Below are 243,793 nucleotides of genomic sequence, written 5' to 3'. Positions count from 1 at the left end.
AGAAAAACATAAAGATTTACAGTAAAGTCAGACTTGGATGAACAAAACCTCTAAAGGTTTACAGTGTGTTTAAAAATATACGTAAGATTGAGAGAGAAAATAAAGAAGCCGGCTGTGGTGGCGCACGCACGCCGGTAGGAATTGCTCCAGAGGCAGAGGCAGGCAGATTTCCAAAGAGAAACCCTGTCTCAGAGAAAAATAAATTAAAATAAATAAAGTAATAATATATAAATAAGTAAGCCACGTAAAGATGGAAAATACACAGAGAGTCTGGATACTGTACGCTATTATGTTTTTCAGTTTTTTCATTGCTCAGGAAGGAACTGCTGCTAAAGTACACTTGATTATAAATGCTGCTAAATTAATCCAACTTCTATCTTTTAAAAATGCCTTGACTTCAAAATTTAAGTATAAGAATATGTTACTCGGAAAAGGAGATTTAATTTATGTTTCCACAGAACATAAAAAGCTGAGGATTTCTTCCAGGCTTCTGTGGTTTGACGAACCAAGACCCCCGGAAGCAGTGGACCAGGTGTTCCAACTATTGAGACAGCTAAGATGATGCAGCTTTACAGACCCCAAAAATACGGACTTATACAGGTTTCTGAGTTTTGTCATGATTCCCATGGTATGAACAGCGCCCCCTTCCAGCAGGAAGCAGTTTGGAATGAGCAACGTCCTAATTCCCATCTTGTTTATAAATCTTTGTTTTCATTTAAATGGGATTGTTTATAATTGGCTAATGATCACAGCCAATCTTTTTTAATGGTAAAAAGGGGAATTATGGTATGGGTATTGTTTTTCATTTATTGAGACAAATTCAAGGTCAATTTTGTGATGCTTATATTTCTCCTCTTGATTAAGTATTGTGCTTATACTGTTCTTTTAAAACATAATACATAATTGAATACAGACTATAGATAGTTACTTATAATAGAATTTATAGTTAGGTAAGTTAGGTTTTCTAGATATATAGAGATGTATTTGAGATAGTCTTCAAACCTTTCAAAGACCTTCAGAAAATGGCATTTAAAATGGTTTAGGGTTTTTCTTGACAATGAGAAAACGTCTGCTCCTGGCAGCACCAATTATGTCTGAGAGGAAAATGGGCATCGAAGAAACTTGTTATGGAGTTTGTTTTCAACATGGCAAGATTAGCCATTTGGCAAGAAACTGCTCTTGCCTGTACTGCTTGACTGTTGTTGTATAATCTGGACATGCAGGACCCACAGAAAAGTGACTGCTGAACTCAGTCTTATAGGGTTTCTGCTTCATGAAAGAGTCTAAGAGACTTTCTACAGGACAAAGAAAAATGACTGACAGACTGCCAGCGCAGATGGACAGTTTAAAATTTCCTGCTTTGCTGAGAAGTGTTCCAGACACATTGTGGCCGATGGGCTGAAGATGGATGCCCCAACGTTACAGAGGAACTTCGGGTGACTGTCCAGGCAGTAAGATACCTCTGTCAATCCTAGTGTTTATATATTATCCTTCTGTGGTCTTTGATGGAGTTGAAGATAGATAGTTATAATTATAGTTTTCCTTAGTTATGATAAAAGATACATATAGAACTTTGGACTCACAAGGCTGGGATGGATGATATTTTCTTTAAATCTTGCTAAAATATTGTAACTATGTTCTTATTTGATAACTGTTCTGTTATACACAATTTGACTGTGTTAAAGTTAAGACCTTTCTTTTTGTTTAAACAGAAAAGAGGAGATGTTGGGGGAAGTCCTGTGCATTTGTCAATAAAGTATTGTTGAGCCTATAGGGAACCAAGATAGGAGGGACTAGGAGTCCAGGAGAACTCTGGGAAAGAGAAACACAGGAGAGTCGAGATGTAACGCCATTGGGGTAGGAAGCCTGGAAACCTCTCCGGTAAGAGACATACTTAGATTAACAATTATGGGGTAATTACTTAAGTCAGAGCTAGCCAGTAAGAAACAAGCAAGGCCAACAGCTTCATAATTAATACAGTGTCTTGTGTGTTTATTTGGGACTGATACAGCTCTAGAACCAGGCTGGCGGGAAAGCGGCTCTGGAACCAGGCGGGCAGGAAGGCTCCTCTCAAGAAAAAGCTTCTCTTAACACTGTCTTAGGGTTTCTATTGCTGTAAAGAGACACCATGACTATAGCAACTCTTATAAAGGTAAACATTTAATTGGGGTAGCTTACAGTTCAGAGGTTTATCATCTATTATCATCATGGTGGGTGGGACACGGCAGCATTCAGGCAGACATGGTGCTGGAGAAGTTGCTGACAATCCTACATCTTGCTCTGAAGGCAACAGGAAGTGAACTGAGACACTGGGTGTCACTTGAGCATATATGAGACCTCAAAGCCCACCTCTACAATGACACACTTTCTCTATCAAGGCCACACTTATTCTGAAAAGCTACACCTCCTAACATTGCTACTCCCAATGAGTTTATGAGGGCCAATTACATTCAAATTACCACAACTACTCTTTTTTGTTTGTTTTTGAGACAGGATTTCTCTGTGTAGCTTTAGATACTGTCCTGGAACTCGCTCTGCATACCTGACTGGCATCAGACTCACAGAGGATCCACCTGCCTCTGCCTTTCCAGTGCTGGGATTAAAGGTGTGTGCCGCCACCACCCAGCTACATTCAAACTACCACAATTACCTATTTTCATTAGTAAGGCCTTACATAAATGTGTTTCATTTTATGTGTTAAAATCAATTGCTATTATCTGTCCTGTTGCATTAATTGCCCTAGATCTGGTTAAGCTTCTCTTCTAATCCCTGGCTATGCCAAGATCCAAAACCAGGCTGTTCAGTCCCAAGGTGAGAAGTATTCATGGAACACCCCCTTAAGAATACTTCCCAGCTACATCTCAACATCCATAGTTCTTATTGAGAAATAGTTCCCAATTATCACCCACTTTGTCTTCACGGTATGCTTGTTTATCAACACTATAATAAACCCATCAACTAGCTCAAGGATGTGCACATGATAAGGGGTAGTGCCAGTTTGCTAAGTTAATTCCAATCCTGGCTTCTTCTCAAGAGCAGGGTTATTAGAATTCACAATGACTTATAATAAATTTGAAAAGAACCAAAAGAGAGAAACTTAAAAGTATTCAAGCATAAAGAAGCAAGGAACTGAAAATACTGTCTGTCCTGATTTGATCAGTATACTGGTGACAAGTACTGAAATGCCACACTTAGGTATACAATTATTATGTTAATTTAAAATAAAGCTGAACATTAGGAAGGGGGATGACAAACACCCCATTTTGAGAAACAGGATATATATATATATATATATATTATATATGTTGGAAAGGCATCAATATGATATGACGCTAGACTTGCTTGTGTCCTGGTTTGCTTTCCATTGCTGAGATAAACATTATGGCCCAACTTGGGGGCAGAACAGAATTTATTTAACTTACACATCCGCATCACAGTCTGTGGTTGAAGCAAGTCAGGGCAGGGACTCAAGCGAAGACCACAGGAGCAGGGCACTCACTGACTTGCTCATCCTGCTTTCTTACACAAGCCAGGGCCAGCAGCTGCCTAGGGATGGCGTCATCCTCAGTGGGATGGGCTTTCCCACATCTATCATTAATCAAGAAAATGTTCAACAGACTTGCCTACAGTCCAATCAGATGGAGACAGTTCCTCAATTGACATTCTTGCTCCTTGAATGACTCTAGCTTACATCTAATGGACAACAACAAACTAATTAGTTCCAACTTGCCAATCCAACTTTCTGGGATCTTATATTTTATTTTATTTTACTGGTGTACTGAATGATTGTATCACGGCACCAAGGCACCTTCAACTGAGAAAGTCCATGAATAGCTGAAATGAGATACCAGGGCTTGAGCTGGAATGCTACAAATGCTGAACCAAGTGCATTGACGCCTCACAATAGGCCCATGAAGGAATGTTTATGTCCCAACTTTACAGTTGACAAGTCCAGAGAAGGAACAGATTTGACTGGCCACTGAGCATGCCAGCATTAAGTATGTTCCTTTGGCTTAAGAATCACTTGCAGTTGAGGGCAACTAAGATCAGCAAGATATGGGAAGAATTACTTACCTTTCCCCTTTCCTCCTGAAATCAAAGCATAAACATTCTTTTATGAAGGTGGCACTCTTCCCAGTATATTTCCTGAAACATGGAGAGACACAGATGTATGCCAAGCCTAAATTCATGGGTTTCAGTGTCATGGGCAGATCTCAGGGTTCCTAAAATCAGAAGATGGCTGTAAGAAAGCTTAAGACTACTGGGGAAATTATCCCAAAATCCAGACAGTACTTACAGTAATTATCCCCAGCTCTTTATTTAAATATATAAAATAACAATGGCTCTAGGCAAAGAAGTATAATCAAGTCCATAAATTGCCTGGACATTTTGCAGATTAAAAGAAGTATGTAGAGTCTTGTGAGTTGCAGAAGCGGGTGGTAAATGTTGTTGACCTCTCACATAGTGAGTCACAGTAGACTATAGTACTGGCCTGGGAATGCTACAGTGTTTCCTGCCACACTTGGTGGAGCATCAGGCCTCCCCCAGACACTGGCCCCTCTGTCTGACAGAGTATCGGGCACCCTGCACAGGCTTCCTTCCTAACAGATCCCTAGAGTCTACAAGCAAGTGGAGACTGAACATCGGTGGGATCTCTGTTCAACAAGCCAGAGGCTCTTTGCTTCGGGAGCTTTTGCAATGGAAAAAACTGTTTCTATTGCTTACCCTGAGAATTTCCTGGCGTCCTTCCAATCAGATTTGAAGTATTTGGTAGTGACAATTGAGTCAAGGGCCTTATACATGCTAAACATATCATCACTACTCCACTAAATCCCAGCCCTGTGGCTGCAGGTGAAGAGAATGTTTTTTGCCCCATCTGGGCCCCAACTTCCACAGTGCTTTCAGGTTGTGTGTGATATGCATATATGTGCACCTGTGTGTAACAGGTGAACAAGTATCTATATGATATGTATGTGTATGTATGTATGTTCACCTGCACGGGTGTAGAAGTTAGAGGTCAACCTCAGATGTCCTCTATTGTGCTCCCTCTTAGTTTTTGAAGAGGAAGGTCTTTTATTTCTGCATTCTGGGGTCTACTACAATGCCTGGTAGATGGTGGGTGTTCGGTGAATGTTGCTGAATGAATGACTTGATGTTACCCAGAAGCAATGACCTTACCCCACAGTCTTTTACTCTCACATAACAGAAACCAGGAATTTAAAGTTCCCCATGAAGAACACATGGAAAACTGAATTAGTTCCAGATAGGGCCAATGGTTTGCCCATGCTCACCGCAAACTTAGGGCATGGATCAGACTCATGGTGCGCAGACTCTTAAGCGTGTGTTCTTCTCACTTCATGAAACACACACCCACTTCTAACAGGGGAGCACAGTGACTCCCATGATGCCACAGGATGCCCCTGAGATATCACATTGCCTTGTCAGCCCTCTGGTTCACCTATAGAAAACACAGAAACAGCAGCGACTCATCCCGGAAAGCATCTCATGCTGTTTCAAATGTTCCTCAAACCTTGCAGAGGGCTGACTGCAACCTCAGACTGTGTGTTGGATTTCTCATCAGAAGACAAGCCTCACTATACCTGATCCCACTCTTCACTCACTAGAGGGAGAATGACACTCTACAGTTCTGCAATGTTTTCCCTGGAAACAGCTTCAGCAGAAGAGAAAGGGGATGGGAACTGCCGTGCGCTGTAGGCCTCAAGTGGGCCCAGATGCTTCACCAAGCCTCACTGCAATGCTAGGAGATAAACAGGGTACTCTTTTGAGAGGTGACACCACAAGTTAAGTTGACTGGCTTTAAGTCTTTTAAAATCTTAAAGGTTTGCATTGGCAGCTGTATTTCTCTGCTTCAAAGAAAATGTTCTTTGTAGAGTGGCCTGTTATTCAGAACCTAGACAAATAGATTTTTCTGTTGGCATTCTAAGACTCAGCTTTCACGTGTTGTTGGTTAACAGGAAGCTTAGGGGAGAGTTATGTGTAAATTAATAATATAGCTTTTTTAGCATGTGCTTTCTTCATTAAAAATAAGGGGGGAGAGATTAATTTTATGTTTATATGAGTACACTCAGTTTAATAAGCCATCTGACCTGGGTACTGAGACTTGAACTCATGTCCTCTGGAAGAGCAATACATTTTAACTACTTTAATTACTGAGCATTTAACCTCTGAGCTACCTCTCTAGGACCTTTGATGTGAGTTTTCTGGTATACTTCCTTTCTCTCTTTTGTCTGTATACTATGGTGATTTGAATGAGGTGGCCTCCATAAGTCTCAGGCATTTGACTACTTGGTTCCCAGTTGGCAGCTGTTTGGGGAGGATTAGGAGATGTAGCCATACTTGAGGAAGTATGTCACTGAGGGGTCAGTTTTGAGATTTCAACAGACTTGTGTCCTCTCTACTTCCTGTTTGTGGTTTAACATGGAACTACTACTCTAGCTGCTCTCCACCTCCTACCTCTGCCCCATCATGGACTCTAACCCTCTGGAACCATAAATCCCAAATGAACTCTTTCCTATATAAGTTGCCTTGGCTATGGTGCTTTATTACATCAATAGTAAATAACAGTAGAGAAGTTTGTACCAGAAAATGGTACAATGGTACAATGTTGGGAAGAACCTGACCATGTTTGTTTTTGGAGCAATGTGGAAGGCTTTGGAATATCGGTCAAGAAAAATGGTTGGATCCTATAAGCAGAGCTCAAAGGCGATCCTAGTGAAAACTTAGAAGACAGTAGTGCTGAGGGCAGCATGGGCTGTGTAGTCCCAGCTCAAAGAAGTTTCAGAGGGAACAATATTAATAATTAGGATAGAGACCATTCTTGTGGTATTTTGGCAAAAAAAATGTTGCTGCTTTCTTCCCTTGGTCTAAGAATGTGCCTAAGGCTAACTAAAAAGGCAACAGACACATCCCTTTGATGGAGGAGATTTCAAGACAGCCTAATATTGGCTGTTGTGTGTGGTTATTAATAATCACACCTATGTGGGTCTATGGTGGAAGAGAGCAACTGGAGCAGAAAGAAATACAACGTAGTTTGGAGAGGAAGAGGACACTGGAAAGCGTCCTGTTACAGTCAAGGCTTGTGCTGGAAGATGGGCTAGATTGTTAAGGAGCTTAGTGTCATTATGGAGGCATCCTCAGGGCAAGAAGTAACCTAAGCTTCCAACTTGTGGGAAAAAAAAAGAATAGCAAATAAAAACTGCTGCAAATATAATTCAAAGGGTCCAGGGTTTCCCCCAAGTTAGTAGTGTGTTAACATGGTACTAGATTTAGAGTTAGGAAGGATACAGAAGGGGTCACGTGACCTTCCTCTGTGGTTATGGAGAGTCTCTGAAGCCAGGTGTGTGGTTGTGAAGTCCCTGCATGGAGGCCCCAAGAGGCCATTGTGGCAAGCTGTGAAAGTGAAGCCTGACTTGCTATGGAGACTTCAAGATGTTAGAGGTTCCAGAACAAGGAGACATCTGCCAAGAACTACCTCACACAGGTATTAGAACCAACCCATGAAAGAGAGGCTTGTGTCATGCAGGCAATGAAGCAGAGCTATGTAAACCATTTGATATCAGACGTGGAGCTACAGGATTTGGAGTTTGTCATGCTGGGTTTTGGCCTTACTTTGGTCCAGTATTGTCTCATTTTGTTCCAATTCCTCTTGTTTGGAATGGTATTGTATATTATATGCCATTGTGTGTTGAAAGTATGTGGTCAAGCTGGCATTGAGTTTGGGATCCTTCTGAGTGACTAGAATGACAAACGTTTCTGAACCTACTTTATTATTTTAATGCCAGGAAACTCAAAAAGTAACTGCTGCTTACCTTTCATCTGTCCTTTCAGCCCTTAAAGTCCTCCGAATCTCAGTCAGTTCCTCTGGGGCTTCACGGCCCATTGGGGTCTATACAATTTAGTTAATTACCTCCAAATTATTATCTCAACTAAAGAAGAATCTTAATAGACAATCCTTAATGTCTTTATCCTTGTCTGGGAGAACTTCATCTCTTGGCAAGAAAAAAATCCCCTTTAAGCAAGATTGTATAATACCTTTTCCATGGTGATTAAAGACAATGGCTCATTTAGAAATAGGTGTGTGTGTGTGTGTGTGTGTGTGTGTGTGTGTGTGTGTGTGTAGTCTGTCTGTTCTGCAAGCTTCTGAAAATAAAGGCAGCAGGGGAGGGCACCCAAAGCATCCACACTTCAGAGGTTTGCTTCGGGCCCACTCAGCATAAAGGGTGGTGTGTGGAAGTATGAGGATTCTTAGCTCAGAGCATAGAGGAGGCCTCTCTAAGGAATGGGCTGCATCGGCATCACTCCACTAGTGGGAAGACTACACTATTCCCAGTGTCCCTCACAAGCATCTCTCTTTACAGGGGACTTGATGCTTACCCAAGCACCAGCCTGTTTGGTCTTTGAATCAAGTACTAATTCAAAGGCCCAGGCTGCAGTGTCCACTACATTTACCCAGGATTCCATTTCTCATTTATTAGTATTTTTTGAGCTTCTTGAGGATGAAGGACACTAGCCCTGTACTTTAATAGGAATGCAAAACTAAGGGCAGCCCTTGCCATCAATTTGCACATATCATCTCGCAATAGAAAAAGAAAAGAGGAGGAAAGCCAATTCTGATGCTCTCACTATTCCACCTCTGACACTGGTGGTTGGAATAGGAATGGATCTCTCCCCCACCCCCAGACTCATAGATTCGAATGTTTGATCACCAGGGAGTAGAAATATTAAGAGGTGTATTCTTGTTGAAGTAGGTGTGACCTTGTTGAAGGAAGTGGATCACTAAGGGTGGGCTTTGAAGTTTCAAATACTCAAGCCATACCTATGTCTTTCTTCTTGCTGCCTGCTGAGATGTAGAACTCTTAGCTACCTCTTCAGTACCATGTCTGCCTATGTGCTGCCATGCTTCCTGCCATGATAGTAATGAACTAAACCTCTGAACTTGTAAGCCAGCCCCCAATTAAAACTTTCCTTTATAAGAGCTGTTGCAGTCATTGTGTCTCTTCATAGCTTGCTCACAGTTTATTGATGTTCTGACACTGTCTACCTGGTACAAGATCCTATCGCCTGAGGATACAGTCTCACTAAGATGTGTCCCATATCAGATGTCTATCAAAGCTGAGGCGTCCTGGGATGATTTGCTTCTACGATTTCTTCCTCTAGTTTGTCACTGTGCTGGAATGGACTGCAGAATTCAGGGGGGCCTTTTGTTTGTGCTCTCCTGTTTATTGTAGAGGCTGTAACTCAGAAATGCCAAGTGGACAGGATGAACAGGTTAAAGTATGGGTAGGAAATTACAGGAGCTGTCTTGGTACATTCCACCCCTGCATCTCTACATAGTCACCACTTTGAATGTTGTCCAAACCCCTCAAGTCAGAATTTTCCAGGTGTCATTTCATGGGGCTAACTGGCGAAGTCACCGTCCACAGCTAATTAAAATCAGTCTCAGCCATTCTCCCCTCCCTGGACCTTAGGGGAGAGACTAAAAGTCTGGATCCCCTGGAATCATGTGTTTGATTCATTTGGCAACTTACGCCATCTTGAAGAACTTTCTAACAATTATTTACCCAGGTGTACTAGACAAGGAGTTCTCAGGATTACTATATATGTTCTTTTTACCTTTACCACTCTGGAGCTATTTCAAGAACTTAGACACATGCCCTTGGTGCTACCACCAAACAATATAGATGAACAACTATTTATCTTTACATTACAGTAGATATTAGAAGTCAGAGATGGCTTCAAGCCTACATGTCTAGATTATATGCAAACATGATACCAGCTTATATTAGGGGAATGAGCATCTGCAGATTTAGATGAGCTTGGAGTCCTGAAACCAATTCCCTGTGGGTACCAATAGCAGCAAGAAACCCCATGTCTTCACATGTGGCTTCAGAATGAGCATTTCCAATATCTTCACAGCCATCTGTGCAGTTCATGCTGCCTTCTAAAGTTAGTTTTGTACTAATGATCCCATTGTTTTGATATACATATGCTTCCAAACAACTTATCTTATTTCCCAATTCTTGGATATTTTATAAGATAAATTCTTGGGTCTTTTATATACACTCCCTGAGACATACTTCTCCCTCCTTCGTGATGTTTTTAGGGGACTCCATACTAATGAAGCTGTAACTCATGAAACTATAACTAGATTGTAATCTGACTTTAACAATGTGGTATCTGCCAGCTGAGCCATCTTGCCAGTCCTAGTTTAATTCTGAAGATCTAACTAAGCAAGGCCTAGAGTCTATCGTGTATAAGACCCAGGGCCTCATGTCCAGCACCATAAGAAAAACCAATAAAAGAAAACTAATTACAATGGTTTTATTTACAATTGCCTTCACAGTTTAATTACAGTAGAGCATTTGATTTTTTGGAACATGTCTTACTTTCCTGCAGAAATTAATAAAATCAGTTGTGATAAGCAAAGGAGATGTCTTTAAAGACTTTCACCAGCATAAAAATACTTTATAGTTTTAATGATATTTGTTCTAGTGTGCTGAGTTTGTATACATTTTTTCCTCTTAAAAACTTAGTTTAGCTTGTTGGCATAATTATTCTGTTCCACTAAAATACCCATTTTATATGCATCACACAGTAAAGTTAAGGACAGGAAACTATGTTTTAAAATTCCAATCTAATAACTGAAAATATAATTTCTTTTAAAGATAGTCTCATGTTGCGTAGCCTGAACTAGAATTCACTATATAGGCAGGGTGACCCTGAACTCTTGACTTCCTGCCTTCACTTTGAGGGCTGGGATCACAGGTGTGAGCTATCATGAACAGTTGAGGTAGAATAAATTGATTCAAGGTTATAAAGTTCTCAGTATGAAGAAATGACAGACTTCTTGCAGCCTCTTTTCAAAACACCCCATGGATGTTTAATGGGATAAGCAGACGGTGTCTTAACTGTCAAAACAGCCTCTTCAAGGGAACCTTGAAATAATAGAAAGATGCAATCTTGTTAGGGGTTACCTAATAAACCTAGAATGTGTTCACTTCCAGAGGTCAGAAAGTCTTCCCATGTGCAAGTCAGAAATTCAAAGGGACTCAATCTCAATACAATCGATAGAAATCGCAGGGAATGGCACAGAGGACAGAAAACAGCATAAACAAAAATAGTTTGGTATTGTTTGTTTATTTGAAGTGCTGGGGATGGAACCTGGAGACTTGTGCAAAATATGCAAGTGTCTTACAACTAAGCCCTATCCCTAGCCCAATAATATATTTTAATATATATTTTCATCTCTGGTATAAATTTGCTTTAAGAGAAGGAACTGTCCCACATGGTATCTTCTCCCCAAGGGGTAGTCACTCCTTTCAGTACATGAAAGATTCAAAGACTTCCATGAAGTGAGCCGAGAAGTGACCTTCAGCACTTACCTGAAGACTTCTAAAATCTATTTCTACATAAAAAAGTGAAACAAATCTACAATAGGTACAAATTATATACATTTATTAATAGTTTTAAATAACACTCTTGTATAAATTCTTTCATATATTCAAATCATAAACAAATTTAGAAATGCATCATGAAACCTAATACAGTACATACATGAGACATGTTTTTAAATTTTGGGTTAGGATTTTAGTGACATAAATACAAGTTTAATGTTTTAGAAACATTCCCTAATTGGTTAGGCTGAAATTTAGGAGTACAGAGTGCTTGTGCCTAGCATTAAAAGTTGACTAGAAGTCACTTAACTTTGGGTTAGCTTGAATCTGAAGCTCTGGGCTCACTCCAGGGCTGCTGCGGTTTCTGCATATGCATAAGTAATAAGCAACATCCCCAATGCCTTTGAAAAATTATTATTAAAACCACTGACATTTTAATGATCCATAACTTTAGCCATTTGATATTATTTGACTTCTTCAGACTGATAATCATTTTTCTTGCTTCTCCCCATGGCACAGTCTTTGGCTCAGAGTGAAAGAGAACACTGAATTAGCCTTCTATCAACTCCCCCAACCCTGAACATAGACACCAAACCATTTCAGCTCCTAAACCACTTGCTGTGAAAAACAGCAACAGACTAAAGGGTTTTGTTCTTGTTTTGTTTTGTGGTGTGTGTGTGTGTGTGTGTGTGTGTGTGTGTGTGTGTGTGTGTGTGTGTATCTACATGTATGGATGAGACTTCTGTTGCCCTAAAGATTGCACTGGTTTTTTTTTTTAACATTCTGAATATTTTTTTCAGAGAAATTTCCTTGAGAACTACAGAAACTCAACTCCTATCCACATACTACTTCAAAATATAAGAAGCCAAGGACAGTCATTTAGAATCAATCTTTATGTATACAAGCATAACAAATTAAAACGCATAGGACCAGGATGAATGGTCAGTAATCAAGCTCTGTCTCTCATCTTTCAAAACACAACATCTTGATGATCAGATAAGCCTAATTAACTAGCAAGTCAGTATTGCTTTGATGATTAATGGTTCTGGAAATATTAGAACTAGAGAATAGCAATATGATTTGGGGACTTGGATAACCTTGTTAAGAAAAACAAAACAAAAACCTTATCCTCCTAGTCCATGTCTGCCCTGTTGCCCTCTCTTAAAATCCAAGCATCCCTGGGAAAAATAATGCACTGAGTCCACAGAATGTTCAATTGAACAAGAGATTTTACTATCCTTTTGCCTTTTCTATAATTGGAAAGACTGTAAATAAGGAAAGTGCTGGAAAGTAGTGTGAAGGGTGGTAGTGATAGGGAGGTCAAAGACATGCTTGACACTGACTACAACATCCACCTATCAGAAGTGCGTAGGGCTTACTGGGGTGAGCTAATGAAGATGCAAGAAGCATCAATTCATTCATAGCAGTGATGGTTATTTCTCAGTCAAGTTCACATAGGTATTATACTTTAAAAAGAACATGTTGAGCCGGGCGGTGGTGGCGCACGCCTTTAATCCCAGCACTCTGTGAGTTCGAGGCCAGGCTGGACCGACAGCCTCCAAAGCAGAGAAACCCTGTCTCGTAAAACCAAAAAATAAAAAAATAAAAAAATAAAAAGAACATGTCGTTAATACTTAGACAAACACTGTTCAAACACTAGACTTCCTAGAGGATGCCTGGTGCTGGATGGTGATGTCTTCAGAAAATGAAAACCCTGCATTGTATTTTACAATGGTTTTCTGCTCTAATTACAAGAGACAATTGCCGCATGGTTGATCTTTAGAGCAAAACTATTTGTAGAAGCAGAATCATGGGGTCACTAAATAATGTTATTTAAGGCTACACTTTTTCATAACTGTGAAAAATTAACATGACCTAGGATCCATACTTGATAAACAATTTTTTTGTGGTTTAATTTCTGTGTTTTCTTTTAAAATCTGTTTCAAGAACGCTATTTAACTGGAATCTTGACTATTAGGCTCTTAGTCTGCTACAAACATTCCTTCTTTATTTATTGGGTAAACATGTTTGGATTTTATCTCTTTACCTTTATTTTTGGCAACAGATGGAGTATCAAGGACACAATTGCTGTGCACAATGCTTTGGAATTGTGTGATGCAGTTGATACACACCTGTCTGATAACTGCTAGGGAAAGCAACCCCCACCCCCATTACAGGAATTAATTCATTTTAATGAACTCAAATTGGCAGTTTTGCCTTTTTATCCTTAATTCTGACTTTAGATAGAAATCCTCCTGTGTTCTTTCCACAAAGTCATCTGTAGCTATGTGGACCTGAATAGTACCTGCAAATCACATAAATCACACACACACACACACACACACACACACACACACACACACACACACAATCTCACTCCAGCCTTCTAGGGCCCATGGCTAGTAGATTTTTATGTTATCTCATAGCCAAATGACTGTACTAGAGAGGTGAGAATTAATTCCAAGCATAAAAATGATGTGTGTGTGTGTGTGTGTGTGTGTTGTATAGCCCTGAATGATCTAGCCTCTCTGTGCCTCAGTTTCTTCATGTATAAAATGGGTACAAGACTACTTCCTTAGGATGCTATGGTGAGAATCAAAGAACACACATGGAAAAGTGTTTTGTAAATGACAAAGAACAAAAAATACACTGATCTATTCTGTAATTCTTGGATTAAACCCATAGACTCCTGCTAGGTGAACAATCAGCCACGTAGAAGTTGTTTCAGTACAATGAGATGCAATGTTTACTTTAATAAAGACAGCCACATATGCAGAGCACCCTCAGGTTATCTACGGATCCTCTAGTCTACAGTCATTTCCAAACCCTGAGAAAAAGGTGGGGTCTCCTACAGAGGATGAACAAACTTCTCTGAGGAAGTTAAGTCTGAATTTCCTAGGTCTAGTCTTTGTTTTGCTTTTCCCTAACCAAGTCATAGTCTGGGCCACCTTTCTTGACTTGCTTAATCCACAACCTGTTGATGCATAACAGATGAAAACAGCATTACTGGGCCTCAGAGGAAAATGGCATAAAATGCAAGGCCTAAATGCACACTCAATCAGAGTAACCCTCTGCCCAGACAAGAAGATGGATAAATTCTAGCACTGAAGAAGCCAAACATGCCTCATGATTCGTGGGTGACAGGTTATGCTCAAATGCCAGAGGCTTTTATTTTGGAGGTTATGGGAGGCACATAAATATTTCATGGGCATAAAAATGAGGGGCCCCAAGTAATGCAATGGCTTTTCTTTTTTTTTTTTTAATTTAAAATTTCTATCATTTGGAAGACTGTCTTTTACATTCAGGAAAGAAGTCTTTTTCTGAGGATGTTTACACTGAGCAATGTAAAACACACAGAGTGGGCTAATTAGGTGAATGTCTTAAGAATGCAGCCTGTGTCCCAGTTTAATAATTACAGACTTCAAATCTATTGCTTGAATCTATGATAAGTCAAAAAGCATATGACTCTAAGTTTAGAGAGGAAAGGTTAGAAACATTTGACCTCTTATAAATTTCAACAGTGTCCAAATAGGGACTAAAAATGAATGATGCTCACCAGAGTCCCAGCTCTAGCAATATTGCCACCTATTTTACAGTATTTTAACCAATTTCCATTATCTTCTTTTTACAACACCATTAGCTGCTATACAAATAAAGTCTAGATGATAAAATAGGACATGATCTTTTTACAAATAGATACAAGTACAACGTTGAACAGATATGCTACATTAACTATGTACACCTTGTTTCTTTAGAGACAGGAGTCCCCCTAAGGAGGACCATCATCTTTCTGTTCTCTGGAGCTGCACCTGACCTCTCACCACAGAGGCTTATCTTGTGCTTTAATCCCATCCTTGAAGGAGACTTGTGGGAGGAAAGCCAAGCCCTTCTACAGATCCTCTTGGGACTTTTCTGCCCTTAGTCTACACAGAGCCAAGACTGTTTAGTGTGGTATATCCTAGAAACCAGCTTGTCCTCAGTTATATATAGCTTTCAGTACAGTAAAATGAACATGAACATAATCCCTGCCTCTCTCTTAAAAATATGTTTCCAAAATGGAGATGAAGTCTTCTATCATTCTTGCCTCTCCACATCAACATTCTGTCGAGGCTGGTGAGATGAACACTTTCCCAGCAGTCCTTTGAGAAGCTGGGTAGACTTGGGCTACTGTGTGGGATTCAGTCTTTCCATACACACATGTGGTTTGCTACAAAAATATACTTTACTTCATGTCCTCAATGATGATGAATGCTTCAGATCTTCATGGGGAATTAAGAGCAATAGATAGGCTAAGCGCACTACAGTATGTACCTGAACAGCTCACTTGCATGATGCCTTTCTCAGTAAACTCTACCCAGGTCATGTGTGGCTGGGGGGCAGATGCATTTTAGTGAGCACTGCGTTCTGACAATCCAAGAGGACAGTTCATCTCCTTAAGCTTTGTAATTATGAATGGGTGTCGTCAGGGTCAGCTGTCCATTGGGGGCCACTTCATTGCCATCATCCTCCAACAATCCTGACACATCTGCATTGGGGATGCTGTCATGGTAGCTGCTGAAACTGATATTGTCTTCTTTCAGCTCGATGGTCCAAAAGGGAGCATTGAGTTTCCGGTTTTGGTACTCTCTGTACATATACACAGCTCCTACGAATCCCATTAGCAGCACTACCACAATGATGATGACTGTCAAAATGATGATGTTAAACTGGGTCCATGATACGTCAGCAAGAGCTGAGGTGCTGTTTTCAGAAGAGCTTACTGAAAAGATAGTCTGCAGGGTTGTGGGGGCAAATGTACTATTTATAACAGGGGTGGGCACTGATGTGGTCAAAGAGGCATTGGAAACCAAAATGGTAGAACCTTCAGGAGTTGGAACAATAACTTCTGAAAATAAAAAAAAAAAACAATGAAATGTAAACGACAAAATTATCTAGTTTTGAGAAACAATAAAAGAAATACACATGAGAGTGGAAGTTAAGTAGGATGTTGACATGGTAGTCTGCTTACAGTAATGCAAGTTAAAAATAATTTTTAAATAAATGTAATGATAAGATATGGGGCCTGGAAAGCGCACTTATTACATATAGGTTTATTCTCCAATATGTATAACATCCATATTGAAACTTGAGGAAGATTCTAGCACAGGAGTTTTCCCTTTTTCCTTATTCATTGATAATTACAGACATTTCTGTAAAGGCAGTAAATGTGTTCTAAATCACATGGTAAAATGACTATTATTTGCCCTAAAATATATCCAATAAATCTGATGGCATTTCATGAAGGTAAAATTCTCCTCAAAGGAAGTATAAAAATCTAAAAAAAGGAATTTAAATGCTCAGGGTTCATTCAGCCAAAAGAGAAAAGAGCTTTCCTTTAATTCCACATGTAGAGTTCTCACTTTGTGTGTATTTGAAGTATTTTATAAGCACGGAACTACATTCTATACTTCTACTCAACAGCATAGCTCAATGAAAGGATGAAAGGTTTGGACTGCGTTAGGACTGTATTGCTACAGGTAATTCAATCTCTTAGAATTTTATATCTTTCAGTTAAACATGAGCAATAATGTCTGCTTCACAGAGTTCTTGGGAAGACGTCAATGAACATTATAGGTACTCAATAAAATTATTATAAAAATAACTTATTATCCATCACCACAGTCCACTACATCAATTAGCAGGCAACGTTTGTATTCCTGGCTAACAAGAACCATCAGTCTGTCTTCTTGGTACTTACTGGTCTGGACAAGGTATGCCTCCCACATGGTGGAATGCAGAGTGACAGAATTTCTAGCTCGTGATGTGGTTCAATATGATCACTACAATGTGAACATCAAGAATATGGCAGAAAGATGTTACAGGCCACAGACCAACTGTACCTCAGCTCAGTGTGCATTAGAATATCAGAAGGGGGAGTGTATACAAGAGCAGGGTCTAACCTGTCTGTATTCTAATAATCCCTAAATATCCCTAGCTTCTCCTGAATTCTTTTTTTTTAAAGATTTATTTATTTATTTATTATACATACAGTGTTCTGCCAGAAGAGGGCACCAGATTGAATTGTAGATGGTTGTGAGCCACCATGTGGTTGCTGGGAATTGAACTCAGGACCTCTGGAAGAGCGGTCAGTGCTCTCAACCTCTGAGCCATCTCTCCAGCCCTCTTCTCCTGAATTCTTAACCTTTCTAAATCCTCACTGAATCCCTCTACAAGAAACATTCTATCATATGAATGGCATTTCCTTTTAAAAATCAAAGGGAATATTAATAAGATTTCATATACCAGAGAGAGAGAGACAAGTCAGCTTAAAGTGTGAAGGGCTAGAATGAACTCTAGTTTCCCAGATGGGACTTCTAAGCAGACCACAGGTCCTTCCCTGAAAAGGCCTTTGATGATCATGGAAATGATGCATCAAGAAGCAAAGGAAAAGAGATGACAGGACCTTTCAGTTACAACAGACAGCTAGAAGAAGGGAAACACGAGCACACTCAGTCTCACTGTTGTGTCGCCGACTTTGTCTTAGTCTTCATATTTCTGGAGTTGATGCTGTAGTGTCAGGAGACAATCAGGATGGGAAAGCAACCTCTTTAGGCAAATACCTACCAAAACTTATTCTTAGAAACTCCTCTGGTGGGACTGGAAGGTTCACAAAGCTAACGGTAGCTCTCTAGAAACATCAATGCTGGCATTAGATACTAAATGTGTAATCTTAGGGAGAGTTTTACCTTGCTTGATGCAGTTTCTCTGGAGGTCTCGAATATAACCTTCTAGGCAGTTCTCGCACCAGAATCCAGTGGTGTTATGGAGGCAATTGATGCACTCACCACTCTCGGGCTTGCAAATCTTTGGAGTTGTAGTTGGGTCCACATGGCCATGGCATTCGCACCGTGTGCAGATACTGTCAGAATTGTAGTAGCCATTTTCACATTTATTACAGTTCTGTCCTGTGTAACCATCTTTACACTGGGCACAGGTAGGCTCCAATTCACCAGATTCTAAAATAGAAAGAACATCAAAATAATTTAGTAAAGTTTCAAGCTCCATTAAAAAATAGTAAATTATTTGCCCTCCAATAGTTTTTACAAATCCTCTGTGGTATTATCTCTCACTCAAAGTTAAGAGATACTCAGAAGCAATATTCTAGATAGATTATTAACTTTTCAGCATATTGAAGGAATGATGGGCCTGTCCAAAAAGCACACTGAAGTAGAGGGTAAAAGAAATATGCTTCTACCAGATGTCTCAACTGTTATATGTTGCCATTTAAGTAGTTTCTGTGTGTGTGTGTGTGTGTATACACACGTAACTATGCACTTGGGCAACAATATACATATGTATGCCAGAAGACACCTTCCTTGCTGGAGTCCTTTACATTCACTATGTGGGTCTAGAGATCAACTCAGGTTGTCAGTTTTGCTGGTCTGTATCTTTACCCACTGAATCACCTGTCATGCTACCTCCTTACCTCCCCATCCCCACCCTAACAGGCTTTGCCAAGTGCAGACATGCCCAATGCACATAGCAACTGATGAGCTCACAGGTCTCTAAGGCTACAGTGTGTGGTGGCTGCTTATCTGACCACCTAAATATCCTGGACTGGACTTCTATGTGACCTTACAAGATTCCTTCCCCTGGCCCCTGTTGCCCCTGAGTATGCAAATGACTAACACTTGATGTTCTTACCCCAACCAATAATAAATAACTGCATGGACCCAACAGACCATTCCTCTTAGGTAACTGGCCCTTGCCCTCTCCCAATAATCGAGCTGTCCACTAATATTCTCCCAGGTGTTCTTACCAATCAAATTGAAAGTGGCTCAGAAACAGCCTTTGTCCCCGCCCATACTCACTGCTGTCCTGTCTGTTTCCCCTGGCTGGGTTGGTTGACGGTGTGTGTGTGTGTGTGTGTGTGTGTGTGTGTGTGTGTGGTGACTCAGTCATAACTTCTAATTAGTAATAATTGGATTAGTTGTCTATCTCGCCCATCACACTATAAGCTACTTGTGTTCCATCTTTACCTTTAATCTTTTCCTAGTGTCTGACACAGTATTTGTTCAATAAATGTTTGCTACTTGCATAATTTCATCTTACATAGTGAATTCACTCCAGAAAGAGTAATTACAAGGATCATGAAAGCTGCAGCAAGGTACCTCATCTCTGATTCTGATTGAAAAGTGACTTTCATTTGAGAAACAATCCATAATTTGTCGTACACACTGTGTAAGTCAAGGGTTTTGAGCATAAGCCACAGAGTTGCATGAGTGATAAACAAATTTAACAGCATCTATAGTCCCAGTTGGCTGTGTGGTATCAAAAAAGTCAATAAACTCAGAACCTTGGTTTTCCATATTTTAAGTAAGCAATTTTAAATCAGAAATTCTTAAATTACTTTGCACAAAACAGTGACAATTGAATGAATGCATAACTCTTGCAACAGATGATATGTAGGAAAAATACTCAACAAAAGGTTTATACTTCTTGTTTTCATGAAGCTTATAACTCACAATGGTACCATATTTTACATTTTTATGGTTAACAACTATAGCACACAAACTCATTTGGAAAATTCTAGATAAAATCGATTGAGGGGTTGAGATGAAGGCTTGTAAGGGTATTTCCTCTCTAATTTCAGACCCTGTGGACCTCATGACATGAGACTCACACCTGCCTCCTGTTTTATTCCTCTCTAATTTCAGACCCTGTGGACCTCATGACATGAGACTCACACCTGCCTCCTGTTTTATTCCTCCTTGCTTGCACTTTGCTTCTGCCACATCTAAGTGCTCTCATCAGTGATTTTTAACATTCCTGCTGTGCCTTTGTTCATGTGTTTGTTTTTAAGAGAGTGCCTCACTGTGTAGACCAGGCTGGCCTTGAACTTGTGATCCTTCTGCCTCTTCTTCCCTACTGCTAGCTGGGATAATAATGTCTTTACTTGAGACATCCTTCCTACCATAGTCTTTCTGAGGTTATCACTAAAATTCCCTCACTAGCTTAGAATGTTTCCCTCTGTGCTGGCTAGTTTTATGTCAACTTGCCATAGAGCAGTTATTTGAAAAAATGGCACTTCAGTTGAGAAAATGCCCCTACTAGATTGGCCGATGGGCAAGACTGGGGCATTTTATTGATTGGTGATTGATGTGGGAGGGCCTAGCTGACTGAGGGGGTGCTACCCCTGACTGGAGGTCTTAGGTGCTATGAAAAAGAAGTTTGAGCAAGATAGGGTGAGCAAGCCAGTGAGCAGCACTCCACTATTGCTTCTGCTTCATTTCTGGCCTCCAGATTCATGCCCTGCTTGAGTTCTTCCCCTGACTTTGCCCAGAGATGGACTGTTACCTGGAATTTTAAGATGAAATAAACCCTTCCTTTCCAAGTTGCTTTTGGTAATGGTGTTTATCACAGTAATAGAATTCCTACCTAAGACAACCTGTTAGTGCATCCACTATGTATAGAGTGAATCACTACTCTCTATTTGTAAGTTGTTTGTGCACTAGACATAGTGATCTCTTGTTATGGAATATTATTTTAAGGTGTGTTGCATTCATTTATGCTGTGGAATATTTGTGTAATGATGCAAAGATGTGTTGCATTCTTTCATGTGAAGCTGTGTTACTTTGTCTGCCTAAAACACCTGATTGGTCTAAAAGAGAGCTGAACAGCCAATATCTAGGCAGGAAAGAGATAGAGGGAGGGCTGGCAGGCAGAGAGAATAAAGAGAAGGAGAAAAGGAGAAGACTGAGGAGCAAGATGAAAGAAGAAGGAGAGGAGGACTCAAGGGGCCAGACATCCAGCTACCCAGCAAGCCACCCAGCTACACAGCAAGCCACCCAGCTACACAGCAAGCCATGAAGTAAGAAGTAAAGAAAGGTATATAGAAAGGTAAACCGCAGAGGCAAAAGGTAGATGGGATAATTTCACTTAAGAAAAACTGGCTAGAAACATGCCAAGCTAAGGCTGGGAATTCATAAGGAAGAATAAGTCTCCCTGTGATTGTTTGGGAGGTGGGTATAAGGCACGGAGTCAAGAGTAATAAAAACCAACTATAATTTCTGAAAGTATCAAACCAAATTGACTTAGAACCTTCTACCCCTACAGATACATGCATACCTAATTGGATTACTTTCATCACAATTCAGTCTCTGGCTGCGATCTACTATCTTTACATGGATAAATTTCTAAGTGTCCTAATCCTTATTTTTCAAGTCCCTGTTCAAACATAACCTGTTCCATAAAGATATTTCTGTACTTCCCAGTAGACAATATAAGTCTCGCCAAAGCTCTCCTAACTCCAGTTTTACATACATAACCATACTTTACCCTGAATTATGGCTATATCTCTTTCTAATTATTCAAAATTCATTACTGGCATTAACAGTACACCAGGTATTAAATGATTAAATATATAGACATCATCTCTACCCTTGTGGAGCATATAGTATTTAGAAAAGATATAAGAACAAAAGATTTCAAGCACATTACTTTTCACAGTGATTTTCTTTTCTTTCTTTTTTTAATTATAAAGCTGTTGGCCTTGCTTGTCTCTTACAGGCTAGCTCTGCTTTAAGTAATTACCCCATAATTGTTAATCTAAGTATGTCTCTTACCGGAGAGGTTTCCGGGCTTCCTACCCCAATGGCGGTTACATCTCGAACTCTCTTGTGTTTCTCCTTCCCAGAATCCTCCTGGACTCCTAGCCCCACCTATCTAGATTCCTATAGGCTCAACAGTACTTTATTGACAAATAACAGGCAAATAACAGGACTTCCCCAGCATCTCCTCTTTTCTGTTTAAACAAAAAGAAGGTCTTAACTTTAACACAGTCAAATTGTGTATAACAGAACAGTTATCAAATAAGAACATAGTTACAATCTTTTAGCAAGATTTAAAGAAAATATCATCCATCTCATCCTTGTGAGTCCAAAGTTCTATATGTAGTTTATCTCTTATCATAACTAAGGAAAACTATAACTATCTGTCTTCAACTCCATCAAAGACCACAGAAGGATAATATATAAACACTAGGATTGACAGAGATATCTTACTGCCTGGGCAGTCACCTGAAGTTCCTCTGTAACGTTGGGGCATCCATCTTCAGCCCATAGGCCACAATGTGTCTGGAACACTTCTCAGCAAAGCAGGAAATTTCAAACTGTCCATCTGCATTGGCAGTCTGTCAGTCATTTTTCTTTGTCCTGCAGAAAGTCTCATAGACTCTTCCATGAAGCAGGAACCCTGTAAGACTGAGTTCAGCATTCACTTTCCTGTGGGTCCTGCATGTCCAGTTTATACAGCAACAGTCAAACAGTCTAGGCAAGAGCAGTTTCTTGCCCAAATGGCTAATCTTGCCATGTTGAAAGCAAACTCCATAATGAGTCTCTTTGATGCCCATCTTCCTCTCAGACATAATTGGTGCTGCCAGGAGCAGACATTTCTCATTGTCAAGAAAAACCCTAAACCATTTTAAATGCCATTTTCTGAAGGTCTTTGAAAGGTTTGAAGACTGTTTATCTGTCTGAAATACATCTCTATCTATCTAGAAAACCTAACTTACCTAACTATAAGTTCTGACTATTATAAGTAACTATCTATAATCTGTATTCAATTATGCATTACATTTTAAAAGATCAGTATAAGCACAATACTTAATCAAGAGGAGAAATATAAACATCACAAAATTGACCTTGAATTTGTGTCAATAAATGAAAAACAATACCCATACCATAATTCCCCTTTTTACCATTAAAAGAGATTGGCTGTGATCACTAGCCAATTATAAACAATCCCATTTAAATGAAAACAAAGATTTATAAACAAGATGGGAATTGGGACGTCGTTCATTCCAAACTGCTTCCTGCTGGAAGGGGGCGCTGTTCATACCATGGGGATCATGACAAAACTCAGAAACCTGTATAAGTCCGTTTTTTCGGGGTCTGTAAAGCTGCATCATCTTAGCTGTCTCAATAGTTGGAACACCTGGTCCACTGCTTCCGGGGGTCTTGGTTCGTCAAACCACAGAAGTCTGGAAGGAATCCTCAGCTTTTCATTTTCGGAGAGGTTTCCGGGCTTCCTACCCCAATGGCGGTTACATCTCGAACTCTCATGATTTTCTTTTTACAGAGAAATCCTGCATTTTAAATTCTTCATATGAAAGTGAATTCAGTCAGTTACTCAAACAAGTGAAAAGCAACACCTGAAGTAAAGCACTATGTTAAAAAATGTTACTCATGGGGTTGGAGAGATGGCTCAGTGGTTAAGAGCTCTAGAGGATCAGAGTTCAATTCCCAGCACCCACATGGCAGGTTGCAACTATCTGTAATCCCAAGATCTGAAACCTTTACATAAACATGCATCCTGGCAAAACACCAATGCACATTAAGTAGGAGTAAATACATTTTTGTAAAGCATCCCTCCCACTGCTTTTGACATTTAAAAAAAGAAAAAGCAAAGGGAAAAAAGTTATTCATGATGAACCAATAACTTATTCAAAGTTCTTTACAAATCCTATAAAAGTCTTAAATCTTAAATTGTCACCAGCAGCATGTCAATATGTATGCTCTGGAATTCTGATATTGCTGATGCATATTCCAATATTAATACACATTTTTCATATTCCTGACTCAAAATGATAGTCTTAACATCCTAAATGTTTAATATACATACACATATAGTGAAAAACAACAAAGTATGCTATATAAAAGTATCATCTCATTTAGGAAAAATTAGGGGAAACTAATCCAGTCCCAGGGATAATAGCAGAGCCCTTCTCTATCACAATGACAAACATGTACTAGGTGCTTAATTACTATTTGTGAAATAAATGAAAGAATTATCAGAGCTTCCTATGAAAAGAGGAATGTACCAGTTCCTATCATTAGGTATAGCAACTGACTTTCCAGAGTCTTTCAAATGTCCCCTACTCCTGGTAATCACAAGTTCATAGCTGATAGGATAGGTATGAGTAAGTAATGGGGCATCGGAAACATTTCTATGGCTTTAGAAACTAAATGATAGAATACACTGTGGCTTCCATCTTGCCCTCTTTTAGATCATTCACTTGTGGTGGAAGCCAGCTGCCATGTTGCAAGGACAATAAGTAGCTTAATGAAGAAATTTGCACGGTGACTAACAGAATCTTTTTGCTCCTAGCAAGTCATATGAGGTAAGCCATATTGAAAGCAGATTCTACAGTTCCAACTAAGCCTTCAGACTACTGACTACAGCCTTGACTAACATCTTGACTACTGTCTCATGAGAAATTCTAAACCAGCATAAATAACAAAAGAAAATTAAACTGAGTGCCTCTGAAATGATACGAATAAACAACACTTTGTGCTAAAAGGACATCAAGATGTGTCAGACTTTGTTGACTCCCCATGGGAAGCCTTACCCTCTGAGGAGTGGATGGGGGTGGGGTTGGAGGAAGGTAGGGGAAGCAGGAAGAGGGGAGGGAGTCAGAATTAGGATTAGTATGTAAAATGAGAAAAGATTACTTAAAAAAGGACATCAAGGAAGTAAAATATTGATTCATGGACTAACTGAAAATATTTACAAATTATTGTTTTTTTAACCTTTTTATTCAACTATTTTATAATGCTAGAGAGCAAACCTAGGACCTCCTACTTGTAAGCGTTTCAGGCAGATCGGGATGGGTCAGGTATTCTGGCACTGGGGAGTCACAGAATACTGAGTGTTACACAGAAAGGTATCCTGGAGATGGGGAGCCAAGGACTAACACAGGCCACAGTAAGCTTAGTAGCTTACAGACTTGCCTCAGGGAAAGGCTTCCCCAGTGTATCCGCTCTGCAGGACAGGGTCTTCCAGTTGGGGATGTTCTCCCAGTGTAGCAGTTTTGTTCGGCAGGAGGTTTCTGGGGGGAGGGGGAGGGGAGTTGCTACAGTTCAGCTCTGCTCCCCAAGAGAGGAGAGCAGAGAACAGAGAGCAGAGTGTAACAACTCCCCTCTGCAAAGGGAAGATTTCTCTGGCAAAAGTGTTACAGCCCTGCTTGCTCTACTCTGCCCAGGGTCACTTCTGCTCCTTTGCCGCAGCCCCTGCAAAAGAAGATCTTCACCCAAAGCTTATCAAAGGGGTTTATTGGAAGGAAGCAGCTGGACCAGCCAAGCTGAACATACACAGGGTTTATATAGGGATTCTTGGGGGGACGGGGAAGTTTTTCCAGGGTAGGGATTGGTCCGATTTTAGTGCTGAGCTCAGATTGGCTAGAGCTCTGCTCCAGGATTGGTTAGTTTTATGCACAGGATTAGGATCAGATTTGGCTCTGGTTTCAGGGCCAAAGTGTGTTTTTTTTCTCTGGTCCTTTTTAGCCATTTGGCTCCAATCACTGGCTCTGATTCCAGGGACAAAGTGTGTTCTTTTGGCACTGGTTTCCAGGTCAGGATACATTTCTTTGGTTCTTTGGTTCTGGTTGCAGGGCCAAAGTGTGTTTCTTTGGCTCTGCTCAGGGTGTGTCTCTTTGACTGGCCCATTTTCCCTACACTACTTGCTAAATAAGAGTTCTCCCATGTAGCTATACCCTCATATCTTACAACCAAGCATCTGATAAGTGATTTGTATCTATAACTCTATCAACATAAAGACTAACAAATACCATAGTTTTAAGATGAACAAAAGATCCAAATGTAGCATGACTAATAAAAACCCAGAGACAGATATTGGGGTTAAAGCTGAAGATAAGAGAAACAAAGCAGTCAGCTACTTCAGAGTTCTCACCTTTACTAATGCTCAGACCGAAGGGGTGATCCACCAAACCTCAAACTGCTCTGAACTGTATTGCTCCTCATAGTGCAGTGCATTCTGTTTCCTCCTGCCTCATATTCCCCTTTAGTGCTAGGATTAAAGGTATGTCATCCCAAGTGCTGGGGTCAAAGGTGTGAATTTTTAGACTGATTCACTCTCATGTAGTCCAGGGTAGCCTTGAGCTAACAGAGATCCATCTACCTATGTCTCCCGAGTGCTGGGATTAAATAAAGGTGAGGTCACCACTGCCTGTCCTTTATGGTTAACTAGAGGCTTAGGTGTGTGGCTAACTAGTGGCTTAGCTCTGCACTTTGATCTTCAGATAAGCTTTATTTGTTACATTACAAAGAAAATAGGTATTTGCTCAAAAGAAATAAAAAAAAGTGGTCAATAAACATATAGTTAGCTATCAGAGACAGGCAAATTAAAACCACAATGCAATACCATTTAACATCTTTTAGGATGGCCACAGGTATAAAAAAGATCTTAAGTGTTGTTGAGGCTGTGGACAATTCAGAATCATCATATATTCTTGTTAATAATGATGACGTAGGGGTTAGAGAAAGCTTTATCAGTAAATTGCTGATGTGCAAGCGTGTGAACCTGAGTTCAGGGCCCTAGAAACCACCTGGAAAACACTACAACAGTGTTTCAACCATCTCTGTTGGGAAGATAGAGAACCGTAGATCCCTGGAGCTTGCTAGCTAGCTAACCCAAAATCAGTGAGTTTCATGTTTACTGAGAAATCTTGCCCCCACGAAGAGGGGTGCTAGAGAACAAGCTCAGTGATTAGTAGCAAGCACTGCTCTTAGAGACTGCAGTTCCCAGCACCCATGCAGGGCAGCTCACAATGACCTGTAACTCCACCTCTGGGGACCCCAGGGAACTGGATGACCTCTTCTGACCTCTGCAGGCAATACACTCACATGCACATAATTCTCCACAGACACACATATATACACATAATTTTTAAAAATCTTAAAAAATAGGGTGGAGGGAGACTGGAGACAAGCGATGTGTATCTCTGCCTTCCACACAACATAAAATTCATACACATTACACATGTATCACCCCACCTCAAATAATAACATAAAATGGGGTGTTTAATTTTGGAAAACAATCTGATGCTTTCTCACAGAGTTAAAAAGAGCTGAAATACGGGCTGCAGAACTAAATAGAGAGTTTTCAATAGAGGAGTCTAAAATGGCTGAGAGGCACTTGAGAAAGTGCTCAACATCCTTAGCCATCCAGGAAATGCAAATCAAAACAACTCTCAGATACCATCTCACCCCTGTCAGAATGGCTAAAATCAAAAACACTAATGACAATTTATGCTGGAGAGGATGTGGTGAAAGGGGGACACTCCTCCATTGCTGGTGGGAGTGCCAACTGGTTCAGCCACTTTGGAAATCAGTGTGGAGATTCCTCAGAAAAATGGGAATAAACCTACCACAAGACCCAGCAACTCCACTCTTAGGCATATATCCAAAAGATGCCCATTCATACAACAAAGAGGTCTGTTCCACTGTGTTCATAGCAGCTTTATTTGTAATTGCCAGAACGTGGAAGCAACCTAGATGTCCCTCACCTGAAGAGTGGATAGAGAAAATGTGGTACATCTACACAATGGAGTACTATTCAGCAGAAAAAAATAATGGAATCATGAGATTCGCAGGCAAATGGATGACACTAGAAGAAACCATCCTGAGTGAGGTAACCCAGTCACAAAAAGAGAAACATGGCATGTACTCTCTCATATATGGATTTTAGACATAGATCTGGGGAGTGCCAGCCTACAATCCTATGGCCAGAGAGTCTGGGAAACAGAAACTTTATTTAGTGGCTGATCGAAGAAGTGGCAGACTCCTTGGTTAAGTACTGAGCTGAACTCAAGAAAGCCAGTAACAGAGAGGGAGGACTGATGATCAAAGGGTTTAAGACTGGGCTGGTTTAACCCCCAGAAACAGCTGACCAGACAAAGGTTAACTCTTGAATCCCAGGCATTAGCCTGGGAAGCCAGCATGGGACTGATCAAGACCCCCTGAATCTGGGTGTCAGTGAGGAGGCCTAGGGAATCTATTGAGCCTTGGGCAGCAGATCAGTACCCATCCCAAGTATACACACGGACTTTGGACTCCAATAGAACAATGTGAGGTGCACTCTCACCCAGAACTCTTGGGAAAGGGTCTAGGCCCTGCCCTATATGAAATGACACACTATGGACACCCCCATGGAGGGCCTCACCCTCCCTGGAGAAAGGAGAGGATAACTGGGGGGTGAGGGGAGGGCACGGGAGGAAGGGAGGGAAAGGGAGAGGGACCTGGAACTGACTTGTGAAGCAACCTTGATTCTTATCTAAATTTAAACTGGAAAATAAAATTAAAAAAAAAAAAGAGCTGAAATACAACATACCAATTTCACTCCTACTTATATATCCCAGAGAAATCAAAACACTTTTCCACACATCCACTGCGTGATGCAGCTCACAGGCAGAGTGCTTACCTAGTTAACACAAATGAATTCCCAGGCTCAATCTCCAGTATTAGGAAAAACATCCAGCAACCACTGACTTGGGGGTGTACTGGCTGTATTATATTCACAAAACCATGAACAGAAATGTTCATAGAAACATTACTTATACTAGATAACTGTTGAATGTTCATCTATTCAGGGAAGAATAAATACAGTGTAGCATCTATACAATTCAACAAGAAAAGGTATGCATTATTGATATATATTAAAATATAGGTGAACTTTGAAAATATGCTATATGAAAGAAGTCAGATACATGCACAGTGATGGCTATTAGGACATTTGAGGTTAACATTTCATATATGTATTAGTATTTGATTGCAAATTTGTAGAAAGGAAAATTGCTGTGATTTTTATACTCCACTTTCACTTACATCCTACAGAACTCAATTCATCACTGCAGTGTACTTCGCTGAAGGAAGTGAAGACCTAGAAGAAAAGCCCTTACCTATTGTGCAATTGCCTGTAGAAGTCACTGCTGAACAAGGGCAGCGGCGGCATTCTTTAGTAGCATCAGGACTCTGATAAAATCCATCTCTGCATTCTTCACAGTGATCCCCTTTGCTATTTTCCTGGCAGTTTAAACAAGCACCTAAAAGAATCAAATTACTGTTTCAGTGTTAAGGAACTTTCAGAAACCCTGCCTGCAACAAGAAGACCATAAAACTATACAGAAAAAATAACAGGAGTAGTGTTTGGTTTCTATTTTGTTATTTTAAAAAAGTAAAGAAAAAATATTTATGGAGGGAAACCACCCTCTTCTGACCTCCCTGAGCTCCAGGCACAACACACACACACACACACAAACACACACACATACATGCAGGGGAAACACTCAAATGATAAAACAATAAAATAAATACATCTAATTAAAAATAGTTGTCTGTGTATATGCATGAGTTGCCTAACTATGTTTCTACCCACCATGTATGTGCAAGTGCCTCAGAGTGCACAAGAGGGATCTGGTGCTCTTTGAACTGGAGTTACAGGTGGTTGTGAGCTGCCCAGTGCAGGTGCTGGGAACCCAACCTGGTACCTGGCAAGAAACAAGTGCTTTTAACTGCTGAGCCATCTTCCAACCCTTCCTGATTAATTACTGAACTAGCCTTGTCTATGAATTTAATGTCTCTAATGAGAAAAAAGTTGGGTGCATGATTATAGTCACAATCTGCATTATTGGTTAATTGGCTACACACTAAAAACAGACTTTGTACAAAGAAAAGTTATGTTAATAGAAGAGTAAATAAATTGTGGCACTTTCATAGTTTGGATTTGATGGTCAAATAATGAACTACCTATGTACACAAACAAGCATCTTAAAGACAGCACTGGTTGAAAAGAAAACTAAAGAATGGCACATTGATCTTTGAGCATGGAGATCAAGGGAGATGCAAATCTGACAACAGCACATACATTGATTGCATGTAAGGTAAATCTGGGTGAGATCACTCAGAGGGAAGGTACACGTGCAGAGGACAAATGTGATAAGCTCCAAGCTCCAAGGCACTAGTATAGAACTCATTAAGGGAGATGGAGCACAGCTGACGGAGAAGGAAAAGTAGCCGCACAGGAAGAAAGCCAGGAGAATGTGGTATCCTGAAGCAAAGCAGCTAGCTCCTGAGCAGTCAAGGGGGCAGTGAGTCAGGCTGCTGCAGTCTCTCTTGCGCAGGACACTACCAAGAAAAAAAAGGGCCTTGAGTTCTTAAAAGTAAGTCTACCATCTGAAGGAAAAGTTTGCAGTTAAAAAACAATTGACTCTCTTATGTTTTCATTTAAGGAAAATGTACTAAATAACAAAAATCTGGAAACAAGTGAAAGAAGAAGAAAAGTGCCCCTCATTTCTAGAGACTTGGGCTTTGTCATCGAAGCAGTCTAATTACATGGTACTTGTCATTTTACAGGCAGATTATTCACATTGTCATGTAGTTATTTGTCATTCATAAAAGCGCTGCAATGAAGCCGGGTGTTGGTGGCGCATGCCTTTAATCCCAGCACTCGGGAGGCAGAGGCAGGAGGATCTCTGTGAGTTTGAGACCAGCCTGGTCTCCCGAGCGAGTTCTAGGACAAGCTCCAAACAATACAGAGAAACCCTGCCTCGAAAATCAAAACAAAACAAAAAAAAAAAGCGCCGCAATGAAAGCATTCTAATAGGTGCTAATTCTTGGCTGTTTATTATGATCAAGGCACTGCAGATATACAATTGTATTCAGTTTTACAATAATTTACTAGGTGGTTCTGATTTTCTAGGTTCCTAATCATATATTATCCAAGTAGCAGGCTTTTTATTATCATAACTACCAGTCTGATGAGCATTTTCTTTTTTAACAAAAAACTTTTTTATTAATTTAGAATTATTTTCTCAGAAGGCTCCTGAAAATAGAATTTCTGGGTCAAATATTTTCAAGACACTTTTTACACCTATTGTCAAAAATTTCCAGGTGATATTTTCACCAAAATATTCTTCTGCAAAAACAAGAACTTTGAAAACCTAAATCAATGTAAAACAGAGATTCCAAAACTAGTGGGAAGAACAACTGTGCAAACATACAATGTGGCCACCAGAGGGCAGCCATGTCACAGCACTGTTGAAAACGCATTTGTGACTAAAGTAGATGGCTGCTCTAAGTCAGGTGCTCACTCCTTTGCAATGGATTCTACCTTATTTTATTTTTCATATGGTAAACCATTTGTTTCTTTTGTAAACCAGAATCATTCAAAGAATTTATTTTACTTTATCTCAGGTCAGTGTGGGAGCCGCCTCACTGTTAGAAAGAAAAAGAATCGTGTACATTGCTTTCTGGTACTGTAAAGGACCCAGGAACTAATGATTCAGCACAATGAGGCATTGTTACCTAATGTTGAGCCTCACTCTTCTTTTTCATGTTTTCTCCTAGTCTGTTCATTTATCCAACAAAGATTCAGTGAGTGCTCAGCATGTGCCGATACCTGTGCTAGACACTGTAAACATGGGCATGGGGCTGACGCTGTTCCTGCCCTGACAGAACGTACCATGTACTGAGTAAGCACATGAAAGTAAACATGTAAACATCAATTGTGACAACACTCTGAAAAACTGCATGTGCATGAGATAGTGTGTAGCAGAGGATGTTACATTTCCTGAGGAGCATCAGGAAATGCTAACCAATGGGTAAAGCCTGCTCTTAAGCTTATGCCATAATTTCCTAACTTAAATCATCATTAATTTGCAGTTTTAGATGGCTTCTTTTTAGTGCATGTGTATGTGTGAGCAGGTTCATTTGCATGCAAGTACACTTGTATGTGTGCACAGTGTATGCCAGAAGACAATCTCAAGTGTCACCCTCAGAATTGCTGTCCACTTCCTTTGAGATGAGAGTCTCTCCGTGGCCTGGAGCTCACCAATTACAGTAGACTGAATGGCCAGCAAGTCCCGGGAACTCTCGTGTCTCTTTCCCTGGCACTGGGATTACAAATTCATGGCACTGGGGCTGGAGAGATGGATGGTTCAGAGGACCCACATTCAATTCTGAGTACCCACATGGCAATGGTTCACAACTGTGTACGACTCCTGTTACAGGGGGTCAGATGCCCTCTTCTGACCTCCATAGGCACTGCACACATGTGGTGTACAGACATACATGCAGACAAAGCACCCGCACACATAAAACCATGCACAACATTTTTGCATAGGTGCTGAGGTTAGAACTCAGGTCCTTATACTTGCATAATTACTAACTGAGCTATCACCCTAGTCCTCATGATCTTCGCCCCACCCTGTGTGCTCGCGAGTGAGTATAGTGCAGTGCTATTTTCTAGTAAAATTTTGTCTCTTTTTACCCATTTTGTCTGATTTTTCTCTCTAATTCCTTACTATACCAATTTTAGTTATTTTAAAGTTTCAAAGTTAACATTAGCAACAGTATTACCCATAGTGCTGACTCCATTGCTTATAGTTTTATTACTTGTCAAATCTCACCATGTTTGTATTCTCTGTTATTTACTGTATGTCACACCTGATATATAAAAGAATCAAAGAGGGTCTTCTTTTCCTGTATTAGGCGAATAAGAGAAAGTGATGGTCTCAATTCAGTCAGGCGTGGGAGTGAGCTGCACACAGACTGCAGGTTTCATATCTGCCAGCTCACCTCTAGGTTTTCACTATTTCCTTGCACCACCTTTTGGATTAAGAATCTGGCAAATCACATTCATACAACAAGGACGTCTGTTTCACTATGTTCATAACAGCATTATTTGTAATAGCCAGAACTTGGAAGCAACCTAGATGCCCCTCAACTGAAGAGTGGATAGAGAAAATGTGGTACATTTACACAATGGAGTACTACTCAGCAGAAAAAAACAATGGAATCTTGAAATTTGCAGGCAAATGGATGACACTAGAAAAAACCATCCTGCGTGAGATAACCCAGTCACAAAAAGAGAAACATGGCATGTACTCATTCATATATGATTTTAGACATGGATCAGGGGAGTGTCGGCATACAATTCCACTGCCAGAGAGTCTGGGAAAGAGGTAGGACCCTAAGACAGATATGCATGGTACCCCAGAGAAGGGGAATGAGGCAAGATCTACTGATTAGATTAGGAGCATGGGAGGAGGGGAAAAGGAACTGGGAAAAAGAGAGGGGGAGAAGAGGAGGGGAGAGGAGGACATGGGGGAGTAGGAAGGTTGAGTTGGGGGAAGAATAGAGGAGAACAGGGTGAGAGATACCATAATAGAGGGTATTATAGAGTCATTATAGGTTTGAGGAGAGATCTGGCACTAGTGAGATTTCCTGAATTCTGCAAGGATGACATCAACTGGCAAACTAAGCAATAGTGCAGAGACTACCTTAAATGCCCCTCCCTGATAATAAGTTCAACTACTTCCTTATATGCCATCCTAGAACCTTCAACCAATGACTGATGGAAGCAGAGGCAGACACCCACAGCTAAACACTGAACTGAACTCCTGGAACCCAGTGACAGAGAGGGAGGAGTAATGAGCAAAGGGGTCAAGACTGGCTGATGAAACCTACAGAAACACCTGACCTGAACAAGGGGGAGCTCTTGGACCCCAGACTGATGGCTGAGAGGCCAGCATGGGACTGATCCAGAGCCCCTGAATGTGGGTGTCAGTGAGGAGGTCTGGCAATTTATGTGGTCTTTATCCCTGGCATAAAAATGGACTTTGGGTGCCCATCCCACAATGAGGGATGCTCTCTCAGTCTGGGCACATGGAGGAGGGCCTAGGCCCTGCCCTGAATGAAATGACAGACTCTGGATATCCCCCATGGAGGGCCTCACCCTCCCTGGGGAATGGAGTGGGGATTGGGAGGGGAGCTGGCAGGGTTAGTGGGGGGAAGTAGGAGGAGGGTAGGGAGAGGGAGCTGGGATCGACTTATGAAGCAACCTTGTTTCTAATTTAAATAATAATAAAAAAGGATCTAGCAGATCTTTGTCTCCTCACCTCTGAAAGACTTGAGAGATTCAGCACTGGCCACTGGGGCTTCAAACATTCAGATTCATTCCATGCATCATTAGAGTTTGACAATGGATTTTTAAAAATGTTGGCTGTATGTTTTAACAAGTCCTCTTCTCTCTAAAAGAATTTTGTTTCTTCAGCATAAAAAACTTCTGGCCTGGCTGTCCATTTCCTTTACAGTCAGCTTTGGGAAAACTGGTCTTGTTTTTAGGGCTCCTCTAGTTTCCAACTAGCCTGCAGGCTCCAAATGGCTGTCAAAAGCTCTTCTTCAAGTACAAATCCTTACCTTGAGCCAACCCTTACTCCCTAGCCTGTGCTCAGAACTGGCAAATCTCCCTTAGAAAGAAAGCATGTGGTGTACAGATACAGTCTGACTTAATTGTAGATATCATGAGCCATAACTTTCATGACTATGCCTAAGTAACTCTGTGCCCTTTTCTTATATAGTTTTCTTACACACTGCAGATTAAAAAAATAGAGTGGTACAGTAAATGGAACTTTAATACTAGACCTGTCTGATATCATCAGGAATGTGCTTGGCATCTTTGATACTAGCTTGAGATAAACTACCTACATTCCAGGTTTAATGAAAGTCACCTTTGTCCTTAACAGCACATAATTCACAACTTGCTGATCCACATTGTGAGGATGGGTTAATCTTGCTACCATCCTAGACAACAGTTGTGTAAATAAGACCTCAGTAAATTGCACTCTGAAATCCTGGATCCACCTGACTCTTCCTCAGGTCTCCTAGAGCCTCAGTTCTTTCACACAGGATTTCTCAAGTGAGCATGGTTCAGTTGGAGGGATTCTGACACATTTTTCCCAGTCTTCACTTCATTTTGTGTTGTTCTCCATACTTCTATAGCTCTTCAATCAACATACTTTTTGAAATTCATAAAATATCAAGTGGTTATAAAAGTATGCCTTATTATATCTACTGAAAAGAACAAGGACTTATAAACAATTTGAAAAGGATCAATATGTAAAGACTTCAAGATTGGAGGAATAAGTAATTTCATACTAAGGAAACTACATACCTGTGAGAGCATCACAACTGTTAGCCCGATCGTTGCACTGGCAGGGCAAGCAGCCTGTATTGTTAAAGCCATAATATCCGTCTTGGCAGCGGTCACACATGGAGCCAGTGACCCCCACTCTGCACTGGCACTTCCCAGAACTGCAAATAAAATACAGTAAAATGGACAAAACTTAAGCGATTTTCAAAACTGTATTGTCAAATGCTCCAAAAATCATCCCAACAAAGCCAAGAGTTTCTACTAGATTCTACTTTCCAGAGGCATAAAATGTTTTTGATGGCTTGTGTTTGATTAGTTTTGTTTCCTGGAACCTGGTCTCACTTTGTAGCCCAGTCTGGGCTGGACTTCACTATGTAGCTCAGGTTTGCCTGAAGTCATAATCCACTTGCCTCAGTCTCCAAAACTGGATAACTTCATGGATATAATTCAGCTAATAGAAGTGAAAATAACACTTCATGGCAGTTCCATCCTTTATGCTTGGATACTTTAAAGCACACGGCAAAGGACCCATGGAGATAGGGAGTTCCCAGTGTAAAACCTTTCTTTAATGAGCACTGGGGCTTATCGTACCATGGCTGTAAGTCATTTCAATATTATCCCACTGCTCTACATGCATCTGTTCCAATTTGGAGAAAATACGTCAGTCTACCTGGCTTCTGGCTCATAAATGTGAAGGTTAAGAGCTTGATAAATCAGCTCATGCCTTTTTTTTCACAGTACTTGTGAGGCTGAGGCAGGAGGATCTCTGAACAGTCTGGTTTACAAAGCTAGTTCCAGGACAGTCAGGGCTGTAACAAAGAGAAACCCTTTCTCAAAAAACAGCTACAGCAACAACTACCAAAAACAAACAAAACAGATGTTGACAAATGAACTAGTTCACACTCATTTCTAGACTAGTAACTTTATATAATTCTCTATTCCAAATCTACAATATATTTAAATCATAGTTCTGGTAAGATGGAGTTCACAATTAAGTAATTATAACTGGAATGGGGGATGCCTGCTGCATTTTATACTAATTGTTAAGATTTTTATTTTTACTTATATGTTTGTGTGTCTGGGCATATGTATATGTACATGTTTGTGGGTACCCATAGAAGCCAGAAGACACTGGATATCCTGGAGCTCAGTTACAGGTTATTGTCATGACATAGGTAATAGAAACTGAACTCTAGACCTCTGTAAGAGCAGCAAGTACTCTTAATCCCAAAGCCATATCTCCAGCTTCTGCATTAAATCCCATAAAAATTCTAGGCTAATCAACCAACCCCTCAAAGTAAATAGAAAGGACTTAAAATGTTTACTTAGTAGACCACAATTTCTATTTCTTTTCTTTTCTTAGATGACCATTATAAGAATAATAACAGTTCTTCCCAATCAATAAAACATAAAACTTTTACATTTTTAATTTTTTTGAGACAGGGACTCTCCGTGTAGTCCTGCATATCCTGGAACTCACTATATATACCAGGCTGGTCACAGAGATCCTCCTACTTCTACCTCCTAAGTACTGAGATTAAAGGCATATGCTATCACACACAGATTATTATTTTTTTCAAATCAGGGGCTTCTGTTGAATGAATCAAAACAGAAGCTAGGGACATTCATTGCTGTGATCCACATAAACCAGCCTCCCACCATACACAGGAGGAGCAGCCTCTGTTTTAGGAATTTTATAATCTAATGAGAAAAAAGCTTAGTATGTTGAAAGAATATAGAACAAATTACACTTGGGATCAAAATGTAAATATGGAGAACCACAAGATCTCTGTGGACCAACTAGAGAAAACTTTCATCAAGACTTATCACAATTACAGGGACAGTGCTCTGTAACAGACTATTTTAATGTACATCATGATAAGTGTGTGTTTCAATTCAAGGATTACATATGTAACCAACTTGGTAATCTCAGAAATGTAAAAACACCAAATTCCTGGTTTGTTGTATATGTTCAATAAATACTTGATGAATGCTCAATAAATATACAGATTAAAAATTGGAATTAGGCACTGGGAAGAGGAAAAAATTAAAAACACTAATTACCAGGGTTCTTGGGAGAAAAGTTAAAGTATTTTCTCTTTGCCCCATCTTTTCTTCAATTGTAGTGTGAATCCAACAGAGTCTGGTAAATCATTGGCTAACCAGATTGAAATACCCCAACATTCAACAGGGATACTAGTTTTCTTTGATTGTCTTGTTTTATTTGAAGACAGGCATTCAGTAGGTCATCCAGTCCAGGCTGCCCTCTAACTTTTTTTCAGCCTTCTGAATGCTGTGACTACAAGTGTGCATCACTACACTTGGAGGAAAATGTCTTTCTTTATATGTTCATTCTAGATCTCAAAAATTTAGACTTTGTCTGAGCAGATCTTGGCAGCAGTCACACTGGATAGGAGACAGTTTAACTGGAAGCTACATTTAAAACTAATTTTTTTTTAGAGATTTAGCTGTTAATAGTGATTCCCTAAGGAGCTGTTGGTTCAGTTCAGCAGGTCAAGCTAAAACTATTAATACTTACACAGCTCTTAATGCATGTCAGCTAATGCAATTCCCTGCTACCTATCCACTGCAATAAAAATAGAAGTTCTACATTTGAAGATTATTAGGACTCTGGACTGAATTTTGCAGAAGCAATATAACTTTTAACCATGGATACTCTACTTGTAGTTTACAAATCTACAGGATTTATTTATTTATTTATTTAAGATATGCTTCTCAGTTTCCTATGCCCCTAGTCCAACCAGGAAGTTTTACCTTCTACCCCTAAGAAAATATTTTAAACAGAGTTGAACTTTGTTTCTTTGGTTAGCATTGATTGCCAACTTCAGAGGCTCCGGGATCATCTAGAAGGCAAGACTTGAGGCACACCTATGAGGGATTATCTCCACTATGTTATCGGAGGTGGGAAGACCCATCCTCAAAGTGGATTGGGTTCTGACATGCAGAAAAATGAGAAAGGTTGCTAAGTAGGAGCATTCAGCATCCTCTGCTTCCTGACTGCAGATGCAATATGACCAGCAGCCATAAGCTTTGGGTATCAGAACTTTCCCACCATTATGGACTGCAGCCTGGAGCTGAGGGCTGAAATAAGTCCTTTCTGCCAGAAGTTGCTTTTGCCTGAGCATTTTATCACAACAACAGGAAGAGTATCTAAGACAGCTTTTCTCTTCTGCTTGTCATGGTTATCTGAAGAATTGACAAAAAAGGAGTAGTAAAGTACAAAACAAAAGTTAGTATGGTTTTACTCAAATAAATCTAATCTAGAAAAGAAAGGTCAGTCTTGTGTTAATATTACATACTTACCACCTCTCAAATATTGTATCTTAAAAAATCATGTATTGAACTGCATTTCTATTTAAAGCTACCTAGTATATTCAGACATACAATTTCCTAGCAAATATGTGATTTTACAGAAAAAAACTAAAATGGAGGCATTCTAAAAGCAGGAATAATATAACAACAACAACAACAATAATACTATAAAACCAATGAGCCTCTGTGTCAAAGACCTATGTTAATAAATACTTTCCTCATTCTCCAGGTAACTAACTATTCCAGGTGGAAGTCATAATCTTTAATTTGCTATTGACAAGGCAGAGTTATTGTTTACAGTGAGTTGGGTTAATTGGTCACTATCATTCTGTGGATCAGATGCATCATAGCTCACTGCCTCTACAGTTCTGACCAGTGATTCTTGTCTATCTAGTATAGAGTAAATATTATATCTTCCTTACTATAGTAAAAGTCAAATGTTTCCCAATAGAAGATGAACAATCTCCTGTTTGAAAACCTGTGGTAGGTTGGTAATACCCAAGGTTCGCAGAGAATACAACAGCAAATATTTAGATATTCAAGTTAGATGACAGTTTTAACCTTTTTATTATCCATATAGATGGTGAGCACTGCACTTTTATAAAATCCAATAGATATTTACTAAACACACCTCTTAAGTAACTTTGAAAAACATAAAAGATGCCCCCAATACATATCTAGTCTTACTCAAAGATACCCCAAAGCTACTAAATTGTCTTGCAAAGAAAATATGCATTCATCACACTTGAAACAGGAAGATCTTGTGATTCAGCAAGAAGTGATCACTTAAGCACTTCTATATGTGATGAAACAACAAAGAAATATCCCTTGTACTAAAGATGGCTAACTGCATTTTATTAGCCAAGTTTCAAGCATTCTGAAGTATTTATGAAACAGGTTTGCTCTTCATTCCTCTAAGACATTGCTTAGTATATAAATGGATCAGGAGTTACTTCTGAGGATCAACCATGACACAATGAATCATAAACATCCCATAGCTATGATATAGCCATGTTTCCCGAGTTGTTGCTGCCTCTTTAACAGCAATTCTCAACTTGTCGGTCATGACCCCTTTTGGGGTCACATATCAGATATCCTGTGTATCAGATATTCACATTATGATTCATAACAGTAGCAAAATTACAGTTATGATGTTACAATGAAATAATTTTATGTTTGGGGGTTACCACATGAGGAACTGTATTACTATAGAGCTGCAGCATTAGGAAGGTTGAGGACCAATGGTCTTTAAGGTGTTTTCCCATTAAAATTCTGTTCTGGGCACTCCAAACACCAATGTCAGCTGGAATCTTTCTGCCTGGAGAATTTACCCGTTAGTTACTTATTTTAAAACCAACCAGAGTTAACTCCAGGAATCCTGATGAGGCCACTGATTGAATCTATATATCACACCTCACTTTTCCTGGGTAGATTTTTAAAAAAAATAACAGGAAAGGAGGTGCTTTCTTTTCACTTAAAAAAAAACAACAAAAAACAAGGGACTCAAGAGGGAAGTGTGCTTGTGAGATCTGCACTATAAGTGCCTTTCTATCATGTTACTCATAGCTCACAGCCAGTTTTGGAATGTATATGAATTCAACCACTCAACTAACATAAAGCTTTGTCTGTGTGACTTCTTTTACAGAATAGAGCCACACATCACCCCCCTTTCATGGGCTCCCTGTTACAGACTGCTGAATGCTTTCTGAAGCAAAGGTCAATGATATAAATGCAGGGGAGGAGCTGTAAAAAGACTGGTTGTTCTATCCATAGAAAGAAATGAGAGAATTGAAGACTAACAGCTTCATCTCTCTAGATACAGGAAGGGCACATTACTCCATTTTGAACAGAAATCAGAAACCTTACTATAAGATATGCTAACAAGACATTTAAGGTAGAATTTGTTCCTCTTGTGTTATTTCCTAGGGACTTGAATTTCTAGCAAACTGTGAACAATGTACAGAGAATAAGCTTACTCTACATAGGGAAACTGAAAATATACTCCACATATCTTTAACTATCCAAATAGGATTTTAGATTTTATTGTGGTGTCAATGTTTAGTTATAGAATTTGTACAATCATTGGTATAAATAAATATTGTAAGGCTTTAATACTTAAAAATATATTTCTTCAGGAAGGTTTAGTGCCAAAAACTCAGTAAAAGTTTTAGAAAGTTATTTCATAGGGCTGGTGGAATAGCTCAATTTGGAGAGCACACAAACATGTATAAGGCTGTCTGTTTAATCTTTACCCCAAAATGTGTATTTTTTAAAAAGTATATAAACAAATTGGTTGTCTTCCAACATGAATAGTTACTTATTTTGCAAAAAGAAATAAAAAAGTCTGTCATCTCAAGATGACACACATCTTTGCAAAAAAGTACTTACTAATCAGTGTCAGGGACCTCCGGCCATCAACCAGGTACGGCTGCCTCACATACTCATAAGAAAAGATCCTCATAGAAAGTATGTGACTCGGGACCACCCTGTTACCTGCCAAATTCCAGAAACAGACCTGCGGCTTATCTAGGACATAGGCTTAATAGAAGGTGGAATGTGAAAGATAAAGTTAGAGTCTGCAATTAGGTTACCAGAGGACACAGGATGACCTACCCATCCCACTGACCTTCTCTCCACCAGGTTCATCGCAGCTACAGCACACCCCCCATTCCTTCCCCTCCTCCCTTTCCCTATATAAATCCCTTTGGGATGAATAAAGTTGTCGCCTTGATCAGACTCTTGTCTTGGCGTCCATTCTTGTATCCCCTGTCCTCCATCTTTTTCCTAGGTGTCCACCAGACCCACGATTGTTGCACCTGCTGTGTGGCCTGCATCCAAGAATGTAGCGAGGTGGTCGGGATAGATGACACAGAGACCGGTCGGTTGCTTTAAGAAAACTTTATGCTTCCCAAGTCAGCTTAGGAGGAGACCCCAAGTCCGCTTAGGAGAAGGAAGCTCTCAGGAGAAGTCCCTCCAAGAAAAAAATGCTTCCCTTTTTAAGGACTTCTGCCATCCATCTACATACAATTCTTTCCAGACTTCTCACCCTCCTGGCTGGTGGTTTAATCTCCGGCCCCAGAATCGGGGAGACAGCGCAGGGAAACAGGAAGAGACATCTAGCCGTAGGGGGTGTGAAAGTCACGGTGTTTCAGTGAGCAAGCCCTTATCTGAGCCCTATCAAGAGCTTTATAGCACTGAATTGTTTACAGTAAACATTACACAGCTGCCTGCTCCCAGGCCGAAGGGGAGAAGTGGGTTTCTGCTCAAGGTCTGGTGTCCCCACACACGATGAGTATCCTGCGGGTCGGGACATTAAATCAGCTTTTAAAAAGGTTCTGTTTTGCTTAAGATGTGTGGATAGAGACTATTCAGAATTTCCATTATTTTATAGTTATATTCATTAAGTGGGAGGAGTGGAAGGCAGGAAAGAAGGTATCAGAGTTTATGGAAAAACAGTCTAACGAGATAGAGTTTGGTTCTCATCCAGGTTTCCTGGTGAGTAGTTGGCATAAAGTACATACTCTTCCTTACCCTAGCTATGCTCCTTTGTGAAGAGAGGATAACCACAACAACCTTTATGGGGTGGACTATTGTGAGAATTAAAAACCATACACCCGATGTTAGTACAAACTTCATCTCAAACATGAAAGCAAATGTAAAGATGGTGACAATATGCCTACTAGATCATATTTTCCCTCAAGCCATATTAGAATAGGTTGGAATTCACTGTATCTAAATACAGGAAAGACTCCAAGTTATTTGCTTTTTAGATCTACTTTTAAATTCCCCCCTTTAAAAAGTAAAAAAAAAAAACCAAAAAACAATTTTTTCACTAGTTTGTAGCAACAAATAGTTAGGGAAAGAGCATATTGTGATACATGCTACACTTTCTGGAGAGAAACTTTTACAGTTGTGAAGGGAAAACTCTGGAGAGTCCTATATTATGCAGAATCAAAGTCAGGTAGACCATTTGTATCAGTAAGCTAATGATTTAATTTATTTTTTTTTTAAATATCAAATATCTTAGCATGTTTTTGTATTAAAATATCTCTCTATATGATTCTTAAAACTTATGCACTTAGATATAATGTAATTAACTTTAACTAAAATATATTAATTGATGTATTTATGATCAATAGGATCTGCAGGGATGGTTCAGTGATTAACATCACTTTATGTTCTCAGTGAGGGGATTCAATGTATTCTTCTTGTCTTCATGGGCACACACACACACACTGAAAGTAATAAATACTTTTTCTGATCACTAAAGAGCCTTACTCTTATTTCTTTCTTCATGAGGTAGTTTACATGATGGTACTCTGAAAGGGAGAACACGAAACAGAAAAAATTAATTAAGCTTATCAAATTTTTCTTTCTTTCCTTTTTGAAGAAGAAAAGCAATTTAGTTTGGCAAGAGACTGAGACTGATAATTAAACCAGAGTAAAAAAACCCAACCCTGTTGATTATAACTTCTCTCAAGCTATTAAAATAAAGTTTGAGAGGTAGTAAGAAAATTTAGCTACTAGAAAAGTTTTTACATAGGAAAATAAATGAAAAATTACTGACAAGTTTTCATTTCATTTTTAAGCCATAGTTTTGTAAAAAGAGATAAAAAATAGTTTCCTTCCTTCTTAGCAAAAATACTCAACAGTTGGACATTTTGGCTGAAAACTGTCTGTTCCCCTATCTGTCTAGTCATGGAAAATATCATTATACAATGAGCAAAGCTCCTTTTCTGGAGGAAAAGAATGATAGCTTTATTGCTGAAAACACTGGGCTATTATGCCAAACATTCCTTGTATTTTTTGAGGGCAAACAGTACACAATATGTTAGAGAAAAGTCAAATTCAGACAGAAATTCCTAATAATTAAAGTGTATTGCCAAAAATATTTTCTGATAATTAATTTTAATATCATCAAGTTTAAAAACTTATTTGAAAAGTCAGAGGCAAAACACATCAAAAATATAATATTCCCAGAGCCATAACTCGGAATCTTGGTTCAATTCAAATAGGAAAGTTTTTCTCATCCCCTTTACTTTTTTTAACAGAAGAAATAGAGCTCTAAGAATCCTCAGTCTATTCAATTCCTCCATTACTTGGACAGTGACTTTTCCTTCCTTCATTCCTTCCTTCCTTCCTTCCTTCCTTCCTTCCTTCCTTCCTTCCTTCCTTCCTTCCTTCCTCCCGCCCTCCTTCTCTTCCCCCCCCCCTCCTTCATTTATTTGAGACAGGGTCTCATTTTGTATCCCTGGCTGACTTTGAACTTGCTATGCACACCAGGTTGGTCCTGAATTCATAGATTTCCCCCTGCCTCTACCTGTCAAGGGCCAGAATCAAAGGTGTGTGTCACCATGCCTGATTTGTTTTCAAGTTTTTAACTGTTGTGAACCTCTTTATATATATCCCTTATGCTCCTGAGTACAATTTTCCCTAAGGAATGTACCAAGGAATTAATTACTAGGCAACCGATTTCCCCAGGCAGTGCGTGTTTTGCAATGAAGTAAAGCGCTCTGTGCTTCACCACACTTGGCATTCTTATGATGACTGAAGTGATGAGGTGTGTCTTCATAATTGCAGGTCATGTGAGTCTGCTCTTCTGTGAAGGGTCTCCCAAGTACTTTTCAAATGTATTTCTAGAAACTCTAGAAATGTTTCTGGGAAAGCAGTCCTGTCACTTTCAAGTGCTGTAATTGTTCTTTTTCAGTATCTGGTTTGTCTTTTTATCTTCTTTATCTTTTCATAAACAGAAGTCTCTACTTTTACTACAGTTATATTGATCAGAATATCCCTCTTTGTATTTTGAAAAATAGTTTAGCAAAATTAAGACCATACACACTAAATAATTATGTTTCATACATTTAAAAAGATAACTAAAGGGGCTGCTGAGAGGCTCAGCAGTTACAAGCACTGTCTGATCTTCTAGGAACCCAAATTCTATTTCCAGCACCCACATGGCGGCTTACAACCGTAACTCTAGTCCCAGGGGACCCTTTGTCCCCATGTCTGGCCTCTGAGAGTACTGCATGCAAGAGATGCTCAGATACACTTGTAAGCAAACACACATTCAAATAAAAATTAATTAACTAAAGAACTGAAAGAATTTTGAAAGTTTTCATCATAAAGGCACAGAAAATTAGTTGAGGAAACAAACATATTTAACCAAACTTAAACAAAAAGCAAAGTGTACAAGCAGTGAAGTACTGCATGTCTGACACTGAAGTGCAACTTTTTATATTTTATGTATCAGTGAAAAATAAACATAAAAACACAAACTCTGGAATTAGAATGCCTGAATTCAAATCTTCATGCTCTCACTAGTCATATGACTCTATGTAAATCATACTTTTAAGATTTTTTATGAAACTGGAGAGATGGCTCAGCAGTTAGGAATACTTGGTGCTTTTGCAGAGGACCTGGGTTCAATTCACAGAACCCGCATGGTGGCTCACAACATAACTTCAGTTCCAAGAGATCTAATACCTATTTTGAATTCCATGCATACCAGGCACACAAGCATTGCACATGCATATATGCTGGCAAAATATTCATATACATAATAAATGAACCTAAAACACTGTTAAAGAATTTTATGCTTAATTTGTGTGTACACATGCACATGTACATGGGTGCCCAAAGAGGTCGGAGGTGGTGCAGGATCCCCTGAGCTGGGATTACATGTATCTGCATCATGGATATTGAGACCTAAATGCAGTTTACTCTGAAGAAGAGTGTGGTGGTTTGAATGAGAATGACCACTATTGGCTCAGATTTGACTACTTGATCACCAGGGAGTAGCACTATTTGAAAGGAGGAGCAAGTGTGTCACTGGAGGGTGCGTTCTGAGCTTTCAAAAGTCCAAACCAGGCCCAGCAGCTCTCTCTCTTCCTGTTGCCTGGGGATCTTGATATAGAACTCTCAGCTACCATGTCTGCCTGTGTATGCCCATACTTCCAGCCATAATGACAATGAACTAAACTTCATAAACTGTAAATAAGCCTCAATTAAATGCTTTCCTTTATAAGAGTTGCTATTGTCCAGGTATCTTTTTACAGCATTAGATGACTAAGATAGCCCTGACTATGCTAATATTTGACCCAGGTTTTTTTGTTAATAAGACCAATTAGAACTTGTGTAATAAGATTTTTCACAATGTTTATAGTCTTACTCCTTTCTAGTAAATTTTCCATCTCTAGGTTTAGTATTACACTATTAACTTGATAGGAATCCCAATCTAAGAGGAAGATACTTCAGGCAAATGATGGCAGGGGTGTGTCATTAAGTCCCAATCCCTCTTACCTTACTTTCCAGCATTCTCAATAATTGAATTACAATTTCTGTTCCTAGCTTCTCAATGTTTGTCTATTGGTTCTAGTTGCCCTGCCTACTTTCTTCCCACTCCATGACACTTGTGTTCAGATTTCCAAAAGTAAAATGCCTGTCATTAAAACCCCAAGACATGTTCTGACTCTTCAAATCAGTTTGATATGTCCTACTTCTTGTCTTTTCCTTTCAAATGATTCACAACATATACTCTCACTACTTCATGCTTCCTTCTACAAAATACTTATTGTTATTGTGGTCCAAAGTGATTTCTAAATTTATCTCTTCAATGACCAATCCCTACACCAATGAATCATGCTCACACATACCCAACCTAGCACTTACATGAGATACACACACTCCCATATATAATCTTGCCCTGTTCTATTTCAATGCATACTTGGAAGAGCCTTTGGGATAAATAGGTCTGAGCTCAACTATTTTTTTTAACTCTAAGATTCCATTTACAAAGTTCAAAAGCAGTTGTCTAACATGTGTAAGTTCTTAGGTTTATTTTCCCTCAGCTCAAATAGAAACTGTGTTATTTACTAATTATTTCATGTAGCTAAGTAACTTAGCTTCTGAGAGAGTGATGACTGAGTTGTCAGAAGTTGGGGAGTCTATTCATGCAAAGCATCAAACACAGAATTCTAACCATATTCATTAACATTAATCTCCTTATTCCTGCTGATACCTTTCCTGGATTATGCTGCTTCTTTGAACAAATAGATCAGTCAAGAAAAATAATACATTTCTCTGTTAATTTTTTTCTATAACATGGTTGTGTTGTACATCTTATTCATTTTCAGAACTCCTTAAAAGATTGTTTCAAGATTTAAAAAGTAAAAATTGCAGGGTGTTGGTGGTGCACACCTTTAATCCCAGCACTTGGGAGGCAGAGGCAGGTGAATCTCTGTGAGTTTGAGACCAGCCTTGTCTACAGAGCGAGTTCCAGGACAGGCTCCAAAACAATACAGAGAAACCCTGTCTCGAAAAACTAAAACAAACAAAACAAAAAAAAACCCAAACAAAAAAAATTTAATTAAATGGTTATGGTATGAAAATTAGATGCAGAAGAGGAAGAGGTTTGTCATTGACACTATAAGCTGTCATTTCATTATAGTTTTTGACAACATGGAAATTACGTTTATGCCCTTCTGGTATAGTAATTATAACAAAATTTAACCCTGTTCTTGTTATTTGTTTGTTGTTGTTCCTTGAGACTGAGGCTTACTTGTGACCTCTTCCTGCTTTGTGTTCTATATGCCACCATAACTAGAAGGTCATGGGAGTTTAAAAGTAATAAAAGAATATGCAATGTTAGAAGTTATCAAATTGACTCTTCTCATTCTTGTATTTAATAGACACCAAAACTCAGACTTATATAACCTTTTGATTATTATATCTTATCTGTAATTTGCTAGATAATCATACTTATTTATTTCTCAGAGCTTCAAGCGAATCAAACTAGAAGAATACTATGAATTGTAAATTGTTCTTCAGATATTATCAAGTAAATATTCTCACAAAACATACTGAATTTACTAATACAAGTAGAAGCTTGAAAAACTCAGTGGAAAAGGGAAGCACTGTATCATTGGTGGCAATGTATCCTCATACAGCTATTATGGAAAAAGAGTACAGAAGTTTATTAAAACAATTAAAACAGAGTAACTATATGACACAGCAATCCACTACTGGGTATATAACCAAAGGAAATTTCATCAGTACACTGAAGGGAAATCTGTACTCTAATGTTTATTGGAACTGTTCATCAGCTGAAGAATGGACAAAGAAGTATGCACAATAGAATCCCATTAAGACATAGAGAATAACGAAACTCTTTCATTTGTGGCAATATAGGAGATCATTACATTAAATGAAATAAGCTAAGCACAGAAAGATAATACCACATGACCTCATTCATATGTAGAATAGAAAGTTGATCTCACTGAAGTTGAAAATAGAATGGTAGTTACCAGAGTGCTGAAGAGTAGAAGGACTAGGAGATGAGAATGAAAGATGTATGGGTGGGGGCACTAAGAGTAGGAAGTTCTGGTATGCCACTGCACTCTAACATGACTACAGATAATAAGTATGTGCTGTGCATTTCTAAAGGACGTAAGAAAGATTTTTGGGTTTTTTTTTACTGTCACAAATGGATCAAAAAAATTAACCATAAAAAGATAAATGTTTTAAGAGATACATACATGTTGAATGTGAACAGAATAATACACACATGTACTTTATAACTTTTGTTTCTATATGAGTAAAAATGAAATTATGTAAATAATTGTCAAAGTGCATTGTATTATATCAGAGAACTAATGAATAATATAATTTTTAAACCATGTTGAAGGCCACAATAATATTGCTGATGGACTTAAGCCTTTCTTTTAGGAAATCTGGAGAAATGTCATATCCAAATTCTTCTCCTGGATTGGGAAATTTAGTCATTACATTCTGGTAGGAGAAAAAAAACCTCTACAACCCATTATTTCTGCTAGAACACATTTTTTTTTTTGTATGTGGGATGGAAAAAAATCAGAGATGTAAAAAGTCATGCTGATTTAAGACACAGGGGAAGACAAAGCCTTCTCTGTAGGAACAAGAGTCCTTCTATTTCAAACTAAGTCTACTAGCATTGTCCTTTTTAAAATTTAAATTAGAAACAAGCCTGCTTCATATGTCAATCCCAGCTCCCTCTCCCTCTCCTCTTCCCCGCCTCCCCCATCATGCCATTCCATCTTCCCTCTGCTCCCCAGGAAGGGTGAGGCACTCCATGGGGGATCCCCAAAGTCTATCATATCATCCTGGGCATGGCCCAGGCCCTCCCCCATGTGTCCAGGCAGAGAGCACATCCCTCTACATGGAATGGGTTCCCAAAGTCTATTCGCACGCCAGGGATAAATACAGATCCACTTACAGAAGCCCCACAGATTGCTGAGGCTTCCTCACTGACATCCACATTCTGGGGGTCTGGCTCAGTCCCATGCTGCCCTCTCAGCCATCAGACTGGCTTCCATGAGCTCCCCCTTGTTCAGGTCAGCTATTCTGTGTGCTTCACCTGCGAGGTCTTGACCCCCTTGCCCAACACTCCTCCCTCTCCGCAACTGGGTTCCAGGAGTTCAGTGTTTAGCTGTGGGTGTCTGCCTCTGCTTTCATCAGTCACTGGATGAAGGCTCTAGGATGGCATATAAGGTAGTTACCAATCTCATTATAGGGGAAGGGCATTTAAGGTAGCCTCTCCACTATTGCTTAGATTGTCAGTTGGTGTCATCCTTGTACATCTCTGGAAATCTCGACCACATACTAGCATAGTTCTTGAAAATCTTCTTTTAAAATCTTAAGAAGGACATTAAATTGGGCTGTGAGTTTAACTGTATTATCACAACATCATATATCTAAATGTGCACATGCTCATGCAACAAGTGTATTTCTTTACCCTATGAAGTATCACTAGGATTAACTTTGCTCTCATGGCAAGACAAAAATGCTATCCATGTTACCTTTCTTGGCTGCTCCCAATAATGATTCTATTGACTTTAAATCATAAATATGAGGTTTAAAGAAGAGTCTTTGAAGTACAGAGTTCTCATGTGGCTTTTACCCAATATGGTAGTTTGAATGTAATTGGCCCCCATAAACTCATAGGGAATGAGATACTATTAGAAGGTGTGGCTTGGTTGGAGTAAGTATGATCTTGGTAAGGAAGTGTGTCATTGTGTGGGTAGACTGGATTTTTGGACCTTCTGTTAGTAGGCAGCCATTGTTCGACTAGCTGCACCATAGCCTGTAAACCATCCCCTTTAAATACATATATGTATATATATATGTTCAAAATATGTAACTATAATTTGTACATAATATATCTATATTCTAGATATAGATATATTCATAGTATATCTATCTATCCTCTATATAGAATATTATACCCATATTACATCTTGATATATAATATCTAATACACACACACACACTATGAGTTCTGTTCCTCGACAGAATCCAAATGTAACTGCTGATCACTACAGACTTACTTGGATTTTCCTAAACTTTCCTGTTGCAGGTTCGCAGGCTATCATCTAGCATTAATAGTCACATCTCAAAGGAGTCTCTCCAATTTTGTAACTTTAATGTCCTTCCTGGTCAATTATGACCTTGAAGCTTTTGAAAAACTTTGGCTAGAAATTCTGTACCATATCTTTATTTCTAGATTATGGCTGCTTAAATGATAAAGTTTATACAGATGTTCAAAATGTAAAACACTTTTAAAGATGGGTTATATAGCATGTAGCAACATCCAGTTATACAGTATTAGGATATTATTTTCATCTTAGTAGGAAGTCTGACTATAGACTAAAACTCACTATATATTTATACAGCTTTAAAATTTTTTTCTCAGTTAAAATTTTGATTTATTTTACACTGACTGCAGTTTCCCCTCCCTGTTCTCCTCCCTTCCCCCCAGTCCTGCCTTACCCCTTCCTGCCCCCATTCACCCCTCCTCTGTTTCTATTCAGAAAGGGGTTGACCTCTCGTGGGTGTCAACAAAGCATGGCATATCAAGCTGAAGTAGGACTTAAGGTTGGGCGGGCGAGGCAACCAAGAATGAGGAATAGGTTCCCAAAAGCCATCTCAAGCATTAGGACAGACCCTGATTCCATTGCTGCTAGGAGTCCCACAAATAGAGCATTGTACACAACTGTCACACATATGTAGAGAGTACAGGTTGGTCCCATGCAAGTCCAGAGTCTGTGAGCTCTTATAAGACCAGGTTAGTTGTTTCAGTGGGTTCCCTTGTAATGACCTTGGCCCATCAGGCTTTGACAATCCTTTGTTACTACAACAGTATTCCCAGAGGTTGGCCCAGAGCTTGGCTGTGGATTTCTGCATTTGCCTCCATTAGTTACTGGATGTAGGCTCTCTGATGACAATTAAGGTAGTCACCAACATGATTACAGAAGATGGCTAGTTCAAGGCACCCTCTTCACTATTCCTGGGATCATCTGTGTAGATTCCTGGAAGTTTCCCTGGCACCAAGTTTCTTCCTAACCCAGAAATGGTCCTCCATTATTTGTAATAGCCAGAACCTTGAAACAACTTAGAAGCTCCTCAATCAAAGAATGGATAAATAAAATGTGGTACATTTACACAATGGAGTACTAAGGTACAAAAACAATGACATCATGAAATTTGCATACAAATCAATGGAACTAGAAAAAAAGTCATCCAGAGTGAGGTAACTCAGAACCAGAAAGACAAACATGGTATGTACTCACTCATATGTGGACATTAGCTGTAAAGGATAACTGTGTAGTCTATCCACATCTCTAGAGCAGCTAGGCAACAAAGAGGGCCCAAAGAGGATTTCCCTGGGAAGGGGAATAGAGGTCTTCTAGGTAAACAAAACTCTTTGCATTCTGAATGTCTATGAAAGGCTCCTCTCTCAAGGAAGAAGGAGCATTTCAAATTTGTTAGGGAAGCATCTAAAAAACTGTTCTTGCTCCAGGCAAGAACACAAGAAGATACGGCAGTCTGTGTAAATCAAGAAGCTAATTATTAAGATTTGTATCTTAAGAAGCCAAGTTTAGAGCATCCTTCAGAAAACTTGGCATTGAGGGATTAAATTCATCCTCCTTAAAAACGAAAAGATCAGCCGGGCATTGGTGGCACAGGCCTTTAATCCTAGCACTCGGGAGGCAGAGGCAGGCAAATCTCTGTGAGTTTGAGACCAGCCTGGTCTTCAGAGTGAGTTCCAGGACAGCCTCCAAAGCCACAGAGAAACCCTGTCTCGAAAAAGAAAAAAAGAAAAAAAAAAAAAAAAAGATCACTGCTACCTGTAAGGATCCAGACTGGTAAAGTACCTCAAAATAATGAGCATGTATCAGGCATTCAGTTGTTCAGGGACCACGCTGTCATCAGTAATTCACATATCAGTGAAAACAACATGATCAGAATCATCACCTTTGTACTTAATGTTCTAGGAGGACAGACATCAGAGTTGTTGAACAATGAGGAGGTTGGTGACATTTAGGAATAATAATTGGTATATAGAATAATGTTATGAAATGGTTTTTATTTTCTACAAAACAGCATAAAATATAGTATCTTATGTGTATACTGCATTTGCAAACCTAAATTCAGTTCTCAGCACCCACATTACCCAGCTCACAGCCACTTGTTAGTTCAACTCTAGAGGTACCAATACTCCTTTCTGAATCATCTCCCATTCACCTCATACATTTAAAGCAGCCATTTAACCCTTAAATTACTTCCCTTCTTTGTGCTTTACATATGGCCTTAAATTGTTAAATAGCTTGCTTACTGATCTCCTTGCCTTCATACTCTTTCTGTTCACCAGACAGCTGGCAGATGATTTTCTAAAAAGCAAATTTCGTATCACCTGCTATTTAACTATATTTACTGCATGTGATAACACAGTGGCTCCTTCACGGTGTGGGTCTGTTTATTCTTCACTCATCTATTCTGTTCACTCACCAAATGTTTATTGGATGCCCGCTATAGCCAAGCTTTGGGGATACAACAGAAAATAAAAACAGACAAGAGTCCTATTTCCTATTCTCTTTCAACCCTTCGCCCTACCACTACAACCAATCTCTGCCTTCAGGAAATAGTGAACCTTTCTTTTCATACTCTGCAAGCTCTAACATTTGGTTTTCATAGCTACCCTTCTACTAACTAACCCATGAGCTTCTTGAGAACAGGGGTAATATTTTTTGACACGGCTGGCAAATGCAATGTCTATATTGCATGAAACAATGAGTGGATGAAATCAGAAAGCTTTCCACATTGTTGTTTCTAGCGATCAAACAGCTTGTAAAATCTTCTAGAAATGCATAATAAAGCAGTGATTTTTTTCCCAAATGCAACACATAAACAATGATTTTCTGTGATCTACAGGAACATAGGCCATGGAGGTGTTCTGGCATCTTTCTATTTGAAACTAATTTTGGTCTTTGTTTATGACATAATTAAAATTTGTCTTATAACCTGGAGCATCTTCCAATAATTGAATAGGAAAAGGAATAAGTATTTCAAGATACATTATATATCAGCAAACATGGATTTTTAAGGAGAATATTAGATCATCATAGAACTTACCTTATTAAGATCATCTAAAATATCAAATAATGTATCCTAATCTATTATGCATATTGTAAAATGGTAGATATTTTTAATTATTTAGATCTGACAATTTCTTAAGAGGTATATATGAAAAGATTCAGGACATTACTAGCAGACAGCTTTTTGGATAAAATATTGTCTCTTCTTTATCAAAGATCAGAATGTGAATCAGGAAAACACTAGGAATGTGATCCAAAATAAAAAATAAAAAAGTTCAGATGTTGCAGACCAACTTTTTCCCATTAAACAGACTAGAAAACCAATGCTGACATGAGAGAGTGACCTTTTCTACATAGAGGACTTTGTGTTTGCATACAAAGACATTGCTCAACCCACATCTGGCTCCAAAATCTACCCTCACTGGAACAACTCCCACTGAAACATATGGACAGAAGAATGGGAAAATAATTTTTTTAAAAGTCAGTTATTGTTCCATAGACCTTCAATTTCTGAGAGAGTCATGTCGGAACTCTACTTCTATTCATTTTTATTCATTGTTAATGAGAACAGATAGGTCAAGACAAAAGAAGATTTTGATAGGAATTAAGGGATGAGATATCTCATCTTGTATCATTTTAGGAAATTCTCTAGAATTTTGGGTCACCTCCCCACAATAAGGTCTTATCGCTCTACTTCCCAAAATCAGAACCCGAAAGAATCAGTTCCTTTGGTAGCTAAAATGCTCTGCTATAAACTGTGCTTGCATTCAGATATTCTTTTTTGTTACTTTGTATTTAGTAATCTATGTCCTTAGATGTCCTTAGTTTTGCACAGATTATATGTTTCCTGATAAAAACAAAAGTATATTTTTACTTCAAGGTATTAATGCAATAAGAAAGCAACATAAGCATCACATAAAAAACTTATCCACAGGGCTGATTTTTGCCTCCTAAATCTACTAAACCCTCACTGAGATTAGCTATGTTTTAATATGAATTATCTCACCAGGATCACGATCTGAATACCAGAAGACAATTGGAAGAAATTCCTTAACAACTCAAGTACTCTGAGCATTAGTAGTTAAGCATCAGCGCTCAAACATACAGTACTCATTCTCTTGGTTCTGAGAGAGGAAGTATCATCACAATAGACAAGAGTATGTACTCTGGCTCTAAAATGCAGGTATTCTACAACAACTCTCTATTTTACTAATTACTACCCTGGAAAATAGTCAAAGCTGCAATGTAGTAAGAATTGCAATGCTAGTGTCTACTTCATATGTTTGATACGAAGATTTAATGAATAGGTAACTGTTTAGTATATATTAAATTAATTTTAGAAAATAATTTTCTAAAATATAGAATACTAGTTTTCGATGTCATACTGGGAATATGGCAATAGAAAAAAAAGGCAGATTTTTTTTATAATGAATAATTTCTCCTGTAACTTACTAATGAAGAATTCCTATTTTTCTTCTCATATCCAAGCCTGGCTGACTTAATCCTTCTCTTTTATGAGGAAGCAATCTTATTTATCACTTTAAAATAAAACCAAAACAAACAAATAAGAGTTATGGAATTATTGAGCTGAACCTATATACTGCTCACAATGTAAATATATACATACCACACAAAAAATTCAATTCTCATATTGATCATATTTTATAAATTAAAACATTGAGATTCATAAAGTTATTAGCTAATGAGCAAATCATCAGCTTGTCAGCATCCTGTCTTTTAAGGTGGTAGGTGTATTGGGCTGAGATTTACATTTGTGGCAGAGTGCCTGCCTAACATGTACAGTCACCTATATCACAATAAAACAAGTGAGGAGTTTCTGAATATAACTTGAAAGGCAGAGAAAAAAATGACAGAAACAGAGATAGAAGAGGCAGATATATCTCCATGAAGTTGAGGAGAGGCTGATTTAAGAGTTCCAAGTCAGCTAGGGCTACATAGTGAAACCCTGTTTAAAAAAAAGTCTCAACTTCAAAAAACAGAGTATCACATTTTCTCTATCCACTTATCAGTTGAGGGGCATCTAGGTTGCTTCCAGGTTCTGGTTATTACAAATAATGCTGCTATAAGCATAGTAGAACAGACATCCTTGTTGTATGAATGTGCATCCTTTGGGTATATGCCTAAGGGTGGAATTGCTGGATCTTGTGGTAGACTGATTCCCATTTTCCTGAGGAATCTCCATACTGATTTCCAAAGTGGCTGTATGAGTTGGCACTCCCACCAGCAGTGGAGGAGTGTTCCCCTTTTTCCACAACCTCTCCAGCATAAACTGTCATTGGTGTTTTTTATTGTAGCCATTCTGACAGGACTGAGATGGTATCTCAGAGTTGTTTTGATTTTCATTTCCCTGATAACTAGGGATGTTGAGCACTTTCTTAAATGTCTCTCAGCCATTTTAGTCTCCTCTATTGAGAATTCTCTATTTAGATCTGTACCCCATTTTTTAATTGGATCCTTTGGTGTTTTGGAGACTTGCTTCTTGAGTTCTTTGTAGATTTTGGAGATCAGCCCTCTGTCAGATGTGGGATTAGTGAATATCTTTTCCCATTCTGTGGGCTGCCTTTTTGTCTTGTTGACTGTGTCCTTTGCCTTGCAGAAGCTTCTCAGTTTCAGGAGGTCCCATTTATTAATTATTGATCTCAGTATCTGTGCTACTTGTGTTACATTCAGGAAGCAGTCTCCTGTACTGATTCCTTCAATGGTGCCCCCCAATTTCTCTTCTAAGAGGTTCAGTGTTACTGGATTTATGTTGAGGTCTTTAATCCATTTGGACTTAAGTTTTGTGCATGGCGATAGACATGGATCTAACTGCAGTCTTCTACATGCCAGCATCCAGTTATGCCAGCACCATTTGTTGAAGATACCTTCTTTTTCCATTGTACAATTTTAGCTTCTTTGACAAAACCCAAGTGTTCATACATTTGTGGGTTAATATCAGGGTTTTCAATTCAATTCCATTGGTCTACCTGTCTATTTTGTGCCAATACCAAGCTGTTTTCAGGACTATAGCTCCAGTGGATAGAGAAAATGTGGTACATTTACAGAATGCAGTACCACTCAGTGGGAAAAAAAAAACAATGGAACCTTGAAATTTGCAGGTAAATGAATGGCACTAGAAGAAACCATCCTGAGTGAGGTAACCCAGTCACAAAAAGACAAACATGGTATGTACTCACTCATATATGGATTTTAGACATTAATCAGGGGAGTGCCAACCTACAATCCCACTGTCAGAGAGTCTGGGAAACAGGAAGTACCCAAAGAGAGATATGTATGGTATCCCAGAGATGGTGGAATGAGGCAAAATCTCCTGAGAAGATTGGGACCATGGTGGGGAGGGGAGAGGAAGCCAGGAAAAAGAGAGGGGGAGAATAGGGAGAGGAGGAGCAGGAAAGTTGAGTTGGGGGAAGAGGAGAGGAGAGCAGTATAAGAGATACCATAATAGAGGGAGTCATTCTAGGTTTGAGAGGAGATCTGGCACTAGTGAGATTTCAGAGATCTACAAGGATGATACCAACTGGCAAACCAAGCAATAGTGGAGAGACTACCTTAAATGCCCCTCCCTGATAATGATTTTGATGACTATCTTATACAACATCCTAGAACCTCCATCCAGTGACAGATGGAAGAAGAGGTAGACATCCACAGCTAAACACTGGAACCCAGTGACAGAGAGGGAGGAGTGATGAGCAAAGGGGTCAAGACTGGACTTGTGGAACTCAGAGAAACAGCTGACCTGAACAAGGGGGAGCTCATGGACGCCAAACTGATGGCTGAGAGGCCAGTATGGGACTGATCCAGACCCCCTGAATGTGGGTGTCAGTGAGGAGGCTTAGACAATCTATGGGGGGGGCTGGTGTGGAGAGAAGGGAGAGGGAGCTAGAACTAACATGGGAAGCCAGCTTGTTTCTAATTTAAATATATAATAAAAAAGTGTTAAAAAAACAGAGTATCAGTCTTCTCATTATAGGTAGCATATGGTTTGGTGGTAAAGCCAAGACGTGTACTTGGAAGAACTAATTTGGAATTCCTTTTCTACTATTTAATATCTTTGTAATATATTAACCTATATATAAAGAGTTGCTATGAGGAGTAAGACACATTAACTTTGAAGACACTAAACATCATAAACATTCATCATTGTTGCATTTCAAATTATAAACTCAGTCAAATTCATGTCTATATGTTAATACAAGTGCATTACATATTATTGTATAATAACTCAATGGTTTAAAAAGCATTTAAAATATGTTTTGGTAAACTCTGAAGCATACTGTAAACCAAGAAGCTGTAAAAATTCCTTTAAAATAGTTCATCATAAGGATCATGGGATAATATAATAAAATACATTGTATACATACATGAAAGTCTCAAAAACTCTTAATTAATCCAACAATATTCCTTTGAAATGAAGACAAATCTGAACTTGATTTGTATATGCCAACTCATTTAGCTTTTATAGCATCTTTGAGAAGAAACCAAGTCACCGAAATTAGAGGAATTGCCCATAGTGCAGCTTAGAAACAGCTCCAGATACTGGGCCCATACCCAAGGTACTTTAACTCTAAAGTTTATGCTCTTGTGACTGTGTAAGGCTGGTTCTTCAGCTTTTTGGCTTGAGGTCCACAAAAAGCCAGGTATTCACTCATACAAGGCCAAAGAATAACTGCTTTCCTATAGCATAAAGCAAGTCAGATAACATGGTATGGTACCATGAGATTAAATCACCTCCAAATAGAAGATAATTTAATTTGGCATTTCTCCTCCCACCCCCACAAGAATAAAGTCTGTCATCCACTCATTAAAAAAATAGATGTAGGACTATTGAGACAATCACTAAGCCTAATGACTTGAGATCCATTTCCAGGACGCACACAAGTAGAGATCCAATTTCCACGAGTTGTTCTCTGACCTACACATAAATGCAATGGTAGCCCCCCTCACCATAAGAAAGCAAAACAAAAATAATAAAAAGAATATGCAAATTTTAGACTTTGAAAATAGAAAAAATTAAGAACATGTTTCGTTAATCTCCAGCCACATATTAATAAATACAATAAGGTATTTCACTAGAAATGCCTGAAAGGGCACCCCTTTCCAGTACACAGAATCCTTCATCAATATTTTTTTTTTCAGGAAACTTAGAGAAACTATTATAAACATAGGTCCTCTTAAAGAACTAAAGCAGAAATACAAAAGCTTTATAATCCTGACATTAAACATAATATACAAAGTAACAGAATTAAAGTATGTAAAACCTTTTATAAATTTGTGATCAATGGCTTTCCCCTTTTGTTAAATAAAAACCCTAGTTTGTTTATTTTTATTCTTATATATGTATATATACACACATATATACATAGACATACACATACATATGTAATCTTAGCCATCCCCATCCCCTACTCTCTTCCTCTGACTCCTCTTAGTTCTCCAGTACGTTTTTTCCTTACTAAAATACAATAGACTTCACCTCTATGCTCTGCTGCTTACCTGTTGCAGAGAATGCTAAGAGATCCATGTGGACTGCAGTGACATGGCAGGCAGAGACCAACAGTGTGATTCAGGTAAAAGCCCTCTTTGCAGGTTTCACAGTGAAGACCCTGATAACCTGGACGACACTCACACTGCCCTGACGTCTGGTTGCAGAACTTCACATTCAAGCTTCCAACCTCAGAACAGTTACATATATACTCTGAAAAGGGAAAAAAGGAGCCATTATCAAACCCTCATTTTTGTTAATAAACATTTTTGACAAATCTGTAAGGCCAGATAAAATTAACTCTAGTTTTGACTTCCTATACTATTCAGTTTATTTAAATTGGGAAATGTATACAGCAGAGTACAGAACACATAAATAGTTTAATTATAAAGCTGATATTCTCAGTTTGTTCTCGAGCACTCTTCATTGCTTACTTCTTTGCCCTAACCCACCACCCCTCTCTCTGTGTATGTGTGTGTACACTTACTTCTGAACTGAAGCCTCCAAAAGCTGGGTTATCTGCATGGCTCTTGGAGTACATGATGGAAATGATAACATGTTAAATAATAAATCATTCTCCTGTGAGCAGCAAAGGCCTAGGCTCAGGTGACTAAGTCTAGTAAGCTATACAAGGTCATATAAAACTGTGTCATAGCTGGAATCAGAAGTGTAATGCTCCAACAAGGAAATGGAGAATAAAAACTCAGATGTAAGGGAAGTGAACAATAAACCCAGAGATGGAAGTACAGACTCACCCTGATGAGAAACCAATCGCAAGTCAATATCTTTTCTAACTTAAAATATTAGAACCTAAGCATTTTCTTAGGTAGATTTCAAACAGGTTTTTTTTGGGGGGGGATGATTTAGAAATTCCTAGCTTTAGCCTTCTAATGCAAACACTTGTTTAGGAGTCTTTGCTAGTATTCTACTTATTTTAGCAAAGGGAGGGTATTTTTGATAGTATATTAACAGAGGAGTTTGCAAGCTTTTACAAAAGATGCCCTTTAAATCAACTGTAGGGAAAAAAATAAAATGTTGTATATATTCTACAGACCAGCTTCTTTCATTCCCAAATAGGGATAAACTGGGTGAAAGAAAAAACTATTTGTGAATAGTTAAGGCACTATATAAAATAGAATTACAATGATAAAAATTAAATTTGGGAAAAGTAATCTTAACATTATTCTCGATCATTTCAGAAAAAAATATGGCAGCAGCAAATCCAGAGTCTTACATAGGAAGTTATAAAGGCATTTAATTCTGTATTCTATAAAGAGAAACATGTTTAAAAATAGCATATCTACACAAATAAAAACAAAAGTCTACACACAATCCCCTTTTGGCTACCTCCCCCCGCCTTACTTTCTCAGTTTCTAAGCTTTAATATCAGTTCATTTTCCCCATTTCCTTTGAATCTGTAGACATAATGACTATACTAACGGATAATTTGTTTTAAATATTTCAAGCAGGGGTGGCAAACTATGAAACCTAACTGAGAGTTCAAATGTCTTTAGTCCCTAGATTAGGGAGAGGAATCAGCTTTACCTCAAAATCAGGATTCTTATTTTTGGCCTGATGATTGTAACTAGTGGAACACTTTCCTAGTATGTGTAAGGCCCTGGATGCAAGCCACATTAAACACACACTCACACACACCCATGCATGCACATACCCATATACTTCGGGTTTGTGGGTAGTTTTCTGAATATAAAGAAGCCACATTCAGTAGTTTGCAAACCTGTCATGGCAAGACCTCTGCTGGACCAAAACAAAATAAAATAACATCTGTCTTCTGGAATTGACAGAGGTCGAACATACATCCAACACTTCTTGCTGGATCAAGTTCCTTAAATGTTAAACTAAACAAATACTGCTGGACTGAACAGAAATGTCCCAAGAAAAATGAAGGTGAAGAAACCCTACAATAAATAGTGAAATTTTTAATGCTTCTTTACTAATAAAGGTTTTCTTATTTAAAATAAATCAGTGTTCTCAACAAACTATATTCAATTGGCATTATTTTATTTACTTTTTAGGACATATCTTTTTGTGAAATTATTTTATTATTTTATATGTATGGGTGTTTGCATGTATATCTGTGCACCACACATGTGCCTGATGTCTGCTGAGGCCAAAAGAATTTAGATTGGAATTACAGACAAGTGTGAGCCTCCATGAGGGTGCTAGGAATTAAACCTGGTCTTCTAGAAAAGCAGCAAGTGCTCTTAACTACTAAGCTATATCTTACTCCCCAATTAGCAGTGTTTTTTCTTAAAATCTAGTTAATCTAAAAATCTATATATTTTTAAAACTCAGTAATTTTTAGTAGAGTTCTAATGGATAAACCTTCAATGTCAAGATAACTGGCTATTTATTATTTCTATAGAGTAAACCCAATGTTTTCATTATTCCCTAAAAAGTCATCATGTCTATCTCTGGATCTTTGTTCATTTTGTGCTACATTCTCACATAATCAAATTACAGCTTCTATTTCAAGAAAAAGCTGAAATTTACTTTATCACTCTGAAACAAAATACTACATATTTCCTGTAAGGCTCATATGAGAGAAATTAAAGAGACAGCAAGGCAAAGAGACTGTAGAGCTGGCAAGCTAAGGTTTAAAACCCTGCCTTCTTACTTACTAACTGCATAGTCTTAGGCAAGTTACTATATTTTGCTTTCCTTTTTTCATCTGTAAATAGGGCAGAATAATAGCATTTGTATTATAGCTCCAAAATGGGGCCTGAAGTACTGTAATAACTAATGTAAGAATAGGAAAACGTTGGAAAGTGATACCATGCAAAATAGTACAAATGCAGTTCAGATGTTAGATTCATAGGAAACAGCTTTGTTATGCTCTATGGGTAAGATCATTTTTAGAAAATATCTGGAAAACAGAATTAGTACTGTTACAATTGTCTATATATAATGGGCAGTACTGATACATATGCCTATGATAAAGTGATGAGGGATTTAAGACAGTTTCAAGAAGAACAAAATGAATACATATTGATTAGACACCCTTAGTATTATGGTATTAGGCCATACTAACAGTAACAAAGCGAGTGACAAATATTTGAGCTCACAAGACCAACTCAATGACAGAAAAGACAATGATGCAATATCATGATAATCTCCCAAAAATAATCAAAGAAAGTAAGCTAGAGAAAATGTGAGAGGGTATTTGCATCTTTGTAATTATAGTTGAGAATTTTGGCATCTATCTCAAATAAAAATGGCACATACCAAATGAAAAATGAGCAGTTGCAATAAATAAGAAACATTGTGAGCATCCATTATGTCCAACTAATTTGGTAGCTTGTAAGAAAAAACTCAGACCTTTTACAGTTCTAGGCATTCATGTGGAACCATAGGATGTAACGCAGAAATTGTGCCATCCCCTTAATGGAAAACTCTATGAAAATGAAAAAAAAAAAGAAATTTCAGTTGATAAAGCAATGGGAAGGACCTGTATCCCAAAGCAACAGAGCAAGTACTGACTTTTAATGAGGTGAAATCACAGACATCAGAGTAACACAAAGGGGCTATAACATGATTAATGGTAAGTCACCAGTGCACATTAATGGGAATGAAATAACAGAAGCTAACCACAGGCAGTATGAAAAGCTCATTCAGTTTCCTTGGAGTGAATTCGGATTACTGTTTGTCAAAAGAGTAGCAGATTATATTCCAAAGCCTTGAAATTCTAGGGAAAACCTCTACAGAGACATAATTAGAAGGAGTAATGCAAGTGCTCACAGACAGATTACAATATTAGGCAACCTTTGGTTGTCTGGTTTCTGAAGAACAATGTTATACAGTAGTTTGAACCCTGAAAAACAAAACAAAAACGAAACCAAAATCTTGTTACCAAACTGCTTTAAGTGCTTGAGAGTAGAAATGTAAAGGCCCAGAGAAAGGAAATGTAAAGGCCAGGTAGCTCTCCTGAGAACTTGAATTTATGAGATGATTGATGCAAAAGCATCATGAGAGTCACTGAATCTACACCCAACAGCACATTTCTTCAAATGCTCCTCAACAAAAGACCAAGAGATGAATCCTCTTGGGCATTCAGGGAAGATATTTCTTGTAGGCCCCATCTCTTCTTCATATGCAAATACCTATTCTGGAAGACATTATCCTCATTTATATATAACTGACCTTTAATGGACTTCTACATACTGGGCATGGCTTTCTCTCTATCTAACTTTTATAATCTAGGTCTTTGCCCAGCTGGGAGTGGTGCCACTTGCCCACAATCCAAGCTGTTCTACAGGTGAGGCAGGAGGATTATAAATCTGAGGCCAACCTGGGCAACTTAGTGAGACTGTCTCAAGAAAGTAAAAAGGCTCATGAAAGGGGATTTTTCCTAGAGTGCATGAGGTTCTGGGTTCAATCTCCAGCACTACACGTATCGAGGTCAATTATACCCTTTAGAGAACTTTCAATGTTTTTTGATATCTGCAGCTGGGAAATAGAAGCAGAACAGTCAGAAGTTCAAGGCCAGCCCTGGATACATAGTAAGTTTAAAATATGAACTACCTGAGCTCTTATCTCAAAAAATACACAAACAAGCAAGCAAAACAAAAGAGATAGGTATGACCATTTAAGCATAGTAACTTTAGGTGCATTCAGTACACCACCATAAAATGTCACCATTTTTCAAGAAAGTCTACAATAACTATCTCTCATTTCTCAAACTGAAGAAGGAAGGGGTGAAAACTGTCAAAATTCGGGGTGAAGACTGTCAAATTTCAGGAATATTCCATTGAATAATGTCTATATAGCAAATGATCCCTTTTTTCTTTTTCTAAGAAGTGAATAGTTCTTTTTATACTTCAAAAGTATGTCACACAGTTTACCCTTTAGTCTGTCCATCTATATTTGCAAGTGTTTATTACAGGAGTCATTGGTCTGTTTTGAGGCCTCTAGTTTTTGCTACACCACTAATAATGGGCTCTCACTGGGTTCCTCTTGGATATCCTGTTGTTGTCTGGTGTCATGGAGACCCTGCTGTTTTGGATCTGAGTTTGGTTCCTTTCACATGCTCCAACATTCATAGGTTCAGTAGCTGTTGGGGTGGGCCAATTCATAGGCCTTGTTGGTCAACTTGCTAGTTTTCCTTCATTGACCCTACATAGAAGAGCTCCCCAGCACTGCCTCGGCTAGTTTGCCCAATGAAGCCTACAGCAAGCAGCTGGGACCAGTTCTCCTGCTCTCAGGCCCCCAGATCCAGGTTCCCTCACTTATACAGTCAGGGCCAGTTCTACTGTATTGTCCCAGAAAGATGCAGGACTTCCTCTCCTGAGTGTTGTAGTTGGTATAGGGCAAAGCTAGTTCTCTCACTCTCATTACCCTCTGGCTGGCTCTCTCACATGTTATATGTAGCAAAGGGTAGATGGGGAAAGGCATCTTTCCTTCACTCATGCCACCATATGGGCAGACAAGGTGGGCAAGGTCAGCTCTCCTGGTCTTAAGCTCTCATGGTTGGCTCATCTTTGTCCTCAACCACAGTGGTAGCACTAGTGTGCTTCCCAGATGAAGTGCACACCTATGGTGAGAGGTGGGGCCGTCTTTTTCAAGTTCAAGTACAGGGTCAGCTCTTCCCTAAAAGGTGGGGCCAGATCATCTGCTGCATATCCAGCTAGGGGAAGGACCAGACATCCCAGGGAGTGTGAAGAGCAGGGCTGGCTCAGCAAAGCATGGCTTCAATGACTTCCATGCTAACATCAGTCATGGACATCACCACAGACCCCATCTCAGCCCCAGTGGCATCACATGAGCCTCAGATCCACACAGTCCAGGTAGCAGCATAGTCTCTAGGCTTCAACTGGACCCCAGGTGGCTGGCCAGTCCCTGGGCATCTGCAGAGCCCTTAGTAGCAACTGGAGCCATGGATACCACTACAGACCCAAGCCTTCACAGGGCCACAGCTCTAGGTACCATCCCATATCAGGATGTCTTCATGACTCCAGGTGTCATCACTGACCACACAGATCAGCATGGTCCTGGATGTGGCATTGTCCTTAGACACTGACACTGTCTGAAGGGGTCTTCCAGATCCCAGTCCTCCACAGGGCCCTTGGTGACATCAGAAGCCCTAGCCATCAAGACAGATCCTGGCTGCTGTAGGACCTCCCAGACATGGCCCTCAGCAGCAGTCCTGGCTCCGATGACACCATGGCCCTGGGTGACAGTGCAGGTCACCCTAATCAGGATGTCCAAATGGCAGAATAGCCTTAGAGACCCTTATTGTCACAGTTGTAGCAATTGTCCTTGCCTTTGGTGGCAATATAGGCCAAGGATATCAATATTGACCCTGGCTGTGGTAGAATCACAGACTCAGTCATGGTGCTAAGCAGCAGCCTGGCCCTGATATCACCGTAGTCCCAGGTAGCAGCCCAGGGCATCTGGACTGGCATGCCCCTGTAGCATCATTGCCCTCGGATACTAACATGGCTCCAGGTGGCACCCGAGACTCCCAGCATTATCTCAGGAGTCACTGACATCAACATAGACCCTGAATGTGGTAGGGCAATGGGCCTAGACAAGGCTCTCGTCTGCAGCCCTGGTCTGGAAGATACTATCACCCTAGCTGACAGCTCTGGCCACCCAAATTGACCCAACATGGTCACAGGTTGCAGCTCAGACCTCAGGCACCCAGATTGGCATGCTGCCCCCTCCATGGCAGTGCAACCCTTGGATACCAATGTGACCCCAACACAGTCCCTTGCAGGGTCCTTAGTGACAACAGGAGCCAAAGACATTAAGTCGGGCTCCCTAGGTTGCTCCAGGGCCTCGGATCAAGACTCTTGGTCATAGTAGTGTCTCACACATCTCCCTGGACTCGGCTGGCCATTCATGTCAGTCCATTCTTCGCCATCCTCACCTCTCCTGATCTGCTTCTCTCTCAAGCACACAAACCATTCTGCTGTTCCTCTCTTCTACCTCCCCACCCTATACTCAGGACCAGGGCTCTTGATTGGGTCACAGGTGACACTTGGTTGAATACAGCCCGCCCTAGACATAAGGGAATGTTGAAGAGATGTTGACTTTCCTCTCTCCTGTGACAGGGCTAGAGACCTCAGGGAAGTACTTGGTACAATGGTACTTGATTGCATATAGCCCCCTCAGACTCAAAAGTTGGGGTGGGAGAGGGGCATCTGTGTCCATCGCTGATTCAGACCACATCAAGTGATTCTTAAAAACTAGAAAACATACTTTGACCACAGACCTGATTTCCTAAAGGTATAGAGTGTTCAAAATGAACTTTTTAAAAAAAAATTACAACTTTCATTTTTGTATATTTGGAGAAAAAGAATCTGGGAAAAGCTTCATTCTAAGGAAAAGGAACAGTGGTTTTTTGCTTTTATGAAGTGTCTTACTCTAGCATAGCATTGATACTCAAATTACATTTCATGTTTATATTATGCTAGTAGGTCATAAATATGACAATCTGGGGAACAATGTTAGAGCTGATGAGTTTCTTGAGTTAAAGCAGGTTTCATAGAAATGTGGAAAGTTTAAAAGCCATTGTTTGTAAAGAAAAGCTCTAACATTAACTTTTTAAAATAAAGATGTATCCACAAAACTCCCCAACCACAATTTTCTACAGTAAAACATTAATTTTATGGTAGAAATTTGAGAATAAAGGAGCAAACTTTCTGTAGAAAGTTTTCTGTATCACAGTGAAGGCTATGTTGTTAGTGTGGCTTAGCCCTGTCTCACTGCTATATTTCCCCAACACAAGGACAATTCATCTAATTAATGGGACAAGACGACAGAGTCTAAGAAGGTAACAGCTAGCTTTTACTACTAATAATGAAGTGATTTCACCAGTCATTGAGCATGTGCCACATATATTAGACATAACATTAGATACAACATGAATGGTGTCCTTTGTTATCTACTACAATCTTGGGACATAGGGATCTTGAGTGAGAAATCCAATACTCAGTAAAAAAAATAAAATAAAATAAAATAAATCAAATAATTAACCAGGACCTGAGATATTAAGAAATACCATTCTACAAAGCAGTAACCACTTAAAGTCATATTTTAGGGCTCATTGGCTATCTCTATGCCCTTTAATGAGTCTTGAGTACTCTGGCATGTTCTCTGATTCTCATCATCCATAATAAGAAAATAAGCAAATAAAAGTAGAAATTATCTATGGTTATATGTACTGCTTTTGGCTCATAAAACTTGCTTTATAATCTAGAAATTGTTTTAAATAGTAATCCCAGTAAGTAGGAAAATACTTTTCTTTATGAAATGCAAATGGTTTTATTTCGTTTCATGGATACAGACTATTTTTCTTCCTCTCAGTTGTATAATCACTTAACTTTCTCTCCAGTGTCAAGCTGTCCAGCTCCTTCAAGATGAACTAACTGGTTTCTCCAACTGTGCTCTTTACCACATCCTCGCCCTCCTCTTTCCGTGATTCTGTTCTCTCTTTACCTACCTCCATTTCCACCTTTTCAATCTTTCACTTTTTATAGATTCTACATTCCAAATATGTACTCTAACAGCCTAAAATATACTCTCTTTAATCTCCTATCCCATGTAACAACCATTTATCTCCCAAATAAAATTTCTCAAAGCAAAACAGATTGTCTTTTAAAACCATGTTTTCTTTAAAATTCTGTAACCTTTTCTGAATTACTGAAAATGCTCTCTCAAAAATTATTGTTGCAAAACATCAGCCTCCCTAATCCATGCAACACTTTAATCTTTCGTTATTTCTTCGTTTGGGGGGGTTGTGGATATTGAACCCAGAGCATCACACATGCTAAGGACATGCTCCATCACTAAGTTACACTCTCACACCTGTTCTTTCCTTTCTCCATGTAAGTCTCTAGCAATTCTTTGAGGATTCACTGAGAATGTACTAATATTAATTCCTATACTTTTACTTGTGTTTCTGTCACTGAAGAGCCTTATAATGATTCTCAATGGATTTTTGCCTATGTGTATACCTCCTTTGCACTGTGATGTTGCTGTAATTTCTCATCAAAAGATAGTGTCCATTTGAAACCCCATAATCTGTGCTAAACAACTATACAATAAGAAATTCTGCTGGTGTCGTTGGTCCACACTTTTAGTCCCAGCACTTGGGAGGCAGAGATAGGCAGATCTCTGCGAGTTGAGACCAGCTTGGTCTACAGAGTAAATTCCAGGACAACCAGTGCTATACAGAGAAATCCTGTTTAGGAAGACGAAGACAAAGATGAGGAGGAGAAGGAGGAGGAGGAGAAGGAGGAGGAGGAGGAGGAGGGAGAGGGAGAGGGGGAGGGGGAGGAGGAGGAGGAGGAGGAGGAGGAGGAGGAGAAGGAGAAGGAGAAGGAGAAGGAGAAGGAGAAGGAGAAGGAGAAGGAGAAGGAGAAGAAGAAGAAGAAGAAGAAGAAGAAGAAGAAGAAGAAGAAGAAGAAGAAGAAGAAGAAGAAGAAGAAGAAGAAGAGGAAGAGGAAGAGGAAGAGGAAGAGGAAGAGGAAGAGGAAGAGGAAGAGGAAGAAGAAGAAGAAGAAGAAGAAGAAGAAGAAGAAGAAGAAGAAGAAGAAGAAGAAGAAGAAGAAGAAGAAGAAGAAGAAGAAGAAGAATTCTACAGATACAGACAGGGGCTAGAGAGCTGGGACAAGAGATGCAAGCACCGCTGTTCTAGCAGAGGCGATGTTTCAATTCATAACTTACAGGGTAGTTCACGACCATTTCTAACTGCAGTTCTTGGGAATCTATCTGATATCCTGTTCTGACCTCCGCAGGAATCAATCATACACAAAGTAAATGTACATGCAGGTAAATGCTCACACATAAAGCAAAATAAATACATCTAATTTAAAAGGCTTTCTAAAGAAATTTTATGGACAGAAAAGTTGGCTATCCACCCATCCCCAGTAGGGCACCAAACATGAATGAGGGCATCTTAGATTCTCTAGCTTCAGTTAATGAGCCAATGCAACAACATGGATACATTGATTTGTTACCTAGACACAAATTAGTCATTTGGGAAAAGAGAACCTCAATTGAGAAAATGTCCCCATCAGATTGTCTTGTGAGCATACCTGTGGCCCAGTTCTTACTTCCTAGTTGATACAGGAGCTATGTCATCCCTAGGCAGGGGGTTCTGGGTAGTATAAGAAAAGCAGCTGAGCAAGTCACTGAAGCAAAACATAAGCAAACAAGTCATTCACATTCCTCCACGTTCCCTGATTCAGTCCCTGCCTCCAGGTTCCTGCTTGAACTCCTGTCCTGACTTTCCTCAATGACCCGGGAGTCTTTGTGACCTGGCAGTTGTAAAATAAATAAAATATTTTCTCCCTCAAGTTCCTTTTGGTGAAAAGCAAACTAAATTAATGAGTAAACCCAAAAGAAACCAAGAAAACCATCCAGAAACATAAATAAACCACTAATGTAGGTTTATGACTCTGAGGTTTGTAATTTATTGTCACACAGCAATAGACACCTGACACCCAGTAGTCTAAATAAGATGCTTTCATCACAACCAGTCACATAAAATGACTTCAGGGCTGAGGATGTAATTCAGTAGTAGAACACTTGTCTGTCACACATAGGTTCCATTCCCAGAATCACAAACAACAATTACATTTTAAAAACTCTTATTTCATTTTCTGGTTATAGATTCCCAACTAGACTCCATCTATTCATTAAGCACTGCTTGGTTAACAAGGTCAGTATGTCCTGAATTACCAGCACTAAGAATCAAGGTAGAAATATCACAAGTTTTAATTCATTCTGGGTTACATGGCAAGATTCTGTACAAAGAGAGAGAGAGAGAGAGAGAGAGAGAGAGAGAGAGAGAGAGAGAGAGAGAGAGAGAGAGAGAGAGAGAGAGAGAGAGAGAGAGAGAAAGAAAGAAAGAAAGAAAGAAAGAAAGAAAGAAAGAAAGAAAGAAAGAAAGAAAGAAAGAAAGAATGATACTCGTTGAGATGGCTGGTGCACACTTTCAATTCCAGCAATCTAGAGGCAGAGTCTAGAGGCAGAGGCATGAGAATCTCTGTGAGTCTGAGGCCAGACTGGTCTAGAGAGTCAGTTTCAGGACAGCAAGAGCTATATACTGAGATCCTGTCTCAAACACAAAACGTGTGTGTGTGTGTGTGTGTGTGTGTGTGTGCGCGCGCGCGCGCGCACAGGGGAGAACAGAAGAAGAAAAGTAGTAATTAGACTTTTTTGTTTGTTTGTTTTTTTATTTGTTTTCTCAAAAGGCATCTTATACACTGACTGGCTATCAAAATGGAGACACAAATTTGATACCCAGAACTCATATGAAGTTGAAAGGAGAGAATCAACACCTCAACATTGTCCTCTGACCTGCACATATACACCATGACACACATGCCCACACCCACACCCACACTATAGTACTCTGTAAAATGAACTTTGTAGTATACTACACTGTAGAAAATGAGCCATCCTACTTAATATTTATAACAATATATTATAAATATTTATAACAATATATTATACAATACAATTAAAGTTCAATTACAACATCTGAATAATTTTTAGAAATATCCAAGGCTGGATAGTATGTAAAGAGGTATATGTCACTAAATGGATATTTGGGACACTTTTCTTACTTATTGGTTTCTTAGTCACTTGATTTTTTTGTTTATTTTTTATTTAAGTTTAAATTTAGATTAGAAACAAGGTTGCTTCACAAGTCAGTTCCAGGTCCCTCTCCCTTTCCCTCCCCTCCTCCCATGCCCTCCCCCCAACCTCCCCCATTATCCCCTCATTTCCCAGGGAGGGTGAGGCCCTCCAAGGGGGTGTCCATAGTCTACCATTTCATCCAGGGCCTGGACCCTCCCCCAAGAGTTCAGGGTGAGAATGCACATCACATTGTTGGATGGGAGTCCAAAGTCCGTGTGTATCCTTGGGATGAGTACTGATCTACTGCCCAAGTTCAATAGATTACCTAGGCCTCCTCACTGACACTCACATTCAGGGGGTCTTGATCAGTCCCATGCTGGATTCCCAGGCTGATGCCTGGGATTCAAGAGTTAACCTTTGTCTGGTCAGCTGTTTCTGGGGGTTAGACCAGCCCAGTCTTAATCCCTTTGGTCATCAGTCCTCCCTCTCTGTTACTGGCTTTCTTGAGTTCAGCTCAGTGCTTGGCCATGGGAGTGTGCCACTTCTTCCATCAGCCACTGAATGAAGTTTCTGTTTCCCAGACTCTCTGGCCATGGGATTGTAGGCTGGCACTCCCCAGATATATGTCTAAAATCCACATATGAGAGAGTACATGCCATGTTTCTCTTTTTGTGACTGGGTTACCTCACTCAGGATGGTTTCTTCTAGTGTCATCCATTTGCTTGCAAATTTCAGGATTCCACTGTTTTTTCTGTTGAATAGTACTCCATTGTGTAAATGTACCACATTTTCTCTATCCACTCTTCGGTTGAGGGGCATCTACGTTGCTTCCAAGTTCTGGCTATTATAAATAATGCTGCTATGAACATAGTGGAACAGACATCCTTGTTGTATGATTGGGCATCTTTTACATATATGCCTAAGAGTGGAGTTGCTGGGTCTTGTGGTAGGTTTTTTCCCATTTTTCTGAGGAATCTCCATAATGATTTCCAAAGTGGCTGAACCAGTTGGCACTCCCACCAGCAATGGAGGAGTGTCCTCCTTTCACCACATCCTCTCCAGCATAAATTGTCATTGGTGTTTTTGATTTTAGCCATTCTGACAGGAGTGAGATGGTATCTCAGAGTTGTTTTGATTTGCATTTCCTGGATGGCTAAGGATGTTGAGCACTTTCTCAAGTGCCTCTCAGCCATTTTAGATTCCTCTATTGAAAATTCTCTAATTAGTTCTGCAGCCCACTTTTTATTTGGATCCTTTGGTGTTTTGGAGACTTGCTTCTTTGTAAATTTTGGAGATCAACCCTCTGTCAGATGTGGGATTAGTGAATATTTTTCCCATTCTGCGAGCTGCCTTTTTGTCTTGCTGACTGTGTCCTTTGCCTTACAGAAGCTTCTCAGTTTCAGGAGGTCTCATTTATTAATTGTTGATCTCACTGTCTATGCTAGTGGCGTTATGTTCAGGAAGGTGTCTCCTGTACCAATTCATTCATGGGTACCACCCACTTTCTCTTCTAAGAGGTTCAGTGTGGCTGGATTTATGTTGAGGTCTTTGATCCATTTGGACTTAAGTTTTGTGCATGGCGATAAACATGGATCAATCTGCATTCTTCTACATGCCAGCCTCCAGGTATGCCAGCACCATTTGTTGAAGATGCTTTCTTTAGTCCATTGTATATTTTTAGCTTCTTTGTCAAAGATGAGATGTTCATATATGTGTGGGTTAATATCCGGGTCTTCAATTCGATTCCATTGGTCTACCTGTCTATTTTTGTGCCAATACCAAGCTGTTTCCAGGACTATAGCTCTATAATAGAGCTTGAGGTCAGGGATGGTGATGCCTCCGGACATTGCCTTGTTGAATAGGGTTGCTTTGGCTATCCTGGGTCTTCTGTTTTTCCATACAAAATTGATTATTGTTTTTTCAAGGTCTGTGAAGAATTGTGCTGGGATTTTAATGGGGATTGCATTGAATCTGTAGATTGCTTTTGACAGGATTGCCATTTTTACTACATTGATCCTACCTATCCAAGAGCATGGGAGATCTTTCCATTTTCTGAGGGCTTCTTTAATTTCTTTCTTCAAAGATTCAAAGTTCTTGCGATACAGGTCTTTCACTTGTTTGGTTAGCGTTACCCCAAGGTATTTTATGTTGTCTGTGGCAATTGTAAAGGGTGATGTTTCTCTTATTTCTTTCTCAGCCCTTTTATCATCTGTATATAGTAGGGCTACTGATTTTCTTGAGTTGATCTTGTAGCCTGCCACTTTGCTAAAGGTGTTAATCAGTTGTAAGAGTTCCCTGGTAGAGTTCTTTGGGTCATTGATGTAAACTATCATATCATCTGCAAACAGTGAAAGTTTGACTTCTTCCTTCCCAATTTGTATCCCCTTGATCCCCCTTGGTTGTCGTATGGCAATGGCTAGAACTTCAAGTACCATGTTGAATAGGTATGGAGACAGTGGACAGCCTTGTTTTGTTCCTGATTTTAGAGGAATTGCGTTGAGTTTCTGTCCATTTAGTTTGATGTTGGTTGTTGGTTTACTGTATATAGCTTTTATTATGTTTAAGTATGTCCCTGTTATCCCAGATCTCTCCAAGACCTTTATCATGAAGGGGTGTTGGATTTTGTCAAAGGCCTTTTCAGCATCTAGTGAGATGATCATGTGATTTTTGTTTTTCAGCTTGTTTATATGGTGGATTACGTTGATGGATTTTCATATGTTGAACCATCCCTGCATCCCTGGGATGAAACTTACTTGATCGTGGTGAATGATTGTTTTGATGTGTTCTTGGATCCGGTTTGCCAGTATTTTATTGAGTATTTTTGCATCAGTGTTCATGAGGGATATTGGTCTGAAGTTCTCTTTCTTAGTTGTGTCTTTGTGTGGCTTGGGGATCAAGGTTATTGAAGCCTCATAGAAAGAGTTTGGCAAAGACCCTTCTGCTTCTATTGTGTGGAATACTTTGAGAAGAGTTGGTATAAGCTGTTCTTTGAATTTCTGGTAGAATTCTGCACTGAGGCCATCTGGACCTGGACTTTTTTTGGTTGGGAGACTTTTGATGACTGCTTCTATTTCCATAGGGGTTATAAGTCTATTTAAATTGCTTATCTGTTCTTGATTTAGTTTTGGCAAGTGATACCTATCCAAGAAGTCATCCATTTCCTTTAAATTTTCAAATTTTGTGGAGTACAGGTTTTCAAAGTATGACCGGATGATTCTCTGGATTTCCTCAGAGTCCATTGTTCCCCCTTTTCATTTCTGATTTTGTTAATTTGCATGTTCATTCTCTGCTGTTTGGTAAGTTTGGACAAAGGTTTGTCTATCTTGTTGATTTTCTCAAAGAATCAACTCTTTGTTGCATTGATTCTTTGTATTGTTTTCCTAGTTTCTACTTTATTGATTTCAGCCCTCAATTTGATTATTTCCTGGAGTCTGCTCCTCCTGGGGAAGTTTGCTTCTTTTTTTTTTTTGATTTTTTTTATTCTTTTTTTTTTTAATTTAGATAAGAAACAAGGTTGCTTCACAAGTCAGTTCCAGGTCCCTCTCCCTTTCCCTCCCCTCCTCCCGTGCCCTCCCCCATCCCCCCCCCCCGTTATCCCCTCGTTCCCCCAGGGAGGGTGAGGCCCTCCATGGGGGTGTCCATAGTCTGTCATTTCATATAGGGCAGGGCCTAGACCCTTCCCCAAGAGTTCAGGGTGAGAGTGCACCTCACATTGTTCTATGGGAGTCCAAAGTCCATGTGTATACTTGGGATGGGTACTGATCTGCTGCCCAAGGCTCAATAGATTCCCTAGGCCTCCTCACTGACACCCAGATTCAGGGGTCTTGATCAGTCCCATGCTGGATTCCCAGGCTGATGCCTGGGATTCAAGAGTTAACCTTTGTCTGGTCAGCTGTTTCTGGGGGTTAAACCAGCCCAGTCTTAATCCCTTTGATCATCAGTCCTCCCTCTCTGATACTGGCTTTCTTGAGTTCAGCTCAGTACTTAACCAGCCACTAAATGTAGTTTCTGTTTCCCAGACTGTCTGGCCATGGGATTGTAGGCTGGCACTCCCCAGATCTATGTCTAAAATCCATATATGAGAGAGTACATGCCATGTTTCTCTTTTTGTGACTGGGTTACCTCACTCAGGATGGTTTCTTCTAGTGTCATCCATTTGCCTGCGAATCTCATGATTCCATTATTTTTTTCTGCTGAATAGTACTCCATTGTGTAGATGTACCACATTTTCTCTATCCACTCTTCGGGTGAGGGACATCTTGGTTGCTTCCAAGTTCTGGCTATTACAAATAAAGCTGCTATGAACATAGTGGAACAGACATCTTTGTTGTATGAATGGGCATCTTTTGGGTATATGCCTAAGAGTGGAGTTGCTGGGTCTTGTGGTAGGTTTTTTCCCATTTTTCTGAGGAATCTCCATACTGCTTTCCAAAGTGGCTGAACCAGTTGGCACTCCCACCAGCAATGGAGGAGTGTCCCCCTTTCACCACATCCTCTCCAGCATAAACTGTCATTGGTGTTTTTGATTTTAGCCATTCTGACAGGACTGAGATGGTATCTCAGAGTTGTTTTGATTTGCATTTCCTGGATGGCTAAGGATGTTGAGCACTTTCTCAAGTGCCTCTCAGCCATTTTAGACTCCTCTATTGAAAACTCTCTATTTAGTTCTGCAGCCCACTTTTTAATTGGGTCCTTTGCTGTTTTGGAGACTTGCTTCTTGAGTTCTTTGTAAATTTTGGAGATCAACCCTCTGTCAGATGTGGGATTAGTGAATATTTTTTCCCATTCTGTGGGCTGCCTTTTTGTCTTGCTGACTGTGTCCTTTGCCTTACAGAAGCTTCTCAGTTTCAGTAGGTCCCATTTATTAATTGTTGATCTTACTGTCTGTGCTACTGGTGTTATGTTCAGGAAGCTGTCTCCTGTACCAATTCGTTCAAGGGTACCACCCACTTTCTCTTCTATGAGGTTCAGTGTGGCTGGATTTATGTTGAGGTCTTTGATCCATTTGGACTTAAGTTTTGTGCATGGCGATAAACATGGATCGATCCGCATTCTTCTACATGCCAGTCTCCAATTATGCCAGCACCATTTGTTGAAGATGCTTTCTTTATTCCATTGTATATTTTTAGCTTCTTTGTCAAAGATCAGATGTTCGTACGTGTGTGGGTTAATACCCGGATTTTCAATTCGATTCCATTGGTCTACCTGACTATTTTTGTGCCAATACCAAGCTGTTTTCAGGGTATGTTGTGTCTTCATTCTCACTGAATTCTAGGAAGTCTTTAATTTCTTTTTTTATTTCTTCTTTGACCCAGGGATGGTGCAGTTAAGCGTTATTCAATTTCCATGAGTTTGTAGGTTTTCTGCAATTTGTGTTGTTGTTGAATTATAATTTTAAAGCATGGTGGTCTGATAAGATGCATGCAATTATTCCAATTTATTTGTAGCTGCTGAGGTTTGATATGTTGTCAAGTATGTGGTCGATTTTTGAGAAGGTTCCATGTGGTGGTGAGAAGAAGGTATATTGTTTTTTATGTGGATGAAATGTTCTATAGATGTCTGTTAATCCCAGTTGGGTCATTACTTCTATTATACCCTTTGCTTCTTTGTTGAGTTTCTGTCTGGTATTCCTGTCTAGTGGTGAGAGCGGTGTGTTGAAATCTCCCACTATAACTGTGTGGGGCTTTATATGTGATTTAAGTTTTAGTAATGTTTCTTTTATGAATGTGGACACCTTTGTATTTGGGGCATAGATGTTCAGGATAGACACTTCATCTTGGTGGATTTCACCTGTGATGAGTATGTAATGATCTCCTTCATCTCTTTTGATTGATTTCATTTTAAAGTCTAGTTTATTAGATATTAGGATTGCTACCCCTGCTTGTTTCTTGGGTCCGTTTGATTGGAATTTTTTTCCCAACCTTTAACTCTCAGGTAATGCCTGTCTTTGAGGGTGAGGTGTTTTTCTTGTATGCAGCAGAAGGAAGGGTTCTGTCTTCAAATCCATTCTGCTAGCCTGTGTCTTTTTATGGGTGAGTTAAGGCCATTAATATTGAGGGATATTAATGACCATTGATTGCTCATCCTTCTTTGATTTGCAATGGTTGTTGGTGGTGGAATTATGTGTGGAATTTCACCCCTTTGTTCTTTTGACTGTTGGTAGAGAGGGATTCTCTAATGCTTATGTTTTTCTGGTTATAATTAACTTCCTTCCAAAACTTTTTGTAGGGCTGGGTTAGTGGATACGTATTGCCTGAATCTAGTTTTGTCATGGAATATCTTGCTTTCTCCATCTTTAGTGATCGAGAGATTTGCCGGGTATAGTAGTCTGGGCTGGCATCCATGGTCTCTTAGTGTTGGTACAATATCTATCCAGGACCTTCAGGCTTTCAGAGTTTCCATGGAGAAGTCAGGTGTAATTCTGATAGGTCTGCCTTTATATGCTACTTGGCCTTTTTCCTTAGCTGCTCTTAATATTCTTTCTTTATTTTGTATATTTGGGGTCTTGATTATTATGTGGCAAGGGGACTTTTTTTGTGGTCCACTCTATTTGGTGTTCTGTAAGCTTCTTGTACCTTCATTGGCATGTCTTTCTTAAGGTTGGGAAAGTTTTCTTCTATGATTTTGTTGAATATGTTTTCTGCCCCTTTGAGGTGGTTTTCTTCTCCTTCTTCTATACCTATTATTCTTAGGTTTGGTCTTTTCATGGTGTCCCATATTTCCTGGATGTTTTGTGTTAAGGATTTGTTGGACTCAAGGTTTTCTTTGGTTGATGAATCCGTTTCTCCGAGTGTATCTTCAACACTTGAGATTCTCTCTTCCATCTCTTCTATTCTGTTGGTAATGCTTGTATTGGTAGTGCCTGACTGTTTGTCCAGCTTTTCTATTTTCTGCCTTTCTTCAGATTGTGTTGTTTTTATCGTCTCTGTTTCAGTTTTCAACTCTTGCAGTGTTTGCATTGTTTCTTGCAGTTTTCGGTTTATCTTTTTGTCCATTTGTTGCCTTTTATGAATTTTTTGGTTTGTTCTTTCTTCCATTTACTGCCTTTTTTGGTTTGTTTCTTCTTCCATTTCTTTCATTTTTTGCTTTGTTTCTTCTTCCATTTCCTTCCTTTTTGGGTATGTTTCTTTTTGCATTTCTTTCATTTTTTGCTTTGTTTTTTCTTCTATTTCTTTGAGGGATTTTTCCTATATCCTCTTTTAGGGCCTCTATCATTTTCATGAAAGTGGTTTTAAGGTCATTGTCTTCTGCTTCGTTTGCATTGGAATGTTGGAGTCTTGCTCATGTGGAGTCTCTAGAATCTGGTGGTGTCATATTTGTTTTTCTGTTTTGCTGAGTGTGTTTTTGTATTGTCTCTGTCCCATCTCTTCTTCTAGTGGGTGCAGAAAGAGCCCCTTACTGGTCTGGTGGTTAGGGGACCAGAGTTCCCTTTTGGTGGGTGCTAGCAAGTCCAATAATCTGGTAGTTCTTCTATTCCTTGTCCTCGTTCTGGCCCCGTGGGTGGAGAAGAAGAACAGGAATCTGGGCGCTTAGACTCTCACCGGGTTCCCTGGACCCTTTGCTGGATCCTGTTGTACCTGATCCCGGGGCCGGAACAGCTGCTCCCCTGGTCTCCCTGGCTCCTCTGTTTTCCTGGTCTTGTTGGTGGGAGAGAAGTGCTGGAGTCTGTGGTGTTTGGCTCCCACCAGGATTGGAAGCACTGTGCAGTTCCCAGGCGATCCCCAGGCACTGGAACACAGGCCCAGAAGCAGGGCCTGTTGTACCTGCTCCAGCCACCAGAACAGCACACTTGATTTTTTTAAAAAGAGACTTTTCTTCAATTGTGGCAAAATAGATACAGTAAAATTTACTATATTAAAAATTTAAGTCTAGAACTGGGTATCATTAAGTATAGTTAGACTACTTGAATGATTACATCACTTTCTCTGTTCTTATTACATTTTATTTTTTTTAACTGGTTTGTGTCTTTATTCCAAAATCCAAACACACAAGAAGGTATTTAAGAGAGTTAACAGTTTAAAAACAACTAAATGTCATGAGTCCACAATGATCTAAATAAATAATTGAATACGTTGATGGATAGGCTGAAGGAAAAGCTCTTGCTATATTAACATTCTAAATTAATAAATACAGGATGATAGAAGACAGCATCTGAAGGGGGCTCAGCCAGTGTGTGGCAGCACATGGCAGCTGAGTCAGTGGTGCTAAGCCTGGGGATTCTGTCCCTGTTTACCAGAAGCTCTTGTGGCAGAAGCAGAAGCAAGGCTGGTACAGTTTGTTATTACAATATTAGAAAATGTAGAAGAGGAATCCAGGTTCAGGGCTTCATGAATAAACTTAATAGCTACAGTGAGTGCCTATTAAGGAGCAACCAAAGGAGGGCCAAGGACCTGGGAGAAATATGTGTAAATTTCTGCCTCCTTACATGGAAATAGATGCTTCAGCTTCACATGGGCAGAACAGCTGGCCACAGCACAGATGATATCCATACTTAAAGCATAATACCAATAGTCTTTTGTTCATAGCTTTAAATTATATATAAATTCAACTTAGAAATAAACTTTTCCAACTTGAAAAAAAATCGGTGGAATTGAGGGTGTAGCTCAAGACAGAGTAGTTACCCAGCAAGCATGTAAGACTCTTAAGTTCAATCTCCAGTATGAAAACAAAAAGAAAAAAAAGTAGAATATTTCCATTAGGCACACACTGCTGGGGTAATGGCTGGAAACAAGAATGTAAATAAAATTAGTGAATGACAGTTACTTTGGGAACCAGGCATAGGCTCAAAAATCTCTCTCAATCAAATACTTAGAAGTAACTAGTGGAAAACAGTCACAGTGCTACTATAGTAGAGAAATCTGACAGACATTACATTAGTCAAGTGATCAAAATTAGGTCACAGTAAATGAGTCTTCTTCAACATGTGTCCAGGCTATAGTATCACTTCTGTAGAATTCTTAACTCAAACTAAATAACTTTATTCATCATGAAAAAAGAACAGACTGGGCTAGGGAGACAGCTCTGTCAATAAAGTGCTTACACAATCATGGTGGCCTGAGTTCACTTCCCAGCATCCAGTTTAAAAAAAAAAGAGAGAGAGAGAAGAAAGAAATGGCTATGCACAGGTGTCAGGGAGGCAGATGGAGAGATCCATGCCTAGGCTTCAGTAACCATCCACTTTAGCCAACTGGTGAGCTCCAAGTTTAGTGCGAAGCCCTGTCTCAAAAATACAGTCCACATAACCACCTGAGACCATGTTGGTATTCAAGAGCCTTTATTGCTGTTGGGCCATTACTGATCTGTGCTGTCACCTGGGCCATGGTAACCTCTGACCAGAGCTGCTGCTGAACGAATATCTGTGTCTGTGTTCCTGCAACAACTGGGGTCTGTGATGATATAATGACCTGTGTTACCTCAGGGGATAATGTAATAGGAATCCTGCTTGTTGAAATCTGAGGGCCTGCTGAACTGGCCCCGACACTACACTGGCCCCGGGATAACTGATCTTGCCCCACATTGGACACTGCATCAGGAAAGCTTCCTTACATGTACACATTTAGGAATTATGTTTCCACCCCTCTCAACAGGTGTGGGAGAACTGGCTGTGTGGCATGGACCTAGGAAAGCTGGATCTGCCCCTCACCTGAGAGGGTGGTCCCAGTGGCTCCGACTGATCAGCTCATCTACCACCCAGACCCACATCCTGGGCCTTGGGTTGGCCCACCCTAACACCTACCCCATATATGATCTGCTACAGCACATGAAGGGACTGGTCCTGTGGAAAGATAACTGCAGTATCTCCATTACTGGGGCAATAGCAGGAAATCCTCCTAGAGGAATTTTGGTGAGGGTCCAGTGATGACGGTGTGCTAGAGGCCTTGAACCAGACAAATGGCTCACTGCGAAGAACATTTTGTAGATGGGGATGACTGGACAAAAGGGTCTTTGTGACACACCATAGCTCCCAATGCCACTAGGATGAATGAAGGGGTGTTGGAAAGACAGAGGAGTGAAGTGGTTTGCTTGTTTGCTTATTTTGTTTATAATCAATTTGGGAGGGGCAGAGATGGAGGAACTGGGAAATGAAAGGGATTGGGGCACATGATGTGGAATTCTCAAGAATTAATATAGACTTATGTCTAAGAAAAGAAAAAATGAGTCCATAAAGACTGAGGAAGGCACTAATTGTCAACTTCTGGAGCCTCTACACACACACACACACACACACACACACACACTAATGCATACAACAGACCCATACAACCAAACTAAAATATTGTACACAATTACTGACCAGTATTTTTCAAAAGTATCAAGGTTATAAAAATAAGGACTACTCAGATAGAACTATCCAGGATTGGTAGTGTCTGAGAAGAGACATATAAATACAATGTGAGACCTTGTATTAGATCTATGACTAAATAAGAACTCTGGTGGGAAAAACAGTAAAGTTAAAGTAAGATCTATAGTTGGTACACAGTATTGTTATCAGTGTTAATTCCTGGTCTCAACAATTTTGACAATATTGTTATAAAAATATTAGCAAAAGGAGGATACTCAGTGAGATAATTGTTTATATTAACTTTTGAATGTTTTTAAATAAAAAGAATTGCTTAAATATTTTTATTAAAATTAATAAGAAAAGATTTATTAAGGAGAAGGCAAACTTAATAGTATAACAGGGCCACTTTCAATAGCTGACTCAAAAATATCAGTTCAAGGGGGTTGGAGGATGGCTCTGGAATTTAGAGTTCATACTGTTCTTCTGGGGATACAGATTCAGTTCCCACACCCTCATCAGGTGGCTTATAACCAGCTACCTGTAACTCCAGCTCAGGGATTTGATGTTCTCTTATGGACTCTGGCTGTGCCTGTACTCACATGTGCACAGACCCATCCAAGACACACACTGACATGTACAATTAAAATTAAATAAATCTTCAAAATTATAGTTAAGGTATAGGAAATAACAACTTATAACTTTAATAATTCAAAATCAAAGCAAGCACATTACAAAGTACACATGCTCCCAAATTGGCAATGAGATTATTTATCCTTAAAGTTAAAAGTATTGTGTCAAATGCATACAGCTTCCCAGATACCTAGCTTAGCAACTGAAGAGACTACTGGAGAGTATGCATTGCTTGCCCTTCACTGCCACTGCCTTCATATCACAAGAATGTCATAGCATATATTGCTAACCCAGGAAAAGGTCAACATTCAAAATCTAAAATACAGTTTCTACGGATGCATACTACTTTCATACCATGATAAGTTAAAAAAAAAAGTATCAAGTCTGGGACTACCCTTAATACCAAGAGATAATTCAATATCAGAAACAAAACTCTTTTTATATCAATGGTCCTATGCTGAACATAGTGTCACATGTCTATTGTCCCAGCTACTTAGGAGAATCATCTAAGTCCACAAATATAGGGCCAGCATGGGGAACACTGTTAAAAAATAACAACAAAATACACCACTCCAACTACAAATGGTAACAGTAAACAGTGCTCATTACAAAGTCAACAATGACTTAAATTCCAATTGTAGGGGACCAGAGAGGTAACTCAGCAGTTAAGAGCACTTGTTGCTCTTCTAGTGGACCCAAGTTTGGTTCCCAACTCACACATTGTGTGGCTTACAACTGCCTAAAATTCCAGCTCTGGGGATCCAGAGCCCTTTCATAGTCTCCACAGGTGTACACACACACCACACACACACACACACACACACACACACACGCCCCACACACACATAAAAATAAACAGTAAAAATAATTTCATGTTAATAAAACAATTATATTAACACATATTATGAATGAACAAATTCAATTTTAAAATACTCAAGAATAACACCCACTATGCAACATTTTGTATACATTTAACACAAAGATACAAAACTTTAAGTGAAAGAAAAAATACTTAAATAAATGGAGAAAACATGTCTTAATAATTACATCTATGGAGACAATGAATCATAGAGTCCCAGAATAATTTTTGAGAAAATATTCATAATTGGATTTTAAAATGAATATAAAAAAGTAATGAAGCAAAGAGCCAAGAAGAAATGGCTTGGAAATAGAACTCTAACAGACGGTTTTAAGACTTCCTGGAATGCAGCAGCAGCAATCAGGGTACAGCTTCTTCAGCACAGAATAACCATTAAGAGCTGGATATAGAGTGCAGTGGGCAAAAGTGCTTGCCACCAAGCTCGACAACTTGACTTCTATCCTCAGGACCCATATGGTAGAGAAAACTGACCTCCACACTGACCTCTATAGCAGTGATGTGGCACACCACCATCCAACCCTACCTCAACCCCTCCCAAAGCCACAAACTACTCCTTCACAGGCATCAATCAACTTTTTTTTTCTTTTTGGTTTTACGAGACAAGGTTTCTCTGTATTGTTTTGGAGGCTGTCGGTCCAGCCCGGCCTCGAACTCACAGAGATCCGCCTGCCTCTGCCTCCCGAGTGCTGGGATTAAAGGCGTGTGTCAACTTTTAACAAAGAGAAAAGCCAAGTGAATGTAAAAAGGATATTTTTCCCATCAAAATAACTCATTTTAAATAGTTTGGGTTTATCTTAGCTTCCTTTCTAGTTACCGTGACAAAATAATCTGATAAAAGCAACCTAAGGGAGACAGGGTTTTATTTTATCCCCGAGTTCTAGTTTACAGTCCATCATTGCTGGGAAGGCACAGCAGCAAGAGCTTGAGGCACGTATCCACACTATGTCCACAGTCAGAAGAAAGCAGGGAAAGGGTGCTTGCTTCTCAGGTCTCTTGACCTACATCGAGTGGATCTTCCTACTTTAAATAATCGAGTGAGAAAAATCCCTCAGAGGCATACTCAGGCTCATCTCCCAGATGACTCTAAGTTTTGTTAAACTGACAGTTAGCACCATCACACATTTCCATAGGAAAAAGACCAAAATTTGATCCAACCTCATACCTTACATAAAAATTTTTATCAAAAGGACCATCATCCTAAATACACAGGAAGAAAATACAATACTACTAAAAGACAACTCAGAAATTTTGATTTGGTTAGATAAATCCTTTCATTATATGAAGAACTTTTAAATATAATAGAAATAAAATTCACAAAAACATAAAAATTATACTTTACTAAAACAAAACAAAATGTATTATCCAAAAGATTGCTCAGAAAATGAATACGAGTCACAGGCTAGGAGACGATATCTGCAAATCATATTTATTGAACAAATACACAAAGAACTCTGAAATTCTAACAATAAGAAAATAAATCTTTAAATAGGGAAAGTATCTCAATAGATACTTCACTTGAAAAGATGCTCAGCATTACTCATTGGGAAGATACTAGTTAGTTAAAATCATAATGAAATCTAATACTATGGCACATCTACTACTACATATCTTCTAGTACTTTGGCTAAAATTCCTTTAAAAATGATAGCAAATGCTTAGCAACTAAAACTCTTATAGAATGCTAGTATGGCGGCTGGAGAGATGGCTCTGTGGTTAAGAGCATTATCAGCTCTTCCAGAGGACCTGAGTTCAACTCCCAGCACCCACAGGGCAGCATACTGCACTTCTAAATAAGAAGCATAGCATACCATGCCCCAGAAATCAGAACACTGAATTCTGAAGTAGCATGAGTAGCTGGTAGCTGGCCTTCAGAAGAGTCTGCACTCTCCATGTCTCCTTTAATGTGCTTCCTCCACATAGAGAACCTCAGAGTATGAGTACTCACCAATTTGAGATAATGTGTTAACCAATCACAGTTAATAGGCTTCCACTATTTAAGTGGTTGCTCATATGCAATAAAACAGACATCTGGGATCCCTTTACTGGCCCACAAACGTTGCAGGGTGGGGTTAGGATGGACAACAGGACAGGACTTCCCTCCCCATCAGGTAACCACAGCAAGACACCTTGTTGAGTAAACAGGTAAATGGCACTTGAGGAATAACACCCAAGGTTGACTCTGGCTTCCACCCACTTGCAAATATTTACACAAATACCCATCGACATGCACACCCATATGAAAGCATACACATATAAACACACACACACACTATACAATTTTAAACATCAAAATAGAATCAATTTTTAACTTATCAAATCACTCTATTTGTATGCCAGTAAAATAAAAAGTTTTATTAACTACAGCTTACAAATACTCCTTATTTGTTCTTCTTTACATTTGCCTTTAGTTTTCCATAATTACTTATATTTCTAAACTTTGTTGCCACATTCCTTCCAAAAAATCCTATAGTGATTTTCCTAACAATTTCACCTACCCTAAAAATTAATCTACCAAGACTTAGTAGCTTTTGTATTATTGGAATTTCCCATTAGAAGTACAAGCATTTCTCTCTATTTATTCAGGATTTTTATATCACCCAGTAAAAGTTTATAATTAAAAATTATGTATATAGGTTTCATATAAATCTTGTGGATAGTACATCTAAACCGTTTACTCATTGTCAGCAGTGGTTAAAACTGGTCTTTTCCCATTTTATCTTCTAATGAGCATTACTTACTAGTAATTATTAACCTCTATGTTTTTAGATAACACACAAACATTCTGAGGAACTTATTCCTGATGGTTTCCCTCCTTGGTTCTCTATAAGACTCCTATTTCTAAGTTACATGTTAGAAGGTAACCCACTGAAGACCATACTTAACTGAGTTAACAATATATTTTAGCTTTCCTTGACTATAGTACCTTGTCAACAAACTACTTCACACAACTAAGTCAGTATTATGGTTTGAATATGGACATAAAATGTCCCCAGAAGGTGGAGGTGTTGAAGGTTTGATCCTCAGCTGATGGATCCACTCATAGCAATTAGGTCATCAGGGCTCTGACCTAATCAATGGATTTACCCATTGACTGATGAATCATCTTAAGGTATTACTGGGGGGGTATAGTGGTTTGTAAGAAAATGGCCCCCAGCGGGAGTGGCACTATTAGGAAGTGTGGCCTTGTTGGAGGAAGTGTGTCACTGTGGGGGTGGGCTTTGAGGTCTCTTTTGCTCATGCTTCCCTCAGTCTGACTGTCAGTCAATTTTCTGTTTCCTGCTAAAGGGACCAGACCCTCACCTAGTCCCCTACTTCAGCAGCAATGACAGGCTGCAGAAAAGACCTAGCAAGACAAAGGCCCCTGACTCAGCAACATGAGCTGAACTTCTGACCTTCCCCAACCTTACCCCTCACTAGGAGGCCAGATACCCTACATGTGCCAAGGAACCAAGCCAGCTGGCAGGCTCTGGATGTGCTTTACAGTAACAGTGGAGTGCAGAGCATAGCAACCACCCTAGGAGGGCCTATAGGCCATAGCAACCAGTTGACCAATCAGCACAGGACAGGTTGTCCAAGCCTGGAAGTGCACCAATCCTGAGGCTGTTGTGAACCCCCAGACACTCCCCTTGCTCTGCCCCATTAAATTCCCTGCCCCTCAGTCCCTCTGGGTCCTTCTCACCCCACCCCCTGTGTTGGACCCAGGGAGAAACTGAGTTAATACAGTTAACTTGCTAAACAATAAAAGACTCTTTGATTTTTTGCATCAGAATGGATCTCTTGGTGATTTGGGGGTTCAAAATTTGGGCACAACACTGCAAGATATAGACTCTCAGCTATTCCTCCAGCACCACATCTGCCTGCATGCCAACATGCTTACTGTCATGATGATAATAATGGACTGAACCTCTGAAACTGTAAGTGAGCCACCCCAATTACAGTTTTTTGTTTTGTTTTGTTTTCTATAAGAGTTGTCTTGGTTATGGTGCCTCTTCAAAGCAGTAAAAACCCAAACTAAGTCACAGCTCATAGACTATTTCAGAGGTGGGACCTAATTGGAGGAAGTAGGTCACTGGGGGTATGATCTTGAGGACTGTGTCTTGTCCCAGGCTTCTCAATTTCCTCTGTCACAAACTTCTGCTACCATATTCTGTCTTACCACAGGCCCCCTAAACAGCAGCCAATTGATCATGGACTGAAATCTCTGAAACTGGAATTGAAAGTAAATCCTTCTTCCTTTTAAGTCATTTCCCCCAGGGATTTTTCATAGAAATAAAACCCATAGCATAGTCAGCCTTGTTATTATTAATTATCATAAGAAAAATCACCATTCACTATTATCAGTAATGCTCCAACCTTTGTTGAATATTTTACTTCAACTAGCATCTAGTTCTCACAAGCTTTTCAGCACAAGTTTATGAACAGGAAAAGTGAAACTTAAAGAAGCACAGTAGTAGTCTGAGTCCACAGTTGCAGTGAGGCATCAGGCACACTTACACTTGCTTTTCTCTGGTGCCCTTGTTCATGTCACTTCACCACACAACTTTATGCCTTCAGATAAGAGATGTGCTATTTACTGATTGCTGTCCAATACATTGCTTTCATTTGCTTTTCCTATAAGCAAATGACCTCCAGTCAAATGATTAGCCAATGGTGGGTAGGAGGAAACAGTTGCTCAAGAAACAAAATCAATTCTCAACTAATGACACAGAGCATCTTGCATTTGTTTTTGGTTTGTGAGTCTTAATAAATATATTGTATAGAGCCAAAGACACACATTCATCCTTTAATATTTGTCATCAGTTTGTTTTATTTAGATGCATCCTTATTACTAAAGTAATACCATGTATTAGTTTTCAAGAGTCTCTATAAGACCAAGACTTCTGGAGCTGGACTATGCTAAACTAAGAACCTGCTGCCTGAACCTAGACAACCACTCAACTTTGTCCTGCTATTTCTCCATGAGTACACATTTTGAAAGGCTACATGAAAATTTTTCCATTTAATAAAAAATAATTTTAATCATCCAGGTCACTGTCAAATTTAACATGCACTAAATGAATTAACCTATTACATACTACCTGAGGCCTGAAAGAGTATTCTATCTTACAATCTGCAGGATTGCTATTCTATCTTAGTAACCATTTTTAAATATATATGGGCCTATTCTCTGACAGCATGATCACAGTTGCCCTGCGTTTAAGGGGATGGAAGAGGTTGAAAGAGTAAATACATGAATTTGGGCAGTAAATACAGGAAACTGAACAGCCTGAAATCCAGCCCCAGACAACAGTAGAAAGAAATCAGTCTGTGGGATCAAGGAACATGGAGTCAAACCTGAAACTATTCTTCACTGCTCTGTAATCTTGAATTTCATGCCTGCTAGCATACTTTGTACCTAACTGAGGAGTGTCTTGGGAATTAGAAGATACCAGGTAAAAGAATATCTACAAAGATAGTTTTTTCCTCCACCCTATTTTTTTTTTGTTATAAGCAATCTTCCTGGAAAGAAGCATCCTTAAGTATAACTATAGACAGCAAGAATTGTACACTAGAGTTCGAGGCCAGCCTGGTCTACAGAGCAAGTTCCAGGACAGCCTCCAAAACAATACAGAGAAACCCTGTCTCGAAAAACCAAAAAAAAAAAAAAAAAAAAAAAAGAATTGTACACTAAACATATCAGAAATATCTGAATATACTCAAAATACTCTAAATAATTTCAACAATGTCTTAATCTTATTCTCAACATAACAAAACATAAGATGAAAAAGAAATTTCAATTTCAAATACTACTAATTGTTTTTGTTATTAGACTGAATCTGCCTTTGTGTCTCTGTTTACAGAAGCCAGCTGAGCAACTTAAAGTCTGAAACTATTTACTCACTGTAATGCGTGAAAAAGTCATTCAGAGGTATACAAAGAAAACAAAGGAAAGGTCAACTAAAAGCTCTTGTCCTAAGGTAACTGATGATGTAACCTGAAGAAAACTACATACTAAATATTAACACTCATATGTAGCCAATTGTTAAACATATTATTAAATATACATGTATTTGATCCTAGAGAGTTGGACCATACTATCCTAAGAAACTCCAGGAGTTAAAGTAGTAGACAGTTGAGTAAAGAAAAAGTTTACTTACCATGGCTGCAGCAAAAATTAATGGGGAAGAACTGAAGCATAAAGTTATCTGGGTCCCTAAATCTAGGATAAGTTTGCATTTGATCCTACATGGAGTGACTCATCACTGAAGATCCCAGTACCACTAACTAGAGAACACAGTAATACACTAATTCCTGGGGTTCATCCAGATATGGTGGGGGTACTCAGCATTATGCACTGTTACAAGTCTGAAAAAAAATCACTCTAATGTGCCTGAAGGGTTTGTCACAAGCAAAGGAAAATGCAAAATTTTTGATCAGTGTAATAAGATAGTGTCTTAGTCTTAGTAAAGATTTCTATTGCTGTAATGAAACAGTATGACCAAAAACAAGATGGGAAAGAAAGGGTTTATTTGGCTGAAGAGAATCAGGCCTGGAACTCAAACAGGACAGGAACCTGGAGGTAGGAGCTGATGCAGAGGTCATGGAATTGACCTGCTTACTGGCCTGCTCCTCATAACTTTCTCAGCCAGCTTTTTTTTTTTTTTAAAAGAACTCAAGGCAACCATCCTAGGAATGGAACAACCCATAATAAGCTGGGTCCTTCTCCATCAATCACTAATTAAGAAAATGCCCAACAGGCTTGCCTACTGCCACATCTTATGGAGACAGTTTCTCAATTGAGGCTCCCTCTCAGATGACTTTAACTTGTGTCGAGTTGACATGAAACTAGTTCAAACAGGTAGCCAGGAATATACTTCAGAAGCAAAAGCAAGTAATAATAACAATGAAAACGATAGTAATTACGTCTACTATTATTTACCATTTTATTAACTTACTTCCTTATTACACATCAGACATTGTCTGATGTATTCTATATGCCCTAAATTGTCGTAAATTTACTAGAAGATTAAAAGAGAGGATAAAACAATGAAATGGAGGCATAGAGATATTAAGTAACTTTCCCAAGGTCAGATGGCCATGGAGATTAAAATATCTACAATAGCAGGGCATAGGAAGGATTGGAGAAAAGAGACTAGAGGCAATATATTTATTACTGAAATATTGTAGCTGTCTAGACTATGGATACCCTCCATGGAGGGCCTCACCCTTCTTGGGGAAAGGAGTGGGGATTGAGGGAGAGGAGTAGGGGGGTTAATGTGAAGGCATGGGAGGAGGGGACGGAGAGAGAGAGGGACCTGGGATTGGCATGTGAAGCAACCTTGTTTCTAATTTAAATTTAAAAATAAAAAATAAAAAAGGGACATTAAAAATATTGTAGCTGTCTAAAGGACAATCTAAGTTTGGGCAGAGTCATTAGTAAAAAATCATTTATTGAAAGACACAGGTTTGGCACAGTAGCAGAGTTTCGCTTTGTGTTAATTAAGTCTATTTGCTTGCTTTCTGAATGAATAAATACTACAAAGAGAAAATCACACCTCTATAGTTGAGTAGAGAGCTACAAATTTAATCTACTTGGAGTCAAGGTAAAAAAACACCTGAGCTTTGAGTCATTTCAAAGAACATTTGAATGGATCTACTTTTTCCTTTGGAACTAGAAGAGTACTATCTGTACTTTGTGTTCTTTATCTAATCCTCTTAATTCCCCCCAAATGGTTGACAAATGCTCTCCTGCCACCTTAGGTATTACCAAACACTCGGTACAATCATTGTAACTCTCTTCTACTCTGCAAACTGAAAGCCCTTTGCTTTCTAATTATGACTAAGCATAAAAAAGAATCCCTTCTCTTACTACATTGTTTGTTTCTCATCTTGCACACATTGATAGAACTCAACCACTTTCTCAGCAACACACACACTTACAGAATCCTCAAGAGGAAGCTAAGACATCAGAAGTCATAGCGCTAAATTTTAGCAGCTAAAAGATAAAGTTACTTTACTTCAAAAATAAATAAGAATTTGGGAACCAAAAACATTAAAACTCTTAATAATATGTTATGCCACTATCATTCCAAAATGAACTCTTTTTTTTGGGGGGGGGACAAATTACCTTTATTGAAGAAAATTTAATTTTTATATGAAAAAAATTCATGAGTTGTCTTAACAAGTTATCAAATATTCTAACTAGATATCTAGGAGAGATATATTATTTACAAAAATAAGTTAAATTAGTTTTCTATGGAAATCCTGTTCACAAAATTTTGTTCATATTTATTTTCAACATATGGCTTTGGGTGACACTTCTGACATCAATAAAATTTCCTGAATATTTTGGACTACAAAAGTACCCTGCTTCATAAGTGTCATGATTCATTTAAAGGAACAAAGTATCATATTGATTCCTGACTTACACAAGGTATAAATGAGTATGTGGTTTTTTTTTTGTTGTAAAAAGTCAGGTTTGAACTAGAAATGGAGAAATGGTTTATATAATACACATGCTCACATAATATATACAGAAAATATAAAATGTATATAATATCACTGGATGCATGGGTCAGTTAGACTTGTAACCTAGAAAAATGAGAGAACTATGTATAAGACTGATTCATAAATGGTAGGATTTCAAATATTAAAGTTGTGGCCTTCATGAAAATTCAACAAATTTAAAAATTGAATTTCTCAGTCATACTTGACACATTTCAAGGATTTAAAAATTAAGTGAAGTCTGATGGCTTCAGCCTATAATTCCATTGTACAGGTAAATGAGACAGGAGGATTATTGTATGAGTATGTTTTGACTAAACAATAAGATCCTGTCTCAACAAACTAAGAAAATAATAAACATTTATGAAATAATGATGTTGAAAACATGCCCAGTAACTGCATTATTAAAACACAGGCATAAAATGTATTTCAATTAACCAGAATATGGTTTGACCACTGCTATTATGGTATGTAGCTGATACCAAACTCATTGTTTCATAGGAAAGGCACAGTATACTGTAGTCTCCTGACATCAATCAATCTTGATAAATTGACAATATCAGGACTCTCTATTTTAATAATATCATCATAAGAAAAGAGACACAGAGAGAAAACAAGGGAAAGAGAGAAAGACAGAGAGAGGGAGCAGAGAGAGAGAGAGAGGAGTTTGCACACATACACACACAGAATTTAATTTTTTCCATATTGTTAGTCCTTCTTCAAACTGCCTTGCACATTTAACAGATAAAAGACAAAATAATTAGTAATATAGTTGGTAGAATAACCTTGTTCTCAGGTCTTGTTGGGGTTAAACTCACAAACATTTTCATATTTAGTGGATAAATCAGGACCAAAACAAAGGAATAAAGAAAAAGAAAAATAAGTTGGAGAAAGAAATCATTTGAATTGAACATGAAAAAGTAAGCTTATCTGAGGCCAAAATGAACTCTTTCAGAGAAAAATGCAAAACACAATCCCCTAACAACTGCTAAGGTACTATCAAAGTTAGTAATCTTAGAAATTCTCAGTGATCAATGATGATTAACTATAACTGAAAATATTTTTTTCCTGAAGTAATAGCCCTGGAAAAAAAAAGGCAGTGTTGGCTGAAAAATATAAAGGAAGTAAATTGGCTATGTGACGTTTTCCTCCATACTAAGAAAACTGACTATTCTTCTCACTTCATTTCTGTTTTCATGTCTTCCATTTACCATTGTGCATATCAGTAGTAAATAGTGGCACTATCTTAAATTCTAGAACTTAGGAGCCAGAGACATAAAGATCACAAGTATGAAACCATACAGACAAACTCCCTTTAAAAGGGTGTGGGGGAGAATGAGGGTCAGTTATAAAAGGCTTATCCAACATGATCAAGGTCCTGGATTTGATTCCCAGCACCAGGGAGCAGAAGGGAGGAGGAAGAAGAATATAGTATGTGTATTTTTATGGTCAAATATCTAACAACAGCAAAGTAAAGAAGGAAGTATGTATTTCAGTGTGTAATTTGAGGCGATGCAATACATTATGGCAAGCAATGTGAAGGAATTGGCTAACACTGCACTTGCAACAGGAAGCAACGACTTGTGAACAATGCTACTCAACCTGCCTTTGGTCTGGTACCCCAGTCACCAACATTTAGGATGGGTCTTTCCTGCTCAGTTAAACCTTTATGTAAGCATCCTCATAGACACACTCTGAAGTGTGTTTCCATGGTGATTCTAAATCCTAAAAAGTTGACAATCAAAATTAGCCATCACAGTATGGCAGTTCCTCAAGAAATTAAAAATAGACCTTTCATATGACCCAACATTTCTGAGTATGTATGTCTGAAGCATTAAATAGGGCTCCACAGATAACTTTAAACAGCTGTGTTCCTAACAACCACAAGGAAGATGCAATTTGTATTTTTTCCTTTGCCACTAACAGGATGTTTGACAGAAGCAAACTGAGGAAGGGAGGATTTATTTTGGATGACGGTTCAGTGAATACAGTCTATCATGACAGGGAAGGCATGGAAGTAGGTAGCATGGCAACAGGTTTCCATGGGCACATGGGGCCAGGGTTACTCCCAACATCTCAGTGGATCAGGAAGCACAGTATTTTGGCCAGAAGTGGTATTAGGTATATCCGTCAAGGCTCACACTCCAGTGACCCACTAGGCTCCATCTCCTAAAGGTTCTGCAATTTCCAAAAACAGCACCACCAGCTGAGAACCAAGTGTTCAAACACATGCAACTGTGGGGGATGTTCATTTTCAAAACATGTAGGAACCTAAATGTTCACTGATAAGTAACACACACACACACACACACACCACAAAATACCTTAAAAATGAAAGATTGTGGTATGCTATAAGTGAAACTTTCAGTCACTAAGTGAAACTTTCAGTCACTAAGTGAAATAAGTGAGTCACAAAACACAAAAAAGACAATTGTATAACTGTCCATAGGGAGATTATCTGCAGTAATTAAATTCATAAAAACAAACCACAGAATTGGGGTTAGCAGGGCTTAGATAAGGAGGAATGGAGAGCTATTGAATGGGCACAGAGTTTCAGGTTTGCAAGATGAAAAGATTCAGGAGATAACATAATATCACTGAATTGTACTATAAAATGGTAAATTCCAAGGGTTTTAGCCTAGTTTTAGGAGAGGAAATTAACATAATATAGTATGTTTGCATGCATTTCTTTGTTAATCAAAAAATTTGAGGGAGTCTTAATTACTGCCACTTAAACATCTGCTTACCTGCTCTACCATTCCCTTCTTTTTTCCCCCTTCTTTTTTTCTATTCTTGCCTGAAGCTTAACTGAAGCCAAGAGAAGTGTGTGTATTTTCCAAACCAATTTAGAAGCTAGATAGTACAAAATCCAAACAATGGTTCTAACACTTAACCTTGAGCCTGAGTTTTCTCATCTGTACAAAATGCAGGAATTAAATGAAACAATGCAATAAAGTACCCTGCTCCAGGATGGATCATACATCTAGTAGTTAGAAAATTGTTAAATGCTAAAGTAGAAAAGCAGTGTAGGAAAGGGGGCCTAAGAGAACCCCTCCTTCTGTAATAGTGCTATTTTAAATAGCCATAGCTTTCCTTTAGAAGATCTCTGGATGAGCTTCTGGGAAAGGCAAAGTTCAAAGCAACATTTTGTTGAATAACTGGGTGTCTCATTTTTTTTCCTGCTGCCATGATAAAGTTCTCTGACAAAAGCAATTTAGGATAGGGTTTATTTTGGCTCACAGTTCAAGCATACAGTCCATTGTGGTGGGAAAGAAGTAGCAAAAGGAGCTTGAGATAGCTGACCATGCCGTATCTGTAGTTGGGAAGTGGAGAGTGAGACCGATTAGCTCACTTTGCCCTTTGTATTTCCTATAGAGCACCAGACTATGGAATGGTGCCACCCATAATGGGTGGGGTTTTCCATCTCAAACTAATCAAGATAATCCCTCACAGGTGTATCTGGAGGCTTGTTTCCTAGGTGATTTCCACCACACTAACAATCAATGAGTGAACAAATGAAAATTAATAGACCATAAGGACGAAAAGTTCAAGAGCACAAGAACAGAGAGCTAAAATCTTCTCTAAACTCACCAAAGAAAAGATTCTCAGCAAAATACATGTTTATTAACTCAATCATTCAGAAGACTACACTGTGCCAGATAGGGAGCTATACTTTCTAGGAAATAGACATAACAGAGAAGGCAGAGATGGTCCCTGATCTCCAACAACTTACTGTATTATGGAAGAAAAACAAAGAAGCAAATATTCTGTTAAGTACTAACTGGCGATTTGCATATGGTGTTAAAGGAAAGCACAAGCATGTGTTTGCACATGCACATACCCAGACATGGTCTTCTGAAGGGGAAACATCTAAACTAGGACAAAGAATGACTAAGGCAAGGAGACAGTATGTAGGTAATGTGGGAATGAGAAAAGTACCCTAGAGTTTGAAAAACAGCTCATTGTAATTAGGACAAGAAAATAAGGCAGAAGTGATGACATCTGAGGGCTGAGTAGCTATGAGAGAATTTTACATAAGAATCAAAGATCTGCATATAGAACTCTAACTTGCAAGGCAATGTGGAAAAAGTCTGTGAAAGAATGAAGGTAAAGAAATTTTTAGGAGCCTACTAGAATCATTCACTTGACAGACAAAGACAACCAGAGAAAACTGCCAAGAATATATGCCTGCTAATCTGGATACAGGCATTTTATGATCACCTCTACCTGATGGCAGCTTGTGTCTTAAAAACCTAGGGTACTTTTCACTGTAGTAAAACACAAATAAAATTTGCCGGTAAGTTAGCAGTGCCTCTTATCCAGACAGTAACAAGCGAAATGAACACAAAGACCCTAATAAAATAGTCCACAAAAAACGTTTCCAGAATTAGGCTGCATAATCATCAAAAATCATTACACTCTTTAAATAAGAGAGTACCTTCACCTGCACAGTGTGTCAATGTCCGATAACATTTTTCATCCTTTCTCCTCCCCAAACAAATTTCCTACCCACTTGAATAGCTTCTGAACCCTGGAGATTTGTGCCTGGCTGTGTAAGAGGCAAGTACTGCTTTTCAGCTGAATAAACAAAGACAGACAATGAGGGTAATGTGGCAAACAGGCCTGCCCACTCAGATATTTTCCAAAGTAGGAGTTCATGCTGGGCTCCCTCAGTTGGAAAGCTCTGGGGAATAAACATCCCAGATAAATAATTGAGCTAATATCAAAGTCATTCTTCATCAACACTACATTCTAATTGTTAAGTGGACAATATGCAAATGTTGGGGTAATTATGAGGCCCCAGGGCTTGAAAATTCAACAGAAATAAGGAAGATAGGCAAAGTACGCATTTTCTGACAACAGACTTAACACACATTAAACAATTTTACTTACCCACAGAGACAGGAAAAATAAGTTCACTTAAAATGAAACCTATTTGTATCTGAGAATATACTCTAAGATCAATAGCTTCTGTCAAACAAATAGAATGTTTTGGCTTGAATGATGTAATGTTTGAGGCAGCTTCTCTATCCTTTTCTCTCATTCAAAATGAACAGTACATTCCTGTTCAGGTCTGCTCAGACACCCAGGGTGCTAGTGAATGGCAGTACAGAGTCCTCAGTGACCGAGCAACCAATATCCTGGAGCTTAAAAAGAACATTTTGTAATGAAAAGTTCCTCTATCAATAGACTATTTGCTTGAGTTGTTTTCATAGTTGCAACTGACACTCTGTTGGAGACCAAAATTTATTCTGCATTAGCTGTAAAGTCACTCAAGTTAGGGCAAGAGAGAATATATGAAAGGACAGAAGAAATTAGATGATCAAAGACAAAAGGAGCATAATTATAAAAATCACGTGGGTAATAGGCACTCAAACAGAAATGGAAGGGGCTGGGGAGATGGCTCTGTAGTTAAGAGTACTCGGTGATGTTGTAGAGGCCCTGGCTTTGATTCTCTGCATCTACATGGCAACTCACAACGTTCTGCAACTCCAGCTTGTGAGGATACGATACCGTCTTCTGAACTCTATAGGAACAAGGCACATATGTGGTGCATTTACATACATGCAGGCAAAACATTTATGCACACAAAATTATATCTCAAAAAAGAAGTAAAAATACTTTCTTGCATTTAATATATATTTATTGATGAACATTGGTTAAAATAACAAATTTCAGCAAGTACTCAATGCCTTAATATTGGTAAACTATCTATTTCAATCAGTTTCTTGACATTTAAGAAGTGGACAACAATCTGTACCCTACACTACCAAAACATCCCCAGAGTCCCTTGCTATCTCTATCCTCAATTATACTACACAAGATATTTTGTAGGCTAGAGACAAGACAAAATGCCACCAATTTTCAACAACAAAAATAATGGACAAGTTAAGCCTCTAGATTTAGCTTTTGCAAGGTAAATGGGTGGGAGTATTGATAAGGCAGGGCTCAACATTTGGTGATGGCAGTCCAAATGGGTAGCAGGTCACTATACCGTACATTTTTTATATTCAAACTCAAGCCTCTAAATGTACTTAAAAGTAAACAAAAATATTTCCTTAATGAAAAGTGAAAATAATTTTCTGAATCTCCATTTAATTATAGTATGAAAATTTTTAATTCTTGTTTAAATATTATTTCACAATTATATTCTTAAATTTTCACAGATAATACAATGATTGGCATTTATTTCAAAATAATTTCAGAGACAATATCTTGATCAGGTGATCCTGAAAATGGTTGCCCAGGTGGATAATAGGTTCAAAAGAAGTCATGATCCTATTATGTTAATTTTGGCAATGTCCAATTTTTTCCACAATAAAGTTATGTCTAAGCTACTCTTGTGACATACTTCCTTGAATCTGAATTTGTGATGACAACGTTTCTGAGCTCCTAAACAAGAAACCAGAGTTCAAATATGTGCTAGTCAAAGGCTCTTTACCAAGATTAATTTGAATATGATACAACAGTTTAAATGCACTTTATCAAGTTTCCTGAGTGTTTGGAACATATATAAGTTGCTACTCTAACAGTGATTCTAACAAGTAAGGTCTGTTAGGGTCTTTGTCTGAGTTCTTACTGCTTAAGTGCTTTGCCAACATTTTCTCATAGCATTAGTTTTAGCTTGGTTAGCACTGTGAATAATTAAGGGGGGGGTGACACTTCAGGCTGAAAGTATATAAATATTGCCTTGTCAGGAAAATTAATGAAATATGGTAGGGGTAAATGAAAAAAAAGACCAAATATTGAATTATGCTTATTAACTATGCATTGCTAAATATCATATAGCCCTGAGAAACTTCATTATTTCTCCTTAGTTTCCTTATCCAATCCTACAGGTTTATGGTAAGGTTAGAAAGTGAAATGTATATAAAAGAATATAATATGTAATTACCTAGAACATTCAAATTAGTGCTCAAGCCTATTCCTCTACCAAACTGTGCTAAGTTATCTGCCGTCTCCCCTCAGCCCCTAACACAAAGCCTGGCCCACCATAGCAAGGTCCAGCATCAATTGCTGACTTTGTTGGTTTTATTTGATTTACTTTAGTCATCTAAGGCTAAACATTATATCAAAAAGCCAAATAGGTTTCAAATGTTTCCTTAACAAGACAGGATAGAGAACTAATTGATGCCCCTTCTATTATTGTGTTAGCATATTAGCCCTTTAATTCAAAATTGGTGACAGAAAAGAAGAAAAGAAATAGCCAATAGCCTCTAGTTATGTTTGCTGGGAGTCAGAACACTTTTGGAAGAACAATGCAATTTCTGCAACAATCTTTTCAAAGCACAAAGCTTACATGTCATTTCCTGGCTTACACTGCAACTCATCATAGCTTTCAGAGTAAATTTCTGAAAATGACATGGGAAGCAGTTCATGATTTGACACTGAAAACTCATTCCAGTTTCAGACTTCCACCATTCACGGTACCAGCCTGGCAATGCTTTAGCCAGTTAAGACTTTCCAAATGCCCCATCCATGTACTCTCTTACCTCTGTACTTCTCCCCCATGTAATTTCCCTAGGTTTACCTTTGCTGGGACTTGCACATTTCCTATTATTTTCAGCTCATAGAAAACTTTCTCCAGAAAGCTTTACCCATCATCCTCTTACACCTTCTAAAACTCTGAATGATAGAGTCCCTTCTTTGCTTCTCTAATTCTGTACCCATACCAGTCTATAATCTACTTTTCATTATCCTCCATTATGTTCTCAAGGAAACAAATTCTGTCTTATTTGCCTCCCACACCTAGTAACGTTAACAGGCAGTCAGTGCCCAGTGGAAAACTAACAAAGATCCAATGAATGAATGAATAAAAGAACTGCCAATAATAACTATGAGTAATGCAAATGTAAAGTTATTAACAGAAGTGCACCCTTTCCCCTATTAAATAAATAATAAATATGATGATTAGCTGAGTGGTAGAACCCTTACTGAGCATGCTGGACCCTGGGTTTAACCCTGAGAATGACAATAAATAAGAAGGTAATGTGGAGTTTAATCATGTTAATGAAGTATAGTTGAAAAATGAGCACGGATATAGATAAGTAGAAAGAGAGAAAAGAACTTAAAAGAAGGAAGACAGCATGGAAAAGTGGTTGAATAATAAGGAAACAAATGAATTACATCCTGACAATTGTGACTTCTGTTGCTGAAAACTAGTGATCACTGACTTTAATTGTATATATTTTTAAATTGATACTGTAATACAGATTAGCAAATAAAAGAAGCACAGAAAATACAAATGTTGATCTTCTGATAAGCCATTAAAAGACTTGTTGTTAAAAATAGGGGTTGCTATAAACAATAAGTCTCCAGAACAGCAACAGCAACTTTAACAGATCCTTTTCTTTTTCTTTTCTAAAAATGTCTACAGTCTACTTGAAAATTTTCAAGTGTTTTGTGCACAAGTTTTAAGAAAGATTATTGCACAAAAAGTCAATACCCAGGTTGTAAAACTGTAGTATATCAGTATCTTCATTGTTACTGTCTCCAGCTCTATACAACTTGTTTCTCATATTTTATACCAGCTAAAATGGCTGTCAGTGTTTGAATGTATGATATTTTCCCTTAATTGTCAACCTGGATAATGTATGTTTACTCATCTGACTCATAACAGGTCCTCTGGAAACCAACCCACTATACAGACCAGTTAGGCTAACAGCAGCAAGAAAAGAAAGCAAAATAAAAATGGACAGAACAGTGTGGAACAACATCCTTTGTTCTCTCAGATCATGTGCAAGCTTTCTACAATAAATACACAGGATCATGAGTAAAGTTAACAAGTAGTAAACAGATTTATGTTATAGACAAAAAGAAACTATGACTATAAAGATGAGAAAAGAGAAGCAAAGATGTTGAAGGAGTGAATAATGCATTTAAGACTAACAGGAATGGAAGGAAGGTATAATAGAGAGCAGTAAGTTAAATCTATTTCTAGCATATAATTTTGCCATGATGGAAAGACTTCAAAAATATCTGGGTTTGAATCCCATAACTAGCACTTCTCAACCACATGATTATTGGGTAAGCAACCAAACCTCATTTTAGATTCTGATTCTCCATTATAAAAGGTAGTGCATTGCTAATCATCAGAATAGAAGAATTAGATGTGCAGAAGAATTAAGAATTGAATGTAATAAAGGTAAACAGGTATTCAAAATATAGCACTAAAAAGAACAGCTAACATACAAAACCAATTTTTGTAAGAAATTGTAAGTGCTGTATATGTTACTTACTGTGTAATCAATAATAAACTCCCATTATGCCCACTTTACAGATGAAGACATTAGGTAGATTGCACAGCCCTAAGTCATAACTAGATAGCCTTGCTTCAGAGATAATAGCTGTCATTGACAATGATTCTCAAGTTAACTTGAAAGCTTTCTTTCAATCTAACTAAACCATACTTTTGCTCATGTCAAACAATATCAAAAAGCCACAAAATTCCAGCCTTCATTTCTACTATTCCACTGCCCTTCTATGAATTAATTTCAGAATTTTATACTCAAATTCTTCAAAGTTTTTAATTTTAGTGTGTGTGTGTGTGTGTGTGTGTGTGTGTGTGTGTGTACATGCATATATCTGTGTGTTGAGGCCAGAAGTTGATGTCAGGTGTCTTCCTTGATCACACTCAACCTTATATTTTGAGACAAAGAGGCCCTCTCTGAACATGGGACTTGATGATTCAACTGAAGTGGCTTCAGTAAGCCCCAGGAATTCTCCTGTATCTCCTTCCACACCACTACTCCTGGATTTTTACATTGGTACAGGTCTACATGCTTCCACAACAAGCACTTTTCTGAAACATCTCTCAGGCTCTATTTCTAATATTTTAATGAGTTATTTTTCTAAAAGCATAAATTCAAGGCAGTTTGCATAACAGTCTTCCTTCTAAGAGTAGACAATAATCATGAATAAGGCTGGCTATAAAAGGGTTTATACAGAGCAAGTATATTTACTACTGACCATAGTAGTAGGTCTGGAGGGAAATTCCCAATTACCTTTTCTGGTTATGCCTCTGGATAGAAGGAAGAGGCAACTGAAGATAAATAGGCCGCTTCCACCCACTTATTGTTTGCAGTCTAGTTGGAAACTATGACACAATGCTATGAACTGGTTATACTCATTCAAAGGTCTCTCTGAGTGTCATTTCATTCCCAAAGGTAAATAATTTATTTCAGGAGTTTTCTCCGATCCAATAGTAACTGTGGAATTACACACACTAGGAATTAATCTAAGAGCCAGTGTTTAGGTGGTGGTGGGGCTATCTTTATAGAAATTACATTCTAGAGGTAATAGGTGGGAAGGAAGTACATTTCAGTGCAACGTAACCCTCCATGATGAGCAGCACAAGATGATGTCAAAGTGCAAACATCAATAAAGCACAGACTTTTAAGTAAGAGGACAGAGCCAGTAAACAGAGTATTGATATTTAACATGAGAATCGTTTAAAAGCAAGTAATCATAACATATTCAGTAATGTTAGAATATATAAGGCATACTAGCAGTGAAAGACACATAAATGGTGTTTTTCAAGGACAAATAAATTTGTCAGGTGGCTGAAAGAGGTATTTTACTTCTGGCATTCTTTTCAGCAGACTGCTATTATAATTTCCCACCACTTCAGAATCCCTTTCTCCATAGAGGAATTATACCCATTTTTAGCAATGATTCCTCACTAAGTGGTTCAAGTCAGTCTTGTTTTCCTGGCCTTCCCTGAAGACAGGACATACACAGTGGCAGAAGATGAAAACAATCAAATGTACCTTCCTTGTCTTGAAACTAGAAACTAATGTTTCAAGGAATGAACATGAGGCCCTTTCCAGTGACCAAGGAGGGGATGAAGCAGTGTGACAATGGGCAGTAGTGCCTACTATCATCTTCAGTACCCAGGCAGCAGTGTTCTCATCAAGCTATAGCTAATGCTCAGTGGCACTGTCAGCAGCCCATTTGGTGGTATGAACAGGCATTACTGCCAGCTCCATGGCCTACATTTGGTTCCCCTGGCAATTTTGTGAATTCCTCAAAATCCTTGTACTAACCTCCATTACATTTCTGATTAAATCAAAATATAATTTCTGATAGGTACAAATAAGACTCCTATTTAAACTGAAGAGAAGATATTTCAGGCAGAAGAATGATATAAAAAAAGCAAAAGAGACCAGTTAGCTTAACAATTAAGAAAGCTGGCTTTGGGGCTAGAAAGATCTGAATGGAAATCAAGGTTCAACATTCTACTAGCCATGAAAATCTGCTCATTCCATTTAAAGTCTCAAAACTTCAATTCCATCTTAACAGAGTGGGAGATGAAAACACATATTTCTTATTACATTTATGAGAATTAAATGAGGCCATGCAACTCATCTAAAGTTTAGTGTCTGACATGGAGAAAGACATTCACAGACTTTACAGATGATTGCTTTAGTACTAAGTATGTATGTGACAGAAAATATGGCAGTTGGATTCTACTAGTCTAAAGCACATGGACAGGGATATAGGAAATGAGGGCAAAGATAGATAATGAAGAACTTTAAAGTCATACTAAACAACCCGAGCTTGGAATTACTGTTTAACAGGACTATTATATAACAATATAAATACTAAATTATTCATTAGGAGGGTGGCACGATTTGGTTTTGCATTGTATATGTGTTCCCTCCATCTAAAGTTGGACCTGACCACTACTCTTACCCACTTGCAGATGTGATAGTATTATTATTGAATATTGATTCCTCATACACTGAAGCTATTTAATTCTTTTTAACAAACAAACCCTCCAAAAATTTATACATCAAGTGCCAATATGTTTTGTGAGTGGATCAGATGGATCTGGGTCTATAGCGGAAATAATAACTATTCCTTTGTCTGAGAGAAACTAACTTTTCACTGAGAAGTTCATTAAATAGGGAGAGGGTTATAACCTAAAGTGCCTGGCAGAAGTCTAACATTTACAAATATGAGTCTTCTATGACTTTTGTGTAGTGTTAGTATACATCAGCATCTTGGTCTGGGATTGATATTATGTTAATTATGGAAGGTCTTATTATCAGTCAAGAACAATCAATACTTCCATTTCACAGTGTGTGGTATCACTTGCCAAATTCTAACAAGCACAGCACGGCCAGCCTCAACCATCTAGTGAAGACAAATTTCGGTCCCTTCTCAGTTCTACTTTAGAATCGCATGCTCATCCACCTGTTTGTCCTCATCTTACTCTCATCACCAACTCCCCTTTTTACTCCCACTTCTCACCCATAGCTGCCTTTGAGAGAGACTCTTTGATCTAATTTTGATTTTTGTAGGAGCTACTGAAAGCAAACATGGATTGGATCACTGTGTACAACTGGAACCAAGTGTTGAGAAAGAAAAATAAATATGAGCTTGCTGGAGGAGGCTAGAAAAGGTGAGAAAATCAGAAGCCAAAATGAGTTTTGTACCCACTGGATGCTTTATTCCATTTTCTGCTACTCCCATCTGCTTTGGCAATGTAACACAATTTAGTCAGAGGAAAAAGTGCATAGACTTTGGAATCAGGCAGAGCTGGGTTTAAGCGATAGGGCTAACACTCCAGAACTCTATTAAACAAGCATTATTATACTCATGTTACAGGGGTAGTACTGAAGCCCCAGCAGCTTGAGTGACTTGCATTTGTACATGCAGAGAGTATTACATATCCTTTAAGAATAACAACATGCTACCAATACAGAATTGAACATATAGACTCCTACTTTCACTTTGTTAGGTCGTTTCTGACTATGGCCTGATAGTAACAAAATATCTCAGAAGCATGTACATCTACCAGATTTGACAATGGCTGTTCCAGAGATTCCTTAGAATTCTACTTTTGCATTTCTTAATTTGTTGCTGTTGGGTTTTCTTCTCTGTTGTGTTTTGTGTTTTGAGGTAGGGTCTTGTAGGGATGAGCCCACAATACTGTTCATGCCCAAAAGGGCGGGGACAGGGGGATGGGCACAGGTGAGATATTTAAAGAAGGAAAAGCAAACACAGACTCTCTTGGAAGTCTGTCACGCTTCTGATCATTCAGCTTGTGTGTAAGTTCTTTCTCTGGTAAATAAATACATTAATTTCCATATTGCATTGACCTCCCTCATCAGGGTCTCATGTAACTCAGGCTGTTATTGGCATCCTGATCCTCCTGCCTCTTACTCCTGAGTGCTTACAATTGTCTTTTGAAAACGGCTTCTAGGTAACCCAGTGCTAGGCAGTGTTGTCTGGCAACATGGCATAGAATGATTCTCATTTGAACTGGGCCCCTCTAAGGGATAGGGCATAACCTTTGTAAGAACACTGGTCCTACCCAGCATATTAAAAACACTTAATAGAGATGCTTGATTTTGACATTGCATATATTTTTCTGATTATAACAGTCTTATCAGACTATCAAGGAATGTAAGTTTATTAATCTATAATTAACAGAAATGTTCTCTCTCATGTTACCCAAACATTATTGTTAAGTAATAAAACAAGCAATATTATTAATAATGATAACTAACTTTGAGTATTTATTATGTGGTATCTATTAATCTAAGTGTTGATTATTTAACACTGTCAAATTGATTTAAATTCATTACTTAATCTAATCCTTTCCCAATAGTATTATGATTCACTATTGATTTCAAAGTTCAAAATACAGAAAATACAGATCATTGTCTAGGATAGATACCAGTTTCTGGAAGGACAGAGCTACATTTAAGTCATGTCCTCAGCATAGCACCTAAGCCTTTTGGCAATAAATGAGTTGGGCAGATGGGCACCTTGGCTTCTCACCACAAGACTGAAAATACCACATGTCAGGCTTAGTTCCAGACTGCTTTAGGCTTCCTGGGCCCCCTTGCACCCAAGAAAAAGCATGTTTGTACTGGTGAAACACAAAAAAAAGCAAGTCACTGATCTGTCTCAGCTAGAGAACACCAAACAATGAATCATAGGGAGTCTTGGTTCTATCTACAGTAGATTTGTGCTCTTTATGGAGAACAGATAAATCATTTAAATATAGTGAATATTTCCATGTAGATCTGTCATATATTTGACTTCAGGATGCTATATCCAACTTGTATTTTTGTTTTCTTAACAAAAGTGATCTATCTCATTTATTGCTGTGAAAAATGAAGTAATATGCATAGCAACAAAATATTAAACTCAGTGATAGAAAACATTATAGGATATATTTTTAATGGTATCTATGCATTACATCCATATAATGATGTAATAGAATGATCTCTTGTGGCAAGGAAGGGGAGAAAAACAATGTTAATATAAAAAAAATCTGTGATTAACACTAGGATATTACTTTCATTATTTTTTGCTTACATTTTCTAAAATGTACATATATTTACATATTTAAACATAAAAATGGTTAAATAGAATTCATTCAGAAAGGAAAACCATGAGCCAGGACTAGTGGCACATGCTTATAATCCCAGAATTTAAGAGGCTGGAGTAGGAGAATTCTAAACTCAAGGCCCCTTGATTTAAATCACAGGCTAGATAGTGAGACCCTGTCTCAAAACTGAAAATAAGCAAGACAATACAAAACAAACAAAAAACCCAAAATCTACTGAAATAATACTAACCATTCATAAAGCTTAATTTAGTATTTTTATTTCATCAAGGTAATCAATGAAGAATAGCTCTAAAGTATCCCGAACTTTTAAAAAACAGTATACTTTATTATACAGGAGAGTAAAACAAAAATACCATAAAACATAACATATAAAGACAATTATAAATTTGTATGTGTGTGTTTTTTTACAAAGCTATCTTATACACATTATATTGTAAACTGTGTAATCTGGAAATATACTAGAAAAGAGCTTGAATTCTATAAAGCCTTTTTGTTTGAGAAAAACCCAAATTGACTTATGTGACTTTTCAAAAACCTTGGGAGACTGAAAACAATATATTTCATTCTATAGACAGAAAAACAAAGATTCAAGACCATCAGAAAATGTGTTCTACAGTACACAAAATCAATGAAAGAAAGACTGGAATTTAGTTCTGACTGACATTTCACTGATTAGCTGGACCATTCAGCCCTGCATTTGTGGACAAGTTGAAACAACAAACTAACATAAAAATTGAAACCAGCTAAACAGGATATGTTTGCAGGCAACATACCACCAATTCAGTATAATAATACCCAACAGCCAAACTGCTTTGTTTGGTGTACTGCCTAGCTATTCATTATCCCATACACTGTTAGTGGGTAGGGGTTTGTACTATTAATGCTGTACACACATAACTAGGACTGTAAGGAACATAAAGCCAGATGAGAAACGTGTCCTGATATCTTCTTTTAACCAAGCCTCAACAAGAAAATAAGACAAAAGCAGCATAATGGAATGCAGAGCACTCCTACTTCCCTCCATTATTCCTAATAACCCTTTCTACACCTGGATTACATTTCTATAAATGTCTGACAAGACTGAAGGAAACCTAAAAAGCTATTCATTTCATCCAATTTCCTCCAGAGTGGCCAACATCCAAACATTTAGTAGCATATACTAAAACAAAATTCATATTTAATGAATATTAAAATTATAAGGAACTTGGAACTACCATATCCTGCTCACCTCTTTCCTCTCTGCCCTCATACATGAAGTAAATGAATCTGGCTTAAAAAATAAATCATGAAAATATAAGAAGATCCCTGAAAACATGCTAGTTGCTAAGGCCCACTCGAGACTGAGACATGCTTTCAAAAGCAGTTATCTTAAGGGCCTAATGTTGACTAACTAAATTTTATTTAACATTCCTCTTGCAAGGTGAAAACATTCTGCTCCTTATCACTTTCTCTTTGATTAGGCAGAATACATTCCTTCTTCCAAATGAATAAATCTCTCCTTTCCTTGGAGCTTAGCTGTCTCCCTGGCAAGGCATCATATAGAACAGCTGTTCTATTACCAGTATAAAAGCAACCCCATCTGACATAATTGCAAAACATATGGGAAGACTGAAACCAAACTTCTAGGGGGCTTTGTGTCTTTAAGGGGAAAAAGTCAGATTATTATTGGTAAAGACAGTGAACAATACCAAGCATTAAAATGTCGTTCAGTTCAAATGGTGTTTTAACAAACTACTTTTTAAATTTTTCATACATTTTAAAAAATGCAAATAAAAATCACAAACACAAATTAACTAGACTCCAAAATTGTACAACTCAATGAACTCCTATCCACCTAGAATACATTGGGAACAGAAGCTATGGGGTTCGGACTGGATTTTACACTCTCACTACCAAATATATTTTTTTACTTATCTACCTTCAAAAATGAAATATGTATGACAGAATTAGAACTAGAAAAACAATTAGCTTTATATCCTCTTTCATAGCTTGTGTTCATTACCTTGCACACAATCCTTCCTCATTCCCTAATATTTAGCCTTTCTTGTCTTTGTTTCTACATGATATATTGTACCCACATGTACACTGCTTACATATTTGCATATATTATTGGCTAGATTCCACATATGAGGGAGAACATATTTTTCTTTCTGAGATTGTTTAGCCACACTTAATATTATACATTCTAATTGTATTCCATATATATGTATAGAACTTTTCATTGTCCATTTATCTAGTTGATTGACCACTAGGTTGATTTCAGTTCTTTACTACAGTGAATAAAGCAGAATTAAACATGGGGATGTTATCTCTGCAGAAGGATGTTCTCTGGGTATAGACCCAGGAATGAATGAAATAGCTGTTCTATTTCTAATTTTTGAGAAATCTCCAAACTAATTTTCACAATCGTTGTATTAATTTGCATCCACAAACTGTGAATAAAGCTTCATTCTTTCCACATCCTATCCAATATTTGTTGTCATATTTATTTATGATAGCCATTTTGATTAGGATGAGGTGGTATCTCAAAATACATTCTCCTAATGCCTGGGGATACTGAACATTTTAAAAAATAGTTATTGTCCATTTGTGTTTCCTTTTTTGAAAAGTATGTTTTCATTTGCCCATTTGTTAATTGGCTGTTCCATTTCCTTTTTATTTAATTTCAGTAATTCTTTGTAAATTCTGGATTTAAGCCCCTTGTCTGATGTGCAGCTGGTAAAGATTTTCTCCCATTATGTGGGTTAGTTGCCTTCTTGGTTATTCCCTTCACTGTACAGAAACTTAATGTCCTGTCTATTGATGCTTGAGGTTAGTTCCTGTGATATCAGTGTTCTACTAAAAGTGTTCTTTCCTACCCTAGCATCTTGCAGGGTATCACTTATGTTTTCTTATAGAAGCTTCAGTGTTTCAGGTTTTAAATTAAGGTCCTTGATCCATTTTGAATTGATTTTTATACAAGAAAGATAAATTGATTTTAAAATGTGTGTTTCAAATCCTTTAGAATGAATATAATAGAGAAAAAACCAAATTTCTTACATTCACACAATTAATCTTTCTTTCTTAAAAAACACAAGTGTGAGAGAGAGAGAGAGAGAGAGAGAGAGATTCATCATCTCTACTTGCCTAAAGTTTGTCAGGCCTCAAGAGGTTTCCTATTTTAAGACAGCCTCTTCTGAAGATGCATTCTTCAGAATTACCTCTCACTGACACTAAGTAAATATATCAGATTCACACTAAACTGATAATCCCATTATTTAGCTTTCATCAATTACTATTTTGGTAGATCTTGTTCCTATGTATTTTGCTACCCATTGAAAGCTTTTAGTGACTATATAATAATTCAAAAACCAGTATAATTTATTTACCATAAACTTTATAGAGTAAGACAATCCTTATGAATTTCTACTAAAAGAATGTACCATATATATAAACCAGATGAGAACATAGCTGACTGGAATGAAAAGTAAGGACTGGAGGTTGATGATAGCCTACACCCAACTGACTTCTCTCGAATCCTGATACTGGCCCCAAACACATCTGAGGTAGCACAAGTAACCAATAAGCCTAATTTACAAGCCAAAAGTCTCACCTCATTTTATAAATGAAATTATTTGCCTGAATTACGAGATTAGTAAAAGAATTCCATGTCCCATATCTTATAGACAAGGACTCAGGTTTCAAACTTAGCCATTCTTTCCACAAAAGACATCAGATTCTCATTTGTCTGCTTTAGCTTTTCTTTTATCTAAGAAATAGAGTGAAAAAAGTCATGTAATAAAAACAATTAATTTATGAGTTCTCAGAGTTCCACATGCCCTATTGTTACAACCAAAGGGAAAAGCTAGAGGGAAGTTTATTTTAAAAGAGAAAACCATGATTATATTATTTTCCTCAAGAACATACTGCAAGCCTACTCTTAACTACCAACCACTCCTTCATTCATTCCATCACTAAACATTGAAAATCTAGTTGGGGCTGATCAATGGAGATATATGTAAATAACCTCTTCAAAACTTGCATTTATTTTGTGTGTATGTACTATGCTGAGTGTGTGGGAGATCACTTGTGGGACAACTGTAGAAGTCAATTCTCTCCTTCCATCTTATATTTCTTTATTGGGGTGGATGGGGGTGTGCATACATGTTTACATATGAGAGTATGCTTGCGTATACATGTGAAGACAGAGGACAACTTTCGGGAGCCAGTTCTCTCCTTCTAGCTCATAAGTTCAAGGGAATGAACCCAGGTTATCTACTGACTGGTGACTCAGCTGAGTCATCTCACTGCTCTTCTTTCCTTTCAAGTTTTCTGAGTCCCAGGATTTTTCATCTATAAGATGAGGATGATGGCCGGGCGGTGGTAGCGCACACCTTTAATCCCAGCACTAGGGAGGCAGAGACAGGTCTATCTCTGTGAGTTCGAGACCAAACCTGGTCTACTGAGTGAGTTCCAGGACAGGCTCCAAAACAATACAGAGAAACCCTGTCTCGAAAAAAAAAAAAAAAACAAACAAAAAAAAAACCAAACCCAAACAAGATGAGGATGACATTAACTACTTTATTGCCTAAGAAGTGATGATATATATTTTAAAATCCTAACAAGCAATCGGCCATAAAGAACTCTATATTCCTTTCTACAGTGTTAAATATCAGGCAAAAAAGGAGAAGTAAAATAGAAGTCTCTTTTATACCAGCAATTTCATTTGGGGCAACACAACTGAAGATGTAGATTATGATATTTACAAACAGATTCCTATTATTCTTATTCCTAAACAAGATTTTAAAATGAAAAAGAGAAATCTACTTGAGTTTCCCAATCAAGTTCCATGGTTTAACTTGTTATCTCCAGCACCAATTATTTTCACTTATGACTGGGTTCTTTTTGCTACATTGAACCCCATTTAGTTTTTAGGAAAGAAAGGTAGACAATCCTAATCGCTAACCACCATCTTTCTGCTACTGAAATATGAGCAGGTAACCCAGTCAAAGAATTTTACTCAACTAATAAATTCCAAGGAGAACACCTGGAAATAAAAATAATCAAATGTGAAACCTATCAACTCACCAATAAAAGAATCAAACGTGGGCAGAAACTAAGCCTTTTTACACTCATATAGTACATAGAAATTAATCCAATGTAGATGGGAAACTCTAGAGAATTCTGAGAGTAGTTTGAGGACCATATTTGTTAATTATTAGACATTCTGTTCACTATTAACTTCTAATGTATTTCTTCAGGAAAAATTCTATCATCTGAAAGATCAAAACATTTGTTTCTCAACCATATTAAGCCTCATATACCGAATCTATATATCAAGAAGTAGTTCATATTACTCATAGACAGAAAAAGGAAATTGCTCCTTAAAATACTTTATATTTTGTTGTTAGGAAAGTTTCTATTTTTCTTTATTGTTCCTTAGAAGGAATAGAAAGCTGGAAAAATGATGAAGACCCCAGGATTGGGCAAATGGCTCAGTGGTAAAGTGCTTTCCTAGTATCCAAAATTGTGCTCCTAGATTTCATCTCCAGCACTAAAAAGCAAAACACAACACCAAAAAATTTGGGTGAAATATTTTCTCCGTTTTTTTCCAACACCGTGTACTGAAAAAAAGTACATGTGTTTATTATATAAATGATATTTCCTTATCAAAGAGGCTTAATAATCTAAATTAAGTAGAGTAAAACCAAATCATCAGGAAAAAAAATCAAAGTCACAGAAAAAAAAAACCAGACAGGTTTTGTTCTGCAAGAAAAGGATTCAACCCTGTGCACCCAGATACCAAGACATCTTCAAGTACTTTTTGTTCATCTAGAAAGATCTCTTAGAAGAATCAGGCTTTGAGGAGGCACTGAAGGAGGACAAAGTGGTAAATTGTTCACTAGAGAGGATAAGTTGGCTCCTTAAATAACACAGAAAGAGGGGTAGGACTCAAGACAGACTCAGAGGAATACAAGGAATACAAGAAGTTTGCACCGAAAACATAAGCAAGCAGAGAAGGAAAGGGAAGCGTTCTCTGACAGTAACCCATGGAAGAACAGCATTACTAAAGAGATTATTTTGACATAATTTATTAGACATACTTGAGCAGAAAGACCTAAATTATTAAGATTACCACTTTTGAGCAAATATTTACTGTAATTCAAACACATATGGACTTTGGTATAACCTTTTTTATCACAATTTTTTAAAACTCTCTTTTTAAAGTTACAAGTGCAGATGGTGTAGTTGTTTCTACAAAGAAAAATTACAAAACCAGGTAAACTGAAATCTACATTTTAAAAAGACCTAAAAGTAGCCACAGAAGTACCTCTTCCAAAATTAATATTTTTTATATCTAAAAAGGCAAACAAAAAAATCAAGACCAAGGCAAAAAGCATAGATTAAAGCCATATGCAACTAAAAATGCCATCTTCCAACTAAACAAGATCATCTATCTTTACTTAGTTCTGCTCTATGAAGTGCTCCTAGAGCAGTAATCTCTCTACCTATAATTCACCCATTAGTAAAAACAGCGCTATAATACTTCAGTTCATTCTTTTTATAAGGGTGCCAGGACGTCTGGAAGATAATGCACACATGTTTAGAACATTGAGATGAAAAGTAATGCACTTTAATTTTATGAGTCTTTAGTTAAATCAAGGTAAAAAAGACCTAGTCAGATTATTTCAATGTGTAAATTTTCAACTAGCCAGAAGGCTTCCTGGAGACATTATTGAAAAGATTCTAAACTAATGGTATGGAGATTATGATATTCCAAAAACTAATCAGACTGGGTAATTTCTACACAAAACTAGGCACTAAGGCCAGGAATAAGACACAGTAAATGTAAGAAGTTCCTATGTCTGGAGCTAGCGATAATTCAAACAAACACATCCATCAAAGCAAGATAAGCCCTGATCAAAAAGATGAACTAGAGTTTACTATCACAGCCATAAATGATTATAAAAGAAAAAGGTAATGGTGGAGGGACAGCACAGAAGAGAGTAGATACCCAAGAACAAAGCTTCTGGCTCTCAGTTTTCTTATTTATAAAACAGAGGTTGAGGTTACAGCTCAAAGGCAGAATATGTGCCTCTCACGTGCAAGTGCCTAGTTTTAATCCCTAGCATCAGAAAACAAAATGAGGATCATGCTATATAACTCAGTACCTCACTCTTCTAAGGATTAAATAACTTCACACATGTAAGATATTTGTGCCAGGAGCACGGCATGTTTGCAATTACTATTACAGTGGTCACAACCCTCAAACCTAATGCTAAATTGTTGAAGATCCAAAATCAAATACTTTTTTCTGTAACTCTTAGTAGCAAAAGATACCAAGATTTAGAACATACACCAAAAGGGGCTCAAGCTTCATTAACCTCAAGTGGATGCCCATCTAACAACACCATGGTGAGGTCCAGCCACTGGTAATCTGTCCTTCAGTCTGGGCCTGGGGCAGGTGAGACACAGCCCACTAGACTCCCATCTTGTCTTCAAATGAGAAGGCTGTGCAGGGCTTTCTCAGTCTCCAGGGCCCACCTGTCTTTATATAAATGCCCATGTTTTCCCTCTAACCAACTCCAATTCTTAGGGCGTAGAGGGTAGCCCAATTCTAAGACCAAGCCACAACTAGTCCAGAGAAGGGGCAAGGCTTAAGATGGGCACCCAAACTACAACTCTGATGAGGGGGTAACCCATAAAGCTTTAAGCAGTGCTGCCAGAGAAGCCGTCAGCTCTGAACTACTCTTAATATCAGTGTCTTGGAGTCCCTCTCCCAAGACAGAAGAGCCTGCCTCATGTCACCTAGTCCTCTTCCCAGATAGGCACAGGCACAGAGAAACACTGACCACAGGATTCTTCTGTGGTCAGGCAGGACTTTGCTTTACCTCCTCACCCCACCTCCAAACCCTTTGCCAAATGACCTCAAGAAGAGATAGGGCTCAAGTGTGATTTTTAAGAGTTGCCCAGTTGTTACAAGGCCTGGGACCAAGAAATGTTGGAAAAAACTATTATGAATCCAGGTATAATGGTGACCTCTTGTGATTCCAATTACCTAGGCTGAAGCAGAAGGGTGGCTTGAGTCCATGAATACAAGACCAATTTGGGCAACATAGTGAGACATTATCTAAATGTGGGAGGAAAGTGCTTGTATGTATTCCAAGGCAGGTAAAGAGCCAGGCTATCTTTTCTGAAGCCCTTCCCTGAAAGTGTACCCCAATAAAGTCTGACCTGATCAAATGCAAGGCTACTTATGATACTTATCCAACTGAATGTACATGTTGATATGCATGTCTTCATTAGTCTAGCTACTAAATATTCTCCTAGTTTCACCATGATGTATTTGTCATCTTTCTAAAATCTGAACTAGTCTCCAATATATCAAGGCATATAGGACACAGGTTCTGGATAAAAGACTCTGAATCTTTATTATCTTTGGATACTATACAGTTTGTATTCCCATAAAATAAATGTTATAGACACAAATTACTACATATAATAAGGCTCTAGGCTTTAGTAGTAGAGACTTGTTAGGATAAAGAAAGCATATTCTGGTCCAACTAGAAGGATCCTGAGTTTCTAAAATGTTCCTTTCAAATTGACTCTAAAGAGCCAGGCATAGTGACACATCCAACCATGGGAGATAGCAGCAAGAGGATGACAAGTCAGAGGTCAGCCTGAGCTACAAGGTAGACCCTATCTTAAACAAAACCAAGCAAATGTAACAAATCAAATAGAATCCATTTGTAATATTGCATTCATATCTCATAGCAGTTAGAGATTTCAACTGGATTCTAGGACTTGCTTAAACAAAGTCTATTCTTGTAGTCTAGATCATAAGTAAATAAGACTCCTTATGGGGTATAAATGTACCTTGGATCATGTACAGAAGAGCTGGAAGAGACCCTTAAGAACTAATCTGGACTATTATCCATTCCCTTCCAAACTGTTTTAACATCCATAAGTTTCTTTTTCCAGTGAGGTAAGGATAACCTGCCCTGACCTGTCCTTGGTCTATAGAACACCCTGCAAGTCATGTGAATAACCTGGGTGGAGTACACAAATATGAAGCAAAAAAGATCATCTGAATAACACAATCAATCTTAAGAGCTTGGCAAATGTTTCATATTATATTTTAGAAAATCACAAAAATTTCTAAGTCCAGATAAAAGATGATTTATCTAACACATATTTTTAAAAAAAATATATATATATACAACTTTAAATAGTCAAAATAAATTCAATGAGTCAACAACATAATTCCACTGCTTAAAAAAAAAAGGGAGAGATACTCTGTCCTTAGGGAACTAAATACATAATCAGTGTTGTACCCAGAAGAAACAAGGTAACCACTCTCTCTGCTATGAGCTATGCTAGAGTACATCTAGACTATTAGGTTCAATTCTATGTGTTTTAGGAGAGTCACACAAAGACTGAAAAGATTCAAAATAGAAGTGACCAGGATAGTGATGAAACATGAAACCATGTCAAGACCAAATGAAGATGAAGAAGCTGAAGTTATTAGCTAAAACTCAAAATACGATCACACCCACAAGATCCAAAGAAGTGCACAGGGAAAACAGACTTGTTGTAGATGTTCCCAAAGGCCAGATTCCACTGAGTTAAATATTAGGTACAGACAGAGGTGTTTCACCTAAGGCTATAGAAGTATTTCTTAAATTGTAGAGCTAAGCTGGACGTTGGTGGCTTCTAAGCTCCTACTAGCCTGGGAAGTTCATTTAAAACAAGCAAGCAAGCAAGTAAGCATTTGCCATTACCTCAGGGTCTTACTGCTGAGTATTACTAGCTAGTAAGCTTTTCTTCCCACCCTTTATCCAACTAATTCGTATAGTGTTTACCAGGTTTGTGAGAGGAAAGTGCCTGCTTGCTGGGTAATTAGTTGGACCCTAACTGATCAGCAGGTAAAAGCTTTCAGCTAAATCTCCAGGAGAGAATTCTTACTGATTCACACAGCAGGTAAACGACCTTCCCAATCAAATGACAAAGTAAATGGTACCCAGTTCTCATAGAAATGTTGAAATAAGATTTTACAAACATCTTTCCCAATGGCAGGAAATCCAGCTTTGCAAGCCAAATCAGCTGTCTCAAATCCATATAGAAACTTTTCTCTGTTGAAGAGTTATGCTATCTAGAAGTAGAATGGAGCCCATGCTACAATTAAAAGTCCCACTTGATTATATCACTGTAAGGCTAAAATTACCTACCAGAAGGCCACAAAGTCAGTCAGTCAAGTCTTTGAGAACTAAACATAGACAACAAAATGAATTCATGGAGGAGTATAAATTACAGAATATTTAAACAAAGGTGAATGACCTCAGTTTGATATCCTGAAGTGTTTGCTACAGTAAGATAACCATACAGATATTAGCCCATGGAAGCTACTAAAAACAGTTCAAATTGATTAATATTCATCACCCCAGCTTTGCTTCACTTGAAGTTGAATTGAATTCTAAGTACTGATTTGATATCAAAGTATCAGAGAATATAATAAATATATGATAGACTTAAGAATATATTCTCTGTAATTTTCAAAGCAATATATATATATACATATATATTAGGAACCAGTTAATTAATAAGAAACTGGTTAAACGAGTCTACTTCTTCTGTGTACATTTACAATGAAAAATAAAACTATTGGAAGGTATATGGTAGATCCTAGGTACTGACATGAAAAAAAATAAGTTTTATGTTACATAGTTAAGTGAATACACAAAGATGAAGCAATATGTATAGAAGTATTGCATTTTAATTTTACAAACTATTTGGTTGCTATGATGGTGTCAGAAATTGTGCACAACAAGCAAATCTCTACCCCTCAGCCCTAAAAATTATTTTAAAGTATTTTTTGTGTTGATATATGCCCAGAAAATTGTTTTAAAGATCAAACCTAAGAGGAGTAATCTCTAATGACTGGAACTACAGAGCAGCGATAAAGTGGCTTTTCCCTTTTTCTTTGTAGGCTTTTGATTATCTCTTTTGACAGTAAGAATTTAAAATGACAAATATGAATTGACATTAACTGTGTTTATTCATCAGATACTAACAAAAACAAGTAATTTCTACTTAAATATGGTGTGCTTAAAACTCCAGAAATTCTAACATCCGTTTTCTATTTATTAAAGCAAAGTATAAAAATCACAAATCCCCACACAGCTTCTCTAATATTTTTCCAATCAGAAAAAGGAGCTAGTCGTAGGTGAAAAGTGACATACATGTGATGCATGTCACGTTCCAGGAACTATTCTAAGCACTAGTTAGGTATGCATTAACAGTGGACTTTTTCTTTCCTCTCCTACCCCCTCTCCACTGTTTTTATCTTTTCTGATAGAATCTTGCTATGTAGGGCAGGTTGCCTTAAACGGTATGTAGCCAAGGCAAGCTTTGAACTCTTGTCTTTGCTTTCTCAGTGCATCACCACACACCCTCAGCCCAGCTTTCATAATTTGCACAGCAAGCCTATAAGGACTAGGATAACCTTCAGCTCAAGGCTGAAGAAAGTGAGACCACAAGGACTGAGTGATCTGTCCACACTTACATAGGCAAAAGAGCAATAAGCTGGGATTCAAACCTAAAAAAAACGGATTTGATAGTCTCCACTAAACTACTAGTCTAACTTTAGTAATATGCCAATCTCTTTTTATAAGACTCAAAAAGTATCACAGGTTTAAAAAAAATGGCTAGTTAATACATTCCTTGGAACTGAAAGTGATCCAAATGTGGCTTCTTGGGGGTGAATAATCTGCATTCCTATTTATGCCTTTGCCAAGCTCCAACATACAATTCAGGACTTAACCATCTGGGAAAACCCTCTACCAACTCAATTATAGTCCAAAGTCCATACCTGACTCCACAGTAAACCACTGAGCCTAAGAATTAGGTCAATGATCAGATCAAGCTAGACAAGTGCTTTGGGCGATTCTCCACCCCAAATGCAAAGCAAAAGATCTCAGAAACTTGCTGGATGTCTTAAAGAGACAGGAGTTACTGCTTGAGTTCCTGGCCCACTTAAGATACAAAGGGTGAAAGAACAGCGGTTGTTTCTTAACTTTGCTTAAAGACTTTCACTAGCAGAAGAACTGTATTTCCTATTGTGAGCTCAAACAGAAATTGGCATGTCAGCATCAACAGTCAGGAACATGCCAATTTTTAAAAGGGCAAAAATGGGCATCCTTGCTTAAATAGCATTTGCCCAAGCACTGTCCTTGGAATTGAGACAAAATGAAGTAGTGCAAGGAAGGGATTTAACCTAATTTATAAACCTGCTCAACCTAGATACACACCTGTCCCAAATGACCTACCAAGTCTACTTATTTGCAGAGGAAACAATGGCGGTTTTATTTTTAATTTCATGCCTGAAATGGCCTGCTTGTAAGCAAAATCCCCTCAGTATGTCTACACACACACACACACACACACACACATACACACACACACACACACCAGCAAAAAGAAACAAACAAGGAGATTGGAGCTTTGGAGGAATCCCTTCAGGTTCACCCGTGCATTCACAGAGCACCATTCTAGCCTTCAAACTTCCCCCCAAATAACACAGGCAGGGTGGCCTTCTGGGCGGATCCCAAAAGTTTGCATCCATTCTGGGACCAGAAAAACCCCGTTCTAGGAAGAGACACTAAGCAGCGGCTCCCTCTGGATGGAGCACAGCACCGGGTTGGGGTGGTGGTAGTGGTGGAGGAACCGGACAAAAGACTTTCTAGATTTGAAGGGATTGAGGCTGAGTCTAGGTGGAGCCTGGATCTTCCCTTGGGAGAGTCTAAGACAAGCGGCCAGAATGGGGTGACACGAAGATGGACAGTGACTGGGGGAAGGTGCAGAGGTCGAGGAGGCACCGGGACTCACCTGGGGGAGGAGGAGCAGGGGCTTCGGTGGTGGCAGGTGCGGTGGGCGGGACGCCGCCGCCGCCGCCGCCGCTGCTGCTGTCCGGGGACTCGGCGGTCGGGGTCCCGGGAGCGCTGCCGGGCGCCTGAGCGGTGCTGACTACCGGGGTGGTGGGCGCCGGGCCAGCTGTGCTCTCAAGGGTGCCGGGCGCGGGTCTGGAGGGTGGTGGTTCGGTGGCGGCGGTGGCGGGAGCGCGTCCCTCCTCGGAAGGAGCAGCGGGCGAGGGGCCAGGGAGCGGGACGGTGGCGGCGGGGGGTCGCGCGGTGGTGCGGAGAGGGGTGGTCTCCGGGGAGCCGGCGGACGGGGTCGCAGTCCCGGCTCTGCGGACGGTGGTGCGCGGGGGGCCGCTCCGCGGGGCCTGCGTCGTGGGAGCCGCGGCCCCGGCGAACGGGAGGCTGGCTCGGTCCCGCAGCCCCGGGGTGGGCGACGCGACCACCTGCCCCTCCGCCCCGCCGCCCCCGGTGACATTCCCCGCCGAGGCTGCCGAAGCGGCGGCGGCGGCCGCGCAACACAACAGGGCGAGGCCGCCCAGGCTCGGCAGGCTCCTCATGGCGCGCTCGGCTCCGCCATTCATTCATTCATCCAGCCGGTCGGTCAGTCATCTTCTTCTCGCTGCCGTCCGACCAAGGAAGCCGTCGCCGCCGCCGCCGCCGCCGCTGCCGCCGCCGCCACCGGGCGCACCATCGCCACCTCCCTCTGACAGGCGGCCGGCCCCGCGGGCGGGCCTCGGAGCGGAGGGAGAGACCCGGAGCGGCGCGCACCGCCCGCCCTCCTCGACAGACAGCCAAGCTTGACCAATAGGGAGCCGCGCCCACCCACGTGACCCGCCCGCTCTCCGGCCTCTTTGTAACGGCGAGGACCAATCAGAGGACGCAGACGGGGGAGCGGGCGGGACGTCGGGAGGCGCGAGCGGCTGTTGGAGTCGGCCGGGTTCGCGGCTGCCCGGCTTTGTCTACCCAGAGAGCGGGGCGCGGGCCTCGGGCATTCGGCGCCCGCCGCCGAGCAGACAAAGGACGTGCCCCGCGCGGCACACGCCGGGCCGAGTCATCTGTTCCGCTGGGCTGCGAGCGAGACCCGGGGTTGGGGAGTCCCCAGTGGGCAGCGTCTCCGCCCTCCTGAACAATGGGGGCCCTCCCGAGCCGCACCCGGACTCGGGCGGGGACTGGGCTGCGTCCCTGCGATGGGCGCGGGAGGTGGCGGCGGCGGCGATGTAGACGGGAGCTCGGCACTCACTCTGTGGCTCAAGAGAGCCCGGCCCCGGCCCTGCTGGGTCAGCCCTGCCACGCCACCCACTTCCCCCCCCCCCCCCCGTTTCAGAGATGGGGAAACCGAAGCTCTTGCTGACAGCTTCTGCAAACCAACCCCGGTACCCACCCCCCAGCAGGCACCTGCTAGGGGCCCGGCTCTGCTCTAAGCTGGGATGGGACAATCTAGAATCCTGTCGTGAGCATAGGGTGCAAGTTTCTGGCGTGGGGAGACACACTCGCTTTTTTGCACACTATGACCCGAACCTCGGGAAGAATAGGATAGGGCCCGGTTGAATTTCAGCACTTTGCCTCTCTTGCTGAGAGGTTTCGTGGCTCAAGCAGTGTTCTCGACCACATAAATGGTGAGATGGGAAGGACACACCCCATCTCCCTCACAGAGCTGTTGTGAGAATGAAATCATGCACACCACACGAAGGGCTTAACCCAGTGCTTGGCCCACCGTTGTAAACCGTCATTAATGCTAACCACTTGGGCTTTCACTGTGTCAGGACAAGCCCAAGGTTGGAAAGCAGCCCACACTGCCTCTGCATCCCCAGAGATTCCAGCCTGTTGTCGGCATTGAGGTGGGGCTGATAGCAGGGCTTGACCTGGGATGACATTAAACTCTGGAGCAAGTTGGAAAGGCAAACTTGCCCCATTACCCGGGATCCAGTGTAGTATCCGACTCTGTAGCCTCAGCTGAGCAACTTCTAGATGCGGCCTGGCAGGTCAGGTTTGTCATCTGATGGCTTAGTCCCATCCTACCAGCCTCGCTGCTAAGAGCAGTCTGGCCTCTCCTAGGATGCTTGCCTTTGTGCATGGTTTCCCATTAGTCATTCGCCTCTAACCAGACAGGCAGGATGAGATTTGTGTGTGAACGCGTGTGTGTTAACGAAAGCATGCATTTATTTGCCTGAATGAGTAGTGGGTGGGGAGAGGATGTGTTTGAGCTTGCGTATGAAAGCATAAACACATTTGTTTCTCTGTGAAGAGTGTATGTATTTGTGAATGTAAGAACTTGTACCAATTTTCCTATATATGTTTAATATATTAATAATGGGTGCATGTGTACCAGTGTGTGTTTTGTGTGCATTTTCTGTTTTTTGAATGTGTGGTTGTCTCTGGGTATGCCTTTATAGGCCTATCTATGTAAGAAAAAGGGGGCAAAATGAGAGGGGCATATACCTGTCTGAAGACCACCATTTAGCAAGCACTGACCAAGGTTCTGTTTTTACTTGTCTTTAGTCAGGGAGTAGACGCGGCACCCCCACCCCCTGCTCGGTATTTGTTTGGTTCCTCAACCCCAACCAAAATGCCACATCCTCTAGGAGACTAGGATTTCTGAGTGGGAGTTCGTCCCTCCACACCATTTCCCTATTGCTCTTTGTATAAAGCCCTGATCTATCAACCCCTGCCTCTTCCTAAAAGGATTAATAATGGCTTTTAGACATAGTACCACAAATAAAATGAACCACCCACATGACTTAATGACTTCTCCTGAGCACTCATCAACCTTAGGACTAGAACTTGTGATTAATACCCCCGCCTTTCTATTTCATCAGGCTCTGCCTGGGCCGGTGCCTAGCAGTGAGCACTCACACACGCTGATTAAACTGAAAGAGATCCTGTTGTGCTCCCAGGGAAAGCTTGTATCTCTGTGGCCACAGACTCCCATCAAGTTCCCCTGGAGCAAAACTTTACCTTCTCTGAGCCTCACTTTCCTGGTCTATGAAATGAAGCCATTAAGTCCTTGAACAGATCAAACACAACTAACAAAACAAACAAACAAAAAACCAGCCTGACACATGAATTACACTCTGTGTAAGTCACTTCACATTCCAATTGCTATTGCTAACTCTGAACTTTGTTAGCTGAAAGACTAACAGACAGAAAACCTCTGTTTGCAGAAACCTCTGTCCCATAAACTGCAGATCAGGTGACAGGGCTTGACAGTTGCCCTACTGGACATTTCCAAATGATGTCTAAAAACTGCTGGGTTGGCCTGAGCTGTGCTGTATCAGAGATTCTCTGACAGTAGAGCAAAAAAAGCTGATTTGGCTTTTCTGCCAGGAGGATCCCAGAGCAAAGGCCTAGAAGACCTTGCAGAGTGATGCAGGCCTGCTGTTGTGCCTCAGATAAGGATGCTTCGTGCTGGGCTTCTCAGGTAGGACAATTGGCCAGAAATATGTCACGGCAATGTTGAGGTTCTTTAAGATAATACTTTGAGACATTCTCACTTTGAAGCTTAGACTGGCCTCAGCCTCCCAGGTGCTGGCATCCAGATATAACCACCATTCCAGTTCTATAAGATAACTTAAACATGCTACTATTACTGCATTCAATATTAATTCCTTTGATTAAACATTTTGTTTGTGTTTATGTGTATGCACATGATCCCATGGCTCCCATGGAGAAGTCAGAAGACATTATGGGGGAGGTGGTTCTCTCCTTCCACTATATGGGTTTCAGATGACAAACTCAGGTTGCCAGGGAAGGTAGCGAGTACCTTTATCCTTTGAGTCATCTCACCAGCCCACATTTTTTAATTCACTGCTTTGATTTTGTCTCTAAACCACAAACTACACGATGGCTTGTTTTATTAAGTTTTCTGAAAGAGAGTTTTACTCTGCAATCGAGGCTTGCCTGGAACTCCCTAGGTAGCCCAGTTTAGGCCAGAACTCACAATAGTCCCCTTAGTTTCCTGAGTACTGGAAGTCCAAACGACTTATTTTTTAAGTAACATTTTTAGTTTATGTTTAAAAATGGGAAATACCATAAATATCCAACATTAGAAAAAGAAATACATCTGTTCAATTTAATTATATAACATCATTATCAGGGTGGCTATGAAAATAGTGCAGCCGATATTAATAGCAGATAATAGAGTTTGTGTGTGCCAGGCAATATACTAAGAGATCTGCATAACTTACTCCATTTAACCCTCAGGGCCCTACCAAGTAACTACCTATATCCTAGACTGTCTGAACTACTATGACAAAGACGAGGACACTTACAAACAATGCCAATTTAATTTCTCGCAGTTCTGGTGGCTAAGAAATCCAAGAATAAGATGCCATCTTTTAGAGTTTCTGGGAAGAGTCTTCTTCCTGGCTCATAGATTCCCTCCTTTCACTGTCTTCTTGTGGTAGAAAGGACAAAGGAGCTGTCTGGAGTCCTTTTTTTAATAAGGACACTGAACCCATTCACAAGGGCTTCACCCTGCTGACCTAGTATTTTCCAAAGGCCTCCAAATACTATTTAGGGATAGTGTTCAGATTTCAACAAACAAGCCTAAGAGAAGCACAGTATGATTCTATACCATTTTATTATATACATTTACACATAGGGAAGCTAGGATACAGAGAAGTTAAGCAGCTTGCCTAGGGTTCCTTAGCAAGTAAGAGTGACTAGATTCAGGCTGGCATCATTAACTGTAAAGGGAAAATACTCATGATATTATGTTAGGAACAGAAGAGAAGACAAAAGTGACAGTTCTAACACAGCTTGTCAGAATGGGGTCCAGTACTTTTCTGTTGCCCCAGAAGAAAGCTGTCACCCCACTATGGCAGCTAAGGTCACAAAGATCCAGAGAAGGTCTGATGGGATTCTGTTTGAGCAGCACCACCGTCTCCTGTAGTAACTGCAGACTCTGTAGAAGGTCCAAGCTGATCACACTTTGTGCTAGGCACTAGCTAAGCATAAAATCCACAGAATCAGCTTGGGAATCCTTGAGGTAAGAGGAGTCTTGTGATGGGGCAGGCATTGTTGAGGAGCTTTGTACTCACAGACACTGAGCAGACTGATGGCCTTGAGTGCATGGCACCTTAAAAACAGAAACACATTCCTTAGAGTTGGGACTGTCACCTATGCTGGAAAGAAAGAGGAAACCAAACTTCTAAAAGGTTGAGACTTGCCCAAGGTCTGCCTGACTTCTATAATAAAGTCTGTTAACGTAGACACTGGGTGTTGCACATAGCTGGAGGCCAAAGGCAAATGCTGAAGAAAGGTCAGACACACACCAAGTTTAGCCCCCGGCTGGAGCAGCCTTTAAGGAAGAAAAGAGGCACTAGACGTCAGAAAGCATAAAAATATGATAGTGGAAGCTTTGTGACACACAGACACTCCGCCCTTTCTGCTTTCATGGAGACATCAGTGCTGACAGACTCTTACTGATCCTTCAGGAACCTGGTCTCTTATCAGATGTGGCTGAATGCAAGGTTTGCCATCTTCTGCAGACAACTGTAGGGTTAGCAGGACCACTGCTAATCAAGTCTGCCCAGCAAAGAACACTGGCCGACAACTCCCGGGAAAGGAAACACAAGTGACTAAAGAGCATGGATGCTGCATGTGCAGGAGTAGTCGGCATTGCGAATCAACATGGTGGGTTGCTGTCCTTTTAAACCTACTGACTTTCATGGAATCAAAAAATTTAAGAGCTAGTTACACTTGCTACTAACCAAAGAACATCACCTACAGTAGTTAGGACTGTAAAAATTGATAGACTGTAGTCTCTCGGAAGTCTTGAACTTGTTCATTCTCTTCTTTAGCTCTCACTTCCCACTTTTAAAATTTTATCCAATGAAAATAATTATGTGTGTGTGTGTGTGTGTGTGTGTGAGTGCAAAAATAGAGTGCTTGGCATGATGGCAGATGCTTATGATCCCAAGACTTAGGAGGTAGAGACAAGGGTTAAGACCAGCCTGCAGATCCTGCCTCAGGGAGGGAAAAGGTTAATAAGAATTAGAAAACACTAAATAATTAAAAAAGAATTGATTTAGTATGTTGTACTCTATGTTCCTTTGTTGGAATATGAAGCATCTGCAATATGAAAATGAACTCATGGGGCTGGAGAGATGCATCAATATTTAAGAGTTCTTGCTGTTCTTCTAGGTGACCCAAGTTCAGTTCCCAGCACCATCTATGACTTCAGCTCCAAGGGATCCAACGCCTTCCTCTGGGATCCTTGCACCCCACCCTGAAACACACACACACACACACACACACACACACACACACACACACACGAGAGAGAGAGAGAGAGAGAGAGAGAGAGAGAACACAAAGATATAAGTAAACATAAATAAGACAGAATACACACAAACATATAAATAAACATGAATCTAAAACAAAAGTGAATTCATATTCTGGTAGTAGGAAATTATGCAAAAGATACATGACTGATACGATCACAATTATATAAAATGTAAAATGACAGTACAAAATAAAGAACCAAGTCAAAATACACTGAGCCACAAGCATTCTTTGTTTCTGAGTGACTTCACTATGGATGTTTTAAATTTCTTTCCCCATATTTCTGCATTTTTTACAATGCACATACACTGTTCTCAAAATCTGTAACAATCAACAACAGGAGTAGCTTGAATCTAAGTTGTCTTTCTACTGTGTTCTTTGTCCACCCCCTGGCATCTCTAAGTCATAAACCTAAATTCATTGGAAAGCACCATCTCTAAATGATGGTGCTAAATGTTGAAACCCAGCTTCAAAGTCCCTCTGAAGTTAAAATAAGCCCAGAAAAAGCATTTGCTGCACAGTTCTTGGAGATGTTGAAGGACGTCATTCACAGTGGGCACCGAGTCAAACCCTTGCTCATCATCACTGCTGGCAGCAGAGCAAAGAATCTGAACCATTCTGGGGTAGAATGGGGTCTGAGCTTCTGGAGTAACTCTTTCCCTTAGACTGCTATAATTGTAACAAAAGAGATTGATAACAAGCACACGGCAAACAGAACTTTCCCAGCCACTTCCTCCTGTCAGTCTTGTAACAATCCTGGAAGGAAGATGGAAGTAATAGCGGGAGCAATAAAACTAACAGTGACTGGCATTTGCTGAGCATTTATTATATGTCAGAAAACACTTGCTATGTGCAATCCTTTAACTTTATGCTGTTAAGTAAAGATTATCACCATGTTATATGGAAGTATCTTGCCATTCAAGGTAGTCAGATAATCTGCCCAAGGTTACCAGGGTAATAAATTGAAGGACTTTAGATCTCAGGTCCAAAGTGGCTTCTACCACTGTTTACTGCATTCCTTCCACCTTGATTATTATTTTTATAGCTTTTGTTTTTAGGACAGACATCAATTTGGCTGTAAAGAGTACTGGATTCAGTTCTGGTCATTCTAGCTGTGTAGGTTCAGTTAAGCTATTTCAGCTAACTGTCCTGGTTTCCCTCTTGGTAGGATGAGCATCACCAAACACAACTAAATATATAAAAGCTTTGAGCCAAAGACTCATTAATAATGACCATTCAAGAAACTTTGTTATAGGGCTGTTATTCCTGTCTTTCTTCATATAGGTGAAGGGCCAGGGGAATCCAATGTCCTGGAATCTCTGTTGCCAGAATTTCCAGACTGGCAGAGAAGTCACACTCCTTCCACCCTGTGTCCTTAGTCTTCAGCCCTCTGCCTTCTGATGAATCTCCTTCACCACAGCCTGGGCCTGCCAGAGGACAGCACCAGCACTGAAGGAGGACTTGGCACAGAGGACACCTAACTCCCCTATTTGAGGTGCCCCTGAGTGTGCTCGACCTTTGGGACTATGATGTTCTCTAATTGACTACTGCATGGTAACTGTATTGATTTCATGTTGGATTCTAAGGGCTGGATTCTGAATGACAGACAAACCCCACCTTAAAGAAACAAGCATGCCTCTGAAAGAGCTACAAAAGGAACAAACGTCAAAATAGAACAGGCCACTACTGAGTGGTCACTATTAGGAAGCTTTTGGCTCAGTACTTTGTATAGTCTGTTTTGCTTGGGGATGAAAGAGCTTAACTGAACCTACACAGCTAGAATGACCTTTAGCCTCAGACCCTCTAAACTCATTGTGTGCGAATGATAAACCAAGACTTAAGGAAAAAAAAGCCTTGACAGGATCTCACACTGAAAAGTGGCTGCTGGGCCGGGCGTAGGTGGCGCACGCCTTTAATCCCAGCACTTGGGAGGCAGAGGCAGGCGGATCTCTGTGAGTTCGAGGCCAGCCTGGTCTACAAAGTGAGTTCCAGGACAGCCTCCAAAGTCACAGAGAAACCCTGTCTCGAAAAACCAAAAAAAAAAAAAAAAAAAAAAAAAAAAGAAAGAAAGAAAAAAAAGAAAAAGAAAAGTGGCTGCTGAATCAGGGTCAGATTCTACCCCACTCCCACCCAACTTCCAAGTCACCATCAAACTCAAACTGATTTCACTCCTTACAGGGGAGGCAGCTGAGGGCCAATGAGAGCCCTCCAGTCTGGCTGGAGGCCCATGGGCCCATGGGCCTTCCCACTTCTGACTTCTGACCCAGGGCCTCTCTTCGCCTCACCAAGTTCTCTCCACAGAAACTGCAGTTATAGAATCACAGAGCTGGCTTTCGGCTGCCAGCTTATCATCAGTGGGGAAGGCAGGGTTTTATAGTGAAAACAGTGGGTCCTGCTTGCAGGCATCAGTAGTGGCCTGAGAAATGACAAAATCTTCTAAATTCAGCCACATTGTGTAACGGAAGTAAAAAGAGCTTTGTCATTCCATCAGACCAAAATTAGAACAACCTCTGAAGAGGGTCCTAGGAACCAGGCCTTCTCTCCAGACCATGGGTCTCATTTCCTTTCCCAGACAATCACTGCACTGTTCTGATGGTCACTGGGCACTTACTGGGAATGTGCAATGCCCCAAGTGCAGTCTGGAATTCGGAACTGGATGTAATCCTTAGCCACATGCTGGCAGCGCTACCTCCGTAAGAGGTAGGAACACTGGAATCTCTGCCATCCAGTTTCCCTTTGGGGACTTAGTCTGTTATTCAGGCAAGCTGCATTTGCTGCCCAGAATCATTTCCCTTCAAGAAAAAAATGTTCTGGTGAAGAAAGTCCACAATTCTGTAGACCCAGCTGCACCACTCCCATCCTGTGGTGCTGGAGGCAAAACTCAATCTCTCTTATGGTCCTGTATGGAACTCACAAAAAGGGCATCAAATGTCTGGGCTAGGAGAATTCATTCATTCATTCACCAAAAATGTACAAACACTAACTGAGAAAACAACCAAAATGGAACTGTTCATTCATGGTACTTAGAGTAAAGCAAGTAGGGCCAGTGATGAACACATAAATGGGCAAATAACACAGATATTTAGAGAAGATAGTAAATATTACAAGGGAAATTGGAAGACACATAATAATGAAGCAATAGCCTTTCACAGTATTCAGAGAAAGCGTCTCTGAGGATTGAATATTCTTTCTGAAATCATAGGGAGGAATAACATACAGATCTGTACACATAAGTAAATATAAACATGTACACACATATAAACAAAACATATACACATAAGCATGGACACATAAATATACACATATAAACACATGTACATACCTACAGATATACCTGTACATACACAAGTATACATACATGGACACACAAACATAAACATACACATGTACTCACACATAACATATATATGTACAGATATAAGTATAAGCATGTATATGCACATAACATACACAGGTACACACATAAACATGAGCATATATGTAAAACAAGAACATATATTCACAAAAACATAAACACATACCAGCATACATATGAATATAAATATGTATAAAACCACATATATATACACATGTATACCCACACAATATTCACTTTTACAAATGCATAAATATAGATATATGCATACATAAATATACACATATACAGATATAATTATACACATGTACACAAACATAAGTATGTATAAATACACACTAAATATTCACATGTGCAAGTACATAAATCTACATGTACACACATAGATATACACAGTACAATATAGTTATAAACATGCACACATTAAGTATACACATGTAAACACAAATAAATATACATAAGAATATATATACATGTACTCACATAAATATACACATGTACACACCAAGTACATGCATGTACAACATATAAATATGCATGACCACAGAGTGATATACACATCCATACACGTAATCATATGTTCATACACATGCATATGCATGTACACATACATAAATGTACACATGTAAATTTGCACATGTATAAACACTCAAATATACACATATATCCATATGTAGATACACACATGTGCTAACAATTATACACATAAACATGTGCATACAAAAATGAATTGTGTATACACAGAAATACATACATGTGCACACATAAACACGTATAAACATATACTTGTAGAACTTCATAAGCATAAATATGTATATGCAAACATGAATATAAAATGTATCCACAAACATAAAATACACATGTACACACATATAAAATACAAGTGGGTGCACACAGACATGAACAAACATGCATACATGTAAATATGTAACACGAACATAAACATATGTGGTGATGTATTATTTATGATTTATTAAAGCTTGCCCGAGGATTCAGAAAGCAAAGCTAGCCTCAAGCTATAGAGATCAGGCATGGTAATATACACCTTTAAGGTCAGAAGCCAGAAGCTAGGAGGTGATGGTACACACCTTTAATCCTAGGATTTAGGATTAAGAGGTAGACAGATCTCTGTGAGTGCAAGGCCACCCAGATCTACACAAGATTGATCCAGTCCTAAAGAGAAACAGCTCACACAAAGATGATCTCAGCACCTGGGATCACACGCCTTTAATCCCAGCATTAGAGGAGCATAAAAGATAGGTATAGGGTCTTCAGTAGTCAGTATCAGGCATTCATTCTCCAGCCACACTGAAGACAGGAGGGATTCAGTCTCCATCCACCTTGAGGATAGGAAGATATCCAATCTCAGGGTTCTCCAGCCACCCTGAGGAGAGGCAGCAGGATCAGCGATTTCAACCTGAGGTACAATAATAGCTAATGACCGGCTACTTTGCTTTTCTGATCTTCAGCTTGAAAGTTGAAACCGAAACCCAATATCAGTCTCTGGGTCATTCATTTATTGTGCAACAAATATATACATCTATACACCCATAAGTATACACATGTACACCCACATAAATATATAAACATACACCTACACATAAGCATGCACATATACATACAAATAAATACACTCATACAAACACATATAAACATACACATGAACACAAACATAAATATACACATGTATGCACATAAATTTACACATGTGCACACATGTAATTGTCCACATATATACACACAAATAAATATACACCCTATAAACACATACATAAACATTCACATGTAAATACACAAACATTAATATACCCATGTATACACACCACCATAAACATACACATTTGTAAACACACATTAAATATACACATGTCCATACAAAACATACATATGGACACAAAATAAATATATACATATACATATGTGCAAACATGTAAATATACACATGTAGATATATATTCCCTATATACGTGTATATGATTATGTCAATGTATATGCACATGTGTATATTTATATATGCGAATATGTGTGTATTTAAGTGTGTTTATGTGTATATGTGTGTGTTCATGTATATATTTATGTATTTTACATGTGCACGTTTTGTGTGTATACATGTGCATATTTTTGTGTGTGTGTACTTGTGCAACAGTTTCCTCTGTGATTGAAACTTTACTATCCTTAAGCAGGAAGGCAAATGACTCACATAGCTCAGGAAGTCCCTGAAACTGACTAGGTTCACTTGGTCCCTCCCTGGCAGAGTAAAAACTAAGAACTGAGCCTCCATCTAGGATGAAAGGAAGCTGAGCTGCAAAGAAGACTCTGAGTCCAGCTGAGCTGCTTATAAGAAGCAGAAACCAGTTGAGCTGCCTGGAAGAGGGTTACATTTGAAGGACACTCTACGCCTGCAGGCTGCTCAGTGTCCTCCCAGTTCCCATGCTGGGGTGGACTTTATTGACGCAGTTGTCTTTGCGTCATTTCTGCTCCTGTAAGTAACCCTTCACTCATATTTCTGTATGGAACCGTAATACAACTTATGTTTCTCCAAGTTGGACTATGGTGGTATCTATACTTTGGTCTGTCATGGAATGCGTATCAGGGGTGATCAGACATGTATGCCCAAAGGGGCCCAACAGAACCGAAGAGGAGTTGGGGAGGAGCGAGTGCACCATATGGATAGCAAGGCATGTTACTGAGCCTGAGAAGCCTGAGAGGGGAGCATCCACGGGGGAAGTTCTGATACAGCTGTTCTTTTCTGCATTGTGAATGTTAGTCTGCCTTTGCGCTGTGACAGCAGCTGGAAAGTTCTCGTTACAGGTAGTGAGACATGCAACTAACAGTGAGCCATGCGTGTTAGGAGTCTCTGGGGGAGGAATAGCAGGAAGGCAGTCTTCAGCTGTCTGTATGGTAAAGGGTGGCAGGCCTGCTTTATGAGTGGGATCCACCGCGTGAGTCTGGAGATTCCCTGAAAATAGTTAAAGAGATGTTTAGAATAAATGTACTCTTTGAGATTACTTCACAAGAGGCAGGACTGCTGGCAAGCAGCGGTAGAGTTTGCCTGGCATTGTTGTGTGTAGTTAAAAAGTGCTTCTGAGGCTGAGAGGGAGGCCAAGCAGGAACTTGATTGTGTAAAGCAGGAACTTGTTCAAGTACAGGAGCAATTGCAACAGTAAAGGAAGATGTGGCTAGCATCCTCTGTGTTAACCTCTAATTTGGCAACTAAATTATATAAACAAGAGGATGAAAGGGAGATGGTAAAAGAGATAAACAACACCTCTCAAGCTTCACTTTTAGTAGAAAAAGAGGAAAAGAGTCTGTAACCATGGGCTAATGTAAGAGGCTAGTGTGCTTAAGAAATACTCAGCACTTCAATTGCTGAAATTAGGAAAGAATCAAGCAATGCAAGGGCACGCCTCAGCCTGGCTTGTGAGGGTGTGAGGAATGGATGTGAATAGGAGTGTCTGACTGCAATAGAGACGAGAAAAACGAGACAACATACACACAGGAGGACTTCCCCCATCAGTAACCAACACCCCTCCTTAAGGCAAAAGCTGCATAACCTGAGACAGTATGAAGGGAATTAGTCCCAGATGGCTTGTCTTTTCAAAGTCATTAGAAATACTTAAGTTTTTGCCCTCTGAAGTTCCCATAAACATCAGGAGGGGCAGAGGCTGTTGAAGGAATTAGGAATAAGAGAAGCTGTGTTTGAACCCCTGTTCACTGGACCAGATAAACTGTGTTCACAGAGGAGTTAAAGAAGAGATTGATCAGCCGGGCGTTGGTGGCGCACGCCTTTAATCCCAGCACTCGGGAGGCAGAGGCAGACGGATCTCTGTGAGTTCGAGGCCAGCCTGGTCTACAAAGTGAGTTCCAGGACAGCCTCCAAAGCCACAGAGAAACCCTGTCTCGAAAAACCAAAAAAAAAAAAAAAAAAAAAAAAAAAAAAAGAAGAGATTGATCCAGCAGGGCCTTGAGACTGGTGTGGGACTTTCCCAGCTTTGCTGAGCCCTTTGGTGGGGCAGGGTCTTTATAAAGATGGAAAAGCTATGACAGATCTCAGTGACTTAGTACCAGCATGTAAAGAGTGTCTCTAAAGTAAAAGAGCAAGCTAGAGGAGATAAGAAAAAGGTAAAACAGAGGAAGAAGTGTGTCTGGGTTACTTGATGACAAATGTGGCAGGATTTATGTCAAGCTGGAGTTACTAAGGAAAGAAATGAAAGTTCCATAAATGCCAAGGCCTCCTCACCCTCCCTGGGGAGCAGAAAGGGGATGGGATGGGAGTTAGTGGGGGGAAGGGGAGGAGGAACTGGGATTGACATGTAAAACAAGCTTGATTCTAATTTAAATAAAACATGAAGAAAGGCCAGGCGGTGCACGCCTTTAATCCCAGCACTTGGGAGGCAGAGGCAGGCGGATCTCTGTGAGTTCGAGGCCAGGCTGGACCGACAGCCTCCAAAACAATACAGAGAAACCCTGTCTCGTAAAACCAAAAAAAAAAAAAAAAAAAAACATGAAGAAAGGAAGGAAGAAAGAAAGTAGACTATCTAATATACAACTCACAGGTTGAGAACCACTGTTTTGAAGCCTGAGGTGCTGTTCACAGAAGATATCCACGCTAGAACATTACAGGTGAAGACAATCAAACCTGTTCCATGGGTGGGTAACTATATTTTCAGATTAATGAGGGTACAATTCCCTCCAGCAAAAGCTTATGCTAGGGATGGAGATGGTTTTCCAAGCAAGGGACTCCCACAACGACCAGGTATGGTGGATGGAGAGGCAATCATAGCTCCAAGGTCAGTGCCAACCCAGAGTCTCTTTGATCTAGAGAGGGAGCAGGTGCAACCCCGAGCAAGACCACATTCACCTTTGGCCCTGAGTAGGGCTGAACATATTAAGTCAGGCCCACTGAGTTTATTGGGTGTGGAGAAATGTTGGGAGGTTCTGTAGAAGAGCTCCAGGACATGAAAGTGCAATGGCTCAGAGAGAATGGCCGAGGGTTACAGGAAGCTAATTAAGTTAGTGCCTCCTATCCATGCTTTGTACCCAGCTTTGATCGGTAGAGGAAGCAATTAATAAGGATGGATGGAATCTTGCCATGCTCTGTCCACTCCGGCTTTTGTTCAACTTTGGTATCTTCTTAGTTGTAAACCTCTGGAATCATCTGACACTTGCTTAGACCAGAAGACAACAAACTTTCAGAGTGCTTCACCAAGGTTATCTTTGTAGCCCCACTATTTGTATGGGATGATGGATGTTGCCTTGTTCTGCCCATCCTCTGGAAAAGGTTTTGTTATATAGTTGACATAATGCTAATGAATTTCTTCCTTTTCGTTTATTATTGATAACTAACCAGGGAACAAAAGAGAGGGCAACTTTATCATTGGACTACATCCTGTTGTTTGGGAGAATCGAAGACCTTGGGGTAAACTTGGTCTTCATGGTCAGGATATGGTCAGACGTCGTGGGCCGCTGGATCTGTAGCCAAGAGCTGGTAGGTCCTGTAATAACAACTAATGAAAGGTCTGGCTAGAATTCTTTTGAACCTGATGTTGAAGAAATCTAGAGGAGAAATTTGTAAGAGCAATCAGTAGGTTAAGAAAAGGAGGAGAAAGGAAGTTAAGAAAGGCAGTATCCCATTTCATATTGGAACATCAACCATCCGTTGACACTGAAGCAACACTCCTCCCTGAGGAAAAGGCAAGCCCCCCCTTCTCCACTGCTAGTAGATCTGATCCTAAATGTAGCGCTACAGCTGCTAATGAGTCTATTTGGCCCTAAGGTATGAGGATGGTCTAAACTACTTGTTGGAGGTCTTAGATAAAGAGAGGAACTAGCAAGGGTTCTTTACTGGGTATCAGCTCTAATAAAAAAATAAAAAAGAACACCAGGGCACAAGTCCCAGCCCACACAGTGAGTAGGCAGTGAATGAGTGCCACAAAGGAACATTTGGGCATAGAGGCTGGGTGGTAGTGCTGAGGGTTAGGGTTTTATTTCAGTCTCTTCAGAGACCCTAGTGTGTCCATAAATGTATCCCCGAAGAGTCAGTCTTTGATACCAAAGAGTGGGCAGTAGTAATATTTGGTTCAGAGTAATTAATAAGTGGTGGGATGAGAAAATGTAATAGACCAATGGGTGAGGCCATGAGTGGTGGTCATGGGTTTGACCTGGGAGGAGCACAAACCCAGCAATCTCCAAAGTAGGCAGGCAGAGTAGCTGATATGTGGCAGTTAAGATCTGAGACAAGAGATAGAGTGACCACGAGGACAAAAAGGTGGTATCAGTGACATCCCAGAGGAGAGGTATTATAGAGGTAAGAGACTTTGATGAATGTTAGATCACGTCTTTTATTTTTCTATATCTAGATATTGAGAGAATGGGCTCTATGGTCTTTGCATTTTGATTTCCAGCCCCTTCTGAACAGGTCATAACACAGTTTACCAGTGATATGCTCCTTCCATGTGGTGTCCCACGGGTCTTGAAAATGTAGAGGTGGGAGGATCCTTCTGTAAAGAAGAGAAGGGGGATTAGGATGGCCCAGATTTTTCCCATGGTATTTGTAACACCAATAAAGGCAACCTCTGTAAGTTTCTGGCCACTGTTTACAGTAATTTTCCTTTCGGTCATAGAGAAAACAGGTATGGGGGTAAATCGTGGTGAAGGAAAGATGGATAATGGAGCTATGGGGACTGGATCAGTTTCTGTCAGCCTGCTACAAAGCAATTTCTTAACCCTATTAGATGGAATGTTGGTTAGAGATAGGGGGGCTCCTGAATGTTAAACATCTATATGTAAGAGCTACACTGGATATGCTTAGACAGAGGAGGAGAGAGCATGTTTAGATATAATTTTCTCAGATCATTTGTTTGTGTCATGTGAAAAGGTGTTACCATAGAGAAAAATTTTAAAATTTTATGCCGGTTTTGATCAGTGGACTGTAATGAGGTCAAGCTGTTTGTAGCAACAAAGCAAGGCTTTAATAAAATCTGAGTCTGTGAAAGGAGAAAGGGTTGCAAAACAAAATTCACAAAAAGCAGTTTTATAAGTTCCGAGTGGGAGCTGAGAGACAAGAGCTGAAGAGGGGCATAGAGAAGCTGAAAGACTTCCAGAAAGAATCTGCGAGACAGGAGGGACAGGGTCCTAGAGGCCCAGTAGGGCTTAAAGTGGCTGCAGGGATTAGCAGGAAACTCTTAGGGAGAGGAGGCAAGGAGACAGGGAACGTTCCAACAGAGGGTGAGTATCTTAGTAGACAGAGAGTTGACTATGTTAAGGGGCCCCAAAAGACACAGCATGGAGAAACCCATGTGGTGGGCTCCCTGGAGGTAGTAGCAGACTCCAGTAGCCAGAGAGAAGACATTTACCAAGTAGGAGAGATAGGTGGTTCAAACAGGTGAAGGTAAGAAGTGACTAAATCAGTGGACTCTAGAATTTGGAGTCAAACATGTTGGGTAACATGAACCAGCAGAAACAAATGGTGCATACATACCTTAGGGAATCAAATATGGTGGGTGACAGGAACCAGCAGAAACAAATGGTCCATACACACCTTAGGGAATCAAATATGGTTGGTGGCAAAAACCAGCAGAAACAAATGGTGCATACACACCTTAGGGACTCCGGTCAGCAGCTTGATCAGATTAGAAGCTTGGTTCAGAGTTCCCTTTGCTAGTTGAAAGGCATGAGTAAGAGCTATTAATTTGGATTAATTTGGGCTGCTGATTAGTGGTTCTGGCTGGGAGGGCTCATTAAAGGTTATGAAAATGCTTGGAAATGGGTGCAAGGAGGAGCCCATATAAGGGGCCAAGGGTCGCCTCAGTTAAGGGCAGGCAAGAAGAGAGAAAGAGGGAATCCAAGAATATAAGAAGCCAGCCATCCCTAGGATGGATAGAATTTTATCCTTGCTTGTGGGGACTGGCATTGACTAGATTAGTATTTTCTATCTAGGGAAATGGCCTGAGGGGTGGACAGCAGAACCTCAGAGGGTGAGACCCTATATTCCCTGACAGACAGAATGTGTAGTAGAGTAGAGGTGTCAGCCTGACTAATTTTAAGGGCCAGACTACAGAGGAGAAAATTATCTACATATTGTATGTGAGCTTAGATTCAGGAAGAGACAGAAAGTAAATCAGAGGCCAAAGACTGGCCAAAGATGGAACCCATGGGGTTGGATGGTCCAGGGGAGTTTGGTGGGTCAGTTCAAGTAAGGGCAAACATATTTTGGTTAAGAGGAATGAAAAAGAAGGCATCTTTGAGTTCAAAGACAGAGAAATGAGAGGTCTCTGACGGTAGAAAGGGGAGTATAGGTATTGGGTACTATGGGATAGAGGAACCACTGCAGAGCCAATAATTTGAGGTCCTGAACTAAGCAGTAGGTTCTGTTGGGTTTTTAAACTATAAGCATGGAGGTGTTAAAGGGAGAAGAGGTGGGACACAAAAGGCCTTTTCTTAAGAAGTCAGAAATAATAGGTTTAAGTCCGCTGAGACTTTGGAGAGAGAATAGGTAATGAACCTGGGTGATGTAATTGGTAGGATTTTGTAACTGGGTGACAGGGGAAGGATATTTGGCTTCGCTTTATTCTTACCCTGGCTGGTTATATGCCCTGACACCAGATGCGGCAGTGGGGGATCAGGAAGAGGCGGTTAGTCATTGGAAAAGGTCAAGGTCAGGGTGTTCCCATGGGTGAGCCCTTATCAGGAATTTATTGCTCCAGTAAACATTTCTTACGGGCATGTTTTTAGTAAACATATTTTTAGTAAACATGTCTTCTCTGCAGTCGGTTACAGCTGCCTGTTCCCAGGCTGATGGGAAAGTGCTTGTTCCCACAGAGATCCAAATGGGAGTAAAGAGAAAGGTATGTCAGACTGTGTGGTTTGGAGGAGAAAGAAGAGGAGAATGGTTGGTGAGCCCGGGGTCAAGTGGATTGAGGGAATGAAGGAAATAAAGGTTCCCACTTTGGCTAGGAGTTCCCTCCCAGCAAAGGGATAGAGCAGGTTGGTACCACTAGGAAGGAGAAAGTAAAGGGGATTACTCCTAAAGATGCAGATAAGTAGTAGGATTTGGTGGGGTTCCTAAGGCTGTCCACCTACCCTGACAATAGGGGAATGAGAAGGACAGGTAGGTCCCCCAAACTCTGTCAGGACTGAGAAGTGGCCTCAGTGTCTAGAAGGAAGAAGATGGGTTACCATGATACCATGATGACTACCCATGGCTTCCTGTTGGAGATGGCATTGGATTGAATCAAGGGAGCCCCAGGTCCCCTCAGTTGTCCTTTGCCAGACCTAGGTCAGCTGAATGGTGAAATGGGTTCAATGTTCCCATGCCATGAGGGACACGGGGGCAGTGACAGCCCAATGTCCCTGTTTATGGCATTTTTGGCATGGTAGTTTATAATGGCTTGGGCATGCCTGGGTCCAGTGACTGACCTCACAGTATTTGGAGCATGGACCCAGTGGTTCTCAGGCTTCAGGAGGAGAGGGAGCCTGGGAGCCAGCTGTAAGGCCTCAGCCAACATCAGATATTTTTGTCTGGGGGCTTTTTCATCTTTCCCATAGTACACTTTAAAGGTCATTACTATGACTTCTGCATCCCCTGCCTGGGCATTGAAATTTGGCCCTAATGTCATGGAAACTCTGGGAGAAGAAATAGAGGATAAGAAGTTGTTTCCCAACTGAGGTATTAGGATCCATATTGGTGTATTATAAGAACACCTTTGTAAGGCAGCCTAGAAATTGAGATGGGTTTTCATGTTTGTCCTGCATGACCTCTTGGATTTTTTTCATAATTCAGGGCTTTACAACCTTACAGAGATCAGCAATGAAGCAAGTTATACATTGAACCCTACGTAGAATGACCCCAAGCCCTGGTAAGTATTTTAGTTCCATTCAGAGTCCCAGGTGTGGACTGCCTCATCACCAACTTGGTGGGCAGTGTTAGTTTGGAGAATTTCCTCTTCATTTGTCCTAGCCTGGTCCCAGACTGTCCATGCTCCTCAAGGAGAAGGTTGTTGATGAGACTTACATAAATGTCATGAAAGGCAAGGTTGTAAGATTGGATAACTACATCTTTTCTATTTGAGAGAGATCAGTTAATGAGAAAGGAACATGTAACTTGATCAAGCCATTCACCCTGGCAAACACTTCTCACAAAGGGAGAACCATAGCTGGGTTAGACCAGGTCAGGGAGGAAGAGGGAGTCCCATGTTGGGAGCCAGTAGCAGGAGGACTAAGGGTTGCTGCTAGGCTGAAAGTGGGCATTGATTCTGGTGGCCTGTCGCTAGGAGAGGAGAAGGGGAAAAGGAAGGGGTTAAAGAAAGAGGAGGAGAAAGAGGAGGAGCTGAGGATTGAGGTCAGTAAGGGAGAGGCTTGTTAGCTGGATGGGAAACAGTGGAGGAATCACCTGCTTCCAGTTCCATGGCTAGAAGTAGCTGGGTGGGGGAACAGGATGAAAAGAGAGGGCTTGGAGTGGAGATGAGAGAAAGCTGGAATGTAGGGAATGGGTAATCTACATTTTCCTGATCATTTTCAGTACTTACAAAGGTCCCAAACAATATTGGGATCTATAGTGTTATTAGGAAGTCATTTGGATTGATTAACTAAGGGATATCGAGGCAAAATTTGATTGCAAAAGTGAGTAAGTTTGGGGCATTTCAGGTTGGGTGCCAGGTAGAGAGGTTAGAAGTTTTCTAAGAGGCATCCCAAAGGGGAATGAAAGGGTATGGATGTCACTATTCTCATGGATGAGAAAGGGTGGGGAAGAAAAAAGGATCACAATAGCCTCTAGTCAAGGGTGTCTCCTGGATTTAGGGAGGATCAAAGGAGACCAAGGTACTTAATGGGTCAAAATTGCACTCAATGGTGGGGGGGGGGTCCAGGGCTAACTGTCTGAAGAGACTTGGAACCTTGTACCAGGACTTTCAATGATGTCCAAAGGCTTTCCAGAATAAAATTGAAGACCAAGCTCAGGAATGAGTTCTCATCCACAGGAAAGGGTTGGGAATGTGGCTGCCTCGTATCATAAAAGTCATGTGGACATAAAGAAGGTGTGGAATCACAGGCAGCTCAAAGAGAGAGGCAAAAGAGGGAAGGGGGGGGAGAAAGGGTCATAATAGCCCAGATGGGCCTAAAGAAGCTTCAGGATTGCAGCTCCAAGGATGGAGTGGAAGGAGTCAATGAAGAGAGCCACCCATAGCCATAAAGGCCATAGCTGGTGGTATCTCCATCTTCAAGAGTACCAGAGGGGTGCTATACATTCAATGGTTACTTCTTCAGCCTCAGGGAAATGCTTACACCAACTGAAGGGGAGGCTTGCCTAATTACTGCTGGTGGCTGAGATGCTGAGCAATTGATGATCTGGAAGATGAGTTTGTTGAAGGTGGACCAGAGAAAATCTTAAGTCCAACAATTCCCAATACAAAATATTCAGGAAATATGGGACACTTTCCCAACCTAAAGAAAGACAACGAAGGTACAAGAAGCTTACAGAACACGAAATGGAGTGGACCACAAAAAAAAATTCCCCTCACCACGTAATAATCAATACCCCAAACATACAGAATAAAGGAAGAATATTAAGAGCAGCTAAGGAAAAAGGGCATGTAACATATAAAGGCAAACCTATTACTCTTGTCGTCTCCAAGGAAACTCTGAAAGCCAGAAGGTCCTGGATAGATATTCTACCAACACTAAGAGATCGTGGATGCCAGCCCAGACTACTATACCCAGCAAAGCTTTCAATCAATATAGATGGAGAAAACAAGATATTTCATGACAAAACCAGATTTAAACAATACATATCCACTAACCCAGCCATACAGAAAGTTCTGGAAGGAAAGCTCCAACCCAAGGAAGTTAACTACAACCAGGAAAACATAGCAATAGATAATAACACTTTACCAACAGCCAAAAGAAAAAAGGGGGCAGGTGGAAATCCATATACAATTCTACCAACAACAGCCATTCTAAAACAAACAAGAATGAGCAATTAATGGTCACTAATATCCCTCAACATGGTCTTAACTTGCCCATAAAAAGATACAGGCTAACAGAATGGATCGATCCATCCTTTTGCTGCATACAAGAAACACACGTCAGGCTCAAAGACAGACATTACTTCAGAGTTAAGGGCTGGGAAAAGATTTTCCAATCAAATGGGCCCAAGAAACAAGCAGGGGGTAGCAAATCTAATATCTAACAAACTAGACTTTAAACTAAAATCAATCAAAAGAGATGAAGGAGATCATTTCATACTCATCACAGGAGAAATCCACAAAGATGAAGTCTAATTCTGAACATCTATGCTCCACCTAAAAGGCATCCACATTTGTAAAAGAAACATTACTAAAATTCAAATCACATATAAAACCTCGCACACTTATAGCTTGAGACTTCAAAACCCCACTCTTACCACTAGACAGGACTACCAGTCAGAAACTTAACAAAGAAGCAAAGGACCTAATAGAAATTATGACACAATTGGGTTTAGCAGACATCTATAGGACATTCTGTCTAAACACAAAAGAATATACCTTCTTCTCAGCGCCACATGGAACCTTCTCAAAAATCGACCACATAATTGGCAACGTATCAAACATCAACAGGTACAAAAAAATTTGGAATAACTCCATGTATATTATCAGACCACCATGCGCTAAAGTTAGAATTCGACAATAACATAAATTGCAGAAATCCTACAAACTCATAGAAATTGAATAATGCACAATTGCACCATTCCTTGGCCAAAGAAGAAAAAAAAAGGAAATCAAAGACTTCCTAGAATTCAATGAGAATGAAGACACAACATACCCAAACTTATGGGACACTTTGAAAGCAGTGCTACGAGGGAAGTTCATAGCACTAAGTGCCCACATGAGGAAACTGGAGAATAGTTACACTAGAGAATTAACAGTACACCTGCAAGCTCTAGAACACAATGAATCAAACTCACTGGGAGGAATAGATGCCAAGAAATAATAAAATTGAGGGCTGAAATCAATAAAGTAGAAACTAAGAAAACAATACAAAGAATCAATGTAACCAAGAGTTGGTTCTTTGAGAAAATCAATGAGATAGACAAACCTTTGTCCAAACTTAACAAATGGCAGAGTGTGAACATGCAAATTAACAAAATCAGAAATTAAAAGCAGGACGTAGCAATGGACACTGAGGAAATCCAGAGAATCATCAGGTCATACTTTGAAAACCTGTAGTCTACAAAATTCAAAAATTTAAAGGAAATGGACAATTTTCTGGATAGCTATCACTTGCCAAAATTAAATCAAGAACAGATAGGAAATTTAAACAGACCTGTAACCTCTAAGGAAATAGAAGCAGTCATCAAAAGTCTCCCAACAAAAAAATCCCAGGTCAAGATGGTCTCAGTGCAGAATTCCACCAGAAATTCAAAGAACAGCTTACACCAATTCTTCTCAAAGTATTCCATGTGACAGAAGCAGAAGGGTTTTTGCCAAACTCTTTTTGCCAGGCTTCAATAACCTTGATACCCAAGTCACACAAAGACACAACTAAGAAAGAGAATTTCAGACCAATATTCCTCATGAACACTGATGCAAGAATAATCAATAAAATACTGGCAAATCAAATTCAAGAACACATCAGAAAACTCATCATCCATGATTCAGTAGATTTCAACATACAAAAATCCATCAATGTAATCAACCATATAAACAAGCTGAGAAACAAAAATCACATGATCATCCCACTAGATGCTGAAAAGCCTTTGACAATATCCAACACCCCTTCATGATAAAGGTCTTGGAGAGATCCGGGATAACAGGAACATACTTAAACATAATAAAAGCTATATACAGCAAAACAACAGGCAACATCAAACTAAATGGACAGAAACTCAACATGATTCCTCTAAAATACAAGGAACAATACAAGGTTGTCCACTCCATACCTCTTCAATATTGTACTCGAAATTCTAGCTAGAGTAATAAGACAACAAAAGGAGATCATGGGGATTCAAATTGGAAAGGAAGAGGTGAAACTTTTACTATTTGCAGATGTTATGATAGTTTACGTAAGTGTCCCAAAAAACTCTACCGGGAACTCCTACAGCTGATAAATACCTTCAGCAATGTGGCAGGATTCAAGATCAACTCAAGAAAATCAGTAGCCCTTCTGTATACTGATGATAAAAAGGCTGAGAAATAAATCAGAGAAACATCACCCTTTACCATTGCCTGAACCGGCATCAAATACCTTGGGATAATGCTAACCAAACAAGTGAAAGACTACAAACTTTGAGTCTTTAAAGAAAGAAATTAAAGAAGAAACCAGAAAATAGAAAGATCTCCCATGCTCTTGGATAGGTAGATCAACACAGTAAAAATGGCAATCTTGCCCAAAGCATTCTACAGATTCAATGCAATCTCTATTAAAATACCAGCACAATTCTTCACAGACCTTGAAAGAACAATTCTCAACTTCATACGGAAAAACAAAAGACCCAGGATAGCCAAAACAATCCTGTTCAACAAAGCAACATCTGGAGGCATCACCATCCCTGACTTCAAGCTCTATTATCGAGCTATAGTCCTTAAAACACCTTGGTATTTGCACAAAAATAGACAGGTAGACCAATGGAATCGAGTTGCACATCCTGATATTAACCCATACATGTATGAACACCTGATCTTCAACAAAGAAGCCAAAAATATACAATGGAAAAAAGAAAGAATCTTCAACAAATGGTGCTGGCATAAATGGATGCTAGCATGTACAAGACTGCAGATAGATCCATATCTATTGCCATCCAAATGGATCAAAGACCTCAACACGAATCTAGCCACACTGAACCTCTTAGAAGAGAAAGTGGGTGGTACCCTTGAATGAATTGGTACAGGAGACCACTTCCTGAATATAACTGCAGTAGTGCAGACACTGAGGTCGACAATTAGTAAATGGGACCTCCTGAAACTGAGAAGCTTCTGTAAGGCAAAGGACACAGTCACCAAGACAAAAAGGCACCCCTCAGATTGGGAAAAGATATTCACTCACCCCACATCTGACAGAGAGCTGATCTGAAATTTACAAAGAACCCAAGAAGCAAGTTTCCAAAACACCAAAGGATCCAATTAAAAAGTGGACTACAGAACTAAATAGAGAATTCTTAATAGAGGAGTCTAAAAAGGCTAAGAGACACTTAAGAAAGTGGTCAACATCCCTAGCCATCTGGGAAATACAAATCTGAGATACTATCTTACTCCTTTCACAATGGTTAAAATCTATAACACCAATGACAGTTTATGCTGGAGAGGATATGGAGAAAGGTGAACAGTCCTCCACTGCTGGTAGGAGTGCCAACTCGTACAGCCACTTTGGAAATCAGTGTGAAGATCCCTCAGGAAAATGGGAATCAGTCTACCACAAAAACCAACAATTCCACTCTTAGGCATATACCCAAATGATGCACATTCATACAACAAGGATGTCTGGTCCACTACATTCATAGCAGCATTATTTGTAGTATTCAGAACCTGGAAGCAACCTAGATGCCCCACAACTGAAGAGTGGATAGAGAAATGTGGTACATTTGCCCAATAGTGTACTATTCAGCAGATAAAAAACAATGGAATCTTGAAATTTTCAAGCAAATGGATGGCACTAGAAGAAACCATCCTGAGTGAGGTAACCCAGTCACAAAAAGGAAACATGGTATACTCACTCATATATGGATTTCAGACATAGATCAAGGGAGTGCCAGCATACAATCCCACTGCCAGAGAGACTAGAAAACAGGTAGAACCCTAAGAGAGATAAGCATGAATATCTCATTCCCCAGAGAAGGTGAATGAGACAAGATCTCCTGAACAGACTGGGAACATGGGGGGAGGGGAGAGGGTGCTTGGAAAAAGAGAGGGGGAGAAGAGCAGTGGAGAGGAGAACATGGGGGAGCAGGAAGGTTTAGTCAGGGAACGAATAGAGGAGAGCAGGATGAAAGATACCATAATAGAGGGAGTTTGAGGTGAGATCTGCCACTAGTGATATTTTCAGAGATCTACAAGGATGACACCAACTGACAAACTTATCTGATGGGGGAAGTCCTGTGTATATGTCAATAAAGCACTGTTGGCCAATAGGGAAGTAAGATAGGTGGGACTAGGAGTCGAGGTGGACTCTGGGTAGGAGAAACACAGAGAGTCAAGATGTAACGCCATGGGGTAGGAAGCCTGGAAAGTTCTCCGGTAAGAGAAATACTTAGATTAACAATTATGGGGTAATTACTTAAGTCAGAGCTAGCCAGTAAGAAACAAGCAAGGCCAACAGCTTCATAATTAATATAGCCTCCTATGTGTTATTTGGGACTGATGTGGCTCTGGAACCAGGCTGGCGGGAAGGCTTCTCCTTACACTTATCAATAGTGGAGAGACTACCTAAAATGCCCCTCCCTGATAATAAGTTTGGAGACTACCTTATATGCCATCCTACAGACTTCATCCAGTGACTGATGGCAGCAGAGGCAGATACCTACAGCTAAACACTGAACTGAACTCCTGGAACCCAGTGACAGAGAGGGAGGAGTGATGAGCAAAAGGGTCAAGACTGAGCTGGTTTAACACACAGAAACAGCTGACCTGAACAAGTGGGAGTTCTTGGACCCCAGACTGATGCCTGGGAGTACAGCATGGGACTGATCCAGACCTCTTGAATGTGGGTGTCAGTGAAGAGGCCTAGGTAATCTCTGGGGCCTTGGGTCAGTATTGACCATAGCATACGAATGACTTTGGGAGCCCATTCCACATAGAGGATGCTCTCTGAACCTGGGCACGTGGGGGAGGGTCTAGGGCCTACCCAAGTGAAATGACAGACTCTGGAGATCACCCATGGAGAGCATCACCCTCCCTGGGGAATGGAGTGGGGATTTGGAGTGGGTTATGGGAGCTAGTGGGAAGGCAGGGGAGAAGGGGAGGGAGATGGAGCTGGGTTGACATGTGAAGCAAGCTTGTTTGTAATTTAAATTAAAAAATCTTAAGAAAATCTGTCTGAGGCTAATTTGAAAAGTTTTAGTTTAATATCAGAACAGATTTCAAGACGGCCTACTGTATTGTTTGTGTTGTATGGTTATAACTTGTCTATCTCTCTCTCTCTTTTGGTTTTTTCAGGACAGGGTTTCTCTCTGTCACAGCCCTGACTGTCCTAGAACTCTCCTTGTAGACTGGTCTCAAATTCACAGAGATCAACTTGCCTCTGCCTCCCAAGCAGAGAGATTAAAGGTGAGTGTCACCACCATCTGGTTAGTGATTACTCTTGTGGAGATCTACAATGAGAAGGAGGAAGCTGAGCAAGAAAAAATACAAAATGTACAGTTTGAGGAGAAAAGGAACACCAAGAAGTGTAATAGTGGTAAATTTTGTGCTCAAGGAAATAAAAAGTTTAAAGAAAAACTTGATTGTAAATTAAATAAAGGAAATGGTGACCTAAAGGAAAGATCCCATCGAGCTTCAGAACTTCTGACTTGTGAAAAGGAATTAAAGAAGAGCTTAAGGAGTAAAGGGAGCCAGCATCAACAGAAATCTGATGCAAATGTAATTGAGGGGGGGAATTCTAGCCCAATCAATTAACAGAACTTGGCAACTTTGACCATGTGGTTCTGAATGTAGAGTCAGGGATACAAGAAGAGATTGTGGAATCTTTCTGTCTGACTAGGAAAAACCACTGAGGCCAGGCATATGTCATGGATGTTCTTGCTTGGGAGCCCAAAGAGGTCATTTCATGAAGTTGTGAAAGTGAAGCCTGTATTTCACAGGAGACCCCAAGATGCTGGAGATGCCAGAGTTGTGGGATACCTGCCAAAGACAGGGGCAGACCAGGTATGCAACTAGTCATAGAGAGGGAAATGTGCTGCGTATAGGAGTTGGAGTTCTGAAGAGCACTTTGACATCAGATATAGAGATACAGAGTTTGGAGTTTGCCCAGCTGGTTTTCAGTCTTGCTTTGGTCCAGTATTTCCTCACTATGTCCTCTTTTCTCCATTTTGGATTGGTAATTACATTCTGTGCCATTGTATGTTGGAAGTATGTGATCTGCTTTTGTTTTCTGGGGGTTGCCTAGAGATTGCCATGAGACTTAGAAGAGACTTTGAACTTTGGACTCTCAAACACTGTTGAGACTGTGATAGACTCTGTAAAAGTTCTGTTATAGAGATGACATCATGCTGACCTCTGAGTGTTTTGCAGATTTGGAGAGCCTTTGGAGAGACAGCCAGGTGTAGTGGTGTTTCCCCCTACCTTACAAGCCTATGAAGGCTGGGTTGACTGTGGAAAAATCCAAAATGTATCCTACATTTTTGGAAAACAGCATTCCCAGAGGCCATAAGGTTACTGAATGAAAACTCCAATGCCAGGGGGTAGGCCACCTCCCTGTGAGGTCCCACAAAGTCATAAAAGCTATTGCTACTGCTGTTGGTTATATTCCAGAGCTAGACTGTAAAAGATGGACTGTAAGACCCTATTGCTAGAGATACTGCCCACTTTGACTGCAGGACTTAGAGAAATTAAGCTGAGACTTCAGTGCAAACTCCCACTCTGCCTATTGGTTTTCATAGTGCTGGAAGGGGGCCACACAGGCTGCTGATGGAGAGCTGTCACCAGCATTACTGATTGAATATGGACATTGTGTACTAAAATACTGATATGCTAGGCAGGATATACCTACTTGTGCAACAGTAGCTTGGCAATTGTGGACAACACAACCTTCCAATTGGATTTAAGGCCTGTTCCACAAGAGGTAGTACAAACCTGGTAGTATAAGCCAGGCTAAAAACCTGTGGCTAGGTAGGTCGTAGATTCCAATGGAGAAGCATCTTCTATGGCTTTTGCAGATGGATATGATGTGCCTATCACACTGACTTCTAAACATAAGTGTTTATATTCATAGATCACTGCTGTTATCAACTTCAACTCAACCACTGGAAATGTTCCCGAGAACAAGTGACTGTTACTGTGGCATGGTGATCTGTTTTTTAGACATAGGTGTACATCTATACTCACCCCCTCCTAGACTCAGTGATCACTGTGGAACAGGAGGCAGAAAGACTGTAAGAGCTGGAGAAAGGGACAGGGTGTTGAATAACAGCTGCCTCTGAGATTGAAACATTCCATCCTGCAGGGCAGATTCTTAAGCAGGCAGGTAACTAACTCAAAACAGTTTCAGGAAACTGACCAGATTCACTAGGTCGCTCTTTGGCCAGAGGAAACAATGAAATCTGAGAGGCCTCAGATAAAAGGAAACTGAGGGGGCAAAGAAGCCTCTCAGAGAAGAGCTGCAAAGACTGAGACCAGCCCAGTTACTTGGAAGAAGCAGAAACCAGCCACGCTGCCTTGAAGACGTTCAGATCAACTGAGACACCGGGAAGGACATTCATCAACCTGCTGAGATGCCTGCAGACTGCAGTGGGCTCTGTGTTTCCAGTTTTGTGAGCTGTCATTACTGTGTGTGTACATGTGTATATATTTGTGTGTGAACACATGTTTTATTTTTGTGTTTACATGTATGAACATGTTTGTGTTCTTGAGTATATTATGTTTGTGTACATAGTGTACATATATGTAGGTTTAGGTATGTGTAAGTGTATGTTAATGTTTGTGTACATGAGTGTATTTATATGTTTGTACATGTGAAAATTCCTGTGTTTGTACAGGTGTGTATTTTTTGTGTAACTGTTGTATACATGTGTATATCAATGTTTGTATTTGTACCTCACGTATTTGTGTTATTGTACTTGTGCATATTTATCTGTATACATGTGTATATTTATGTTTGCATACTTGTGTATATTTTGTGTATATATATGCATACTTATGTGCATGTGAAATGTACATTTGTATGGTTTTATATGTGTATATTGCATGTTTATGTATGTATATATCACTATATTCATGTATGTGTACATGTGAATATTTATGTGGGTGTACATGTGCATGTTTATTGTGTCTTTTATGTCTGTATTTAAGGTGTACACACTTGTATTTATGTTTGTGTGTACATTTTTATGTTAGTGTGTGTTCATGTGTATGTTTATGTGTGCATATATATGTGTGTGTGCACATGTGTAATTTATGTAAGCACACGTGTATGTGTATATACATATGTATGCTTATATATGACAATGTATATATTTTTGTGTGTGTACATATGTATATTTACATGTATGCATGCATATGCTTATCTGTGAACATGTGTGTACTTATGTTTGTGTTTGTGTGTGTATGTGAATAGTTTGTTTGAGTTTAATTTTTTCTATACATGCACATTTTTACCTTTGTGTTTATACTCGAATGCTTATGTGTGTTCATGTAACATATTTATGTATGTGTTCACACATGTACTTTTATGTTTGTATTTATGTGTGTGAACATACATATGATTTTATGTGTGTGTACATATGTGAGTCAATGTGGCATACATGTGTATGTTTATGTGTGTGTGAGTGTGTGTGTCTTTGTGATACAGAATATCACACTGAGTTGACAAACCTCAGGTAGCAAGAATTGTTAGCAATAAGTGGAACTACAGAAGCCAAAAAAAAAACAAACCCAAAACAAAACATGGTTAGTACATTTAGGGACTTCCTCAACTCTGGACTTTGATGGATTAGGTCTTTGTTCTCTTTTTTGTAGGCACTGGTGTCTGTGTGCTGGGCTCCCAGGCCTGAATGGTACTTCCATCATGGCATCAGTTGTGCTAAGGTCTGGAATCCTACTAAGGTCTGGGAGCCTGCATCTCCCACTGGTTCTATTGGCATGAGTCAAATCATGGGCTTGTCTTGGGCATGAGGTCTATTGTCTTCATATCACTAGTAGTTTAACAGAATTTATTCTTTATTTTACATAGTCAAATAAGCAGTTGAGTACACAGAGTCAAATAATAAGAACTAGGAGAAAAATAGGTAATGGTTTAGCCATGGCTGTAACAGTTGTAGTAGTTACCCAGGGGGACCAAAAAACAAAGACTGGCACCAATTGTTAGATTCTTGATGTCTCCTTTCACTTTCCTGATGGTTATTTCTGACCATGGCTAAACTTTCTCTAATTACCCTTGAATGATTGGCATAGAACCAACAAGTTTTTCTCAGTGCCATACAGAGACTTCCTTGTCTCACAAAGAGAAGGTCCAGTTCTCTTTGAGTCTGAAGAACAATCTTGGCTAAGGAATCTAATGGGGCTTCCATATGGAAAGGAAAAACATTTTTAGATAGCTCAAGTCTATGTCTATTTGAGCACTGTGTTCCTTAAAGTTTTTTATCCTCCATAGCTATGGCTGAAATTCCAACCACAGTTGAGCCCTCCATGCCTGTAACAGGAGAAAGAGAATGGGGACACCTACTGCTCACGGGGAAGCTCAGAATCTAGATTTAGTTGGTTCCTGCCATCTTGTGATGTAACAGTCACAAGAATGTAAAAAAATGGACTCTCCTCCAGGGCAAACAATTCAGAAGTTGCATACTTGGTTAAGTCATTAGTGAAACGAAGCAAGGCAGTCTTTGGGGCCTAGATTTAGCTAACTTATTAAACTCAACCACCATTCCCAGAATTAACCTGCTATGTATAGCTACAGAAATCTGCTTAGGGAAAATTATCTAGGGTTGCAGTTCTCAACCTGTGGCTCATAACCCCTTTGGAGGTTGAATGGCTCTTTCATACAGGTCGCATATCAGATATTTACATTATGATTCATAACAGAAAATTAGTTATAATGTAGCAATAAAAATAATTTTTTTTGGTTTTTTGAGACAGGGTTTCTCTGTGGCTTTGGAGGCTGTCCTGAAACTCGCTCTGTAGACCAGGCTGGCCTCGAACTCACAGAGATCCGCCTGCCTCTGCTTCCCGAGTGCTGGGATTAAAGGCGTGCGCCACCAACGCCCGGCTGCAATAAAAATAATTTTATGGTTGGAGGTCACAACATGAGGAACTGTATTAGAGGTTCACAGCATTAGGAAGGTTAAGAACCTGATCTATCGGGTATCTTGGTGACATTATTCAGGAGTCCTTCATTTGGATGTTCCCCAGGGTAAGCTTAGGTTGGTTCCATATATAGATGTTAGGGTTAGAGGTGAAGTTTATTGTTTAATTAGTTTCAATCCCAACATAATATGGGGGTTTGGGGTCCAGGCAGAGTCATCAGTTCTGACCATTGAGAATAGTTAAGGAACATTTTTTAGCACCCTGAACCCTGAGGGACAGACTTCCGCTGACTCGTAGGCCTATGATTTGAGGTTACCAAGGGAATTCTTGGGGAACTTAGAGTTTGGGGACTTTCTACCTTAAGGAGCTCATATTCTGAGGTTACTAAAATGGGTCAGTTTGGGCCAATGAGCCAGGTGACTCCTTGGTGCAGGTTTCTTTTACATACTAAATTTGCTGCCTAGATCTGGATCATTCAGGTATAACATGACTCTCTAGGTTCTACTTGTTTTCCAATAATGATTTGCAGCTTCCTGTCATTCCCTAATGCTTATACATAAAGGATTGCATTGCCTGTGACCACAGATAGGTGATGATGGTTTCCTTTCTAGGACTGTCAAGGGATCAGTTTGCCCTTAGAAGGACTCCGTTTCATAACTCCAGTGAGCACAATGTATTTGCCTGACTTCTGGCAACTCAGAGGCCCATCAGCTGAGCAGACATAGTACTGGATAGATTGGAGCCCCTTGTCTTCACAAATGAACCCACAGCCCCAGTGGCATGCTATGCCCCAGGAGCATGCAAACCCAGTAGCCTCTGGATGCAATGTTTTACAGAAATCTACTTGGAAGGTGAGTTGTGTCTCAGTGGGTAGATTGACTATGAGCTCTCCAGTTTCAGTCTTTCTTAATTCCCACACCCAATGTCTTAGCTTATAGGGTGCTTGGGGCCTTTCCCATGGGAAGGTTAAAAAAAAAAAGAGAAAATAGCACAACCATAGTTATAGAGCCCATTTTAATCTCATCTTTAAGGGTCAGAGGACCCAGTGGCAACCCATCTGTCAGTATCTTCTGTAGCCTCCTTCATTTGGGTGTGGTGGATCTATGGGGTGACACTGGCAATGTTCACGGCTGTAGACCTGGTGAGGACCACAGGGTATAGAGCTTTTTATGCTGGGTCCAGGTTCTGGGCTGGGATCCTCTTTTCCCAATACAAGGTCACCAGGATGTAACTTGTGGACACACTCAGATACAGGGAAGGGCACAGCCTCTGATGGACAGTCCTCTGGGTCTGTTGCACAAATGTAAGGACTTGAGGATGGAATGGCCAGTAATTTCTGCCACATGAACTTCTCGCTATGGGCTACATCTGTCCCTTAGGATGGCCAATTGTAAGAGGTTGGCTCCATTTTCTTCAGTTTCAAGAACATATATCACTTACCTGTCCTGAGCTTATGATCTCTAGGAAGAATGTAATTTCCAATAAATGTTTGCCAGTTTAGGAAAAGTTTGGCCCTGAAGGCAAGGCCATTGTTAGATCCCAGGGAGAAGGGAAGCCCAAATCCAGGAATTTTTATCTGGAATATCTGGGTCTGGGTAACTCATCAGTTTTAGTCGTTCCCAGATGGCCTGGTAGAGTTTGGCAATCATCTGTCTTCCGATAATGGCAGGAAGTACAGGTCTCTCATCTGGCAAAACCCACCAGCCATTGCTTCCTGCTTGGCATCTTTCCCTTTGCCTACTTGGTTTCTAGTATATAAGTTGGGCTCTTGAGCAATTCAAGTTCACACGGGGTGACCAAAATGGGGCGAGGACTCACTGGTTCTAGGGATGCCTTCCAGGTGGTCACGTCAGCTGCCCTGTTCCCTGGAGCCCCTGGTGATTCCCCTTTTTGATTCTTTTGGCAGAGGACAATGGCTACCTCTCTTGGTAGCCACATGTCCTCCAGTAGGGCCAGATTTTTTTTCTGTTTTTGATTTCCTTTCTGGCTGAGGTGAGGAACCCCCCCTCTCTAATATTTAGAGAGCCCCATGCCCATTAACTGTGGCAAATACATACTGGCTGTCCATGTATATACAGAGATGACTTTGCTGTTCCCCCAGGGAAGTGCCTGGATTAATGCCAGAAGCTCGGCCCTTTGTGCTGAAGTCCCTCAGCTGAGGGACTGGGCCCACAACAGCCAGTCCAAGGTGACAACTTTGGACTCAGCATACCTAAATTTGTCTTGAACAAAACAGCTCTTGTACAGTATCTCTTTCATTATGATGAATTGACCTGCACTAGCCTTTCAGGAAGTATAGTTTGTGATTCTGGGGTCCAGAGCAGAGGCTGGAGGTTCATGGTCTGCCAGCCCCAGAGTGGAGGCAGAGGGCAGCAACAGCTGAGGCGGGAGCCCTGCCCGAAGTGGTCGCTGAAGCTGCTGGAGTCGGTCTTTCACTCTGACCACAAGCGCTTTTCATTGCCAGCACCTGCCTGGACAAGCTGAGCTGTAAGTTCCTGCTGGCAGTCCTCGGAGGGGGCAGGGAAGTGTCTGGACCACATCCCCATTCATTGGACGTTTGTACCAGAGGACCAGCCTGCCTCAACTGCATTGTCACAGAATCATACCCTGCTGTGTCTCTCATCTGGTCCATGGAGTCTGATTACCCGAGCTTGGCTGCTGTCTTGGAGTGACTCTGTTGGGTTATCATCTGGCCCAGGCTGGCTGGACTGATGACTAAAGTTTTATAGAACTGTATATGAGGCTGGTCCAGGAGAAGTGCCTGATAGTGCATTATTTGAGTATTGTGCATCCATCTCTCTGGGGGGTGGTTAGGAACAGTTCCTGTTCCAAAGTCAGTTTGTCAGCTCTTTTTTGTTCCTTAACTAACCTGGATGTAGTGGCAACTACTTCCAAGCAAGCTGGCTAACAGGCAGAAACAAGATCAAGTCCTTTGGACAGATAGGTCACTGGCCACCTCCAAAGTCCCAGTACCTGGGCCAAGACGCCTTTAGTCACTTACATAGGATGGGGCAGACTTCTTTCCTTTTCCATTCTTGGTGTCTGTGGTTTCCTCCTCAGGGATCACTCTTATCTTTTGTTTTGTTTTTCTTCTACAGAGTCACAGTTATTGTAAACCTTTTGAGCAATCTCCAATAATTGAAACCTGTTTATACTCTGAAAAACTTCTAACTTTTAGTGTTTTTTTCTAATATCTGGAGCTGACTGCATAAACAAGCAATATATTCTAGCAGCTAAACTTTAAGCCTTCTAAAAAGGACCTGGCAAAAATTGTCCAAAGCATCCTCAGCCAAGCTTGGTCAGTGTTGGAGTCCCATTCATTTCAGGCAGAAGGGAAAATCCATTCTATCCAGGTTATACTGTTCAGCAGCAATACCCCTGCCTGCCCGCTGGCAGCTTTTATACTCTTTTCTGAGAATAGTGGGCTCTGAGTTTTCCAGTTATATTGACCATCGGTTGTGCTCGGTTCCAAGGCCCAAGTGGTACGTCCATCACAGCATAAGTTGTGCTAAGGTCTGGAAGCCTATTAAGATCTGGGAGCCTGCTACAATGCATGTGTACACACACACACACACACACACACACACACACACACACACACACACACACTTTTATGTGTTTTGCCTGTGACTATACTTAAGTGTGTATATGAGTATACATATGCATATTTGTGTGTGTTTATGTTGGATATCAATATGTGAGTTTATTTAAATTCATGAGTATATGCATGTATATACTTACATGTATGTACATGTGTATCTATGTTAGTGGTATATGTTTACATGTGTATATTTCTATTTGTGGGTACATTCATATTTTTATGTGTATATGTTTACATGCGAATATTTATGTGTGTGTTCATGGTGTATATCCATGTGTGTATGTTTATGTTTGCATGTGTACATGTGTTTATGTGCATGTTAATTTATGTGTACATGTGTATATTTATGTGTAAACATTTATTCGTGTGTACATGTATTTATGTGTTTTTGTATATGACTGTCCTTGATGGTTTGGTATTAACATGACACAAGTTTGAGTTATGGAAAACAAGTGACTCTCAATTGAAAAATGCCTCCATAAGATTCAGCGATGAGCCTTTTTATTAATTAGTGATCAATAGGGGAGGAACCAGCCCACTGTGTGTGGTTCCATTCCTGGGCAGATAGGCCTGGGTTCTATGAGAAAATAGGCTGAACAGGCCAATCAGAACTAGCCGGTAAGCAGCACCTTTCTATGACCTCTGCATCATCTTCTAACTCTAGGTTCAGGCCCTGTTTGAGTTCCTGCCCTGAGTTCCTTTGATGAAGATCAGAGATGTGGACGTGTAAGCAGAATAAACCCTTTCCTCTCCAACTTGCTCTTTGGTCATCGTGTTTCTTTGCAAAATAGTAATCCTAAGACAATGGCTATATTTATGTGTGTACATTAGTATATTTATATTCCATTTATGTGTATTTATGTGTTTATTTTGTATATACTATGTGTAAATGTAGATATTGTGTGTTCATGTGCATATTGTGTGTGTACTTGTACATTTATGTTAGTATATGTACATGTGCATATTTGTGATTGTGTGTATATTTATATATTTATGCGTGTTCGCATGTATGTATTTTCATGCATATATTTATGTGTGTACATATGCATATTTATATGCATTTCACATGTATATTTTTATGTATATATGTATATTTATTTGTATATACATGTATATGTTTGTGTGTACATGTGTATATTTATGTGTGTGAACATATGTATTTTATGGGCATGTACATGTTTACATGTGTATTTTTGTTCATGTGTATATATATGTATATTTTAATTAGTTATATATGCCATTTTGTGGCTCCTAAGTTAACATGTTTAAGGGTTACTGAGAAAATTTTCTCCCCTTTTCTTTTCTTTTTTTTTAATGAAATTAGAGGGTTTCTCTGGAAGTGCCTTGCTGGGAGTACAAAGATAGCAGATAAAAATGTGGACCCACTGAAGTTGCACAAGAGGTTGGTGACACAGAAACACAATTCTCGCCTCAAAGAGTAGATAATATATCCCAGACTCAAATGTGAATGATAGTAACTACAAAACTCAACTTAGTTTATTTCAATGTGAATACAGTTTGCTGATGGTTTTTATTGTAATAGAACATAGAAAGACAAGACTTCATAAGCATATTAGTAGGTACAAAGGGTAGGTGGACTAGAGCAAAATGGAGGTAATTCTGCTACAGGAAATTCTAACAGGCTATCTGGCAACATTCTTAGCCCTTTAATTGGTGGAAACTAAAGACTGCATCTCTTAGTCTACACATGAGCACAGGTGTGAGTGTGTACATGTGTTTGTGTGTTGTTTTTACTTTCCTCAATTACATAACATCTAACAATATTGTTAGCTCTTTAACTCATGGAAACTGAAGATTTTTGTCTCTTAGTTTGCACATGGACATGTGCGTGCATGCATGTGTGTGTGCATGCCTATGTGCATGCGAGAGTGTGTGTGTATGTATGTGTTGTGGTGTCCTGGACCTTCTTCAATTACTTGTCCACCTATATGATTCAAAGGCAGCCTCGTACCTTCCAGCACTCCACACAATTTGAGGCAGAATCCTAAAGGCCCAGAACTTTTGAGCTCAGCTTTTAGCTGATTGGGCATACAGAGAGAAGAATGCTTTTCTCCTGTATTAAAACTATGTCCATATAGTGGATAGAGAGCCTGCACAAGATGCAATGCAAATGATTTCCCTGCCAAGCCAAGGATGCTGCTCTTTCCTGAGCACAGTTCTCTTTTTATTGCTGTTATTTTAGGTGTACGTGTGTGTGTGTGTGCGCGTGCGTGCGTGCGTGCGTGTGTGTGTGTGTGTGTGTGTGTGCAGGTGCTTGTGGAGGCCAGAGGCTTCAGTTCCTCCTAGAGCTTGAATTACAGGCTGTTGTGAGCCACCTGACATGACTGTTGGGAACCAAATCAGTGTTCTCTGCCAGAGCAGTAAGTGCTCTTCACTTCTGAGTCATCGCTCTAGCCACTACAGGTCTACTGTTTTGTTTGTTTATCTTTGTGATCAAGATACCTGACATAGTAAGAGAGAACCAGCATTTACTGGAGCTCCTACTTTAGGAAGTTCTAATCCATTATGGTATGCAGACCACAGAGCAGTTCCTGCCAAGATAGAAAGGAACAGAGAAGGAGGCAGGAAACAGCCAGGGAAGATAGACCTTCAAGGGCACCCCAGCAACCTACTTCCTCACTTTCTACATTTCTTTTCCCCCAAGAAATATGAAATCCATTTTAAATTATAGGCCAAATTCATATTTTTATAAGTTTCTGTTTTTTTTTAATGCACCCACACAGGTAGATTTGAACGACTATGCAAATATCATTAAACTAAAGAACCAGCAATTTGAGATTGTTTAACCTAATATTTCTTGTGGCATCTGCCATACATACCCACACTTTGAAAAAATATTAATTTTATTGCCTGCCACACTTTAATAGGATATCATAGTTTAGTCCAGCGTGAGACTTTTGGAGGCAAGCGAATTCTGAAGGTGGAGATTAGCTCCAACTCCTGATGCTTGTGCCTCAACCTACAAATATTTACTAATTTTTAAATTTTGTCTATTACTGTGTGTTGTGTGTATGTTCCCATGTGCCACAACTTTCAGGTGTTCGCTTTTGCCATGGGTCCCAGGGAATGAAATCAGGTCATCAGACTAGCCCAGCAAGTCCTTTAACCTGCTGAACCATCTTCCTGCTACTCCACATGTGTGTGCATGTGTGTAATTTTCATATGAATGTGTACTGTATTTTGGCCATATTCTCCCCTCAGCACTGTTATGCTCTCTTTTCTTACCTCTCTTATCATTCCTTTTTTGTATGTGTGAACAGTTTTTATGTCATATAGACACACAGGCTTTTATATATCTGTACAAAATCTAGAAACCATTATAAAACATTGATATTGGTGTCACAGAGATGACTCAATGGTTAAGAGCACTTGCTGCTCTTACAGAAAACGTGGGTTTGATTCCCCGCAGCCACAAGGTGGCTAACTCCAGTATCAAGGGATCTCACTGGCCTCCTCAGGCAGCTGCAATACCTATACACATAAAAAAATCAGAAACAAAAAGAGCGTGATATTTGTACTTTTGAGACCGACTTATTTCAATTAATAGGATTATCTCTGATTACATCATATCCTTATAAATATATAAGTTCAATCTTCATCATGGCTGAAAAAAATTTCACTGTGTATGTAACCCACCTTTTCTTCCTCTACTGTGGAATACTCAGGCTGTTTCTGTAACTTAGCTGTTGTACAAAGTGTGGCAATAAATACCTAAGCATATCTCTCAAATATGTTGTAACCAGGAGTAGTGTAGCTGTCAATTTAAAGCAGGAACTAACTGTTGTTAGATATTAAGGAAAAAGGACCGGGGCTGGAAACTGAGCTCTGCTCACAGATATTACAGTAAGAACCAAGCCTGGAGTTAAAAGGAAGTTCAAGGGTTAAAACAGAGGAATCTGAGGTGCCGAGGAAGACAAGGAAGAGGCCTTATAGCTGGGTAAGAGATGACCAAGTTAGGCTGAAGAGAGCAGGGATATGTCTCTGGGCCAGTCACACCAGCCCAGCTGGAGGCTTAGGGACATACATAAAGCATTATTGTCCTTCCATATACCCTTTCTCTTAATACAGCTAATTTTAATTGGTTAAATTATAAGATGGCTCCTAATAAGCCCGCACTTGTTTCAGGAGAGCCCGGAAGTACTCTAGATAAGGAGCTTAATCTGAAGCAACCCAGAAATATTTTTAGCATTTTGAATGCTTTTGGAATTTATGGTCTTATATTAAGGCCTTCAATTATTTTGCATTGACTTTTAGGTTCAAAGTTAAGGACCTAGTTACATCCTTCTGCATGTAGATTTCAAGTATTCCCAATAACACTTACTGAAAACATTGTTTTTCTTTCAATGCGTTGTTTTCATCTTCATCACAACTCAGGAGCTGGCATCTGTCTGGGTTTGTATGTGGGTGTTGTGTTATATTTCATATCATTCAATTCCACTGATCTTTGTATCCAAACAGTGGTCTAATGTGGGTATTTCTCATGAACAGTTTCATGTACGTTTTCCCATTCAAAGTCACCATTCTAGTGTCAGTGTTTATAAGGATTTGTGTAACTTTGATATAATTATTTTCATCTTTGACCACTTTAAAAAGGCAATTCGGTGACTTTTTATCTTTTTGTAAGCCCTCTTATTTCCTTACCCCTGCTCCAAGTTGTTGCTTACAGACATGCAACCAGGAGTTGCTTCTGGCTAGCTCAAAACCCACACCAGGGCACAGGATAGGGTCCCGCTGGCTGTCTGGAGGAAAAATCCCCCACCTGCAGTGTGGTTAGGCTAACAAACAGGCTCTACAGACAGACTCACTGGACCTGGAAGAATGCCTTTCTCTGAAACGGTTCTCTGCCCTCTTGTGGCCGTGATCAATATCACACGCACTGTCAGGGGAGGCGGGAAGAAAGAGGGCTGTTCTGTGATGCAGTCAGTGAAAGCAAGGAGCAGGGTGCTGTCATTTGTGGAGGAAGGCTGAGGTGTATGGAGTTGCAGCTCTGCGTGAGTCTGTGAAATAATGGCAGGAGATCCCAGTAAGAAACCAAACTGGTGCACGGAACAGGGAAGGGTGCAGGGGAAGGGCAAGCTAAACAGAGATTTCCGGGGCACACCATTGCTGTGATTCAGAATTAAGAACCAGAAGATCAGTGATTTAAGAGCACTTGTTGCTTGTATGGAGGACCTGGGCTAAGTTCTCTGGAACCACATGGTAGCTCAAAGCCATCTGTAATGTTAGTTCCGGGGAATACAACAGGAAATAATTTTAAAATTACAGTTTAGAATTAGACACACGCAGCATGTGGAGGTAGGATAGCTTGGTGCATACTCTACCCCAGGGGACACTGGCTTGGAGGACAGTTCTGTGTGCAGCCGGTAGTGCAATTTGAGAACAAGACCATATAGCACTTGCAGACACTTGCATCCATGCTTATGCGTACGCGTATGCACGCGCGTGCACACACACACACAAATAATAATAAAAATAAAATAAAAAATAAAAATGCATCCAGTCTTTTTGTTCAATAATTGTTAGGATATGCTTTTACTTTATTTTTCCCTACAATTCATATATAATAACTAATGTTCTATCAATCTGAAACTTTCCCTTAATGTTTATAATGTTTTTCCCCTGCTCACTAGGATTTATTTTCAGTTACTGTAAAACATGAATTTCATCATTTCTTTCATATTTTCTTTAATAAATGTGTATGTAGAGCTTAAGAACTGACTAGGTATACTTACTATCAAATGATATGCAGTCAAATAGGACCACAAAATTAAAATTTTTGATTTTTTTAAAATAAGGAAGACAGGGCTGATTAAAGAGTAAAGAGAAACACCCTTAAGGGGTGAGAGTGGACAACCGCCAAAGAGACCATTGTACCAACCTACATTTCCCCCCTTCTATTGAAAACAGATCTTGTCCACATAGTATGTCCTGATTATGGTTTCCCCTCTCTCTCCTCCTTCCAGTTCCTTTCTCCTGTCCAGATCAACTCCCTTTCTGTCTCTCATGATCAAAAAGCAGAGGGAATCATAGGTTAGAAGACAGATCAGGCACCAGAGTGACCTCTAGTGATCTAAAGGGATAACACCAATTGGCAAGCTAAGCAATAGTGGAGAGACCACCTCGAATGCCCATTCCTGATAATGAACTTGATGTCTATAACCATCCGGGAGCCTTCATCCAGTGATTAATGGAAGCAGAGGCAAACACACAATTAGTCACTGAACTGAACCCAAGGAACCCAGTGACAGAGAGAGGAGTGATGAGCAAATTGGCAAAGAATGGGCTGGCAAAACCAGCAGAGACAGCTGATCTGAACAGGGGAGAGCTCTTGGACCCCAGAGCGACAGTGGGGAGGCCAGCATGGGACTGATCTGGACCCCCCCAAATGTGAGTGTCAGCGAGAAGGCCTGGGCAACCTGTGGGGCCCTGAGCTGTGGATCAGTGTCTATCCCTGGAATACAAACAGTCATCGTGTGCCCATTGCACAAAGAGGATGCTCTCTCAGCCTGGACTCTTAGGGGAGTGCCTGGACCCTACCCAGAATGAAATGACAGACTCTAGATATCCCCTATGTGGAAGGAAATGGCAATAGGGTGGGAAGGTGGGGGGAAGGGGAGTGCGGGAGGAGGGGAGGGAGAGGGAACTGAGATTGACATGTAAAACAAGCTATTTAAAATTAAAATAAAAAATGATAAAAGAAAAAAGCAGGTTTCTAAGAAATAATATTAAAATATAACAAAATAAAACATAATAAAAGAAAAACTATCACATCCAAGTTGGACAGGATAAATGAGCACAAGAGAAGGCACAAGAATCAGAAACCACTCATTCACACACGCAGGAATTCCGTAAAAACACTAAACTAAGCAGGTGTGGTGGTCCACACCTTTAATCCCAGCACTTGCGAGTTCGAGGCCAGCAGGATCTACAAAGCGAGTTCCTGGCAGTCAGGGCTGTTACACAGAGAAACCATGTCTTGAATCCCTGCCCCCCTCCCATGTTCCCCAAAGGAAGGAAGGAAGGAAGGAAGACAGAGACAGAGAGAGAGAGAGAGAGAGAGAGAGAGAGAGAGAGAGAGAGAGAGAGAGAGAGAGAGAGAGAGAGAGTAAACTGGAAGCCATACTATATATGCATATATATGTAGAGGACCTGGCGTAGACTCATGCTTCATGCAGGTCCCGTGCACGCTGTTTCAATCTCTGTGAGTTCATGTGAGATTTGCTCTTGTTGCTTTAGAGGGCCTGCTTTTTTGGTGTCCTCCATCCCATCTGGCTCTTACACTCTTTTTTCCTCCATGAGCTCTTGGGAGAGGGATTTGATGGAGACATTCCATTTAGGGCTGAGTGTTCCAAGGTCTCTCACTCTCTATGTAATGTCTGACTGTGCGTGTCTGTGCTTATTCCCATCTGCTGCAAGAGGAAACGTCTCCAATGATGGCTGAGCAAGGCACTGATCTATGAACATCATTAATTGTTGTCCTGTCACTTTTTTCCTTAGACCAGTAGTATTTAGCTTTACCGTAGATTCGTGGGCTATCTAGTCTTTGATGCTTGGTCACACAAACAGTGTCAGCTGTGAGTTCCACCTCATAGAGTGGGCTTTAAGTCAAATCAGTTATTGGTTGGTTTCTCCCACCAGCTTTGTGCTACCATGGCCCTAGCATGTCTTTCAGGCTGTGTTGGTGTTTGTTACTCTCTAGTAGAGTGGAGAGCACTTTCCTTCACCAAAGATGCTAGCTAGTAGGGCTGAAAGCTCTAGGGAGGCACCAGCTCCACTTTTCTGTGGTCAATGAGTTGGGTATGTGTTGTCTTCAGCAATGGGGCCTTGCTATCAGTTTGTAGATAGCAACCTACTGTCTTGGCAATAAACTGGATTGTTTGGGGATTCTCATGGGACCCCTTGGCCAACAACCCAATTAGATGTAACCCAGTCCCACCACTGGAAGCTTTGCGTGGTTGCAAGAAATGACCAATTAAGACCCTGTCTCCCTCATTGGGAGATTTCATTTAGAGTGCATTCATATATGTATGTATTTTAGGAAGTTTCTATTGTATCAGGCTTCAATACTACTACTCAAATGTCCTTTAATTTTAATTGTCTCTCTTCACATTTCTTCCCTCAACCCCTTCTGTCTCCAATTGATCCTTCCATTCCAGCCCTCTCACCCATCCATAATTATCTATTCTATTTCCCTTTCCTAAGAAGACCTTCTGTTCCTTCTAGTCCCTTACTCTTTATCTAGCCACTCTGGGTCTACAGACTGTAGCTTGGCCATTATTTACTTAGTGGCTTATATCCTCTTATTAGTGAATACATATCATATTTATCTTTCCTTTGCAGTTGTCTTTATCCCACCCACCCCTCCAACCTGGTCCCTCATGTTCCCATCCTCACCCACCCCCCCAGTCCACCCAAGACATTTCTTATATTTCCCCTTCCCAGGCAGATCCAAGTGACCCCCCTCCACCTTGAGCCTTCCTTGCTACCTAGCCTCTCTGGGTTTGTGGACTGTAGCCTGGTTATCTTTTATTTTACAGTTAGCATCCACTTATGAGTGAGTACATACCATATTTGTATTTCTCGTTCTTGGCTACCTCATTCAGGATGACTTTTTTTTCTAGTTCCATCCATTTGTCTTCATATTTCTTGATATCACTGTTCACTTTTGGGTTACCTTTATCGATTCTATTTCTACTCTCAAGTCCTGAATGGTTTCATTCATTCTCTTCCACTGTTTGCGTTTTAATAGGTTTCTTTAAGGGGTTTATCCATGTTATCTTTGAGGATCTCTATCATATTCATAATTGATGTTTTAAGGTCTTTTTGTGCTTTAGCTATGTTGGAATATTCGGGGGCTTCTGTGGTAGGGTTGTTGGGCTCTAGTGGAGATATATTTTCCTGCTGTTATTGATTTTGCTTTTATGCTAGTATATAGATATCTCACACTGGAAAAATTGTAGTTCTAGGTGCTGTTTCTGGTCTTGTCTTTATTGGGTGGGTGTTTTTCTTCTTGGTTTCAGTTTCCTCTCTGTTTTTTTTTTTTAGGAGAGTGTGTTGGCTGTGCATTGCCATTTAGGAAATTCTTCTGGTGTCCTGAATAGTATGGTGGTTCCAGGTAGAATGTGTTTCTGGGGATTGAATTCTGACACTTGTGAATGGGGGAGGGGATGAGGAGGGGTATGGGTTGGAAACACAGGAAGAATGAAAGCAAGCTGTTCCACTACGATCTGCTTAGTTCATCCCTGGGAATGGGGGCAGAGAATGAGGAGAAGCCCCAGTAGAGGTCTGCTGCAGAGCTGGGCATGAGACTGGAGGGAGAGGTTAAAATCTGCCATTAGCCTACTTGCTTTCTTTGTCAGAGTGGCCAGGGAGTACCTGCTGGAATTGGGAAAGGAGGCAAGGCAATGGGTTGGGCAGGGGAGCAAGTTTTGAATAGAAGATCTGTGCTCTTCACTGGAGAAGGGCGTGGGGGTCCAGGGGGAGGATGCAGCAGGTGTTCTGGTATTATCAAAAGCCTTCAGAAGCCTTCAGTATAACATTGTATGATATAATAGGGTCCCATGCCAACCTCTAATTCATGCTAATGACAAGGCTTAAAATATCACCTTCTTCCTTTCTGATTACAGACATGTACTGTGCATAAATATGGTCCCCAGTCAGCTGGGCATGATAGCCACACTCTACAAGTTGGAAAAAGAAGGGTGGTGTTTGTTTTTGAACTCTTCTGCTACAATATCTTCATGTGCTTGTTGTGAGGCTATGAGCATGTGCATACCAGAAGTAGGTTGCCACCTAGTGGAAGTACTAACTCAGTGCACTTGAACAGTTGCCTTGGTTTGTACCAGAGCTGAGAGTGAGGGCAGACCTGAGTCACCCTCCCCTCAAGTTTGCTCCCCCTTTCTAATGGAATCCCAACCCTAGTCAAGGAAAGGAACAATTGCTGTCCAGTGGGATCCATGCTCACCCCTCAGCCTGGAAAAAAACTCCAAAAGTCTTTCAGAACCAAGGTGTGGCCAGGGAACCCTAGGACATGACATAGGACAACCCATGCCAGTGTCTTCTGTTTAGTCCAGTGGGATATGACCTCCAAATACCCAGATAAAAGTTTGTACTCTACAAGCCATGTCAGTTGTCATGGAAGAATTCAATCATTATCATGAATCCCATAAAATGACATATTTTGTAGTGAGCTAATCAGAACTTAATCGTTTGTAGTTGTGAGATGCAAAGAAGAAGCTGTCTAGCATGATAGAATATGCTATTATTCCCAGTACTAAAGGAGGAAGGCAGAGGCTGGCAGATCTCTGGGAGTAGGAGACCAGCCTGGTCTATACCAATAGTTCCAGGCTAAACACAAACAGAATGAAATCCTTCCTCTTCCAAGACACATCTTTTAGTAAAGATACACCCAAAGTGAACTTGTCATTCCACATAAAGAGTGTTGTTTCACTGGGGGATACAGAGTGTAAGATCAAACTTCATCAGGGCAAGATGATTCAGAAACCTAGCAACCAGTGCAGCACAGACAAGAACTAAAGTGAATAAAGCTCAAAAACACATGTTTTACATGTGATACTTTGTAAGCCACATCCAATAATTCGTCATAATGTTAGGAGAAATGAGTTGGTTAGAAACTCTTTTGTATTTGGCTTACAACATTATTATTTACATCCATTCCAGTATTATTTTATATAGATACCTTTTTCCTTACAAATATCCTATAGCATCCTCTTGTTTATAAATTTCCTCTACTCTTGTACTTTTCGAGACAACTGATATTTATAAGGAGGAGTATTTTAGGAAGACACACACTTAACATTAATATTGACTAAGGGTAGGAGTTTTTCTTTGAGACATACTTAGAAATGCCATTGACTAAAGCTAGTTTGTCTTTGCATAGTAATCAGAAAACACATATCAATGTTTATGGTTCCATGGTTAGTCTTACAGAAAGAATCCTCTTTAGGTTAGGGTGAGCAACTTTGCCTAATGTTTCCCAGCAAGCAGTTCTTGCTGTGTAAATGAGATAATTTTTTTGTATTATTAGGTCACAGGTAATTCTGATTGGCTGAAAAATTCTGACATTCTGTGGCTTTATTTGAGTAAAGCCCAACCCTGTGTTTTCTGCATAAGGAATACTTTTTGCATCATGATTGAAACTGGGACCTGTATCTCATCTGTGTGTGTGGTCTCTCTCCATCTCCCTCTTCTCCTTCCCCTCCTGCCCTCCCTCCCTCCATTCCCCCCTCTCTCTCTTCTCAGTCTTGCTTTTTAAATCTCTATGGGTGTTTTTTCCTGCTGTGCTGTCTATGGGTGTACCACATGAGTGCCAGGGACAGGCAGAGACCAGAAAATCCGATTGCATATCCAGATATCTTTCCAGCTGCTATCTCCATCCCTAACCTGACCTTGCTCTCTTATCACAGCTTTTTTTTAAAGCTACATTTATGTCTTTCCATAGCTTCCTTAACTTCACCTGCAGTTTACTGTTGATGTTTCCCATGAGGAAGAATATATGTAATATTTATGAAAGGTAAAGTTACACTATCCCCTTAAAAATGGATCATTCCTGTAACTGTAGGCCCCTTCCAGATGTAACTGTGTTTGTGAAGACATATGCATACTATTCAAAAAAACTATCATGGTCTTCTCAGTCCAAAGGAGTGGAGGGAGATGAGTGGGAAGCAGTGGGGGCTATCTTGCAGGCTAGTAGAACCTAGGTTGTCATTTTTTAAAAAAGGCCAATGACATGCGACAAAAAGGACTGAAGGTAGGGGCATACCTGGCCTGCTATGCACCTCCAAGTTTGCTCAGGTTAAAAACGCATGAAGGCCCATTTGCCAGAAGAGGGCGCACAAACACCACCTCTAGTTTTTTACCATTGACTTGGCAACTTCGTTACACATGATATTTCTGTGCTGGAGCCCCTTGACAAGTAAATACATTCATTTTATGAGTGTGGGTGAAGAGAGGGTATTCCACAGTGTGGACATGAATGTCAGAGGGCAGATACAGATGTTCTGTGTCTCTTTCTATCACATGGGGCCCAGGATGCAACTTAGGCAGTCAGGCTCACAGACAGTGTCTATCTATCTATCTATCTATCTATCTATCTATCTATCTATCTATCTATCTATCTATCTATACCACATAAGCCATATCACCTCAATGACCCAAGGTGATTTATTTATTTATTTTTGTTTTTGTTTTGTCTTATTTAAGATATGGATTGCCTATGCTGTCCTGGAACTTACTATGCACTGTAGAAATCTTTATGGTTATCCTAGTAAGGAAGGACACACATTTAATGGCAGACTAGTGATTAGGAATGCATTTACAGAGCTCCATGCATGTGGGTAGCTCCACGCATGTGTGTACTGTAAGCATAACATTACAGCTTGGATGGAAGGGTATCCTGGCAGCTGGGAGCCATGGAATATCACAGTCACACCACACACCAAACCTCACATAAAAGGAGAGGGGAAAAATCCAGGGTGGCTGTGTCTGCTTAGGGCAAGAAACAGCAGCAAGCTGAATAGGATACAGGGCCAGCAAGCTGAACAGGATACAGGGCTCATATAGCGTTTCTTGGGAAGGGGGGGTGGTGGAACGTTCCAGGGTGGAGATTGGTGGGATTTCGTGTTCAGAGATTGGGTTTTTTACTGTGTAGGGTGGGGGCAGGGTCCAGCAGTTAGGGCAGTAGAGTATTCTGTGGGTGGAACCTGGCAGTTAGAGGTCCTTGGGGGAGGGTCCTGGCCACTCCTGTGGCTCAAGGGGCTTACATGTACTATTGTACCCGATACACAAATACACTATTACAGAGGCACATAGGAGTATACTCTCATAGCAGGATATATGGGTATACTAGTAAACCAACACTCATGGAAGTACTATATAGGAACATGGCGCTCCAAATGACGCTGTAACGATAAACGGCACACTTACTGAGAGTAAAACTAAGTATTTATTGTAGAAATTACTCACAAGATACCAAACAAGTAACCCCGATGAGCCAAGTAGTCCCCCCCCCGGAAGCCAAAATCCGGAAAAGAGACCAAGACTTCCGCTGTTCAATCTTTTATGCCTTCCTCCGTAACGCCCTCTAGCCATGCCCAAAAGTTCACCGCCTACATCCGTATACGTCTTTAGTCATGCCTAAAGTGGGTGTGGTTAGCGGTGTAGTAAACCGCTCTTTTATTACCTCATCTGTATGCGCCTCTAGTAAGTCACATGGTTAATGGCGGCATACAGGCTTCCTCCTACAGGAACACACAAGTACAACACTGAACATTGGTGCAATAGTATCATAGCATGAACGCATCTCCTACTAGTGCACTTCATATCCACGTCTTAGTGAAACACAAAATCCTATTAATGGAGTCTACGCAGGTGTGCATTAACTAAGAAGCACACTGGTATACTCATACAGGAGTGCACATGCCTGTACTAGAACAACAGTGCACATATTTTTAGTGGTAAATCAGTTTACCTCGATGTTCTAATATGGGACTGAATATGGACATACACGTTGATGTACTACTACAGCACCACAGATAGATCCATACAAACAGTAGTGAGAATCCATTCAATAGTAAAGAATGGCATGTGAACTCATTATTTATGCTCGGCGCACGGCCATAGATGTGCTAATGTCGAAGTAGATACCGCACACTGGTGTCCCAGCTGATGTGTCCATGTGTTTGCTAGTATATGAGAACTCATGGGTTTCTGTGAACAGCACCAGTGCTGCAGCACACATGGAAATAGATACAGATCCAATGGCACAGGAATGATTGTGTGTGCTCTCCTGAAGCTTCACATATGGATGCATGGGTAGAGCTGCCTACACAACGATGCAACAGAACAGAAGCACACGTGGAAACTCAAGTAATAGATTCAGAAGGATTCAGCGTTACAGGAGTACTAGTGCATGGTGTCATAAAACAGCCGACTTGGAGCAACACGAGCACAGTGTACATAGACGTACCTTTACAGGAATGACATGGATACATTACTACAACAGGACTCATGGGCATATTACATTAGCATGTATGGAAGTATGAGACAGGGGCACACAAGAGTATACATCATGTATGCACACGTATGCACCATCACAGAGGCACATGTCGATACACTACAACAGACGCACAAAAAGAACAGAGCCCACAGGCCTATTATAGAAACGCCACAGAATCTCATCTTTGCAAATACTGATGAACTACGGCTGCTGCACAAGCTGATGTTCCTGAAAACAGAGTAGACACGAGAACTCGTAAAAATCTGTGTGTGGCTGAGCCTGGTCAGCACTGCACACACAGGAGTAGAGAAGTGAAGCTGAACGGGCGTGTACACTGTAAATTGTGTAAAAGTACAGCAGGAAGCAATTCTGCAATACAAGTAAACCACATGCGAGTTTACTGTCACTCTACTGGAAAGTAGTGCAATGAGTATGTTATTGTGGCGTTGGAGCTTGATGAGGAATTTATTACTGCAGGAATATAGATCTACACACTGATGATCTAGTGTAAGTTTCCATACATGTATGCATGATATCTGTGAAAGGCAGTGTACATGGATGTACTCCTTCAGCAATACACACGATGCACTGTGACATGTATGCACAGGTATGTACCATCACAGAGGCACACGTTGATACACTACAACAGAAGGACAGAAGTATGTTCTAGTAAGCCAGGGTGTGAGCAACTACTAGGCAAGAATACACATGGATATGCACTACAGCTGTGCACTTGATCCTGAAACAAGTGCTAATGTAACTACTGCCATAGTGAGCATTAGAGAACAGGAGGACAGCTCACGGCACTGTGCATGGATGCTTTCGTACAGCTTTAAACACACTACATTAGTGAAGAAGAGAGAATGCTACATAAACGCCCCAGTGTAGCTTAGCACATAGATGTGCATTAGGACCAGAGCACATGGATGTCCTTGTGAGGTATACCACATGCAAATACTAACAGGACATATGTGCCGTTACCATGCTTCATTTGAAAATATAGTGTCTGTGGTAGGGTGTCTAGGGCTCCATCTACTTGAAAATAGGGTTCACTCTGTAACTGTGGGCATGCCCTCAAAAAAAAGAGGTGAATCCGCAATTCACCGAAATATTAACAAATACCATTACAGAAAAATAGAGTAACCGGAGAATATTTCACATCCGAGCTGCCTGAATGGGAAGTTTTGGTACTCAGTGAACAAGTCTCTGTGAGGCCACTTGTGACGCCATAGACGTGATGACAGATGACATCCATCTCATAGCTGTGGAAGTGAAGAAAACACACGCTATAACTACCTACCCCTCCTGCTGAAAAAGGCTACATGATCCAAGGCAATATATAGGATTAGGTGGTCATTAGACACTTGGTTATTGCTGGCTGAGGGTCCTATGAATATTGGAGACTAGAGGGATTAGGTGTGTGTGAGGCAGTGTTTGTTGTACACTGAGCTGAAAATACTGTGTTCACAGAAGAGTTAATTCATCAGGTGCCTCAGTGTCAGCACTGAGCTTCAATGGATCTGCTAAGCCATGCGGCGGGTTTGTACAGTGCTAAAGCACTCACAAGGGGGAGGGAAGCGGTGGAAGACAGATGATGGAGCCTGCCTGGATCACTGAAACGGAAGTATGACAAGACTTGTGTGGTGCTAGTGTCATTAGGGGGGAAATTGACAGCAGCCAAATTCATCATTATGAGCCTTTGAAAGGCTTTGAAACATGAACAACAGCTCACCAAAGGGATGAAAAGAGTAGAAAACGGACATGTAGATGATTCACACTATACAGTATGCTTTGGAATTAGAAGTCCTGGGGTGGGAACCATCACTGAGACTTCTCTGAAGTGATAACCAAAGTTGCTTGTAAGTAAGGCCCATATAAGTAGTCAAAGGCCCCAAGTTGAATTGTAGATATTTTTCCCCTCTTAATGTTCAAATTATCTGGGCTTCAGTTGATACTGGAGTTGAGTGGATCTTAATTTATGACACCAAGAAGCACCAGGGCCAATGGGCATTGGTAGATGGATATGGAGCTGGAACAGTGCAGTTGAAAAAAAAAAGCCTGTCCTAGAGTGGACTACTATCCTCATTTCCTTTTGAGAGTATCCTGTGTGAGCTTATGGATAACATATATGTAGTGTACTACTCTACTATAAGAGAACATTCTGGAGGTGGGTGTCAGCTTACAGAGTATTTGTAGAATGCTCACCTATAAGGGAATATTCTGGAGGTGGTGTCATGTGAACACCATGTTGGAGAGTTTTACCTGATATAGTGAGCTATAAAGATAGGCCTGGTTGGATGAAGATGGAGCCTTTAAAATTGCCTACAGAAACCATAAATTTTAAATAATTTTTATTGCACTTACTCATTAACTTGTGGTGGTGGTATGTGGTCAATGTATGTGGTGCATGTATGTGGTCAATGGACAACTTGCAAAAGTCAGTTTTTTTCCTTTTTACCATGTGGGTCCTGGGGACTGAACTCCAGTCACCATCCTTGGCAATAGCTTCTTTATCTACTGAGCAATCTTTCTGGATCCATCAATATTGCTATTGTTATTTTAAAATTGTGTTTATTTAATTATTCTATATGCATTATCCAACCCAGTATATTTTTACATAGTTATTCCCAAGCCAGTTGTGGCTACAGAATAAGACACTGTCAAACACATAAACACACACGCACACACAGCACAAACAAAGCAATAAAAAATAATCCAGATGGTTCCTAGGGAATGATGGAATCATAGAAAGTTAAATAAAGCTTAATTTTCCCTTCATGTTCCTGTATTTAATATTGTTCTTTTGACTGACAAGTTAATAGAAGTGATGAATCTTCCCATGCTGTTTTGGATCCTACTTAGCTTCTTCCATGTTCCTTCAGCTTTTGGATCCCAAGAGCAATTCTTATTATCCTGGAATGATACCAGTGTACCTTCGTTGAATCCACTCACACAGTCAGTTACGTTCTTAGCGTCTCTGTTTGTAATGGGGTGACACACACATCAGTGCTCCATTCTGAATTGTTCACAGATTTAGAAAGCAGACATGAGACCTACAGGTGCACCCACAGGAATGAGGGTGGATGATTCTTCCACACAAAATGCATGGTCCAGGCATATTGGGGCTTTTTTTGTTGTTGTTTTTTTGTTTTTATGAGACAGGGTTTCCCTGTATTGTTTTGGAGGTTGTCGGTCCAGCCTGGCCTTGAACTCACAGAGATCTGCCTGCCTCTGCCTCCCGAGTGCTGGGATTAAAGGTGTGCGCCACCACCGCCCGGCAACATTGGGGCTTCTTATAGTCAAGCAAAAAATGTCTATGATTCCTAACACATTCACTTTCTGTGCTTGCAAATATAAACAGCTGCTGATATTTTGAGGGCTCCTGAAGCACTGGCGCACTTTCATATCTCACCTTGTGGAACTACAGAAAAGAATCCCTGCTTTCTATTGTACGCTTGTGCAACCTGTGCCTGGGGATGTCATAGATTTAGTGTGAAAGTCACCACAGCTGTGTGTTGACATAGTGAGTTTTAGGGCACTGAGAACTGGGAAGGGGGGATTATTGGGTAGCAGGGGGATACTCGAAGATTTATTTATTTCATTTTGTGTGTACATGTATGTGTTTGAGTGAACTCAGGAGCCTCATGAGGTCAGAAAAAGCATTGGATCCCCAGGAACCACAGTTGCAGTCAGTTGTAAGTGGGTATATGGGTCCTGGGTCCTCTGTAGGAGCAGTAAGCACTCTTTTTTTTTAAAGATACAGTTGCTTCAGTTTATTATCAACTCTTTTATTATTATTATTATTATTATATTTTTTTAATTAGAAAGAAGCTTGCTTCACATGTCAATCCCAGCTCCCTCTCCCTCCCCTCTACCGCACCTCCCCACCAGTTCCCCCAGCCTCTCACACTATCCCCACTCCCTTCTCCATGGGGTATATCCCAAGTTTGTCATTTCATTCATGGCAGGGCCCCCTCCTCCAAGAGTCCAGGCTGAGAGAGCATCCCTCTTTGTGGTATGGACACACGAAGTCCATTTGTATGCCAGGGATACATACTGATCTACTGCCCAGGGCTCCATAGATTGTCCAGGCCTCTTCACTGACACTGGATCAGTCCCATGCTGGCCTCCAAGCTGTTGGTCTGGGGTCCAAGAGCTCCTCCTTGTTCAGGTCATCTGTTTCTGTTAGTTTCACTAGCCCATTTTTTTTTTTTACCCCTTCCTCTCTGTCGCTGGTTTCCAGGAGTTCAGTTCAATGTTTAGCTGTGGGTGTTTGCCTCTGCATCCATCAGTCACTGGATGAAGGTTCTAGAATGGCAAATAAGGAAGTCGTCAAGTTCACATCCAAGGATGGGAATTTAAGTTAGTCTCTCCTCTATTGCTTAGTTTGCCAGTTGGTGTCATCTTTGTAGATCTCTAGAGATCTCACTGGTGCCAGATCTCTGCTCAAACCTATAATGACTCCCTCTATAATGTTATTTCTCATTCTGTTCTCCCCTATTCTTCCCCCAACTTCAACCTTCATGCTCCCCCATGACCTTCTCTCTCCTGCTCTTCTCCCCCTCTCTATTTCCAGCTCCCTCTCCCCTCCCCCCTAAGCTCCCAATCTGCTCAGGAGCTCTTGCCTCATTACCCTTTTCTGAGGTACTATGCATATCTCTCTTAGGTTCTTTCCTGTTTTCCAGACTCTCTGGCAGTGGGATTTTAGCCTGGCACTCCCCTGATCCATGTCTAAAGTCCATATATGAGTGAGTACATACCATGTTTGTCTTTTTGTGACTGGGTTACCTCACTCATAATGGTTTCTTCTAGTGCTGTCCATTTGCCTGCAAATTTCAAGATTCCGTTGTTTTTTTTTTTCCTGCTGAATGGTGTTCCATTGTGTAAATGTACCACATCTTCTCTATCCACTTTTCAGTTGAGGGGCATCTAGGTTGCTTCCAGGTTCTGGCTATTACAAATAACTCTCCTATTAACATAGTGGAACAGACATCCTTGTTGTATAAAAGTGCATCTTTTGGGTATATAACTAAGAGTGGAATTGCAGGGTCTTGTGGTAGACTGATTCCCATTTTCCTGAGGAATATCCATACTCATTTCCAAAGTGACTGTACAAGTTGACACTCCTACCAGCAATGGAGGAGTGTTCCCCTCTCTCCATATCCTCTCCAGCATAAATTGTCATTGGTGTTTTTGCTTTTAGTCATTCTGACAGGAATGAGATTGTATTTCAGAGTTGTTTTGATTTGTATTTCCTTAATGGCTTAGGATGTTGAGTACTTTCTCAAGTGTCTCTCAGTCATTGCAGACTCCTCTATTGAGAATTCTCTAGTTCTGTACCCCGCTTTTTGATTGGATACTTTTGTGTTTTGGAGACTTGCTTCCTGAGTTCTTCGTAAATTTTGGAGATCAGCCCTCTGTCAGTTGTGGGGTTAGTGAATATCTTTTCCCATTCTGTGGACTGCCTTTTTGTCTTGGTAACTGTGTCCTTTGGCTTACAGAAACTTCTTAGTTTCAGGAGGTCCCATTTGTTAATTGTGGATCTCAGTGTCTATGCTACTGGTATTATGTTCAGGAAGTGGTCTCTGTACCAATTATTTCAAGGGTACCTCTCACTTTCTCCTCTAAAAGATTCAGTGTGGCTGGATTTATGTTGAGGTCTTTGATCCATTTGAACTTAAGTTTTGTGCATGGCGATGGACATGGATCTATCTGCAGTCTTTTACATGCCAATATCCAATTATGCCAGCACCATTTGTTGAAGATGCTTTCTTTTTTCCATTGTATAATTTTAGCTTCTTTGTCAAAAATTGAGTGTTTGTAGGTGTGTGGGTTACTATCAGGGTTTTTAAATTTACTTCCATTGGTCTACCTGTCTATTTTTGTGCCAATACCAAGCTGTTTTCAGGACTATAGCTCAATAGTAGAGCTTGAAATCAGGGATGGTGATGCCTTCAGAATTTCCTTTATTGTACAGGGTTATTTTGGCTATGTTGGGTCTTTTGTGTTTCCATGTAAAGTTAATTATTGTTCTTTCAAGGTCTGTGAAGTATTGTGCCGGTATTTTGATGGGGATTGTGAATCTGTAGACTCCTTTTGGCAAGATTGTCATTTTTACTATGGCTACCTATCCAAGAGCATGGGAGATCTTTGCATTTTCTTGTATCTTTTTAAATTTCTTTCTTTAGATACTCAAAGTTCTTGCTATAGAGGTCTTTCACTTGTTAGTTTAGTGTTATCCCCAGATATTTAATGTTATTTGTGGCTATTATAAAGGGTGCTGTTTCTCTGATTTCTTTCTCTGCCTATTTATCGTCTGTATACAATAGGACTGCTAATTTTTTTGAGTTAACCTTGTATCTTGCCACCTTGATGAAGGTGTTTATCAGCTGTATAAGTTCCCTTGTAGAGTTTTTCAGATCACTTATGTAAACTATCATATCATCTGCAAATAGTGAAAGACTTACTTCTTCCTTTCCAATTTGTATCCCTTGATCTCCTTTTGTTGTCTTATTGCTTTCCCTAGAACTTCAAGTACAATATTAAAGAGATATGGAGAGAGTGGACAGACTTGTCTCGTTGCATTTGAGTTTCTCTACATTTAGTTTGATGTTAGCTGTTGGTTTACTGTTTATTGCTTTTATTGTGTTCAGGTATGTTCCTGTTATCCCTGGTCTGTCTAGGACCTTTATCATGAAATGTTGTTGGATTTTGTCAAAGACTTTTTCAGCATCTAGTGAGATGATCATTTGGTTTTTTTCTTTGTAGTTTGTTTATATGGTGAATTGCATTGATAGATTTTCATACGTTGAACCATCCCTGCATTCCTGGGATGAAGCCTACTTGATCATGGTGGATGATTTTTCTGATGTGTTCTTGGATTCGATTTGCTAGTATTTTACTGAGTATTTTTACATCAATGTTCATGAGGGAAATTGGTCTATAGTTCTCTTTCTTAGTTTTGTCTTTGTGTGGCTTGGGTACCAAGGTAATTGTAGCTTTGTAAAAAGAGTTTGGCAGTGAACTTCCTGCTTCTATTGTGTGGAACACTTTGAGGATTGAGGAGTATTGGAATTAGCTCGTCTTTGAATTTCTGGAATAATTCTGCACTGAAGCCATCTGGGCCTGGGCTTTTTTTTTTTTTTTTTTGGTTGGGAGACTTTTGATGACTGCTTCTATTTCAATAGGGGTTATAGGTCTGTTAAATTTGCTTATCTGTTCTTGATTGAATTTTGGCAAGTGATATCCAGAAAATTGTCCATTTCCATTAGATTTTTGAATTTTGTAGAGTACAGGTTTTCAAAGTATGACCTGATGATTCTCTGAATTTCCTCAGTGTCTGTTGTTATGTCCCCCTTTTCATTTCTGATTTTGTTAGTTAGCATGCTCTCTCTCTGCCTTTTGGTTAGTTTGGATAAAGGTTTGCCTATCTTGTTGATTTTCTCAAACAACCAACTCTTTGTTTCATTGATTCTTTGCAATGTTTCCCTGGTTTCTACTTGATTGATTTCAGCCCTCAATTTGATTATTTCCTGGCATCTACTCCTCCTGGGTGAATTTGCTTCTTTGTGGTCTAGAGCTTTCAGTTGTGCTGTTAATTCTCTAGTATAACTATTCCCCAGTTTCTTCATGTGGGCACTCAGTGCTATGAACTTTCCTCTCAGCACTACTTTCAAAGTGTCCCTAAGTTTGGATATGTTGTGTCTTCATTCTCATTGAATTCCAGGAAGTCTTTTTTTTTCTTTTTGTTTTTTTTTTGAGACAGGGTTTCTCTGTAGCTTTGGAGGCTGTCCTGGAACTAGCTCTTGTAGACCAGGCTGGTCTCGAACTCACAGAGATCCATTTGCCTCTGCCTCCCTAGTGCTGCGATTAAAGGCATGCGCCACCATCTCCCGGCCAAATTCCAGGAGGTCTTTAGTTTCTTTTTTTTTTCTTCCTTTACCCAGGCACGGTACAATTGTGCATTGTTTAATTTCCATTAGTTTGTAGGGTTTCTGTGATTTGTGTTTTGTTGAATTCTAATTTTAAAGCATGGTGGTCTGATAAGATACAGGGCGTTATTCCAATTTTTTTTATCTGTGGAGGTTTGCCATGCTTCTGATTATGTGGTCAATTTTAGAGAATGTTTCACGTGTCACTGAGAAGAATGTATATTCTTTTGTGTTTGGCTTGAATGTTCCATAGATGTCTGTTAAACCCAATTGGGTCATAACTTCTGTTAGTTCTTTTGTTTCTTTGTTAAGTTTCTGTTTGGAGGTGCTGTCTAGTGGTGAAAACGGAGTGTTGAAGTCTTCTACTACTAGTGTGTTCAATTTTATGTGTGATTTGAGCTTTAGTAATGTTTCTTTCATGAATGTGGGTGCCTTTGTATTTGGGGCATAGATGTTCAGAATTGACACTTCATCTTGATGGACATTTCTTGTGATGAATATGAAATATCCTTCTTCATCTCTTTTGATTGATTTTAATTTGAAGTCTAATTTGTTAGATACTAGGATTGCTACACCAACTTGTTTCTTGGGTCCGTTTGGTTGGAAAAACTTTTCCCAGTCTTTTACTATGAGGTATGATCTGTCTTTGACAATGATATGAGTTTCTTGTATGCTGCAGAAGGATGAGTTCTGTTTTCGTATCCATTCTGTTAATCTGTGTCTTTTTATAGGCAAGTTGAGACTGTTGACACTGAGGGGTATTAATGACCATTGATTGTTGATTCTTGTTTGTTTTGGATTTATTGGTGGTGGTGTTATTGTGTGTGGGTTTCCTCCCTTTTTCTTTTGGTGTTTGGTAAAGTGGGATTATCTATTGCCTACATCGTTGTGAGTCTAGTTATCTTTGTTGGGTTGAAGTTTTCCTTCCAGTATTTTCTGTAGGGCTGGATTTGTATTTTATCAGTTATAATTACATCTGTAGTTCCTGATAGTTTACCCAGCTTTTCTATTTCCAGCATCCCCTCATTCTGTGTTTTCCTTATTGTTTCTATTTCGGGTTTCAAGGCTTGGTCTGCTTGGGTTGTTTCCTTCACCTGTTTGTTTTTTCTTGACTCTCTTTAGAGTCTTTAAAGATTTGTTTATTTCTTCAATTTTTTGGTTTGACTCACCTTCTATTTCTTTAAGGGATTCCCTTGTATTCTCTCTGAGGGTTTCTATAATCTTCATAAAATGATTTTTAAGGTCTGTCTCTTCTGCTTCATCTATGTTGTGCTTTTCAGGTCTTGCTGGTGTGGTGTCTGTAGATTCTGGTGGAGTCATATTGGTCGTTCTATTGCTGAGTGTGTTCCCATCCCTTCTTTGAGTGGGAGCAGGTTGGGGTCTCTCTGTCTCCACTGGTGTCACTGAAGCTGGGTGCATGGGTATGGGGAGAGCTGAGGGTGGGTTCTGGCAGGACTCACTTCCCTTCCTCTCTGGGTGGGTCCTCTCAATGCCAGGAGTGGGCCCCTGGAAGATTGAGGGAGGGTGTGATGGGCGGGGATTGGGTCCCCAGGAGGACCCAAGCCCACCTGAAGCCGGGTGCGCAGGTATGGGGAGATGCAGTAAGCCAATTTTCTAGACCCCAAATAAATATACATTTAGTGAAAGAAAGAAGAAAGGAAGGCAAGAGGAAGACACACCTGAGATTGAGAGTGGGCAGTAAACTTGGAGAAGACAAGCTTAAAAGCTTGGGCCATGAATCTCATGACTTCATAGGTCATTTACAAAGCACCTGCCTTCCCAGGTTTATATATCACAGGCTTTTCTCACACATGCTGTGTGTTACCCAGGGAGGGAAGAACTGTCAGGCTTTTTCTATCAGTAGCTGCTTTTACATGTTATTTTTTGTTTCTTTGCTTTTTTGTTCTTGTGTTTGTTGTCGAAACAGCATCTCGCTAGGCAGTCCTGGCAGGCCTGGAACTTATTAAATAAGCAAGGCTGGCCTCAAATTCACAGGTGTCTGCATGCCTCTGCTTCTTGAATAATGGGATTAAAGGTCATGCCTATTTTTCATACATTAACGTCTAAATTCCTCTCTCTCTCTCTCTCTCTCTCTCTCTCTCTCTCTCTCTCTCTCTCTCTCTCTCTCTCTCTCTCTCTGTGCACCATAGCACACTTGTGGAAGTCAGAATACAACCTGTATGAATTTGTCCTCGTCTCCCACCCTGTAGGTTCAGGGATCACGCGTACTTGGGTTTAGTGCCAAGTAGTCTTGCAGATGAGCCTTTCATGTGTCAGTGTAGGTACCTCTCTCTGGGTATCCCTACCTTCCCGTCACAGTAGCAGAAAGTATACAGAAGGAAGGATTTGGTCCAGAAGGACACGTCTATCCTAGTTCTTTAGCCTGTTCCCTTGCATAGCGTGTTTGAGCCTCAGATTTTCTATCTGATACACATGTATTAATAATAAAATTAGTAGATGCACACTGGAAGCACTGAACCCAGGGCCTCTAGCATCTGAAATGTATCTATAGCACCGAGCTATACCCCAGCACTTACATATATGTTTCAAAGGTTCATATGTGTGATGAATATGTCAAAGTTGTTCTTTGTTCTTAGTGTGTGGTTTTTACATCAGGCTTCCCCCAGCAGCAATTCCACACATAATGTGGTATTAAAATAGTTTTACTTTTCTTATTTATTTGAGTTTTGGCTTATATATTTCAGGAAAGTGTATGTGTGTGAATGTTTTCCTCCATGCATGCCTGTGTACAACATTTGTGTCTGGTGACCCCAGAAGGCAGAAGGCAATGGATACTCTTGATCTGCAGTTACAGATAGTTCTGGGCCAACTTGTGGGTGCCAGGAATTGAACCCAGATCCTCTGGAAGAGCAGAAAGTGCTCTTAACTGCTGAGCCCTATCTCCACGTCCTGTTTTTGTTTTTGTTTTTTGAGACAAGTTCTCATGTGTTCCATTCTGGTCTCCAATTCACTGTGTAGCTTCTTGGTAAACAAAGTGAGGTGCCTCAGCAGTACCAGTCTGACCCCGGAAGATGCAATATACGTTGGAAGGCTGAAGAAGTTGGGTTTGGTGTCAGCAAAAGGAAAAGTTTCTTGCTGCTGACACGCTTGCTTTCATGCGTAGCTAGTGAGTTCATCTACTGTGTTACTGCTGCCGAGGCTTTTGCTATTGCTGCTTTCTTTTGTTGAGCAAGAAGCTACTGGATTCTCAGCATGTCCAGTGTCATGTACGCCAGTCTATGGCCCACCCCTTGTGATATATACTCATTCTGTTTCTTCTAGAGAACTCTGACTATCACAGGAGCCAAGCGTAGCCCTGAGCTCCTGATCCATCTTCCCTACATTCCAAGTGCTGCTATTGCAAGCATATACCACCACTCCCAGTTTGTGTAACACCGAGGACCAAATCCACGGCTTCATGTATGCTAGACGACTTCACTGTGTCCTCAGCAATTACTTGTTGAATTTTGTGTGTGTATGTATTGGGGCACATGTTTACGTGCAGGTGTCCATATGGAGGCCAAAATTGGCATTAATTACCTTCTTTGGTCACTCCCTTATATAATGAGGCAGGGTCTCTCACCTGAACTCAGAGATCACCTGTCTGGCTAGTTTGTAGGTAACTAGTTTGCACCCAGAGATCTCCTTCTCTGTGCCCCGTTATTGGGATTACAGGCATGCCAGCAATACCAGCACACCTGTTCAGTATTTATGTGTGTTCTGGAAAGCAGAACTCTGATCTTCATGCTTGCATGGCAAGTGCTTTACTGTCTGAGTCATCTTCTCAAACCTGTTTGCTTGTTTGTTTATTTATTTATTTATTTATTTATTAGACAGTATGTATGTATGTATGTATCCCAGGCTGGTGTCATATTTGCAGCAATTTCCATGCTTCAGTCCCATGACAGCTGCTGGTATTATAGTATGCGCCGCCTTGTCTATCTGAAAACATGGGTTTCGGAAGAGAAAATACAGAACAACTTCGCCACTGAGGGCTTGGTGTTGGCTTAAAAGATCTGACCAGGTAAGTACCTGATTGTTTTAACACCAAGGAAAGCCCTTACCTCCTGACATATGCAGTATGTGGGTGGAGCAATTAAGTGAAATCCTATACCCACTGCCCCCATGGGGCCCTAGTATTTGGTGAGAATTCCTCACTAATGCATACTTGTTCAGTGGTTTGTTGATCTCTCTCTCTCTTTCTCTCTCTCTCTCTCTCTCTCTCTCTCTCTCTCTCTCTCTCTCTCTCTCTCTCTCTCTCTCTCTCTCTCTCTCTCTCTCTCACACACACCAAAAACAGCAGCATAAAAACCAGGAAGCTGTGTGGAATGTTTACCAGACTAAGAGAGGCTGAGTTATGCAATGTGTGTTTACAGTGCAGGAGGGCAGAAATGCCCCTCCTAGGGCATACTAGGGAGGCAGAAGTATGCTGTGATTTCTTGCATTTTACTAACAAAACAGGTGCCAAACATCCTTCAAGAGGCTTTAGAAAGTGCCTGCTCTCCTTTTGGAAACTGTGTTTAAAGGCTGTAATGCCTAGGAGAAACAAACACAGAGTGAGGTTATCACTTCCTGAGTTGGCTGGGATGGTTTTAATGTGTTCCAGGGCTCCCAGAAGCCTCTGTACTGTGAACCATTGCTCTTGAGCTCATCTTTAGCTCTATTCTTTTCAATGTTCTGTGTTAGGATCAGACTTTACATTCTTAATCCAGCAATTGTGGCAGACCTACTCACTGAAAAACATAAGACATGGGATTAGGAACTATCAGTGAATAAAGCGCTTGTCATGCTAGTATGAGGACCTGAGTTCAAGTCCTTGGCTGAGATGGCTATAACCTATAACTGTTTATAACTCCAGTGAAGTGGAGTTCCAAGCAAGCCTGGCCTACAACCTTCTTTGAAAACAAACAAACAAACAAACAGAAAGCCATTCATATTACTTATCATTTACTGAAGTATTAAAGCAAAACCCGAAGGAAAAATGTAATGTTCCTTCAGAAGAAAAAAATTGCCATTGATCACCTTGTAACATCGCCACAGTCTCTTAGTAGCTTAGTAGTTTCTATTTGATGCTACTTCCCCACATCAACTCCAAATGGCATGCCCATTTAGATACCCAGACCACAGAAGAAACTGTGAGTTAAGCGGCTGAGGGACAGCAAGGTTAATGCCTGAACATTTGCACAGAAACGACATTTGGCGAGTATCAAATGTCTTGAGTTCTTTTTTTCTGGACATCAGAGATTTGATAGCCTTATTTATTTATAGCCAGTGAGATTATAAAATTGGTACCCTCTAGCATCTGATGACACAAATTCCTTTTGTTCCATTAGCACAGTAGAAGTAGTATGGACATCTAGTTATCTGCTAAGCAATGTAAATTTATAAGACTAGAGAAATTTGCAGGTAGGCATGCAAAGCCCTAAAAGAATTGCCTTCATTTATTTCATACGTATGAATGTTTTGCTTGTATTTATGTATGTATGTGAACTCCTGCCTGCCTAGTGTCCTCAGAAGTCAGAAGTGGGCACCATGTTCTGGGGAACTATAGTCAATATGTAGGTGTTGGGAATTGAATCTAAATTCTCTGCAAGTCACACATATTCTTTTTTATTTATTTTTAAATTTAAATTAAAAACAAGGTTGCTTCACATGTCAATCTCAGGTCCCTCTCCCTTTCTCTCCCCTCCTCCCACCCCCTCCCACTCACCCCACCCAACAACCCCTTCTCACAATCCCCACTCCTTTCCCCAGGGAGGGTGAGACCCTCCATGGGGGGGTGTCCACAGTCTGTCATTTCATCCAGGTCAGGGCCTAGAACCTCCCCCCAAGAGTTCAGACTGAGAGAGCATCTTTCATTGTGGGATGGGTACCCAAAGTCCATTTGTATGCAGGGATAAATGCTGATCTACTACCCAAGGTCCCATAGATTGCCTAGGCCTCCTCACTGACACCCACATTTAGAGGGTCTTGTCAGTCCCATGCTGGATTCCCAACAATCAGTCTAGGGTTCAAAGCCCCCCCTTTATTCAGGTTAGCTGTTTCTGTGGGTTAAACAAGCACAGGCTTGACCCCTATGCTCATCAGTCCTCCCTCTCTGTCAGTGGGTCCCTTGAGTTCAGCTGTGGGTGTCTGCCTCTGCTTCCATCAGTCATTGGTTGAAAGTTCTGTTTCTCAGACTCTCTGGCAGTGGGATTGTAAGCTGACATTCCCCTGATGCACGTCTAAAATTCATATGTTAGTGAGTAAATACCATGTTTGTCTTTGTGTGACTGGGTTACATCACTCAGGATGGTTGCTTCTAGTGCCATCCATTCGCCTGCAAATTTTAAGATTCTATTGTTTTCTTTTTCTGCTGAATAGTACTCCATTGTATAAATGTACCACATTTTCTCTATCCACTCTTCAATTAAGGGGCATTTAGGCTGCTTCCAGGTTCTGGCTGTTACAAATAATGCTTCTATGAACATAGTGGAACAGATGTCCTTGTTGTATGAATTGGCATCTTTTTTTTTCATTTTTTATTTTAATTTTAAATAGCTTGTTTTACATGTCAATCCCAGTTCCCTCTCCCTCCCCTCTTCCCGCACTCCCCTTCCCCCCCTCCCACCCTATTGCCAAATCCTTCCACATAGGGGATATCTAGAGTCTGTAATTTTACTCTTGGTAGGGTCAAGGCACTCCCCTAAGAGTCCAGGCTGAGAGAGCATCTCTCTTTGTGCTATAGGCACATGAAGACAGTTTGTATACCAGGGATAGACACTGATCCACAGCTCAGGGCCCCATAGGTTGCCCAGGCCTTCTCGCTGACACTCACATTTGGGGGTTCCAGATCAGTCCCATGCTGGCCTCCCCACTGTTGGTCTGGGGTTCAAGGGCACTCCCCTGTTCAGATCAGCTGTCTCTGCTGGTTTTGCCAGCCCATTCTTTGCCAATTTGCTCATCACTCCTCTCTGTCACTGGGTTCCTTGGGTTCAGTTCAGTGATTAGTTGTGTGTTTGCCTCTGCTTCCATCAGTCACAGGATGAAGGCTCCCGGATGGTTATAGACATCAAGTTCATTATCAGGAATGGGCATTTGAGGTGGTCCCTCCACTATTGCTTAGCTTGCCAATTGATGTTATACCTTTAGATCACTCGAGGTCACTCTGGTGCCTGATCTGTCTTCGATCCTATGATTCCCATTTCCCCTATTCTACCCCCACCCCCTCAACTTCCTGTTCCCCCGTGACCAACTCCCTTCCTCTTTACCCCCTCTATTCTTCCCAGGTCCCACTCCCCCCCTCCCCTCGCCTTGTTCCCCATCCATTCAGAGGATCTTGTCTCCATCCTCTTCTCTTGGGTACTATGCATATATGCATATCTTTTAGGTTCTTTCCTGTTTCCCAGACTCTCTATCTGTGGAAGTGCAGACTGGCACTATCCTGATCCATGTCTAAAATCCATATATGAGTGAGTATATACCATGTTTGTCTTTTTGCGACTGGGTTACCTCACTCAGGATGGTTTCTTCCAGTGCTATCCATTTCCCTGCAAATTTCAAGATTCCATTGTTTTTTTTCTGCTGAGTAATACTCCATTGTGTAAATGTACCACATTTTCTCCATCCACTCTTCAGTTGAGGGGCATCTAGGTTGCTTCCAGGTTCTGGCTATTACAAACAATGCTGCTATGAACATAGTGGAGCAGATGCCCTTGTTGTATGAACCTGCCTCATTTGGATAAATGCCTAAGAGTGGAATTGCTGGGTCTAGTGGTAGATTAATTCCCATTTTCCTGAGGAATCTCCATACTGATTTCCAAAGAGGCTGTATGAGTCGGCATTCCCACCAGCAGTGGAGGAGTGTTCCTCTCTCTCCACATCCTCTCCAGCATAAATTGTCTTCGGTGTTTTTGATTCTAGCCATTCTGACAGGAGTAAGATGGTATCTCAGAGTTGTTTTGATTTGCATTTCCCTGATGGCTAAGGATGTTGAGCACTTTCTTAAGTGTCTCTTGGCCATTTTAGCCTCCTCTACTGAGAATTCTCTATTTAGCTCTGTACCCCACCTTTCAAGTGGATCCTTTGGTGTTTTGGAGACTTGTTTCTTGAGTTCTTTGTAAATTTTGGAGATTAGCCCTCTGTCAGATGTAGGGTTAGTGAATATCTTTTCCCATTCTGTGGCCTGCCTTTTTGTCTTTTTGACTGTGTCCTTTGCCTTACAGAAGCTTTTTAGTTTCAAAAGGTCCCATTTGTTAATTGTCCATCTCAGTGCCTGTGCCACTGGTGTTATGTTTAGGAAGTGGTCTCCTGTACCAACTCGTTGAAGAGTATCTCCCACTTTCTCTTCTAAAAGTTTCAGTGTGGCTGGATTTATGTTGAGATCCTTGATCCATTTGGACTTAAGTTTTGTACAAGGCGATAAACATGGATCTATCTTCAGTCTTCTGCATACCAGTACCCAGTTATGCCAGCACCATTTGTTGAAGATGCTTTCTTTTTTCCATTGTACAGTTTTAGCTTCTTTGTCAAAAATCAGGTGTTCATAGGTGTGTGGGTTAAAATTAGGGCTTTCGATTCGGTTCCATTGGTCTACCTGCCTACTTTTGTGCCAATACCAAGCTGTTTTCAGGACTATAGCTCTATAATAGAGCTTGAAGTCAGGCATGGTGATGCCTCCTGAAGTTCCTCTATTATATAGGAATGTTTTGGCTATCCTGGGCCTTTTGTTTTTCCATATAAAGTTGATTAATGTTCTTTCCAGGTCCTTGAAGAATTGTGATGGAATTTTGATAGGGATTGCATTGAATCTGTAGACTGCTTTTGGCAAGATTGCCATTTTTATTATGTTGATCCTACCAATCCAAGAGCATGGGAGATCTTTCCATTTTCTGGTATGTTCTTTGATTTCTTTCTTCAAAGACACAAAGTTCTTGATATACAGGTCCTTCACTTCCTTGGTTAACATTATCCCCAGATATTTGATGCTGTTTTTGGCTATTGTAAAAGGTGATGTTTCTCTGATTTCTTTCTCAGTCACTTCATCTTCTGTATATAATAGGGCCACTGATTTTTTTGAGTTTACCTTGTATCCTGCCACATTGCTGAAGGTGTTTATCAGCTCTAGGAGTAAACTTGCGGAGTTTTTTGGGTAACTTATGTAAACTATCATATCATCTGCAAATAGTGAAAGTTTGACTTCTTCTTTTCCTATTTGTATCCCCTTTATCTCCTTTTGTTGTCTTATTGCTGTAGCTACAACTTCTAGTACAATATTGAAGAGATATGGAGAGAGTGGACAGCCTTGTCTTGTTCCTGATTTTAGAGGAATTGCTTTGAGTTTCTCTCCATTTAGTTTGATGTTAGCTGTTGGTTTACTGTATATTGCTTTAATTATATTCAGGTACGTTCCTGTTATCCCTGATCTCTCTAGGACCTTTATCATGAAGGGATGCTGGATTTTGTCAAAGGCTTTTTCAGCATCTAGTGAGATGATCATGTGGTTTTTCTTTTGCAGATTGTTAATATGGTGGATTACATTGATAGATTTTCTAATGTTAAACCATCCCTGCATTCCTGGAATGAAGCCTACTTGATCATGGTGGATGATTTTTCTGATGTGTTCTTGAATCCGGTTTGCGAGTATTTTATTGAGTATTTTTGCATCAATGTTCATGAGGGAAATTGGTCTATAGTTCTCTTTCTTAGTGGTGTCTTTGTGTGGCTTGGGTATCAAGGTAATTGTAGCCTCGTAGAAAGAGTTTGGCAGTGAGCCTCCTGCTTCTATTGTGTGGAATACTTTGACGAGTATTGGAATGAGCTCTTCTTTGAATTTCTGGTAGAATTCTGCACTGAAGCCATCTGGGCCTGGGCTTTTTTTGTTTGGGAGACTTTTGATGACTGCTTCTATTTCATTAGGGGTTATAGGTCTGTTTAGATTATTTATCTGTTCTTGATTTAGTTTTGGCAAGTGATATCTATCCAGGAAATTGTCCATTTCCTTTAAATTTTCAAATTTTGTGGAGTACAGATTTTCAAAGTATGCCCTGATGATTCTCTTGATTTCCTCAGAGTCCGTTGTTATGTCCCCTTTTTCATCCCTGATTTTGTTAATTAGCATGTTCTCTCTCTGTCTTTTGGTTAGTTTGGACAGAGGTTTGTCTATTTTGTTGATTTTCTCAAAGAACCAACTCTTTGTTTCATTGATTCTTCTCAGTGTTTTCCTGGTTTCTACTTGATTGATTTCAGCCCTCAATTTGATTATTTCCTGGCGTCTGCTCCTCCTGGGGGAGTTTGCTTCTTTTTGTTCTAGAACATTCAGCTGTGCTATTAATTCTCTAGTATGACTGTTTTCCAGTTTTTTCATGTGGGCACTTAGTGCTATAAACTTTCCTCTCAGCACTGCTTTCAAAGTGTCCCATAAGTTTGTGTATGTTGTGTCTTCATTCTCATTGAAATCGAGGAAGTCTTTAATTTCTTTTTTTATTTGTTCCTTTACCCAGGGATGGTGCAATTGTGCATTGTTCAATCTCCATGAGTTTGTAGGGTTTCTGCGATTTGTGTTATTGTTGAATTCTAATGTTAATGCATGGTGGTCTGATAAGATGCAGGGGGTTATTCCAATTTTTTTGTATCTGTGGAGATTTGCTATGTTTCCTATTATGTGGTCAATTTTAGAGAAGGTTCCATGTGGTGCCGAGAAGAAGGTATATCCCTTTGTATTTGGGTGGAGTGTTCTATAGATGTCTGTTAAACCCAGTTGTGTCATAACTTCTATTAATTCTTTTGTTTCTTTGTTAAGTTTCTGTCTGGAGGTCCTGTCTAGCGGTGAGAGTGGAGTGTTGAAGTCTCCTACTATTAGTGTGTGAGATTTTATGTGCATTTTGAGCTTTAGTAATGTTTCTTTCATGAATGTAGGTGCCTTTGTATTTGGGGCATAGATGTTTAAAATCGAGACTTCGTCTTGATGTATTTTTCCTTTGATGAATATGAAGTGCCCTTCTTCATCTCTTTTGATTGATTTTAATTTGAAGTCTAATTTGTTAGATATTAGGATTGCTACACCCGCTTGTTTCTTGGGGCCGTTTGATTGGAAGATCTTTTCCCAGCCCTTTACTCTGAGATAACGTCTGTCTTTGGTGTTGAGATGTGTTTCTTGTATGCAGCAGAAGGAAGGGTTCTGTCTTCGTATCCATTCTGCTAGTCTGTGTCTTTTTATAGGCAAGTTGAGGCCGTTGACATTGAGGGATATTAATGACCATTGATTGGTGATCCTTGTTTGCGCTTGATTTATTGTTAGTGAAGTTATTTTGTGTAGTTTCTCCTCCCTTTTTCTTTTGGTGTTTTGTAAAGTATGATTATATATTGCCTGTGTCTTTGTGAATGTAGTTATCTTCCTTGGCTCTAGGTTTTCCTTCTAGCATTTTCTGTAGAGCTGGATTCATGGATACGTATTGTTTAAATCTGGCTTTGTCATGGAATATTTTGTTTTCTCCATCTATGGTAATTGAGAGCTTTGCTGGATATAGTAGTCTGGGCTGGCATCCTTGTTCCCTTAGCGTTTGTAGGACATCTGACCAGGATCTTCTGGCTTTCATCGTTTCCATTGAGAAGTCAGGTGTAATTCGGATAGGTCTGCCTTTGTATGTTACTTGGCCTTTTTCTTTAGCTGCTCTTAATATTTTCTCTTTACTCTGTAGGTTTGATGTTTTGATTATTATATGGCGAGGTGACTTCTTTTTCTGGTCAAGCCTATTTGGTGTTCTGTAAGATTCTTGTACTTTCATAGGCATATCTTTCTTTAGGTTAGGGAAGTTTTCTTCTATGATTTTGTTGAATATGTTTTGTGTACCTTTAAGTTGAAGTTCTTCACCTTCTTCTATACCTATTATTCTCAGGTTTGGCTTCTTCACGGTGACCCATATTTCCTGGATATTTTGTGTTAAGGATTTGTTGGTTTTGAGATTTTCTTTGCTTGACGACTCTATATCCTCTAATGAGTCTTCAACACCTGAGATTCTCTCTTCTATCTCTTGTATTCTATTGGTGATACTTGCATCTGTAGTTCCAGACCGTTTACCGAGCTTTTCTATTTCCAGCATCCCTTCATTCTGTGTTTTCTTTATCGTTTCTATTTCAGCTTTCAATCCTTCAACTGTTTGAGCTGTTTCCTCAATTTTCTTGGTTGTTTTTTCTTGGTGCTCTTTAGATTCTTCAAGAGATTTGTTTATTTCTTGAATTTTTCCCCCCATTTCATGGATTTTTTTGTTTGTTTTTTCTTCTATTTCTTTAAGGGATTTCCTTGTTTCTTCTTTGAGGGTCTCCATCATCTTCATGCGATAATTTTTAAGGTCTGTCTCCTCTTGTTCATCTATGTAGTGCTTTTCGGGTCTTGCTGGTGTTGGATCCCTGGATTCTGGTGGGGTCATGTTGGTGTTTCTATTGCTGAGTGATCTCTTATTCTGTCTTCTTCCCATCTCTTCTTCCAGTGGGTGCTGGTGGGGTCTTTCCGTCTCCTCTGGTCTCCTTCCTTAGTGCAGCTGAAGCTGGGGATGCTGAAGCTGGACTCGCTGGGGTTGGGGTCTTGGAGGGGCTGATCTCTTTCCTGAAGCTGTACTCGCTGGGGTTGGGGTCTTGGATGGGTTGATGTCTTTCCTGAAGCTGGGCTCGCTGGGTTGGGGTCTTGGAGGGGCTGATCTCTTTCCTGTGTGGGCGGCTCTTCTGGAAGCCGGGAGCGGCCCCGAAGATGGAGGGGGATGGGTGATGGGCGGGCGGTCCCCCGCTGGAGACCCAATCTCACCTGAAGCTGGGCTCGCTGGGTTGGGGTCTTGGAGGGGCTGATCTCTTTCCTGTGTGGGCGGCTCTTCTGGAAGCCAGGAGTGGCCCCGAAGATGGAGGGGGATGGGTGATGGGCGGGCGGTCCCCCGCTGGAGACCCAATCTCACCTGAAGCTGGGCTCGCTGGGTTGGGGTCTTGGAGGTGCTGATTTCTTTCCTGTGTGGGCCGCTCTTCTGGAAGCCAGGAGCAGCCCCGAAGATGGAGGGGGGGGGATGGGTGATGGGCGGGCGGTCCCTGCTGGAGACCCAATCTCACCTGAAGCTGGGCTCGCTGGGTTGGGGTCTTGGAGGGGCTGATCTCTTCCTGTGTGGGCAGCTCTTCTGGAAGCCGGGAGCGGCCCCGAAGATGGAGGGGGAAGGGTGATGGGCGGGCGGTCCCCCGCTGGAGACCCAATCTCACCTGAAGCTGGACTCCGAATTGGCATCTTTTGGGTATATGCCTAAGAGTGGAATTGCTGGGTCTTGTGGTAGGCTGATTGGCATTTCTCTGAGGAATCTCTATACTGATTTCCAAAGTGGCTGAACCAGTTGGCACTCCCACCAGCAGTGGAGGAGTGTTCCCCTTTCTCCACATCCTCTCCAGCATAAACTGTCATTGGTGTTTTTGAATTTAGTCATTCTGACAGGAGTGAGATGGTATCTCAGCACTGTTTTTATTTGCATTTCCGGGATGTATAGGGACATCTAGCACTTTCTTAAGTGCCTCTCAGCCATTTTAGACTCCTCTGTTGAGAATTCTCTATTTAGTTCTGTAGCCCACTTTTTAATTGGCTTCTTTGCTGTTTTGGAGACTTGCTTCTTGAGTTCTTTGTAAATATTGGAGATCAGCCCTCTGTCAGATGTAAGGTTAGTAAATATCTTTTCCAATTCAGTGGGCTTCCTTTTTGTCTTGTTGACTGTGTCCTTTGCCTTACAGAAGCTTCTCAGTTTCAGGAGATACCATGTATTAGTTGTTGACCTTAGTGTCTGTGCTACTGGTGTTACGTTCAGGAATTGATCTCCTGTACCAATTCGTTCAAGGGTACCTCCCACTTTGTATTCTAAGAGATTCAGTGTGGCTGGATTTATGTTGAGGTCTTTGATCCATTTGGACTTATGTTTTGTGCGTGGCGATAGACATGGATCTATCCACATTCTTCTACATGCCAGCATCCAGTTATGCCATCATCATTTGTTGAAGATGCTTTCTTTTTTCCATTGTATATTTTAGCTTATCAAAGATCAGATGTTTATACATGTATGGGTTAATACCAGGGTGTTCAATTCTATTCCATTGGATTACGTGTCTATTTTTGTGTCAATACCAAGCCGTTTTCAGGACTATAGCTGTATAATAGAGCTTGAAGTCAGGGATGGTGATGCCTCCACATGTTACTTTGTTGATTAAGGTTGTTTTGTCTATCCTGGGTCTTTTGTTTTGCCATATAAAGTTGAGAATTGTTCTTTCCTGATCTGTGAAGAATTGTGCTGGTATTTTAATGGGGATTGCATTAAATCTTTAGGTTGCTTTTGGCAGGATTGCCAATCTTACTACACTGATCCTACCTATCCAAGAGCATGGGAGATCTTTCCATTTTCTTGTGTCTTCTTTAATGTCTTTCTTTAAAGACTCAAAGTTCTTGCGATACAGGTCTTTCACTTGTTTGGTTAGCATTACCCCAAGGTATTTTATGTTGTTTTTGGCAATTGTAAAGGGAGATGTTTCTCTGATTTCTTTCTCAGCCCTTTTATCATCTGTATATAGTAGGGCTACTGATTTTCTTGAGTTGATCTTGTAGCCTGCCACTTTGCTGAAGGTATTTATCAGCTGTAGGAGTTCTCTGGTAGAGTTCTTTGGATCACTTATGTACACTATCATATCATCTGCAAATAGTGAAAGTTTGACCTCTTCCTTTCCAATTTGTATCCCCTTGATCTCATTTTGTTGTTGTATTGCTCTAGCTAGAACTTTGAGTACAATATTGAAGAGGTATGGAGAGAGTGGACATCCTTGTATTGTTCCTGATTTTAGAGGAATCATGTTAAGTTTCTGTCCTTTACCATGAAGGGGTTTTGGATTTTGTCAAAGGCTTTTTCTGCATCTAGTGAGATGATTATATGATTTTTGTTTCTTAGTTTATTTATATGGTGAATTACATTGATAGATTTTCGTATGTTGAACCATCCCTGCATCCCTGGAATGAAGTCTACTTATCATGGTGGATGAGTTGTCTGATGTGTTCTTGGATCTGATTTGCCAGTATTGTATTGAGTATTTTTGCATCAAATGTTTATGAGGGATACTGGTCTGAAGTTCTCTTTCTTAGTTGTGTCTTTGTGTGGCTTGTGTATCAAGGTTATTGAAGCCTCGTAGAAAGAGTTTGTCAAAGACTCTTCTGCTTCTATTGTGTGGAATCCTTTAGAAGAATTGGTATAAACTGTTCTTTGAATTTCTTGTAGAATTCTGCACTGAGGCCATCTGGCCCTGGGCTTTTTTTGGTTGTGAGGCTTTTGATGACTGCTTCTCTTTCCATAGGGGTTATAGGTCTATTTAAATGGCTTATTTGTTCTTGATTTAATTTTTGCAAGTGATTGCCATCCAGACAACTGTCCATTTCCTTTAAATTTTCAAATTTGTTTGAGTACAGGTTTTCAAAGTATGACCTGATGATTCTCTGAATTTTCTCAATGTCGGTTGTTATGTTCCCCCCTTTTTATTTCTGATTTTGTTAATTTTCATTTTCACACTCTATGGTTTCATAAGTTTGGATAAAGCTTTGTCTATCTTGTTGATTTTTTCAAATAACCAACTATTCATTACATTGTTTTTTTTTATTGTTTTCCTAGTTTCTACTTTATTGATTTCATCCCTCAATTTGATTATTTCCTGGCATTTACTCCTCTTGGCTGAGTTTGTTTCTTTTCATTTAGAGCTTTCTGCTGTGTTGTTAATTCTCTAGTGTAACTATTCTCCAGCTCTTCATGTGGGCACTTAGTGCTATGAACTTCTCTCTTGGCACTGCTTTTGAAGTGTCCCATAAGTTTGGGTATGTTGTGTTTTCATTCTCAATGATATCTAGGAAGTCTTTAATTTCTCTTTTTATTTCTTATTTGATCCAGGATTGGTGCAATTGCATATTATTCAGTTTCCATGAATTTGTAGGTTTTCTGAAAAAATATGGTACGCTTCAGGGATTTGTGTGTCATCCTTGTGCAGGGCCCATGCTCATCTTCTCTGTATTGTTCCAGTTTTAGTATGTGCTGCTGAAGTGAGCACAGTCACACATATTCTTAACCAGTAAGTCATCTACCCTCCCTACCCCTCCACCAGCAACCTTTTTGGAGAGGATCTCACTATATAGCCCTGGTTGGTCTGGAATTCTCCGTGTAGACCAGACTAGCCTCAAGCTCACAGAGATCCACCTGGCATTGCCTACTGAATGCTGGGATTAAAACCATGTGCTGCTACACCTGGCTCCCATTCTCTTTCCCCACTTCTCAGCAGGGTCTCATGTATTCTAAGCAGGTCTCAAGCTCAGTATGTAACCAAGGATGGCCTCAAACTCCTGCTCCTACTGCTTCCACCTTTTCAGTGCTGGCATTGCAGGCATACATTATCACATATTACAGGCAGCACCAGGGAGATAATGCATGGCTTCATGCATGCTAGGCAAGTGCTGAACTAGGTTTGTAGCCTCGGTTACTCTTTAACTTGATCAATGGCGCACTAACTCCTAATCTAAGATGAACTCGAATTTTCCTTATGGAAATAAAAAGTTGTTTTTGAGAGGAAAAAAGATTATAAATGCCACATTGATACAGAACTGAAAAAACAATTCCATTTGGGTGTTGTGTCACATTCCTGTAATCCCAGCATTCTGGATTACAGGATAGAGACGGAGAGTTGAAATGCAGCCCCAGAAAGAAAAGCAAATAAACAAACAAAAAGCACAAAGAAAGAAATTTGTTGAGATTACTAAGTGAAACAGAAAATGGCACAATTCTAAGTAGTATTTACATTGTGTTTTTAACCAAGGTTTCATAAGTAAAATCGAGACAAGAATATTTTGTACATTGTGGGTTCAAGACTATATTTAGGGGCTGAAGAGCTAGCTCAGTAGTTAAGAACACTTGTTGCTTTTTCAAAGGACCCAGGTTTCTCCCAGTACCTATGCCAGAGGTTCACAATTGCCTGTAAGTCAAGCTGTAGGGAAATCTAACACCTTCTTCTGGCCTCTGAATACACCCTCCCCACTCTCTTACACACACCCCAACAATATATTCTTAAAATGTCTGTGTGTAGAGTGATTGTGTTAGCAAGGCAATGTCCCCCAAATGAACCTTTAGTTTTCCCTATAGGTTCGCAGCCTGGGGATCTGGCTCAGTTTGTTGAATGCTTGTCTGGTATGTACAAAGCCCTGGGTTCCATCCCAACACTGCAAAGCGGGATGAGATTGTACCCCAGCATGAGGAGGTACAATCAAGAAGATCAGAAATTGAAGGTCATCCCATCTACATAGAAATTTTGGGGCTTTCTTGGGATACAAGAGAACTTGTGTAAAAAAACAAAAACCAACCCCCCCCAAACAAAACACAACTATCATCAGTGTATAGATCCCTTAACAATTTTGCACTTCTGTCAAGCTGTAAAAGCAGACTACATTCCTTAGGCTCTATTGCCACCTAGTGGTACATTGCTGTTATCTTGAGACCCTGTCTTTTTTTTTGTGTGTGTGATGCTATTGCTGTGAGGACCAAAAGCAACTTGGGGAAAAGAGGGTTTGTTTGGCTTATAATTCCATATCATATTTCATTATATAAGGCGGGCATAGCAGGACCCTGGAGGCAGGAGCTTACCCAGAGTCTATAGGGAAGTGCTGCTTACTGGCTTTTTCAGTCCACTTTCTTAGAGAACCAAGGAGTAGAACCATTCAGAGTGGTCTGAGCTGTCCACAAAAATCACAAAATAAGAAAAGTCTCTGAATGCTTGCCTAATTTGAGACTTCCTCTTGTCTGACAGACTGTAGTCTTATGTTTATCAAGTTGACATAAAAACTAGCCAACACAGAAACTGCCACAGTGCCCCATTTTGGTCCTCACACAAAGATTTTGTGATTTTATTTTTCATTGCCAAGCATAATACAGCAGTCATGCTCATCCCATTGAAAGGAAACAAGGATTTATATCAGTTTAATGGAGAATCATTCACTGTGTTGATTGTGGATGGAAGTTTTTTTTCCCCCTGCTAGGTCCCACAACCCTTCAGTCCCAAATAAAAACACAGGGGCAACTACATGGCATCTCTTTGACTCCTCCTACTACCTTTCTCTATCCCTGTTTGGATTTTCCACTTGGCTAAATCCTGCCTGTCCATTGGCTAAAACAGCTTTATTCATCAACCAATAAGAGAAGCATATATTCACAACATATAGAAGGACATCCCCCATCAGTTGAGTAAAAGTTAGTCACATTCTTGGGCCTCAGTTATTCCTTATTTTGGATGAGAATAGTAACATCTGCCTAGATTTATTCTCTTTAAATCAGTTACTGTAGGACCCAAACAGATGGTTCAGTATGTCACTAACATGACTAACAGCACTTACTTAAAAATGAGGTATGACAGCACATGGCTAAAAACCCAACACTTGGGAGCCAAGACTGGCCAGACATTCTAGCTGAAATGCTGAGTTCCAGGCTTAGCAAGAAATCCTGTCTCAAGCAATAGTGTTGAGAGCTGGAGAGATGACTCAACAGGGAAAAGTACTCATCTTGCAAAGCTCTAACCTTACAAGGCTCAAAAGCTGAGTTCAACACCCCCTGCTCCCAGAAGCTAAGCAGTGAGCAGAATGCTTTAGCAGGAAGCTGTAATCCCAGCATTCACACAGTGAAATGGAAGGCAGAGAAAGGAGGCCCACTTAGAAGCCTGTGGGCCAGCTAGCCTGGAGTTCATATTCAACACAGCCAAAACGAGGGAAGCCATGACTTAGGAAGGAATGTAGCAATTCCTGAAAGTGGTCTCTCTCTCTCTCTCTCTCTCTCTCTCTCTCTCTCTCTCTCTCTCTCTCTCTCTCTCTCTCTCTCTCTCTCTCTCTCTCTCTCTCTCTCTCTCTCTCTCCCTCTCCCTCCCTCCCTCCCACCCACCCACACACACATTAATCAGTCTAAAACATAACACATGCTCCTATCATAGAAGAACATGAGTGGTTAAATGGGGGCCCAAGGATTCAAAGTACTCCGTACTATTATCGTTGTGAGATATTCGATCACACTGTGAAACTGGAATTCTCGGTTGCTTTAATTAAATAAAATCAACCTTGGGTCAGAAGGTCGAGTTATTGACTAGGTGACAGAAAGTAATCATAGAGAGACAGACGGTGTGCAGGAGACAACAGCGAGATGCACAGGAAGTAGTAGGGAGGGACTTAGTGTGGTGTGGTTTCTTTTGTATTGGTGGTGCAGAAGGAGGCTATCTTTCAGAGACACCAGCAGAAAGAGGTCAGCTTGTTGCTAGTCAGTTCCTCTGAGCTAGCAGAGTTTCACTGCAGCCTCTGACTCCTGATCTTATTGATAAATAGAATGATAGAAATGTAATTAAAAGCCATATTTGGTGGCAGCTCCAGAGCTGGTGCCTGCGGAAATGGAATGTCCCACCATCGTGCCTGAGCAGCAGCGAGGCCCGCTGCCAGAGAAGCAGGCCAGTGACTGTGGAGCCATGATTACTACCTGAAACAGCAGTAGATTAAAGCACAGGCTCGTGCCTTGGAGAAACAGCATTTGGTGCCCAATGTCCGGCCATGTATATCCACATAGGTCCTGCGAAAGCTGAAAGAATTGGACGCAGTGCCCTGGTGACTGCAGTCTCTCGGGTAGGTGTGCTACTTGGGTGGGAGACTAGATAGAAATGCCAGCCTCAGCATGGGTACACTAGCATGGACACAGCAACCTCTCAGAGCTGGGATGGTTAGGTATGGTAGGGACTGTTACGCCGTGCTCCTGCTATTGTCTGTGGACCCAAAGTGGGTAGAGTCAGCCCCAAGCAACACATGCTAAGAGAAGCTGTGAGGTGGGTAGCCTCGGAGGTTAGGTAAGCTTGGCCCACATGGTCAGGGAAATGCTGTAGATGCGCAAAAAGCCAGATCCAGACCCCCCCCTCCAAGAAACTCCAAAACCTCTAATAGGTACAGTATGCTTGAAAATGTGCTTAGAGGCTGAAGAAAGAAAAAAAATGGGTATAGACAGTCATAGAAAGGATGTAGTAGTTTAAAAATAATAAAATGAAATCTTTAAAGAGAGAGTAAAGTAATACAAAAAGAACAAGTCACATAAAGATGGGAAATACACTGGGCATCTGAATCCCGTATAGTAGTGCTCTGTTGACTTTGACATTTTTGAAGTCTGGCAACATCCTAGTTTTTGATTGTCTCTTGTATGCCAGACCATACTTAACTCACTGTATAGCTACCATGACTTTGAACTTTGAACGTTCCTGCCTCCACAGTGAACCATGACTGTCCTAGTTAGGGTTTCTTTGCTGTGAAGATACATCATGACCATGGCAGCTCTCTTATTTTTAAATTTGTCATTCTTTTTATTTATTTTTTTCATTTTTCATACTAGCCCCAGTTCCCCCTCCCTCCCCTCCCTCATCCCACCCTCCATACACTTGTCAGAAGGGGTAAGGCCTCCCTTAGGGAGTCAACAAAGTCTGGTATACCAAGCTGAGGCAGGACCTATCCCTTCCTGGCTGCATCCAGGCTGAGCAAGGTATCCCACCATAGGGAATGAGCTCATGCACTCAGATAAGTCCTGGTCCCACTGCCAGATATCCCCAGATCAAACCACATAATTGTTACCCACATTCACAGGGCTTAGTTTGTTCCCATGCAGGTTCCCCAGCTGTCAGTCCAGAGTCCACGTGCTCCCACAAGCTCAGGTCAATTGTCTCTGTGGCATTCTCAGTTATGATCTTGATCCTCCCTTGTTCACATGATCCCTCCTCCCTCTCTTCAGAAGCTCAGCCCAGGGCTTGGCTGGGTATCATTGCATCTGCTTCCTTCAGTTACTGGATGAAGGTTCTATGATGACAGTTACCATAGTCACTAATCTGATTACAGGGGAAGGCCAGTAAGAGTCTTAGCTTGGGTCGTCCTTGTTGATTTCTGGGAATTTCCCTAGCACCAGGTTTCTGTCTACCCCCCCCCCATAACTCCCTGTATCAAGATATCTGTCATTTCTCCCCCTCTCTGTCCTTCCCCCAACTCGGCCATCTCAAGCCCATATGTTCCCATCCCCAATACATTCTCTTCTACTTCTCTTTCCAATTTACCCACGAAATCTTAACTATTTCCCTTTCTTGGGGCCCTCCAGACCTTGGAACATTTTTCATTGTTTCTTTCTTTTTCTTTTTTTATTTTAGAAGCACTCTTATCAAATATCAATCCCCCCATTCCCTTCCATTCTCCCATGCTTCCCACCGACCCACCCCCCCCCACTCCCCAAGGATAGTGAGGCCCTCCACAGGACTCTCAAAGTCCATTTGTGCTCTAGGAATAAATACTGGCTCCACTGTTAGAGGACCCATGGACTTCCCTGGCCTCCTAGCTGGTACCCACATTTAGAGGGCTTGGTTTGGTCCAATGCTGGTTCCTCAACTCTACCACTAGGGTCTCCATGCTCTCACTAGGTCAGGCCAACTATTTCTGCTGGTTTCTCCTGCACAGTCTTGGCTCCTTTGCTCATCCCTTCTCCCTCTCTGCAACTGGATTCCAGGACTATGGCTCAGTGGTTAGCTGTGGATATCTGTTTCTGCTTTGATCGGCTACTAGAGGAGGCTCTAGGAATAGCAACCAAAGTAGTCATCAGTTTCATTATAGGGGAAGGGCATCAGAGGCAGTCTCTCCACCACTGCCTAGATTCTTAGTTGGGATCATCCCTTTGGATCCCCCAACTTTTCCTCTGTGCCAGACCTCTCTCCAAACCTATACTGGCTCTCTTTATCAAGGTATCTCCTTTCTTGGCCTATCCTATTCCTCCTCTGCCTCAGTCCTCTTGATCTCTCCTGTTCTTTTCTCCTCTCCCCTTCTTCCCCCCTCTCCTTCCCACCTCCCCCCTACTCCCCCCCACCATGCTCCCAATTTGCTTAGGAGTTCTTGTACCCCTTCCCTTCTATGGGGGTGGGGGACTATGTGTTCTTTTTGGACCTTCCTTGTTTCCTAGTTTCTCTGGTGGTGTGGATTGTAGACTGGTAGTCCTTTGCTCTATGTTTAACATCCATATATGAGTGACTCCTTGGTAACTTTTATAAAGGAAAACATTTAGTTGGGACTGGCTTACAGTTCAGAAGTTTAGTCTATTATCATCATGGTGAGAAATATGACTATATGCAGGCAGACATGGTGATGGAGAGTTCTACATTTGGACTGGCAAACCATTGGGTGTGGTTTGAACTTCTGAAACATCAAAACCCACCCCCAGTGACAAACTTCTTTCAGTAAGGCCACAACTGCTCTAACAAGGCCACATGTCCCAATCCTTTCAAATAATGCCACTACCTTTGAACTTATGGGGGGCATTTTCATTCAAACTACAATGACCAATTTTTTGTACTCCAGAGGATAAGCCCCAGGTATTCAAGCATGTAGGATGAACACACTGCTGATCTAGCCTCTAACCCATTTTCCCTTTTTGTTTTGAAACAGATTCTGCTCTGAAACCGAGGCTGGCCTCAAAACTCTCATCTTCCTACCTCAGCTTCCTGAAAATTACAGATGTGTAGTAGCATGCCCAGCACCGAAAAATCTAAATTTACTTCATAGTATCACAATGAAACAACATGATAGGGTATTTGAGGATTGCGATATCACAAGGAAGAATCAAATATTGCAGTGCAGGGTTTCTCAGTAAGAATAGTGCTTTATGATGTCACAACTCAGTTTGGTGTGACAGTGGTGTTCTGTGATGTCACAATTCAACACTGTGATGGCAAAATTTAGCACTGTGGTACCGTAATCACATGATGATGACAAAATGGGGCAATGTGTTGACTCAGAGGAGCATGGTAATGTCAAATTCAGTATCGTGATAGCAAAACAGAGATTATTTTTTTTCAATTGAACATTTAATTTGATAATTCAGGTCTGTGTTGCCACAATAAAGGATTATGATGTTATAATTCAGTGTTGTCAGAGCACAATGGAATACTTTGATGGCAAAATGACCTACAGTGGCATACTATAGAGTACTGTATGTCATAGTGGGCATTCTGGTGTCTGTAGGGAATTGGGATGTTACAAGAGCCCTATGTTATCACAGTGCCACATGATGATGGCACAATGGAGCCTTAAAGTCTCTCACTTTACCTTTGTAGAATGAGTCATGTGATGTCACACTTGATGTAATGATACATGTGGTTGCCCAAAGCAACGCTGTGATGGCAAATGGATACTATGGTGTCACAATTCACTGTGATGGCAAATGGATACTATGGTGTCACAATTCACTGTGATGGCAAATGGATACTATGGTGTCACAATTCACTGTGATGGCAAATGGATACTATGGTGTCACAATTCACATTTTGATGGCTCTGTTTAATTTTACATGTGTGGGTGTTTTGCCTACATGTATTTATGTGCACTATGTACATTCCTTGTGCTCTCAGGGGCCAGAAAATGGGTATTACAGACATCTGTAAGCTGTCAAAACCAGGCCCTTTAAAAGAGCAAGTGATCTTGAAAAGACATCAGCCATTCCAAGACCCCAAACCCAGTGAGTCCAGCTTCAGGTGAGATTGGGTCTCCGGCAGGACCCCTGCCCAACACCCATCCCCTTGATCTTCTGGGCCGCTCCTGGCATCCAGAAGACCCGCCCACACAGGAAAGACATCAGCCTTTCCAAGACCCCAACCCCAGCGAGTCCAGCTTCAGGAAAGACATCAGCCCTTCCAGGCCCCAAACTCCGTGTCAGCATCCCCAGCTTCAGCTTCAGGAAGGAAGGAGACCAGTGGAGATGGAAAGACACCACCAGCACCCACTGGAAGAAGAGATGGGAAGAAGAGAGAATAAGAGCTCACTCAGCAATAGAAACACCAACATGTCCCCACCAGAATCTAGGGATCCAACACCAGCAAGACCAGAAAAGCACTACATAGACGAAGAAGAGGAGACAGACCTTAAAAATTATTTCATGAAGATGATGGAGGCCCTCAAAGAAGAAACGAGGAAATCCCTTAAAGAAATAGAAGAAAAAACAAACAAAAAATCCATGAAATGGGGGAAAAATTCAAGAAATAAACAAATCTCTCAAAGAATCTAAAGAGCACCAAGAAAAAAACAACCAAAAAAAAATTAAGGAAACAACTTAAACAGTTGAAGGATTGAAAGCTGATATAGAAACGATAAAGAAAACACAGAATGAAGGGATGCTGGAAATAGAAAAGCTGGGTAAACGATCAGGAACTACAGATGCAAGTATCACCAATAGAATACAAGAGATAGAAGAGAGAATCTCAGATGTTGAAGACTCATTAGAGGATATAGAGTCGTCAAGCAAAGAAAATCTCAAAACCAACAAATCCTTAACACAAAATATCCAGGAAATATGGGACACCGTGAAGAAGCCAAACCTGAGAATAATAGGCATAGAAGAAGGCGAAGAAATACAACTCAAAGGTACAGAAAACATATTCAACAAAATCATAGAAGAAAACTTCCCTAACCTAAAGAAAGATATGCCTATGAAAATACAAGAATCTTACAGAACACCAAATAGGCTGGACCAGAAAAAGAAGTCACCTCGCCATATAATAATCAAAACATCAAACCTACAGAGTAAAGAGAAAATATTAAGAGTAGCTAAAGAAAAAGGCCAAGTAACATACAAAGGCAGACCTATCTGAATTACACCTGACTTCTCAATGGAAACGATGAAAGCCAGAAGATCCTGGACAGATGTCCAACAAACGCTAAGGGAACAAGGATGCCAGCCCAGACTACTATATCCAGCAAAGCTCTCAATTACCATAGAAGGAGAAAACAAAATATTCCATGACAAAACCAGATTTAAACAATACGTATCCATGAATCCAGCTCTACAGAAAATGCTAGAAGGAAAACCTAAATCCGAGGAAGATAACTACATTCACAAAGACACAGGCAATATATAATCCCACTTTATGAAACACCAAAAGAAAAAGGGAGGAGAAACTACACAAAATAACTTCACTAACAATAAATCAAGCACAAACAAGGATCATCAATCAATGGTCATTAATATCCCTCAGTGTCAACGGCCTCAACTTGCCTATAAAAAGACACAGACTAGCAGAATGGATACGAAGACAGAACCCTTCCTTCTGCTGCATACAAGAAACACATCTCAACATCAAAGACAGACGTTATCTCAGAGTAAAGGGTTGGGAAAAGATCTTCCAATCAAATGGTCCCAAGAAACAAGCGGGTGTAGCAATCCTAATATGTAACAAATTAGACTTCAAATTAAAATCAATCAAAAGAGATGAAGAAGGACACTTTATATTCATCAAAGGAAAAGTACATCAACACGAAGTCTCAATTTTAAACATCTACGCCCCAAATACAAAGGCACCTACATTTGTGAAAGAAACATTACTAAAGCTCAAAATGCACATAAAATCTCACACACTAATAGTAGGAGACTTCAACACTCCACTCTCACCGCTAGACAGGACCTCCAGACAGAAACTTAACAAAGAAACAAAAGAACTAATAGAAGTTATGACCCAACTAGGTTTAACAGACATCTATAGAACATTCCACCCAAATACAAAGGGATATACCTTCTTCTCGGCACCACATGGAACCTTCTCTAAAATTGACCACATAATAGGAAACATAGCAAATCTCCACAGATACAAAAAAATTGGAATAACCCCCTGCATCTTATCAGACCACCATGCATTAACATTAGAATTCAACAATAACACAAATCGCAGAAACCCTACAAACTCATGGAGATTGAACAATGCACAATTGCACCATCCCTGGGTAAAGGAACAAATAAAAAAAGAAATTAAAGACTTCCTCGATTTCAATGAGAATGAAGACACAACATACACAAACTTATGGGACACTTTGAAAGCAGTGCTGAGAGGAACATTTATAGCACTAAGTGCCCACATGAAAAAACTGGAGAACAGTCATAAGAGAGAATTAATAGCACAGCTGAAATGTTCTAGAACAAAAAGAAGCAAACTCCCGCAGGAGGAGCAGACACCAGGAAATAATCAAATTGAGGGCTGAAATCAATCAAGTAGAAACCAGGAAAACACTGAGAAGAATCAATGAAACAAAGAGTTGGTTCTTTGAGAAAATCAACAAAATAGACAAACCTCTGTCCAAACTAACCAAAAGACAGAGAGAGAGCATGCTAATTAACAAAATCAGGGATGAAAAAGGGGACATAACAACGGACTCTGAGGAAATCCAGAGAATCATCAGGGCATACTTTGAAAATCTGTACTCCACAAAATTTGAAAATTTAAAGGAAATGGACAATTTCCTGGATAGATATCACTTGCCAAAACTAAATCAAGAACAGATAAACAATCTAAACAGACCTATAACCCCTAATGAAATAGAAGCAGTCATCAAAAGTCTCCCAAACAAAAAAAGCCCAGGCCCAGATGGCTTCAGTGCAGAATTCTACCAGAAATTCAAAGAAGAGCTAATTCCAATACTCCTCAAAGTATTCCACACAATAGAAGCAGGAGGCTCACTGCCAAACTCTTTCTACGAGGCTACAATTACCTTGATACCCAAGCCACACAAAGACACAACTAAGAAAGAGAACTATAGACCAATTTCCCTCATGAACATCGATGCAAAAATACTCAATAAAATACTCGCAAACCGGATTCAAGAACACATCAGAAAAATCATCCACCATGATCAAGTAGGCTTCATCCCAGGAATGCAGGGATGGTTCAACATTAGAAAATCTATCAATGTAATCCACCATATTAACAAACTGCGAAAGAAAAACCACATGATCATCTCACTAGATGCTGAAAAAGCCTTTGACAAAATCCAGCATCCCTTCATGATAAAGGTCCTAGAGAGATCAGGGATAACAGGAACGTACCTGAATATAATAAAAGCAATATACAGTAAACCAACAGCTAACATCAAACTAAATGGAGAGAAGCTCAAAGCAATTCCTCTAAAATCAGGAACAAGACAAGGCTGTCCACTCTCTCCATATCTCTTCAATATTGTACTTGAAGTTCTAGCTACAGCAATAAGACAACAAAAGGAGATAAAGGGGATACAAATAGGAAAAGAAGAAGTCAAACTTTCACTATTTGCAGATGATATGATAGTTTACATAAGTGACCCAAAAAACTCTGCAAGGTTACTCCTAGAGCTGATAAACACCTTCAGCAATGTGGCAGGATACAAGGTAAACTCAAAAAAATCAGTGGCCCTCTTATATACAGATGAGGAAGTGACTGAGAAAGAAATCAGAGAAACATCAGCCTTTAAAATAGCCAAAAACAGCATCAAATATCTGGGGATAATGTTAACCAAGGAAGTGAAAGACCTCTATATCAAGAACTTTGTGTTTTTAAAGAAAGAAATCAAAGAAGATACCAGAAAATGGAAAGATCTCCCATGCTCTTGGATTGGTAGGATCAACATAATAAAAATGGCAATCTTGCCAAAAGCAGTCTACAGATTCAATGCAATCCCTATCAAAATTCCATCACAATTCTTCAAGGACCTGGAAAGAACATTAATCAACTTTATATGGAAAAACAAAAGGCCCACATAGCCAAAACAACCCTATACAATAAAGGAACTTCAGGAGGCATCACCATACCTGACTTCAAGCTCTATTATAGAACTATAGTCATGAAAACAGCTTGGCATTGGCACAAAAATAGGCAGGTAGACCAATGGAACCGAATCGAAAGCCCTAATTTTAACCCACACACCTATGAACACTTGATTTTTGACAAAGAAGCTAAAACTGTACAATGGAAAAAAGAAAGCATCTTCAACAAATGGTGCTGGCATAACTGGGTACTGGTATGCAGAAGACTGCAGATAGATCCATGTTTATCGCCTTGTACAAAACTTAAGTCCAAATGGATCAAGGATCTCAACATAAATCCAGCCACACTGAAACTTTTAGAAGAGAAAGTGGGAGATACTCTTCAACGAGTTGGTACAGGAGACCACTTCCTAAGCATAACACCAGTGGCACAGGCACTGAGATCGACAATTAACAAATGGGACCTCCTGAAACTAAAAAGCTTCTGTAAGGCAAAGGACACAGTCAAAAAGACAAAAAGGCAGGCCACAGAAAAGATATTCACTAACCCTACATCTGACAGAGGGCTAATCTCCAAAATTTACAAAGAACTCAAGAAACAAGCCTCCAAAACACCAAAGGATCCAATTAAAAGGTGGGGGACAGAACTAAATAGAGAATTCTCAATAGAGGAGGCTAAAATGGCCAAGAGACACTTAAGAAAGTGCTCAACATCCTTAGCCATCAGGGAAATGCAAATCAAAACAACTCTGAGATACCATCTTATTCCTGTCAGAATGGCTAAAATCAAAAACACCGAAGACAATTTATGCTGGAGAGGATGTGGAGAGAGAGGAACACTCCTCCACTGCTGGTGGGAATGCCGACTCATACAGCCTCTTTGGAAATCAGTATGGAGATTCCTCAGGAAAATGGGAATTAATCTACCACAAGACCCAGCAATTCCACTCCTAGGCATATATCCAAATGAGGCAAATTCATACAACAAGGGCATCTGCTCCACTATGTTCATAGCAGCATTATTTGTAATAGCCAGAACCTGGAAGCAACCTAGATGCCCCTCAACTGAAGAGTGGATGGAGAAAATGTGGTACATTTACACAATGGAGTATTACTCAGCAGAAAAAAACAATGGAATCTTGAAATTCGCAGGTAAATGGATAGCACTGGAAGAAACCATCCTGAGTGAGGTAACCCAGTCGCAAAAAGACAAACATGGTATGTACTCACTCATATATGGATTTTAGACATGGATCAGGATAGTGCTAGTCTGCACTTCCACTGATAGAGAGTCTGGGAAACAGGAAAGAACCTAAAAGATATGCATATATGCATAGTACCCAAGAGAAGAGGATGGAGACAAGATCCTCTGAATGGATGGGGAACACGGCGAGGGTTGGGGGGGAGTGGCAGCTGGGAAGAAGAGAGGGGGTGAAGAGGAAGAGTGTTGGTCATGGGGGAACAGGAAGTTGAGGGGGTGGGGGTAGAATAGGGGGAAGAGGGAATCATAGGATAGAAGACAGATCAGGCACCAGAGTGACCTCGAATGATCTAAAGGGATAACACCAATTGGCAAGCTAAGCAATAGTGGAGAGACCACCTGGAATGCCCATTCCTGATAATGAACTTGATGTCTATAACCATCCGGGAGCCTTCATCCTGTGACTGATGGAAGCAGAGGCAAACACACAATTAGTCACTGAACTGAACCCAAGGAACCCAGTGACAGAGAGAGAGGAGTGATGAGCAAATTGGCAAAGAATGGGCTGGCAAAACCAGCAGAGACAGCTGATCTGAACAGGGGAGAGCTCTTGGACCCCAGAGTGACAGTGGGGAGGCCAGCATGGGACTGATCTGGACCCCCCAAATGTGAGTGTCAGCGAGAAGGCCTGGGCAACCTATGGGGCCCTGAGCAGTGGATCAGTGTCTATCCCTGGAATACAAACAGTCATCGTGTGCCTATAGCACAAAGAGGGATGCTCTCTTAGCCTGGACTCTTAGGGGAGTGCCTGGACCCTACCCAGAGTGAAATGACAGACTCTAGATATCCAGTATGTGGAAGGATTTGGCAATAGGGTGGGAGGGTGGGGGAAAAGGGGACTGCGGGAGGATGGGTGGGAGAGGGAACTGAGATTGACATGTAAAACAAGCTATTTAAAATTAAAATAAAAAATGATAAAAAAGAGCAAGTGATCTTAACCTCTAAGCCACCTTTCTACCTCCTATTGTTTTGCTATATATTAGATAAATGTAAATGCTCACATTTTAGTTTTTGTAGTTGTGAGGGTGTTTCTAACCACTGGCAAATGGTCTTTAATGTGTGTGTGTGTGTGTGTGTGTGTGTGTGTGTGTGTGTGTGAGAACTCCTTATTGATTCTTTGGGAATTTCATATCCTAATCCCACTAACCTCCCAATTGCTCCATATCCATTCCTCACCCTTGCAGCATTGCACCAAAGAGATCCCCTCTAATTAATTAAAAAATAAAACAAAGCAAACAAAAAATCATCTTGCTTCTCCATCTTTCTAGTCTCTCCAACACCTCTTCATCCTAGTGGCATTGGGAGCTGGGGTATGATATGCAGTATACCCCTTTTTTAAATCAGCCCTGCCCATAATTGTTCATTACAATGAGTCATTGGTCTCATTTTAGGGCTCTTGCCTCTGGCACACCATCATCATGGGAATCCTTTGGCTATTACTCCACAGGACCAATCCCTTCATGCACTCCAGCAGTCATATACAGGGTAGGCATTAAGGTGGTGATCCCAAGGCCTAGGATATGTGTCTGGGTGGTAACTGAGCTGATCCATTAGGACTGCCTTCTCAGGTGATCGGCAATCCAGCTCTTCTAGACCCATGCCATCAGGGCCAGCTCTCTCTTACCCACGGTGAGGGGTGGCGCAATCGCTCCAAAGTGCAAGGGACAACTTCCCATGAGGGGCAGGACTAGCTCTCCCGCTGCAGTATACAGCCAGGGACAGGGCCAGCTATCCCAGGGCCAGTGAAGGGAGGTGCTGACTCAGCACAGTCCTCAGATGGCAACAACATGGTTCCTATGGACTCCTGGATAACATGGGCCATGAACATCAACGTAGACCTCAGATGCAGCAGGACCATGGACCCAGACATGGCCCTTGGAAGTAGCTCAGGCCTAGCCATCACTATGGCCCTGGTCTCCCAGATCAGGATGGTCCTGATGGCAGCATGCCCCTCAGACACTGTCTTAGTTAGGGTTTCAATGCTGTGAAGAGCCACCATGTCCACAGCAACTCTTATAAAGGAAAATGTTTAACTGAAGTGGCGGCTTACAGTTCAAAGGTTCAGTCCATTATCATCATGGTGGGGGAGCATGGCAGCGTGCAGCAGACATGGTGCTGGCTGCATCTTCAGAAGGCAACAGGAAGTGACTGCATCACTGGGGGGTTTCTTGAGCATGTATTTGACATCCAAGCCTACCTTCACAGTGGCACACTTCCTCCAACAAGACCTTACCTACTCCAACAAGGTCATACCTCCCAATAGTGCCACCCCTATGAGATTATGGGGACCAATTACATACAAATTACTGCAGACACCAACAATGTCTAAGGTGGCTGACCGGACCCTAGGCATCCACATTGCTCTCAGTAGTAACAGGAATCATGGACGTCAACACAGACTGTGACTGCTCCAGCGTTAATGGACCTAGACATGGGCCCTCAGCAGCAGCCTAGGCCCAGACAACACCAAGGTACCATGTGGCAGCACAGGCCACTTAGATCAGTATGGGTCCTGTGGTGGCACAGACTCAGACACCAATATGGTCACAGGTTGTAGCCTATCACATGAACATCACTATGTCCTTTGGTGGCAACATGGGATACAGACTCAACAGCCCAGACCTCAACTGTGGTAGGACCATGGACCCAGACATCGTCCTCAGCAGCAGCCCGGGCTGGATGTCACCATGGCCCCAGGCGGCAGCACACATCACTCACATCAGATGGGTCCCAGTGGCAGTGTGGCCCTCAGATACCATCACGGCCCCAGGTAGTGGCCTAGACCCCTGGCATCAGCATGGCCTTTCATAGTATCAAGAGTCATGGACATCAACCGCAGACCCTGCCTGTGGTGGCAAATGACCCTTTGATCCTCATCTGTAGCTAGAGTTTTATTTATTTATTTATTTTTATTTTATGAGTCAGGGTTTCTCTATATTGTTTTGGAGGCTGTCGGACTAGCCCAGCCTCGAACTCACAGAGATCCGACTGCCTCTGCCTCCCGAGTGCTGGGATTAAATGCATGCGCCACCAACGCCCTGCTTTTTTTAAAAATCACATTTAATTGCTCATGTCATTCCCTAAACATGACCTCAACGAGTTTATTTCCCACTTGAAAGACATAGCATTGTGAGTGTATGCAAGTATCCATGTACTAAGGCCAAAGGAGGACATCCCAAGTACATAAAACTTATTGATGTTACTTTGTGAGCCAATTCTTAGACACTGAAAACCATTTTATAGGGTTGAGGCTAGAACTCAGTGATAGACGCTCAGGGCCAGTGCTCAAACCCGAGTACTGTAATGGGATGCCATGTCAGGTGGTACATAGTGGAAGGCAGACGAAGCAGAATTAGGAGCACAAGTTACATAGTGAGCCTAGGCTACAAGGAACTGTCTCAACAAATTAAAAAAAATGGAGAGATGACAACCACACAGTAGTGCACTTGACACGCAAGCATGGGGACCTATGTTTGATGCTCAGAACCCGTGCAAAACCCAAACCAAAACAAAAACTAAGTTTGGTAGTGTGACCCTTGATTTTATGGCAAAAGGGGAATCTCAGGGGCTTGTTTCATGAGAAGCTCTCTCAAAAATCTTATCCTGACTTCCATACTGTGGCATGTGTATGTCCCCTTCCCCCAGGATCACATAAATATACACATGAGGTGAAGTGGCCAAGTAATAGTCTATCTTACATGTAGAAAAGATTTCATAGTCATTTACGTTTGATATCGTGGCTTAATTCTAAGTTATATTCATCAGCTTAAACTAATATTAAGAACCAAGTCTATACTCAAAGCTCAGTACTAAAGTGTCTAGTGTCTGATAGTGACGGAGAAAGGCTAGTCATATTCAGAACACATTCACTTTGGTCCTGGACTCATTACTAGGCCACCAAGGTGCTGTGTGTTAAGGCCTGAAGTCAGTTTCAGTAAGAACCCCATCTCGAATAGGCAAAGAATGCAGTAATAGAGAAGGACACTTCATCTTCCCTGTATCTTTTGTATGTACACACATCAGAATATACCTTCAGACCACACAACTGGGTGAAAACAATGTTTACTGGAGATTGGTGAATACTTTTAACAATTCTGGATTCACAATAAAAACACACAGAAACTTAAGAACAGGTGATGGGGAAATTTCTTGCTTTTTTTTTTCTCCAAAGTTTGTTGGTTCTGCTTGCACATAAATTAATTGTCAAAAAGTTTGTTAGTTACTGTTGGTATCTTTAATACAATTCCATAGTTCTAAAACTGAATTTTTAAACCAATGCAGGACTCCATACTAACACTTGAATGCATATGCAAATTTGTGCTAACACTTAGGCTGCTTTCTCACTCTTCCTGTATTTAACTTCCAGTTTCAGATGCTTGAGGTTGAAGCTTGACATATTTTTTTTTGGGTTTCATGGGCACAAACACCTCACAGACAGTCAAATAGCTAGTGGGGTCCCAAAGGTGCTTAAGCCTGCTACATGCATGTAGGCAGAGTAACTAAGTAGAGCTACAGAAGCTGAACACACTTCTAGGACCAGGAGAGGGCAGACCAGCCAAGTTCCTGATGGCTTTCCTCCCTGGTGTGAATGAGTACATGAGACTCCAAAAGTCTCCTCAGTGTTTGCATGCCACTACCTCTAGTCACATCTAGTAGGCCTTTATAACAAAATCACATTTCCCCCAAACCTGCCACACAGAATGCTTTTGGAACCACTGGCTGCTCTCTTGGTAATCTTTTTCCCTCAAGTGTATGGGTGTTGAAGTTTCTTGTCCCTCTTCTTTCACTGTGAACACAGATTGTTTGAAAATTAGCATGTCTTTATTGTCATTCATCTTTGTCACTTCTGATTTTCATGTCTCCAAGAGTGTTGAAGTACAACGGGTGTGGGACCCTGAAACAAGCAAGTGCATCACAGTGAAAGACTGATGAAGGGCACCAGGAAAGACTACCCGAACATCCCAGTTTTAAGTTGCACCATATGATCGGTTCTTGTACAAATTTTATATCTTGCTGACACTACTGAAGACATTTAAGAGTTTAGATAGTTACAAATCCAGTATTAATGGGACATGCTTAGTATAAGCTATTAGATGCAAAATAGTTAAATCATTAGTTAGGGATCTGCCAAAATGGTTCAAAGTCAGGTATGGTGGTGCATATTTTTAATCTCAGAGCTCAGGTGGTGGAGGCAGATAGGTCTCTGTGAGTTCTAGGCCAATTGGATGTACTAGCAAGTTCCAAGATAGCCAGGGCTACATAGAAAGATCATCTTTCAAAGAAAGACAAAGAAAAAAAGTCACAAGATTCCATCTGGGATCCAGCTAGACTTATGGTTTATCTTTGTAATCTCAACTTTCAGGAAGTAGAGGCAGGAAAACCAGGAATTTGCCCAGCCTGGCCAACAGTGAGTTGTAGGCTAGCCTGAACTACATGAGGATCAAAAACAGAAAACCTTAAAAACTAGCCCAGTCCTCCTGAATGAAATAGCTGAGATTGATTTTCTTCTTTCAAATATTTTGATAGTAACTGCTCTCCAGAATACAAGGACATGCTTATCTGGCTATACATAATTCTCCAGTGATTTAGGAGTACTTTTGCAAACTTCCTTTTTAAAATTAGATATTACTTAAACCTTTATTTATGGGTTAAGTGAAACATAGAGATAAATGTTAAGACACAGTCAGCAAGACAAAAAGGCAGCCCACAGAATGGGAAAAGATATTCACTAACCCCACATCTGACAGAGGGCTGATCTCCAAAATTCGCAAAGAACTCAAGAAGCAAGTCTTCAAAACACCAAAGGATCCAATTAAAAAGTGGGCTACAGAACTAAATAAAGAATTCTCAATAGAGGAATCTAAAATGGCTGAGAGGAACTTGAGAAAGTGCTCAATATCCCTAGATATCAGGGAAATGTAAATCAAAACAACTCTGAGATACCATCTTACTCCTGTCAGAATGGCTAAAATCAAAAACACCAATGACAGTTTATGCTGGAAGGGATGTCGAGAAAGGGGGAACACTCGTCCATTGCTGGTGGGAGTGCTGACTTGTACAGCCACTTTGGAGACACCAAAATATTTCAGATACTAGAGCTGTGGGATACCTTCCGAGGAAAGCTGATAACAGGGAGTACAATGAGCCCAAGGGAAGGACGTATGTTCCAGTCAACAAAGCAGAAATAATGTGGAGATCTGAAGAGAGCTTTGACATCAGACATGGAGAAGCAAACTTTAGCATTTGCTTAGCTTGCTTTTGGTCTGTTTTTGGTCCGGTATTACCTCATTATGCACTCCTTCTATCCCTTGTAATGGTAATGTATATTATGAGCCATTATTTGTAGGAAGCATGCAATCTGCTTATAGACTTTGATTTTATAGAGAATTAAGTGATTGCCATGAGATTTTGAACCGTAGTGTTGAGACTCTGATCAACTATGGGGACTTTTGAAGTTGGACTAAATTCATTTTTTATTCTGATATGGCTACAACCCTATAGGGTTCAGGGAGTGGAATATAGCGGTTTGAGTGAAAATGACCCCCATAGGCTTACAAGGAATGATGCTATTTGAAAGGATTATGGTATGTGGTTTTATTGAAGTAGGTGTGGTCTTGTAGGAAGAAGTGCTTCACTGGGCAGGGGTGGGCATTGAGGTTTCAGAAGCTTGAGCTAGGTTCAGTGGTTCACTTTCTCTTTCTGCTGTATGCTGATCTGGACATAGAACTCTCAGACACCTCTCCATTTCTAAGTCTACTTGTATCCCACCATGCTTCCTATCATGGTGACTATGACCTAAACCTCTTAACCTGTAAGTAAGATTCAAGTTAAATGCATTCTTTTGTAAGAGTTACTGTGGTCATACAGTCTCTTCACAGTAATAGAAACACTAGACAATACAATTCCTTATTGCAACAGAGAGGGAAAGTTAAGCAAGTCTTCTGTATCCTCATTTCCTGACTAGGAAAGATTTAGAACAAGAGAATAATCTCTGCTAATACTCTTCCTGCTCCTGGAATTGCTATAGTCCAACCTATACACATTTACAATCACAGACTGCTGCTCATGGACTCATTCTGATACAGATTTTATTATTATTTCTGGTTTAAGTGAACATGATACAACTTCTTAACCAGAATGGTATAAAAATGAAGATCAAAATGCTGGAGAGATGGACCACTGGTAAAGACTACTGGCTGCTATGTCAAAGGGACTGGGTTCAATTTGAAGCACCTATATGGTGACTCATAAATCTTTGTGTATTCAAGTGTGCAGATGCCAGAGCATAGTCTTGGGTATCCTGCCCACCATTGGTTTATTCCTCTCAACAAGGTCTCTCAGAGTACCTGATGCTAGGCTGGTATTTCCAGGCATGTTCCCCCACTACAATAGGATTTTAGGTGACTCTCTTTGTTTCCCACTTTTTCCCTCTCTCACTCACTTCAGCACTCCCTCTCCATAGCTCTTCAATTCTTTCTCTTTCCTCTCTGTATTTCTCTTTCATTCTCTCACTGCTCTCTTTTCCCTGTTTTTCTCTCCTACTCTCTCCCTCTCCTTCTATCTCTCATTCTCTTGCTCTCTCTCCCTCCTTCCTTCTCTGCACCTCTCTTTCTCTCCATTTCTGCTTCTCTTTCTTTCCCTGTGTCTCCCATTGTCTCTCTTTCATGCTACCTCCCTCAATTTCCCTCTCTCTCCCCTTCCTTCTTAGTGTTCTCTTGTTGTAAAAAAATCATGAATAAGGTAACTCTTAAAAATCAAAACCAAACTAAGCCCAACTCAACCCAACCAAACCAGAAAACCTAACATTTAATTAGAGGTTTGCTTACAGTTTCAGAGGCTTAGTTCATTATCATCATGGTAGGGAACATGGTGGAATCATGACATCACTCATGATACTGGAGCAGTAGCTAAGAGCTACACCCTGAGTCAAAGGCAGAGAGAGAGAGAGAGAGAGAGAGAGAGAGAGAGAGAGAGAGAGAGAGAGAGAGAGAGAGAGAGAGAGAGAGAACTGTACCTAGATGGAGTTAAATGTCAAAGCCCAATGATACACTTCCTCCAAGAAAATTGCACCTACTCTAACAAGGCTATACTTCCTAATCCTCAAATAGTGCCACTCCCTGATAATTGATCATTCAAATATATGAGCCTGTGGGGGCCATTTGTATTCAAACCACCACACCTTCTCTCTCTTCAGCACTCTCTTCCTCTTTCCTGCTCTCTCTATTTCTCTTAACCACTGTCAGTCTTGGTCTCTCCCACTCCCTCTTTCTTCATCTGCCTCTCCCTCTCTTTCTCCCCCTTTTTTCTACATTTCTCACTCTTTCCTTCTCTCTCCTTCCTCCCTCCCTCTATCTTTACCTCTCTCATTTTCACTGTCCCTTATTCTCTCTTTTTCTTTCATGCTCTCACTCTACTCTCTCCCCTGCTTTTCTGTCTTACTATTCCCTCCTCCAATATGTCTTCTAGTTTCCAATGCCCTGTTTTTGTTTCTCTTGGTAATTAAACCTGTGGTACAAAGACAGATCATTCAGGAAATATACCCATGTATGTAAAAAATATATGTGAATCTTTAAAACAAAAGAGATAATAATGCAAAACTCCATTGATTTTTTTCTTTACCTGAGGAAGCTTTTTTTTTTTTTTTTTGGTTTTTCGAGACAGGGTTTCTCTGTATTGTTTTGGAGGCTGTCCTGGAACTCACTCTGTACACCAGGCGTGCACCACCAATGCCTGGCTTGAGGAAGCTTTTTAAGTTTTTTTTTCCTTTTTAAAATTTAAATTAGAAACAAGATTCTTTTACATGTCAATCGCAGTTCCCTCTCCCTTCCCTACTCCGGATGGGATAGGGTGCCCACAACTGACCACCCTATCCCATCCCCTTTCTGCTCCCCAGGGAGGGTGAGGCCTTCCATGGGGGATCTTCAAAGTCTGTCAAATCATTTGGTGCAGGGCCTGGACCCTCCCCCATGTGTCTAGGCTGAGAGAGTATCCCTCTATATAGAATGGGCTTCCAAAGTCCATTCGTGTACTAGGGATAAATACTGATCCACTACCAGAGGCCCCATAGATTAACCACACCTCCAAACTAGCATTCACATTCAGGTCATGTGGAACAGTCCTGTGCTGGTTTCCCAGATATCAGTCTGGCATCCATGAGCAACTCCTTGTTCAGGTCAGCTGTTTTGTATGTTTCTCCAGCCTGGTCTTGACCCCTTTGCTCATCACTCCTCCCTCTCTGCAATTGAATTCCAGAGTTCAGCTCAGTGTTTAGCTGTGTGTGTCTGCTTCTGCTTCCATCAGCTACTGGATGAAGGCTCTAGGATGGCATAAAAGATAGTAATCAATCTCATTATTGGAGAAGGGCACTTAATGTAGCCTCTTGACTATTGCTTAGGTTGTTAGTTGGGGTCAACCTTGTAGATCTCTGGACTTTCCCTAGTGCCAGATTTCTCTTTAAACCTCTAATGGCTCCCTCTATTATGGTATCTCTTTTCTTTCTCTCCTCTATTCTTCCCCTGACTAGATCTTCCTGCTCTCTCATGTACTCCCCTCCCCTTCTTTTCTTCTAACTCCCTATTGCCATCCCCCATGCTCCCAATTTGCTCAGGAGATCTTGTCTCTTTCCCCTTCTCCCAGGGACCATGTATGTCTCTCTTAGGGTTTTCTTTGTTTCCTAGTTTCTCTGGAGGTGTTGAGTGTAGGTTGGTAATCCTTTGCTTGATGTCTAACATCCATATATGAGTGAGTACATGCCATTTTTGTCTTTTTGAAACTGGGTTACTTCACTCAGGATGGTTTCTTCTATTTCCATTCATTTTACTGCAAATTTCAAGCTTCTATTGTGTTTTTTTCTACTGAGTAGTACTCCATTGTGCAAATGTACCACATTTTCTCCATTCATTCTTCAGCTGAGTGGCATCTAAGTAGCTTCCAGGTTCTGGCTATTACAAATAATGCTGCTATGAATATGGTTGAACAGATGTCCTGGTTGTATGAATGTGCATCTTTTGGGTACATGCTTAAGAGTGGAATTGCTGGATCTCATGGTAGACTGATTCCCATTTTTCCTGAGGAACTGCCATACTGATTTCCAAAATGCCTATATGAGTTTGCACTCCCACCATCAGTGGAGGAGTAGTCCCCTGTCTCTACATTCTCTCCAACACAAACTGTCATTTGTGTTTTTGATTTTAGCCATTCTGACTGGAGTAAGATGGTTTCTTAGAGTTGTTTCTATTTGCATTTTCCTGATGGCTAAGGATGTTGAACACTTTCTTAAGTGCTTTTCAGCCATTTTAGATTCTTCTCTTGAGAATTCTCTATTTAGTTTTGTACCACACTTTTTAATTGGAGTATTTGGCATTTTGGTGACTAGCTTCTTGAGTACTTTGTATATTTTGGAAATCAGCCCTCTGAAAGATATAGGGTTGGTTAATATCTTTTCCCATTCTGTGGGCTGCCATTTTGTCTTGTTGACTGTGTCCTTTGCCTCACAAAAGCTTCTCAGTTTCAGGAGGTCCCATTTATTCATTGTTGGTCTCGGTATCTGTGCTACTGGTGTTATGTTCAGGAAGCACTCTCCTGTACCAATTCACTCAAGGGTACCACCTACTTTCTCTTCTAAGAGGTTCAGTGTGGCTGGATTTATGTTGAGGTATTTGATCCATTTGAACTTAAGTTTTGTGCATGGCAATAGATATGGATCTGTCTGCAGTCTTCTACATGCCAGCATCCAGTTATGTCAGCACCATTTGTTGGAGATGCTTTCTTTTTTCCATTGTATAACATTAGCTTCTTTGTCAAAAATCAGGTGTTTGTAGGTGTGTGGGTTAATATCGAAGCCTTTTAATTTATGAGATCCCATCTGCCAGGGGTTGGCGTGGAATCCCAGACAAATGGAGTCCTCTTCCAGAATTCCTTCCCAACACTTGTACCTTGTAGGGTACTGCTGATATTTTATTTACATGCTTTTAGTATCTTGTATTTCATCTTTAGGTTTTCCCTGTACTTAGAATTAGTTTTGTGTAGGGTGATAGATATGTGTCTTATTATTTTTTCTATATATGAATATCTGGTTTTCCCAGCACCATTTGTCAAAGATGCTATCATTTCTCTGATGTGTGTTTCTGGCATCTATTTCAAATATTAGAAGTCTGTACTTGCTTATTTTATTGCTGTAGTCTTGGCTATTGTTCCTTCAGTGTACATGTCTGTTTTTGTGCCATGCTCTATTGTTTTCATTTTTAAGGGTATAGAATATATCTTTATGTCTGGAATGCTATCAGGATTGTTTTGGTGAACTAAGATGTTTTTTGTTTTTCTATGAATTTCATCATAGTCTTAATTTCTTTCTTATTTTGTTTTCCCCCTACTTCTGTGAGGATGAGGTGACCCTGCATAGTCAATATTGCTCACACTATTACAGTCTTCCAAGTTTCTACTAGGATTGACTATTAAGCCATGCATAAAAATTGTCCAACCACTATGATGGCTATATTCGATTGTCAACTTGGCTACATCTGTAATTAACTAAAACTCCAAAATGGGCATAGCTATGAGAGATTTCTACTTAAGTGAAGTGGGAATATGTATTTATAGTCTGGATTTTTGAGGTAGGATTACACACCTTTAATTCAGATCTTTTGAGGTGGGAAAGCCAACCTCTAATCTGGGTCATGCCTTGTGCTGGAAGCCTACATAAGGTCATAGAAAAAGGAAGAATGTACTCTTTGCCTGCTTGCTCTCACCACACTAACAATGCATTCCAGTGCTGGCATCAAAGCCTCTTTCTTTGGGTTTCTGGTGTATTCTAAAGACCAGCTGTGACATCCAACCTTGTGGAATGAATAACTACTAAATTCTGGGATTTTGTGATCCTAGGCAGTCATTATTGAACTAGCTGGACCACAGCCTGTAAATCATTTTTCCATATCCCCATGTATTTCTCTTGTCTCTTTTGTAAGAGACCTAAAATTTTCATCGAAGACCTCTTTCGTCATTTTGGTTAGGTTTGTTCCTAGATATTTGATTTTTCTTAAGGCTGCTGTGAATAACTTTGTAGGAGTTTTGGAGTACTCATCTTGTTTCTCTGCCTTTTATTTCTTCCTGGATTTCTGTTTTGACTAGTTCATCATGCAGTGGTAAATGAGTGCTTAATCTCCAGGTCCAGGGGAAGCTGATATTCACTTCTGTCCTCAGAAGGGGGATGTGGTGCACAGCAGCAGGCAAAACAACCATCTGCAAATGAGTTTTTTGAAAGATGAGGCATTGTACCTCACAGGTATGCTAAATTTATTATTGTCTTCATTATTTTTTACTAATAAGTATTGTTAGCTCTCCTGCTAGGGCATGTACAGGTTTGTGCTGATTTAGACTTCACCAGTTGAGAGAAATTCTGCCTTCGCATATCCTCCAATTGAGACTCAGTGACTGTGTTCTTATTTTAGTTATGGAATGATGGACATGCTTGAGATGACTTTTCTTTCTGGAAACTTGCCTCTACCATATGTGCCCAGGGTAAAGGAAGGGGCCTTTGGTTTAAAAAAGTTGTAAATTGAGAGCAATCAATATATCACTTTTTATTACTGTAAGAGCTGGTTTTTGTATATCACTCTAAGGTATATCACTCTTACTACCAAAGCTCGTTATGTATTTATGTGTCATCATGTAGTTTGTGGTGGACAAGCAAGAGAGATGGAAATGGCTCATGATTATTGTTCTGTTTTTTTTATTGTTGTTGTTGATTGTGTAGATTCCTGCCAGTCTATTTTTCCCCTTCTATCTGGTTGTTTGACTATCTATGGCCGAATTTGCCAATAAACCTTAGAGAGGTATACCTCAGATCTCTGCTTGATAACCCAGGCCCGAACCTCCTTAAATTGAGTTGTGGGACATTTTAACATTTTACTCACCATGTCAAAGCTGATATGTAGACTAATGAATTCTACAATGTATAATTCTAGAATTTCAGATTTCAATGGGAGAACGCTGGACTCTGCAGCACCCACCTGATGAAACAGAAATCAAGAGGCAAAGGCAGAATAATCAGGACTTCAAAGGCAGAAGAATCAGAACTTCAACGTTATCACCCATTCCCAGCACTTTGGCCTTGTGGCAAAGACTGGAGGAAAGGAAAAAAAATGAAGGGTGAGGCTGCAGCTTTGATATGTGTGCAAGAACAAAAGACTGCTAAACCATGTTTTAAGACCTCATTTGTGACCCTGCATGGCTGAAGCTTCTGTTGCCTGTCTATTCTTACCATCCCCCTCAGGTAGCACACAGGGGGACATAAATACACAAAATCTCTGTTATCTGATTCAGGGTCCTCAAGAATGTGCACTAAGTACTTTGTTGGCTCTTAATCATCTTGTCTCTCAAATGGTGCTTAATTTTTTGTTGGTTTATTTCATTTTATTATTTCTTTTGTATATGGGCAGTTTGCCTTTCCTTCTACTTGGCTTCCTCTTTCTACTTTTTTTCCATCTCCCTTTCTGTCTCCCTCTCTGTCTCTTAACTCTCTCCCAATTTTCCACTTTCTTTACTTTTTTCTCTCACTTTCTCTCTGTCTTCCTATCTCTCCTCCTCCATTATTTGTCATTACTCTCTCACTTTCTCTCCTCCCTCTCTTTCCCTCTGCCTCTCCCATGATCTCTTTCCCCATTTGACTCTCTCTCTCTCCATTTCACTCCCTCTTTCTCTACCCTAACTTTTTCACTCTTCCTTTCTGTCATTCATTCTTTCTCTTAAGCTCTTTCCCCTTCTCTCCCTCTCCTCCAATTCTCTTTCCTTTTATTTTTGCCTCTATCTCCATCTCTTGACCTCTCTACTCCTACACTTGTCCACTCTTTATCTATTTTTCAAGATTTTTCCTTCTCAAGATGACAGGTCAGGAGGCTTCTCACCTCAGAACAATCTTGCTTTTCCTTCTCCTCTAACTGGGACCTGGTGTCTGTGCTATTATTGTAGTATATAGAATGATGGATGATAGTATATAGTTACTTCTTTTTTGACCCCCAACTCTACCATGTGTTCCCAGGCTAAAGGAGAGGACATCTGGTATAACCAAAAAAGATGTTATAAATTGAGAGCAACTAAGAAAACATTTTGAATATCATGAAAGCATGTTTTACAACACTCTAACATATTTTTTTCCAATCCTGCTACTAAAGTGCATTATGTCTCCAGTAATAAGCTGTTTTTATAAGTTTAAGGTAAGTACACAAGAGTGATTGCAATAGCTTCTTTTTTTATTTGTTTTGAGTTCTGTTTTTTTTCTTTTGTGTGTGTTTGTGCATGCATGCCTGCTTTTGTCTGTATGTCTGTCTTTTCATCTCTAGCCTTCTTGACTAATAAATCCTAGGGAGGTACCCCTGAGATTTTTGTTTGATAACCAGACCTGGAAACCCTTAAATGGAAATGTGGGTCTCTTTAACTTTTTATGGCGCATCAACTACACACATTATAATATATAGACAAATGAGTTCTTTGATGTGTAATTCTATTATCTCATACTTGATTGAAAGTAAATGCAACTGGCAGGCACTACTCTATGTGAACAGAAAACCAGAGGTGAAAGCAGATGTATTAGAAGTTTGATATATATCATCCATTCATAATGCTTTGAAGTTGTTCCAGAGACTGGAGGGGAGAAACAACGGGCCACAGCTTTGATTGAAAAAGAAAATATACACGTTCAAGAATACAAGGCTAATATAACGTGCTTTAGGACCCTAGAAGTAACCCTGCTATACTGAAGCCTCCTCCTCTCTTTCCTCTCTCATTTTCTCTGCAGGCCAAACCTATGTAGTTGCACACAGAGATATGTAAATGCTAGAGCTCACTGTGATCTGATCCTGTTTACTCAAGAATATGCGAATATGCAAAGGGAATGTTGTCTTCTCTTTGTAAAGCTTGGTATTTTTTTTAATCTCAGGAATACCCCCTAGGGGTTTGTTGGTTAGGAAGGTCACAGACTGGAAAAAAATAGATAGACATGCATACACAAAAACAATACATACAGAAAAGAACCAAGCTCTTAGAAAACAATGACACGAACAACAACAAAAAGTTCTAGTGCCATCAGTCTTGCCTGTCTCACACAAACTAGATGGTGTTGCCCTACTAATGAAGAGCTCTACAATGAAAACTTTAGATCTATAAAGATATAGAGAAAGACACCGGAAAATGGAAATACCATGCTTTCAATAAGTAGAATCAGCAGTGTTAAACTGAATATTCAAAGACCATGATTGGAGTTAGTGCAATTCCAATTAAGAAGTCCTACCTCATCCTTCACAGAAATAGGGGAAAAACAAAAGAAGAAATAAGGCTGACAGGCTGAAATTCATATGCAACCATAAAAGACTACTTTACCAAAACAATCCTGGTAGCATTCCAGACTTCAAGACATATTACAGACCATTAGTAATTAAAACAATATGATACTGGCACAAAGGCAGACCTATAGACCAAAGGAACAATATCTAAGACAATAACATGAGAGCATGTAACTACAGCCATCTGATATTTGAAAAGATGCCAGAAACACACATCAGAGAAACTATAGGACCTTCAAAAATGGTAGTGGCAAAACTAGATACCTGTATGTGTAAAAACTAGATACATGTGTAAAAACATGTATCACTCATGCTGAATAAAAACAAACTCTCAGTGTATGGGAGACCTAAAAGTGAAATACAAAACACACAAAAAAGGCTGTTAGAAAACATCAGCAGTACACTATTTGGTATAAGTGTGGGGAAAGAAATAATGAAGAATAATTAATAATCTGTCTTCCTACCAAATGTCTGTAGTGCCCTCTGAGGTCAGAAGCAGGTGTTAGGAACCAGAGGGGTGGCAGATAGGTAGAAAGAGGGGGAGAGAAAGCAGGGAAGGAGAGGGGAGCTTGAGGGAGGTAGAAGAAGGAAAAGAGAAATGTACAGAAAGCTGGAGAATAGAGAGTGAGAGACAATTTTGTGAGGGGGAAAAGCGCTGAAGAGAGAAAGGGAGAGCAAGAAAGAAGTAGAGAGAAAAGCTGAAAGAGAATAGGGGAGAGAGGGAAAACATGACAGAGAAAGAACCAGAGAAAGGAGAAGGAGAGAGGATCAGAAAGAGGGAAATCAGAAGGAAGATGAACAAGAGTGATAGAAAGTGAGGGGGAGGGGATAGTGAGAGATGGAAAGAAGGCAGAGGGAAGAGAAAGGCAGAGAGAAGTAAAATGGGTGAGTTAGAGGGAAAGGATGAAAGAAGGAGCAAGAGAGTCACAGAGAGCAAAAGAGAAGAGAGAATCAGGGTGGGAGAATGGGAGAGGGAGGGAGAGAGGAAGATAGGGAGAGAAAGAGAGCAGGAGTGGGACACACAGAAAGTAGGAGAGGAAAAGAGAGAGAAGGAGACTGAAAGAGAGAGAGAGGAGAAAAGACAGGGGAGAGAGAGGATGAAAGAGAGAGACAGTGAGGGAGAGAGAACAGGATACACAGAGAAACAGAGAGCATATGAATGGGTAGACTGAGAAGATTGGAGAAGGAGAAAGAGGGAGAATGAGAAACTGAGCGTTGTGGGATATTTGATTGCACTGTGAAACTCCAAGACTGTGTTAATAAAATTAACTTTTGATTAGAGGGTGGAGCCCGTGACTACTTGACAAGAGTTAGACGTAAAGAGTACTGAGGACACAGGGACAGGACAGAGAGACGCACAGGAAGGAGTAGAAAAGGAATGAGAGATCTATGGGTTTGTGGTTTGGGAAAAGTGAAGAGAGGCTTCTCCTGGGTCTCTGACCAAAATAGAAGGTCAGCAGCTTGATTCTTGGCTTCTCTGATCTATCATTCATCGGAACATCTGACTCCTCAGTCTTTATTGGTAAATACAAAGATACTTAGTTAAAAAGCTACATTTGGTAGCTGTGGCCAATTTTGTTCTAGCAGGACAGTAAATCCCACCAGGCCTTGGTCTAAGCAGTGAGGTGTGGATTGTGGGTCTGAGGGGGAACAGAAGGTAGATTCAGGTTTGGCTGCTAAGCCAACAGAAAAAAAAAAACAGAAAATAGAGGGAGAGAGAGAGAAAGGGAAAGAGAGGTAGATAAATTGAGAGTGACTGAGAGTAAGAGAAGTAGAGAAAGAGGTATAAAGGGTGAGCTACAGGGAGTGAAGTAGAGAGAGAGAGGAGTGAAAGAAATGGAGAATGAGAGATACAGGAGAGAGAGATATGAAGAATGCAATAGAGAGGGAGAGGAAGGGAGACAGAGCAAGAGAGGGGGAGAAAGAGAGATGGAGAAGGAGGAGTAAGAGAGACAGAGAAAGAGAAAGGGAGAGAGCTAAGAAGAGAGAGAGGGGAAGAGGGGGAGAGAGATAGGAGAGAGATGAAGCAACAGTGTGAGATTGCTGCGTAGCAGGAGGGAGCAGAGAGTCAAAAGATAAAATAAGTGAGCACTGGAGAGGGCCACACACACAGAGGAGTGAAAGGGAGAGAGGAAATGAGTGAGTGCTGGAGTGTGAGGGGATAGAGAGGGGGGAGAGAAGGAAAAGAAGAGAGGCTGAGGAGGGAAATAGAGCCCTAGAGAATGAGGGAGAGAGTGGGAGAGAGAAATGAGAGAACAACAGACAGCAAGAACGTCATTCCAAAAGGAGATAGATGCAGAAAGATATGGAGAGAGGGACAGGGTGAAATGAGAGATGGACAGAGAATGGGGAAGAGATAGAAAAAGCAGGAGCATGAGATTCATGACTTGGGAGAGAGAGGCAAAGAATGAGAAAGTGTGTGTGGGAGTGAGGTGGAGAGGAAAAAGGGAGAGATACTGAGTGGGAGAGATGGGGAGAGAAACAGTGAAGAGGGAGTTGGAGGGATGTACAGTTGGAGAGAGAGTGAGACTAGAGAGAGAGAGGGGATAGAGAATGTGCACAAGAGTGAGGGTAAGAGATGGAGGGAGAGGGAGAGAGCAGGGAGCAGAGGGGAGAGACGGTGTCTTAGTGTTACACTGCTGTGAAGAAACACCATGGCCAAGGCAATTCATTTAAAAGAAAGCATTTACTTGGGGCTTGGTTACGGTTTCAGAGGCTTAGTCCATTATCTTCATGGGAGGGAGTAAGGCACTGGAGAAATGGAAAGCTACATCCCGATCTATAGGGAGAAGGGAGAAAAAGAGACTCTGGACTTGGTATGGGCTTTTTGAAATCACAATGTCTAACCCCAGTGACATACTTCCTCCAACATGGCCTTTTAAGCAGTTCCACTCCCTAGTACCAAAGCATTCTTCATAGATATGAGCCTGTGGAGGCCATCGGGAACCTGCTGTGATGAACCCTCCTACTGGCCTTGAAGTACATGCCTAGTCTTTTTTTTTTTTTTTCTGAGACAGGGTTTCTCTGTATTGTTTTGGAAGCTGTCCTGGAACTCAAAGAGATCTGCCTGCCTCTGCCTCCCGAGTGCTGGGATTAAAGGCATGTGTCACCAACGCCCAGCCTATGCCTAGTCTTATTGTAACATGTTTGGTTGATATCCTTGGGAGGTCTGCACTTTTCTGAAGAGAAACAGAGGAGCAGTGGATCTGGGAGAGAGATGTGGGAAGGGAGGGTTTGGAAGAGAAGAGGGAGATTAATAAAACAAAACAAAACAAAACAAAACAAAATGCTGTTGTGTCCTTTGTATACCTGGGTGGGTGGGTACAGGCAGGATAACTCACAAGTTATGCCTTCTTTTTCCAATGTGCTAGTTTTTCCATCACCTCCCTTAACTCAAGTTTGTTTGGTATATTCACCTCTTTTTTCATGTCTAATGCGATTTTCCTCCTTGCATGCTAGCATGATATTTTCTTCTCCAAATTCTGATAGAAAAAAACTTCATATTTGACCCTGGATTCAAACCTTGCCTTTTCTTTTAATATAGAAACAAACTTTGCCTTTTCTTTTGAGGTAGAAGCAGAGGCTGAAATAATGGTTCTATAGTTAAGGGCTCTTGCAGAGGACCCAAGTTTGGTTCCTAGCATATACATTAGGAAGGAAAGGGATGACGATATAATGAAAGGCAGAAAGACATGAAAAAATAAATGAAGGAACAAATAATGACATAAATAAAAGAGAGCAATAAAGAGAGGAAAAATGAATGGAGGCTGGTGGTCAAATAAATCTGCACCTCTGAGATAATCCAGGAAGTGCTAGTTGGAGGACAAGCACTTGAAGAGGCAAAGCTTCAGGTTAGCTATCATTAACTGAGACCCAGTTAGGCCTGCTGCAGGACCCTGCTCACACATGGTATAAAGACTGAATACTTGGTTTAAGGATCAATTAAATGTTTGACCTTGGGAAAAGCTAATAAATGATTCAGTGGTTCACCTGGTATCTGGGACTAATGTAGTGTGGCTTAAAGGATCAATGCCTTTTATATGGTTGGCCAGCAACACAATTTGATGCCTATTGTTTATCTTATGGAATTGAAAACTTTTCATGAAAAGTCTTTGACTTTATAGAAAATGAAAGGAGCATTGCTTCCTCTGCATCAAGAGTTGCTTGGGAATGATACAGCAGGTTTCTTGTGTAAGGGTCTGACATCTGTGATCAGCCTCCTTCACTTTCACCCCATCTCCAAGCATACCACCCCTGCCATTACAAAGCTCCACAGAGTCTCCCATACAGGAACCTTTTCATTATGGAATCCGAGACACCCATTTAATTATTGAAGAATGCCCTCTTATATTTATTGCAGAGGTGACTGGTACTGAAGCCAATCCTTGATTTTCATATATGAGGAACACATGTTTTTTGGGTGGGTGCCAGTGTTCTGTCAATCTCACCAGGCCACTTGGACCTCAGGACATGTAAGAGTTGCTGACAAATTGGAAGATCAATGACTTGTCCCTCTTGCTGCAACAGCTGCTATTGAGAAATTAATATGAGGATCACAATAAATAAAAGATGATATGGCTTGAAGTGTAAAATATTAAGGGTGAGCAGAATGTGCCTGAGGAATCTAAACAAAAGCCTAAAGAAACTACCTCTGTAAGGACCTCTACCACCCTTCCGGAAACCCAGGTTTTGAAAGCGAACTAACTGTTGCATCATTTGAGTCTCTTTGCACTGGCAGATAGAGTAAATGCAGAAACACTGATGAAATGCTGTTCCTTCTTTCACCTGTGTCCACAGCTCAGCAGCTCTATGGAATTGTAGGGATCATTTATCCTTGTTTTACAGGAGACATCTGAAGATCAGAGAGCAAATTGTTGGCTGGAACTTTTGCAGCTAGCTGCTAATGGGTGAAATTTTCAGGGTTCACTCCTTAATTAGGCTACTGCCTATCACAAAGGTGCCTAATAAAATTGTGGGTCCCCCCGTTCTTTTTGACACATCAATTGGTGTCATTCTTGTTTGGCTCATGCTTCAGTAGTCATATTTGTGGGACTTTATGAGTTCAGCTTCTGATATTAATAGGAGACAAGATCCTACAGCAAACCTTTTCATCCTCTGCCCATGCTTCTACAATATTCCCTGAGACCTAGGTGCTGAACTGTTTCATAGATGTATCCAGTGGCACTGGGCTTCATAACTCTGCATTTTGATTAGTTGTGGTATTTTGTCTATTACAAAGAAACGTTTCCCTGATGAGGGGTGAAGACTACACATATCTGTGGGCATAAGGGTAAATATATATATTGCTGTTAGTGATTATGCTGGTTTAGTAAGGAAGTAGTTGCAAGTTATCTACTATCTATTACTTCATTAGCATTGAGAAATGAGCTAGGTTTCTAGTACCAGAGATGGTTCCCTTGATTTTGAATGGCCTCAAGCCTACAGAAAGAACTAAGGCAACTAAGAAAAGCTGAGAACAGGAGACATGGCCTTTCCTAGGGAAGAGCACACAAACTGATAATCCAATATTAAATGGTCATCACTGATAACTGACATGAAATTAATATTTTATGGTCTTATCAGGTTATATTTAAGAATATGTATATGCACATACATATATTTATTCAACAACAGTGAAAAAGACTATGAATTTTAAATAAAGCAAGCAGGAGTTTCTGGAAAGTCTTGGAGGAAAGAGAAGGGAGAAATGTAATTACATTATAATCTCAAAAAAGGAAGATCAATCATTCCCAGAATAAATGAGACCTCTGGTGTTTTTGGTGCTCTGGGATATTTCTTAGAAGGGTGTTTATTCGAAATCACACCAGAAGATGTAAAAGCCTGTGGTCTTTGTCAATCTGCAGTCATAACCAAAGGCCCACATATGATACCATAGAAATGTTTCTGTGTATCAAAGAGGCTCTTGTGCGCACTCCTCTGGGTATTAAAAAACCAAAGAGACTATTAGAGACCAACAGAAAATTTGGGAAAGCAAAAAAAGTGCTGGTTGTTATCAGAGTACCACTAGTTTTGGAGAAAAAGAGACTTAAGGAGCAACACCTTTGCCTGGAAATGTCAGTAAAGTTGAGTCATAGTTCATTTTATTTACATCTCTAACATCCTTTAAGCACATCTTGGATATGCATCAGTCTTGACATCTTGACTCCAAAGTGACTCTGTGCCCCTGGGCTTTCAGGGTTGATGTTTCACTCTGCCCTCCTGTCACACCACAATAGGAGAGACAAGACTATTAATGAGACCAGAGAGCAAAGTGTGTACACCTTGGTCCACAGCCTCTTTTGGCTGTGCCTCAAGTGAGCTATATGGGATTTACATTTGTTAAATGCAAGCATGCACTACCTTTGACTCTAGGTTCTACCCATGAATTCATTTGTTCTTGGCAAAAAGTATTTAATGTCTCACCTGTGATAACATTTAAGCTTCTGTTTAGTGTTTTCTCATTGCCAGCTTTTCATAATCAAATCTGATCATGAAGCATTACATTCGAGTTTCTAGTTTTTTGGAGGAAAATACTCTTGAAGCAATATAAAGGAATAATGATTTTATTTATACAGGAGTAATTTACTGGATAACAAAGGCAGAGTGTGCTTTGGCTGGTTAAAATGAATCTCCAATCTCACATTTCATTTTTTCATCTAAAAATTTTGTTTTTCAAGGCATGTTTTCTTTGTATTGCTTTGGAGCCTGTCATGGAAATAACTGTCTAGACCAGGCTGGCCTCGAACTCACAGAGATCTGCCTGCTTCTGCCTCCTGGGTTCTGGCATTAAAAGCATGCACCACCAACACCCAACTCAGTGATGATTCTTAAGGCCAAAATGAGTGTGTTACAAAAAGGGAAGGAAGAGAGATTAGCCATCAATGACAGCTCTCCCTATAGTACCTGCCTCACTTGAGAAATGAATATGAGGATCACTATAAATAAAAGATAAAGAATGATATTGCCTTGATAGACCCCCAGAGTGTGGAGACCCTCACTCAAGTCTTGGGATAAGCCAACACCCCCAAAATTCAAGAGAGACCATTCTTGATGCAAGCACATGAGGTTTATTCGGGGAACCAGTGCACTGGGGCAGAGATCGTGACCCTTGCAGGGGCAGGGGAGTTCGACCCCCAGTAGCTGCAGTTGGGGGTTTTTAAAAGGGAAAAACCATAAAGAATGGGGTATAGGAGGAAGCCTGTATGCCGCCATTAGCCATGTGACTTACGCATACAGATGAGGTAATAAAAGAGCAGTTTACCACACCGCTAACCACACCCACTTTTACTAACATTGAATTTTCTTAATGCTGATGAAAAAGGACGAACTGCAGCAGAAAGACACTGGACTACAGAGAAGACTTCTGAACTGAACCAACCGGTGTATTTTAAGGATGTTATGACCTCAATCTGGAAACCAGGATATGTGTTACGTTGGGGAAGGGGATATGTTTTTGTTTCCACAGGAGAAGAAAAGCTTTGGGTTCCATCAAAATTAATTAATATTTGATCAGAACAGAAGACATCTCAGGAGAAGGAAGATAACAAATTCATATTTTACCATGGGTAAAGTGACCTCCTAAAAGGAAAGAGAAGTGTTTTGTTTTTTGTCTTCACAAGTAAACTCAGCAAAGAATACTGGACATATGGATTCCTGAAGAAGAATGAATAGCTACCCTGAGGACCATCAAACAAACAGTAACTCACTGTGTGGTATCAAAGTCTAAATCTCTCTATTTTGTTTTTTATAATACCCTTTTATCTTTGTTTCTTCATATACTTCAGTCCCCATTCATTTAACTGAAGCTGGCTTTGGAGTTGGATTGGCTCTCCTACTCTAAATTCAAGCATATTATTTAAATAAAATTTAGAATTTCTATATTATATCAAAGAGCCATTGATATAAGACAGAAGAAAATAAAATTAGGGACTGTTATCTGTGGATTTCTTTTTCTGAAAAATCTAATTTCCTTCATGTTTACCATCTTCCCTATTGTCACCTCTTCCAGTATGCATACATATAAAAGTTAAAATATCTCTTTGTTAACATTAATGTTTGAGTTTTCCAGAGAACAAGGGATTTCCTGACAGCAATCTTCAACTGCTTCAGAAAGAGAATGAGGATCCACTTCCTTGACTTCACCTGATTCGACTGGAGGCATCTGAACTGCCCCACATCATTGACTTCACCTGACAAGCACTATCCTGAAACTGGCTTGAAACTACATCACTCTACACAACTCCGGACCAAGGAACTGAAACAGTACATCTTCTACAATCTGGCCAGAGCTTCAGATGAGAGCTTCAATCAACACTAGAACCCCAGTCAGGAACTTCAATCAATCAAGATTGTCTGATCTACTGAAGATTTTGTTACACTAACATTTTTCTTCTCATAGGTCCCCATGAGATTATTATCATCCCATCTCAGCAGGAAGTAGTTTTGAGAATTCCATGCCCCCTCTCCCTACTATTGATATTATAGGATAGCTTATACCTGTTAGTGTTAGTTTTCAATTATTTTAGAGTTGGGATTGGAAGGAGGTGTTCAGATTTGGGTGTTTCTTTCAGATAAGTTTAGGTTTAGATAGAATAGATGTTTGATACATTTTGTTCATTGACACAAGTTAGTTGTCCTTTTTAGACTAAAAGGGGAATTGTAGGAGGAAGCCTGTATGCCGCCATTAGCTATGTGACTTACTAGAGGTGCATACAGGTGAGGTAATAAAAGAGTGGTTTACCACACCGCTAACTACACTCACTTTAGGCATGACTAAAAACATATAAGGACGGACGTAAAGACATATACATACGTAGGTGGTGAACTACGTCACTAGCCAGGTCCACTTTTGGGCATAACTAAGGGCCGTTACAGGGGAAGGCATAAAAGATTGAACAACGGAAGTCTTGGTCTCTTTTTCCGGCTTTCGGCTTCCAGTTTGGCAGCGGAAAACTACTGGGCTCATCTGGGTTACTTGTTTGGTATCTTGTGAATAATTTCTACAATAAATACTTAGTTTTACTTTCAGTAAGTGTGCCTTTTACAGCATCATTTGGTACATCAATGGGGGAGTTAGGTAAACATCATAAACATGAAAGATGAGTAAGTTAAATGATAGCTTATGTATTAACAGGAATGTTATAGGTTATCTCAAGCAAGCATTCTTTGGGTATTGTACAGTTATACATTGAGCAGGAATGTGGTGAGCTAGTTCCTGGATCAGGGAGTGTTGTCTTTTAAGTTTATCTTGAGGTCACTGGTTTCTCAGGAGAGTGCAGAAGGACAAGTTATTCTGTGATGGGCTAGTTGCTAGGGGTCTAAAAATGTTGAGTTGGGGTCTCTCATTCACCACTTCTTTTAGTAGGCCGTTCTAATCATAAAACTGCAGAACTAAATTACTGACTCTATATAGTCTGCATTGCCCTGTTCTAATCTCTGATACTATTGGCGTAGCATAAGAATCTGTACAGCACTAACTCTTTGTCTATTAAAAGCAATTATTCTATTAATTATGCAAGGTGCTATAGTCAGTAGAAGAAGCAAGATCAGTAAGGGCAGAAAGCAAAGTTGTCACCCATGGCGATCTGCTGAAACAGCCCTCGTACCAGTTTTGTGTGGCCTTCTGGTCTTGTTTGCGTATTTTTTCTAATCTTTCTCTGAGCTTGCTCATGGAATCTCTGATAGCTCCAGAGTGATCAGTGTAAAAACAATATTCTTCTTTAAGGGTAGCACATAGTTCCCCTTCCTTAAGGAACAGCAGGTCTAAGCCTCTTCTTTTCTGTAGAACTACCTGAGACAGGGAGGTGAGAGATTCTTGTAACTTAGTGACAGAGCTTTCTAGCGCTTTGATATCCTGTGTCATAGCAGCCTGCAGAGTATTCAGGCCATGTTGGAGGCCTTGGAGTCCCTTAATGAGTGCTGTAGTTCCAGTACCAATTCCTGCTGCTATGCTCAAACCCAACACTACTGCTAAGGTGATAGATACTGGTTCCCTTTTGTCTCTTCTTTGGTTATAATCATAGGCATCTATGACTGTCTCCTTGGGGTTGTAGTAGACACAAGGAACCAGCTGAACCATAACACAAAAGACTCTTGATTGGTTAAACACAACAGCAGAGACACAGGGGGTAAGCCTAGTACTACACACCCACCAGCTATTGTTACTTGGTAATAGATAAGGGTTGTTCTCTGTTACCATAACTGTTGAGGAGCTGTTGCAGAGGTGTTGGTGGGCATAATCCTGAGTCTGCAACTTCAGTAAGGGTCATCTTACTTCAAGAGCCCCAGGAACATTGATTTGGATCTGTCACGGAGGTGATGGTACCAGAGATGGCAGTTCCCTCGTAATAAGGAGGACCAGCAGCAAGACAAAGCCAGCAAGATGAGGTAGCATCGGGATTGGTAGTATTTAAAGCTAGAAAAGCCCCTTGAATCAAGTTAAAGAGTATCACCAGTGGTAGGGGGCAGAGTGAAGGTTTCTGCAGTGGGAATTATCATCCCATGGGATTGGGGCTCAGAAACAGGGGAATCAGGACTTATGGGGGGAGGAGGCTGTGGTAACACCCATTGGGGAGGTCCTTGCTCTGGGAATACCTTATCAGGTCCTATGGGAACCGCTGGAGGGCTCTCAATATTGAGCCTAATCTGGAACAAAAACCCATTATCCCATCCTGACATACAGAACCTCAGACCCCAGGTTCTCCCCTTGGGCCAGGCAGTAAACTGCTTCCCTGGATCTGTGAAGGTGATATTGAGGGAGTCTAGGCCCTTATTCTTTCTAGCGACAGTAATCAAGTCCCATAGGGATGTGGGATTCCAGTGGGCATCTCCGGTATTTTTGCATCCCCATTGTTTGCAATAGAAATGTCCCAGTCCTCCACATCTATGTGTCTCCGACCTAGATGTGCCATCTCTAGGGCAAACATAAAAGGAGGTCTGCTGCAGTCTTCTCTGCATAGATCTATCTTTACATCCCGGGGAATCAGCAAGATGCTGGCTCTGTGAAACTGTTCCTTGATGAAGGGACCGTTTTTTGTAAATGCACCTCTTCTGAGGGTATTTCTTTATTAGTCAACCCAGGAATGTTCCATAAGTCTAATCCTGCCATCAGGTCACAGATTTCAGGAAACAAAGAGGGCCACCAAGTACCAGGGGGAGAGACTTTAGAGGTGGACCAGACTACATCCCCAGGTTGTGATAGTGCCTGCCAGGTTAATGCGTGAGGAGCATGGGGATTTCTATTCTTTTGTGGTGAGCAGGCAACATAAACGCAGCTTAAGAGGATCACCAGTCTGTTCCAGCTTCCAGGAGTCATGTTGGGTTGCAGGAGGGGCCGCTTTGACGTGGGATGAGTGGATCCAAGATGGTATGCTGTCAACCTTGATGGCGGTGGGACTTGTCAGGAGCGCCAGGTAGGGTCCCTTCCATCTGGGTTCGAGGTTGCTGGATTGATGACACCAGACCAGGATGGCGTCTCCCACTTGGAACTTTTGTGGTACCACTGTGGTTCCCGTTTCGTATGCCCCTTTTAGCTGTTCCCAGGTGTCCTTTCTGACCAGTTAAAGAGCCTTTAAATGAGCTAACAGGGGTTGGGAGAAAGAGGCATCAAGATCAAGTACCCCTCCTGCTTCTGGCAAGGGGGGCAGTCCCCCATGGAGGAGCTCAAATGGTGTGAGTTTAAATTTCCCTGGGGTGTTCCATATTCAGAACAAGGTGAAGGGCAGGAGGGCTGTCCAGTCCTGTCCACCAGTCTCTAAGGTTAATTTAGTCAAGGTCTCTTTTAACGTTTTATTTATTCTTTCTACCTGTCCTGAGCTCTGGGGTCTATAAGCACAATGTAATTTCCAATTAATCCCCAGTTGGGTGGCCAGTCCCTGACTTACCTGGGCAATGAAGGCAGGGCCATTGTCTGATTCAATTACCTTAGGGATGCTGAATCGTGAGAAAATCTCCTCCAGTATCTTCTTTGCTACCACATTGGCTGTTTCCCTCTTTGTAGGGAAAGCCTCTACCCATCCTGAGAAGATATTTATGAAAACTAATAAATATTTGTTACCATATTTTGCTGGTTTAACTTCTGTAAAATCTACCTCCCAGTATGCTCCTGGCCTGTCTCCCCAGAGGTGTTTGCCGGGGGCACCTAGGTGATGTCCAGCATTGGTTAAGGCACAGGCCTTGCAATTCTGAACTACTTTTTGAGCAATGTCTGAGAGGCCCATGACATGATAATTGGAGTGACGTATGTTGTCCTTTAGCTTCTTTGTCCCTAGATGAGTTAGTTGATGTAAACTGGTGACATAATGGGGTAGTATGGATTTGCCATTTTCTGTCTCAGCTACTCCATGGCGGGAATAGCCATGCACAATTCTTAGTTTCTTCGTCTGTTTATGATCTTCAGCGGTATACCTGAAGCTAGTTTCTCTAATGTCATAATAGTCTTTAGGTTCCTTAGTTTTTTGTTCAGCTGTGAGGATAATAGCTCCTTGAGCCACTTGTTTGGCAGCCATGTCAGCCATTTGATTTCCCTTGGCTAGGCCGCCTTGGCCCTTTTGGTGGCCAGGACAATGCATAATGGCCAGTTTCTTTGGCAAATGTATGGCCTCTAACAGGCTCAAGATTTCTTCTTTATTTTTAATGTCCTTTCCAGCCAATGGGGTGTGAGTAACCCCCTCTGTTTATAAATTGCCCCATGTATGTGAGCGGTAGCGAAAGCGTACCTGCTGTCCATATAGATGTTGATAGCCTTTCCTTCTGTCAGCAGCAAGGCTTGTGTGAGTGCAATCAGCTCAGCTTTTTGGGCTGATGTTCCCTCGAGTAAGCTGCTGGCCCAGATGGTCCGCTTCCTGTCTACTACTGCTGCCCCAGCTCTCGGCTTCAACCACAAAGCTGCTACCATCTATATACCAATTAGGGCACCCTGGCCATGGCTGGTCAGTGAGGTCTTTCCTGGTTCTGGTTTCTTCTGTCAGGATGTCCATACATTGGTGTACCAGTAATGAGTAGTCTGTCTCTGGCAGCAAGGAGGCGGGGTTTAGGATAGCCGGGGGTGGGGGTGCAAGCAGCACTCTCTCAGTTAACTAGAGGCTCTGATAGTGAGCCATGCAGGCCTTGGTCATCCAGCGGTCAGGCGGTTGTCTGATGATACTTTCCAGGGCGTGTGGGCTACCACTACAGTCTGTTGACCTAAAGTTAGTTTGTCAGCATCTTTGAGAAGCAGTGCTACTGTGGTGATGGCTTTTAGGCAAGATGGACATCCACTGGCTACAGGATCTAATTTCTTTGACAGGTAGGGCACAGGTGCTTCCATGGTCCCAAGGCCTGAGTTAGGACCCCTCGTGCTATTCCTGCCCTTTCATCTACATAGAGAGTGAATGGCTTTGTCAGGTCTGGCAGGGCTAGGGCTGGTGCACTGAGTAAAGCCCTCTTGATCTCTTCAAAGGCTTTCTGATGGTCGAGGGTCCATGAGAAAGTCCCAGTCTCCTTAGTGAGGGGGTAGAGTGGGGCTGCCAGGGTGGCAAAACCTGGAATCCAGTCTACAAAACCCTGCAGTACCTAGAAATTCTCTCACTTTCTTTGTGGTTGCAAAAGTAGGGATTTGTGTCACGGTCTTTTTCCTAGCTTCGGTCAGCCATTGCTTCCCCTCCTTAAGAGTATAGCTCAAATAGGTTACTTCTGTCTGACAAATCTGGGCTTTCTTTACTAAAGCCCTGTACCCCAACTCACCCAGCTCAGCCAGTAATCTCTCAGTCCCCAGTCTGAACTCTTGCTTGGTGACAGCATCTAGGAGCAAATCATCAACATATTGAAGCAGGGTAATTTGAGGATTTTCTGATCTGAACAGAGCCACATCTTGATGGAGGGCTTCGTCAAAGAGAGTAGGGGAGTTTTTGAATCCCTGAGGCAGACATGTCCAAGTCAGCTGTCCAGCCTGTTCCCAATCCGGGTCTCTCTATTCAAAAGCAAAGATCGCCTGGCTTGTAGGTTGTAGTCTCAGGCAAAAGAACACGTCTTTCAAGTCCAGAACCGTGTACCATCATCTGTCAGGAGGGAGAGAACTGAGCAGGTTGTAAGGATTAGGGACAGTAGGATGGATATCTTGCACCCTTTGGTTAACTTCTCTTACATCTTGTACTAGCCAGTAATCATTGGTGCCTGGCTTCCTAACTGGCAGCAATGGAGTGTTCCAGGGAGACAGGCAAGGAACCAAACTATCTAGTTGCAGGAGTCTTTGTATGTGAGGTCTGATGCCCTCTTGGGCTTCCTTGCTCATAGGGTATTATCGTACCCCAGTGGGGGTTGCACCAGTCTTTAGGCTTATGACGATGGGAGGCACCTGTTTGGCCTCTCTCATGCCCCACATTTCTGCCCATGCTCTGGGGGAACCTCTCTAGCCATGTTCCCCCAGTGTCTTGTCTGGTGGGGCTGGGGGCTCATGTAATCTTTATTCTTCCTCCAGTTTTAAGGCCAAGATCATAGAAGTGGGAGTCCGCCAATTGACTATGGTTCCTCCCGAGGAAAAGCTTATTTGGGCTTTTAGCTTAGACAGCAAATCTCTCCCCAATAGTGGCATGGGGTACTCAGGGATGATGAGAAAGGAGTGAGTTACTTGACCTTTTCCCAGATCAACTTTCCTGTCGGTGGTCCAAGAATATGGTTTCTGGCCAGTGGCCCCAATTACTATTTTTTTTTTCATCTTTTAATTTTCCCAATGGTTTCTTTTTTTTTTATTTTCCAGTTTAAATTTAGATAAGAAATGAGGTTGCTTCACAAGTCAGTTCCAGGTCCCTCTACCATTCCCTCCCCTCCTCCCATGCCCTCCCCCCCAACCCCCCCATTATCCCCTCATTCCCCCAGGGAGGGTGAGGCCCTCCATGGGGGTGTCCATAGTCTGTCATTTCATATAGGGCAGGGCCTAGACCCTTCCCCAAGAGTTCAGGGTGAGAGTGCACCTCACATTGTTCTATGGGAGTCCAAAGTCCATGTGTATACTTGGGATGGGTACTGATCTGCTGCCCAAGGCTCAATAGATTCCCTAGGCCTCCTCACTGACACCCAGATTCAGGGGGTCTTGATCAGTCCCATGCTGGATTCCCAGGCTGATGCCTGGGATTCAAGAGTTAACCTTTGTCTGGTCAGCTGTTTCTGGGGGTTAAACCAGCCCAGTCTTAATCCCTTTGATCATCAGTCCTCCCTCTCTGTTACTGGCTTTCTTGAGTTCAGCTCAGTACTTAACCAGCCACTAAATGAAGTTTCTGTTTCCCAGACTCTCTGGCAATAGGATTGTAGGCTGGCACTCCCCAGATATATGAGATCCATATATGAGAGAGTACATGCCATGTTTCTCTTTTTGTGACTGGGTTATCTCATTCAGGATGGTTTCTTCTAGTGTCATCCATTTGCCTGCGAATCTCATGATTCCATTATTTTTTTCTGCTGAATAGTACTCCATTGTGTAGATGTACCACATTTTCTCTATCCACTCTTCGGGTGAGGGACATCTAGGTTGCTTCCAAGTTCTGGCTATTACAAATACAGCTGCTATGAACATAGTGGAACAGACATCTTTGTTGTATGAATGGGCATCTTTTGGATATATGCCTAAGAGTGGAGTTGTTGGGTCTTGTGGTAGGTTTATTCCCATTTTTCTGAGGAATCTCCATATTGATTTCCAAAGTGGCTGAACCAGTTGGCACTCCCACCAGCAATGGAGGAGTGTCCCCCTTTCAACACATCCTCTCCAGCATAAATTGTCATTGGTGTTTTTGATTTTAGCTATTCTGACAGGAGTGAGATGGTATCTCAGAGTTGTTTTGATTTGCATTTCCCGGATGGCTAGGGATGTTGAGCACTTTCTCAAGTGCCTCTCAGCCATTTTAGACTCCTCTATTGAAAACTCTCTATTTAGTTCTGCAGCCCACTTTTTAATAGGGTCCTTTGGTGTTTTGGAGACTTGCTTCTTGAGTTGTTTGTAAATTTTTGAGATCAACCCTCTGTCAGATGTGGGATTAGTGAATATTTTTTCCCATTCTGTGGGCTGCCTTTTTGTCTTGCTGACTGTGTCCTTTGCCTTACAGAAGCTTCTCAGTTTCAGTAGGTCCCATTTATTAATTGTTGATCTCACTGTCTGTGCTACTGGTGTTATGTTCAGGAAGCTGTCTCCTGTACCAATTCGTTCAAGGGTACCACCCACTTTCTCTTCTAAGAGGTTCAGTGTGGCTGGATTTATGTTGAGATCTTTGATCCATTTGGACTTAAGTTTTGTGCATGGCGATAAACATGGATCGATCCGCATTCTTCTACATACCAGTCTCCAATTATGCCAGCACCATTTGTTGAAGATGCTTTCTTTATTCCATTGTATATTTTTAGCTTCTTTGTCAAAATCAGATATTCGTACGTGTGTGGGTTAATACCCGGGTTTTAAATTCAATTCCATTGGTCTACCTGTCTAGTTTTGTGCCAATACCAAGCTGTTTTCAGGACTATAGCTCTGTAATAGAGCTTGAGGTCAGGGATGGTGATGCCTCCGGACGTTGCCTTGTTGAACAGGGTTGTTTTGGCTATCCTGGGTCTTTTGTTTTTCCATACAAAATTGATTATTGTTCTTTCAAGGTCTGTGAAGAATTGTGCTGGGATTTTAATGGGGATAGCATTGAATCTGTAGATTGCTTTTGGCAGGATTGCCATTTTTACTACATTGATCCTACCTATCCAAGAGCATGGGAGATCTTTCCATTTTCTGAGGGCTTCTTTAATTTCTTTCTTTAAAGATTCAAAGTTCTTACGATACAGGTCTTTCACTTGTTTGGTTAGCGTTACCCCAAGGTATTTTATGTTGTTTGTGGCAATTGTAAAGGGTGATGTTTCTCTGATTTCTCTTTCAGCCCTTTTATCATCTGTATATAGTAGGGCTACTGACTTTCTTGAGTTGATCTTGTAACCTGCCACTTTGCTGAAGGTGTTAATCAGCTGTAAGAGTTCCCTGGTAGAGTTCTTTGGGTCATTGATGTAAACTATCATATCGTCTGCAAACAGTGAAAGTTTGACTTCTTCCTTCCCAATTTGTATCCCCTTGATCCCCCTTTGTTGTCGTATGGCTATAGCTAGAACTTCAAGTACCATGTTGAAAAGGTATGGAGAGAGTGGACAGCCTTGTTTTCTTCCTGATTTTAGAGGAATTGCGTTGAGTTTCTGTCCATGTAGTTTGATGTTGGCTGTTGGTTTACTGTATATGGCTTTTATTATGTTTAAGTATGTCCCTGTTATCCCAGATCTCTCCAAGACCTTTATCATGAAGGGGTGTTGGATTTTGTCAAAGGCTTTTTCAGCATCTAGTGAGATGATCATGTGATTTTTGTTTTTCAGCTTGTTTATATGGTGGATTACGTTGATGGATTTTCGTATGTTGAACCATCCCTGCATCCCTGGGATGAAACCTACTTGATCGTGGTGAATGATTGTTTTGATGTGTTCTTGGATCCGATTTGCCAGTATTTTATTGAGTATTTTTGCATCAATGTTCATGAGGGATATTGGTCTGAAGTTCTCTTTCTTGGTTGTATCTTTGTGTGGCTTGGGGATCAAGGTTATTGAAGCCTCATAGAAAGAGTTTGGCAAAGACCCTTCTGCTTCTATTGTGTGGAACACTTTGAGAAGAATTGGTATAAGCTGTTCTTTGAATTTGTGGTAGAATTCTGCACTGAGGCCATCTGGACCTGGACTTTTTTTGGTTGGGAGACTTTTGATGACAGCTTCTATTTCCATAGGGGTTATAGGTCTATTTAAATTGCTTATCTGTTCTTGATTTAGTTTTGGCAAATGATAGCTGTCCAGGAAGTCATCCATTTCCTTTAAATTTTCGAATTTTGTGGAGTACAGGTTTTCAAAGTATGACCTAATGATTCTCTGGATTTCCTCAGAGTCTGTTGTTATGTCCCCCTTTTCATTTCTGATTTTGTTAATTTGCGTGTTCACTCTCTGCTGTTTGGTAAGTTTGGACAAAGGTTTGTCTATCTTGTTGATTTTCTCAAAGAACCAACTCTTCGTTGCATTGATTCTTTGTATTGTTTTCCTGGTTTCTACTTTGTTGATTTCAGCCCTCAATTTGATTATTTCCTGGCGTCTACTCCTCCTGGGGGAGTTTGCTTCTTTGTGTTCTAGAGGTTTTAGCTGTGATGTTAATTCTCTGGTAGAACTGTTTTCCTGTTTCTTCATGTGAGCACTTAGTGCTATGAACTTCCCCGTAGCACTGCTTTCAAAGTGTCCCATAGGTTTGGGTATGTTGTGTCTTCATTCTCATTGAATTCGAGGAAGTCTTTAATTTCTTTTTTTATTTCCTCTTTGACCCAGGGATGGTGCAGTTGAGCATTATTCAATTTCCATGAGTTTGTAGGTTTTCTGCAATTTGTGTTGTTGTTGAATTCTAATTTTAAGGCATGGTGGTCTGATAAGATGCATGGAGTTATTCCAATTTTTTTGTAGCTGCTGAGGTTTGATATGTTGCCAAGTATGTGGTCGATTTTTGAGAAGGTTCCATGTGGTGGTGAGAAGAAGGTATATTCTTTTTTATGTGGATGAAATGTTCTATAGATATCTGTTAATCCCAGTTGGGTCATTACTTCTATTAGACCCTTTGCTTCTTTGTTGAGTTTCTGTCTGATATTCCTGTCTAGTGGTGAGAGTGGTGTGTTGAAATCTCCCACTATAACAGTTTGGGGCTTTAGATGAGATTTAAGTTCTAATAATGTTTCTTTAACGAATGTGGATGCCTTTGTATTTGGGGCATAGATGTTCAGGATAGACACTTCATCTTGGTGGGTTTCACCTGTGATGAGTATGTAATGACCTCCTTCATCTCGTTTGATTGATTTTATTTTAAAGTCTAGTTTGTTAGATATTAGGATTGCTACCCCTGCTTGTTTCTTGGGTCCATTTGATTGAAAAATTTTTTCCCAACCTTTAACTCTCAGGTAATGTCTGTCTTTAAGGGTGAGGTGTGTTTCTTGTATGCAGCAGAAGGAAGGGTTCTGTCTTCGAATCCATTCTGCTAGTCTGTGTCTTTTTATGGGTGAGTTAAGGCCATTAATATTGAGGGATATTAATGACCATTGATTGCTCATCCTTCTTCGATTTGCGATGGTTGTTGTTGGTGGAATTATGTGTGGAATTTCATCCCTTTGTTCCTTTGGCTGTTGGTAGAGAGGGATTCTCTAATGCTTATGTTTTTCTGGTTGTAGTTAGCTTCCTTGGGTTGGAGTTTTCCTTCGAAAATTTTCTGTAGGGCTGGGTTAGTGGACACATATTGCTTGAATCTAGTTTTGTCATGGAATATCTTGTTTTCTCCGTCTATAGTGATTGAGAGCTTTGCCGGGTATAGTAGTCTGGGCTGGCATCCATGGTCTCTTAGTGTAGGTAGAATATCTATCCAGGACCTTCTGGTTTTCAGAGTTTCCATGGAGAAATCAGGTGTAATTCTGATAGGTCTGCCTTTATTTGTTACTTGACCTTTTTCCTTAGCTGCTCTTAATATTCTTTCTTTATTCTGTATGTTTGGGATCTTGATTATTATGTGGTGGGGGATTTTTTTTGTGGTCCACTCTATTTGGTGTTCTGTAGGCTTCTTGTACCTTCATTGGCATGTCTTTCTTAAGGTTGGGAAAGTTGTCTTCTATGATTTTGTTGAATATGCCTTCTGCCCCTTTGAGGTGGATTTCTTCTCCTTCTTCTATACCTATTATTCTTAGGTTTGGTCTTTTCATGGTGTCCCATATTTCCTGGATGTTTTGTGTTAAAGATTTGTTGGATTTAAGGTTTTCTTTGGTTGATAAATCCATTTCTTCTAGTGTATCTTCAACACTTGAGATTCTCTCTTCCATCTCTTCTATTCTGTTGGTAATGCTTGTATTGGTAGTGCCTGACTGTTTGTCCAGCTTTTCTATTTTCTGCCTTTCTTCAGATTGTGTTTTTTTTAATGTCTCTATTTCAGTTTTCAACCCTTGCAGTGTTTGCATTGCTTCTTGCAATTTTCTGTTTATCTTTTCGTCTGTTTGTTGCCTTTTATGAATTTTGGTTTGTTCTTTCTTCCATTTCTTGCATTTTTTGGTTTGCTTTTTGTTCCATTTCTCACATTTTGTGCTTTGTTTCTTCTTCCATTTCCTGCCTTTTTTGGTTTGTTTCTTCTTCCATTTCTTTCATTTTTTGCTTTGTTTTTTCTACCATTTCTTGCATTTTTTGCTTCATTTCTTCTTCCATTTCCTGCCTTTTTTGATTTGTTTTTTCTTCCAATTCTTGCATTTTTTGGTTTGTTTTTTCTTCCATTTCTTGCAATTTTTGGTTTGTTTTTTCTTCCATTTCTTTGAGGGATTTTCCTATATCCTCTTTTAGGGCCTCTATCATTTTCATGAAAGTGCTTTTAAGGTCGTTCTCTTCTGCTTCGTTCGCATTGGAATGTTGGGGTCTTCCTGGTGTGGAGTCTCTAGAATCTGGCGGTGTCATATTTGTTTTTCTGTTGCTGTGTGTATTTTTGTATTATCTCTTTCCCATCTGTTCTTCTAGTGGGTGCAGAAAGAGCCCCTTACTGGTCTGGGGACCAGAGTTCCCTTTTGGTGGGTGCTAGCAAGTCCAATAATCTGGTGGTTCTTCTATTCCTTGTCCAAATGCTGGTCCTGTCGGTGGAGAAGAAGAACAGGAATCTGGGACGCTTAGCCTCCTACCTGGTCCCCTGGAGCCTATGCTGGGTCCTGTTGTACCTGATCCGGAACCGCTACTCCCCTGGTCTCCCTGCCTCCTCTGATTTCCTGGTCTCGTTGGTGGGAGAGAAGATCTGGAGTCTGGGGTGCATGGCTCCCGCCGGGATTGGGAGCTCTGTGCAGTTCCCAGGCGATCTGTAGGCACTGGAACGCAGGCCGGGAAGCCGGCCTGTTTACTTGATGCTGCTGGAGGAACAGCTGCTTCCCTGGACTCCCAGCCTCCTCTCGTTTCCTGGTCTCATTGGTGGGAGAGAAGATCTGGAGTCTGGGGTGCTTGACTCCCATCGGGATTGGGAGCTCTGTGCAGTTCCCAGGCGATCTGCAGGCACTGGAACACAGGCTGGGAAGCCGGCCTGTTTACCTGATGCTGCCGGAGGAACAGCTGCTTCCCTGGACTCCCCCCCAATGGTTTCTTTAAAACTGAAAATTCTCTGGTGTCAACAAGGAAGTCCGTAGGGGTCCCCTCCACAGTTAGGATTATCCTAGGCTCTGGGAGGGGGCCCAAGCCCCATCTCCCCCTAATCATCTTCTTCTAAGGTGAGGACCTTGGTTGTCTTGTGTTTCTTCTTGGGGCAGTCCCTTGCCCAATGTTCCTTTTCCTTACAGTAAGCACATTGTCCTTATCTAAAGGCTGCCGAGGGGTCCTTCAGGGTTCTGAGGTCTCCTTGGCCCTTCATTTCCCAGGTACCCTGTCTGCCTAGTTCCTTCTTCCTTCCTATGAGCTTCCCTGTTGCCTACTACTGCGGCCAAAATCCTAGTTGAGTTTCTTTCTTGCCTTCTATCCCATCTATCCTGTCTCTCCTCAGCTTCCTTTTGTTCTCTTTCTCTTCTTTCTTCCTCAGTCTCTCTCTTATGGTACACTTTCTCTGCTTCCTTAACTAGGTCTTGCAAAGACAATGTTTGCAGATCTTCCAGGCACTGTAACCTTCTCCTAATATCAGAGGCAGACTGTCCAATAAAATCCATAGCAACTGCTGCTTGCTGACTCTCAGAAGTAGAATCAATGGGAGTATAATGCCTGTAAGCCTCTAAGAGATGTTCTAAAAACACAGATGGGGGTTCCTTCTCCTCTTGTAGAACTTTCCTTACCTTGGCCAAATTAGTGGGATGCCTGCTGGCTCCCTTGAAACCTGCCACCAGAGCCCAGCAATAGACCATCAGCCGCTCCCTACCTTCAGATGTGTTGTAGTCCCAGTTAGGACGATTTAAGGGGAAGCCTGCATATATTTCATTCTGAAGTTGAGTTGGTTGACCATTGATTCCAGGCGCATTCTTCTGTGCCTCCAAAGTGTTTTCTCTCTTTCCTCGGTGGTGAAAAGAACATGCAAAAGCTGTTGACAATCATCCCAAATAGGCTGGTGAGAGAACATGAGGGACTCCATCAGACCTGTAAGGTTTGAGGGATTTTCTGAAAAATTCCTAATTGTTGAGGTCGGCCAAAGAGAAGGGCCAATACTGGAGTAATTGCAGCTAGTCAGGATTCACCAGTTGGGGGGCCGTATACATGCAGAGGCAACACTGTAGTTGAATCTGGACCCTCAGGACTCTGGGCACATCTGCTCCTGGTCCCGGTAGCAGGTCCTTCTGCTGCTCCTCCAATGGCACCCTGTTGAGGATTCTGAGGGGGTATCGGGAGGGGATAAGGGGGTGGGATACTAGGCCATTCTGGAGGCTCCTGAATTTCAGGATATATCTTAGGAGGAGACGAGGGTTGAGTCTTATTTGGTGGTTCAGACTCTACTATTTCTGCTCTTGCTTTTTTCTCTGTGTTGCGGAGTGCCAGGACTTGGGAGCCTGCCTTACATTTCTGGGTCCAAGGTTTTAACCAGGACAGAGGATCTTGTGCCAGATCATCCCAGACACAAATATAAGGCCCTTGGTCAGGGTGAGGCCCTGGTCCCTTCTGAAAAACCATATTCTTAATGGCAGAAATCACAGTAAGGTCAAGTGTACCCTCCAGAGGCCGGTCAACATTGTTCGTTGGCCATTCTGAAGAACAAAATTTCTCCAAGGTCCCTTCTTAACTTCTACAGAGAGGTTGCATGCCCTAGTTCTAATTTCTGTCCAGTGGTGGAGAGTTTGACCAAGAGGAATACTGACAGTCTGTCCCATCTTTGAAGTCACACAAAAAAGACAAACAGAACACTCAGAAAGACCTAGAAAGCCAAAACCAGAGCCCACCTCTTGTGGGACTTTCAAGACCAGGAAACAGAATTAGACGTCCGAGGGGATATGAAGTCTCTCCTTAGGACCCAGACGGGAAATCTCAGGGCATCCCTGGACTTCCCTCAGACATCCTGGGATGTCTCCCAGGGTGACAATCAGTTATCTCTTGACATGTCTCTCCCCTCCATCCAGGATAGAGAGATTGTTGCTCTCATGAGCGCAGATGACTGCAGATCGAAAGTACCACATTCAGACACAGCCGGCAGACAAAGACACAGACAAAGACAGAATCTAACCTCCAAGAGGAGTCCCCAAGAATTTGGGTGGTTGTAAATCCTGGACGAGCCCCCAACTGAAAGAACTCCAGAGTGGGGAGACCTCATTCAAGTTGGGATAAGCTGATACCCCAATAATTCAAGAGAGATGTTCTTGATGCAAGAACACGAGGTTTATTCAGGGAACCAGTGCACTGGGGCCGAGCTCGTAACCCTCACAGGGGCAGAGGAGTTCAACTCCCAGTAGCTGCAGTAGGGGTTTTTTAAAAGGGAAAAACCATAAAGAATGGGGGAGTTAGGCGAACATCATAAAGGATGGGGAAGTTAGGTAAACACCATAAAGGATGAGGAAGTTAAATGATAGCTCATGTCTTAATGGGAAGGTTATAGGTTATCTCAAGCAAACATTCTTTGGGCATTGTACAGTTAAACATTGAGCAGGAATGTGGTGAGCTAGTTCCTGGATCAGGGAGTGTTATCTTTTAAGTTTATCTTGAGGTCACTGGTTTCTCAGGAGAGTGCAGAAGGACAAGTTATTCTGTGATGGGCTAGTTGCTAGGGGTCTAAAAATGTTGTGTTGGGGTCTTTCACAGGGAGCAAGAAGATTGAGTCAGGGGAGAATAGAGGAGAGTCAGAAAAGAGATACCATTATAAAGGAAGCCCTAGGGAAATGTCCAGAGATCTACATGAATGACCCCAATTAAGAATCTAAGCAATATGTAGAGGCTATCTTAAATGCCTTTCCCATGTAATGAGATTGATGACTACCTTATATGCTATCCTAGAGTCTTCATCCAGTAGCTTATGGAAACAGAACCGCCCAACCAGCACCCCACTCACTAAACACTGAGCTGAACTCCTGGAATCCAGTTCCAGAGAGGGAGGAGTTATGAGTAAAGGGGTTAAGACCAGGCTGGAGAAACCCACAGAAACAGCTGACCTGAACAAGTGGGAGCTCATGAATCCCAGACTGATGGCTGGGAAACCCTAACCCAAACCCAGACCCGCTGAATATGGGTGTCTTCTAGGAGGTCTGTGCAGTCTATGGGGTCTCTGGTAGTGGATCATTATCCCTAGTGTATGAATGGGCTTTGGGAGTCCATTCCTCATAGAGAGACACTCTCTCAGCTTAGACACATAGGTCCTGCTCCAAATGATATGACAGACTTAGACTATCCTTTATGGAAGCCTTCACCCTTCTTTGGGAGTAGAAATGGGATCAATAGGGATATCTGTGGGGGGACAGGGGAGGAGAGGAGTTAACTGGGATTGACATGTAAAATAGGATTGTTTCTAATTAAAATAAAAAAGGAGGAGAAAAAGAATGAAATGAACAACAGGAAATAAAACCCATACCTAAGAAAAGAGTCACCCAGTTCCTTTCCTTTCAGGCAATTTCTCCTAGATACCTGGGTGAGATCTGCAAAGAGTTTTTCCCCAGGCAACAGAGGCCGAGCAGTCACTCAGCCCTTTGCATGGGTACACTGACTTTTCTTTTTGGTAGCTGTGGTCCTACTAGCTATGTTTAGGGGATGAAGTGGTGTTTGTTCTTCACTACAAGAGCTGAGCTCAGAAACTATGCCTTCCATGAGGATCTATACAAATAATTTCCCAAATATACCATTCATTAGATTAGTGTTAGTACCAACCCTGCACTAAGCATACCTTTATCCCAGGCATTCTTCCAGAGATGCACTAAGC

General features: G+C 40.6%; 1 protein-coding gene, 2 long non-coding RNA genes and 1 other non-coding gene across 4 annotated transcripts; 2 read left to right on the top strand and 2 right to left on the bottom strand.

Annotated features, from left to right (window-relative positions):
* Positions 1-11,138: 11,138 nt before the first annotated feature.
* Positions 11,139-118,286, bottom strand: Megf9 (multiple EGF like domains 9). The gene is made up of 6 exons (XM_005075103.4): positions 117,542-118,286; positions 58,436-58,637; positions 35,202-35,341; positions 29,149-29,292; positions 18,140-18,409; positions 11,139-16,299 (listed from the first exon to the last, which is right to left on the bottom strand). Exons 1-6 carry the CDS (start codon positions 118,152-118,154, stop codon positions 15,848-15,850), a joined length of 1,821 nt encoding a protein of 606 aa, XP_005075160.1. The 5' UTR covers positions 118,155-118,286; the 3' UTR covers positions 11,139-15,847.
* Positions 118,287-120,815: 2,529 nt separating this feature from the next.
* Positions 120,816-124,067, top strand: LOC110341833. Its single transcript, XR_002383838.2, has 3 exons — positions 120,816-120,991; positions 123,009-123,207; positions 123,718-124,067. It is a non-coding gene; the product is annotated as an uncharacterized LOC110341833 (long non-coding RNA).
* A 50,974-nt stretch (positions 124,068-175,041) lies between these two features.
* Positions 175,042-194,349, top strand: LOC121144081. The gene is made up of 3 exons (XR_005881406.1): positions 175,042-175,074; positions 178,601-178,727; positions 194,112-194,349. It is a non-coding gene; the product is annotated as an uncharacterized LOC121144081 (long non-coding RNA).
* Positions 190,670-190,772, bottom strand: LOC121144222. The gene has a single exon (XR_005881541.1). It is a non-coding gene; the product is annotated as a U6 spliceosomal RNA (small nuclear RNA).
* Positions 194,350-243,793: the final 49,444 nt, after the last annotated feature.

This window comes from Mesocricetus auratus, unplaced genomic scaffold (assembly GCF_017639785.1).
Source record: "Mesocricetus auratus isolate SY011 unplaced genomic scaffold, BCM_Maur_2.0 Super-Scaffold_100014, whole genome shotgun sequence".
NCBI classification, from domain to species: domain Eukaryota; kingdom Metazoa; phylum Chordata; class Mammalia; order Rodentia; family Cricetidae; genus Mesocricetus; species Mesocricetus auratus.
Note: the sequence above shows the minus strand (reverse complement) of the source record. Positions and strands in the feature narration are given on the sequence as shown.

Coding starts and splice junctions, on each gene's coding strand:
- Megf9 (XM_005075103.4), bottom strand. CDS start 118,154: ATGAATGGCGGAGCCGAGCGCGCCATGAGGAGCCTGCCGAGCCTGGGC. Junction 58,638..117,541: donor CCCTGCTCCTCCTCCCCCAG/GTGAGTCCCGGT, acceptor TTCCCTTTTCAG/AGTATATATGTAACTGTTCT. Junction 35,342..58,435: donor CTTAGCATTCTCTGCAACAG/GTAAGCAGCAGA, acceptor TTTTATTTGCAG/TTCTGGGAAGTGCCAGTGCA.